The following is a 280,869-nucleotide window of genomic DNA, read 5'->3' as shown; positions in this document are numbered from 1 at the left end:
CACGCTCACCCACCTCACGTTCTCCCACAGCAGAACCTGAGGAAGAGGGCGATAACACAGCAGCAGCATGCTGTGAGCAAGTACTCACACACAAAATCCCGTTTCATTGAGAGGGGATTCTATCTGTAGGCACCAGTGTTGCATACGAGAGTGCAGAAAATGCAATTCCGCAAAAGTGGGAGACCAATTCACTTGGGAATGCCTCAGTCAGTGTGTGTTGTGTCATGATGGGCAATGTCACTATCAGGAAAAGGACGGAGACTTCTCCTGTGCTAAAGGATTACAGATTTAATCTAAGGAAACCTGTCTCCTGTTTGCAGTAGTAACTCCAATTCAAAATCTCTCCTGTCATATTCTGCACCTAGTTGAATTATTTCTGTTTATTACTACACAGAAGAAATAAAAGGTTTCTCCCTGATTCCTGTATGATCAGTTCATGCTCTGATGCTTACAGCCAACAGACCAGAAAGCTGGGAATTTCCTTTCTTTTCAGAATCTGCTTTGCTGAGAAAAAAAATAGATTCAGATGATGTATAAAGAACCTTGGTGCTGGTGCCTGCCTAGAGGAAACAGGCAAAGGAGGGATAGACTAGGGGGAAAAAAAAAAAAAGCCAATGACCTTATTTAGGGGTGGTAGATTTAATAATCTCTAATGGAATTACGGGTGAGGAATCTACATGCTCATCTCTTTCCTGTAAAGGTTTTTTGTTTTGTTGTGTTCTTTTCCTTCTCTCTATCCTGCCGCCTTCTGCAGGGAACCGGTGCGTAGCTGTTCTCCCAGGAAGCAGCTGCGTGATGGTCCCCTGGCTGTCAGGTCGTGCCCTAGCATAATGCATGATGAGACAGTGGGTTAGAATATGCTTAACCCTGTACAGGTGCACAGGGAAGAAGATGGATGCAAGGGATGTTTTTCTTCTTCTGCCTCTGCGCAGGGGGCAGGGAGGAGGCACCACCCCTGGAACTCCTTTTACACGCTGTGCTGTGGGAATCGAGTCCAGACTAGAACGGAGCCTAGCTCCAGGCATAGTCCCGTGGGGAGCTGCTGCTAGTGTTGAGTCCTCCTGCAGCTTCCCTATCTGCCCCCCGTAAGCAGAGGCTTGCAACTGTAGCTTTTCCTGCAGTTGTAATCAAACTAATTGCCAGGATGCAGCAAAGAAAGCTGAATCACCTGCCAAAACGATAAGAGCAGTTCCTTCATTTCCATTTTCTGCCTGCGCGAAGGTAAAGCAGGAATGAAAATCCTGGGGAGCACTCGCGCCCCTCTCAGGCTGCAGCTGAATGATGGAAATATCTGGAACGTAGCTGCTCTGTGGTTTGTTTAATTTGGGGGAAGCAGGAGGTGTAGACCTCCCTAGTGCCCCATGCAGAATAACATGCCTTTCCTTAAACAGTGCTTTAGTAAATATTCTGGGTAAATACTGGGTAAAACCTGCCATGTCAGATTTTCCTGGAGGGAATTTTCTGGGTTTGTAACTGGTCCTGGAATCTCCTTATAGATAATGACATGAGAGCAGTGTCATTTCAGTTCTTGTCAGTGCCATGGTCTTGGACAAATATGAAAGAGTAACTTGGCAAGAAGCGGTGGTTTGAGGGACAGTAGATACCTCCCTACACTAAAAAGACGTAAAACCGGCAGCATTAAGTTTGACTTTTCCAAGAATGAATGTTGAGCAGATGAAATACACAATTAGTTCACTGTGTTAAAGGACTGCAGCTCTTTTCATTTGTTGCCTGTCTGCATCAAGAACTTATTAGATTCATTGTTTAATTTTAATTGGTAGTACAGAAAAATCATTCCAAATTTTATTTCTAAATCTCAATCCACCAAACGCTTCTGTACATGGCTGGCCCCATTGCATTCACTGCCATGAGCAGTCAGTAATTCTTAGCTGGATTAAATCATTAGGCCCTGATCCTGCTAACAGTACTGCCTTATGGGTACCTTTACGCAAGGATTAGCTGAACCGAGATGAGTGGACTCATCTGGGTAGAGTTGTTTGTAAACAACAAGTGTTTGCTAGACTTGAGGTATTAATTAATTCAGCGGTATGGTTCATTTACTTAATATTAAATGTTTCTATAATGCTGACAATTATGGGCATTGACATAAGGAGCATCTGAAAGGAGCAGATTTATTTGTGCATATTTCATCATGCAGGTTTTTCTATGTGAAAGACACCTTAAACTAAGCTGTGTTAAGTCATTCTCTGCAGCTAAAAGTATGTAAGGGCATTTATATTTTATTTATAATACTGTATAGGCAAGATCTGGTTACTCAACACACAGAAAAAGGATCTACGTTTTGAATGTAGGAGTGTCAGGATGGGGCCCAAACCTGGGTGAGTCCGAAGACTTTACCTTCCTGTGGGGTACCCAGCACTGTCTGCTGCAGGAGTCGGTATGAATGTTGGACTCCTCGGAGCAACGATGTGATCGAGGGGCAAATCTTCCCTCTTTCTACAAGAAGCAAACCACAACTTTCAGACAAATGATAGATAAACACCCAGTAATTTGTGCTTCTAGTAGAAACGCCAACAGTCTGTTAGCTCCTTGGCACTGTGGCAAGCTGATCTGCTCTAGAGACCGGGATTGCCCAGATCCCGGCCACCCGTGCTGGCTGTGGCTTCTGTGGTGCAGTCAGCCCGGATCGGGGCACAGGCGTGTTTGCTGTGTCCATAACTGACTCACCCAAAGCAGTTCACACGGGCTTCTCGTGATCCCAGAGACACCATTACCCCACACACCACTCCTGGCCTTGATGGCTGAGATTACAGGACTGTCACTTGGGCCACGAGGACAGGTTCATGCTGTGAACACGTCACCTTTTTGCTCTGGAGGCTGAAGCATTCTGCTAATCCCCAGGTCTAATAGACCAACTTCTCCCTCCTGCCCTCCTCGTGACCCCAACCTGATCTGGAGGAGCCGCTCCTCCTGAAGGTCAGAGATAATTCATGTGGTGTCGTGCTGTGTCATTCCTGATGAGTGACTGAATTGGTATGATGAATGGGGAAGGGTCAGTGAGAGCGCTAACCCTAGGAACAAATTTGTGGGGCCACCACTGTCATTTTATTTAGGGTCTGCACAGAGCCCTCCAGGCTTTCTGCCTCAGGAATGAACAGCTTGTCCCTGAGAGGAACTTATCTTTTTCCTCAGGGTTCCCCCCCCACCACCCCGACTTGAGGAGGAGAAGAAGAGAGTGAGAAGCATTTGCAGTTCTGTAAAAATTATGAGCACAACGGGTTGATAATTGGCATCTAATTGATAAGAAGCCTTAAATCTCATTTTTCAAGGGTTTGTAATGTGGCACTGAAAATTGCTGAAACTTGGCACTCAAAACTAATGTAAGGAGCAACTCTTTTCTTCCCATCTCTCTTTTTAACAAGAGATTATTTTCTCACATCATTTTGGACCTCTTCTGCTCCGCACTCTTCCCCACACCCCACACCCCCCCAAGTTACAATTCCCAGCAGAGTTTCTCAGTGAGCAATTGCTCAGGAGGGCTCTGAGCCCTGCCATTTTTTTCTCCCAGTGGAAGCTGCATCCCAGCATTTTTCTAGAATTTAAAAAAAAAAAAAAAAAATTCCTTTTTCAGGATTTTCTTGCCTGAAACAAAGAACAAATGATGCAAAGCCTTGAACGGAGATTGCTGCAGTGCTATGTTCTTTGCACGTATGACGTATATGTTAGTTAAAATTGTGCCTGGTGAGGGCCCAGAAAAATGCCAATGACAATTAATGACAATTAATTTCCATTTTAGATCAGAAATGAGCTCTGTTTACTTAAGGGTTTTACTCCACTGGCTACACCAATATAACTGAAGCCATGTAACTTCTCTAAGCTATGCTAAGATAAAGCCCATATGATGGTGTAGCTGCATCCTTTTCAGGGTTGTACTGATAGAACTTTTCTGATAAAATCAAATTCTTTTCTCCTCTCCCTCTCAAATACAGTATTGGCATGCTAAAGACACTTTTGAAGGCCATACCTGTATTAAGAGATTAACCTAGTTGCTACCTTCTGGTTTTCAGTGTTTCTGAGCTAGCGCGGCAAGCGCGGGCGAGGCCAGGGTTCCCAGGGCCAGCGTGCAGTGAGCGCAGTTGGTACACAGCAGAGCCCTGAGTTTTGGGGAGTACCTTACTGCTGTGTTAGGGTTGCCTCCGGCAAAGCTGTGGGAGGGACTGAGGAGCAGAATCCTACCCAGTTGATGCAGTGCTGTTTTCCAGTCTCCTCAGCTCCTTGCCCCAGGAACAGCATGCTCTCAGTGCAGAGCAGAATCTCTGCTCCGATGTGATGAACGTGGCACTTTGTTCTGAGCAGATTAATTTCATTATGAGGTGTGAAATTTGCCACCCCTCCTTGTGCAACTTTTTCACTGAAGTTCTGGCTAGGACAGAGTTAATTTTCACCAGAGCTGGGAGAGGAGCTGGAGCTGGTGGCACCTGTGGCTGGGGGACACAGCTGGGACAGTTTACCAGTTAGCCACCAGCTGGGACAGGTTACCCAAATCAGCCCAAAGGCCATTCCGTCCCAGGGGCCATCCTGCTCAGTGTATCAGTGAGGAGGGTGCTGAGGGGAGGCTCCTGCTACTCGGGAGGAATCTGGGCATCAGGATCCACCGTAAGTCATTTTACTGGAAATTATGTCCTGAAGTATTCTGTGTTATGTTTTCCATCTCTGTTTTCTTTTAATCTGTTGTTAGCTTAAACGTCTTTTATTTTAATCTCAACCCATGAGTTTTGCCTTCTTTTCTTTACCAATTCTCCTCCCTGTCCCACTGCAGGGTGGGGGGAGCGAGTGAGAGACTGCGTAGCTTGGTCCTGAGCGGGGCTAAACTGCGACAGAAGTCATTGAGAGTTTTGCCAGAATGAGATCTGCGTTGTCGGGGCTCTTGCTTCCTCCTGGCTCCTGCTTGCACAGTAGGATGACTAAAATTCTCCACACTTATCTCATTGCCATTTTTAATTCACCTGTTTTGGCAGGGCTAGCATTGTGTCCCTGGCCAACAGGTTCTTACACCACGATGCGCTCTGGTAAAATTACCTCAGATCCTACTGGAATGTCCACAAGTCTAAACACAAAGCCCCTTTCTCATGTAGGACAAGAGGAAATGGCCTCAAGTTGCAGAGGGGAGGTTTAGATTGGATATTAGGAAGTTTTTTTTTTACTGAAAGAATAGTCAGGCACTGGAACCGGCTGCCCAGGGAAATGGTGTTCAAACAGTGTGTGGAGGTGGTGCTTCGGGGCATGGTTTAGTAGGCATGGTGGTGTTGAGTTGATGGCTGGACTTGATGATCTCAGAGGTCTTTTCCAACCTTAAAGATTTCTATGTGTCCGTAATTCCAAAACAGCTTAAATTTTAATAATAAAACATTAGAAGTATTTACTGAACAATATGGATTAGACTCCCCTTAGCTGCTTAGGAGAACATAATTTAAATGACACATAGTTTTGTCATTTGAAAATGAGCTACTCTGTTTCTGAAATAACCCTTTTTGTGGTTGTTGGCATGGAAACAAGTACAGCCTGCAGGCCCTTCTCCAGACACCTGTAACTCCAGTAGAAGTCAATGGGAACCTGTGGAAAGGCTCGGCAGCTCTGAAAATCAGATATCAAATACCTCACTTTTATCCTCAAAAAGTATCTGATTTTGAAAATTAGCTTAATTCTGAGTAAAGTCTTTCTTGAAGTAGCAAGTAGTGCCTTGGAACAGTTGGAGGTCAGGATGTGTATTTAGAGTCGCGGTTAAATATTTCACGCGCAACAGCTCCATCCACGCCGTCTGGTTCCGACGTATGGCATGACAGTGAGATCCAGTGCCTTCCTGTAGGTACGCGGACACAGCTCCCCTGTAACAGGTGTCGTATCAGCTTGTTCTAGAGCTGAACGTTGCCTGTTGACATAGACTTTTTTTGTCTCTATCCTTGTAATACCAAGTAGAAGGGGACCTTGATAACTATGGCAAGTTTTGTCCCATTTTTGGATTGGTGTTAGGTGGGGTCTGGTCAGATATTTTGCAGAATTCTACGCTTAATTTTTTCTGCAATGCAAACTCGAGGAAAAATAAAAATCTCAATATATGACTTGATGATATGGGGCAAAACGCCATCATTTTGTGATTAGAAGCGATGGCGTTTTACTGAAATGTCATGGCTTGAGATACAATCTGTCTTTCCCATCCCAAAATGATTTCCAGGAAGGCAAAATTGAAAGTGAGACCATGATGATAAATGAGTGAGATTTTTAACTGTCTTGTTGAAATACAAAAAAAAACCCCTTCCTCTTATATTGCAAATATTTTTTTTTTTTTTTTCACTGTTTGAAAATGAAGCCAGAAGGAGGACATCTCCTTCAAAACCTGTCAGGTCGGACAAGGCGGTGATTAAAACACACTCCTAGCCCTAATGTAGCTTTTAAACTAGCTGGCATTTGCGGGATTGCATCAGATCTTCTGATTAAGGGAAATGCTGACAGAGGGGAAAAAGGAACGTGCGTAGAGGAAACAACCTCCATCATCTTCCTTGCTTTCCCAGGAAACAAATGCATCTCTGTGTGAGGGGGCAAGAGAATAAGGTGCTTGCCCCCGTTTCATCTCTTGTACGGGGGAGGCCGGTTTCTCTTAAAGATGGTCCATCATGCTGAAGTGAGAAAGACCTGGGCAGAGGACACCAGGAGGCCAAGCCTTGTGTCACTGCATTGTACCTGATGATGTGAAAGCTTCTGGTGAGTGGCAGTGAGGACTGGGATGAATGGATGTAAGGTACAGCTGAGCGCTACGGCCTTTCGTAGGATAAACAGGTGTGGAGAATCTTCTGGCAGATGAGGCTGGAAGGGATGGGGCTCTGATTGTGACTTCATCCTTTTGCCACCGCACCAGTGCTTGGAGACTGTTTCCTGCTCAGCTGGAGCGTGGCACCTGATCAGTTGGAAGAATTTTCCTCTAACACCTGTACCTATGTGTCCAAGGGTCAGAGCAGAAATGTCAAGGTCGGAAGTGGGCAGAAGCTGTTCATTGCTAAAATACTCAGAAGAGCACCAGTACTGATGTGTAAAATGCTGGTGATGGTGCGCTGGCGCACTTTGATCATCGCACGTACCCCGCGCTGCGCCAGCAACGCGTCGTGATGGCTCCCGAAGACGAGGCCACCACGTGTGACCCTTCTCTGGTGGTGTTGCCCTGACAGTTCTGGTAGGTTGGTGCTTCGTGGCTGCACGTACAGAAGACAAAAGCCCAGCGCCGAGTTCTCTGTGCATGTGTCTGGTACGCCGGTGTTGACTGCATGTGCGTATGCAGCTCCCGTGTTTTATTTTTGCTCTTCTGTGAGGTGTCCCACACGCGTCGCACTCGTACATCTGTGCCCGCTATGCTTTGCTCTCTCTGCTAGCCTCTGTGTGCCGTTGCCGTGCTTCTCCAACCCCGAGTCCTGTCCCGAGGGTGGGTTCGGTGGCTCCGGCTGCGAGCGTGTGGGGTTTTTTTTGTCACGCTGCACCCACCCGCGATGCCGCCCCGCGTGTTTGGCAGGCGCTGCTCGCTGGGCCTCCCGGCGGGTGCGGCTGTTTTCACAAGCGGCTGCGTTTCCGTGCTATCGCCCTTTTAAGCCTTTCCCCCCCCTCCTCCTCCTCCTTCCCCCGCCGAGCCGCGGCGCTGGCTGCCTGGCCCCGGCCGCCCGGGGAGCGCGGAGGCGGCGGCGGGCGGGCCCCGCAGCGCCCGGGGGGAGGCAGCGGCCGTGGCCGCCGCGTTAATTGAAACGTGGCGGCGGCTTCATCGCCGTCTGGGCTCCGCTGCCAGGGCGGCTCCGACCGCGGCGGCGCCCGGGGGAACGAGGGAGGGAGGGAGGCAGAGGGGGAGCGGGCGGGCGGCGCCAGCCCGGGCCGGCCCCAGGCAGCGCTTCCGGAGCCCGGCCGCGCCGCACCGGGCCCGGCCGCTGCTTTTTGTGTTCTCCCGTTGTTCGGGGGCGGCTGGGATGGGGGGCCGGGGGGGGGGGTGCTGTCTGGGGAGCCCCCTAATTCCCATTCCCGGTGTTAAGTAATTCGGCGCGGTGAAGCGTGCCCAGAGATGGTGCCGGGATTAGGGTAAACCCCCTGTCCCCGGCTATTTTGATTTCATAGAAGAGATAATCAGCTTACTCCCGAAGTCCAGCTGATGTAGAACCACACACGCACAATATAATACAGTATTGTTTTGTCTCCCTGTGGGTTCACACACACTACCAAACAGACACCTTAAAATACAGCACATCTATTGCACATATTTTTTGGTATTTTTTTTTTTTATGCGTAGTCACCATATAGATTGAAAGAGAGCCTTTTCTGAGGGGTTTACAGGTCCACAGGAAGGATGTGCGTGTAAAGTATTTGGTTGGAAGGTTCGGTTTTCATGCTTTATGGACCTATTGTGAGATCGGTTAAAACCAGCTGTGTAATTTTTTTGTATGTACATGCAATAGTCCACAGACCAAGCGTGTTCGCTGTTCTTTCTGGTTGGAGTGCTGTGAATGTTAAAAGTACTGTGGATCCCAAGGAGGAAAATGAACAGGCTTTATTTCCTACTGCAGTGGTGTACGGTGAAGGGATTAGGGAAGGTGGGTCAATGCTCAATATCAGAAAATCCTGTCTGTGGTTCTCATTTAACCTCTTTAGGCATACACGTGAAGGTTTTGTTGGCAGCGGGGTGTAGCTTCCAGAAGAACTGGGAATATAGGTTTTGCTGGGTTTGAACATAAAGCTTGCATTAGCTTTGGCTGTTGAAATAAGGGGGAGATGCAGGTTTGGGATTAATGAAATGTGAAAGCAGTAGGTGAGACAAAAGCATAAGACTTTGGGTACTGTCATAATTATTGCTCTTTTCTAATAAGAGCTGTGGATGTTTATCATCTCAGTAAATAAGGTTGTGTCAGGTGCCTAAATTTAGGCACTAAGTTTGAAAAATGCCACCTTCCTGGCTTGTTGTCAAGGTCACAAGAGCTGGGCGATGGATCTGGAAAGAGAACCGGGGAGTTGTAAGCCCTTAGCCTCTTGCCTCAGGCAGGAGGGAGAGGAACCGTGGAGCTGTAACTTAAGGAAAAAGAAGTACCATAATGAAGATCCTTCAGGAGCCAGCTTAGACGCCTGGAAGGGAGAAGCACGGAGCTAGAACTGAGGAGACCAAGGACCTCATTGAACCTGGAGTGCCTCATTAAGTGCAACACAGCTTGTGCGTGTGCAGCCGCAGATTTTTCAGGAGCTGTGTGCAAAGCTCAGACTGAGAAGGGTGGGAGAAACGGAACAGAACAGTTCCCTTTCTAGGAATACTGAAGTCAAGTATCCTTATTTATAAGGAAGATAATAATTTATGCTTAGTAGGTAGTCACTAGCACTCACGGTCCGTTTTAGAACAGGCTGCTCGCATGGAGCCGCCTGCGTATAAGGAAACAGTTGTCTGCTGCTCCGGTCTTGATTCTGAAAAGCCACATGCTTGCTCTGTGCCTTTGTTTTTCCACAGATGAGTTGAGGCTAGTAAGTTGATTTCCCTGAATCTCTGTGCACAGAATTGTAAGGCAGCCAATATCCATTGGGTTGAGCACTGTGAAGTAAAACCAAAACCAGAATAGATACAAAAAATTGATTTGGAAATTCAACTATGTATTGAAATATTCAAGAATATTGTATAGCAAAATGTTTTTATGAGGGTCTTAGTATTTTGGGGCAGTGCTCCTAAAGCATGGGGTTTTTTTTGACATCACGGCTATGCATATCGGAAATCATACTGGTATTTGCCTGTGTGGTGCTTCCCTGAATCCCCACAGTACTACTGGAAAGCTGAGAAAGGACCGTTTGCCAGGTGTTTAATCAACTTCAGATGATGGTTGCTATTGCTGTGCAAAGAAGCATTGTGAATTAAATCAATGGCATGCTGGCTATAGGAAAGAAATAAGAGAAAGGGACCTGGAGAAAGACATCTGCTTGAAGTGCTGACCTCTCAGGACGAGAGTGACTGAGGAACTCCTGCCAGTGTTGCTACTAAAGCGTTGAGATTTCAAGATGTGAAATAGGAAGTGCATTGTTTCTGTTAAAGTGTCTCAGCCACGCGTGCTGCTTAATTTATCTTCCTGGCTGGTCCTACACTGATAGCATTTAGCCTTGTAGGGGACACTTATCTGTTATTATTCAGATTAAGCTGGCAAGGTTTGAGCAAATGATGCAGACCGGATTTCCAGGGACTTGTTTGAGAATGGTTTGGAACCAGACTACTCGGCTGAAGAGTTGTCAGCCTGCTTTTAACCTTTACTGGTCGCTGTTCCAGTTCCATGTTGGCTGTCAAGTAATTTCTTGAGGTACCTGTCTGCTGCTCTTACACCCACAGAAACTTTGCTGGACAGGTTCCACTCCCCTCAAGGTCTTTTGTCGTTGCTTTACCAGAAATTTTTTTAAACATTTCTGCAGTTTGGCTTCATCTTTTGCGTGAGAGCTGGTATTCAGCCACCTATCCCAGTGAGGGATGTGACTGAGAAATTGGGGAGGGCGTGGAGGTGTCACCAGGTGTGGGTCCTCCAAGAGGCATCACGGAGACAGTATTTTGACAAGTCCTCCCTGTGCAGAAAGCATGACCTTGGCAGGTGTTGATGGCAGCAAAACAAATTTGGAATAGGTCGTGGTAAAGGGAGTTCTCTTGGGAAGTGAAAAAGGAGTGATAAAGATCTTAAACTGCTGATCACAGGCAGAGTGAAGATGTGCTTGTTGGAGCACTGGGAGCTGTCCTCTAACGCACCAGAAGCTGCAAGACAATTCGGGGGCTTGGTGAAAGCCTAAGAAGATTGCTATTGTGTGGTTTTTTTCAGGGTTTTTCTCTCCAGAGATAGAAATTTGCCTGCCCCAAGGACTTAAAATAAATTTCCCAGGATTTTGGGTCCCTGGGTCCTGAAGGGACAGCTGGCTTTTCTGCTGAATGCAGTGAATCGGAAGCCCTGATTTCAGGCACCCTCTCAGCTGATCTGGGTCTGAACCTGGTGGCTCTAACTCCTCCTTATTTATGGGTCTTTCTGCAGCCAAGTAACCACCTGCTTACTCTTTTTTTTTTTTTTTTTTTTTTTTTTTTTCTTACCTGCCACCGCCCCCAAATATCTGCTTCCAGTCACGATCTCAATCCTTGATTTTAAAAGGAACTAGATATTTTTTTTTCTAGCCTGGTCTGCAGCTTTGAACTGGAGAGTGCAAACTGGGAGCGAGCTAGGAAACAGAGTGATGATGGCAAACAGTATGGGATACGTGAATCTGGTAGGGGGAGAATCGGGGAAAAGCCCAGGATTTGTGTCCAATAACCAGGAGCATATACACAGAGCAAAATGATTGCTTTTGCTAACATAACGATTCTCTTTTTTTGTCTATTAGTGTAATTTTGTGATACGGCTGAGAGGTTGCTACTGCGGTCTCTACATCTTTGTTCTGAAGGAATTCTGTGGTGGTGGCGTTCCTGTCTCTGAATTTTTTTCAAGGACAGATCTGATGAGTGGTAAAGCATTCCACTATTTTGTTTACATTCAGTTTTTGGTTTACATATGCTTATTACAGCCGTAACACGACTGCAGCTATAAAGTGTTAACCTTTTTAACAGGCTCACTCTTTTCCTAGGTGGGGCGGAGTGAGGAGTTTCCAAACGTAGGTGCTCAGTGAGATAGCGGCAGGTGGGCTGGGGTTCTGTGTGTGAGCAGTACTGCAGTTTGATAGTGGTCTGGGGGATGTTCTGCAGCACATGGGCTTCCTCACCTACCGTGGGGTGGGCATCCTGCTGCACTTGATGAGGATGGCGTGCTTTTGTTAGACGCCGGTGGCCAGGGAGATTTTTAGCTGTGCCGTGGGGGGAAAGGCTGCTCTTTGCTTCTGACCAGCGAAACAGAGCACTAGTCACGCTCCTCCAGCAGATCGTAAGAATTCAGGGTGGACATTTGGAACACAGTGTCAACTATGGACGTGTTGGATGTTACCCTGTAGACATAAGCATCATTTTGAAATGATCAGTGACTCGCCAACACAGAATAATCGCCAGAGACATGCCAAGCGCCGAGCCATCTATCACTCTTGAACTGACAGTGTACCCTTACGCGTGTGCTATGCCTGCCCAAGACCCCTGTTATAAATCCTCTTGGAGAGGAGGAACATGTGTTCCTTACAACATAGATACGTACACAGGGGTGCCCTAAGCATGTCACATCGTTCTGTTATTGATAGACAACCTCGGGCCCCGGTAGGGCTGCTTGTCCTTAGCCACGTCAGCAGGAGAAAGCGTTCTGTAAAGCTGAATAAAACGCTCTGTGATCTCCAACCTGTGGCTGCACTAGAATTGTTGCACGTATGCCCTTTGTGATAGACACCCTCAGTATGCAGTCGTTCTTGGCCTCCCACAACCTGATTTATGCAGCAAGTATTCGGCATTCCAGGAATCTGGGAGGGAGAGTAGTGGGATTTGGCTGTGACCAGAGGGGTGACTGGTGTTGCCAGTGGAGTGTGCAAGGGGAGGGTAAGAGGACGTGGATCCAAAGGCTGCTGTGAATGGGTGCTGTGTAGAAAAGCGCTCTCAGTTGGTGGGTCATTGTCCATCAGTGAAGAGAAGGCAAAGCCAGTCCCGCACCTCCTGACTTCACTTGTCTGTAGAAGCTGATGGCTTGCACAGCCCTTGCAAGTGCTCTTGCAGACGCCAGAACATGCCCTGTTGTCTGAATCTGTCAGTGCTGCTTTTGAAGTTAAGCAGATGTTGGTGCAAATGTTCGTGGGACGCAATTGAGAGAGACACGTTGAATGGAGCAGACCATGAGGCTGACACATGGAAAGGTCCAAGAATTTTGGTGTGGTTTATATGTGAACTGCTGTATTTACAAAGCAATTAGCATCACCAAAGAGTATTTCAGCGCTGCCTGTCAGAGAAACAAGAAGGATGTTTTGATAGCTTTTAAATGAGTTGTAATCTTCAGTGTATTTCCCCCACTGAACTTCAAATACTTTGGAAATGTGAGTGAAGCATCCACCCGTTTTCCAGAGGAGCACTGAGGCGTCCTTATCGTTCACCTGCTTATTGCTATAGGGAGAGAAAGCCCAAGCATTTCCTCAGCTACACCAAACTTAACCTGCAGCTGGAGATACAGCCATCTTATGGATGATGTGATTTTGGGACGGTCCTTGCCTCCTACTCTTTCCAGGATGGTGTGAATCCCAGTCTCCTTTTATCCTCACACTGAAATGCACGCGTGCAGCTTTCCTGCCAGTATTCCAAGCAGATCTCTGATAGAAGCTGGCGTGATGGTGGAAGCCTGTCATTTCTTTTCTCTTGAGCGTTGTGGAAGAGCACTGCTTTCATTAGAAACGTAGCTGGCAAACGGCAGAGTACCTGCCTGCCTCCGCAGACGCTGGCATACAGGGATACAATACAGTGCACGCGCCTGCCAGTATTCAGCTGGGGAGGAAGGCTGGGGGAGAGGCAATGCAAAAGTGACTTTGTGTAATTAAAGATGGAATAGCCGTCTTTGCTGCCTTTCTCATGCAGCATAAAATAAGACCGAGACTGAGGGGCTGGCTTCTGGCGATCTAGCCGTGGCAGCATGAAAAATGAGGAGGAGTGCGATAAGAAACTAATAATTTATGTTCCAAGCACAGACTCACACCAGTGTGGAGGGAAATTTGTGCCAATAACTCCTACTAACTCAGAAAGGCACACAATCTTTTATTGCACAAATTATTAACGACCAGAAAATAAATGACTCTGTAATCAGATTGGTGCTGCCGGCGCTTTTCGTTTCTTCTTTTATTTGTATAAATTCTGAAGCCGGTCCACCCCTGAAGCTGAGGCAACGGGAACTTTTACTGGCCCAGTGCCCTGCCTGACAACAGAACAGATTAAACAAGGATGAAACAGGAACGTCCTGGTATCTCGTTCTATCAGAGATGCGTTTACTCAACAAATATTTTCTGGCCCCTTCAGCAGTAACAGCTCTGTGGGTACACAGGGATTTCTGATTTGGGACTCCATAGTGATTGGAATAGTCAAACAGCAGCGTAAGTGAACCTTTATTTATGAAAATGTACAGAAAAAGAACAGCGCCCTGTCATCTCCTCTTGGCCCTGTCCCTTTTCAGGCTCCTTTTGTCACGTCCTTCCTGTGTCCTCGGGGCTGCTGGTGTTGCATTCCGTGTGATTCTGCTCTAGTTTTTCAGTATTTGTGCTTAATATTCAGAAGCGCTGGGCACTGCAGCAATTACTGAGGTAGACTTGTGGATTCTCAGCCCTTCTTAAGTGAGGCCATGGGGAATTTGGGCCTTGTCCTCACCTGGGGAAAGGAGCAGGAGGAGTTTCGTTTGTTTAGACAGGGTCCGTATGGAAATAAAGCACGGAACGTTTTCCCTACCACCAAATGATGACACCCTGTGATCTTCTTGAATTAAAATCTTGATGATGATGAAGGAAAAGGAAAAAAAGCATTGATGAAGAATCTGAAAGAGGAAAGATGATGACTTTTGGCTTTGCTGCAGGTTCCCTTCTGTTTACATGGTGCTTTGTGTAGTCTGAAGGGGGGCAGCGCTCCTGTTTTTGGTAGGAGGAGTTAGGAGTTTGGGGGTGATGCCAAAACAAGATGAGGGATTTGATTTGGGCTTGAACCAGTAGTTATTTGTAGGGAGACGCACTGGGTGAACTGGAATGGTAGAAGCAAACAACTTGGAGCCCACAGGTAACTTTGGATCAAGATCTGAGCTTCACTTGAAAGTTATCCTGATAACATGCTGAACCTAAATCTTGGTCTAGGTTCCAGCCCTGGGAAATGCTTGAATTGAACCTAAAGTTTTGCAGGACTTGCTGCGTCCAGCCTATGAGCCAGAGCAGCCCTCTTTTGAAGCCCATGCCTGTATTCTGAGTGGCTTTTTGGCCCTAGATCCCACTGCAGCCGTTTCTACACTTTACTCAGGTTTGCTCTGATACCTACGCGAGCCTGGCTCAGACTCATGTAAGCCCTGCGTTCAAGGTTTGTAGGGTGGTGTTTCTTCAGTAAACAGGGTTCCCTGAAGGCAAGGGAGTCACTCTGTGTGCGACTAGAAGCTGCTGGTCTGTGTTTAGTCCTTATATTTTCCAGTTGGTGGGGGAGACCCATATGCCAGGCTCAGGCTTTTCTTCTCCCCTCCGATTTCCCCCCCCTCGGTTTGATTATGTGAACCATACGGTAAGGAAGAAAAGTGTTTCCATTGTTAATTCAGCCCATTCATTATCAATGGCACCATCTCCCTGATGGCTTCATCTGAATAAGGAGGAGGGGGAGAATTGCTTTCCCCCCTCTCTCTTTTTTTTTTTCTTTTTTTTTTCTTTTTTTTTATGGTGAGGGGGTGTTGGTGAAGGCCACCGCAGTGGGCTGCAATAATGAATAATGTGCAGATTGTTCCTGGGGACTGCAAGTGTTTTATTAAGGCAGGTTTTCTTAGACTGAATGCCCAATCACCACAGAACCATGAAACTCAAATTGCCTTACGGCTCTCTCATGAACATACTTTTAATCTCATTGACCTGTCGTTATACTACAACGCATAAATTCAGATTTGGAGATCTTATGTCCAATCATAAATTGGGCTGGCAGACTTCCGATCAACAGAATAAAACTGTCTCCTGCGAGGTGGGTTTTTTATTCGTCAGTGCTGTTCCAGCAGACAGAGTGGAGGTACACTCAGCTTTTCTTAATAAACTATTCTTTAAAAAAACTGAGGGAAATAAGAAACCCAGCATGAAATTCACAGGAGAGAGAAGAAAAAAAAATAAGGTGATGTTTAAATAACACTAACACTGGACATAAACTTAGAATGTGGAAAACTGTGAATTAAGGGGTGTGAGCTTCTGCTAACATCATGGAGAAATGACAGAAAAATAGAAGAGTTTATGCAGCGGCATTCGGGCATAAAGTTTTGGCCGTAATTCTGTGTTTTTGGGAGGGAGCACGTATGTGCCAACTTCATAGAATTCCTTCCTCTTTTCTTATGCCTTTTCCCTCTTTTACTTAAATGAGAAACCCAGAGGAAATGTAATTTCTCCCTCCCTCACTGTTTTATTTGGGTTCAGCAGTGAATGGGGGATTTCAAATTTCTGTGGGAATTTGGAGATGAGGGAGAGACTTTGCTCTGCAGGTGCTCATGCAGAGGGGTTTCCTTGTACGAAGAAAGATTGCAACCAGTAAATCCTGCTACGTGCTGAACACGTTAAGAGTGGTGCAGCAGGCCCGTCTGTGGGCGCCGTCATTGCGTATGGACGGTTCCTGTTGTCGTCAGTAGAGATGTGTCATCCTAAATGCTGGTGGAACAGGTCAGGTATTTTTTGCATTATGTGTGTTTCCTCTTTGCAGGTCACTGTACAGGTAAGGTTGGCCGGGGCTCTGAGCAACCTGATCCGGTTGGAGATGTCCCTGCTGCTTGCAGGGGGGTTGGACTGGGTGGCCTTTAATGGTCCATTCCCACCCAAACCATTCTGTGATTCTATTGTAGAAGAGAGTCCTGTGACGATCGGGAGCTGCTAGCAGTATTTCTGATATTTTGAGTGGAGCTGCCTCCTCAAATACAGCACACAATGTTCATGTGTCATTAGTGCTGTCATTTCCATAAATGTCGCCTTTTTAGTGCTCCCCGGTTGTATGCGTTAGTCTGTTAGATAAAGAGCAGCTCAAGTTCTGTATTCCTCAAAACGTGGAGACCTTTTCCCAACCTTTCTAGGAGAGTCTGTGGTGGAAGTGGCTCATTTAAAGATGGACTTCTCAGTGTCTTTGGGGCGTTAGCAGGTGAGAGCAGCACTAGAACCTGAAGAGTCATTGCATTCAAATACATCAGGCGCCTGTGCCTCACTGGAACTGCACGCTGGGCAGGCAGTGCCCTCTGCTCAGCCCCTGTGGTGGTTTCCTTGCTCTCGCACTGGTAAAGCAGAACAGCAAACTCTGGTTTTGGACGAAGGTGCAACTTCTGGCGACCGCTTTCCTTCAGGTGCTGTCCCGTGACATCGCAGCTGCCACTGGCTCTGGCTTTGCTCCACTCAGCGCTCCGGCCTCGTACCTGTAACAACTTAGCGGCAGTCATTTGAGGAAATAAAGCACTTCGGCCTCCATCCCCCAGGGTTTTCTGTCCTTACAGTAATTTTTTGGAGGCCTCTGTTTTCACAGCACTGGAATAGATGGACTCCTAAAATATACAGCCAATTACACAGCAGAATTTATTGGACTTTATTCTGGTGCACGTTCTGTGGTGGGGGTGGAGGGAAAAAAAGCAAACTCTGGAAGGAAACCCATAGCAACTGAAAATGTAAGTGTGAGGATTAGAAGTCCCCATAAATATACCTGACTTTGCCATCTCTTTTAATTAAATGCAAGTCATGAAACACGGGCGCAGCGTGCGTCGGTGACAGGGTGCAGCAATGTTCAGAGACGGGAAGGAAGAGTAAGCGGAGGGAACTGGCTCCCCGGCCTGGGGCTGCGATGCCGAGCAGAGCCGGGAGGGTTAAAGCCACGCGGGTGATTTAGAGCGAGCCCTTCACAGCAAGGCAAAGGGAACTCGGGATCCCATCAGTTATTAATGTTTCCTGTTTTATCTTCTTATTTTCATGGGTTTAATTGTAAATTATCCAGCATGCTGTACTTCTCCGCTGTGTTTTCTTCTCCCATCCCAGATTACGTGGTAGGGGAGAACATGCTGATGCTAACAAGGGAGGAGGGGGCACAGGAAAGGCCTGTTCCCTCTGAGCTTTGCCTCAGGGTTGTGCAGCTGTGAATTGTGAAGCTCTCTGGGCCTTATGCTGCGATTTGCTCAGCTTCTGAGGCCACCTTCCCTCAAAACGATGTGCCAAAATTTGGCTTCTGTGAGCAGTGGTGCTTGGTTTCCCTCCAGATATGTGGGGCCCAGAGGATCCAAGTCTGAGAGACCGGGATGAAGTACTGTGTTAATTCAATCCTCCTGTAAACAGCCTCCTCATTTTCTCCTGATTCTACGTATTCAAGCATTTTTCCTTTCCCAGCTCTGTTTCCCCGTTGGTAATCTCCCCGGCACGTACTCCATCAGCACTCCTGTGGGGCTCCTGTGCGTAGGAAATAAAGCCCATAGTTCAGCGCTATCCATCTAATATCTTCTCACTGCCTTTAATCATAGCATTTTCCATTTAATTGGGAAGGCAGGCACACTTTGCATATTAATACAGCACAGCTTGCACCTCCTAAGCGTTAAAAGCGTAGATGGCTGGGATGTGTTCTGCGGCGGCTGTGAACCTGCTGGGTGTCCTTCAGCGGCTCTGTGAACGGGGTGTTTCCAGCAGGGCTGGTTTTTGCCCTCCTGATGGAATTCAATTAAAATCAACAACAACAACAAATTCCCCCCTCAAAAAAAAAAAAAAGTGTTTGTATGGATTCTCTCCGTGTAAATAATTGCTCTGCAGACAGTGCCGCCGTGCCTCTGTCTGTTGTGTCCATTGTCTTTCTGGGATCAGAACGCTGCTGGTCCCATTGTCTGTTTGGGACAGCCAAAGGGAAAGATCATCTTCCCTTCAGAACTGCTGGTTGTGTAGCACATTCCCCTTCTGTGAGCCGTCTACCCATGAAAGACCCATTCTTTTTTTTTCTTTTTTTTTTTTTTTTTTCTTGGCTTCATACTGCCACCCAGGAGTCTATTTGTGTGAAACCAGTAGTTTTGTCTTAATGTCATTGTGAGTTTCATGACTCTCTTCTCCGTGATCAAAATTTGCCTTGGGACAGACGTACTGGTTGTGATTTGGGAGCGGTCTCGGTAGATCTTTGGCTTTTATGTCAACAAAGCTTTTCAGGAGCATGCTCACATACGCACCTTGCGATGTGTAAGACATGGGCTGTGATTTACTATCACCCTTAGCTGATTGTGTGTTAGATGCTCTCCAGAAAGATGGCAGATGTGCAGCTCTTACGAAGAGGAGGTGGACACTTTACACACAAGATAGGTCCCACTTAAAATCTTCATACCCTCTTGAGGTCTCCATTGTCTAAAGTGTAGTATGTGTCTTTAATGTGCCTGTTTAAAGTCAGTAGAGGAAGAAAATGGATGAGCTGAGTCTAACTTACTAACATTTGAATATTTCCATTATTCAGAAGAACGCAGATCTAAAATCTTGCCATCTTTGAGAACAGTTGCCCCTGGTTTTGGATGGTACGGTGCAAAAAAAAAAAAAAGGAGTGTGCATCAGATATTAATTTGCAGGCTATCTACAGCAGGGATTTTGTCTTCCTTTCTGGTTGAGACACGCTGGCCGCAGTGCTGAGTCCGTGTAATTAATGTCAGTTAGGTGAGCCCCGTTCCTGCTTCTCCATTGTGCCTGTTGAAGCATTCGGGAAGCACCTGGCTTATTGAGCACCAAAGTGGCTTCCATTTCTCCAGAAAAAAAAAAACTGGAGTGTCCAGGCTCCCATGGATTGGCTCATAGCTCCACAAAAGCACTTAATAACGGCCTCTGTGCAGCGGTGCTCTTAACTGGGGACTGTAGGGTACAATATAACGCTTGGTCTGCGCTGGTCGTTGTGATGCCAGAGCGAGATCCGCAGTATCCAGAGGGCACTGTCTGTGGCTTTACTTCTCAGCTTGAGTTCAGGGCTGTGTCTGTGAGAAAGAGAGGGGTAAACCAGTGATGCTGCGCCACCTCCCCTGTTCTGGAGGCCACACACAAACCCCTTGGGTGGGCACTGAATCACACAGTATTTAGCTTCTGAGCTCGACAGGGTGACGCAGATGACGCTAGAAGGAAAGCAGATAAATGGATTGGCTTGGATTATAGACTGTAACCACTGCCAAGGCAATGCAACATTCTGGTTTTCAGGAATATCGTGGTGTCCAAGCCATTTTTGTCCCGGTTATCGATAGGTTCAACAGTTTGGTGGACTTTGTCTTGATGGAGAGATTATTAGCAACCACAAGCGCTTACTCCTGCTACTTGTGTTTCTGCCATTCTTCAGTGTGACAGCTCCCGCAGGAAGTTTTTAAGCATGGCTGTACCTGGGACCTTCTGGGTCACGGTCTCTGGTGAGCTGGTGTAATCTGGGAATTGTGACTCCTCGGGGCTGCAGTGTGTACCAGTAAGTCATCCAGAGGGGAACATGTCAGGATCCAGAGGATAAATATGTTACGGAAGAAATTGCAGCTCTTGGGAAGCTGATGACATGGTAGTGGAGGGGCTTCTGATGATCCAAAATGCGATGCTTATATAGCAAACCTCTCTCTGACTCTCCTAGTATCTCTCTCCACCGTTCTTCTGGGGACAAAAGAGCCCTCAATCTTCCACGCACACATTCTTTCCTGTCTACATCCATCCTCTCAACGCCCTCTTGTCCGATCTCATTGCTACCCCGTAGCAAACACACCCCCGCTGTCCACTTGTGACTGCTGCTGTTTACCTTGGCACAGTTCTGCCACCCACGTTGTGTGTGCCTGCGAGGAGAGGCATAGCATGGAGAGAGACATAATCTAGGCAGCTTTTTTTCATCACTTACTAGGCTCCTTTTTTTTTTTTTTTAAGCTAGAAGACTGACTTTCTGTTTCAAATGCATGAAAGTATCAGGAGAGTGGCTGGGGGAACTGTGATTCAGGGAGAAAGGGCAGAGGGCTTGCACTGCTGCCTTAGGGGATGAGAGAAAAAGAATGTGCTGGTCTCACGCTCTTGGTCTCACTTGTTGGGTGCCACTGACCTCCCTTCCTACGTCCCACAATGGTTTGGCATAGCGCCTGGGTTGCACGAGGGAGGGCTAGGAGTCAAAACAGCACTCCAGGTACTGCAGAGCAGGAATGAGGGGCTGGTACATACTTTGGGGCTAAAAAGAGATGTTTTGAGTTGCAGTATCACGCTGTGTATGAGGGAGAACTTGTGTTGCCTGTCTGGCATTAGCAAATTAAGGAAAAAATCAGACGAGCTTACCTCTTTGGGATGCTTCTACTCCAGGAGGCACATCCATCTGGGAGCTTGGCTTCCCCTTTCCGTGAAGCAGTCTATTGATCTTGCTGACCACTCTGCTCTGTCAAAACTCATTGCGCTTCACAGAACTGTGACCTGTCCTTTTACAGAAATAACAGCACTTCATCGTTCCCAGTGCTTGGTTATCTCTAGGCTGTGTGTCGATATTGGGTCTTGATCATTGTGACACGTTTGGTCGTAATGCTTGCTCACACATACAGAATCATTTTATGATATAGAATATATCCATAGAATATAGAATCATATGCAGAGATAGGCAAATATTTTTTATTTTTCCTTAAAAGCATGCCTAAATTCACCTGCCCTTTGCTTCTACTCCAGTCTGCTGTTCTGGATTCTGATGATTAAAAGTTGCTAAGGTAGATTACCCCCCTCAGTTTGCAGAGACTGTGCTCCTGTTCTGAGACTGCTTTTGGGATTGCTGGCCAGAATTTTGGGAGGAGGACAGTGGATGGCATTCTAGTTATAAAAATTAGTCAGATGTTTTCCATGGCTGTGAAAATACAGCTTGAAAAGGACAAAATAGAGCGAGATCTTGCATGCTGCAAGTATTTGCCTTACTGATCTGTCATTGTTCCTGCAGCGTGTCAGCAGTCCCAGTCATTCCTGTTTTTCTGGTCTAGTAAAAGCTATGTCATTGCGTCTCTGTCTTGACCTACAGTTCCCTGTGACTTCATAATGATGGCCTTCTTTAAAACAGACATCACTTACCATGCCAGAAACTGTCACAGTGTGGAGAAATAGATCAAAATCCATTAGGGACTAAGAGGTGACTAGATGAATTTCCACCTGAAATTTCAATTAAGCTTTTCAGTGTAGGGTCAGTGTGTAAACCCAGCCTAGACATAATGACTCTGGGTTTTGAATTTTAGAATTGGTCTGGTAGGAAGAAATAGAGCTTTCTTGAGTTCTAAGCCTGTGGCACTGCTACAACTGAGTGGAGCTGTAGATGGCTGTAAATATTTCAGATGTTGAAAGCCACAAATATGTAGAGGTTCTCCTCATGTTAATGTGCCCGATGGGCTTAAAAGCTGGGTATCCCACTGGAAACAAGGCAAAACAGATTCTTCTACTCATTGTTACGTCAACTAGAGACCAAGTGCTCTTTGTGTCTGTTGGAGTATGCCATAAACTCGTCCCCAAGACAATATTGCTGCACACGTGTCTAATAGATATCTGGTTTTCTGAAGTATCCAAGAGGACCTGTAAGTGTGCGTGGGCTCAGGGTCCATGTATGTGCGTTACTGGACCCTTTTCAAAATTTCTGACTAACAGCAAACAACTTTTGAAGAGGTGTTTCCTACAGAGGAACTACGGTTCACCAACTACTGCTTTTCTCTACGTGCCCTCCCATAAAGGGAGGGAGAGGGACCAGTAGCCAGCCCGCATCGTCCCTGTTGTTACTAAATAAGAGTTGTGCTGCAGTGTCTAAACCATTCCTGAAAGGAGAGGCAGGATCCTGTGTGCTGAAACTGCTTTGCTGTTTCTGTTCCGTTATTTCTGAAGTACCAGACCGAGCTGTTTCTCTGTGCTAACAGTATGGCTGCATCCCAGTAACTGTTGGGCTAGAAAACCGGAGTTTTCAGCTGAAATACACAAGCCTGATTCCCAGTACCTTTGGGGAGTCGGTTGGCGCTCTGGATCTTAACAGCAGCAGGCAGAATACGCGCGTCCAACGCCTTCAGCACTGAAAAGCATCTGTTTGAAGCAGCGCTGTGGAAACAGAAGAATAATATTGCTGGCATTCTGCACCAGGCAGGCATATAGAATGCAGGATAAAATGAAATGCAGTTGATTTTTTTTTTTTTTTTTTTTTAAGGAATTCATTGCCTTTTTAAAAATTTCTTTTCTTTCTTTAGAAATTTTACTGGTCTGGGATAATTATCACTGACCCATAGCGAATGAGCTTCTCGGAGCAGTTTGGAGGTTTCCTCTGATATTAGCCACAGAGGTCTCGCGTAGTCTTTAGCATGCATTAACGTTGAGCAGATGATGTTGTATATCAGAAAGAGGAGGACGCGGGTGTCACAACACCTCAGGTCTTTCCCTGGTTCTACCACTTTGTTGTTCTGTGTCCCTAGGAGCCTCAAGTTCTCACTTCTTCATCAGAGTGTAATACAAGTGTAATCACTGACCACCTCCATCACATTGAAATTGTGAGACTTATCAAGGACCTATGGAATAGTCAGAAGTCTGAGGAAAGTTATAGAAACATTTAAGTTTCTTTTTCTCGGTGGACAGAAGAGAAAGGAGGATTGTACAATCTGCTGATTTTCTTTCCTAATTTATAGTGAGACCACGAACTCCCCCAAAAGAGCACAAGAGGCTCTTCCTAAGGCTGGAAGGCGTTCAGGAGCTGATGGGGCTCTTCTCCAGGCTACGGTACGTTTTTTGCAGCAGCTGTTACTGCTCAAAATATGCCAATACGGACATGCCACTGTGCTTCTGGAAGTTCAGTGCTGAGAAGGAGAAAGGGGTGTTACACGCAGGATAGCAGAGATCTTTGTCGTTTCCTGGGCTGTGAAAATAGTTCTGTTTGTTCTTTTGAATGGCAATAGGAGTGAGGTGCCTTCCCATTTATTGGATGCTCATGAAGATAAATGGGAGGGGAAAAGGAAAAGAGAATGGCGCTACCACACAGGCTTAATCAGTAACTTGTTATTGTGAAGCACTAAAAGGACACCCTCAAAATTTAAAGACTAGGAAGTCACTGGACTACTTTGAGTCCTATCTTTTCAATTTGTCAGAATGTCCCCTACTTCTAGCACATGCCATACACATCTTCTGAACATGTCCTTCTGCATCGTCTGTGTGTGTGTGTATAAAATTAGATCCGTACAAATGACGTGTGCGTACAGATCCGTACAGACCGTGTGTGTATACACCCACATGTGGGTGCGCGTACACATACCGAGCCATATAGAAACTGCAGATCCTGGGGACAGCCTGGGAGTCCCTGGAGAACAGGCTGTTGCTGCACTGTTTGTGTCACCCTTCTTTCTAATCAGCCGCACACACCTCTCCCTGGCTTCCTTCAGCTCTGTGTCTATTTTCTTTTATTATCCTGGCAGGAGACGAGCTTCATTAGGGGAGCAGAGTCTCTAACAAGGATGGGGAATGGCAACAACAAAAGGATGGAGCCATATAAAGTTATGTCAAAAAACCTTTACAAGAAAAAGGGCTGACATTAGGAACACTGTGCATTAAAAATTGAAGATGGTTGGGGAGAGGGGGCAGGACTGGAGAGAGAGAAACAAATAAATACACAGGCTTTAAACTCATAAATCCTTGCATGTGGGGAATGTATCAAACCCTGCATGCTATTAAAACTGGTTTTATTTCTATTATTGTTAATAACAATGATAAATACTTTTTTTTTTTTTCTTGGGTCTCAGTGTGGGCTGTGAGCATTTAAAATACGTTTGACCAGCTAAGCAATCTTTCCCTGGTACTGTTTCTGTTGCTGATATTCAGTGAGCAGGAATTCTGTTCCATCATACCCGGAATGGACCTGGCTAACTCAGCCAGCAAATAATTTTGGATGTATCTTGACCAGCAGCCCTGATTTGTCAGCTCTGTAAAGTTACCAACCCACCCACCCTGTTTCCTGTGGCTAATCGGTTATGCTAGCAATCTCGTCATCCCTGATTTTTTGTAGTGGAGCTCTTGTGAAGAATCGGTTGACCCAAACACACAAAACCCTTCAGGCTAATCTACAGGCAATAGCCTAATCGGGTTTTGCAAATAGCTGAGAAGTCCAAATCTACCTGTAAGGGAGAAGGATGTGGAAAGGAAATTAGATTGCTGTGCTCTTTAAGCACTAGGAAACTTACTCCTTGGTCTGATCTTAGCATCCAGCCCTGAAGATCTCAAACACGTATTTATTTCCCTCTTTCTCTGCAGATTGACAAACGCGTCTGCATAGAGTTAAATTGGATCACTAATCCAATCCTGCAATTAGCAGAATTTGAAATTGGAACTTCTATTATCAGCCTCGTCAGAGGGGTGAAGACCTGTGTGGTGGGCAGCCAGCTTCCCTGTTCCGCAACAGCTGAGCTGTACACCTGAGTGGTGATGCTCTGGAGGCAGGACCATGGTAAGTTTGCCATTTTGCTCTCTTAACTTTGAGGATTTAGAAGAGGCCCGAGGTTCTCTAGCCTGACTAGTCTCGCCTAGACTAAATTCCTATTAAAATCGCGATTACTCTCACCCAGCTCCTGAGCCTGACTTGGCAGTGGCAGATGAGCATGCAGGGATGTTTTCCAGGCGGAGAACCTCTAGTGGTGCTGTTTTTATCTGTCTCAGAGTGTGTTAGGAGATGCCTATGGGTTATAGCATTGCGTTTGGATTTCCTGCAGCGGGGGCCTGGCTTCCCAGCTTCTCCTTTGTGTCAGGTTTCTCCCACTTTTTTACAAGGTTCATTCATACTGTTGTAATTGTAGACTTTTACAGACTTCCACCAAACCAGTTCTCCCCACCTTTTGGTGTTAAATGCAGTTTAAAAATGACACAGCGATGCACAGAGGTTACCGATGGTTTTGGGAGTGCCGGAGGCTGGGCAGGGTGCGTGGGCAAAGGATTCCCCTTTTCTGAGGACAGCTTGCTTGGTTACTTTTGTGCAGCTGGCATGAAACAACGGTGAGAAAAAAATCCTCCCAAATTTGTCGTCAGGTGGAGAACCATCAGCATAGCCTCTTCTAAATTCAGCTTCGGATTAAAAAGGGTCCCCCAAAACAAAGGAGATAAAAACAGGAACCTCTTTCTTTGAGGCTTTCAGCTGGATTGTGTTAGAAGTGGAAGCAGCAGAGCTGTGCTTAACAAATCCTGGAATTTGGGAAGTATATCAAACTCTGCGTGGTATTAAAACTGGTTAAAATGCTTGGTGCTACTGTCTGTTGTTCTGGTGGCTTTCTGAATAGCTCCAGCAGTCTGCCAGGTGATTCAGACAGGTTAGAAAAGGAAAATCCGACCTACATCTAACCCCTCTCACCTCCCAGAACCTCTCTCTTTGTGTCTTTTCCTATTCATCCTTCCTTCCTTGCTTCTACCCTAGCAGACAGCCATCGGCCTGTCTGTCTGTCTCTTTTATGTATAAATGCATTGGTTTTACATGAAGAACGGGGCATCCTGCTGGACATTGAGGATTTTTTCCTTCTGTTTTCTTGCTACAACTGCTATGTGTTCCTTGAGGTCTCTTCTTCTCGCTCTTTGTGCTTCTCTTCTCCAGTTCCCTTTCCTCAGCAGTGTGAGGCTGGGTATTTAGAGCTATCTAGGTGGCAGCTTTTTGAGTTCCCTTTGTTATAACTGCTCAGAAAGGGTGAAGTAACAGTAAGCCATATCTTCTCTGAAGAGTCTAGCAGTTCTCCGGAGGTTAGGACCTCTGTCGCTCTGCAAGGCACGCTCTCTGTAGTAGTAGTGTGGCGTGTAGAGAGTTATCCTGGTGTTTGGAAGCATCACTGGCAAGGAACAGTTGTGCGCTGTGGTTGGCATAATACCTCCTCCTTGATTTGCTCATGTGATGTAATTCAACTGAAAGCTTGTGGGAGCTGGGTGTTTTTAAACTCCCACTGCAGTGTCTGTTCACGACTCTCCGAGCAGTGTAATACCTGCGCGTGTTTATTCACTGGCCTTCTGTGTGCAGCGGGGCAGGGAAAGGTAGGAAAAGGTGGTGGTGAAAGGAGCCCGGGGTCGATGTGTTGACAGCAAAATATCCACTGTGAAAAAAAAATTCACTTTGAAAACCAGTAACAGCCACCTTTTCTGTCTCTGTTTGTTTGTACAGTTGTGCATGTGTGTGTGTGCAGGCTCTCACTCGCTCTCATACACGGCTCTCCTCTTAATATTATTCATCCTTACTACGTATCATTATTCTTTATTATGATTTATATGCCGTGCCATGGCTTTATTATGATTTATACCCCTGCCTCCAAAAGAGCTTACGGAAGGCATCACATAGCGAAAAGAAAGGCATCCCTGTACAGTGGAAGAAACATGGCTTTCTCCGTAAGCAGCGACTCTGGCATTTCTCCTCAGCTATAATGAACCTCATTGCTTGGCTTCAACAAAAGGATTTGGTTTTAGTTGTAACAAGTCTACAAGTCAAGCTTTTATGCAGGGTTATGGTCCCCAGTTGCTTTGCTGCTGAGGATGAAGAACTGCCAACAGTGCCAGTAGGAGCTGCTTGTTGCTGGCAGCAAGGAACAACGTCCCTCCCTTCTCCCGCTTATTCTTCTAGATCTTGATTTTCATCTTGCCTATTAAAAGCGATCCGTTTAATGATTGCCCTCAAAGCAGGCTGATCCTTGTTCTGCTTGGGGAGGAACTTTCCTGGACTGCTTTACAACAACAGCTGCTCTCAGTGCTGCTCTTAGAATGAGTCACAATTTAGGGAGGTTTCCACAGCTCAAAAAAACACCCTAAGAGGCAGCATTACCTTTGGGTACGTGTGTGTAAATAGCAATGATCAATGAATAATGCGTTTTAAGTTGCCAGTAATGTTTCAGTGTTCACCTGAAGGAACCTTACCCTGTCACTTGGTTTTGAGGAAAAAGATGCCCTGTTTTGTCAGTTGTGTTGCTTTGTTGAAAGACCTAAAGAAGTGAAGTACTACGTCTCCAGAACCCTGGACATTTTCACTTCTCTTTGGTAACAGAATAACTTAGCTCCCCAAACCAGAAAACTGAAAGAAGGAACCTGCTCTGCAGGCTAAAGGCAGAATCTTCAAAGAAATGTAAAGGAGACTGGAGCTGTCTCAGAATGAGACTTTGAGAACTAAGTATCTGGGGAGCCCAAGGACATGCGCGTTCCACTCCCTCAGACCTTTTGTCTTCACGGAGAAAAATATGTGTATTTTTGAAATGTATAAACTTCAATTTTTTATGGCCAAGGCCTTGCTGCTTCATCCGCATTAAAATTTTAAGCTGGGCCAGTTCCTGAGCTCCTTTGGAAACCAGTCAAGGCCACAGCAGGTAACAGAGAAAAAAAAGAGAGGAGCCGCAAGACCACAGGAATAAGGAACCCATGACCCTTCCTTCAGAAAATGCTGCTGTTTCCTTTGAGGTAACTCGTACACCCCTATTTTTGCTTTCTCCGTTGTGCTCTGTCTGCTCTGTGATCTGGTTGCAGGCTCTGCCCACGAGAAAGCCCATCCTCAGCCACAGCGGTGTTCTCTGTGGCCTCCTGCTCCGGCCTCCTGCCCGTCACTCATTACTGTGCTTCTAGGGCTTTTCCCCGAATGCACACCACGGGAAGTGGCAAAGCTGTCCCAAAACCTGGATTTCCCGGAGCTGATGTTGTTCATGGCAAGGAGGGTCAGATTTTTGGCGTTATGGGAAACCCATGACAACGATAAAAACAACAATGCCCCACCCTCCCACTTCATTACTGGTCATGATTTAGAGATTGCCATGCAGGCAGGAGGGATAGTCTCAGTTGGGGAAATGGGCCTAAGGCAGAGTCAGGAAAAACTTTTGAGAACCATTTTGGGGTTGGGAATACAGCAGCGAGCGGTGCGAAATGCTGTTTCATGACATGGAAGCTTGACTTTTTTGCACGGGTTGTGGATTATAACATGGTATAAATAATCTCTGCTGGGTGTTCAGATCTGTGCGCAGCCCTGCGTGGCTCGTGGAGCCCCTGTGATGGAATGGTGCCAGCGAGGAGTAAAGGAGGAGTTAACCCAAACCTTCAAATGCAACCAGCTCCCCTGTGGCAGAGCAAAGGAAACAAACTCCGAGCTTAGGTTTCTGCGCTGTGTTTGGGTTTTTTGATCTGGCATTCAGTTTGGATGCCTGAAGTTTCTAAAGCTGGCCTGGTGTGACTCTGATCCTATTTGAAACCTTGGCAAAACTCATGTGGAATTCAGCGACGCAAAAAAGAGCGGAGTCTCGGAGTGCATCAGCTAGCTGTTTGGGCAGGGACCGGCTCCTGTCCTTTGTCTGTACCGCACCTCGTGCAATATGGTCCTGGTTCTGAGATGTAACAGCGGTGCAAACCGTAAATAATACTGGTTTAGGTGTTGGTCAGGGATTAGGGCAAGCGTGCCTGCGTGCCACGCGCCTGTCTGTATGAACAAGTGTGAGAACTGGGGAGTAGCAAATATGTAATGGCAATAAATAGACGCATTTTCTTCCCTTTTCCTGGAGCTGGTCAACCATCCAGCTGTTTTATTTATTTATTAAATATCACTGGTGATAGTTCAGCAGCGGGGGAGCACTGCTCTGTCTCCCGAACGCTGATTGCCATCAGGCTTGAGAAATCAGTCATTTCTGGCAAAAAAAAAAAAACAAAAAAAACAACCAAACAACAAAACAACAAAAAAAACCCCAACCCTGTTTGGTGGGTTAATGATGCAGGGTAAATACTGACAGTGGCCAGTGGTCTGAGCACACCAGACATGACCTCGGGGAATCGTAGATTCTGAGGGGGCTGCTGGCTGCTTCTCTGTAATGTGATTGCTTCTTTATAATGGCTTCAACTTCTCCCCCCCCCCTTCCCCCCCCACTTTGTCATTATTGACCAAGGAGCATCAGTAAGGCTCGAGAATAAATAGTTCCCTGATGGTTAACAACGGGCTCTCCACCAATTGGAATTCAAGCTGTGCTCCCTCTTATATTCTTTATAATCACACTTTATTGCATAGAGCAGAAAATAAAGCATCTACCTACCCACCCCCCCTTCTCCTGCTCGCCCCCCCTCCGGGAAATTGGGTGCTGGCTGCTCAGGGAGCAGGTGAGAGGGGGCTCTAGGCCAGGGTGTCCCTGCAGATTGGGGAAAACCCCCTCCGCGCCGTGCGGGACGGCTCCCGCTCCGCACCGCTCGCTGCCGTGGGGGCCGGGGCTGTGCCGCCCCCCGCCTTGTCCCGGCACGGGGCCGAGCCAGCCGGGAGAGGCCGGGCGAGCTGCTCTCTGCGTGTGTGTGTGTGTGTGGTGCCGGGGGCCGCCCGCCTCCCCCCGCTCCGCTCCCCGCCGCCGCCCGCCCCCGCTGCCGCCACCCCCGGCGGCGCGGCGCGGCTGGACGGGGCGAGCGGCGGGGCCGGCTCCCACTGTTTGCGCAGCCACCCCCCCCCCCCCGCTCCCCTCCTTTCTCCCCGTCTGGGGCCGGCTCGGGGCTGGCTCCAGGCTCCCGGGGGCGGGAGGTGATGATTTTCCAGTGGGTATTTGTCAGGTCAGAGTCTGCGCCGCCCGCCGGGCTCCGCGCCTCGCTCCCCGGGTTATTTATTACCTCTCTCCCCGGCGGCAACGCTGCGGCTCCGGGGCCGCTGCCAGCAACCCGCGGCGGCGGGGGGGACCCGTCGGGGGGGGTTCCCGAGCAGCGACGGGGCGGCCGGGAGCGCTGCTGCCTGTGCCCCGCTCCGCACCGGCGCTGCTTTCGCTCTCGCCCCTCTGGCTCCGGTGTGTCCCGCGGCGTTTGCCGCTTGGCGAGGGAGAGGCGGCGGGGAAATAAGGCTTTTGGGAAGGCTGGCTGTTAAAAACCAGCCTGGAGCCGAGTTAGAGGGAAAAGCATCTAATGTATTTTTCATCGTGATTGGATTTGGTGGACCTAGAGACGCCGTTAGAACAGAGCATCCCAGCCTCCGCTGTTGTCGATCGGCTAGCTGAAACTCCTCATATCCTAAACAAGCTCATCCCCTCCTTATTCATGTCATGCAAAGGGGGGGAAATTTGGTTTTGCAGGCTTCTCGGTGCCTACAGCCTGTGCCTTTGCACGGCGGTCGGGAAGCACTGCGACCTGTTGGGTTCTGCAGCTTGGCAGAGCCGCCCTCCCAGGCGGATTGCAAACGGATGGGGCTGTAATGCACCTCAGTGCCAGCTCGTACCTGCGGGCCGAATGATGGCAGTGAGACGGGAGGTTTGCCTGGGATGGCCTTTGAGGAGCTGTGGTGCACGCGTGCTTCTCTGCGTAAGCTCAGGTAGTGGACAGCCTGGTCAGGACCGTGTCATTCCGGCAGCCACACAGTATACTGTTTCTGATGCAGTGTAAAATATGAGTATAAACTCAAAATCCACGTGATGACACTTACATGATTTACATTTCTTATATTTCTGTTGAGTCACTGTATGTAAAGTGGGATTTTCAAGATAAAATTGAATGCAATCCCTAGGCTGACCTTATCTGCTGTTTCTGGCTGAGTTGTGTTCCTAGGATACTTTAATCTAAGGATCTCCTAGTGCTTTCCAGATCTTCTTTAACATTTCACGCTTTTTCCAGCTTATTTGTTTCTTTGCGTGTAGATTTCCTGTGCCCAATTGGTTTGTTTCCATGATCAGCAGACAGCGTGACCACGGTCCCTCCATGGATTTTGTCTCTGGGATTGTGACGTGAGCCTGCCCTAAGTGATGGCACAGGGACACCACAGCGTGGGGGCAAGGCCTGATCTATGGTTGACCTGTCAGAAGGAAATGCCCCCGTCTTGTGGAGAATTGCCGTGGCATATGAGGGAAATGGTCTTGCTGGTGATGGGGATTTGGGTCTCAGCTTTCCATTTTATACCTTGTGTACTAGTCTCTCCTAGAGAAGAATTGCTGACTGCTGTTGTTCCTGAGAAGAGCAGGCACTTACACCCAATCCAGTGACGCAGCTCTAGGGTCCCCACATGTGGCACGTGCAGCCCACATTTCTTTTGCAAGGGCAAGCAGCTCACAATTCAATCCTGCTCCTGACAGCTTGACTCTTCGCCTTTGTGAAGGTGCCTTTCAGACGTGGAACTTCTGTGCCGCTTGCAATGCATTTGCCAGTTCAAAAAAAAAAAAAAAAAGGGAACTAACGAGCAAATGTTTCTCTCTCACAGTGAATTACACCTCTCTCATCCTGCTCGGAACACCTTGGACACGCGGAAATACAAGAAGCAAAGTAAATATTATTTTGTTATTGTTTAGCTCTGTTTCTCTGCTGGTGTCGCCTGCTTGTCTGCAGATGCACCAGCATCCCCAAAGCTCCTGAACCGTTTTTTTTTTTTCTTTTTCCCCTGCTCCCTCATCTGTTCCACTCACCCCTACTCCCAAGCAGTGAAACACGTCCCAGCAGGCTTTGCCTCTGGTTAATGGGGAGAGGAGAAAAGAGACTGCTGTAGATTTCTAGGATGTGTAAGGGCAACTGTTGTTAGAGGCAGGTTGAGAGGGACACACGTGGAGGAGAACTTGGTACTCTGGAGGGGACTGCACGTGCAGGTGGGAAAGCCAGGGAAAAATGCTAACGAGTGAGAGGTGGTTAGCAGCAGTCAGAAGCTGCTAATTATCCCACGCTCCAGCTTGTTCTCATGAGAGCTGGGAAACTCTCTCTTTGATCCTCCTGCATTTCATCTTATAATTGGATGGGGGTTCCAGATGTTGCTGCCGAGCGTTTCAGGGAGCTGATGGAAAGACGTATCTTGAGTCAAGGGCCTTGGACAATGTCAGAGATATTTTCAGGCCTTTGCTAAAGGAGTGCCTGGGACACCCCCTTCTTGTCCCTGTAAAGATACTGCCAGAGTTTATTTGTATTGTCTCCTGAACGGCCTTTTCTTTACCATACACATCCTTAAGGTTCCACCCTTTTTTACTCAAGTTCCATGGGGAACAGAGCCGAATATTTATTTCTTCCTGCTTAGAAGAGGTTTGAATTGGATTAAGTTTGTGTCTCATTGCTGCATTTCTGTTTGACTATTCCAATAAATGGATTTACTGATTTAGTGGCATTTAGTGGTAGCTACTGCAGCAGCAAGCCTGAAGACAGCTCCAGGAACATAAATGGAAAGGGAATTTTGAACTTACCGTTGTAAATATGCATGTTGAAAACCTGATTCTGGCAGCTAGATCTTTCCATGAACAGTACATCCAACCTAAGCAGAACAACTTGAAATGTAAAGATGTAATTTTTGCAGTAAGTTGCTCGTTAATGGGCTGCAGATCAAGGTGTTAACAGAAATCAGCTGGGGAGGAAGAGTCGCGCTTCCTGTCTGTTCCATGCGGAGACAAATCCGTTCCTGAAGCACTTGGTCTCGCAGAAGCTCTGATTACAAACTGCCGTTGCACTGTGGGTTTCTGTAGTATTTCTAGAAGAATTCATCCTGTGGCACAGCACTGGCAGAATGGAGGATGATAGGGATGGAGAAAGAAGGTCTGTTGCTTGGGAAAAAGTATCAGTTACACAAGTAGCAGTGTAGTTAAAGTACTGTAGCTGTAACAGTATGATCTCAGTTATTATTCCAAATAACAATGCTTTTCCCCAGCTGGGTAATACAAATAGGATTGGAAAAGTACCCCTCTCAGAAAAGCTTCCCAAGTGGAGTTATGCAGTATGAAACAGCTCTGTAATTTTAGTGGTAGAATTGTTAGTGCAGGCAAACCCTGGCTCTTGTAACAGTCCCGGGGAATGTCACAAAAGAGGGCGTTAGTGTCGCTGAAGCGCCCGCAGTTTTCTAAGGAGATGTTTTCCATAATCAGCTACAATCTGAAATGAGCTAACAGTGCCTACATACCGTAGTGGCACAGCTGGATGGGATGTGCCAGCCACTCCCAGTAACAACCTCCTGAGGATCTCCTTACCAATTAAAACACGCAGTCACACGCTTAGCGTGAAGGCTTACAGCTCCAAGTGGAAGAAAAAGCTGCCTTCACCCAGGCTATGCGCGCTCTTGTCAGTCTTACCCGGCTGTAGATCACGAGCACTGCATGGAGCTGTGTCCCCTTCCAGGGCTGCTGATAGCGAGGGGACCGGGACCCGTCATCCCTACGTTAAAACACACAGGAGAATCTTCAGCAAGGGGGGCCAAAGCTGACATCTCTGCTCGTGCTGATATCCCCGGGGAACAGAGATGAGCAGCTCTCAGCCCTGAGCCACGCTTGAATTACAGTTCAGGAAGGCAAGTGGTGGGATCTGAAAAGACTCAGTGAATGCACTGTGGGTACCACGCTCCTCGGGTACGAGCTCTGCTCCACAAAGGATGTGACAGAACACAAATATTGAGGAATTTCAAGTATGGATGGCTGAAATTTAAGTAGACACATTACTATGATCTCCATAACCAAGGGCAGGTTGTCTGTTGCTTTTGGAGCTGAGATTTGAGGCTGGTTTTATGGGGGTTTTTTTAGGAACCTTCTTAGATGGTGTGAATCTTTGTGTCTGGGCACTGGAGTACAAGCTGTTTCAAGCAGGTCGTTCAGATCTCTCTCCCTGCTTTGTTTCCATAGAGGCATTCTGGCTGCTGGAGCTGTTTTGGAGCTTTCATGCAGCAGCGGCTGCCGTCAACTCCAAGTGAAGATAAAACCACGCTGCTGAAATGGTCTAAAATATTTACAAAAAGGTGTGGGGCACGCACAGAACTGTATCTCACTTTGAACTGTGTGCTTGCTTGCTTGTTTTCCTGCCACTGCAATAAGGAAGACTGGGCCTGTGCCTCTACTTGGTCAGACCTCCTCCAAAGAAACCCCCTTGGTGGCGGTGATTTGGTAGGTTTCAGTCTGTTCTCAGAAGGGTGTTCAGCCTGGTGGCATTTCATACTTCTTGAAAAAAAAAAAAAAAAAGAATGGGATGACATGAAATTTGAAATTTCTCAAAAGACAGAAATTTTATAGAATATTGTTAATGCTGAAGAAATAATTTAATAATTTAAAACACTTTTCTGTCAGTGGAATTAAGGATCTGGACAGGTGTCAGCTGTCTCAGAAAGGACTCCAAGTTGCTGTTCCAGAGTTGGCCTGATGACTTCTGGTATCTAGATTTGTCTTCCTGTTGTACCACACTACATGTCCTGAGAGCAACAACACGGGGTATTGCTTCTGTGAGGATGGACGCAAATGGTAGGGACGTATGCGAACTATGAGCAGTGGCTGAGGACCAGAAAACAAAGGGAGGAAGGGAGAGAGAATGGGGGGCTCAGCCCAGGATAATGTGGATGTAACGTCCATCAGCAGATCCATTTACCTGGGTTTGCACCGTGCCCTGGACTTCTCGAGGTTGACGCTAATAAAGTCGTATCCATTTTATAAAGAGACAAATTAATAGTTTTGTTTGCATTACTGTACTTCAAGAAGCAAACTACAAATCTGATTAGAATGAGGCATAAAATTGCGCTGGTGTATAGAGCCTGTATGTGTGTTTACGTGCACGTCTGCAAACGCACAGATTACTTCTGAGGAGCACAACGCGTTTGTGGTAGTCTGGAGGTTAATCCAGACTGGGACTTGATTTCCATATGCGCTCAGTGAGAACTGACGCGATCATTGCAGTTGTAACGAAAATACCGAATATATTGGAACAGTGAGCAGTCAAATACAGCAGATTCCCCGGTGAGTTACGCTAGGTCTGCTCGCTCAGATACCAGCAGGAGAAAGGGGGGAGAATCTTCCACTCAATAATTTATGGATCCATAAAGATTTTTTTTTTTTTTTTTAGAAAGTAAGAATTCTTTGGAAATTAAGGCTAATGAAAAGCAATACTGCCCCTATAAATGCATTCAGTTGCTTTGTCAAGACAATTTTATATTTGTTTCCTATGATGTTCCCACGTGCATCCTGATCGGTGTTTTGCTGTAACTGCGATTAGAGACCGTGCCACAGCGACAGACGCCTTAACAACGGCAGGAGGGTAACAAGCGGTTGGGTGGTGGTAGACTTGAGTGTCTTCTGGATACTTACAAGGGATTAGGCGTTTTTATTTTGGGGTCAGTGCAGCCTTAACCTATATGCAGTGGTTTTACGGCTAATGCCAGCATTGCTTTTGGGTGCGGAGCATGTGTGAGAAATGTCTGCACGCTTGATGTACTTAAAAGGGAAGACGGGAACTTAAAAGATCTCTTTCCTCCGCTACTCATCCTCAGTAATTGGCCTCAACTTCCTCCTAAGTCTTTCCTGCATAGTGAGAAAATGAAATGTGTGTTGGAACCCAGCTTTTTGCCCCTTCAGCTGTTGGCACATCTGTTATTCTGCTGAGGAGGAGATGCGAGTTCCCATATGGCTGAAATGTTAGCGACTGAAAGTCTGATGGCTGCTCCCATAAAGCCAAACTAATATTTCAGCAGCCTGCCTCTTCGCAATTGATACGTGCAGAACCTCAAGTTTGATATCGCAGCTCTTCCTGTCTTTTGTCGGGGCACAAAATAAAGGAAAATCAGCTCTCTTGTTTACCCAGAATCTATTTTATGGCTGACCCGTGGTGCCAGGCTGTCACTACTCCTGCGTGCGTCGGTTGACACAGGATGGTGGCTGTTCCTCTCGTTTTATCTGCAGCTAGTGCTCACTCTGTGCCAGAGACAGCAGATGAAAGGAATAGCTTTTGCGAACAGTACAATGTTCGAAATGCCTTTTTATCCTTTCCTCCTGGAGCAAAACTTTGTTTTGTGAGTGTACAGAGTAATTTTTCAAGTGTGCGCTGACAATGTTATCTATTTGCATCCGTGCCTTTTGAGGGTGAAGACTGAGTGAAAATAATTTGTGTCCTGCCTGGATACAGACTGGTTTTGGCTAAGGTAAGGAAGATGCATGACAAACAAAATCATTTTCTCCTGCTGTCAACAAAATAGTTATTTGTAAGCATTTGCCAGAGAGTTTAGATGAACAATTTTAGGCATCAGGCACCAAAGTTACCTGTAAACGGCTTGCTCTGACATTTCTGCATTTGCCACTTGTGGTGTATTATGGCTCACAGTTACTTGGTTTTGCTCAGTGATTGAGTTACTGAACTTGAGAAAAACAGAGGTACAGAAGTCTATAGCATGAGATAGAAGTGAACGAGGAGTGTGAACACCTTGAAGAGTTGTGCTTCCCAGCTCTGCTTTACGGAGGTGTTTTCTCTCTGGTTTATGAGCGAAGAACTTGAGTTCGGAGTCGCTAGGTGAATTGCTGCAGTCACACAGCGAAGCAAAATAGGCAGAAGTAGAAGTTGGAATGCCTGACTCCACACGTAGAAAAGTTCAAGTTTGGAAGTCTGACAAACAAAACTCGGTACTAACTGGTTGCAGCAGGCAGCTTCTCTTGTCCACAAGCACGCTGCATTTGCTGGGAAGGAGCAGGAAAGTTGCTCTTCTTCCAAGGAACTCAAATCACCATGAGAAAATTCAAATGTGCAAAAGCCTGTTTACATATTTTTGGAAAATTCCCTTTGTTTTGTTTTTGTTATTCTTTTTGTATATCTAATGTAAGTTTTTGTTTGATTAAAGCACTCTTTAATCAAGTCGTGACAACAAGTTTACTTGACCGAGTCTCTTTTTCTAGGAATGTTAAGATTTAAGAGAAAAGAAAAACAAACCCAAGCAAGACAAACCTTCATGTGGTCCCGACCCAGCATTTATTGATAATGATGGAGGCACAAGAGTAGTGAGTGAGTACGAAGTTGTTTGTGTGTATGTCTCTGTGAGTCCACTGGAGACTCTGCTTATGCCCGTGTCTGTTCGTAGGTATTTCTTTGGGTATGTTGTGTTCCACTAGAATGTACACGTAGAAGAGACCATGTAAGAGTTCTGTTCACTGTGACGCTGCAGTTGACTGCCTTCCTGTACTGGTGTTGACCTAGAGAGTCCATGAAACAATTGCAGAGAAAGCACAGCAGCACAAACTTCAGGGAGAATTCCCCACCGAAGCTTGGGTCCGTGTTGATGGAGCTCCTACGTGTGTCTTCTCAGAGTACCAGGGTTAGTTTAATAACATGTAGCTACGGCAGAAGGACACTTGCTGCAGTCATAGCTGAAACTGCAGTGTAGGCATAGCCCTGACTAGGGCCTGTCTATACAGAAAGTTTCCCATTGCTGTGACATAACTGTTCAGAAGCATTCCGAGTGGAATTTGCACAGCTCTCTCGTGGGGGTGCGGTTATACTAGTGGAGAGGCGATGCACGCTGATCCCATCGTTACTAGGGCCATTAACTACACTGCATCAATTTGCAGAAAGGAGGAGAATTGGAACACCACAAAACCTGTCTGCAGAGATGCCCAATGCCAGATCAGGTCGTGTGTACTTCAGCACCTCCTAAATTGGTCAGGGCAGGTTCTACCTGGTCTTTAATTTGATCTTTCTAGCGTGTATTAAGAGCAGTCACACCTTGATTACGCTAGATCTTCTGACACATTACTTCCAAAGGATTAGCTAAGAAAGTTCATCTTCCTAGCTTAAAAAGGTGCTCTGTTTGTGCACACACGTTTGTATGCACTGTGAATTAAGGGAGAGAACTGTGGCTTGTTCTTTATGGCACCGTTTGACATTGCGATGGCACACTTCATGTTACCTTCTTTCCAATGGTCACTAATCTTTTATTGTTTAAACCCAGCCATAGATTCCAGCCAGACCCAGGTTCTTGGACAGTCAGTTTTTCAGCGCATCTCTTTGTTAGGATGATTGTGGGAGGGAAGGCAGGCAGGAAGTTAGGGAAGAGAAGTAGCAAAGAGTGATCTACAAGTGTTGGGATGCAGCCAGGCTTCAGATTAATACAACATAACCATCATCTCACCATCTTTTGGTAGAGTGAGTTTTTCTTAGCAGTGGAGCAGAGCAGAGTAGCACAAACAAAGGCTTTAGGAAAAAAAAAGAATCTCTGGAGGCTTTCTTCTGCGTTACAACTCTTGTATCTTAACTCTTTCACAACAGTTACGAATTAGCAATAAATAACTCTGAGGAGAGAAATAGATGAGGGAGAAAGATGCGTTTTTAATTGCAGTATGCACAAAGAAGTGTAGTTAATGCAGAGAGAAGCACGGGGAAGCTGTCCAACGGCTGGAAACGCAAAGAAGGCAGCTCTTCCCTTAGAAACAAGGGTCGGAGAGAAGGGTTACTGGAACAGCAGCCTTGATCCTTAAGGCCTTACTCCACTGGTGATTTCTCCAGGTGCTTTTTGTACATCATGGAGGCATCACTTGAGTGTAGCTAAACTTGTTGTTTTCTAAAACCTTTGCAGAGAAGGGCAATCTCTTGCTAAATTATGGGACACTGAAGGGCGAAGTCAGTAAAAATTTGCCGTTGGTTTTAATGGAAATAGAATTTAAACTTTTTGTTGTAGAGACCTCAAGGCTGATTCTGATCGAAGTTACCACGACATACCTGAACTTACTGAACCAGTAAGGAAGAGAGATGAATCAGTCCTCCGATCATTTGACAGGTTTTCCAGTGCCACCACAAAGGAAAGCGGTCGCTCGGTGCACAGCCAGCCTCCCAGTGCGGTCGCAGGGCGATTCTCGCTGTGCGGTGTGTGTACCAGCACACAGAGGTCTCTGAGCTCTAGGTATGAACCCACCATACCAAGTCAGAGAGAGCAGAAAATGTGTTCCTGCACGGGAAGTTACTCATTATTTAAAAGAAGGGAGCAGCTAGTTTAGAATTAGAGTCCTTGCCTCCCAAATGAAACTTGCTTCACTTCTCTCCCAGAGATATTTAATTCCTCCTTTTTTTTTTGAGTACTGATCTACTTAGGCTGGTCACATAGCTATACAGGGCACTTGTAAGGAAGGTGATTTGGAAAGAGGTGTTTTATGAAAACAGTTTGATGAGAAGAGAGTTCCTTAAACCACCATTGACTATCCCAGGCTGGTCTCTTGGAAGCCGCCAAAATGCCTGTGTTAGGCATAAATGAAATGTACAGCTCTGGTTTGTTGTGTAAGCTCACACTACCATGAGCCTACTTCCCAGAAAGACAGAAAAAACTCTGCGTTCCGTGGTGCTCCTTTTTCACTCCAACAAACTGGTGGAAAAGGCAGTGTTCTGTATCAGTGGGATTAAAAGGGGTACAGTCTGGCAGTTCCTGAGAAAGCATTTTTTTGAGAGGCAAAGCCCTTTCCAGTGTCCTCCTCCGTAACCCTCCTCCCCTGAATCCCACCTGTGCCCTCCCTGCTGCTGCTCTTGCTGCTGGGCTGTCAAAACATCTCTCGTAATGAAGCAGTCTGGCCTGAGGCCACTGTTACCTCCAATCCCGATCCCGCCGAGCACGACTGCGGCAGCGTGGCTGGCAGTTTGCATGCAGCGAGCGTAGAGCTGGGCTACACCTGGCAAGGAATAAAAGACAAAAAGCAGCGAATGCTGGCTGTTAGCCAGCCTTGGTGTCCTCTGGGACTGTGCAAGAGACTGGGGAAGGCGTGAATGTGGCTGGCTCGGGAAGTGGTGGTGTGGCTGTTTGGTCTCCTTCCCTGTCATTTGGTAGGGACAGAGCTGTCATCTTCTGTCACTGGTGTGATAGTGTCGGGGTAATTCTGTGGAAAGACAGGGAAGAGAGGAGCTGTTAACTTGCAGTCATAAAAGGCCAAGCACCCCAACGTCTTTGGGGGAAACGACACAATTCAGTGGATACTACACCAATTGTTGGAAGATGTCTTTTATTATCTAAGCTCTTCTGGTGTACGGGACAGAACGTTGCTGGCATAGTTAGTTTTGGACTGTGAGAATCTCACACTACAGACCTGCTACAACAAGACCAGCGCTATAAATGCAGCTGTGCTGACAGAACGTTGTATCTGTTCGTTTAGCTTAGCTTGGGCAGAGGCATAATGGTGCCTGAGATGGCATGTGTGGTGTCTGTGCTGGAATCCTGCAAAGACAGAAGCTCTGCATTAGTTTGTGAGCTCAGGCTGGTCATTTCACATGTACCTGGGCGTCTCTCTCCTCCCAGCCTCAACCTGTCTTTCCTGTAAAGGGGCAGGGCCTGCATCTGCCATGAGCGTTTAAAACATTTGGCACAAAGGACCTTTGATCTCAGTTAGAAACTCAGAGGTTGACTGTCACACATGTAAATAACAAACTGCATTTAGGAAATTTCCCCTCCTGTTACAGGTAGAATAATGGAGGCATATCCAGGATAAGTAATTTCTCCGTGAAATTAGTGATAGAATAAGGAGGAAAATCCTTATTTCTTAACTTTCAGACCTGCGCTTGAACCACCAACTCTTGTTGTAAAATGCTTTACAGCACAGCTAGCTCTTTGCAATTGTTGACGCATTTGACCTCAGAGAAATAAAAGATCCAGGTTTTGTTTCAATCCAACATGAGGTATTCCAGAGGTGGAGAGCTAAATGTTGGAAAATGATCACTATTTACGATGTTTACTGTGCTAGTGCCTCTGTGTGCAAATTAAGAATCATGCTTTTGCTTTGCGAGGTGCCGTGGAAACGCACAACACAAAGCCGTGGTGATTTGTGCCCCTAGACTTGAAAACGTGTTCCCGTTCCTCAGCGTGGAGTTTGCAAAGCGTACCTGGTTCTCTCTCTGACCACGTGTGCCTGGATTTGCTTAGATCTCCCTGAGCTGCTCTCCAGTGGTGAATCTGTTTACACTAATCCTGAAAGCTCTACTGTTAAGAGAGTGGAGCTGAACAACTTCAGGCTCCTGCTGTCAAATTCGGACACCCAGGCAGAACTCTTGTTCCTTACTACAGTGAGGAGGGGCAGGGAGGACTTGTTAGTAACGTTGTGCTTGTAAGGGAGTGATAGAATCAGCTTGAACCTGTGCCTCTTGAGTCCCCCCGAACTTCACTGAGTTCTGCCAGAACCCCTCACGTGTGTGGGAAAACCCTGCCTGGTCCAAGCCACGCACCTCATGTTGACCCATCGTCATGAGGCCTTACTCTTCCAGTGCTGGATCACTACGGAGCTTGGCCAGTGCTCCTGTACCATGACTGGCATCCTGGTTTTTCCAGGAATAAAACAAGCCAAGTAGATGCTGCCCTTCTAGAATGAAGATTCAGCATATTCACTTCACTTATGACTAGGTCTAGACTTGAGCCCAGTTTCTTTAGAGATAAGCAACAGAGCTGACGTGGCAGTGGGAAAATCCCGTGGCAAATCACCTTTTCCTTTAAAATAAAAGGTAAATAGAAGTTCTCTGTGTTAGGAAAGGTCTCATGGCAGCTGTTTGATAAGGGCAGGCTGGATGGTAATGCAAGGTACTGTTAGGAGATTTGAGCGTGCATCCAAACCACAGAGATCTGAGAAGCCTGGAAGGAAGTACCATGGCAGGACTGGTTCCTGGAGGATGAAGGCCGTTCTTGTTCTACTGTCCTGTGACCCTTCCCGGAGGAAACATGGAGACTTGCCTTTGGAGAAGGCTGTGGCCGAGCACTCTCTATACTTGGAGGTGAAGTTGCCATTAGGAACGGAGGTGGAAGAATAGTAACCTTTATGGCTGTAAAAGAGAAAGAAGGCTTTGAGGAAAAATATCCATTCCCCTATAAAAAGGGAAAAGAAATCAGTTGCATGAAGCCAGATTACGAATAAGATGGAGTCAAAGGAAGTCTGAAGTAGCTCTCAAGCCTTTGCAGGGAGCTCAGTGCGGTTCTAGGTATGCTGGGCATGAAGGTTTTCTGGGCACTAAGAGCGAGCGGTTCTCACTCTATGGCCTTCTCACCTGACCTCCATCCAGAATCCTCTTCCGTGCTTTCACAGAGAAAGCCTCTGTCTCCCAGAGCCTCTTCCAAGCATTTTCCTTGGTTCATTAGGTGATAGCAGAAAATGATTTTCCTCCTGTCATCTTGAGCAATCAGAAGCATTAAGAATAAGAGCCTAAGCCTGAAAGCCTAAATGAGAGGGTTTGATGGGTATGTGTATCTGCCTCCTTCATTAGAGCGAGAAGCAAGGATGGCTCCCAGAGCTTGCATTTCTTGAGAATAAATAGGCAAGAAACAAGGGTCATGGTCAAGTAGTGTCAAGAGGAAAAATGAGGTTTGGGGCTTAGACTCCGTTCCCAAATCTGCTGAACCCCGGAGAGGCAGCTTCCTCTGCCTTTACTGGTATGAAGCAATAGCTTGTCCCCCAAGAGGTCCATTAGCAGGCTTTTTGTAGAGAGGGGTACCCGTCAGCTGAGAGCTGAGGGGGCAGAAGACAACACCTGTAAGATCTCAGGCAAATCGCTTCGTGCACGAATGTGAACTCATCACCCATATTAGCTGGTATTTCCTCATAGTGGGACTGAGTAGCTGCACAACCCCAGCGTGAGCACAGCGCTCCTGTTCTGGATCTCAGCCTCTTTATGCTTCAGTCTCTCCACCAGTGAAATGAAGCCAGAAGCAGCTTCTGCAGAAAGGTGCTAGGAGGTGGGGTTCTTGTCTGAGGATGCTATGAGAGATGGTGCTGAAGTGGCAGGGGCAGTTATTGCTCCGAAACTGCCCTGGTAACTCTGACAGTGGCTGATTGTCACAACAGCAAATCCATTTCTCGCTGTCTGGAAGGCAAGTTCAACTTGCCACCACCTCCCCTGTAAGAAACCCGGCAGTAAGAGGCACACCTTGGGACAAAGCTGAGAACTTCTTGTTCTTCCAGGAACTCTCAGACAGAACTCATCCAGAACTCTCTCTGTTCTACCACCTTGTAAGACTTGTGGGGTGTATTTCTTGTACGGTGTTTAAGGGGATAATTTATTTTTATTTCCCTTCTAGGTGGGATTCTGCCAGCATAGTCGATCCTACTTAGCATCCAAAGGTAGGGAACTCTATCTTGTTGATGTGACAAATCTCTGTTAACAACAACACAACTTAAGTTTGGGCCGTGCTGTCCTCTCGGGGGGCAGTTTCACATGGCCCTTGTGCCACGTCTGCGTGTCATCAGACAGCTTGTAATGACCGACAAATTTATACCCCGTCTCCCGAGTCTTGCGGTATGGGAAAGGAGAAGGCTCCAGCCTGCCTTCTGAAGGTATAGCTGGCCACAACGGGAGCCTGCCCAGGCGGGCACGGGAGCAGAATTCCTGGATCCCTTAGGAATCCAGCGGGACGTGCACCCAGCGGGCAGGGTGCCCTGTCGTCGTCCTTCCCCCCGCCCCCCCCCGCCCCGTCGGGCTGGCGGCGGCTCCCGGCGCCGGCCCCGCCGTCCGTCGCTCACCCCCTGGCCCCGCCGGCGCGGCGCTTGCGAGCGGCTCCGCTGTTTTAAATGGGCCAAGTTAGGGAAGCGGCGGCGGCGGAGGGAAAATCGCGTTTGGTCGGAGTCTCTGAACTATACCGTGACTTGTGAGCGCGGACCGAGAGCTGACTGTCCCGGCTCGGACAGGGGGGGGGGAGCCTGGCCCCCGTAGCCCCAACAGAGCGAGGCGTTTAGGGTCTGGGGGCAGTGGCGCGGGGAGCGCGCAGCACGGTACCGAGTGGCCGCGTCTGCGCGCCTCTCCGCATCCGCAGCGCGGTGTGTCGCCTAATACCCCGGTTTCTTAAAATTCTGTGCAGGAGTGGAAATTAAATATCAACTCGCGGGGATGATCAAAGCCTTCGGTGGGAGCGGGGCGAGTCCGCGATCGGCAGGTGAAGGTGGGCGGCCCCCGGGAAACTTCCCCGCCCGGCTGTCTGGAGCCCCGCGGGCAGGGCCGGCACCGGTCGGGGGCTCCGCGGGCGCCGGAGGGGAGGGGAGGGGATGGCGGAGCGGCGGCGGGGGCGCAGCGCTTCATTTTAATTATTGCATATAAATAAATAAACCAGGTGTCAGTTTAAAGGCAGGAAAGGGGGAGGGGGGAGGAGGGTGGAAGGGGGCTGGGTGGGCGGCGGGGAACCCTCCAGCCTGGTGAGAAGGTGGGTCGATCTAGGGGAATCAATAAGCTTTTTTTTTTTTTTTTCTTCCCCTTTCCTTTTTTTTTTTTTTTTTTTTTTTTTTAAAACCAAAATAATGTCTACGGCAGCAGAGACCTCTCCGAGATGTCAGGTATTAGTCCGGAGGGGCAGATCTGCGAGCCACACAGCAGCTCCCGGGTCTACGGTACATTAGCCTCTCCGTGGGAGAGGGATCCCAGACAGCTCTGCTGGGGAGCCAGCCCAGGAGATTTGTTAGCGGGCTGCTCCGGGGGATACCAGCCACCTCCGGCACCCGAGCGCCAAAGGTGCTTGTGTTGCTGCTGCTGCTGCTGCTACTGCTGGCGCATTTCATCCAAACTCCAGACAGAGCGGGGGCAAGTTGAACCGGAGACGTTAGAGCCACTGTGCTTTGGAGAGACGAGGGCGCACGGGGAGCGCGGCGGCACCATGCCTGCTATCAAGAAGGAGCGACCTGACAGGGAAGAGATGGCCCTGGCAGCCTTTAACCAGCCCATGGAAACCCTACCTGACTATCTCGCCCCTCTGGCCGCCGCTGCCATTCCGGTGGTAACCCCGCACCCGCCGGCTTACGACCAGATCTTTGCCCACCGCGCGTACCTGGGCTTCCACGAGACCCACCACCCCCACCCGCACCACCCCCACCACCTCCCCGAGGACCTGATGCTGGAGAGGTTTTCCTCCATCCCGGATTTCCAGCCCTTCTTTGACAACGGAGAGCCTTGCATCGAGGTGGAGTGCGGGGAGAACAAGGCGCTGCTCTACATCAATAAGTTGTGCCAGGGGAGCAAGGGACCCTCTATCCGGTACCGGGGAGAGTGGCTCACCCCCAACGAGTTCCAGTTCGTCAGCGGCAGGGAGACGGCCAAGGACTGGAAGCGCAGCATCAGGCACAAAGGTAAAGGCGCTGCTCGCCGCCCGGCCGGTCCCCGCGCTCCCTCCGCGTCCTCCCTGTCGCCCCCGCGCTCCGGGAGCGGGATGCGGGGGGTGGGGGGGGGCTTACAGCCTGCGACCGGTCCCACGGAGTGGGGAGAGAGACAGAGCTCAGGGCTCCCTCTCCCGTGGCCGTGCCCCCCTCCCCCGCGCACCCCCGGTCCCCTCTCTACCGGATCCCCGACCCTCCCCGGTACCGGGCTTTCTGGAGAGCGGTGAAGTTTTCCGAGCGATTTGCGAACAGTTGTTTTTTTTTTTTTTTTTTTTTGGGGGGGGGAAGGGGAGAGGGGGTGCGCCCCTCTTTTTGGGAAGAAGTTTCGTTTCGTGCGGGCGGAGGTTTGAACACCAGGCACATTGCGGGGCTGGGCTCGGCGCTACTCCGCGCCCCGCGCTTCTCCTCCCCGGTGGCGGTGCCGGCGGCGCGCAGCCCCGCAGCGGCGGGCGGGGCGGAGCGGAGCGGGGTGTTCCCCTCGCAGCTGGGTGGCGCGGGACCTCCGCGGCTGCTGACGGGAGCCTGCCCTCCCTCCTCCATCCATCCATCCCTCCCTCCCTCCTTCCCTCCCCTCCCTCCATCCCCTCCCCTCCCGCCCGCGGTGCAGTCCCGGCTGCGGGGCTGGCGCGGCGGAGCTGCGGGTGCGGGCGGCAGGTGGAGAGCGGGGAACCGGTGCGGGGGAGGAGCGGGGGGGGGGGGCGGGAGAGCGGAGCCCCTGCTCTCCATCAGTTGCGAGCTGGAGGTGTCAGCCCCGGGGGGGGGCGGGCGGGGGGGCTGAGGAGCCGTTAGGAGGTGGCTGACACCTCGCCCTGTTTATTGATCGCCAGAGAAAAGGGGAATCACTCCGGGGGCGCGCTCACTGTCACTGCTCCGCTCATCTCTTCTGTTTCTTTTATTACTGGGCTCCTGGCTGCCTTCAGGAAACCTCGATTCCTCCGGGGTGAGTCAGGAGGACCGAGGTGTATTGGACGGAGGAGCACTGGGGGGAGGCGCCGAGTGGGCTGCCCCGCTGGCCCCCGGCGTGGGGTGGGCAGCGCGGAGCACCCCCCCCCCCCGCCTACCCGCGGGCTGCTGCGGGGCTCCGGCTGCGCCTCTTCTGCCTCGGCTCTCTCTGGGTTTCGGGAGCGCTGGTAGCCAGGTCAGGCAGGGGCTCCTCTCGCGGTTTTCTGCGGGGGAGAAAGTTCGAGGAATTGGGGGGGTTTGGGGGGGGTAGGTGGGTGGGTGCTGGCAGGCAGGCAAGGGGAGGGGTGTTTGTATGGAAGCAGACGCGTGCTTCCCCCCCCCCATCCCCTTCCCAAATACTTTCCTTTTATGAAGGTGCTGATCCTTTTTCTTCCTCTTCTTTTTCTTCTCCTCTGCATCCAGGGAAAAGTTTGAAGACTCTTATGTCCAAAGGAATCTTACAGGTACATCCTCCAATCTGTGATTGCCCTGGGTGTCGAATTTCGTCTCCAGTGGTAAGATTATTGTTAAACTATGTGTTTAGTTAAGACATCTCCCCTTTCCTCTGCCTCCTTCCCTTAAAAAAAAAAAAATCCCATGGCTTCTGTGATCATGAAGCCATGATCTCTGAGGGCTTGGGACTGTCAGTCACCGAGCCTCTGCCAGAGCACCGCTTGCGCTGCGAGCGTACCTGCAGCCTGATGACAGGCTAGCAGAAGAGAAGTTTGCAAACAGAGCAGATGGGAAGAGCAGTGTTTGACCTAAAGGATGCAACGCACGGTGTGATCGTGTGGTTTTCGGGGGGAAAGCTGTCTAAACGCAAACGGCAAAGCATTCGGCAGCCTCTTCCCTGTTCTCACCCCTTCATTTTTGTGTGTTGTGCAGAGGTGTAAAATGGCTAAATAAAGCAAAAAAAGAGAATTATAATTGCACCCACGTGTTAGAACAGCCACAGTTTAGAAACCATGAGTGGATTTTGTTAGATAAACTTGAGGAGGAACAAGCCCATCTTACACGCTTACAACTTCTATGACTTTCATGTCATAGATCACAGTTACTGCTTTTATAGATCTTTTTTTTCCCAGCTTTTGACTTCTTTATGTTTTCTGCTGTCTGCCTTTATCCCAAGACTTTCAAAATATCTATACAACGTCAGTGTTTTCATGAAAAGTATGTTGATGCTATAAATAAAAAGCTACTGAAATCATAGTAAGCTAAGGCATTAAAAACAGTTCATCGTGTGTAAAAATAACCGTAAGACACAGTGACATCTTAAACGGGATGGCAAAGCTGTTGGTTTGTGGAGCTAAAGTGGGTCTTGGTCTGAAAAAACCACCATGACTTAAAACGTTGCCAGTAGCCCTACGGAAACAGATCCAGCTGGGAATTTGCGTACTTTTATCCAATGAAATCAACCATTTTTATTGTTTCTTTGAGATCGAATGGACAGTCTCTTTGCACCTGCAGTATCTTTAGGATTCTGCACGACAGACAGAATTGCAAATTTAAATTATTTCTGCGTAGTATTTATGTGCGTGCATGCTTATGTATACAAGTGAACGCATTCACATGGGAAGGGGCTTAGAGCAGCAAGTCACGTCGGTTGGTGTGAAGATACCGTCTCTGGGATGCGAGTCTCTCGGCTCTGGTGCGTGTAGCAGCGGTCCGTAGCAAAGCCGTAACTGCCCGTCGTATTGGAAGCCCGGCAAAGCAGGTAGACTGAAGCCTGGCTGTTCTCGTGGGGCTCCTGTAGTTCCTCTGCGTTCGCGGGGCAAGCTGTGATGTAGAACAATGAGCTTTCTCCAGTTTTGAGGTTTGCGTGTGCTTTAGTTACCAGCCACGCGGATCAGAGGCCAGCAAGCAGTGATCTGCAGACCAAAGTGATAATGGAGGCCGTGGTTGGTGGTGGTGAGAAGCGTCTGGCCGGATGACACTGTCTACTGGTGGCTTTCTGGGTACCAAGCTGCGCTTTTCGTAGCAGCGGCAGCGTTTGTAATGGTTGCACAGGGATGCTCTGTGTTTACAGATGGGAAGGCAGCTCTGCGTGAAACAAGTGTCTTTGCAAATAGAACCGAATTTGAGAAGTTCAGGTGGAGGAAAAGGGAGGTTGGTAGAGTTTTGGGAAAGGAGAAATAAATCCTTCTGGACTTGCCTCCTACTGCTCCCCCAGCTGTATAAATTAATTAGAGGGGGTTTTGGTTTGGGAATTTGCACAGCAAGGACAAACCGCAGTGAGAGCTTTTATCGGAACTCTGTTTCTTGGTGCTTACTGCATTTTCTGTGCTGTAGTTAGGACGTATACCTGACCAAAAGACATTTCACATCTTGAACCCAAAACCTTTTGGTAGTGCCTTGTCATAGCTCCACGCACAAAAGTTACACGAGAAGGAGGATTGAAAAATGGGTTCGGTTTATCTCTCCCCATGTAGCGGTCGCCAGTTTAAGCCCCACTGAGATCAAAGGGCTGCTTCTCCTCAAATGTGGAAATGCTTTATATTTTACGGGGTGGGTCAGGAGGGACTTGCCGTGCCTGGGTCCTCGTGCTGCTGTGTTATCACAGGGAGCCAGGGGGATGGGGAACCGGTCCTGTCCGTGGTTGGTTCTGCTCATCCAGAATCAGTCCTAGGACAGCGGGAAGGGGCCAGAAACCCTCCAGCCTTGCCTTTGTGAGGGGGCAGGCTCTCTGCATCTTCCCCCCGCAGGCAGACAAGGGCCCGGCCCGGCTCTTCCCTCGGGAACGGTCCCGTCCCGTGTGTCCGACCCTGCCACCCTCCTCCAGGCGGCCTGGGAATGTCGGGGGGCTTGAATCCCCAGCACCGATTGTTCTGCGGGCCCGGCCTGGCTCTCTTTTGGGGTCGGGAGAGGAAATCGCACCGTGCCACAGAGCCGCCTTGGAAAACGCGTCCGGGGAACCAGAGCTGAGCCCCCCACCCCGTGCCTGGCTCCTTCCCGCAATGCACCCCCGCTTCTCCCAGCCGCCGTCCCACCTCGGCGAGCACCCAAACAGCCGGGCACCCCCCCTTCCCCCAGCTCCCGTCCCGCCGGCGCCGCCCCCGCCCGCTCCCCCCCCCCCCCCCCGCCGAGCCCGGCTCCGCCGCCCCCCGCCGCCCCGTCGCAGCTCGTTTGCTGCAGCTGCAGACAGCGGCCGGCGCCGGGGCCAGCTCCGCCACCGACCGCCGGTTTCCTGCGAGGCGAAGGGGACGGGGGGGGGACTCGGGAGGGGGGGAGCAGCCGCGTCGCGCCGGCCGCCCTGGCGCCTCCTCCCCCGGGGCCGCGGCCGCCCCCGCGCCGGCAGCCATCAATCAGCGGCGGGGCCGGGGGGGAAGGCAGGGGGATGCGGGAGGGTCGGGGTGGAGGGTGTGGGGGGGGAGATGGAGGGAGGAACCCCGCGGGGAGCGGGGGAAGGCATCCCCGCGGCGCTGGGGGGGGGGGCGGAGGGCAGAGCCAGCCTGCAGCCGCCCCCCGGCCGGGCTGTGCGGGGGAGGAGCGGAGCGGTGCTGCGGGGCACGGTGCTGCGGGGCACGGTGCTGGCTGCTTCTCTTGCCAGCTCCGCAGGGATGGGGCGCGGGGCGCTGTACCCCACCCCATGCCTCTCTGGAGGATGACTCTGCCTCCTATCTTCCTGCCCCCCCCCCCCTTTTTTTTTTTGTACCCCTAGCCTTGGCACCTGAGATTTTCCAGATCTGGAGGGGAGAAATGGCACAGGTCTCGGTCTCTTCAATTTATATTTATTTATTAATTGATGCCAAGCATTCACAAAGTAAGTTGTCGGCTGTGAACAGGGGTCTTCCCCCATATTTGTACTTGTCAGTTCTGGGTAGACACAGTTCATCTCGTTGGGAGCCCTGGCCGAATTCCAGTCTGTTCTGGTGAAACCCATTCACTACAGGGTTCCCTCTGTCCCTGTCGAACTTCCCTGTGTGCTCCAAATCCCACTCACGCGTTCTCTCCGTTTCCACTTTCAAACCCGCAGCTGGGGCTGGTCTTGATAGTGGGCTCACCAGCAGCGGTCTTTTCAGCCAGAGGGAGGGGGAAACCTGATGGTCCTGAGAACAGCACTGAAATCTTTACTGCTCAAACAAAATATCTTAGATTTGCCGAGTCCAGCATCATGTGCCCAGTGTAACAGAAGGGAGGTATTCCTTGTGACGGACAGACTTTGGTGGTTTCCCGTGTTGCAGTGTGACCCTTGCTGTGTTTTTCATGCCAGCCGTGCTGCCTCTGAAAGTGTGCTAGGACTGGACGTTGGCCGCTCCTCATCCTCTTTTCCCATCTCTTCTTGGACAGAGTATCTGTTTGAAAGATAGCCCGTGTTGGAGTTTGAGGTGATATGTCCATATTTAAACAAAACAAAAAGCACGATAGGATTATTTTTATTTTTTTACCCCATTTCCTTCGTTGCATGCCAAGACACGTGGTAGCTGTGCATGACTTGGTCAATGACAATGGTAATTCATTTGCTTACTGGCGCTGTGTTTTGCTCTTGATTTGATTTCTGCGTGATTATTTTTATTTACTTCTTATTTGTTTATTGTCGTCATCGTTGTTGTTTTCTTTTGATGCCCCCGAGGTTAAGGCATCAGTCCAAGACTTTGTCAAGGATGGAAAAAGTCGCTATCAGCTTACTTAAAAACTGAATGCCAGTAATCAACAAAGTCCCTGTTATTTACCCCAAGATTTCTGAGCGTTCTCCTGTCTTCAGAGGTGCAAGGGTGCAAAGGCGGCTCTGCATCTCCCCCAAATCGCGCCTTTGGCTGACTTGTGCTCTTGGGTTCTGGCTGCAGCTGCACTCACTGCCCATCCCCAGTGACGCCCTCCTGGCCACGGAGCTACTCCCCAGTTTGCCCAGAAAGCCAGGAGCAGAGCTGCGCTGGGAAAGAAGGTACTGGGTACATCCCTGTGTTGTGGGATCCAAATTCAGAGGCTGGCCCAAAAAGGGGAGTCTCCCACCTGAACATGAGTCGTTCAAGAGAACTTTCCTGTGAGGACTTTGTCTACTGGGAAGCTTAGTTGGCTGCCTGTAGAGGCAGGATTAAGTCTGAAATTTTACTTTTAACTGAATAGAGATTAGATTTAGGTTCCTTTCTGAGCTGCTGGGGACTTAAGGATCGGAGCTGGAGAATCTTGGGGTTTATGTGAAGGGAACTGTTTGCATAATTTTGCCTTCGTGTCTCTGGGGAGACGTGGAAAAAACCCCTCCATAAAGCAGACTTACAAACCTTTTTATCCCCCCGAGGTCTTGGGCGCAGTCTGTTGATTTTTTTTTTGTGGTTTCATGCTGATTTGGACTGTTGCTTTTAATCCAGCATGTTTTAGTTTAGGTGTTGGTTGAGTTTTTTTGTTTGTGGAGTTTTTTTTGGTTTGTTTTTTAAGGGACTTCATCAGGTGATGAATCACTCAGGTGATTTTTAGAGCGTGTGTGTTGCCCTGCAAACTTGTCAGTTCAACTTGAACGCTTAACACAAGTTAATTCAAAACCTGTTGGACATCACCTTTATAGAGAAACTGAAGAGAAGGTACGTTGTGCTCTTCAGTGGGGTGGGAGGCTCACACATCCCATCCAGCACTGCAGAGAGGTGCTGAGTTTGAGTCCGCAGCCTTGGCTTGCGAGGCTTTCCAGTCCGAGGGCAATGGGAACATGTCTGTCTGCTTCTTTCCCGGGAACGCCCCTAAAATAAGCTGCTCTTCGGTTGTTTCACAGGGGAAAACTGACACCTTGAAATGGGAGCCAACGTGGATATGAGAGGTGCTCCTGAGCGTATTCTGTGTTGGAAGTTATTCCTAATGCTCTTCAAACTCCGCTCAGGAACAGGGCGTGAAGTTATCCGCTGTCGGAGCTTTGGAAGTCGGGTGTTGCACCAGTAAAATGGCTTAGTTATTATTTTACGCAGAGGCAGAACAAACCCAGATCAACGGCACTGAGAGTGCCAGCACAATACCGAAGGATTTAATTTTGTGGATTATTAAATACCCTCTGGAAAGGAAAATATTAATTGGATTGCAGTCTTGTGAGTGAACAGCGGAGATGTATAAGCAGCTATGGCTTAGGAAAATAATTTTATCTTACAGTGGGTTTTAAGCAGTTCCGAGTGGGGGAGGCTTGCTGAGGTGCAAGAGCTTTAGTGAAGATTTCCGGTCTTCTGCTGAGCAATGACGAGAAACTGAATGCAAAAGGACTTGCATGATGGAAGGACAGAGGAAGATCCATCTGTGAGTTCACTTTAGTGTTTGTGAAGAGTGGGCCGAGCTAACCCTCCCTGAAAGAGGGTGAAAGAATATTTGGGCTGAGGTTGGCGCCTGTGAGGGATTCTGCTTGGAGCGGGCACACGTCCTCCTTGCTGGGATTCCATAAAGGCTGCAGAGGGAGTTCCCTTGTCCCGCAGGCTTTTGCATGGTGTTGATTCCCTGCAAGAGCTAAGACAGTGTCGCTTCTGGCGCCGTGGCTTTATGTTCTCTGGTGGGCTCAGCTGTCAGAAGAGCCCTCGGCCCCTTTTGGAGCAGGTTTGACGCACCAAGGCAGCGGATGCGGGATGGACTTTGCAGCTAGCACGGCTTGCCTGCTGAACTGGGCTGGGCTCCATCAGGTCTGGAAAACCTACTGGTTTGAGGAAAAGAAAGTTAAGCATGGGAAGAAAGATTGATAAATAAATATATAAAAGGAGGGAAAGCAACATCATCTTGTTAGCGGCGTGTCAAGGGCAGCGTAAAGGTGACATAGGATAAGTAATTTTGCTGTCAAAATTATTTAGAGATGTCATTAGACTGCTTAGGGCTGTCTCTACTGCTTCAGGGCAGAGACACCTGGTTTTAATTTGCAGTGGTCTATGTCCAAACTTGCTGGCCTTACTCAAAGGGATCAGCGCTAATTTGGAGCCTGGTGGCAAATGCCGTTAGTGAACGTGGGATCTGAACGGCAGAGGTGACTGAAGGATCGGAATTAACTCCCTCATAAACTTTGTTCGTTTTCCTTTTCCTGAGGTTTAAAACTATCAACTAGTTCAAGTTTCCAGAGCTGATGAACTTTTCAGATTGCTTGTTCGTTCCGTTATGAGGCAGGGAGAGCGGAGAAGCAGTTTGCTATTGGCCCTCGATTTTGGAAAAGAGATCCGCTCTGTTTTTAACAAAGTCATGCTTGGTTAGAATTTTGTGCTTTCAAAATCACTGATTTGTGTATAATTTTTTTTTTTCCTTTTAATTTTTTTTTTGTGTGCTGCTTGTTGTTTGTTAGGTTTTTTTTTTTCTTCTGTATTGTCTTACTCTGTTTCTCTTATGCACAGTCTATTTGCGTTGTCTGGAAAATGTTTTGCTACACAGCAGATTCTCGTTTGGCATCTATGTCCTCTTCTCTCCCTTCTTCCTTCTCCATACTGAAATGCATCATCTTGACTTACTCATCAGCTGAAGAATCACCATTCTCACCACTTCAGGGCTTTTTTCTGTTAGGAAGTGCTCCCCTTCCTCACTCCTGGTTGATGTCAGTGAAAAACATCAAGGGCTCGCTCCCAAAGTTGTGTTTTCCAATTGAGGGCAATGAAAGACATCTCCTGAGGAGTTAATGTATTGTTGCAGGAATCGTGCAATTTTGTAAATAAAACTGAGGACACCTTTAGCGCCTGTGCTTTACTCCTGTACCGCTCTTGTGTGAAGGTAAATCTTCCGTAGGTACCACCTCCACCGTTGGAGCAAAGCATTTCCTTCCATTTATTTTTGGCTCTGTTATTTTAACAAAACCAGTGAGAACAGAGAGGAAATGACACACTCCCCTGGGTCATAAATATAATCTGATACGGGATTTTCTTGTAAAGTGTCAGAGAATGAGGAAGGATGAGTGGAAGGGAATTCCCAAGCATCGAAATGAAAGTTCTTGCTCATTTATTTTAACTCTAGTCAACGTGGGGTGTTTACCTTTTGCTGATTTGCGTTTTATTTTGCGCAAGCATACAAAGCCACAGAATCTGGGAACACCATCAAGCCCAAATTTGCCCTGTTCCTTTGGTTACCTGCACGAAAGATTCCTGCACGTCAAATCCCTCATTTTAAGATGTCAAGCTAGCATCAATCGGTATGCAAAGTAAGTTTTTAAAATCTTTTACATCTTCAACTAGAAAGAAACTTGCACCAGCATTTACTAACAACCTAGGTCGTTGGAGGCCATCTCACCTTGGTGTGATGCCTGCAGACATCGGCGGAGGCTGTTGTCCCCGTGCCTGCTGAGCTGTGACGTTGGGCTAGGGGCTCGTATGAGCGGCTTTGCTTTTTTCAGCGGAATGCTTGCCAGGAAAAGGTGTCGTTCGTCTGCGCGGGTGCTGCTGCAGCAGCTTTTGCTCCTAGAGATGTCCTAGGTGTTTGCCGGCACGCGTCCAGCCCTCAGCGCTTTGGAAGCGGTGTGGGAGCAGCGCCACGGGGCAGGAGCCCTTCTTGTGCCACAGTGCAAACTGAAGGAGTTGTCTGTGAGCAAGTTCTGCGCTGGTGCCCACTCACAAAAAAAAACCTGAGCGTTGGTGTGGCCTTTTCTTTTATCACATTGTAAAATGGAAAAAAATGTGACTCCGTAGTAGGGTTTAGTCAACATTTCTAAGGGTAACGTCATCTTCTGTCTTAAGATGTAAGATGACAGGCAGTACCTGCTATTTCTTGCACTGCGCTAATCAGTTAGGAAGGTAGAACTTTTTTTGGTTGGTTTCCAAAGAGCTGAGAAGCAGGAAGACTTGAGAGCTCTTGGTGATAGAAGAGAGACTTGACAGCCTAGAAAATGCATCTTCTAAAATATTTCTAGTGATGACACTGCAACCAAGTTGTGTGTTTGCTTGTAGCCGATTCCCAGTTCAGTGCTGGGAGGTGTGGTTGTTTCAGATAATTTAAAAAGCAGCTCTGGGATTTTAAACTGCTTCGGTTAACTTGGGCCTCTTAATGACCACACCTTTGCAGTGTAAAACTTTTCTCTGTTTTTTGAAAGCAAGCAGACCGGTGTACCAGACCAGTTTGCTGTCTGTGAGTCTGTTACCCCTAGGAGCTTGTATTTATCGCAGAGTCTCCGGGGCTTTGCTAATTCGGAGTTATGAGTAGATTCCTCTCCAGTGGTGGCTGCTGCTCTGCCTATCTCTACCCATCAAATTGCAAAAACTCCCTTGTAACCCCATCCTTTCTTTTTATCTGGAGATGGATGTGATAGGTGGGACTGGGCTGTGTGGAAGCTGCTTTGCTGTGTTGCTAGGGTAACCGCAGATCGCCCCTGAAGACAGGAAAGGGCAAGCATTCCTTTCTGCCACAGTCTGGAGCATCAGTGATTGAATGAGATTAGATAGAATTAGATAATCCTGAAATTCACAGTGATTTGACGCCAGGCCTTGATTAAATAAGTAAAAGTACCAGCCCTTGTAGTAAAAATGAATTCTTTTAGATCAATAACTTTTCCCACCATTCGTCACAGCGGTAATTCTTGAGATCTCTTTTTCCGTGACATGGGGTGAACCACGCAAACATCTTTATTTCTTCCCCCTACCCCCCCAGAGGGGACTATGATATCAATTCCTCTTTTACTTCCCCCTCGTGATTCACCCACTTAACCATAAAGTGCACTTACAAAGGAAGGCACAACAAGATTCTTCCGTGATGGTTCAATGAACTAGAGTTTGCAGTAGTAGTGTTACTTAAGGATTGCACACCATTAATCTTGAGTATTATAATGTTTTAAGGTCAGTTAAAAAAAGAAAAAAAGTTGTATATTGTGAATGGCTGGGTAGTTTTTGCTCCTTGCGTGTTCGGTGCCTAAAACTGTTGGGACCTCTTCCACGCCTGGCGTGTTCCTGCTTGGCGGCAGTAGGATTGGTGACCTCCTATTCTGATCTAAAGTAAACGCGGGTTAAAGTGGGCACGGCAGTGTGAAGGCGGGATTGCGCTTTGATCACCGTCAGTCCAGATTTACATCAGTTTAACTCCTCTGACTTCATCTTCAGACTGGCACGGCTTGCATCCAAATGGAGTGTGCATCAGAGGACGCCCAGCAGAGCATGGAGAATTTGGTGTGTTCTGGCTCTCAAGCGGTTTTGTTTCTTATCAAGTTAAATTGGCTCTTTCAGAGCAGAGGGCTGATTTATTTATTTATTTAATTATTTATTTTGGTGGCAGTGCTGTCCTTCGGGTGCAGCTCCAAATACCGCTGCTGAGGTTTTTGCAGGTGCAGTGGACAGTACGTGGTCTCAAAGTAGTCAAGAAGCAGCCCATCCAGAATGAGAAGGGCAGCCTTACATGCTCCTTATAAGGATGCTTTTAACTCTGAATTAAAATATAATACATTTGGTCTGGGTTTTTTTTAGCCCCAAAATTAACAGTTTGATTCTTTAAAACATTTCTGAGCTGGTAACTCAGGGCTGGAAGCTATGAATCTGCGCTTGTTTGCATCAGCAATGTGGATCTGTTTTTTTTGAAGTCTCACCTCGTTGTGATGGATTTCTCAGAAATAAGTTAAGTAAAAGTAGTTCTGTGAGGCTGGTAAGCATTCCTCTCCCAGAGGGAAAAAGTCATCCGTGCTTTGGGAGGATTTAGGTTTTCCATTGATGTCTCTGCCGTTGTGTTTGAACCACTACAGAGTCTAAAAAAAAAGTATGATTAAAGAACAATTGAAATTATATACTCTACAAGCTACTGTGTTTTTCCTTTAGCTGCGTGATGCTGAAAAACTTAGATCTTGAGAGTAATTTTTTTGTTGTGATGGGAATCCTAAGCTCTAGAAACAAGAACAAAAACTAATTTTCTCCCCCCATATCACAGGGGAATAGTTACATGCAGCAAAGTAAGACCGAGAGAAGGACAGAGGAGTCTGAACAACATTAGTGTGATGCTGTATCTTAAGACCAAGCTCTGTCTTGATCTGTACTGTGTAGAATTCACCCGGGACACATCAATGGTAGAATATTTTTGCTTGGCGCACAAGGATACCGGCAGTCTGAATTCTCACCTCTGCCTGTATCCAGAGTCCAAGTGCGCTGAAAAGAGGAGTTGAGTGCTGGAGTGTCAAGCCAGGACTACTCCAAAGTACAGAAAAAGCTGGGATTCAGATCTTTACCCCGCAACAGAAGCAAGACGATTCCAGCTTGTGCTCAAGCTTCTCACTTGTCCTGCTGTTCGCTGGCTCTGGCTGCTTTGGGAAGCGAGGTCCCAGGTACACCGAGAGCGGGCAGTGCGGAGGAGCTGTTGCTGTGTCACGTCCCGTGTAGCTACTGGAAGAGTAGGAAATACTGCGTGAAAGGAAGTGACCCAGTGTTCCTGTTTGTTTCAGGTGGCAGCTTCAACTGGGATAATCGTGCTCTGCTGCCTAGAGATCTGCCCCACATGAACCCTGTCCAGCTTTAGGGGGATCCAAGATGTAAGCCAGGGAGGAATCTGGCTTTGTAACTTTAGTAGCGGTACGGTAGAGCCCACACATGGTTCAGTACATAATAAAGTTCGGGTATCGGTTGTTTCAGTGATTTCCCGTGTTTGGAGACCTGCCTGCACCTGGGGAGGCCTCTTGGCACGGACAGGGAAAATCGCTTGGAAGCGTACACAGTGTGGAATTCTTTGCGGTGAGGATTGCGCTCCAGCTTTAAGTTGCGTGGATGTTTTAAATTGTAATCCAGAGAAGTTGCCCTTAATTTATTGGAACTCTTTCATGTCATCTCAGTGCATGATTCTTTTTCTAAAGGCTTGTTCTCTGTCTGGGTGGAGCTGGCTGACACTGAAGAGCATGAGGAACTTGGGTACTTGGGGCTCTTCTGTGAACTGGCATTGGGATCGTATTAGATGGCTGCTGCCCATGTGCTTCTGGGGCAAAGCACTGGGCATTTGGAGAGAAAGATCTTTTTTTTTTGTTGCTCCTTATGACCACTGAATATACCACCCAGTATAGCAGACCTCAGATTTTGAGGTGGCAGTTAGCAGCATGTTCCTGTGGACAGAGAGACATCGAAAGCCAAAACATAGCTAAGCAAACTCAGTGTTTCATTAAGAGAACCAGGTTTGTAAGTTCAGAATCAAAACCATAGCCTGCACTTCAGGCTGATTGTCCTGCATACACTGGAGTACAGTGGAGCAGTGAATGCTGTGGGCTCGCGGTCAGGTGTCTGGGGGTCTGCCCTTTTCCCTGCTGAGGATAACCCACATTGCTTTCTCCAGCCTTTGTTTTCAAGTGCAGCTTTTTTTGGCGGTGTTTAACTTGGCTTACCCAGAAACGTGCTTTCTCAGCGCCCACGTGCCTTTTATTCCCGTTCCCATCCAGGGACTGTGCAGGGTTTGGGACCCTTGCATGGCCTTCGGAAACGCAGGCACTACCCTGTCCGTGGTTCGGCTTCCCCATGGACAGCAGCACCTCTGCTACTGCGCATGGAAACTGAAATATTTAGATTTAGGAGTTAAAAGGGCAAGAGATCGCTGTTACCATCAAGACTGAGTTCTTGCACCATAATAAGTAACAGGACTTCCCCAGAGCAGTTCCTGTTTATGGTGGCTTGTCTTTGTGCTTTTCTTTTTAAGGAAACATCCCGTCTTGATTAGACATCCTGCGTCTGTCCTTCATTCATCCTCGTTAATTGTTTCAGTGGGTAGCGACTCTCACTTTTTAGGAAACGATGATGACATTGCTAGTTTGAATTTGTTTAGTGTCGCTTCCCTGCCACTTGGTCTCCTCACAGCTTTGTACCTCACTCTTTGGAACTCCCGTTCGGTAGCCACAGACCGTCATCAAGGGACCTTGCAGCCTTCTGCCGAGCGAGTTCAACAGAGTGAGGTCCTTCAGTCTCTCCCTGTAATGGGCAAACGCCACCTCCGCCCACTGGCCCGCACTGTTTTGTGTCTGTGACCCCGGGATTTCGTTACTTGCCCTTAACTCGCACGTTCTCTGTGTTAACCATCAGTGCTGACTGTTTGTTTTCTTTCAGATCATCGATAAAAATATTGGGGAGAATTGGTTGCATGCTTATATTCTGAGGTCTTTTAATCCATTTAATTAGTGCCATGTTGACTTGTGATGCTCTAATTTCTCATTCAAAAAGTTGTGTGGCGCAAGAGCAAATAACTTGCGGAAATCTAAGCCCATCACACTAGTGCTGTTGTCTCAGCAAAAAGATATATTAGTTTAACTTTTTTCCATTAGCAAGCTTTAATTTGCATAAATTACATCGCCCTCCTTTAATTTATTATTACTTGTCTGGTTTCCTCTATTTCATTATTTCTCCTAGGGGTTATAAAATTACTTGGATTATCCTGCTTATGCTTTTTAGAATACAGGCACAGGGCTGTGTTTTCCCACTTACCTTGTATTTCCTCATTGCTCTGAGGCTCGTGAAAAATCTGAGTAAAGCGTCTGAAGAACTTTTCTGGCTAACTGTTCTGAAACTCTCTGAGAGCAAGTTATCCAAGTCTGCCGATTTAAAACTATATATATTTAGAATATTCACTGCTGGAATGAGAAGTATTCCATTTTCCTACCGTATTAGAGCTGGCTTTTTCTTCCAGTGCAGAAATTAAATATTGAACATTCTTATTTTTTCAGCGTTTCTGTCAGTTCTGCCATTCCCATCCAGTAATGGACTGAAACCATTATTACCTCCTGTCCTTAATAAGCCAGTGTTTACAAACCAGTTTGGAGTTCTCCAGTGAATGAAGGAATTATTAAACGTGCACGTGCAGTTATTTAAGGTTAAGATCTTTACGGGTGGGGAAGGAGAGGCCTTCACCACTACGAAGGCCTTTGCCGCGTATTATGCTGATGAAATGGCCAACTGTCGTAAAGTCTGTTACTCCTCCGTATCTGCGTTATGTCGCCGGTGGGATTTCTGCCTTTTCACCTCCTGTTGCTCAGCGTCGGTTTAATCAGAACCGTGGAGCGTTAGGAGGTGAGGAGAAGGACGCTCTCCCTTCATCCCCTCAGTGGGCACGTGCTGCTTGCCAGACTCGGTGTTAACAGCTTGCGGGTTCGGGTGATGAATGGATGTGTTGGGCTTGAAAAAAATGACCTCTGTGGCTTTCTCCACAGCCAAGCCAAGCCTTTCCCCCCCACCTAGATGCTATTCTAGCTTATGCTTCTTCTCTGGCTGCTTCTGTTTCCTCCTGATCTTTCAGTCAAGTCTGGCCGGCCGATGACGAAGGAAGGTGGTATTTGAATTATGGAAAGAAGTGGTCGTGGTGTGTTCTGTCAAAGCTTGTAACTCCTTAAACAATCAAATCTACCTTCCTTCGATGCTTGCTTTGAATGATCTTGGAAAGGTGTCAGCACAGGGTTAGACATGCAGGAGAAGAGGTGGAGGTGTGATCCGTCTGGAGCTTTCAACTTCACCGCTTACGTGAATAACCATTAGGAAATACTCTGCCGTCCCCCTTCCTCTTCGCAGGACTTGCACTCATCCGTACAGAGAAACATCCCCGCCGTTGGCTTGCGCGGAGATGCTGTGCCGTTAGCCTTGGCTGGCGTGAAACATCTTGATAGCCTGCGAGCTGTGAAACTTGACATATGCTAAGGCAGTATCGGGACGAGCAGCTTTCCTCAGAGCTTCCCTGGAATGTTCTGACAGTATTTAATCTGCCGGGGTCTGCTGTGTCATTCGGGCTGATCCCAGTAGGCCGACGGGTTAGAATCAATAATATCCTTGATCAGTAAGTAATTCTGCCTTCATCAGAGAATCCTGGTAATCAGAGCTGGGAAGGATGTGTGACACCACTTGGTCTGCTCCGCAGAGTACTCTGAAACGTGCTGGCGTTTGTGTGTGTGTTTCCTGGGACGTTTTTGGCTGCTCTTGGAATATAATGGCAGCTAGGCTGTGCTTTTGGAGGAGGGCTGCGTTATTATTGCCAGAAAGTACTCAATATCAGGTGCTGCGTTGTTTTCCCTCGGTATGAAAACCCCTGTTTTATAAATGGAAGAGATGAGGGAGAAGTGGGGCGTGAGGAGAGGAAATGGTCCCTTGTAATCATCCGGGAAGAGAGCGGGAGATGGAGTTCAGCTGCTGTGTTGCAGTCCCTTTTAAGATACCTGTTTGTCCTCAGACCTCTCTTGCGTTAGCCCTCCTCTGCTTCCCTGCCCACAAGGCATTATTCCTGGGGAGCAGAAGGGATGCTCCAGAGCCTCCACGGCTCACGCAGTCTTTACCCATCAGCTAAGACTGACCGAAAAAGAGAGGCCCTGCTGCGGCAGCGCGTTGGTGTGATCTGACGGGCTGGTCAAAAGGACCTGAATCAAGATCAACACACCGTAACGTAGAGGCTACTGGACACCTACTGGCGATTGCCCTGACGGTGTCACCAGCCTTGGTTTGGCCGTGGATGCTGAGGTGGATGTAAGTGGCTTCCCCTTTTCTTCTTTCACTGGTGGAGTTCGGAATTTGCATGATTGGAAAAACTTGTTTATTTGGAATGAAATCCGTGGGATTTAGCTGAGCAACTCTCGGGAATGAGAAGGTGATGAAGGAAGATACTTCATTATAGAGCTCTTTCATGGTAGTTGAGAGCGTTTTTGTTCTGTGGCAGAAATTGGAGCAGCTTAGGGCTGGCTGAAGGTTTCGATGGTTTATAAGGGAATGTGTGGGGAATGGGCTGGCGTGGGCTGTGCTGGGGTGAAGGTTGCCCTGGAAGAGTTACTGGTCAAAATGCAGAGCGCACGTGTGCGGTGTGTTACGTACCAGTCGTGTCGGGCAGGAGAGAAGGAGCTGTAGATGTCATATGCAGAAAGGCAGCAATCGCTGCTCGTTACAGATCTTTGAAAATGAGGAAATAAAGCCTGCTTTTCAGTTTTTTGTGGCTGTGTGAACCCATCAAACATGAATATGGCTGCTTGCCTACAAACAGATTAGGTTTTTATTGCCTTTGTCACCTCTGTGATGCTATAAGGCCCAACTATACTATATATAGCACAATAAATCTGCTTTATATCAATGTGAACTTTGATGTATTTTATTAATATCACACTCATTATTTGGATATTTAAATATGCACGGCACATACAAAACTTATTTAGCTTATACTTTTTTATTTAATTATTTTAGATTTATAGAACACTGGTCATTGGCTTGTAAGCGCCGTGCAATTAATTAAAAATACAGTCAGAAATTCAAAACTGCCTTTCTGGCCCATCTAGATCATCCATCTCTCCTGAACTCATCACTCCCTCTTTTTCCTAACCAGGTCGCTTCCAGCACCATAAACCTGTTCAATCTAATTCCAGGATAAAAGGTGGAAGGATGGGGAGCTGAGCCTTACGATAATGTGCTTGCAGGTACGTGAACTTGCAGTTCACGTTACAGGAGAGCTTTAGGATCCTTAGCGCGGATCACAGTCGTGCTGTCACAGATGCTGTGCAAACTGCGTCGCTGAATTACACAGCCTCTAGCCTGGGGATTTTGCAAACCTGGACACAAAAGGTGTGTGCAGACCCTCGGAGGGATGAGGTCCTCTGGGCAGCTTGTTCTCACTCTCAGCACTGTTTTTTGGCACTGTTTCTGAAGATTTCAGTAGGTTTTGGCTTTACACGCTGGTGTGGATGCCCCATCCCTGGAAACATCCAAGGCCAGGTTGGCCGGGGCTCTGAGCAACCTGATCTGGTTGGAGATGTCCCTGCTCCTTGCAGGGGGGTTGGACTGGATGGGCTTTGAAGGTCCCTTCCAACCCAAACCATTCTGTGATTAGATCCTTTGTGGAGTGGTGATTTGTGAGTGTCACAAGTTGCCACTAAAAAAGTCACTGGTGGATAGAGGAAGGAGCTGCGGCCGGTGAAACTCTTTGCCCTGGCAGCAAAAGCAAAGGAGCTCAGCCTGGAGGAGGTAGCCCAGTCCTAATGGCTCTGCGACCTTGGGCAAATAAATGGCTTATCCACCCTGTGTGCTAGTCATTCCAGATGGAAAATAGGGTGAGAAAAACACCTCAAGAGCCTCGGCCGAAAACGTACGGTGCCTCTAAGTGAAGCCTTCCTGGAGTGCAGATGGTTGTACCAAAGTTTGTCTGGGAAGAAGAAGGAGGGGAAAAGGTGAGGGATCAGGCACTAGGCAAAGACTTCTAGGCTTGGAGGAAGTGGGGTGGAGCTTCAGCAGCTCGTGTGGCCCAAACTTTTGCTCACAGAGTTCTTTGTGAGCTGCTGCGGTGGCACTTCTTACCGGGAGCCCTAAGGAGACCTTTCCCTCCTGCTGTGTACTAAAAGCCGTGAAGGGGAGGGTGTGGGAGCTAACGCTGAGTTACCCATTGGGATACCCGCAAGGTTTGGAAGGGAATGTGCGTTACCATGTCTCTGCTTTCCCAAGTTTCACCCTTACTGTCAGCAAAGAACTGTTACGAAACAGTCTGAGGATCTGCTGGGGACTTCAGGGCAGAGTTGACTTTGTCACAGAGGATGCGTTGGCTCCTGGTTTCTCCTGCCCTGTTTGCCCAGCCCGTTCCCCCTGTCCCCAGACCATGGTTATCAGTAAAATTATAGAAACAGTGTTATATTAGTTATTATTTTTTGGCACATCTGGCCCCCAGGCCCCAAAGGAATTTACAGCCCTTTTCCAAGTTTTGCCTGTGCAAAAAATCAAATTCTTACAGGTGGAAGCCAAAAGGCACAGTGAAAGCGTTAACCCAGCTTGGGTGAAGCACTCTTGACCAAAGCAGCCTGAAATGTAGTTGAGATAATTCTCTTTCCCTTGTTACAGCTGAATTACCTCTTAACAGGCTGCGGAGAGCTGCTGCCGCAGAGCGCAGGGTGAGCTCCCTTCGGTTGACTAAAGCTCAAGCATAGCCCCTTTCTGTCGCGTAAGGTGACGTGGCTGGTCAAGTAATTAGCTTTAAAAATACATATGTATCTCTTGGCAGTGCCAGAAATGCTGACCAAGATCCAGAAGGAAATAACGAAGCTGTTTCAAACGTGCTTCAGAAGAAATTGTTTCACTCTATGAAACATCCGCTGTTGCATTTGCAATAAAATCAGCACGAAGGGAAAATGCGAGGGAAATAGGAGATGAGGGAGCTGTCAGATATTTTTACAAGCGTTGTCTTTATTTAAATGGCAGAGATCTCGGGGTCAGGTTTGTCCCTTTGTTCTGGTTATAGAGCACCTAGCACCACGGAGTTACGTTTGGGGACTCCTAGATGATGTTACCGCCCAGGAATGTGTAATAATGATGTGGACAGGAGTCCCTGCTGCAGCCATGAAGATACCTCGGCGTGCGCTCTCTGTAGTGGTAATTACAGTGGTAACGAAGATGTGGGCCTGTGTAAAAGCAGCTGAAAAAAGCCCATGTCTAGCAACCCTGAAGAAAGACACTGGTAGATGAGCTAGTGGGCAAGAGAGGTGGGAAACAATTTATGGAAGGCTGGGTCCTCTGAAAACTAATTTGAGTTTCAACCGGAATTAGAGAGCATTCTGTGTTTGGCTGGACGAGATCAGCTGGAGATGAGGCAGAAGACACAGAGTGTAGTGCAGGTCCTGGAGAATCCAAGGATGTGTAAGAGACAGGAGGAGCTATCTTCTACCTCCTTGTCTTCTTTCCCTGCCACCTGCACACAGCTTTTGGTGCAAGTGAAGGGACAGCAGGCCTCTGGACAGGACAAAGCCGTTGGCAAACTTTTTGGTCTTGTGCTTTGCTTCCTTGAAGAGAAGACAGCATATAACTTTATTTTTAAGGAAAAAGTAAGCTGTGCTCCAGCTGCAGATTGGCAGGTAAGGGAAGATAGGAATAAAAACTAGACGGCGACTCTGAGGAGAAGATAACAGGTGAGAGGCAACAGGGAGCTCGTGCTGCGTGTTCCTGATGTAAAAAGCACATTTGCTGCTTGGCTGGTTGCTCCAAGGTCAGAATGGCAGCAAGAGTGGTGCCAGCACAACAGGTCTGCCTGAAAATAAGGTGCTCTTGCGCGATATCTCTCCTCTAGGAGAGGTGGAGCTCTCGTAATCTCCTTCCCCTTATCCTTCTTCCAGCTGACCTCCTGGGCTCAGTAAATAACATCTCAGGAGGCTGCAGGAGCCGGTGAACACTGAGTGGCCTCCCAAGGGGTCAGAATTTTTTTCCTAAATTCCACCTTTGCAGTCTTTGCTAAAGAATCCACAATTACTATTCATTTAAGGTGTATTTTTAAATACTATTCCTTGCCTTTCTTTTACCCTCCCAACTTTAAATATGATTTAGAAGGGGATTTTTCTAGAGTTCCAGCTGGCACCCAGTGTCTAAACAACCCAGACCTCTGCCCGTCGGAGTGCCTGGTGTTGCTTTACTCTCTTATCTTTTTCTGTTTGGGAGTGACTCACCTGCCGGAGTACAGCGCAGAGGGAGATGCAGCTGAGCCCTTTGAAATGTCTGGAGAGATTTGTCCCACTGATCCCTGTTTACTTTAATAGGGCGTTTGGTTCTCAGGAGCTGTCTCTCGGATCTGATCTTACGTCTGCAGAGCCAGTGGGCGTGAGATTTTGGCTATGACCCGATTAACTCTCATTTTGGCTGTTGCTCTGTGTATCCGTCTGAATTTGTGTTTGTGCTGGGTTTTGGGTTTGTTCTGGGTTCTGCCTGTGCAGAGGCTGCGTTGTGGACTTCAAGTGATGTTGTGCCGTGCTTTGCCATTTGTATTCTGCTTTTGTTTTGAGTTGGAGTGAGGGAAATTCAAAGCAATAGTTTAAATCCATCTGGAGGAGACTGCATTCCCCTGACGAGACTGTTGTTGAGCTGTGTTTGCGTTACAGATCACTGTACCAGTACCATCCCAGTACAGCAGATAGACTGCAACTGGGCCCTGTATCCCTGCTTGTTTTCTCTTCCCTTCACCTCCGTCCCCCTTATTTCTCTCCCTTTCCTTGGTGAGCGTTGCTCTTTGCCATCGTCTTCTTCACTGGCGGCTTGTAGCGGGGTGCGGTTAGGAAAGGGTTGTGTGGAAATTCTTGCCATGAGCCCCAACCCTTCCACCCCCACACGCTACCCTGGGAGAGACCCAGACAGGCACGGTGACTCAGCCGGGGCTGGCCGGGTCCTGGGGCTGCTTGCAGGGGAAATGAAAGGCCCCCGGGCGAGGCAGCCAGGCAGCTGGGGGTGGTGGCTGCCGCTTGGTTTGCTTCTCGTTTTGCACGGCTGAAAGCGCAGGGACCTTGTAGGGTGCGGGGAAGATGGTCTTCAGTTGGCTTTAGGAGTTGGTGGGAGAGCGGCATGGAGGGGAGCGTGAATTAGCGCTTGGCACATCTCTGCCTTCTGTAGAAGCACAGCAGAGCCAGCTAACGGCACTGCGCGCTGTGTCGTCCCGTTGCAGGACATCTTCAGTACCGCTGCAGGTATCTACGGAGCAAGCGCGTAATGGCATCCCAAGTCCTTCCTCATCTGTTGAGGTGATGAGAACGCAGGAGCAGCAGCGGAGGTGTGTGTCGGATCCGGAGGTTAGCTGTTGCTCACCACTCCCTTCTGAGCTCAGCTTCAAGGAGTCACTGTCACAGCCTAGGCCACTGTTTTTCATCCTTTGTTCTGGTGATCCTAGCTAGCCCATGGACCCCAAGAGCCTCCGGGAAATAATCAGGGAGAGCAAGCCTGTTATCAGGAAATTTAAGTTCAGTCTGCAGGGGTCCAGTCCTTCACTGAAAATATTTAAGATTCAGCAAATCAGAAGCAATTGAAAACTAACAGCTAAACTTTCCAGGGTTTTTTTTGCATTATCTAAGCTACTTTCTGGGGCAAGGTCCGCACAGGCAGAAGACCTGGCTGTATCTTTGTCTTGTTCGTCAGGCTAGAATGGAATTGACCCTGTCAGCCTCTGGAAGTGGAGATCTTGGAGAGCAAAAGTCCGGTCTGCTTTCAGGATTTAAATGATTCTAAGCTTGGGTGGGGATAAGAAAGGGAGAGGAGGATGCCCTCATTTCTTACCCCCTCCCTGGGAAATGTGAGGAAGGTACTGTTTGAACTGCTCCCCCTCCCATGCCTTCTGGACATATAATCATAGAATGGTTTGGGTTGGAAAGGACCTTAAAGATCATTGAGTTCCAACTCCCCTGTCCTGAGCAGGGACACCTTCCACCAGACCAGGTCACTCAGAGCCCCATCCAACCTGGTCTTGGACACTTCCAGGGATGGGGCATCCACAGCTTCTCTGGGAAACCTGCTCCAGCGCCTCGTCATCCTCACAGTAAAGAATGTCTTCCTTATGTCTGATCTAAACCTACCCTCTTCCAGTTTAAAGCCCTTACCCCGTGTCCTGTCCCTACATACAGGAACAGAGGTGTGCCTGTGGAAATGTGTGAAGACGTGTGCATGCTGATGGTATCTAAATATAGCAGCTGCTCTGTGCTCCTCTTAACCTGTCCAATGACTCCGTTCTCCTAGGCTTTGTCAGAACGTAGATATTACTCATCTCCATGTCTGATTCCCCATGGAGGGCCCTTGAAGAGGTTTAGAAAACAAGTTCTCCATCCCTCTGGGGCACAAAACATAATGGGTTTTTTTTTCTGAATTTGGCTAATGAGAGGAGAAGCTCCTGTAGATAGGTTTACCCTTGAACTGCAGACAGGGAATCCCCAAGCAGGTTTCCTCCACAGCAGCCTGGTGCGCTTACGAGGAGGCGTACGCACCGTTTCTTGCAACGCTTTGTGTGCCTGGGTGTCTGCAGGAAAGACCAAAGCTGTTAATTGGAACTGGTGATTTCTGCAGGAGGACGATGTGATGGACGCACGCCTAGGGTGGGATTTCACTTTCGCTTTCGCTTACTTCTCAAATGCGGATGCTCGCCGGGTAAAACAGAGCTGCTTAGCCGTGCACAAGAGGATCACGCGGCTGCAGAGAAGTCTGCGTCTTCTTGGAGCTGCAGGGGGGGAATTAGGATTGGCAGAGCGTAATTGGTAAAGCTTGTCTTTGGCTGGGGTTTCTATTTTAACAGGCCCAGAAAATCACCAAGTAAATAATAAGTCAGGGCCTTAAATTTGCTCTCCAGCACCTCTGACGGCAAAGCGTACCCAAGTCCAGCGATACAAGAAGGAAGAGTGCCACCTATTGAGTCGCAAATTTCCCCTCCTTCGGAAGGCTGGGTGTAGGTGCAAGGTATCCCATCCCTGTACTTTCCCAGCATAGCATCCTTCCCGTGGTGGGAAGGAGCCTAGGGTGGTGGACACTCATGCGAGAGAAAGGAAAAGTATATGCACCAAAACCTGTGTGCTTTTTATTTTAGGTTTTTGCAGATGTGCTGTTCTAAAGCAGTGAATGTCACTTGTCAGACCCTTTTCTGGAGCAAGTTCTTTGTTTAAAAAAGTGAAGAAAACCAACAGGACCTACAGACAGTTGTGAGCAAGTTGCGTTAACGTGGCTTTGTGTACGTTAAGCTGTTTGATGATTTGGTGGCTTTGGGTGAAAGAAACTACTAGACATGCTTCAGAACACGCGTTGGGTGTGTGAGCAGGTTTGCTTCTTCAACGCAGCTGTCGTGAAGTCTCTGTCCATGGTTGAAGCGTTGCGGGAAGCCACACGAGACCACACTGTCTCCGTCAGCAGCTTAGCCGCAGACTTTGTTTCCCACCTCAGGGAAATGCGTAAATGCCTTAAAGGGGGAGATAGCAGTTTCCAGACAAAATGTTTCACCTTTAAAAACATGCCCCCCCCACTTTAGTTCCAATTAATTTTGGTTCTGGTTTTCACTCCCATGAGATAATACGTTTTTTCCACCTACTCGAAAGACTCTTCCCTTTGGTATTTCTTTTTTTTTTTTTTCCTTCTATCTTCTTGTTTTTATTCTTTTGATGAATTATTTACCTCTCTTGGGTTTGGTTTTGGTTTTTTTTATATATTCTCTTTGTGTTTATCTTCAAAACTTACAACTCCCAACACTCCCTAATAACGCGCAATCTCCGAGCACTGCTTCCGTTCAGTCCTCGTTGGAAAGCTGCTGTATTTGTTGGTCATTTGTTTCCCAGTGTTCTATTTACATACACAGATGTATTGTAAATCGTGCGGGATCTTCTCATGTTGCTCCTAATGTGCTGAGGCAACTGGTTGCGTATTTCTGTGAGTAGGTTTGGTTGATCTTTTCGTTTTGTTTAAGTGGAAGCCGTGGTTGTAGGTGCTGCGCGGGCGCGGTGAACGATGAGCGCAGCCCCCAGTGCTTGCAGAACACCCACATGACGCCATCAGGTAGGCTGCTTGAGTTGAGGATAAAGATACAGGAGTAGCGTGTTACACGCAGTTCTTCAGGCTGCAAGCAGGAGTATCGGATCTTTCTTCAGCTACGCACAAGTAGATCATAGAATCATGGAATGGTTTGGGTGGGAAGGGACCTTCAAAGCCCACCCAGTCCCACCCCCCTGCAAGGAGCAGGGACATCTCCAACCAGATCAGGTTGCTCAGAGCCCCGGCCAACCTGGCCTGGAATGTTTCCAGGGATGGGGCATCCACCGCCTCTCTGGGCAACCCGGGCCATTGCTCTATAACTCGCATTGTAAAAATTTTTTTCCTAATATCCAATCTGAATCTACCTCCCTCTATTTTGAAACTGTTACTGCTAGTTCTGTCACAGCCCCCTTGAGGTACTGGAAGACCGCTCTAAGGTCTCCCCGGAGCCTTCCTTTTCTCCAGGCTGAACAGCCCCAGCTCTCTCAGCCTGGCCTCACAGCAGAGCTGCTCCAGCCCTCTCAGCATCTCCATGGCCTCCTCTGGGCCTTCTCCAACTGGTCCATGTCCTTCTTGTGTTGGGGGCTCCAGAACTGGACACAGTGCTGCAGGTGGGGTCTCACCAGAGCGGAGCAGAGGGGCAGAATCCCCTCCCTCGACCTGCTGGCCACGCTCCTGGTGATGCAGCCCAGGATGCGGTTGGCCTTCTGGGATGCTAGGGCACATTGCCTGCTCATGTTAAACTCCTCAGCTAGGTTTCTTGTTTCAGGAGTGGACTGTTTACTGAGTGGTGGGAGCACCAGATTTGGAGACAGGGCTGTTCTATTCCGGTCTTGGATCCCCTCTACCAGTTTATTGTGTGACAATGAGCAGGTTGTGCCACCACACACCACCCTTGGTCTCACTTGCCCAGAAGATGATGTAGAAGTACTTCATAGCAAGAACTGCACGCCCTTTTTGCAAAAGCTGCAGGCCTTGAAGCAAAAGGCTGTGGACGATTGCAGAGTGCTGTCACTGGTACGCTGGGGTTGGACTTGAACGTTGAGTCTGTTGAGTGGGAGGAACGGGTTTCACATTGTGATTCCGGGGACTGCACCTTGTGAAGCTGATAATTGGTTCCTTTTAGTTGTCCTCGTCAGAGCTGTTGCGACACCCACAGCAAGTCATCTGTCTCGACACCTTGTGGGTTTTTTTTTTACGCAACACCAGAGCCAGGAAGCTCACTGTGCTGTCTCTGGGTTAGGCTCCCCCTCTCCCGGCAGTTAATCAGCACACGTAATCTGGTTTCTGAGTAGGAGTGGGGTATGAGAGCGACTTGATCTTATAGCGCTGACTTCTCTGTTGAGGTGGACTTTCAGGTGTCTTCTGGTGACTGCCACATAGGGGTTGGACTAGGTGACCTTTGAAGGTCTCTCCCAACCCTAACGAGTCCATGATTCTGTGATGCAGCAGTTACTGCGGGGCCTGTAGAGGTGCACTGCGGAGTGGAACATCTGCACGCTACAGCAGTAGGTTGTGGGCGATGCGTCTTTGCCCTGCCTACCTTGTGTTACGGACGGGTGTCATCCTCAGGCGTGACGTGCCTCTGTCTGGTGCTCGCAGCCATGTGGCGTTTTGGCGGGCTGGGGGCACGTCAGTCCTTAGCAGTGCCAGGAGGACGGGAGGGATTGCCCTGAGTCAAAGCAGCTGAGCAGGGTTTTGGCATGCTTTTAGCCTGACACTCTCAGGCTCTGCTTCCTTTCATTAATTCTACTCTGCGCGGCGGCTGAAGGGCACGTATTAAAACTCTAAGGAGCAATGTCTAGCGGTTGTCCAAAATCAGATAATTTTTTATTGGATTTGAAGTCAGACTTCATGGGCCAGCCCCACCCCTGGAGGACCGGGGATGGGGAGTTGCAGGCAGTCGGGACTAATTCCGGATAATTGACTTTCTCTTCCATGTCCACCCTCGCTCTCAGGTTCACCTAAAACCCCTCCCTGTCTTTGCTCCGGAGAGGCCTTTGTCCCTGGCAGCCTCAGCCATCAGGATGTATTAAATTAAACATGCACACGCGTCACGGCCCCGAGGCCGTTAACCCCCCGTGCACACAAATAACCCGCTGTGGTCTGCGTAGAGTAACTCAGGTTTGGACCCTGATCCAGTCCAATTCATTCCCACACCCGCGGGAGTGACCTTCAACGCTTGCTCCAGGCTCCGTCTCAAAAGCCGTTTTCTCATTAGTGGGAATGAAGTGCGGTGTGGAGCTGTTGCTCTCTCTGCATCTCTGGGGAGAGGAGTGCAGAGCAGAGCTGCCAGTCCCAGCCTGCAAATCACGCCAGGCCGCCTCGCTCCCCGCTGGTTTTCTTTCCCTCCACAATAACGGGATTTAGGTGAACGGAAGTTACCGCCGCGTGTCCCCGAAGGCTGCAGTGAGCAGGGCTGGCCGTTTCAAATGCTTTGGGCACCTGGGTGGCTCACGGCCTCTGGCCGTCCCGGGACAGTCTGCTCTGCCCTCTGTCCCACCGAGTACTTCGTTTGCTTTGGCTTGGCCTTCTGGCTGGCCAGTGCCAGGACTCAATCTCTTTTAAAACAATCCGGTTTATTCCCGTAGTAAACACGCTGTAGAATTGCTTGGTCTGGTACCAGTGTTTACTTCCAGCTGTCATAGAATCACAGGATGGTTTGGGTTGGAAGGGACCTTCAAAGCACGTCCAGTCCAACCCCCCTGCACGGAGCAGGGACATCTCCAACCAGATCAGGTTGCTCAGAGCCCCGTCCAACCTGGCCTGGAATGTTTCCAGGGATGGGGCATCCACCACCTCTCTGGGCAACCTGTTCCAGTGCTCCACCACCCTCAGTGTAAAAAATTTTTTCCTCCTGTCTAATCTAAATCTACCTCCCTGTCATCTCTGTCTGAAGGACTGTTAGAGCATAAGGGGAAGAAAAAAAAACCCAAACCCTCCTGTTGTGCTTCGAGTCCTTCCCATCCATCAACCAGGGGTCACGGTAACTGCAGATCATATGCTCGGGTCTCAAAAACTGCGGGAGATCAGTCTTTATTAGATGGAAAATAAAGCAGTCTACGGGGAAAATAACCATAAATGTTCATTATTTGTACAGGAAAATCAATTTGTAGGCCAATTGACCAAATAAAGTAATACAATTTGCTGGGAAATCCCCCAGGTGTGGCAGGCAAATCATGAAGTGGGAATGGAAGCAGTGGTTTTCCGAGGTGGTTTGGGGGTGGGAGGGATGTGGGGAAGGGAGACAAAGCTTCATAAAGTGACAAAAACTACGGAAAAGAGTGCCTTTAGCTGCATTTTGTCACCTGCCCAGCAGATCTTGGACAAGTCACTTCCATTGTGCAGGCTGCGTGTGCGCAGTCAAATCAAATAATGACCCCGAAACGACGCTGAGGTGGTTCTGGAAGTCTCATCTCGGCGGTCAATGCCCCGCGCAGCCGTAGCGCAGGACTGATTGTTTCTGAGCAGTGACACCCCCGTCTCGCGAGGGGTGCTCCGTGCCTGGACAGCTCCTCGTCACGGGTGCGTGTTGACACTGGTCAAGTTAAAAAAGCTAAGGATCAACGTGTCAGCCGGCCTTCCAGTTATCTGAACCAGATCCTGTCCGCTTCCGTAAGCGGAGACCGCGTGTCTGGGCGCATACACAGGCGATGTGACTGGTGAAGGAGGGAGAGGGACGTCTTCCGCCGCAGTTTTTTGCGCGAAAGGATGCATTTATGACCGTAGCACTAGAAGGCGTTGCTAAGGTATTGTGGTCAAGCTCCTGTGGTGGTTGAAAAGGGTCCAGAGAGCTGCTTTTCCAGGCTGGATGTGAATATGTTGTCCCTTTGGCTTTGGAAGCGCCGCAGCCTGCCCCTGGCTCGGCAGCGGCCTCTCTGTGTAGCTTACCTATCTCCGTCACACCTTGCACCGCGGTGAAACGGACCCGCTGCTCCTCGCCGGCCTCCCAGATGTGACCGAAGCCCTAGATAACGAAAGCTTACAACCACGTTGCGCTTTCCAAAGGACAAATATTGCACAATGGCAGCGTAACTGATGGCTTACTGGCTCCCGTTTCACTGCTTTGGGCTCTCTGCGACGGGGAAGGGGCTCTGGGGGGGCTGTGGCTTCACCCTTGTGCATGCAGCTGACGTGAGAGCTTTTGATTTGTGAAAAAGGGTCCTTTCCTGAGCCTTGAGCGGCTCTGCAGAACGCGTTGTGTTCGGACAGACCCTGCCAGTCGTGCCGCGTCTGTGGACGAGCTGCGCCTTTCTCTGCTCTGTTTTGCTATCGATAGATTAAGAGTACGATGACTACTTAAACACCAGGCTTTTTTTTTTCTAAAAAGGGAAGTGATGCCTTAATATTTGTCGTTTTCTTGATTGCTTTGGGTTTTCAAAGTTTGCTTGGCTGTCGGGAGCGTTGAGCCGTTCCCAGGAAGCTTTGTGGGCAGACCTGGCTGTTCCTCGCGCGGTAAGTGGCAGCTCTCTCCTCGGTTTTTTTCCCGATCTGCTCTTCAGTGCTGGAATCAGAGCTGGAACGCTACACTCCATGGATCTTTTTATATCTTTACCAGCCTGAGCGATCTCTGTGCAGGTGTTAACTCAAGGCTGGAGCTCACGGTTCTTGCAGAGAAATCCGGGAGGATGGTGCTGCGTTGCTGGGTGGTCCTGTCGTGGAGGCAGATGTAGCTGATTTTTGGCACCAGGCTCCCTGGGGAATACTGGGATATAATGCAAAGCTCCGGTTACTCTGCCTCCGCTGCGCGGAGCAGCTGCTGTTTCTCTGCTCTCGTCAGTTTGGTTGCTTCAGTTTTGAGGGAAACTGCTGGGAAATAATTATTTTTTTTTTAAGCTGAGAAGAATTGCCCTCTGGTTAGTTTCCATCTCGTTGTGCCCGTGACAAGAGTGGTCCAGCTGAGGGCTGGGATGGGAGGTTTTTCTCGGGTCAGTCGAACACCAGGGTGTCTGAGGTGAGCATGGCTGGGCTTGGGGACTGACAGTCCGCGCATTCCCCTAGGAGCTTATGTTTTCAAAGTCATCAGTGATCATGGGGCACTTGAATATTTTGGAAGCCCAGCTTTTAGGATGGTGTTGGACCTGATTTTTCTGGGGGAACCAGCTCTAGCTCTCAACAGCTACAGCAGCAGCAAAATCTTCTTCCGTATGGACAACTAAAGAACAGGAGGAACTGATTCTCAACAGATCCAGGTCTGTCTGTCCCGTTAAGTGAAGATAATAACTATTGATCTTGGTAAAACACACTGGACTGTTTCGATAAAGCCCTTTTGGTTTCGATTAGAGCAACAGCATATATTTTGGGAGGAACTGTTTAACATTTCTGTTTGATCTCTGTGAAAGTTGCTCTTTATGACAGTGAAGGCTTATCACGAAAGAAAAAAAAAAAAGCTCAAACAGAACTTGAGGCAGAAATTTCACTCTGTTCAGTGAAAAGCTACAGTGGCTGGTCCTTATTTTTGTAGGACTTGGACAAAGCCTGGATCTGCCTCCTTTTGCCTGAGCAGACTGTAAGCCACACTTGGAAATCTCAAGAATCTCAGAGAAATGCTTTAAGCCTGTGTCTCCAGAGCAGAACAGACGTACAAACCCCAGTCGAATTCCTCTTGATGAAATATTTCAGCCGTGCTGGGAAAGGCTGTGTTCTCTTGGACCTGATGTAATGGAACTTCAGAGCGAAACGCCGATACCTGGGGGAATGATGGACGGTTATTTTGTTCTCTGTTGTCCTTCTGGTACTCCAAAGGTACAGCAGTGAGGTGGGCGAAAAGAAAGGAAAATATCTGAAAGCATCCGTGCCCTTTTGCTCCGTGTCTCTTCACCGGGGAGGAGGAGCAGGAAAAGAAAGAAAAAAGAGAAAAAATTCCAACTTTTGCTTTTATTTAGGAGATGGCATCAGTGTACCACGTCCTCAGCTGGCGCAAGTTAACTTTTACTCCGTTAATACTGACTTACATTGCCTGAGGACCTGGCTTCACATCTCTGCTTCCTTCTTTGCAACCTCAGGCTCAAATGGACCAAGTTATTTGATGTGCAACAGACACAGAAAACAAAGAGTAGTCCACTTTTCAGCCTTCTTCCAGAGAATTTTTAAAAACAGGTAGCTCCAAAGGATCGATGGATTTTCTATCTTAGTTACCTTCCTTCAAAGCCTGGAAATTCCAATTGGCTTTTCTGGAAAAGCATAGCTCTCACTCTATTAACAAATTATTCTGTAGGCTTTAGAACTCACTCAGAGGTAATAAATGGGAAACGGTCCCTTCTGTTCGCAGATCTTGTTCATCTGTTTCTTTAGGGCTTCAGAAAATAATGTTGATATTGATGGGAAGTGCTGCAGCTTCCCTTCTCTGTAATTTTCTTTTTGTTTTTTTTTTTTTTAAAATTATATATATTTTTCCAGTTACAGTGGTACCTACAGCCCAGGTTCTGTGCGCAGCCGAGACTCAACGTGTTATTCTCTGCTCCGAAGAGCTTACAGTATAAGCTGTACGGAGAAACAGGTACAAGGGAGAGAAAGCGTTGCTGATGGCTTTTTATAGCAGAGGGACAAGCGAGTTGACTAGGATCACACAGAGAAATTGTTGTTACGAGTAATTTTCTTCTTTGATATATTTTCCCCAAAGATAAAACACCCTAAAACCAGGCCGGGACTGGTCTGTACTGCCTTCATTTTTTGCCTGACCGTTGCTGTCCGTTCCCTTCTGCTCCCGCCGTCCTTTGGGCCGTCCCTCCTGCGCTGAAACAACTTCCAGGGTGGCACTGGTGTCACTGGAAAGAGAGGATAATAAACCCGTTAGCGCTCAGGTCAAGGGGCCGGACCGCGGCTGGCAGGGAAGGCAGAAAAATGGGCGCAGCGGAAGGGCTGCCGGCTGTTGTTTCATTCATTTGTTGGTTCCCGAATCCGGGAGCGGGAGGTGCGATGAGAGGCTGGACGGCTTCTCCCGTCCGTGACCTCCGGTTTGACGGAGGAGCTGGTGAGCGCGGGGCGAGAGGGCTGCGCCCGTACCGGATTCGCTGCCGAAACGGTCGGCCTGGTAGCGCGTTGGCCTGGAATGGCTAATGAAGGCCCAGGGGAGAGCGGCGGATTATCTCAGACGGCATCTGACCCGTTTGTGGGTGTTTGCGCTAATCACAGCCGAAGGGAGATGCAACCTCTGTCAGGTATCTGACAAGGGGATGTGTGGGCTCCGGTGCCGTGCGGGTTCTCTAATTAAAGCCATTTGACTGGGTTTATTAGTTGAAAAAGGGAAAGAAAAATATTCCAGGCTCTCAGATCCTCCCCTTTCCTTTTCTCTATCTTTATTATCAATAAAAAGAGAGAGAAAACACTGTCTGGGCTTGAGGATTTCCTTCACATATGGAAAAGATTTAGCATTCTTCAGCTCCCAGCGTTGGCAGCGCGCAAACCTCCCCTCTTGCCTCCCCCCAGCATTCCCAGCCTGCTCCCTGTATTTCCCAGATCTACGGATACAGAAAGAATGCATGTGCTGTTGCTTCTGCAGGTTTTTTTTTTTTTTTTCATCCGACAGAAATTATTTTTGACAGTTGAATCACAAGCACATGAATCATCTTGCAGACAGCTCTGATATTTTTATCAGTGTGCAAACTCTTTGTGCATTTGCGTTTCTGTGCTTTTTTTTTTCCTGGTCCTGATTAGGATGCTGAAGAAGCTGTGTCCGTAGGGATGGCACCTGCTCATCTTCTTGGGGCGATTCCCAGTGGGATCAGATGTCCGGAGTTTGGCTGGCAGTTCATGTGGGCTGGCAAAAGCTTTGCTTTCATGTACATTATTTTATTTTTCCATAGAGCTTTTTTGCCTTGCAGCTCTCGTAGCAGAGGCCTTTCCATTGCTGGGATCAATTAAATGCTCACCAGGGACTCTCTCTGCGAGGAATCTTTCCTTTTCTGGCTGCCTTTGAATGTCACACCAGGGCGTTCAGCTGTTTTGACCTTGTTGCGGTAGCTCCCGGGGCAGGAAACCTTTCCTAACCCTCCCTTCCTGTCTCTGCCGCGGGTCCTGTGCTGTCCGCCCGTCATTCCGGCTGCGGGCTCTCCCAGGACTCTTATGCAACGGTTGGGTTTTTGGTATTCTTGGCTGGGCCGACACGGCTCCGGGGGAGAGCCATGAGGGGGTTGGATGGGTCGGGAGGGGGGAGAAAGATTTTATTTTGTAACTCTACTGACCTTGCTGAGCCACACAGAGCGGAATTTTCCCCCCGCTCTGCGGAAGGGAAGAAATAGCACCGCTATTCTCTTTTCTATCTTTCCGATGGTCCCGTGCTTTCATGACAGAGCAATTGGGCTTCCAGGCTTCGCCAGTCAGGTAACCTACCTCTGTTCCCAAGCTGTTGGTTTTTGGTTTTTTGTTTTTCCCTTGTAGTTGCATCTCTAGACTCGGATAATCGGTAACTTACATTGTGCGTTGGTACTCATCGGATTTTTCCTGGGGAAAGGAAATATGCCTGTCTGTGATTTTTTAAAAACAAAGCAACCCCCCAGCCAGACAATACTTTGAGAGGCAATGAAAGCAATTAATGGTGTCAAAAGACCCTAGGAGGGTGAGGTGGTGAGTGACGGAGGGCTGGGCTGACGCAGGAGCGGCTGGGCGGTGGCTGGATGTGCCGGGGGAATGGAGGGTTATTGACTGGAACTCCAGCTGCGTTTCGTTAGCTGGTATCGTAACCCACAAAATTAATCTTGAACAATGTACGAAGGGGAGGGAGGCCTAGTATATGAGGCAGTTCTGGAGTGCCCGCAACGCTCACCCTTGCAGAAGCTTTGGAGAATTGCAGAAATGTTTACTTTTTAGTTACATTAATTAAAGGGAGGATGAGTGGTGTTCTGTTCTCCACCCTCTATCCCAGGGCTGGGGGAAATCCTTGTGTTACGAAAGGAAGGTGCAAGCTCTGATGAGGTTCCCTCCAAGCTAAGTCAGTGTTTGTCCTGAAAGCAAACATCTTGGGCTCCTCTCAGGCACCAAAGAGGTCGTCGAAGGGTTGGCTGTGGGGTAGGGGAGAGCACCCGCGCGGTAACCCCACCGCAACGTGCTGGCTGCATCTCACCCACGGATGTACGTGTTGAGAACGGGTCCTCAGCGGGGCTCCTGTGTTCCCCCTGCTCCCAGGGGTGTAGAGCCTGGCTTTGCTGGGCTGAGCTGTACGACACGTTTACTGGTGTGTACGCTTCACCTCTTTGCCGGGGGTACTGCACCTGTACTGACAGCTGTTGGCTCTGCAGCTACAGAAAATGCTCCTTCTGACCCATGGGCCAGAACAGTCCTACCGCTTTAGGCAAGCCAGCTGGCAAAGCACACCTTCCTCCTTTTCTTCATGTGGGTAAAAATACTTCAAAATGTACTTAAAGGGGGGAGCTGGAGGCCCCAGATGCCTGGCTCGCTGGCAGTAGGTGACTGTTGGACATCCAGAGGAATATAGAATCATGGAATGGTTTGGGTGGGAGAGAGCGTTGGACTGGTTAGAGGCACCCAGTCCAACCCACCTGCAAGAAGCAGGGACATCTCCAACCAGACCAGGTTGCTCAGAGCCCCGGCCAACCTGGCCTGGAATGTTTCCAGGGATGGGGCGTCCACCGCCTCTCTGGGCAACCTGGGCCAATGTTCCACTACTGTCATCATTATTTTTTTTTTCTATCAACAAATTGGAAGGCAATTTTCTTCTTAAAATACTCAAACCTTCCTATAGGGTTGATGGTTCAACATCAGCATCCCACTGATGTACGAGAGCGCTCTGTAATGACACTCACACAAATCCAAGCTTTTTAAATGCGAGATTGTGAGGCTTACATTAAATATCTATAAATCCTGATGTATCTCCACAGATAGCAATGGCACTGCGGTCTCTGGGTGTGTACGGCACATAACACCGCTCTGCGAAGCGCGTGCTTTACTGCCTGCCGCTGCGTGCCCAGCGCTGGTTGATCGCCCTGAACCTGACTAACGGCAGGTACCTCAATATACTGCTCAGCTCCGTGGGCACCTTCCTGCCCTTCACCTGTCTGTGCAACTGGCAAAGGTCTTCAGGAAAAGCCAGAGTCATGGGAAGGATTGCGTGGATGGACCGCGTCTCACGAATGAGTGGATTTTATTTGCAGTTTGGACCGGTGGCCTTTCAAGTCAATGGGAAGACGATTGATCGCAGCGGGTTCTGGACCAGGCTTCTGGCTACCTTTGTGCTTAATTTAAAAGTAATGTGTGTCTGCTGGTGAATGCCTCTAAACAGATTAAGGAAGTGCAAAAAAACTGACTATAGATGAACATAAAAGGCAAAATTGATCGGCTCCGTCTATTTTAATTTTCTGGGAAGGGAGAAGCGTAATAAATAAATAAAATGCTCCAAATGTAATGGCAAAAATACAAAGTAAACGCAACTTGAAAAAAATGCCTTGCTAGTGCTGGAATGCAGGTGTTTCCAAGGGCACCTGTGTAAAGGTACTTACATACGTATTTCTGTGTTCCATCCGTGGGCACATGGACCTGTGTGTGTATATGCAGCGGCTCTGGGTGTAGGGATACAATTTAGGGAAAGGCAAAGAAGCAGCGTTCTGAGGAGCAGGGGGAAGGGGAACTGGTGTTCCCGGTCTCGTGGGCTGTTTCTCTCGGTTTAGTGCCTCCCTTTCTGCTGCATTCTCGCTCTTGTTAGGGCTGATGAGTCCCTGGGCGGTCGCTGAGACCCGGTAACTGCTCGAAGGGACCGTAATGGCCATAAAATGATTTTTAGTGTCTGATCAGCGCCGTTCTCTTTAGCCTGTGCAGTCACAGCAGAGTGAATTGCAATTATTTTGAAGTGGGAATTTGCACACCCTCCCTCCCCTCCCCGTCTAATTGTTATGATAAATTGCAACTCCAGAAAAATACATAAAGCTTTGTCATGATAAAGCTCACGCTGATACCAAGTCCTAGCTTTTCAGCATGACAGACTGGCTACAAAGCCTGTTCCGGCTTGGTCCAAGTTTTGTACTTGGGACACTTTGCGACGTAGGAGCATTCACCTTGTTGCCGTCCAAGGCTGCGGTTTTCTTTTTCGTGTCTCTCTCAAGAAGAAAGCGTGTGTCTCTTTTCTTGTCTGCGTGCGTTTTCCCGCTTTTAAGCTGGTTTGGCCCGCTGCTCTTCTCTCCCTTGGGTGTCTGCTGTTCACAGACGGCAGTGTTCTTGGCTTGGAAGTGCGTCGGAACGGGAAAGCTAATGTGCCTGCTTGGGGTGGTGCCTTCCAGATGGATTTAGCTAATTATCACAACAATTAGGGCTCTCCTTAATGACCACAACTGGAATTTATTGACAGAGGTAAACAAGAATTTGTTATTTTCTATTTATGGAAAGTTCTTAATTTGTTTAATTAAAAAACCACGGGCTTTTCTATCGCTTAGTCTTGCTCCGTCCCCCGCTGCAGAGAGCCTGACCGGCTTTCTCAGGACGCTTTCCTTTTGCCAGGTTTATTTGGAAAGTTGGGGTTGACGTTTCAGAGAAACTGTTATTAGCTGACTGTCACTGCACTTAACTCGACCTGTTTCACACACCTTTCTTCCTTTTGTGCCGGTCCTTGCTGAGAACATCTTTCATTCCTATGACTTGTCCTACTGAAGGAAGTAAGCCGACGTCCCTGTACAGAGAAGGTGCAGGTTCTCTCACTGTGGTTCCCTTCCCAATTTCATGATTTTGTTTGCTAAAATTTTAAATTCTGTGGGACAATGACAGTACAGTTTCCCTGGGTTTCCAGTGTGCGTCTTCCACTGTAAGTGCTCGTGTTACGGTTCTCTGGCTTGGTCAGTCCCAGATCCAGCTAAACACCCAAAGTGCTAGAAATGCTCTGTCACAATGAGAGCTAAAACCACAAAACCCTCTAGTTTGGGCTCCCCTGGGCTCCTGTCTTCTCGTGGATGAGGCACAAAGGGTGCAGGGACACAGCCATCTCGCTACTTGCAGAGGTTGGGACCAGGGTCACGTTGTGCTAGGTTCTGTACGCATGGGGTGAAAAAGCAGCTTTTGCCTCCTGGGAATTTTCCTCCTGTTTATTTGTATGTTGTCAGAAGTGAATTGTTGAGGGAGGTGCACTGCCAGGACCACCTAGGGAAAGGCTGCGCAAGGCAAGACCTGCGAGATTCACGTGAGCGTGCAAATGGACAGGGAAAAGGAGCCCCAGTAATTCATGTTGAGATCGATGCGGACTGTTTGCTGGTGAGAGACAAACGTGCTGCTGGCTGGCACGGGCAATTTTCCCTGTGCAGGTGAAAATGTTATGGATTGACTGGATCGTGTCTTCCCTGGGCTATTGGCAAAGGTTTAAGTTATCATAGGTAAAATTAAAACCTATTCTGTTACGTTAATGTGCAACATTTGGTTGGAAATGTTCTGGAGAGAGATATCAGTGCCTAATTCTGCTGCCATCTTCCTTTCCTGTTGACGTGGATGGTAGGAATGAAGAGGTGGGGAGAGGCTGGAAGTGCATGTCTTGAATATCAGAACTGGAAGAACTAGATATAGATATGCCTCTGCGGAAAAGTCTTTTGCAAAGCGAATGTAGCTTTTGCCCGCCCAACGTACCAGTCTGAAACCAGGGACTAACAGCGTTGCCTTTGCAGGGCAGCCGTTTGAGAGGAGCTGCTTGGTTCTGGGTTGCCTAACCAAATCCTTGTTTTCTTCTCTTTTCCCATTCCGGCTCATTCCATCCTGTGCCAGAACCGGGGTCGCCTGGCAGAGAAGAGGACAATCCCCTTACCTCCAACCAGGATCCCGAAGAAAGAGCTGACCTCAATTTTCTCGCATAGCGACGACAGCGAAGAGAGTGATAAGAGCAATGGTCAACACCCTGAAGTAAAGCAGGAGGAGGATCTCCACATCAGTATCATGAAAAGAAGGTACTTTCCTGCCGGGGAGTGCTGCATTGCAAGAGCAAAGACAGAGAAAGCTGGGCAGCAGGTGACCAACCTTTGTGGGCCAGGCTGCCCGACGGAGTCACCTCCAGGGCTTGAAATTCAAGAGCAGATCTCACGTTATGGAGATCTTGGATCCTCTTTCTGCTTCCTCACTCCTGTTTGGGGCGAGTAGGGCTCTGTGGGGCCTTGCACCGTAGGCCTCGTGTTTGCACTGAAGGTCTGTATTTGCAGACTGTAAATTGTCTTTCACCCTCTGTCCAGCGTTCTGTGTCTTTGTGTCGAATGAGTTGCATGACCAAGAAGTCATCTGTGGGTGTTTTACGTAGCTGTCTGAAAATACACAGAGGTGTATGAGTCCAGAGTCTCCTGCTTTTAGTTGTCCTCAAATTCTAATGTAATATAAATTGGATAATTTAATGTTGGGGAACAAAGCTTGGGAAGGAGGTAGCAGCAATGGTGGTTGTATGTTTTTGATTGCAAGTGTCAAAGAGCGTAGCTGTGTCTCACTGGTTCTGAGTGACCCTGTAGTCTAAAGGTAGAAGTAAAAGAGTTGCAGTAGGCAAAGGGTCGCTGGGATACTGGGCTTTACCTCAGTACTTACAGATTTTGATCATGTCTTTCTCAGCGTCACGTACATTCATCCTGGAATCACGCAGGGCTGCAGGAGGAGGAGAAGGGATTGTCTTGAGTTGCATTCTGCTAACTGCCACTTGGGCTCTCATGTGTGGTCTCAGTGCCCATATTATTCCGCTGCAAAATTTTGGGTTCTCTCGTCCCTCTGAAAAAATAGGATGTTTAGAAGACCTGTAACTACAGGAAAATAAGTACCTGAAGGCACTGTGTCTCAGCCTCCCATGCATATCATTGCAACTCATCTTGATTGTCATCTTCCTCTGATGCATAAAATCCCTCAGATTCTAAGACAAGCCCTATAAAAACAGAGGAGTGGAAACCGAAGGCATGTAATTGCTTTTCTTATGTTTTATGTCTTTCTTGCTCCTGAGTAGATAAGCTATTTCCCTCCTTGCCTTCCAGCAGATGCTGGTACGTTCGGCAGCTGAGAGCTTGAAAGCAGGGAGACAGACCGGTAACCAGCCCTTCTCATAAAACCCGCCTGTAATTAAAGTCAGGGTTTATCGTTGCAGCTATCCAACAGCCGTGTTCACGGGTTATCGCTCGGAGATGGAAAGGTGTTTGGGGAACGCGTCTGCCCTGTGCGTGCGCACGGGAGCCGCCGAGGAGAGGGAGCCCTCCTAATCAGTTTTGGAAAACTGCCCTCCTTCTCCTGCCCCCTTTAATTAATGCTTCTCGTTCCGCAAAATTATAGCGCTAGATTGTCTCATTAGGAGGGAGAACAACGTGATAACTATATAATTGATATGCCGGGCCCCCCAAATCTAAAGTGCTCTTATCTTAAATCTTTAATTACTGTAATTGCTTTGCCTTGTTTATTAGGAAACGAAGAAAAGACACTTAGTAGTTATTAGCCAGCGGTCCCCCAGCTTGCCATTTCTGTGCTCTTCAGTGCTTTTTAATCAGTTTGTCTGAAGGTCTCTTGTTTAAGCTTTGTCCTGATTCCTTAGAGGAGCGCGTGATTCTCAGACTCATGGCTTTTGTGCAGTTGTTCGCCTTTTCATTTTCCTGGGAGCTCTGGTACGGTGTGTGTGGGGAAAGCTGGACTAGCTGGGGCAGTCAGGAGCCAGGCAGCACTCGTCGGAGTGCGGTAATAACAGAAAAAAAAAAAAAGAGCATGTAATTCAGTGCTTGGTGCCCAGGCATGGAACATCTACTGCTCAGATCCCTCAGCATCTCGAAGCGTTTTGTCCCTTGCAAATGGGTCCCCAACCCTCCTGTCCCAAAGAGCAGGGACGACTGGCCGTCACTCAAGAGCGATGAAGGGAAAGCGACCTGGCCCCGCTCCTGCGCAGCCTTGCTGGAGGGAGCAGCCTCTGCCTCGGCTCCCAGTGTCGTCAGCAGCCCTGGGACTGGGGTGGAAGGTGTGATGGGGCTGGCTCCAGAGACAGCAGCGGCATCCTAAAGGCCAGACAGCTCGCAGACACGACAGCTGGAGCCTGACAGAGACGGTGCCCCATCTGCTTTTTGTTGTTAATTCACCTGTTGTATCCTCCCCGATTGGTGATGGATAGGGCTGAGGTTTTATTGTCTCCCACTGAGAGGAAGAAATAGGTTAAACTGCGATAGCAGGAAAACAAGGTCAGGGCCTGAGCAAAGCTGTGTTTTCCTCCGGTACCCCTGCACGGCCTTCGTGCACACCTGCATGCGCTTACCGTCACACACACTTGCATTATGGCTTTGAACGTTTTTGCCTTTTCTTTTCTCTCCTGTTCCCAATTTCTGTTACATTGACTGTTCCCTTCCATTGCTGGGACAAGGGAATGCTTGCTGCTGCTTTGAGGCCTGGGCATTGGTGAAGAAAAGACTCTAGGGATTGAAATAGGAGTTGGAAGCTTAGTTTCTTGGCTAGCCCCTCACCCTAGCCTTTGACAGTGATTTCCTCTGTGATCTTAGGCAATTGCCCATGGTGATGGCCTTCAGAGGTGTTTTGAGGCAGAGAAAACTGGCCTCATGATGTTCTTGCGGTCCCAGAAAGGAGCAGAGACCTGTAACTACGAGGATGGTGAGGCGCTGGAACAGGTTGCCCGTAGAAGCTGTGGATGCCCCATCCCTGGAAGTGCTCAAGGCTGGGTTGGACGGGGCTCTGAGAGGCCTGATCTGGTGGAAGATGTCTGTGCCCAGGGCAGGGGGTTGGACTAGAAGGTCTTTAAGGTCCCTTCCAGCCCAAACCACTCTATGATTCTATGAGCTACCAGTGAAGTTAGTGCATTTCAGTGCACGCCAGCTTATTTCACAACCAAGTCCTTGCAAAGCTGTGTCACTTTGCACATGGGTAATTAAGTTAAGGAAACCAAGCCTCACACTGAAGTGAGCTTGGCTCATCTCCTTTGAAATCCAGGTGACCCGAGCTTAAAGGTGAATGTTTTCATCTTGCAGTGAGACCCCTTGAGTCCTCTTTAGCCTGCTTTGCGGGGTGTGCTAAGCAGCCTTTGTGTTACGCCTGCTGTCTGGAAGACAAAGGGCTTAAAATCTTGTCTCATAGAACCAGAAGCATCTGCTGAGCTTGATACCGTAGCTTGATACCCAGACTGCAAGTGCTCAGCTCTGAAGATTATTGGGACAGCATTGCAGAGGAAAATCTTTTTTTTTTATTTGATCAGATTCTGAGTTCCTGAAAGTCTTGGTCTTTTACAACATTACCTACATGCAACAGTTGCGTTGCCTTAATTATTATGGCTTGGTTAAGTTGTAATTGCTCAAAACGAGCAATGCAGAGGAGCTTTTTCACACCGACGTTCAAGCTGCCTCTGAGGATCTCCATTATGTTATCCCAAGAATCCCCAAAACAGAGGAACGCCAGTGTAGCCAGAGAGTAAGGCTCAGCCTTAACAGTTAGATCCTCACATGCTGTTGGATTTAAGCCCAACATTGGTCTTGTGGGTGCATGAATTTAATTTCTATTTTAAAGACTGGGCTTTTGCATTAGTATGGGAGGGGAGGGAAAGAGGAGAGGAAAAATGTCGTAATAGCATCTGCGATTAACAGGGTAGGTTAGGAATGCTCGCCACAGCTTTGTCTAAGTCCCCAGCAAAATGTGGTGGCATGGCTGATAATCGGAGGCAGTGAGACTTCAGCACCTGCTTGAAATGGTGAAAGTTTTCGGCCTGACCTGTCTCTGAAGGAACCGTTACGGGGTATCGGTGAACACGTGCACTGGAGTAATGGGCGGGATAGGTGCTAATGGGCATGTACGGCAAAAATGCCTTTGAAATGAGTTTATTTAAAAAAAGAGGATTGGGAGCAAAAGTAGGAGCAGATTGTACAATGAGAGCACATAACAGCCTGGGTTCCTTGCCAAATAACAGTTATTTTGAGGAGAAATAACAAAAGTTGTCCCGTAACAGGGCGTCTGTGCACTGAGAAGCAGATTTCTGGAGAAGCTCCTACTGCCCTTGAGTCCTTCGCCCTTTTTTTGTGTTGCTCTCCCTCACACCCCCAGATCTTCTCTGCCTGTGTCAGGAGTATGACCCCGGTGTCTAGCGCCAGGAATTAGTGTTATTTCAAACCAGAGGAGAGCGTTTGAAGTGAAGGTGCTTTCTCAAGGAATGGTGGAACGCTGTCTCCTTGTTCCTCTTCCCTGCCGCCCAGCGTCCGTCCCCTCGCAGACCGGCTTTGCAGCATTCCCCTCGCTCAGCGTCCATTTTCCGATAGCGAAATGACTGACCTCCGCTACGCCGTAACGGCTAGCGGCTGTCAGCCTTGCCACTGCCCGCCTTCCTAAGTGGAAAGCTCTTTCTTCCATGCCATACGGCTGCTGCTCTTTGACTCCCTAATTGACTGAAGATCAAGCCCAAGCCACCCCCCCGTTATATTTGTCACCAGCACCTGCTTGTAATTCGGAGCCACGAGGTCCCGATGCCTTCTCCGCTGATGGGCACTGCCTTTGCCTTCCTTCTCTTGCTCGGCTCCTTCCTCCAGTGCCTTCCTCCAGTCAGCCCGCCCTGGGACGAGAGCCGCGTGACGTGCCCGGTTTCGTGGCAGAGTGTGCCAAACAACGCTACTTCTTACCCTGCACGTCTGGGGTCTGGGCTAAGCTGACAGGGCTCTTCCGAGCGGCGTACGACTAGAGAGAGACCTCACGCGTGACAAAGCAGGGCTCTGGGCTCCAGCCGTGAATCAGGCGCTCAGATTAGATGCGACAACGCTTCTTCTAATTAATCTGACTGGAGGAGGAGGGAGACAGGGCCCCTCTTGTGGCTGGAGACATATTTTGCTGCTTTATGACACTTTTCTTTCACAGGTTATTTTCTGTCAGTCCCTTCTCCCTTTCTCTGCAACCCTTTATTTTCCCTTCTCCTTTCCCTTTCCGCCCTCCTTCCCCCTTTTTCTCTGAACCATGCACCGCTGAATAACAGCCCCTGTAGTCAATAAATACATTAAGGATCCCTCTGGGAAGCAGCGGCTGGACTTGGTCCAGAGTGCCAGGAAGCATGTCATTGACCTAATGAGGATGTATATTTGAGAGGGGAGGGAGAGAAAATGGCTCCTTCTCAGGAATGCTGCAGGATAAAATACAACAAACAGCAGGAACTCCCTTCTTACCCAGGAAAGAGATACGAGACCAGAAAGAAACGTGAAGTGTGAGAATGAAAGCAAATGAAATCTTGAGCCACAAGTGCTCTTGGCTGCTCTCCGTGTCTCCTTGTGTCTGACCCTTGCAACATCACTTCTGCGGTGGAGAGTAACCCACGTGCCCCACGTCCAAGTCTCAGTCTCGCTGCAGTCTTATAAGGCCGTTCTTCCAACCAGTATGAGGTTTCCTGGAGGAGCCTACCGCTGTTCGTTGCCTGCCCAAGCTGCTTGATGTAGGCAGCCTGAAAATAGCATGACATGGATATCGGGAGGCTGTGGAAGCTGAGACGGTGATGTGTGTGAAGAGCAGGGAGGAGAGAGGAGCTTCCCAAACTGCTGTGCCTAGGCGCTCCGTGTTTCCATCCAAGATGGTGGGACCTAGGGCTTGACCCAGGGCACACTGAGCTCCCGGTGACCGTGGTGGTGTTGGGCTGTGCGGGTTGAACAGAAGTCCTCAAGTCACCCTTCGCCAACACTGTCCCTTCAGTGCGGCCTTCTACACCAGAGGATGTGGGGAAACCTTCTTGTCAATATTTTTCTCTTCTCTGTGGGCTTGCCTGTGCTGGAAAATTGAAAGGTACAGACAAACTCCATCCAAAGGAAGCGTTGGTCTTATAATTAAATGGGAGTGGAAAGGGACGGTTGTGGGTGAGAGACGGGGGCTGGCACTAGAAGCTCAGCTGCAGGACGAGGTGGTTACTGCCCGTTAATTAATTAATTTATTTATTTATTTATATTTGTTCACATCCATATATAAGCGATTTCATTCTTCGCACAAACCAGACCCCGACGTTCTGCTCCCTCCTCGCTGAAGCGCCTGGCGCAGCGGTTTGTTAATTCTGCGCACCCCTCAGACCGCCCTCCCCGCTTCCAAAGCTGTGCGGGGAACCTGACTCCTCCTGGTCGTTTTTATGGAACGCTTTCTAACGGATCACGCTGTGTCCGAGACCTGGGGTGGCTGAGGAGGTGGGAGCCACGGTAGCAGCTGTAGCACCTTTGCTTGCCTGACTGTGGTTTTTATTTCCCCCCCTCCTTTTCTGTTATTAATTTGTAAGCGACTGGCTCCTGCTCACCAATTTTTATACAACCCAAGGACAGGCTTGCGTAGCTGATAGTTTGCGAATTATTAGTAATTTGATTTCAATTGGATGAATAACCCGTTAAAGCAAGATGCACATTAGCCTCAGAAATCTAATTGCTGATAACGGCAGAGAGAAGTGGAGAGAGTGCTTGGTTCTGCTCCCTATCCCTCTCCCCCTCCCCCCCAAAAAAAAGATAATTAGGATTTAATTTCATTCTCACCTATTCATTTGTCTAAATATGGGTGTTTAATTATCCATCTCGGCAGATGGATGTCTCTGCCTCTGTGTGGATCTGAGCTGTGCCTCTGGGGTGAGGTTTTCCTTCCTCCTACTTACAACTCTCTGATGCAGTGGTGTTCTGCTTTGAAGCTTAGCTGGGCTGAGTCTCACGACGAGCCGTGCTTTGCCCGACACCGAGGATCGCTATCCGCAGTCTGCCCCTGTCAGTCGCAGAAACAGACCGTGAGAAGTTAGATTTTATGGAAGGCTGACTTCAACTTAGAGACTGAACCCCAAGCAGTGTTATGGAATCACAGGATGGTTTGGGTGGGAAGGGACCTTCAAAGCCCACCCAGTCCAACCCCCCTGCCAGGAGCAGGGACATCTCCAACCAGATCAGGTTGCTCACAGCCCCGTCCAACCTGGCCTGGAACGTTTCCAGGGATGGGGCATCCACCGCCTCTCTGGGCAACCTGTTTCAGTGCTCCACCACCCTCAGCGTAAAAAATTTTTTAGATGGATGTCCACTGCCTGTTGTGAACTCCAGAGCTGAGATCTGTTGGAAGGAGAGGCACGTAGTCAGCGGAGTTTTAGGGTGAGACAGAATGGTTAGTGGTGGGGCCACGGGATGCTCTGTTGTGCATCTTTCTGTGCCAGCCACACAGGCTCTGTGAGGGCCCTGTGGAGCGCACGTGGGGGTGTTGTGGGAGCACGTATGTGGTCCAAACTGGACTGTGGCCCCCTCTTAGACTCTGAACACTGCTTGGAGGCAATGCATGTTGCCTTCAGAGGCGCATGGGGCAAGATTCCTTAAACACAACTTTTCTGAATTGAAATTTTTTCATCAGGGAAGGGATCATGGAGTTTTAATCAGACAAACATGGCATTCAATCTACATATAGCTCAGGGCCCAACCCTTGCATTTGTTTTTGAGGCACTGAAGAGTGTTCTATGGATGGAGAAACGGGAGAAGTGCAAAATTCCTCTTCAGACCTGCAGTTTGATTCCATCTGGCCCCACGGAGTTCACCGCTCTGGTGCTCTCCCCACTTCCACTGTGCAGCCGCCAGCATGTGATTTGCACAGCGCAAGGCGCTGAGCTGGAATTAAAGAGGGTTTATGAAGGTTTTGTGGATTCTAGGGAGCAACGTGAAATCAGGCTTACCACCCTCCACCAATTCCAGGCTCTTGTGAGCAGGCCAGTCCCTTCCGGGCCATAAGGGCTTTGGCTGGCTCCAGTTTGCTTTGAATTTGGGATTCAGATCAGCTTACCTGGAAAGTCCAAACGTGTCCCGGACTTTGACCAAACTTCAGTTCGTGGAAATCTTAGTGTCCCAATTTGGCCTGTACTTTCCAGAAAGTTTTCAAACGTTGTCAGAATTTTAACTTCAAAGAACAACTGTTATTGCTATAAGCTCAGTAGCTGGGAAGTGCCGGTTCCATCTCTGTTTGCAAGTAAAATGATGGGAAGAGGGAAAGCTGGGACAGGTTTTCTAAACTGTTGCATATGAGGAAGAAGAAGAATAGGAAAAGCTAGGTACGTGTGGAACTGGTAAGTACAGTTCTGAGCATAGCTTTTTTTGGTGGAAGGTAATAGCTACTAAAATCTAACAAAATAACTGCTCGCCCCTAGAAGAACTACTCGGAGAGCAGCCAGACTCCCTTTCTAAGCCAGACTCGCAGGAAGAGCACAAAATGTCACATTACTAAAACCTGCAGCAGCGTCACGTCTTGGGTGTGAGATTATTTCCGTGCTAAGAGTTGTTTTCGGTTGATTTCTGAGCTAGGCTGAAACAGGGGCGCCCATTCAGGAAAGCGCTTAAGCAGACACTTAAACCTGAGTTAAGTCCCATTGACTTCACTGGTCGTGCTTAAGTGTTTTCTGGCCCAATTCAAAGCACATTCAAATCAGCAAAAAGACTCTCTTTTACTTCAGCAGGTTTTAGATTAGATGTCTTCTGCAATCGAATGGTCTTCTGCTACACGCTGTTGCTTTTTCTAGTTGAGGACGGAGGCAGGAGTGCCGCAGAGATACAGAAAATGCGCAAAAGTGCCTTCAGCCTCAGCTACTTGGGATATTTGCAGCCACTTCTGTTCAATGCTTTTGGGAACCTGCATCTGCAGGAGCTGATTTATATGCCGAGCTAGGAACCGGCGTGTTCACTGGCAGCTGCTGAGAGATGTGGGAATGGGTTTGTGCAAGGATACGGGCTGGCTTGCCAGTTTGGTCTCAGATGGCTGGGGTTCTCATCAATCACGTTGACGTGGAGAAGCAGCGGTGGTCACAGACCTCCTGGGTGGTGGGGGAGATTGGCGCTCCCCGCTATCGAGCGGAGACGCCAGACCGCAGAAGGTCAAGCATCTGCCTTGGCCCTCTGGGTTGGTGTAGATGCTGTCTGTCGCAAGGGGGGAAAAAAACAACCGGCAAAGAACCAACTCCCTTGGCTGCTCTGTCTTAATTTAGGCTATTGTTCATCTAGAATCCGCTGTTCCTGCTTGTCAGCAGGCAGAGTGACAGAATATGTGAAATTAATTTCTGAGGTGGGAAATGGCTAATAATTTATTTATGACTGGGGCGGGTGTGGAGGAGGGAATACAATACAGACATATTTGGGTTTTCTTCATAAAATGTCAATGCTGAGCTCTCCCTGCTTCCTCTGAACATCTCCTGCTAGCTGAGACAACATCCTGCAGTCCCTACACCTGTTAGGGAAGCTGCGTGCAGCGAGGAGAAGTCCTCTCGTCGCTGCGGAGCTCACCTGCGGGTCTCTCATGGCACTGTGGGTCCTGCTGTGCTCTCTCAGGGCTGCCGTGCGCGCGCGCCGTGGCTCGTTACAGCACCCACGGCTCAGAAGAAGGCAGCAGTTGTGGCCGAGGGCTCGGGAGAGGCAGTTTGAGAGGACGGCGGGTGGGTTGTCATGGAGGAGCATATCTTTGAAGCGGCAAGAGATGCAGCGTTCAGCCGGTGCCATTGACCTCTCTGTTTGTTTGTTAACAGGATACACACCCACTGGGATTTAAACATCTCCTTCCGAGAGACCTCTTGCAGGTACCATTTTGGGGCACCCTCTTTGTATGGTAGGCTAAGAGTTTATGATCTGTTACTGGCGTATGGATGCTGTGAGATGTACATGAATGTTTCTAACTGTCAGTGCTGTGGGGTTTTTTTCTTTTATTCCTCTTTCTCCCCTTACCACATATCCTTTCTTTTGTTTTTATTTTGGGGAAGGTTGTGGGGGGAAACAATGACTTTTATTTTGGAAGAGCAAATTGATTAGACTTGTAAAGAAAGCCCATTATTGGTTTTGATATGTTTACTCTGGTCTGGTTTTGGAAGAATGCAAGGTTGGGGTGGTCTAGATCTTATTTCCTGACATGGGAGTCTGTATCTCATTTGCAAAAGTGATTCTTCGCACAAAAGGCTCGTAAAGGCCAAAACCGACGGGTGCTCCTGAATTGCTGAGGAGTTGCCGTGTTGTGCTTAGACAACTCAAAGCAGCGCGACCTTGGAAGGTGGGGCTGTGACTGCCAATGACACGAATCACTGGGTGGCAGATGCTTTAAATAGTGCGACACCACTGATACACCCCGGTCCTGCAAAAACTTGTGCATGTAGGCATCCGACGAGTACGAAGTATCGGAGCTAGCAGGACTCTGCGATTTACAGTGTGAAGTGTGAGCGGGTTGAGCTACAGCTGCAAAAGTGCAGTGCCAAGAATATTTACGGATCAGCTCAGGAAAAAGTTGACGTTCAAAAAATGACAAGTGTTTTACAAAGGATAGATAGAAGAAATGACGTAGAAGTCTGAATTGTGAGAAGGATTGCCAAAGCAGTCTGGTATATTGGTTTTGAAGTCTGGTTTCCTGCGGTAACAGATACCCTAAGAAGGGGGCAATTCATGAACTGAAGATACCCAGTTGCAAACATGAATATTCCTTTGTGACCTCTGGGTCAGCTGACACCCTGAGCATAGTACATTGTCTTTATGTGTTGCAAGTGGTCATAAACTTTTCCAATCCTTTAGAGATAACAGCTGCAGAAGTTTGCCTCTGCGCTAGAGAAAAGAAAACTGGAATTTTGAAATGTCTCTTTTATGTTGAATTGCCACATCCCAGTGGAATAGGTGAGCCCGGCAGGTGCTACTTGCTTTCTAGAATTAGAAAAATTACCTGTGCAGCTGGGAAACTTCTTGGGGAACGCAGAACAGAATGAGGTAGATGGGGTGTGGAACAGCCCGGAGTTGGGTTCTGTACGTGCTTCATATGGATGCGGGATCTGGTCCGTTGGATCTGCTTGCAAACAGCAGGCCACTACTAACTCTTTTTTGTTTTGTGAAAAGTAGTTTCTGATGCTTCGTGTGAACTTCCTGTTCAGTTAGAGATTTAAAACCAGTAGGAAAATATTACTCCTGCTACTACTACGTGTGGAAGTGTCCACTGCGTGCTAGGCACTTCACAAACATTTAAGAAACGATTCTGTAGAGATCAGATTGTCTGGACGAAGGAGTGCAAATAACTTTATCTGATGACTTTTGTGACGAGACTTAATGTGTGTAAGACTCAGTGCAGGCAAATGCAGTGTTTACTCAAGAGAACATTGTTTGAGAGCTTCAGGGGAACGTTCCTCTCAGTACTGCGGCTGATGTGGGCACTTCTGTTGTATCTGCGAGCCTCAACGTTTTGCAACGGTAAGCATCGGTGACAGGAGGAGACAGTATTAGAAATTACTTCTGTCTCCATCACATGGCCTTCAAAGCTCTGCCCCTGTTTTGTGTGCTCCCCCAAAAAAACCTGTGGCACAAGAGGGAAGGTGGGAAGCGGAGAGGCAAAGGACAAATCTCCTCATTTTAACCGGCATCCCCATGGGGCTCAGGGGAGTGAAGGGTGGGAAATCCGTTCTGATTCATGCTCTGTTAGGGAGCCAGTGAGGGCAGAGGTGTTCACTGGTGTTTAAGTAAGCAGAGACTTTGGCCCCGAAGCATAAAATCCCATGATTCCTAAAATGTACAATGTTGAGAATACAAAACCCCACCCTGGTCAGTAAGCGTCGAGAAGCCAGTGTAGAAGGCAGATTGCGTCTGACGCTCCTATAAAAAAAACAGCTGAAGTTTTTTTGTTTGGCAGCCTTTAGAATAAAATCCTTGGTTTGTTGCTGTAAGGTTTTGGGGCTCTGAAATACAAAAGAATGGATTCCTTCCAGGCACACCCTAAAAGGCAGAGTTTGTAATGGAAGTGCTGACACAAGCCTTAATTAACAGCCATGCGAACGATTCTGCTCAATGGCTGCTAAGGGTGCAAACACCTTTGAAAATTAGAATATCTTAAAAAAAAAATAGTGAAATTGCAATGCACAGAGCAAAATAAAGGTCTGATTTTTATGTCAACAAGTACACCTCTTGGGCTTCCTCAGCTTGACTGCGTGTTCCCTTCAGTTTAGCTCTCTCCTGGCAGAAACATCGGTAGGTCCTCCTGGGAACAGAAGTTTTGCTTTTGCGGATTAAACGGTTCGTCCAGCTGTCAGAAATTGTGCCCGTTCAGCTAGTTCAGAGGAAAACAGCACGTGTTACGCGACGTGGCAAAAAAAGTAATTTGTGTGTTTGTGTGTCGGTACAGAAACAGGGCTGTATAGATTGAAGTGACCTAAATTGTCACGCGGTTCTCTAAAACATCTGGCATAATGTAAAATGCATCATGGAGCGGCAAAAAGGTTTGGGTGACCTTTGTTCTCAGTGACCTGCGTAATTCAGCACACGGGAGCGACACAGGTCAGCCCAAACCCTGCCAGGAGATCGGTGCGGTGCAGCACCCCTGCGTGAAGGCACACAGTCACCATGCTGCTTTAAATCCGGCGGGTCTGAGAGCCGCTGCCTTCATTCACCTGCCTCTGTGTCCTACCGTCGTCTTTGATCTTCCTTGCCAAGTTGTCAGAGGATAGGTGGATTCATGGGCTTTAGCCACCTTGGAATTGCTGTCTGCATCGCTCTGGATAAAAAGACGTTTAATTGGGGACAAACCATTCTGTATGCAAGGAGCCGAAAGCTCGAGACGGGGACATTGAAAGAAGAGATGAGGCTCTCTCCTTGTCTTGCCAGGTGCTTTGTCCCTTCCCTTTTAAGCTTTGAAGTTAACACAGGTTTAAGTTTCTTGTTTACAGCTAGATTTCCTTTAAAATTGCCTTTTTAAGGTAGAATTCCCTTGTACGGACATACTATTCGTGGAATAATTTGCTGAAATGTGTTAAAGTTGTTCAGTAAATGATGCACTTCTTTTATTTCAAGACAAGTCTGTCAAATTTTGAACTAGTAAACACAAGGCTAAAGCCTGGTCTCCGCCGCAAGATGCCTGCTCTCCGCTCCCGTTGATGTCGGCGTGAGTCACAGCGGCTCAGCACCACGGGCAGGATTACCTTCCCGAGGCTGAGGCATCTCATGAAAATAAATTGTGGAATAAAAATGAGTTCCAGGGAGGAAACGGATTTTCCTTCTGTTGGTTGCCACTTGATGTCTTGAGGGAACGGCGGGGAGGTGAGTGAGAAATAGATAAGAGGCCGTGCGTGTTAATACCATGCAGCGATGCAGCTCAGGGTGGAATAAACATTTTGCCCACCTGAGAATTTCAAGACACCGCCGTCAGTGCAATTAAGCCATCCCTGTTTCCAAGGAAATAAAGAGTTGTTTGGTGTTGCCCTTGTTAAAGATGGCCTGAGCGGTAGGAACGAAGATGGTCCGTCATTTGGTTACAGCTGCATAGAGAGGCAAGGAGCGTAGCAGAGAGTTGAGCTGGAGGCACCTTGACTTCAGCCGTTGGCTGCGTGGTGAGGAAACTCTGGAAGAACATCCCAGGCAGTCTGTCTGTCTTCAGAGTCCTGTGCTGGTGCATAAAACAGTGACAAAGGAAAGAGGCAGGAGCACACAAGAGAGTCACTGCCATTTGAACAAAAAGCCACTTGAGGGGACACTCCAAGCTTACTGGGCCTGCCAGGGGGTAATTTTGTCCAGGTACATGCCGTATGAAGGCTGCGTAAGGAGATGGAAGGAAAACAAAGCCATCGTTTGCCCAGAGCAAATAAAATGCGTTTACCAACCGCGATTTAAACAGAGATTACAGCGGTGTGTGACCAGCCTTTCTGGATGGGCACGAACCACGCTAGAATGTCCTCTAGACACAGACTTTTGGCCAAGAGCCTGTGTGTCCGTGTGCGTGTGTATGTTTGAAGCTGGCTGTGACGTAGTTAGTGGGCCTTGCCGCGTTGGTTTAACCCTAGTATAAACCCTTACTCAGCCAGAACTGGGTTTAAAGAGCAGTGCTTACACTGAATTCTTACGCGTACGTATTTGGTCTGTGTGGTACACTGCACAGGTTTTAGCAAACGATCTTTAAGGAGGAATGAAACAGGTGAGTCAAGGAGGGAGAGGACGTGAAACAAATCAGGCCAAATGGAAGAAGCAGATGAAAAATACATGGGGGAATGGGACAGGAGAGGAAAACCAAAGGGAAATTCCCTGGGTTAGCGCATTCCTTTGGAAGACAGACAGAGGAAAAGAAAGCAGGAGAAGAGAATTGAAAAGTAGATGGTTCTGACCGTGTCAGGGCTGATCCTGACTCAGCAGTATTGCTGTGTGAGGCAGGTGACGTTATCAAGTGCCAGAGCATCCTGCTGCTCTGCCCTCTGAGGATTGATATAGGACGGCTTTGGGGCTGTCTGTTTATTTATTTATTTTTCCTAGGAAGCTTTTCCCTTTTAATCTAGGAGACCTGAAGAAGGTACTAAAAGGTCACGAGAAGTTTTTAGCAGCTAGAAGCTAGATGTGACCCCTTTACGCCCTGCAGCCTTTAGCATCTGCTGCTACGAGAGCTGATACCTGTCAGATAAGCACCTTTAAGTTACGGCAGAAAAATCAGACAGTGGCGGAGGGACAAGAGTGCCTTCAGACGGGGACCTGCCTTCACCCTTCTGTGTCCGTCACTGATTCCTGCCTTGACACCAACGGGCAGCAGGGCTGAAGCAGGAGCCCGAATTGGAAAAGCAGAGAGTGAGCTGGACTGAACAGAATGAGGCAGATTTTGCCCGTCTGATTTAGGTCAGGGCAGAGAAGTCTGGTGAGATACCAACTGTATGTGGGCCTGCAGAGCTGTTTCCATAACTCATGATGACTTTGGAGGACAACTGATGACTGCAGAAGGCATTAACCATGTTTTCTGGATCGGTATGGGGAGGACACTTATTTAGCATGAGACTGAATTTGGCCCTTCCAGATTATTTCTGCGGTGGCTTTGGGACGTAGACCGCTTATGGAAATGTTTTAATCCTTATCTTGTCGGAACGTACAAAGAGCCCTCACCTTTGTAGCTTAAAGTAAAAGCTGTGAACCGGGACGTGGTTCCTGAATGCAAAGCCAAAAAATACAAGGAAGCTTTTTGGCTAATGCCGCTGTTGTTGGCAGTCAAGGCATGGCTATGAGGAGACAATGTGTTGGAAGGAAAAGACTTTCCAGATGGGTGAACTCAGTTTGTTCATCAAACAGTGACATACCCGTTTGGTTTTAGACAATAGTTGCCGGACAAGTAAATGGATGTGTTGTTTTGTTTAACTGGAAGGAGAGAAGTGAGGTAAATCCACACCAAATCCACACAGTTGATAGACGTTTACAAGAATGTTCTTTGTCAGAACGAAGAGCATTTGGGTGGGTACAGCCGGAGAGTTAAGCCTCCAGTTCTTTAGGGGGAAAAAAAAAAAAAAAAGCAACCTTTTCATTGCTTGTGTTGATCACCCACAAAGCACCTATGTGAAATTTGAAAGTGTAGATACGGAGATAAAGAGGGAGGAGCTGCTACGTATGAGCCAGAGGTTCCATCGGCTGCTTTTTGGGGACTTCACATGGCAACAGAACAGACTTGTGGCTCTGTGCTGCAGAGTGTGTTCTCATCTCTTTGGTGTACCCGTCATGGGAGGGGGGTGTGATGGACCTTTTGTGGGGCAGCTGAAGGGATGCAGGATAAACGGAGCATGTGAAGGCATCTTAAGACCTTGGTGTGTTGTTGAGGTGTACATAAGCTTGGTTGCAGCTCTGGGGAAGCATTCTTGATGTGTTTCAGCTGCATGCAGTGATTGACAAGAGAATCATAGCCTTCTGCTTTTAGATTGTACGTTGGATCAAACTTCAAGGGCGTGTTTCTGGAACAGGAGGTTTTCTGACCTCCCTCTTCACACCCTGCTGTGAAACTGAAAGGATTCAAATATGAATCCGTCTGGTCCGTAATTCACTGGGTGTGTGATTCCTGTAGATCATCGGTTCCCTCTGTTCACTGCCTAAACTTACACCCTAGCACCCATTAAAAATCACTCATCTGAGTATTTTAATATTCCATCAGTTCAAAGCAGGCAGCTTAATGAATTGAGAAGACGAGGAGAATTTGGGATATTTAAAGAGACCTTCTATCCGTTAGGCACAGCAGCTGCATGTCAGCGACACGTTCTTTTTACTGGCAGAGCAAAACATTTCTGTTTGTGCGTTACTGAGGAACGTTGGAACGCAGCATCTAGACAAGTCCAAAACTTCGGGGAACGCTCCACACGTCAGCAGGTCAAGCCTGTTGATTTTGGTGTAAATCAGATGCGCCAAAAAACCCGTCGGGAGAAAAATCAGGACCTTCAGGCTGCCTGGTGCTGCAGGCAGAGGAGGTGTTTGGCCTTTTCCTGCACTTGCATGCATGCAGGAGGAGTAGCATGCTTAGCGCTGCGGGTGAGGCTGGGTGTGACCTGGATTCTGACAAGTGACAGAGTTCCAGAAGTATTTTCAAGGGATTAATTTGGAGATCCAGCATGGGAGACTGAGGATATAGTGAAGAGGCAGGGGAAGAGCGGAACGGAGACGGTTCGTGTATTCATGAAATGCACTTGACTCACAATAAGGAGGTGTCACAATTAGGTGACACCCCACCCTCCAGCTGCATTTCTGCTTGCCGTGGCTGCCTTCATTATTCTCTTAGTGAAACTTTATTTATTTATCAGCGGCGAGGTGAGCTGTAGCCTGTGCTTGGGGTGGGGGGACGGTGATCAATAGCGTGGGTGTAATGGATGTTGAGAGGAAAATGCGCAGACACTTGTAGTCATTCTGGCAGATGAGCTGATGAAGATGGACCATTATGGAAAATCCTCCTGATCTCTGGTGAGTCTGTGTTGGGTTACTGCCCAGCAAGCGTGTGTGTAGAAGGTAGAAGTTGAAGATGTTTTCAAGGGACCAGTCACGTGTGCATTTGGGTGCACGTCTGCACCAAGAGAAAATGGCAGGCGGGAGAAAAGAGTCTGTAACTAACGTTCGGGCTTCTTTCCAGCTTGAGGTACAGGGTTCCATGTCCTTATGGAGGAAAATAACACAAGAGCTTCAGGTTTCCTGCCTCAGAAGAGAGCCGGGGCAGTGAGGCTGGCAGAAAGAGCAGGAGACTGCTGTGAACAGGAGCGCGAGCATCACGGGATGGTGCTTCCCAGGAGCTGCACCGTGCCAGGGACGGACTTGCGGAGTGCTCACACCGTGCTTTTGTAATCCCCGGGCTTTTTACAAGCCTGGGTGAGGTGTCTCATCTGGAGGGCCGGTGTGTCCGGCCGGTGATGGAGGAGCAGTGAAGTGTCTGACTGTGTTTGAGGTTTCCCTGCCTTGTTTGGATTCAGGCTGTCGTTATCTCTAACGCTCTGTGCCCTTTTCCTTTTCTCAGGAGTCACTGTGCTCCTCTACCCCGCTGCACAGTAAGCTTTTTGCCTCCCAGATTACGCCTGTGGTGGAAACGCACAATTCACGATGCGTTAGGCCTGTCTTGGAAGGTTTTCAAACTCAGAAGCCCTGCCTGCATTACTGCAGGCAGGAGGGGAAATCTGAGGAGAAAACGTCTCGCGTGGGCATCCCCCTTGCTGAGTGCTTTTGTGGCACCTTAGCGGATGGACTGGACGCTGGTGTCAGAACCGACGCTCGGAATAAGGCGCTGGGAATGATAGACTTGAGTTTGCTCGTCATCTCAGTGCTTTGTCTCTTTCCCATCTCCAGTCCAGTGTCAATGTGGTGGAGTTCCATCTTATCTTTATGGGCTTGCAGAGAGCTGAATGACAAAGTGGAATTACAATAAAAACATCTTTATACTTATTTCCACCTAATTCTGGAGCTGCCAGCTCCACTGATCATTTTTATGAACTGTCATGAGCATCAATGAAATTTTATGAGCATTTTGCTTGGGACATTGCGGGATGACTTTTTTTTTTTTCTCCAAGATAAGTCTGCAGGGAGAATTAGGGCTGGATTGCCTATGGTTGGGGTTGGCATTTTCAGGCCTCTCAGCTCCCACCAGTTGTTTACCCCTCCCTCTTTCCTCTTTTCCCTTCCCTCGCCGTTCTCCTTCCCTTCCCTTTTTGCCTGTGTCTGATGGGTGACATCTCGTCAGAAGGTGGAGATACCCAAGAGGCAGGAGTGGGGTGCTGGTAAATTGTAGTCTGTCAGGGTCTGTCAAGATTGATGTCTGAGGAGGGCAGAGAGTGACTGAGAGTTTTTTTAATCAATGATGAAGTTTTAAAAGGCAACCGGAAGACTGAGCCACACAAATATAACCAGGGGGGCCAAGGAACGAGAGGCAACTGTGCCCTGAGCTTTGCCTGCTGGAAATCATGCTTCTGTCTTCTGTCTAGAGCGCGAAACTCTCGGGCGGTACGGCCCACGCCTGCGGCGGTGGAGGCAGGTGGGAGCCTTTGCCTTAGCTTGACCAGACCCCAAACTGGATTCCTGAATAACAGGGCCAGTGTGCACTTGGTTCGGCACACACGAGCGCTTGGCTGCAAGTGCCAGTCACCGGGTAGATGCGGATTCTAGGTTTTTGCAGCAAATGGAGAAGTTGGAGATGAAGTTGGAGAAATAAGGAGAGGCAGCCAGGAAGTGCATCACGAGGGGGGTTGCCTCCAGCAGTCCCCCACGTTGGGATTCATGGAGCAGGGAGTCGGAAGAGCTGAGGCAGCCCAGCTCGTGGCATAGAGTTCCGGAGTGCGAGAAGCGGGATGAGGAGAGGCAGGAGGGCAGAGAGAGGTCTGGAGGAGGGAGGCAGCCCCTCTGCTCCTCAGAGCTGCACAGACACACGCTCGCTTGCATCCAGCTTCTTTGCCTGGGGCTTCTCTGCCTATCTGTGATGGAAAAGTGACACAGCCTGTCAGCGGGTCACGCTGCCTATTGTTTAACAGCGAAACAAACTCCGCTGCTCCCCCTTGCACCCCCCTACCCGGCCCCATCCCCTTCTTTAGTAGTCACCTGATCAGAGCCTCCAAATCCTTGACCCAAATCCTCCTGTGCCCAGCTTTGGGTCTTATCCTGCTCTGGCTGTTCCGTCCACCGTCGACCTGCGAGGAGAGGTGTTGGCTGCGCGCCGTGTGATTAGGGAGATGTTGCTGGCTGTGTTGAGCTGCGCACAAGGTGATAAGCGGGAGCTGAGGGAGGAGGGGGAAGAGAGCCCTTTTTATCGGTCTGAGCCGCGAGCTTTCCCTGATCCGCATCCCTTCTCTGTTTCTGCTGACTCAGCGACCCTGGTTTTACTGCCGGGGAGCGTTCGGAGCCGGTGACCTTGCCTGTCTGCTCAAGGACCTCTGGCACTCAAAGGCCGTGCCGCGGCAAAGCAAGGCATGCTGAGGAGAAAGTTATTTTGCAGAATTTCTTATCCCAAGATGACTCTCAGCTCTGCCGGGCTGGAAGATGGTTAATCCTGCCCTCGCTTGGTGCTGCGCACGTGGCAGGGCGTCGGAGCGGTCATCTTGTGAAACAGGGGAGGTTTTGTCTGGGTAGGAGGGTTTACATACCAGTAAGGAAGAAGCTGAGAGGATTCATCAGCTCTTGGGAATGAACAGATGATTTTACTCCCAGAGCATCAACTCAGCGTGGTGGGGGTTCTGAGATGGAGGGTCTCTTTGCTCCATGGTGGGCAGAGACACAGGTCCCACATTATTTTTTTCACTCTGAGCTGCCACCAGTAACTGGGAGTACGAGAGGGGAATTTTCTGGCAGATTCTGTGCAGGAGGCCAGGCAAGGGAGATAGAACGGTCCCTTTTGGGGCTTAAAATCAATGAATCTGTGATTAAACATCCCACAGAGGCTGGACATTGCAAGGAGTGATACTGGTGGCATTTGGTGCTGGAGCTGTGGTTGGGTATTTCTCCTGCGGCAGCACGATGGCCAACAATCCCCAGGTCATGTCTCTCTTTCCAGGTCCTGTTAACGAGCCCCAGATTTACCTCAGGAGGGAGACAGAAGGTGGATTTTTTTTTCAAGGACTGGGCTCGGGTGCATATGTTCCCTTGGAAGTTGTTTACTGGTTTTGGTTTGGGGTTTAAAAAAATGCTAAGGAAAAAAATCTGAGAGCCTTTGAGTGGTTATTTTACACCAGCCCTGACATTACGTAGCCGTGCCGTTACATAAGGATGTTTCTCCGAGCCATAATGATGCAACAGTATTTATAGAGCAATCTGGGTTTTCCTTTTAATGGCTTCCATAAAAAGCTCGTTATTCCCTTCACACAGTCACTGGTGATTTACATGCTTGTCCTGTCCCTGGGCGTACGCTCCAGTTTGGGTAGCCCTGAGCGACACGCTCGCGCTGTCTGATTGTTGCTAAATGACTCTGGCAGCAGTGTGGCGGTGACGCTGGTCTGATCCTTCCATCAGAAACTTGTCTTTTGGGGAGACGGCGAGGAGAGGCGAGAGAAGAAAAAAAATCCCCTGTGTTTCTGCAGGTTCTGGCAGTATTGTCATCTCCTTGGAGCTGCAAACTGTCTGTCATTCCTGGCGTATCAACCCGGCTGGGCAAGGGACTTGCCCTGGCTGGAATGGGTGCGTATAATGGTGGACGAGAAGCTCAACATGAGCCGGCAATGCGCCCTTGCAGCCCAGAAGGCCAACTGCATCCTGGGCTGCATCACCAGCAGCGTGGCCAGCAGGTCGAGGGAGGGGATTCTCCTCCTCTACTCTGACCTGGTGAGACCCCACCTGGAGTACTGTGTCCAGTTCTGCAGCCCCCAACACAAGAAGGACGTGGCCAGTTGGAGAAGGCCCAGAGGAGACCACGAAGATGATAAAAGGGCTGGAGCACCTCTCCTGTGAGGCCAGGCTGAGAGAGTTGGGGCTGTTCAGCCTGGAGAAGAGGAGGCTCCGGGGAGACCTGATAGCGGTCTTCCAGTGCCTAAAGGGGGCCTACAAGAAGGATGGGGAGAGGCTGTTCAGTAGGGCCTGTTGTGATGAGGCAAAGGGTAATGGTTTCAAAATAGAGGGGGGTAGATTCAGATTGGATATTAGGAAAAAATTTTTTACAATGAAGGTGGCAGAACACTGGCCCGGGTTGCCCAGAGAGGCGGTGGATGCCCCATCCCTGGAAACATTCCAGCTCAGGTTGGCCGGGGCTCTGAGCAACCTGATCTGGTTGGAGATGTCCCTGCTCCTTGCAGGGGGTTGGGCTGGGTGGGCTTTGAAGGTCCCTTCCAACCCGAACCATTCTGTGGTTCTGTGATTCTATATGGTGCGGAGAAGGAAGTCACAGCAGAGTAAAGAGTCTGTGAATCTGTGAGCTGAGGGTACCGTTGAAATACACTCTTGAACCGGGCTTGCATCCAGTCAGGCTGAGAATGGGGAAGGAAAAAAAAACCTGAAGTGTCTTCCTCAGAGGTTTTGTGTGGAGAATGCATGGGCACACACCTGCACTGTCCTCCACTCTTCCCAGCTTCATCAGTGTCCTTGAGTTTTTTCCCCTGCAAGCCCTGACATTCCTCCTTTTGCATATTGGATTTTTTTTTCTTTATTGTAGGGAGGGGCAGAGGGTCAGGACAGTTTTATGGCAACTGCATTGATCAGTAAAATTTAATATAAACCCTGCACTTACTGTGTAATCGTTAAGGGGATGGAGAGCCGAGAAACATATTTAAAAAGAAGGATTTTTCCATTTTATTTCCTCCCGTGCTACTTTTCTGAGTCTCTCTTCTCTTCCAAACCTGGCATCAATCTCCTGCTCTGCATCCCTTCAGAGACAGGCGTACATTTTTGACTGGGTTTTCCCAGTTTGCCTTTGATTTGATTAAGTTTTAGGAGAAGACTTACCCAGTTTGGTCCCGTGCTAGGTTCATTCACCATTTCCTTTGCTCACTGTCTTGCAGTTTCTGGATCTATGCAATTTTGTGTCTACTGAGAATATCGTTCCCGTTTTTTATCTCAGATGTATCTGGAGCTCCTGTTGCTGAAATACCAGGTTGCCTCTTGGTGCCTGATGCCTCCCCCTCACAGAACGTCTCCGTACGTCCCCGCCTGTGTGGAGAACAGCAGCACAGAGTGGTTAAGTGACACTCCAGCGAAGCCTGGGCAGGAATGGGAGCAGAAAAAAAAAGGTTGAGTTTCAAACTTGTGCTGAATATCCAGACCGTTGGAGCATTGTTTTTTGGGCACTGCTGAGTGGTGCTGCGCTACAGGTGAAGTACCTCCTCTGCAGAACGTCCTGCACTTTTTGCACGCCTGATGCCGGCGCTGGAGGGTTGCTGTGTGTGATTGTGCAGCTCAGAGCACAGCGGAGCACACCCCAGCTGCCAGCAGCGTGGACGGTCTCCCAAGAGGCACCCAGCGCTCACCCACGAGAAGGATGGGGCAGGGCATTTGTAGTGATTATTGAAAATTATTTAAATTTTGACCAGATATTCTCCTTCCCCTCTCTGCAATCACTCTTTGCAGTCACTTTGAGCAGCGTGTTGCGAGAATCACCAGACCCTGCGGGCGCCTGGCTGCTTCTGCTAGATGCGGAGGCTCCGACACTGATTTATATTTTGGTTAATTGTCTCCATCCATTAGTCTCCTCATCCTTCTCCTCGTTAGAGGTGCAGTTGCTGCTAATGTCTGTAAATTAAACACGTTTAAAAGGCATTGCTCCCAGTCTGGATCCGGCTTGCTGGAAGGTGCCATCTCCCAAGGGTCTCAAGGCTGGTGTGTCTCCTCTCGGGTGCCCAGGCGTTTGTCAGCATCTCTCTGCTGACCCTCACTCACGGGGCCATGAGACTGAGGTGTCTGCCCCATTTGTCTAGTCCCCTCTGAACGTGCCGGCAGGGCTGGCTCCAGAACCAGGCTGGGAAGATGGCTTCCAGCAGATCTGAGGGGACTGGTTTGCTGGGGGCCATCGGATGTTGAGGAGAGTGACTGGAATGGGGGTCCAAACGCTGGTCAGCATGAGGACCAGGGGACAAGACAGGACCAGAAGGGGTCTTGGAGCAATAGCTGCTTTCTTCAAACACTGCCAGTTGGAGGCTTATGGTGCAGATATTGCTCAGAAAAAGATGATTGTTCCCAGAAGTCCGTCACACAGGATTGCTGCATGTCTGGTTACCAGAGCCTCCCTGAAAGGGCTTGCTCCTAATTCATTTATACGTCCCAAGGGATGGCCACGCTTAGCAAATCTGACAGCTCAGTGGCGGTCCCTGTGATAGACTTCTTCCTTCAGCACAGGCTGTGGCTCGTGAGCTGGGCTAGATGGTGTTGCTCACGCAGTGCGTGCCAGAAATGACGGTACTGCTGGTTTAGCTATTGTCCTGCCGGCGCTTCTCTGCGGACTGCGCAGATGGGTCAATGGATCACCGTGGCATCTCGTCCCAAACAGACCCCTTCTGTCTGGGTGACATCTCCACCAGTTGCTGCTGTGGCTGTCTCTCCCCTTGAGTGCCTTTTCCTGGAAGCTATCAAATGGCCACTGCTGGACCATTACACTGCCATTACAGAAAGTCTCATCAGAGGAACCAGCTTTGAGGGAGACAGAGGACAGCTAAACATTAAACATAGACAGTGCAGCAATCAAAGCATTCGTAGAGAACATTAGCAATGGTTTTTTTTTCCTCCAGTGGTAATTTTTGCAGACATTAGTTACTGGTACATCTCATTGCTGCTCTGCAGAGTGGGCTCCTTGTGCCGGAGCATTGGGATGCGATAGGGGATTTTAGACCGTCAGCTCTGTTCTGTATCTGAGCTGCAGTTATCCATGTTGTCCTGACTACTAAAGTCCTGCACCATTCTTCGTGGGGTTTGGGTGTGAGGTTTTAGGGTGAGGATGACTTTTTTCGTTGTTTCCCAGACCTAGCATGGAACCTGCAGCGCGTGCCTCCCGTGCTCCTCTGCGGTTTTCTTTTGTTGCCAGTCTAATGGGTCAAGTGCTGTGTTTTCAGAAATACCCTCCAAGCTCAGGTGGCCATTTTGTTGGAGCAGCTTTCATTTCATACCACATCCAGGTAAAGGAGCTGTTTGGACTTGGCCTTTAAAGCTTTGTGGTTGGTGTTTGCAGCATGGCCTGAGTTGTGGTGCGCTGTTGAGCTGCTCAGTTGCCTGTGGCTGAGACAAAACCCTTACCACAGCTTCCCTGCATTCCTGGTAAATGGATCTGTTGCTCCTGTGTCCTCTCTTCGTTAGGATTTGAAAATTGCCCAAGCCATAATAATATCCAGCCACTTCTCCAACTGTTGCTTTTGGCAGCAAGACAGAGCCCAGTGGCGGACTGGGAATCCTGTTGGATGGAGAACAGCTTGCAAAAGCCAAGGATGTTCTTCTCAGTGGATAAATGGGCATGGCAAAGGCAGGATAGACGTATGGGATGTTTGGAGGGATGCTACGTGGAGCACAACAATAAACAAGCACTTACACATCACCGCTGCCAGCTTTACTCCTTGTTCAAGTGTCTTTGTTTTGAGGCCAGCTTCATTACCAGGTCTGTGCCACTTGCGGGTGTTCTCAAAGCTACGGAGTTGGCCTTGGGGGAAGCCTACATTCTGATAAGAAGCTGCTGCCTTTCCCTTATTTCTTAGTAGGAGGAACATTTTTGTGAAGATGCAATCTCACTCCATCATCATCAGTCATCACACACTTTGTTGCCACACGAGATCCTCATCTTTTTAAAACATTTTATTCCTCTTCACAGCTGCCAAGTATGATGTTGCAAAAACAAGATGATGGAATCAAATAGAGAATGAGCAACAGCACATCAGCTGTAATTGAAAGCAGCAACATGAGTTTATCTTTACTGGGAACGTTTAGATTCAGTGTTCAGACATAGCACTGGGCAAATTTTAGCATTCTGGATTGAGGTTGAATGTGGTTTGGATTTGAAGTTCAGACTCAAAAATCTTGTGGTGCTGCAAGTTCTTTTGTAAAACCTTGCCCGCCAGAGCAGCAGAAATACCTGCAAAACATGTCGTGTGATCAGAGCTTCGATCATCCCGAGCCGGATATCAGAAGAAAGGTCTTAGGGAACTGTCAGTTACACCGAGTCGTTCCCAGTTTGAAAGCAAATCTGGATGTGGCCAGCCAGCCACGTGCCTTCTGGAATCCCTGACAGGACTGAAACATACCTGTCTTACTGCAGGTCCCCAAACCATTAATTACCAAAAACCCATGCAAACCGAATGTTGCCACGGCAACCCGCAGCCCTACAGAAGGCTATTTGTCTCCTCCTTGACCTTTCAGGAGATCTGTATCTCGCTCAAGCCCCCCTTCTGTAATCCGGTTTTTTAAATATAATATGATGCTGCTGGAAGGGATCAGACCTTTAATCTGATTGCGTGTGCATGTGTCGGTGCGTGTATGGGGGAGCGCCCGCATTAACAGGCACCCAGCGGCAGCTCGGAGACAAGACAAAGGAAAAGCGGAGTGTGACTGTGCCCTGCTCGGGCTGCAAGTGAGCACCCGGGTGGAATTATCGGCTTCGGCGCACGGATGGGGGAATGGTCTGCGTGGGAAGGACCAGCTCTCTCCATTCCCCTTAGCGTGGGCTCCTGCGTGCTGAGGCCGTGCGGGAGCTGCGCTCGTGCGGATGAGGATTTCGGAGGGGATGCTGTCACACCCGTTTCGGTTTCCAGTGGGCCTAGGTAGGCCCCTGCCTTCAGTTGCGTTAATCACTGTGCCAGCCCACGCAGATGAGTTTTAGGTGTTACTCCATCTTTGTTGGCATCTCCAAAGTACGCGTTCCGCATCTTGACCTGTGGTCCTGCAGGCTGGGTGCTCTTTTGTCCGTTGTATTCCCTCCAAGGGAAGGATCTTCAATCCTGCATTGGCTCTGTGTGCCGGAGCCTTGAGCCCGTGAATTTGGCGGGAGGTTGAGTGGTGCGTAAGCCCAGAGGAACAAATAGCTTTTTCCCGTCTTTTGAAGACGCTGTCCTGCGTTGTGAGCAAGCTGAACACAGAGAAAATACCCTGTAAGCTGGTCTGAGAGGGTCTTGTTTGTGTCGTGCCACTCGTTCGGGTCGCGTTTTGCACCGCTGAGGTCTGTGCGCTGAGCACCAGCCTCCTGCCATGTCTGCGGGATGGGCTTTGGGGGTGCTGGGATGGGCTTTGGGGGTGCTGGGATGGGCCTCTTCCGAAGAACGCGGGCACAAATAGTCCCGAGCTGCCAGTTGGGAGTGAAGAATGAGGAATGGGACTGAGGGGACTGGTTAGTCCAAGGGAATGGAAGCGCGGGGCGGAGGGCCAGCTGGCAGCCCCGGGCCTGCCCCGCGCAGGTGCGGGCCCTGACGGAGCGCTGGTGCTCCCTGTCCCGCAGAGCAGCGGGCATTTGCTGGGCTGGTCTCCTGAGAGGAGCACGTTGTGCGGTTTGCCTTTGGAGGAAGGTAAGTGCATGGTTGTATTTTTCAAATAGCTGTTTCTGGGGTTTTTATGGCAAAGGGGTGAGGCGGGTATTTGCCTGAATTGTGTGGTGGGGCTGGTGGAGGTGAGGTGTTCCCCTCAGCGCTGAGGGCCCAGTGGTGAAGGAGTTTGGCCAGGCTGGAGTTACAACTCACGTTTTGCAACTTTTGGTACCTGGACCAAGCAGATATCCCCAAACTGGTGGTAGTGCTGTGTCTTTTGTCCTCCTGCCAGCTCAACCAGCAGAAGATAATGGGATTTCAGGGTTAGCAGTGCAGCTAAGTGTTGCAGACCAAGGCCGCGAGCGTGCAAAAGCAGGGTAATTTTGGACAATTGCTGGTAGCTGGGCAGAGCCTTTCTTCCTGGCTAAAGCAGTGAGTATCTGGTGGAGTACCTGAAGTACTGAGACTCAATTAAAAGTTAAACTTTCACTAGATGTATGAAATGGCATTGGGATGAAAGCAGTGGAGGTTCAGGAGAGTCTCTTGTAAAAATGATGTTTGTTATTGCGTGCGGTCACGGGTGAGGTGGAGGTGGCAGAGTTGTCAGCTGCAGAACCAGCGTTTCATTCTGTTGATCCAACATGGTGGTAGAAATCCTCTTTTCTCGTACGAAGACTGAGCCCCGGCTTTAAGCTCCCTCCCGTTGTGCCAGGTGTAGAACAAGCCCAGAAGAAAAAACGCAGTGTGTGCTTCAAACCTCCTGTGCACCAAGGCACAGGGAACGGCTCCCGGGGACAGTCTGATGTGTTAAAAGCTGTCTCAGCCTGTTTGCCTTATCTCTGGTCTTCCTTCCCTTCCCTCTCAATGTCACCTTAGTGTTCAGTTCGCCTTCTGCGAAGGTATTTCAGCTAAGTCATGTTTTCCTGGGATCCTGCCTAATTGCGTGGGTAGATGAGTTGAATTCAAAGCCTGTGGAGTGAACGTATCAGCCCCGTGGTACCCGCTCAGGTACGGAATTACGCCTTGCTAACGCACCTTTGCATACCGTGATGATTTTAATTTTAAGGCCATGGAAAAATGTGAAAACACAAGATTGTTGCGGAAGAAAAATATCACTTTTGGTGCGCTAATGTTTCCTTCCACATAGATCTCCTGGTTTTTGCTTTCAGTGGATATATCACGGTGTTCTGCGCGCTCTGCATTTTGGAGAATGGAGTTGCTACGCTCTTTTCCAGAACGAGAGGCGGTTGCATTGTAGCGGTGGATAAAACGATTCCTCTCGTAGCTCTTTTAACATGTTTAGGTATCAGAGGTGCTTTGGGCTCGATTGGGATGCAAGACACTCTGCAAATGCAAAGATGTAATTATCCCATTTTTCTCTTCTACTCCCTGCCTTTCTCCCCCTGCGCTCCTGGCTCATCTCCTCCGCCCTTTCCTGAGCGTTGTGCTGATGGCAGCGTTTATCTGCATTTGTCCTCTGTCCCTGACATCCAGTTATTGATTGGCATGATTAAAAAGAACTGATAATCACTTCACATTAATCCCATAAATGACTTAAGACACCAAAATATTTGCATAATGCATCTTAAAGGTGGCAGCTAAAAGAGGATAAGACCCAAAACTGCTTGGCACAGGAGAAATGGGCTTCCCACTCACCTGTGGGCTTGCTTAAGTAATTAGCCTTCTGCTTGCATAAGGAGGAATCTGAACTGGTTTAGCGGAGGAAGATGCAATGGGTGCTCAAAGGCTTTGGGATCCGAGCATCCTATCTCATTGCAGAGATTGAGGGTGGGGGGAGCACGGGGTGGGGGGGAGCAGCAGGGAACATGACAGCGGCCGCTGAAATGAGAGTCTGTTTTCGTCTGCTACATCTTGCGAAAATCTGAGCCAGACGCCTGCGGAAAGTACCTCTGTCTAAAGACTTTCTGTCATAAACTTATCTGATTAGCAGAGAGCTAGACGACAGATTAGCCCCTGCTTCTGCGCTAGGGATGGGCTCTCTGGAGCATCTGAGCAGATCTGCTCCTCTTGCTTGGTGCTGATAGCCTGGAGGTGGGGGTGCAGCAGGTGGGGAGGAGGTAAGGGGGGGGGATAAGAGGGGGAATATTTAAAGGAAGATCATGGCTAGGTAATTCTGCAGATAATGCACCCTCCGTGCTGTCCTGCTGGTCCCAGGTGAGGACGCTCTGCTCTGCACCAGTGAGTTGGTGGTCATGTGCTGTGTGTCCCAGCAGCACAGAGTCGGGGCACTGGTCGTGTGAGTAGAGGTTGGGAGGGAGCTGTGGATGCGGGAGGGAGGACAATAATGTGGATAATTTTGTGTAAGTGTCTCTGGTTCGTCTGGCTGTCATCTTCCATTTAGAAGGAGGAGAGGAAGAAAAATAGTCACATTTAGCTTGGGGCGAGCACCTTGTGCTGGAAGGATGGGTGATTTAACAGATCCTGCAAACAAACAAAAGGGAGAGATTCCAGCATTTCCATTTAGTATCATGGATACGTGTTAGCTTGTTCTTCCTCTTCAGTGTTTGTATATCATTTATCCAGGAATATTTTGCAAGTGGTTAACGGGTTTGCAAGCAAAAGCATTTGCCAGCTGAACTGCAGTGAATGTCTTTTTCTGTTTGTGTTCTCCCTCTCCATAGAAGGAAAAAAAAAAGAAGAAAAAAGACTAAACTAGCTTACTTAGCAGCGATCTGATGTGAGGATAACAGGCGACATAATGCTGAACTGCTCGAATGCCTTCTCTTGTCCCAGAAGGAAAAGAGCATTGTTTCAGGATCTGTTAGAGGGAAGAGTTGAAAATTAGTTTTCTAAATAAATCTGTACCCTCAGCTCTGAGTAATGCTGAGGGTTCGTGGTGGGTTTCTCTGTAAAAAAGAAAAACTATTATTCAGTCAAATAAAGTAATCTTGTGTTCCAGCAGTGATGGAATGGAAAAACTTTTTTTTAAGAATAGAAGAGTAGCAAGTGATAGAAAACTATCAGTTATTTCAGTTCAAGTTCCCTATTAATTCTGGAATAGATCTGCCAATTCCTACACTTTCAGATTTTTCCATCTGAGATGTAAGTTCTGGCCCACGCAAGTTATATCTGGCAAAACTGAAATCAGGAGCTCTGGCAGCTGCGGAGCCCTTTATGGGAAATGAGAGCTCCGTTTGGGAAGTGTTTTGCACTTGGTCTCTGCTCCCCAGAACTAGAGGAGGTTACCTAGGAACCTGATGGGTAGGAGGAGGAGAACCTTTCTTGAAGTGCAGCTGCGTCAGGGGCAAACAAAGAGTCTCGTGTGCGCGCACACGTATGCTCATGCACACAAAAATCAATTACGTGGTGGCAAATAGGATTTCCTTAACTTGGTGCTTTTCTGCTCTGTTGCAGCCGTGATAACGACCTTTCCACTATCATCTCCAACCTGCATCAGAGCCGTCAGCTCGTTATGCCAGAGACCCAGAGCCGCTGTGAATTCAAGAGAAACAGCATCGACGTTGGCTTAGGAGCAGCAGGTAAGCAACTGGAGCAGGTCCTGCTGGTCTGGGTTTGTTGACTTCCCTCCTCTCTCTTCCACTCCCTCGTTTGTTCATTTTTTCAGCAACTATTTTTTCTGTGGCTGTTTGCGTTACATTTTGGAGTGAGCTATATGAAGGCTTTTAATATTCTGGCTAAAGATTAACATGGAAGGGATTTCATGGTGATGTTAAAGTCCCTTTGAGATCTCAGCCCTGTGCTATTCTCAGATCTAGTGGTCTGTGTTAAACTACTGGCAAAGGAGCTTGCGCCAGCGAAGAAGTGAAATGTCCCCAGGGTTGGTGTCAAGCGAAGCAGAAAGGCCTTGCAGAGAGCATGGTTTGATTTGTAATTTCATTAATCAGAGGTTCCCCGTGCTGCCTCTGTGCCTGCCAGCTCCTTTATAAGCGTGTGTGTTTGGTTGTGTAGTGCCATCTGGTTTTTTTTGGGGAAGTTCACCTGGTTTCAACTTAAAATGGTGAAACCAAAAATGCTCCTCTTGGATCCTGCACCGTGCCTCTCCGGATGTCGGAAAGGGAGCTATGGGCAAGGATGCTTTGGTGGTAGATACGCATCAGTCAACAAGTGAGGCACTGGTAATAAACTAGAGATGTGCTGCTTGTTTGCAGGATCTACAGTTTGCTTTTGATGATAAATAAAAGTTGTGGAAAAGCTGGGAGTAATGCTGGTTTTATATTGAGTGATCCCTGTCCTTCCAAATCAGAATTGGATCTCTCTGTGTGTGATAATGTAGGCCTTTGTGAAAATCTGTCTGTTTGTGGTTTTGTCCGTATTTTCTTGTAAGTCATTCTATTGACTGTGTAACCTAACCCTGGATCTGAAGGAACACCATGTCTAATACACTTTGGGAACGTCTTTGGAGGATATTCGGTAACATAATGGGCACCTGGTTTGCCTTTTGCGTGAGGCTTGACCCGTTTCCAGGAAGGTTCCTCCTGCCTGCAGTGAAATTTGTACTGGAGTGACTACTTTTGCTGTAAAATGTTCCGTCCTGTGCGTTGTGCTGAACTGGGGGATCTGTGATGTGTCTGTAAAGCAGCCACGGGCAGCTCCCAGTCTCTGCTTTCACAGCTGAATCTCTGTGTTCTCTTCATTAACCAGACTCCACAGTCTACTCCCTACACAGCTCTAAAAGCCAAAGTGGCCAGAGATACACATTTTCTGTACGACCTTGCTTGAGTCTGTATGTCTCAGGTGACTTCGTGTGTTAAAATGTTTTTTAATACTGTTTGCTTTGCAGAAAACCGCCGGGCTTGATCTGCATTGCTGAGATTCTTTGAGACCTGTAGCATTCCAGAAATGCAAAGGGTACTTCTCATTCCCATCAGTGTTAAGCAGTAGAAAAGATTAGATGCAGGAGTCCTCATTCTTATTTGTTAGAATTCCTGTCTGAGGTTCTCTAGTTAGCTTCTTAACCGTAAGAAACAGTAAGAAATATAAAACACAGGCACTGCACGCGTGTTGTCGCAGCGAGGACAGCAGTGCTTGGCTCTGACCTTAGTGACAGTCTGAGCAGTGAAAAAGAAGAGGGCTCGTTCATGCAGGAGGCCACCAGGCAAGGGACGGAGCTTTTCGGGAGGTGATAGATTTGGCGTGACCAACAGGAGTTGACCAGTAAAAGAGTAGGTGGTGGTGGGGATGATGGGGAGATGGTATCGAAAGGGAGAGGGGGCATTGTCACATCTCCACAGGGACAGTTCAACTCTGTTTTTTTTTCCCCGCTGTTTGGAGCCAGCTCACTCTGTGTGCTTGTTTGATTAAGGGAGACTCATTTGCCAAAGTCTAGGCAGAACCTGCCAGCTCTGACTTTAGTGCTGAGCTGGTACCTTTGTCACCACCTCCCGGACATGGAAGTCAAGGGAACAGAAACAAAACGTGCTGGGATTTGTAGCTGGGGTGCCAATTGCTGGGGTTATGTCTTGGTTCTGTTTGGTTTTACTGGCAGGGGTGGAAGGGGAGAACGGTGTAACCAATTGCTACATGTGTAATTTTAAGAGAGTTTGTGTTGGGTTAGTCTAAAAGACTGTTGTTTAAACCACGTAAACAACAATAAGGGAAAGAGAGATGTGCTCCCAGTCGTCTCCAGTTTGTACTGTGTGCCTTTGAGAACAATACGGTGTGTTTGGGTTATGAGAATCACACCCTCAAGAAGGCGTTTGGAGGTGGACAGTGCCGAATACATGCTGTAAATGCAGATGTGTTTAAAAACTCCCGCGTCCCTCGTGACTATAAGCTGCGGTGCTCTCAAAGTGAGTTGGAATCTGCTGCTAAGATGTTTTCTGTTGCTGATTCAGCGTTTATGATTTGAAGTTCGGCATACGGTCCCAGCCGGCAGAGACGGAACGCTCTGGACGCTGCTCTGCAGCTCGAATTGCAGATTCTACGTGTGCAGGATGAGGGCTGAGCGCGTGCTGCTAAAACAGGATTCAGAAATGTATATGGCTTCTTGGCTACGGCTGAGGCCAAGGGCAGCACGAATGGAAGAGATTTGCTTCTTGCAGGGCCCATGTGGTTAAGAATAGGGTTGAAGTTGGCAGGGTGGGCTGGTTTATGATTAATTCTCTGAGGGAGTTCCTTGATTTATAGTTAAACCAGGATTAGAGGCAGTGCTGTAGCTTCCAGCAGCATGGACTGAAAATTAGAAGTGTTACTGGATCTTTCAAGGTCTTTGAAATGCAGAAAGGGGCTGAAACTGATGAAAAATAACGGCACATAGTTCGTTCTCGGGCTTTTGTGAGTTCTGGGAGATAGGTGGGACTGGAGTCGGGGTTCAAGCTAGAGCTGGGCCGGTGTTCAGGGCAGAGAGACTGAAGAGACTGAAGTGTTGCTGGAACGTATAAAGCCTTTGGTTGGCAGAGCAACACTGTATTAATATCCTTGGAAGGCTTATGGATAATTTTTAAGTGAAAACAGGTCACTTTATGTCAATGGTGATGGTTATATTTGGGAACAAACTGAAGAGCTTAGTTTGGGACAGCGGAAGAAAATAACTGGGTCCTGAAAGACTTGGATAGGGTTTGGTCCTGACTAGAAACGGTTTTAATAACCCACCTCGGTGGGTGTAGTAACCGGTGGTGGTGGAACAATAAGCCTGGAGGAGGTGCAGTCTTAGGATAGCTAGGACAAAAGAATCATGGAATCATAGAATGGTTTGGGTTGGAAGGGACCTTCAAAGGTCATCTAGTCCAACCCCCTGCAAGGAGCAGGGGCGTCTTTGACTAAGTCAAGTCATTGTATTTTGTATCTTGTGAGGCCCAAAGAGATGGGAAGAGTCTGTAGTCGTCAAAACCAAATTGCTGTGCTGTCTGTTGCATCACTTAGGTGTGATTAAGACCAGCATAGTGATGGTGGCGTGTTGGCAACTTTGGCATCTACAGAAATCTGGCCTAGCAAATCTGAGAGCTACGGTGCTTTGAAAAGACACCATAAAAAATGGAAAGACTGTAGTGATGAAAGGGAGGTAGTTACGCTGCCAGCAAGTAAAGCTTCATCAGAAATGTTGGACAAGATGCACAATGCCTTCCGCCAGTTTTCAGGTACGTTGTAGAGGCGCGTGAGTCAGCCGAGGCACGGAGAGGCAAATTTGCCCGAGATCGTAAAGCAAATTACGACTGAACGACAGAGCTCAGTTTCCTGTCTTGCCCTCTCTAACTTCGTGCTGGACCTGTATGTTGTTCCACTGTGACAATATGGAATGGCTGTGGATTATAGCCTGCTTCTGGAGCTTCAGCCTGCAAGGGGTTTGGGGGTGGGATAGGGGTGGTGTTCCCCCCTGCTAGTGCGTGTCCTGCCGCAAGGCATCTGGATAAGGATAGCTGACAGCCTAACTCATGTTTGAGGTGTCCCCTGATACTGGGCCTTTAAAGGAAATGAAGAATACCAACAGCAAAAATCTGCAAAAAAGCAAATATCTGCAAAAAAGCAAAAATCTGCTCCAGCCAGTGCTTCTCAGCAAGACACCTGGAGACCCAGCAGTGGCAGGGGTAAGCGAGGCTTTTGCAACGCCAGCAGAAGTAGGTGGCCGAGAGGCGCGTGCTGATAAAATCTAATTGCCCTATCGATTGGCTTTGGAGCCACCGTCAGCTGTGGTGTGGTGATTGAGATATTCCTATGTATTTGATGCATGTTAGCTGTACCTCACTGCTCTGGGTCCGTTGGGGACCTTACGGTATTACTGAAATCTCTTAATCATGGAGCAACCTTGCGTGCGTTGGACCCGCTCTGCGGCACTGCAGATTTATTACAATTACCACTGATGCTCTTGGATTTCCTTAGGTCCCGGGGGGTCCTGTGTTTCGGGAAGAGCTGCCATGTTCATAACTCTGAATTCTTAACTGGCTGAGGAAATCCATCGCGCTGGCTTACCCATCTGCACCCTCGCACGTTATTCTTCCTTCTCGCCTAGGTTGATAGTTGACAGTATTGTCCCCTCAGACTTTAAGAGTAGTAAACTTCTGCCCCTTGGGCTTTCCCTGCCTCTCTTTGTGACTGGGAGTGGAGGTCCTTGTGCCTGCGAAACAGAGAGCACTGGTTTCTGTAGTCCCTGGATAAATGTCTGTTCACCAAATGGTTGTGCCGATTTCAAGCGTTCCTTGTTTCCAACACGGGTTGAAAGAGCGGTAGATTCTCGTGGAGGGTCAGGGAGTGTAGCGTAAAGGAAGGGCGCCTGCCTCTCTGCTGGCTCTGTTGCTCCTCATTGATCAAAATGGTATCCAGCTCCTCTTTCGAAGTCTGTGTCCACACTTACTGGTTTATATCCAGCTGCAAGGTTTAATCTCCTCCTACTTCTCTGGCTAGTGTTGGACCTTTTTATTAATGTTTTTTTTTTTAACCTGGAGCTAGCTAATCCAGCTGCTGAGAGGTAAGGTTGGCTCTTGGGCAGAGAGATACTCCCTTTGCAGAGATGAGAGGTGAGCTGCTTCACCTGAGTGCTGACAGTCTGTGAGACTGCAGCTGAGGGGAACATCTGTAGAAAAATAGGCTTTGGTGATGCCCAGAGCTTCCAGACCAGTTTACCTAGGAGACGTGAATGGTCTCTCCTCTCTTGACCCTGCAGACTTAATTTTCTGCTGCGTCCTTCCCTTCTGGTGATGGGGCTGTGAAAAAAGGCCGGAGAATGCTTTCCTTACTGCTAATTAAATTGCAGTCACGATGGGGATATGATGTGCCAAATGGAGGAAGAAGGGAAAAGTACGTATAACGGGGTCTGTACTTCCTTAGGAACACACAGAGGCAGCCTGCGTCGGTGAGATTTAGTAAGAAGCTTAGCAACATCTGCAAAGGTAGGGCAAGTACGCGCAAACGCCTCGGGGGGAGCGCGCGTGTGGGAGGGGAGGGCAGGCGGGGAGCCTAATGAGAACATAAACGTCGTTTCCAAAATGGATCAGATAAAGGCGAGGCGGCAGGCGGGGTGCAGCGCTGGCACTCCAGAGGGGCTTACCTTGAGAGCGGATGGTGGCACAAGGCGCTGTTAATCTTAATGGAGAGAGGGAGACACACACATGAGGATGAGCGGAACCAGGGCCGCTTGACGAAGGCGCGGTAGCAAAGCTGCCGGTTTGCACATCACACACGGATTTAGAGCCCCTCTAAGCAGCTCGTGGTGTGTCTGTAAACAAGTCCAATCCCCTCTATCCAGTTTGGCTAATGCGGTCTGCCGGGGCGTGCACGGGGCCGGGGAGGACGGAGGAGGCCTTGCGGGGCTGCGTGGCTCACGGAGAAAGTGCGGGTGCCTTCTCCCTTGTGTGTGCGTGTGCTTTGCGCGCTGCTTTAGGATTTGAACAAGCATTTTGCAATGGAGTCCTGATCCCAAGGCCTTAAATAATTTCTCCCTTGCAAAAATCCTGTTAATTTCTCCTCTTTCTCTCCTCAAATACCTCTGTTCTGCAGCGCCGGATTTCATGGCTTTCCAGTTGCGGTAGGACTATTTGCCTGGGTAGAAGTGGAGTGATCAGGCTCACTGATGCTAGAGGAAGGTGGGTAGATCTTCCCTCTCTTCCTTCTGCCCCTCGTGATTAGAGTTGATGTCTGAACATTGTCTGAGAGAGGGCACTTAATGGAGACATGGCAGAGTATCCAAACAGCAAGCAATTTGCTATGGTTCTGCATGTTTGGGACTGCGCATGGATTAAAGAGCCCTTCCCCAGTGAGTAGAGGCTGCTTTGGCTGTGGTGTGAGGAGCAGCAGAAGGCCAGCTTTGCAATGTTGCACAGCTCCCAGAGAGCTCTAGGAGTTGTTGGTCAGTGTGATGGAGATAACAAACCCTGAGAGCCTTAGGCCCAGATCAGCAGTGCCCTCAGTGACCAGTATAGTTGCATGTTAACCGGCAACGATTCCTGTGGAAATCCAACGTGATATGGAGAACGTGGCACCTGTGTCCCTTGAGGGGTCCCACTTTAGGTGTCCTTGCTCCACTGGAGGCCTGGAAAAGCTCTGTTCATCTACATGTCTCAAAAACATCCGGGAAGAGAGATCTCTCCTTTCTCCCTGTGAGGTTATTTGTTCTTCTGTAGTAAGTCTCCTGTCTCATCTTTCCACTTGATGCTCTGTTGACTAAGCAAGGGAGAAGGAGACATTTCAGGAGTGAAATGTAAACAGATTTGACATTTAAAAATTGTTCTTGGAGTTTTTATTGACAAGGCAGCGCATGTAGCTCACACGTGTGGGTCTGTAGCTGATCAAACTAGTTGTCTTGCTTTCTTTGGGCCTGTCCCTGAGCTCTCTGAGCCTGCCATGGAGGGCTTCCCGATAACTTCATTTGGCTTTGCTCGGCGACCTAGAGCTTTCATCTGCTAAGGAGCAGTTAATATTGGGGGTGAAGAAGAATTGGAATCAGGGATGTTACAGCTAATGATTAGAGACAGAACCACGGTGACCGGCTGCTTTCTGAGCAGGTGCTAATGAGCTAGGATGCAGACATGTTTTCATTTAACAAAGCCAAACAACAACAACAACAAAAAAGCAGCAGCCTTTATTGAACTGCTGCCTTAAATTGAGCAGAAAATCAGCACCAAATGGGGCTGTAGGAGTTGTAAGCCCAGCCACGTTTGTTTATGTGTTTTACCAAGAAGGACACTTGTTTACGTAGGCAACATGAGGGTCTAGGCTCTGTCAGTGCCATTCATCCTCTTGGCTTGGATCTGGAGGACTGGCCTTTCTTTGTGCTCTATTTAAGTTCATTTTTATTTCTTCTGAAGCCTTTTGGGAGCCGGAGGTCACCAGCATCCTTTTGTAATACAAAGGGAGGTCTCCGGTGGCGAAGGTAAAATGGGGAAGCCCGACATGGAAGCAGTTCCTTTTGCTGCGCCCTGCAGCGTAGGTCAGCCCGCGGGATTTTGCGGGGGTGAGAGTTAAGGTTTTGTTCTTGGCTTTGTCGCTGCAGGAGGAGGAGGAGCCAAGGCAGTTTAGTGCCCTGTTCTTGGAGTTCAGTAAACCTTGTTCTTGGCAGGGATTTGAAGCCTGCTGCTGGCAGGAGGGTTCTTGTAGGGCTCTGCAAAGCCCTTCGGGAAGGTCGGTGATGTGTTTCAAGGTGTATCTCCCTCACTTGTAGGGAAGGAGTTCCACGGCTAGGCAGGGCTCACCATGGCAGCTTGAGTAGCTTGGCCTCCTCTGCCTGGAGCAGGGCGGATAGACCACATCAGGACAATGAGTCTGTCACTCCCTGGCAGGTGGATCAGCCGCCAAACTCAGGGTCAGTACACATTGCATCTTTGAAACTAAAATAAACACCGACTCTTTCTTCCTTTCCTTGCAGCTCTAGGAAAAGCAAGGTTATCCTGCTTCCACAAATAACCTCTTCCACCTCCTTTCCCTGGTGCCTTAGAGGCAGCTAGTAAAAAGCTGAAAAGAAATCATCTCACTGATGTTGTATATAGAAGTCCAGTGCAGATTGTCATGTGGCACCTGGCTTGTCCGCTGTTCCTTGCTGCTGGGTGGAAGCGCAGGGAGAGGAGGCAGCGAGTGGCTGCTCCTGAAGCTGCCGCGAGTAAAGCTGATACTTCAGAGCCAGGGTTTGACACTGTTCCTGCTCCAGTGCGTGCGTGCATCTCTGTGTCGTCAGGTTGGGTGCTGTGGGTTTGGTCCTGCAAAGCCTAGCCTTCTGCAGTGCCGCATGCTTTACGTCAGACGTGAACAGACTTGGGAGGAGCTGTGCTAGGATGGAGGGCTGGGGTTGGAAAGATTTTATTAAGGATTTACTTTGAGCAAAAAAAGGTTCAGCTGCCTATTTCATTAATTTTTCACTCTGCACAATTGTTCCAGATTGTTCCAAATTCATTTTCTTCTCTTTGCTTTTCTCCACTTCGCTGTTCTTTTTCTTTCTCCTTGCATTTCTTTGGCTCTCAAATCTTTTCCCCCCTTTTATTTTCCATTCTTAATCCCTACCTCACATATGCACCCTTCTTCCTTTCCATTTCTCTTCATGTCTTTCGTTCCCTTGTCCTCCTCCCTGTTCTCCCTTCCCCACCCACCCTCCCTCCATCTCCAAGCTCCTCGGGAAGAAGACAATTTGAAGGCTTTCCGCTCTGCTCTCCGCTGAGAGGCTCCTTCCCTCAAGCCAATCAATGGCAGCCTTTCAGCCCCGGTGGGGCTTGGCAAACATTAGATCAATAAGTTATTAGCACCGTTCTGTCAGCTGTAATGTGGAGATTGATCGGGGCCGGGGCTCCTGCATGCTGCCTGGCACTTCCCCAGCCTGATAAAGATGACAGATTAAGGGAATAAGAAAAAGGAATTAAGGAGTCTGGCTGTCAAAGCTGTCATGGGCTGGAGGAGCGCTGTTTTTTTCGGGGGCTGAATGAGTGCAATCGGACATTTAAATGGTGCTAAGGGTACAGCACCACCAGCAGCTCTGTTGGAAATCACTGTCTTCAGCGTTCCCTTTTCTAAAGAAATGCTGAGAGGCTTGTGGAAGGAGCAGCCAGAGGAGGTGGAGTGGCTGTCGTGGGCGTTGGAGGGAACGCCAGGCTGGTGGCACAGAGCAGACGCAGAAGATTCAGCGCTGGGAGCCCACAGGAAAGTGCTGTCCCTGCCACGCGACCTTACCCACCTTTTGGCATGGTTGGGTGTTGTGTGGCGTTCCCCAGGACTGAGAGGCATCTGTGTCAGAGGAACGATGCCAGTTTTCATTGCTGCTTATCACAGATACATAAATTCAGGCCAAACGTCCTTTGCACGAGAGGTTTGTTGTCCCTCAAGAAAAACCTAATCCTTAATGGAACCGCGCTTAAGTCTTTTTGATTTAACAAGCCTTCCCCTTCTTCTGTCGTACCCACTAGAACGTGCCCCTTTCTGGAGCTAGAAGGTGAGTCTCTAAAAAGCCTGGACTTCCAGCCCCCATTCCCAGCCTCATTCTTTAAATCTTTTCTGGAAGATGTTGGGGATTCACAACTTTGCAGTTGCTAAAAAGCCTCTCTGCAGCACATAAAATTAATTCAGATCTCTCTTAAGTGCAGTATATGCTCTCCGTGAGTGTTTTTCATACTATGAATATTTACCACCTTTCTACGGCTTGGTGCATGCTGTAAAAATGAATTTTGTAAGAATCTGGGAGACAAGAGTATGTTGGTGCACCTTCTCTAATAAACAGCCCCGTTACAGCCGGAGAGGAGAATGGCTCCAGCGTGACCTCTCCCCGTTTCACTCCTTGGGAACTGGAATGTTGGACAATCCTTTTAGGAGCTTAGCTCCAGCTAGGCACACGAAGAGAGCACAAGGAGGTGGGAAGTAGCAGGATACTGTTTGCGTGGTAGGAGGAAAGGCAGATGGCCAAGTGGTTAGAGCTGAGAAAGGAGATGCAGGCTCCTTCTCAAGCCTAGGAGATGATGGTTGATATGTTATACATTGGGAATCTTTCTACTTAACTGCTGTCTTGTTGTGTGCTCCTGCAGCTTTCGTGTGCGCAGTGGTTAACTCACATTTAGGAAGGGTTTAGTGACACTAGGCCTATCTTTGAGGTGCTACTTTCTGTGTAATTCATTGAAATCGCTGAGCAATGGTCACAGACTCCTGCCTATTGGAGTCCTCTGCTATTGAGGGGTGACTGCGCAGCCAGGCTGCCGAAGTTAAGTTCCCTCAAAGAGAGTAGGAAAGAGAAAAACCTTTGATTACTCAGTATCGCAGTCTCCTTGCTTTGTAGTAATAGGCCATTAGTGTGTCCCATTCCTCCCATTCCTTTTTTCTTCCTGTTTCCAAGAGCTGCTTGTCACAGAGAACTTGATGCGTGATGCATGGGGAACGTTTGCAGGTACCTTGGTCTAGGCAAGAGACAGTCCTGAGCCAGGAGTGCCCGGCTTGCTCTGCCGTTTTTATTATTTGTACTATGAAGACTGGTAGAGCAGCTAGCGAAAGGATGCTTTCTGCCCTGGAGAGCTTGCAATCTAAATCTAAATGACACCCACCAAGTAGATATAGATGTGGAGACATAAAGGAGCAAGGAGATAAGCCGGTGCAATAGCTAAGGTTTGAAGCCTGCTGCCTGCCGTGGCCCTGAAGCCGTTAAGCTGACCTGCTGGGAGGAGGATGCTACTTTTGTTTTGCAGCTCTTCGGACATGCCCTTTGCCGAGATACAGCGATATTGCCCCCTCCCTCGCTAGAACTAACCCTGCCCCATGAGCTGGCGTGCACTTGTATTGTTCTAGCATCCCAAGTCCCAAAAGCCCACTGCTTCCCTTCCCCCAGCTTCCCCAATAATTTTTTTTTTCCCATTCTCGTTGCCCTCAGTTAAATTATGGCCCGTTATTCCCATGACCTTGCGCTTCGCTCTCCTTTTGTTCCATTGATTCCTGCTGGCGAGGGATGGGGCCGATGCGCAGCCAGATTCCACGCTGCAGCCTCCTGCGTGGCCCCTCGTCCGCCAGCCTTTGTTGAGAGCAGCTCTGGGCCTGCTGGGACTCGGCAAGCTGGTGTTGCTCCTCACAAAAGCAGAAGCCCACGGCTGGAGAAGTAAAGTCTCCAGGGTCCCTGCAAACCTGTCACGTTCGGCGCAGGAACAGACTGAGCAGGGCTGGAGCACCAGAGTTTTGGAGCAGAGCAGCTCCTTTGGTGGTAACGCGTTTGTGCCAAAGGAAAGAGGAGAGCTGAATCAACTGGGATGCTGCCAAGACATTTCAGACTGGTCAGTGGGAATTGTCATCTCCAGGGTTTAAGTTTGATGGGGGAGTGAAGAGCGAGGGAGGATGTTTTCCTCCTCTTAAAATAATGTGAAAGGAGGTGAAAAAAGGGCTCTCTTGTCAGATGTTGGCTATCTGAGCCTGGGTGATTTCCCATGTAAGTTGGCTCAGTTCTCTGTTTACTCAGGACCTCTGGGTCCAAGAAGCTTTCAGAGCAGAACCAATATATGGATAGGGAGCGTGAGATAGGTTTTGATCTCTTCCTGTTGTGTCTGTAGCATAACACAGCGCAGGAAAACGTGGTGCAGTCCCTCAGCCGAAATCGGGACTCTCTCTATAGCCCACCAATTTAACCACATTGGGAGGGCAAAAAATTTGTGACCACTTCATATTTGTTCGTTTCCCTTCTCTAGGTGAAACTCTGCTCAGTCGCTGGGACGTGGGCTCAGTTTTCACCCTGCTGTTGATGCAGGGTGTCCTTGCTGCATCTTCGCTGCTGCAAATTCCTTCGTAAAGCGTGGAGATAGAATCCGTCCCTCTTTGGGGAAACCTAGAGATAGGGGTTTTTTTTTAATCTTCCCAGCTGACTTAGGCTCCCAAGTCCTCTCTTCAAAGCTGATAATGAGGCTTGGGATTCTTAGATGTGTTGGTGAACATGAGCGTTAAGTCACCCAGCTCTGATGGGTGAGGATTAGAGGCAGTGCAGGAGTACAAAGCACTGTTACTTCCAGGTGACATTTCCCCCCGTGGCCTCCAATTAGCGTGTCTCAAGTCCAGAGAGGGCTGGGATCAGACAAAACCCACGTTGCCCTGTCTTTTATGGTGTCGTACCCACATCCTTTGTCTTTACGCCTGCAAAGCCATGGGGTGATGCTTCTGTAGGAGGCAGAAGTGCTGTCCTCCTCCAGCTGACCCACTTTCCTGCCCTGTCTCTATTCCTGTTTCACTGTAGATATGCAGCAGGTGAGTGCTGGACTTCCTCCTCACATGAAAGGGGGAAAAAAATCCACTTTGATTTCTAGGTCTTTGAGGAAAATGTTTGCCTTTGTTTCCAAAAACCTCTCTGTATCACTTCCCGTACTGCCTTGTCGAGCTAGAAGGAGCCTTGAGTGTAACGCAGGACCTGGGAACCTGCGTGGGAGCCCCGTGGCAGGGGCGTTGTGTGGCCGGGGCTGCGGTGCGTCGGTGGCAGTAAGCGATCAGTACACTTGGGGCTTCCACCAGCTCTCCCTACTTGGGTTATTGCCTGGCCTAGCGTCATGATCGAAGAATCATAGAATGGTTTGGGTTGGAAGGGGCCTTCAAAGGCCATCTAGTCCAACGCCCCTGCAAGGAGCAGGGACATCTCCAACCAGATCAGGTTGCTCAGAGCCCCGGCCAACCTGGCCTTGAACGTTGTTACACTTCTACTCATAATGTCTTTCATTTTCAGCTTTAATATTAAAAACTTGCCCTGATTTGGCTTCCTCTCAACTGAACTGCAGGAGAGAGGACGCAAAAGCAGGAATTTTGGGCGGGAAGCACCCCCCCAGCTATCCCTCCCCATCCTCTGAGATGGAGTGTTGCCTTTTGCAGGTGCGTGGGTTGAGCGAGCAGCTATCTTCTGGCACTCTGGTCGGTCAACGACTGGCAGTGTACTCTTAGTGCACAAACCGTGTCTGTGAGGGTGGCAAGACATCCAGAAGCTACACCGCCAACTCAAAACCAAAGATATTTGGTTTTGCTGCTGCAAAGTCAGGGGGAGATGGACTGTGGAGGCTGCCATCCCAGTGCCTCCAACCAGTGTCCTGGTTCTGTGTGTGTGAGCGCGAGGAGTGTTTGGGTGAATGGCACGTGGACACAAAGGGATGAGTTTAGAGTGTAGGACGCGTGTTTAGCAGGTGTAAGTGGTATGCCAAAGCTGTGCAAGTGGCTTAAGTTGTAGAGAGGAAAGGATTGGTGCTGTACTACAAATACATTGCCGTTGAGGTTGTGCTCCAGAATCTGTGAGTTTATGAAGTAACTCAGGAAAATGTGACCTGCCTCTTCCCTGCTCTGCGGCTAGGAGAGCTAGGAGGGGGGTATGACTTCATGTAACATGGGGCTGGAGTTCGAAAGATTAGTGTTCAGTCCTGTGCTCTCCTACTGACGTATAAATTTGGGGCAGATTGTTAGATCTTTGTGCCTCAATACCGACTACTGATGATAATTACTTGATTTAGTCCCCATGCTTCTGGGGACAGAGGCAGTCTTTGACACGTCGCAGGACTTCGTCTTAAACAAAGAGGAGAAAAAGAGAAAAAAAAAGAAGAAAATTTTCATTCTGTGCTCCAACTGCCATAAAAACTGCCGGGGAGCAACCCAAATCCAAACTCAGTGTGTGGGATTTAGTGCTTGGGTACAATGTGAACCTGAGATGCTGGAAGGAAAACGCTGCAGATTGTCCTAGAGATTAATAAACGAATGTGGGATCTGTCTGGAGGGCCAGGTTCAGATTTCGACTTGAAAGGCATCTGGGACCCTTCCCTGTGGCAGGCTGTCCCACCTGACTGTTGACACCACTGCCAGCTCACTTGCGTGGGTGTTTTGGAGGCTGGTGGGGCGCGGGGCTGACGGAGTCGGTGCCGCTTCAGAGTTACGGCGCGATCTTGGTCTTCCTCTGCACAAGTGCAGCCAGTTGGGAGCGAGATGGGACTTGCAACCTGTCCTGCTGACGTGTCTGGGAATAGCAAGGCATGGTGCTAGTCAGAGCGAACGTCTGCTGGCAGATGGGCGCACGGGGGTGGGAGTGGAATCGCGCGAGAGAAGGAGTGATAGGAGAGTAATGAGGTGCCTTGGCAGAGCTGTGAAATCGAGGAATCTTCTACTGCTCGTATTCTAACTGCTGTCACATGTAACCGGTGCTTCTGCCACCAGTTCTTCCATGGAGCCTCTTCCCCCTGAAGTACATAAGCCCCAGCCTTGTTGGGTTTTGCTGCCTCCTGCCCAGGCTGGGAGGGGCGAGCGGAGCACCGGGACTTGGTTGTTTCAAAGCCACAAATCCCAGCTGAGAACCCTTCTGAGGAAGGATGTATGATCTTGGCCTCCAGTGCTGCGGGTTTGCAGCATCAGAGTAACGCTTCCAGGGAAATCAAGATGAAGAACGAAGAGTTGCGTGGGGAGGGAGCTTGTGGCTCAGTTTGCGCTGTGTGGCCAGGTACCTCGGAGCTTCGATGCTGGCTTGGCAAGCTGGCGGTGTCTGTGGCTTTGGGGAAGTTATTGAAAGGGTAAACTGAGGCAGGAGGCTTGAAATTCAAATTGTATTGGAAGGCTGGCTCAACACCTAGAATGGGAAGAGCTGAGAGAACTTAAGTGCTGTCACTGGCTGACTCTGTCCTTTCCCACCTGCTTTCCAGTTGCCGCTGGTTTTACTGTGTTTACTTTGCTTTTGGTTATGGATGCTTGCGAGCCTTGGCAGCTGTCTCCGAGCGCCGGTTTTGTTAACGGCCTGGGTGACGGGGTCACGGCGAGATACGGTGGGAGGCAGCTTGTGCTCTTTAAAACCTTGAAATGCCACTTCTAACTTCTTGCAGAGATCCAGAATTGCTCTTTGGATAAAGGCAGTGCCTGGCAGGCTCTGCCCCGTGGCAGCCACGGATCCGTGCTCCGGATCTCTGGATAAACACAGCGCCAAGGCAGGAACCTGGGCTCGCTTAGCTGAACTCAAAGTAACGTGGAGTGATTCTGAGTTTGAGGGGCAGTTGCTTGGCTGAAAACGTTCCCCGGAACAGAAATAATTTTCTTGTTCTTACAAATAGCACCAAGGGGGTTTGTAACCTTGCTTCACCACCACACTTTGGGCAAATCGCAGCAGCTTTGCATGCGTCTTGACTCACAGGCGGATGCAACGTCTACTGGCTCAAATACAGTGCTTGTTTGTGAGATTTTTTTTTTTCCTTTTAATTTTAAGATGCTGCATCTTTAACAAGCCCTTGATAGATGAGAATTGGATGCTTGCAGTGACAAACAGTCTCTTCCTTCCTGCCCGTATGCAACATCATGCTTTCAGTTTCCCCAGCATTATTATGGGAGGATATTGATTTTAAATCTGTTCGGGGAGGCTGTAATTGTGTATTAGATATTTTGCGCTGGTTTGTAGGGCTGCAGTAATGCAAAAGGCTTGAGTGTTTCCGTGCAATCTGGAGGGGGAAGATTGCTAAGGACCTTGAGGTTTTGAAGGAGGAGGAGGGGGAAGTGGGGGGAGAGATTGAGAGAGAGAGAGGGAGGGAGAGAGAGATACTGTGGTAGGAAGATTCAGAGATCTGTTGTGCTTTTTTTTTTTTTTTGTGTTGTTTTTTTTTTTCCTTCCCTTTCTCTCCCCCAGTTGCTTTGCATCAGGGCATGAAAGGAGTGGAAACACCGGGGGGACAAAAGGGAACAGAACAAATGATGAAACTCAGTAAGGAAATCAGCTGGATTTGGAATTTATAGCTTTAAAACCTTGCATTGATCAGTGTGCGAATAGTCATTACGTGCTTTCGGACGGCGTGATTAGGAAAGCAGATCAAGGCTCTCAAGATGATGATTTTTCTTACTTTCATTTTTTTTCCCTCCGCCTGTAATATATGTGTGCGTGTGTCTGTGTGTGTGTGAGAGAGAGAGAGGAGCAAAATACCAAAGTCTCTCTGGTTGCTTCTGCAAAGAGGAAAGTACAACCGTGTCTGATACTCAGGTTTCTCATCTCTCTTCTAGATGAAATTTTAGGCAAGAGAAGAGTATGTTCTCCCAACAGCAGCAGTGAGTGTCCTTTAGAAAGCAAGAAAGGCAGAAGTGAGTCCCCAAAGGGTAAGTGCTGCTTCTTGCTCCTCCGTCCCCTTCCCCTTTCTTCTCCTTTCTGAAGAGTGGAACTTAATTGAAATTAAGGAGGGAGGGTGGCAGGAGGCTGCGGTGTGGGAGCTGTTCGTATCCGGCGCTGAGGGTGCATGAAGGAGGCTACCAGTGCGCCGGGCTTGCTTTATCTCATCGGAGGGAAGCTTGCAGCGCGAGAAGGGGATTGCCTCTTAATTAGAATAATTGCTTTATGATTAAAAAGGCAAGCTGCAGCTTTTGGAGGTGGATTTGAGGGGTGTTTCTACTTTTCAGGCAGAAGGTCTTGATTATATGTTTCATATAAAAGATACACACAGGCTTATCGTGCTGGCATCTGCTCCTTTAAAGGGGAAAAAAAAGAAGCCTAGGAGGGAGAATAGGGCTGCCTAGTTCTTTCTTACGCATTTATTGCACTGTTCCTATAGAGATGGAATTGGCAGAAGGTTTCTCTTTGCAAGGATTTTTTTTTTTTTTTTTAAATCTCCTGATTTTGTCTTACGGTTCCTTCCTATAAACATGATTTTTAAACTTTTCTTTACAACTGGCGAAGTGGAGTGGGTAATGGAGCCTGCAGTTAATGAGTTTGTGAGGTTACGTAAATGAGGTTTTGCAGGCCGTTCACTTAAAGGCTTTGTTGTTAAATTCAAGCTAATTAGCTGTCAGTAATACCCATCTCCATCGCTCTGCTTAACCTGCACTCTTTGACCACTGAAAAAAAATAAATTAAGAAGCAGACTAGCTGTCTGAAGCTAGATCCTCTTTCATGGGTTTGGAGTCCAGCAGCTGAGACTCTTCAAGGTTCTCAATAACCAGTCCAGGGAATCTCAAAGGGGACTTTTTGCAGGAGTTTGTCCTGAAGCCTGCTTAAACTACACACCTTATGTTATGCTATGTAAAGATCTGTTGTAGGGACCTGTACTGCATCATAATTTCACGTAATGTTTGTGCGTATTGCCTCTTCTGGACTCCTTGTCCCCAAATTATGATCTGAAAGGCAGCATACTCTGAGAGGATGCTGAATGCTAGTGTCACTTAATGTAATATTGCGAACACTACGTAAGAATATATTAAATCTTTTCTTTCACATAACCCTCTCCTGGCTGTTAACTCTTTAATACAACTAAAAGCGCCTTAGCTTTTTACTGGGCTTTTCTCAAAGCTGTAAAGAGGAACTCTACATACTGCTACTCTTTTTCCTGTTTTTTGTTTGTTGTTTTTTTTTTTTTTTATCTGCCCTGTTCCTGTTATCTTGAAATGTTTCTAGTAGATGTGCAGGTAAGTTCCTGCAGGATGTTTCTGTAGATTCTGAAATGCATTTGTTACGTAGGGGTGTGAGACTCCTGAAACACACACGATACAGCTGCTGTCATCGTTGCAGTTTCTGCTGAGTCTGTGTCCTTTGTCATTCCGAGACGTTGCACACTTAGGAACTGAATCCAGCTATGTGGCCTGGCTGAGAGCGGGCTAAACTTTAATCAAGCCATCTGAAACCGAACAATTGCATTTGGATTCACCCTGGCAGAGCGGCTGAGCTTGCACAATGTGATGTTTTTAGTATAGCAGCAGCAGGGTCAGATGATCCCATTCCTTTTCCTTCCTCTGGCCTTCCCACCATTTTTGTTTGAGGGGTTGAGCGTGAGGCAGATAAGCAGCCCTTGGCTTTGCACTGTGCACTTGGGATCTAAATCCCGCTGCTTCACTCTGAATGACTCAAGGATTCCCCCAACTCGTTAAGAGAGGGGTTACTAGGGAGCCCTGAATAAAAGCAAACTCTCATTTTCTACTCCCACTTTTTTTTCTCAGAAAGCCTTCCTTGCCCTTTAGAAGTGTGAGATGGAGTGGAAATTCTGAGCTGGGCCTTTCAGTCATCTCCCATGTTACCCATTTTTTATTGCATTAGGTCATTGAAGAACTCCTCCTCTCGCCAGCACCACGGCAGGCGTTTTAAGCCTGGACTGTGCTGCTGCTGGAATACCATCAGAGGAGTGAGGGGCTAAATAGGACAGAGACTCTTGTGCTTTTAGGGCCTTCATCTGCCCACCCCCTGCTATGAAAAAGGGGTCGAAGGAGGGGCTGTAGCCGGTGTTTCTGTGTCCTAAGCCCCAAGGAGCGAGAGCACCTTGCCACTGAGAACTCCAGGAGACATTCCACTCTGCTGGGCACGGGTACCGTGGAGGGCCGGGAGGGAAACGGTCTCCGTGTTCCCAGCTCTGAGCTGGTGGGAAACAGAAGGATCTGCGTTACGTGGCAAGCCATTTTCAGTGGACCCTGGTGGCTAGTTACCTGGAATTTGGGAACTACTGCTGCAGTAAAGTGTGAGGTTGTGCCAGAGCCCCAAGCGTGGCTGGCACCCAGATGCTGTGAGTGCACTTTGTGATTTAGGAGCGGGAAAGGAAACAAGGACCGACTGGAGCTTTGTAGCCCCTTGCAGCCCCACGCTGTGCTCCGGTAGGACCCAGCTCTGCAGTGTCTCCCTGGGATGCACCCTTCCCTTTTCTTCACCTCGATCCCCTGCGTCGCCGCACAGCTCGAGGTGGGGACTCTCCCCCTCTCCATCGCACGCCGGCCCTGGGTGCTGCCCTTGCTCAGGGCACGGCTGCATTGTCTCCGAAACGGCCTTTTGAAGAGGAGGAGTGACCCCGCGCCCGCGGCACATCTCGTGCTGCCGTGGCCGCGCCTGACGCGGCAAGGAGAACAGAGGCAGCCAAGTAAATCATTCCCTCTCTCTGACTGAGTGAAAAAACACCTGTAGGGCTGGAAACCCTTCCAGCGGGGAGGGAAGCAGTAACCTTCCCTTCCCCCTTCGCCGATGCTCTCGCGGCGTGCGCACCAGAGATCAAAAGAGAGCCCTATCTCGGTGGAAACAGGGCCGCGCCAGCACTGCTGTCAAACAGAGCAGAACGTTCTCGCGTCTCATATGGAAATGCGAGCGTATCGGAGGCGCGGAGCGAGGGCTGCGCTGGCAGGTCACGGAGGAAGCTTTCTCCCCGGGAGACAATTCCCCCAAGTAAAACCCTCACTCCTGCGGCAGCAGCGCGTCTGGAGATCTGCTTCTCCGATACCTTGAGACGTGAAAGGAAACTGAACAATTGCAAAAAGAGAAAAATCAGTATTTTGGTTCCTGTTTAAATGGCTGAAAAATAAATCTGGTGGAAGCCTCATCTTTTGGAAAGATTTGAAACTAGGCTGGACTAAGTGCTGGAAAACACACGTAGGGAACAATGTTGTGCTCAACCCCTGGGGTGGGCTGATGAGCTCATACGCTGCTCCGTCTGCCATTCTCTTCTCATTGCTGTTGTAGATAATTTAAAACAAAACAAAATCTTATTGCGTCTTTGGTTAATGAAGTAGACCAGAACTGGAGCTGGACTACAGCTGAGCAATTCAGATCCAGCCTTTATCAGTTCCTTTCTTTCTTTCTTTTTTTTTCTTTTGGAGGGGAGATATTCATAAGTTGATTGGTTTGGCAGCTGTCTAATTAGGCCAAATGAAGAAACAATGTTTTGGCCCCCTTGCTGACAGCTTCACTGCCCCCCAAACCCTCGCTGCTGAATACGGTGGGAGTGGGCACCAGAGTGCCCTGGCAAAGGACGGCTCAGGCAGCAAAGACCCTAAAGCTCTACTGGCTAAGACCCGGCTTTGAACCTGGGGTGAGATGCTTTTGCAGCAGGCTCCTGGAGCTTTTGCTGCGGTTCAGTAAAGCTCAGCCTGTCCTGGGTTTGCTGTAGAAAAGGAGAGATGGACAGGCTGAGTGCTCCTATCTTCTCCGGGATTGCCTGGGGAGGACAAGCCTTGTCCAGGCTTGGTGGGACGGTTGTGCAGGATTGACAAGTCCTTCAGGCTGAGCAGAAAACGCGTCCTTCGAGAGCCTGAATCCCCTGTGGCTGCTGCCGTCGGGACCCTGCGGTGTCGGTGGGAGCAGGGGGCTCCCCTTGGCTTGGGGGAACAGAGAGGCCCAGCAGATGCCTGCCCCGGCTGCGCCTTGCCGGTGACCGTGCCAGAGTCCATTTCACACCTGGCAGCTGGAGGAGATTTGGCGAGATCAGTCTCCCGCATTACCCCCTGGTAATGACAAAAGCAGACAGCAAAGCTGGAATTAGCGCTGGCTGAGTCGTGTGAAATCTTCCAAGTTTTAAGTGTGGAAATCCAGCCTTTCCCTGGACTCCTCCTTCCTCTGAGCCTCCCCTCGCCACCCCCATTCTCCCTCCCCTCCTTGCACCTGAAATCTGCTCTGCGGCTGATCGGATAGAGTTATGGTAATTAAGTGTTATTAAATCCCCTCCCCCCTCCTTTTTTTTTTTTTTTTTCCCTCTAATGACACAGCTGTAGGAAAAAAAAAAAAAGTATTTTTTCTAAATCAGGTCTGTGGCATGCAGCTTTGCTCTCCTTAGACCTTTGGTTAAGAGCATCAGAAGGGAACTGAAACAGCTGGTGCATTTCTGCGTTCCTGGGGGAGATGGCAGGAGAGGAGGGTGTGGGAGTCAGCCCCACGGAGCGTCCTGGTGGGAAGAGGGACTGTGGTAGGGAATTCTGCCCCCCGCTCCTCCGCTTCTTCCAGGCTTTGGTACTGGAGGCGGGGAGCGGGAGGGAGCAGGCACGGCCTGGCTGTGGTCGTGCGCGGCCTCCTCCTTTCGGGTCTGGTTTCCGAGCGCGGTGCAGGGTGGGGACCCGGCCCCTGGTACGAGCTAGCTTGAGGCAGGCGTTGCACCTGCGATGTGCACAGGAAGCCTGTGGTCCCCGAGATGCAGATACGTGTCGCTGGGATAGAGATCGGCGGTTGCAGACACGGCCACAAATTGCTGCGCTGGTTGAGAATCCTCGCTGAGCGGGGCGGCTGACCTGAGTTGGAGGGGACTGCAGTCATTTCCCTTTTGCAGAGGAAGAGTGCTTTGGGAGCTGGTAACGCAACCCTTTTTTATTGAACCTTTGTGCAGCTCAGACTCGTCGTTATTAGCCTCTCCTGTGTTTTGGGAAGGAGGTGGTTTCATTATGACACGTGAAGGTGACATCCTCGAAATCTGAGCGCCTGGATGCTTGATTGGTGGCAGACAGCACTTGCCACTAACGGCCTTTCCTTCTGGCCAAAGCAGAAGTGAACCAGTCCCTCAGCCACTGTGGCAGGGCCACGTTTGACAGGGACTCTGTCTCTTAGACTGTATCTCTTCTGATAGCTGGCTTAGGGGCCTTTCTCTCACCTGAGAGAAATCCCCAGCTCTTTTCCCAGCAAGGTGTCCAGTGCCTGCGTATTCGTCACCGTGCTGAGGCTGGTGTAGAGTAAGTGGCCCGTGCTCAGAGCCACCGCCTTGAATTCGGAGCCGGCCTAGCAGCAGTCACCTGCCGTGAGCCCTGAGGGACTCTGTCTGCGGAATGAGGTGGATGAAGGAGCACGAATCTGGGGCACGCGGTGGGGTGGTCTTGTCATTCACTGAACGCAGCGGTGGTCTTGTGACTGCAGCATGGGGGGAGCCCTTCCCACTCCTTCCCTTCCCTGCTGCCTGTTACTGGGAGTTCCTCTCGGAGTAATGAAAAGGTTTTGCCTGTGGGGAAGATCCAAGATAAAATAGTGTTAGAGCAGCCGCCGCCGAGGTGGAGAACGGTAATTACTCTGAGTTCTGCTTACAGTAAACAGAAAGCCTCTGTGGTTTTGTCTCCCTGATGGTTACTGGGATCCCTACTGCCCAGGGAGCAGGCAGAGCCTTCCTCAAAGCACCTCCCTCCTGGGTTGTGCAGTCATTCCGGGAAGATGGAGAGGTGTCATTTTAACGGCCTCGGGGTGCGTAGCCGCATGGATGGATCTGAAGCAACCTGCTTTTGCGACCTGCCTCCAAGAGCTGGGCAGGTGGACCGTCGTCACTGTCTGTTGTTTGGTTGCTAGCATCACCTACGCTGGGCGCTGGAACATCTCTCACGTGATTGCGTCCTTGCGGGTGTTCAGAAAGGCGGGGAAAGAGGTGCATGTCTGGTCAGGTATTAGTTGAAAAAAAGAACTCGCGTCCCCCAAGATGAAAGGGTGAGAACTCGGTGAATTCTTTCATCCTGCCCGTCCTCTCTGCCACCTTGGGGGTAGAGAGCTCGCTGTTAATTTTGTGTTATTATAATGCAACACTTGTTGCTTTAGGTGGGGGAGGGGGAAAAAAAAAAGTTGTTAATGAGGTTTTTTGGGTGCTGTGACCATTGAAGCTGTAGACTTTCCTGTATATAAGCGTGCCCGTGTTTGGAGGTTTAGCAAGTTGTAGGTGTGTTTTGAGCGCATATAATGGTACGTGGGAGCACAAGGACAGCTGCCTTTGGCAGCCTGGTATATCAGGGTCAGCAGGTCTGCTAGAGAGTTGTGGGAGCTAGTGCTAATATCCCCGTACCCCCTTTCCTCTTTGTTTTGCATCGTCCCTGTACTTATGTGATTTTCCACCGTATTTCTCTCTGGAAAAAAAGAAAGACCAAATCTTTCTGCTCTTCAGAAAACTCCCACACGCCGCTGCTTGAGGACTCAGTGACTCAGATGACCCCGGAGGAGCACTATAGACGTATGATGTCAGCGCTGAATGAACATGGCACGTTCGAGGAGCAGCAGCAGCAACGTCTCTACCAGCTGGCCAACAGCATGGCGGTGCCCAGCCATGGAGGTAAAGCTTCTTACAAACGGGAGAAGGGGCTCGCTTTGCGGGTCAGTGTAAGTCTTGTGAGATGTCCCTAACCCCTGCGTGCACTTGAGGAGGGTTTATGGGCTGCGGTGTTCCATATTTATCATGCAGTGTGTACAGTTGGTGCTAAAGGGTATCCTACAGACCGTTTCTCCCACCATCTGTGTAAGGGCTGTGCATTTGTTTACTGGACTAGATTAGCTGCAGCATCACTACTGTGGATTTTGCAGTGGCGGTGAGCAGAGTCCTTTTCTTCCCGTGTTTCAAGAGTTCGGGTCAGTCCGAATATTCAGAATCAGTGGCGTAAGTCTGCTTTGAGTCATAGTGTGGAGCAAGGGGAATGAGCGCAGGGGGCTTGTGAGGTGCAGGCAGTGCCAGATACTCCTGCCGTTTAGCGATGGGATTTGAAACAGCGAGGTGGTGTTGCGGGATTTAGTTAAGCATCGATAGCGCCAGGTTTGGAAAGTTTGTGCAATAGTTGCTGCACACAGACATAGCATAAATTGGTGTTACAGACCTTTCACCTTAATGAGAATTAGATGTCTTATGATTTTACGGACAATTAAAATATGCCAGATGAAGCTGAGTTGCAGTGAAGACAGCTTAGCAGGCAAATGCTGAAGTCAAGGGGACAGGTTCATCCGTGGTATCATCTGCTGGAAGCAATTACGTTTCCAGGACCAAGGATTGATCTGGTCCTTCACTAGCCAAAACCAGATCTGCTGTGGAAAAGTGAGGGAAAGGGTTGCTGAAAGGGAAAGAACTTCCGTACCCAGTGCGTGCTCTCTTGGTGAGGGCTTCCTTAGGTCACAGCTTCCAGCAGTAACAATTTGTCCCCAGACCTTCCCAGGATGGGGTGGTTCTCTGAGGGTGAGCTGGGCACTAGGGATGGCTGAGGGACGCCCCAGCCCTTCTTTATTTTAGGTCTGTTGCGTGCACCGCAGGTTGTGCCTCCCAACCTGCCTGGCTTTAGCTGCACAGGAGTATTTCTGCGCCGTTGTCTGTGTTCACGGGGAGATGCTGCCATTCTGCTCGTTAGGAGGAGGCTGGCGCTTGTACAATTATGTTAATGCAAGGAGGGGAAAATCCAGAACCTGGTCCAGAAGCAGCCTCCTCATCCTCATCACCACCTACCGTTGTCCAGCCTTGGCCTGGGGCTGGAGCCGTGTCCGGAGGGATTGCTTGGGAGGTTTTGGCTCGGGTGTGGAGGAAGCTGGCCGGATCCCGCTCGGCTGCAGCATCCCGGGCTGTGCCTGGAGGGGGCACTAGGCCGTTACAGGTTCCACCCTGGGAAGCGCTTGGCAGGAGCCGCAAGCATCCTTCCACAGCCTACGGGCTCCTCAGCCCGCTTCGCCTTCCCTTCGGTGAGCAAAGCCTGGGCCTGGCTCGGCTTGGTCCGGAGTAAAGCCGAGCACTGTACCCAAGCGCTCTGACGCAGGATTTGAGGGGTGAGGGAAGTGACTTGGCTGTCCGGATCAGGCAAAGAGCCGGGGAGGCGAAAGAGGTGACTCCATTCCGGTGTTGGAGGCAGAGGGTTGAAGCGTTGTGGAAAAGCAACGCTATGCAAGAATCTGCCCCTCAGCTGCGTCCTGCCCAAGGCGTGGAGGGCTGGCACGTACCTGCCTGGGTGATCCAGGGAAGCAAGCAACGCCGGCGAAGCATCCAGCCAGAGCTGGAGGAGAATCTCCAGTCTGGAGTGTAAATCCCCAGGGCGCCTTGTTAGGTTAATGAAGAGGCTGTCTTCTTTTCCACTCTGTTTGATTTGATTGGCTTCTCTGGGGGCAAGAAGGAGATTCCTTTCTCTGTGGAGTAAGGATTTGCTTATCAGCAAAGGCACGGCGTAAACCTGTGCCGAGGCACGCCGTCGTGAACGTGGCGCACGCGTCTGTGCGCGGTGTTCAGCTGTCCCAGGCGTTCACAGAGATGCAGAGCTGCTGCAGGCGTGGTACGTAGGTGTGGGGCAGAGCCGCGCGCCGTAGGGCTGGAGTTTCCACGATGCGAGAGGACGGTACGTAACACACACCGTGCACACAAGGATAACGCACGCAGAGGTTCAGATGCCGAGTATCCCACCATGGTGTGCAGGGCTGTGTAGAACATGTTGACTACAACACAGCGTGTACTCAGCGCAAAGCGTGTTACGTGTGCCAGTACCGTAACAGCCGGCCAGGCCAGAGCACTTCACCCAGGCGCCGGATAGCCGCCGGACACGCGGAACGGGTCCATCCCGGCGGAGCGTGCGCTGCCGAACAGCTGGTATCACCCCTTCTCCCCCCATGTGATGAGTAAAGTAGCTCATTACGTTAAAAGCCCAACGTATTTTTTTATGATTATGATTAAATTGTCTCAGCAGCGTTTGTTAAGGGAGGGGTCACGCTGAGGTTTTGGGGTGGGCAGGGGGAGAAAAGCAGTCTGCACAGACAGGCTCTCTCGTGTAACACTTGACAAGACAAAACTGCGTGTATTTTGGATTGTCTCCACACCGCAGGGCTCTGGTTGGGCTATAAATTATTAGTGCCAGTACAAAGCGCAGTTTATCTGCGAGCTCACATGGAGGCACCAATAACATTAATAATTTAAAAAATGTTAATAATTTAGAAATCCTTTTTTTTTTTTTTTAATTGCTTTTCAACCCCCTCCCTCCTCCGCCCCCGTTCTCCCAGTGGCATTCATCCCACATTCTGAATTCAGTCTGTCTCCGTGCCTGGAACCTCCATCCGCCAGCGTCCCACTGTCAATCAATCTGATTTCCCAACTGTCAGAGTGCAGGATTGTAAATAACAGATCCTCGGGGGGGGCGAGGGGGGCTGTGCGAGGGGGTAGGGGCGCAGGGGAGGGAAGGAGGGAGAGGAGGAGGAGAGGGTGGGCGTGTGGGGGGTTGTTGCGGTCATTCAGGATCAATGCGGCTGCTGGAGCTGGCTGCATGCCAGACTTCTAAATTACAGGCGCTGTGGCAATAAGGAGTGACCTGGGTTTTTCAGATAATTAATTTATAAACATTGGAGGTGCATGGTCCCTGGCTCGGAGAATTCTCTGGGCTTTTTTATGTGATCTGGTGGGGGTTTTTTTTGTTTCGCTATTTCTTACAGACTCTCGGAGTTCAAAATGGTACGTCATTTTAATGTTTGTTCAGAATTGTACGTCATTTTAATATTTGCTCCCTCGCTTGGGGGCATGGGGACAGGGATTGTGTGTGTGTGAACGTGGCTGGAGATGTTCAGGTACCGGTGTCCTCCTTACTGCCAGCACCGAGAGCGGCTGGGGAAGCGTTTCCACCCCAACTTGCAGTCCCACCGTGAGCCTTCAACCCTGACCATCACAAAATATTTGATGAAGTGATCGGTGAAGCTCAAGCTGGGCTGGGCACATCTGATGGCTAATAGGAATGTGGAGGGCTGCGATTTCCCCAAATTGCCCCAGATTTTCCTCAAAAGAAAACAGCATGGTGGTGTAAAGGAAGGCAAGGAGATGGGGAGTGTGTCGTGACCAGGGTCGTGCCACACTCTTCTATGAACCCAGCTTGCGGGGAGAGGACGAATGCGCTGCTGGAAGTGGAGTGCTTTGAAATCCCAGTATGTGAGTTGGGATACCGGGGTGTATTCGTTAAGATCAATCTTCCTCCTCTCCTCTCCCCAGCTGTGTTTTGGTTTCCTTTTGCAGAGCGGCGCACGGCGAGTGTCTGAAGGAGGTTTCCTCTAAGCGCGCATGTGTGCGCGTGCGTTTCCTGTGCATCATGTGAACGGCAGCAGAGGTTTTGTTGTGGGATGCGAGTGGTGCGTGGGGTGTTTACAGATAGGTGTAGGGACTAAGGGACTCCTGATGCACTCTGGAAAAAGCCCTTATGGGTGCAACTGGTACAGGTGTGCCTGTCTCTAGACCTTCTCGTAGGTCTGTCCAGCTGCGTTGCTCCCTGAGAAGGCAAAGCCAGCTCTGCTCTTCCTCGGAGCGCGTGGTGATCCCCACTGACGTGTGCTTGTGGTCTGCCTGGCCGTGCCTGCGCTGCCCATCTCGCGGCGCTTGCGTGGGCAGCCTGTCTATGCTGACACCCACCCTGGAAGGACCGTCCATGCGTATAAGCTGTCGCTGCGTGGGCTGTGTCAGGGCGGCGGGTTCTGCAATGGTAACGCGGCCGTGCAGGTCTGGCGAGGGGTGCCTTTCTGACCTGCAGCCCGTGGCCTCATGAAAATGTTGTGCCTGAGGCTGGAAGGGGTCCCTTCCTGTACCCCGTCCTCATCTGCGTGGCGGCCCAGCCCTTTCCTGCTGCTCTAGGCAGGCACGGACCTGTCACTCCTTGTCCCGCTGAGCATCCCCCAGGCTCTGGCTGGGACGGGTGGCATGTTCGAGACAACAGCCCTCAGTGCTTTGAGGCACTGCGACCCCCCTGCTAGGCTGTACCTGGCAGCGAGGGTGGGTGCTCTCCGCACCCCCCCCCCCCCATCCCCTGCTTTGGGCAGCAGCGGGAGATGCTGGGGCGGGGAAGGGTTTGGCGGTGCGGGGCGTCCCGCTGCCTTCTGCCGGCTGCTGCGGGCCGTGGGTTTGGGGAAGGGGATGGGGCGGGGGGGACGCGACCCGGCTCACGTCGGTGGTGCCCAGCGCGGGGGGCTCCGGGGGGCCCGCGGAGAGAGGGGGGCAGGCGGGTGGCCGGAGAGAGCCTCCCTCTGCTTTTTGTCTTCCCCCCCCCCCCACCCCGCAACCATCCTTCCCTCCTCCTTCCCTCCTTCCAGCAGGAAGGCAATTAAACAGCAGCCCACCCCCTCCCGGAGTTGCACAATTTCCTCCGCTGCCAAACTCCCTTGGCGGCGGAGGCGGGTCCCGCTCAGAGCCCCGCTCAGCCGGGTGAGCACCCGCACCCGGGGCCGGGCAGCCGCGGGGCCGGCCGCCCTCCCCCGCCTCCCCCTCCCCGCACCGCGGAGACGGGCGGGGGGGGGGGCGGGGGTGGATCGGATCGGAGGAGCAAGCTGTCGCCCGAGGGGTTGCGGGGAGGGACAGGACGGGACGGCAGCAGCCCTGTCGCCCGCGGGGAGCCGGTAGCAGCCCCGGTGCTGCGGGGCGCGGAGCCGGAGCGGCCCCCGCGGCGGAGGGCGGGCGGTGGGTACCCTCCGTGGGCGCGGGGTGGGAAAGAAGGAGAGGCGGGGGGCGCGGGGATGGTGTCGGGGCTCGGTGGCGGGTTGCAGCTCATCCCTTCCCTCTCCCCAGATCTCCTCCGGGCGCGGCAAGAGGTGGCGGCGGCAGCGGCGGCGCGCAACCCCGGCGCGATGGAAGCGCACATCCCCTCGGCCAGCAACTCTTCCAGCCAGCGGAGGAAACAGGGCCTCCCCCAGCACAGGGACACCCACTTCCCCGAGAGGTACCGCCGGGGGGGACACTGGGAAGGGCCGGCCGCCTCTCACCCACGCCCCGGGGCGGGGTTTTGCTCCACCCGCGATCGCATCACGCGGAGTTGGGGGGGGGGGGAGGGGGGGGGAGCATGGGAGGGGGCTCTCGTCCCGGTGTGCCAGCCGGGAAAGGCGTGCGAATGGGTGCCGGGAGGGGAGCGTGCCCCTGGGTGAGTGGGCAGCTTTGATTTGCCCCTGTAACGTGTAAACGTCTCCCGTGGGCGTTAGGCAGGTGCGAAAGTGTGGGTTTGTGCGCGTGCCTGCCGCACACTGGCTGTCTACGCAAAGGGGGGTGACCTGTGCGCGCACATCCAGGTGGGTGGCTGGCTGGGAGCAATCCCAATCCTGCCTTGGATCTCCGGAGCAGATCTAGACCTTAACCTGTTTTTTTGGCACGGAGCAAAGTTGTTGAAGTTTGCATTTTATAGCATCCCCAGGAAATGAGAGGGAACAAATGCTCAAGGATGGAATAGAAAGAGAAGAAATTTTCCTTTTTTGAGGAAGAAGGAGGCACAGCTCTCCTTTACCACTGACAGGAGTGCTGGAAAGCTGGTTCCCCCCCTCAGGAAATTCTAGCTCATTTATCTTACTCTATGCCATAAGCCGTTCCCTCCGCAATCAAGAACTTCAGAAGGAAATTAAATTAAAGCCGCGTGCGTATCTGACAAGGGTAGCAGAAGCGCAAGAGGGTTTGGCAGCCGGAGGGGCGCAAAGCCTTTGGGTATCATGGGGCAAGCCGTGAAAGGCTCTAGTATCTGGACTTTTTTGGCTTTCATCTTGGGGTGGGAGCAGGCTGCAGTATTAGTTCTGTAGCGTGCGTACGTATGTGTTGGGTTCAGAGTTGCCCCCCCATTTATAGCCTTGGAGATCCTGTCTGGTTTTCCTTCTTTCTGACCAACAGGTTTGCAACGTGTAGGGGCTGGGCAGATGCGGTAAACCTTTCTCCCGCAGGGTGTACTTTGGCTAACCCACCTAAATAAAATCCAACCCGCTCCGTGCGGATCGTAGGCAGACCTGTGAGGAATGCGGAGAATAGACGCGTTTCGGTGCAGCCAGTCACCGGGAAAATTTCTCCAGCTATGTGTGGGCTGGAGACGTGCCAGGCCAGCCCGAGGCCTGGCTGAAAAGGCGCTTACGGAAGGGTGGAGGTTGCTTGTGGGGAGGTGCTGCACACAGGAGGGGCAAACTGAAAATGAATTAGATGTGTAGCAGATCCAGAGGTGCTTGCCACTGCCAAACAGGTGTTCTAGCTAATGGAGCAGGGCTAGGCCAGGAAGTGTTAAATCATTTGGGAAGAGGGTGTTATCTAGCAGTTTAAGCAGAGGAGTGGAGTTAGGGCTGGTGTTCCTACCCAGTTACGGGAGGGAGACGGAAGTTACTCGCTAGCTCAGGGGTCAAACGCTGAAGGCCAGGAGTGATGGTTGGAAAAGACCACTGCCTTTCGTCTTGATTCAGTTCTCCAAGTACCCCTACAAGCAGTTGCGTTGGCATAAGTGAGAGGAAGTCTTGGCGAGGTGAGGTGGGTGAAAGGAACACATAGCAGCACAACCTGCCTTTGATACTGAGAGAAATACCTGTGGGACCTCGGATTAAGTTTGCAGGAGTCGCTCTATGTGCCTCAGTTTCCCTTGCTGCATGGTGACAGTGGTTCTCCTTTTGAAAGCAGGGTGTACTTAATGTTTGGGAAGACCTTGGAGCACCTCAGTTCAAAGAGCAGTATAACGTGGCATGTTGCGAGGAGCAAGGATGCATACGTCCACTTGTAAAGTTACTTGCTGATAAGCAAGAGGAGCCTGTGGCTTCGTTGGTGGGAGTGAAATCAAGAAGCTTTTTCTCTGTGCTTCTCTAGAGCTTTTTCTCTCTAGTCTTGTTCCCGTCCAAGAGTTTGCAGACTGAAACAAGGCTCACAGCACGTTACCAGGCTTGGTTTTGTTTTCCCACGTTGCTCCCACCTCGGACCTGTAAATGCCTGGGCGGAGTGGTTCTCCAAGGAGCTTTGAGACAAACCACGTGAAACATCACCGTGGTGGGCCTGGCTGGGCACATCCCGTGCTTCCTCCGTCTGCCGTGCCAAGGCCATACTGCTTGTTTTTTCTGCAGCCATCAGCTCCCACGAGGAGGGTGCAAGAAGGCCCTGTGTGGCCTGCCTCCTTGGCCAGGCTCTCAGGTGTGATGATCCTCGCTTAGCAGAGCTGGGGAGTCCTGCTGGGAAATGGGAAGCTACAGCTATGCCCCGTAGTCATGACTTAGTAAGCCGGCTTGACTTTAGTCCACATGATCGTTATTTCTCCCCAGAGGTCCGCAGCCACCTGAGTGTCACTGAGGGTCAGCGCATATCACCCTGTTCCCACTCAAAAATGGCCTGGCTGGAGCTTTCACGTGCAAACTGTTTCTTGCTGTTTTGCCAGAGCACCACGGGCGTTTTCAGGTATGCCAGGAGAAGCTGTGGCCATGTATGGTAGAGCAGCAAAGCACTGTGTGGGTTAATTTCTTTCTTCCATTCTCCCTGTTGCCTTCAGCCTTGGGTTTTGTATTTGGCTGCCACGGTCTTTGTCAACAGGGTAAATCAAAGCAGCCTCTGTGCACCTTTATTATGAAGGTATAGAAATTTGAAAAGATTCAGAGGAGAAGGCGATGGAGGAAGCTGGCTCACCTACGCTGGCAAACTGTAGGTAGATTTACGGCGTCTCCTTTCCCAGGAGCAGAAGTAATAACGCGTGATGCAGGGGGATGTGAAGTGTTTGGCGTGGTGTTAAAATTCCATTTCAGCTTCCTATCGGGAGATCTGCGGGGATCAGGTCAGCTCTGAAGCGCAGCAGCTTTGCGGGAGAGACTAATTAGCCACTCCAGATTTCAGCCATTATGTCTGGCAAAGCAAGGTGGGAAAGCCCATACCGGTGACCCAGTTTTATTTATCAGGGCAGTGCTGCTGGTTTTGCAAAGACAAGAATGCGGAAACCCGTGCCTGCTACGGGAACTATAGTTTTCCTGTTTTCAGGTGTGAAGAGGAGGGTGATGGGCTTGAGCCATGGGAAGATAGGTACGTTCAGATGTTTGTCAGCGAGACAGCATCCGTCAGAAAGCTGGTGAGAAGCAAGCTGGTAGGTTTAACGGTACAAAGCACAAGGCAGGCAGGTGGGGACTGGCTCTGAACGGGCTGATGCACGTGTGTGTGCACGCAGACGCACTCTGAACATGGATTTTCTTGGTCCAAGGTCCTTTTAGCAGAGTAGTGGTCCCTTCACCTCTCTGCTCCAGCTTCCTCATCTGTCTAGAAGAGTTGGTAAAACTCTTAGGTCTTGCCAGAAGTAGACTCAAGCTGCAGGCTTGAGAATCCACTTGGTTTCATGGTTTTGGTTTCCTAGATCCTTCTCTGGATTGATTCAGACTTGGGTTGTAGAGTGCCAGGACCTGATGGTTTGTTTGAAAAGATTGCTGGGTTCAGTGTTATAAAAAGATTTGGAAGAGGAAAGGGTGCCACTGAGAGGTGTCATTGTAACTTCTACAGCCTGGAGTACTTCCCGTCTCCAAACTGCTCTGCCTCCTGCAAAAACGGCAGGTGGCTGTGCCCTGCAGAGATGCAGAGTTGCACTCCTTGGATCCTGTCTCCAAAATTTGTTGGCACTGTGCTTGGTTTTGCTGGGGTCGTTTAGCCTGGCACGTTCTTCCCCAAGGTGCTCATCTCCCGGTACGTGCTGCAGAACTTGCTCCTGATTGTACTCTAGAGCTGAGCAGACCGCATCTCACAGAGCAGGCTAGCCTGTGTGAAGCCTGCGGAACACTTGCATTCATCTCTCTTTAGAGAAAAAAACTTTTATACAGGCATGTGTATGGTTTATAGCATGGGGGCTGTGTCGGAGAACCTGTCCCTCTTTCACAGGAGGGGGAGAAGGCAGATTATGGTCAGAGAAAGGGCAAGTGTTAGGCAGATGCTTTGGTAACAGCATCCAGCTGTCTCTGGTGCTGTCTCTAAGAAGCATTAGGGACACAATTCGTCTTCCAGGTCCGTGGACAATTACGGGGTGAAGGCAGGAGGAATGCTAAGGAGCAAGAAATACTGCCCGCGTGAGATGCTATCAGCGTCCTGATCTGCTGGGCTCCTGGGAAGCCGAGCCCTTTGGCCAGCGTGTCCCGGGCGTGGGAGCCGCAGGGTCTCAAAGATGGACTCATTCCCCTTCCATTGCAGAAAGCTGACAAACATTGTGCATCAGCCAGAGGCCCTTCTCTGGGCAGAGGTGTGCCTGAAATATCCAGCAAGAGCTTTTGGATTGAGTTCATCCCATCTGCTGTTGCTAGCACTTCTTTTTTCACCGCATAGTTCTTCCCCCGTGCATGGCGGAGGGTTTCCTGCTCACCCCTGTGCTCCTCGGGCATATTCTCTCTTCCCTACCCCAGCCTCGCATCCCCCTCTCTCTCTGAGTGCTCTATCCCTCTTCCTCTGATTTGTGCGCTGAGATGATTCCTCGCCGGATCCCAGCTGGCTGAACGTTACGCAGAGAAAAAGGCCAAAGAGCTTGACCTGATTTGACTAATTTGGTTTTAGCACCAGTTTGGGTTCTGAGGGAGCGATTTCCCCTGGCAGCGTAGGGCAGACCCTCTCTGTGTCCAGACCTCCTTACTGCCCTAGACTGGCAGTGCCAGCACGTGCCTCTTTCTGCCTGGAAATCCTGGACACCGTTTTTAGAAAGCCCTTTCCTTTTATTTATTTTCCCATCCTGGCACAGACAGTGTCTGCGGACGACGAACCAGCAAGGAGCTGTGCTGCGTGCCTATTACCTCAGGTTTCAAGTGTCTCTTCCTATCAAATGCAAAGCAGAAGAAAGCAGAGCTTTCATGCATTCTTTTTTTTTTTTTCCTCCTCTTCCATCCGTTCTAAATTTATTTCCATGCCTTGCCGGTTTCAATCTGCATTTCCTGACCCTCTCACATCTCCAGTCACAGCCCGCGCTCTGAGCTTTCCCTTTGAGCTTGGAGCGAGGCGGGGGGGAGCACGGCTCTGGGCTGGGGAGAGGATATGATGGGGTTAAAGTGCAAGGCTTGGTTTTAACAGTATAATGTGTAACCCCATAATGACTTTAAATATTGATTATTTGAAGGCCATTAGTGCTTATTGTTAAAGAAAAGTCGATACTTTTTAAGCCTTGTGAACCATTTGTCTCCTGTTAAAGGACATATCAAATTTAGCAGCGCGCAGTGCAAATCCCCTAATACCCTGCTCGAGAGCCTCCAGCCGGCATATTAGGGGAAAGGAAAAAAAGGGGGAAGGGGGAAGAATATGCAGTAACACAGAATTGCTCTCTGCAAGGTAAGGACGAGGCTCATCAGGTGTAATTGCCGAGGGCTAAATTCCCTTTCCCGGAGTATGGGACCGTAATTCAGCCGTTACTCTGAGAGGTGGAAGCAAAGGAGGAAGGAAATTAATGGGAGGTTGAAGGCTAATATGTACCTGGGAAAGGACGCGAGGATTTATGTTTTGGTGCACGTCTGTCTAAAAGCACGGCAGCCTTTGTTAAGGTCTCCGGGGCTTTTTACTCCAGGGTTGCAGGTTCGTTTCCAAGCTTGCTTGGGAAGCAGTTGGCTGTGTCTGTACCAGGCAGCGTGGGAGGGCTTCCCAGCCCCGTGCCAGGACCTGGTCGCGCTCCCTTCCTCCCTCCCTCCTGGGCCAGGTTTCTACGCCAAGGATCGGGCAGATGGGCTGGAAGGGAGCGGTGGCAGGCTCCAGCAGGTCAGGGGGCTGGGACTGTGGGACGGCAGAAGGCGTCTGGCGTGGGTGGTGGTGCGGGCGGCGTGAATCGCTGCTGCCAGGGAGTACCGGTCTACCTGGTACTGGAGAGTCCTTTGTCCCTGGATGTTTACAAGCACACCTGATTTCTTTCTAAGTTATCTGCTGCTGCTGGGGATGGATGCTGAGCGTTGGAGGCATTGGCAGGAGAGGTGCAGTGACTCCAGCGTGTGTAAATGTGTCTCCCAGAGTTTTCTAGACCTTTGGACTCATCCCCAGCATGCGTTATTTCTGTGACACAAGCCGTGACTGACCTCTCACGTTCAAAGTCGCTCCTGATGCCTTCCCCGTAGCTTCTTCCACCTGTCCCCAGCCCCTTCCGAGCCGCCGCGGGCTGCCGTGCTCGCCGCGTGCGTGGCAGCGTGCTCAGGTCCCGCGGCAATTGCTGCATCCCTCCATCCCGCCTTCCCCAGCCGGGGCACCGTTCAGCGGCCAGTTCAGAGTCTGAGTTGGTCTCGGGGAAGTCGCGCAGCTCTGATGGGAGGACAGAAGGAACAGGCTGCAGAGTCTCGAGCAGATGTGAATTCCTTAGGGATCGAAGTTAGACCCTGCAGCGCAACGTTAAAGCGTAAAAATAGCCTCTGATTAACACTGGGCTGCCACCAAAGGGAGAACCTTTTATTTTCCAGTGCCCGGTCCCGATGCCCGTCAGACAATATGCTTCCTGGGCACAGATTGTCTCTCCTTGGCCAAAATCAAGAAGGTCTCTTTGTTTTTAGCGTTTCCTTCTGAGCTGTGCGCAGCCTGCACCTGGGGCTTCTCCGCGTCGTCGTCTCTTGCACAGGATCCCCTTTTCCGCCTTCAAAAAAGGCAGGGAGGGCACGGCCACCGCTTGCCTGGCCACAGAATGGTTAAAAGCGACTTGATTTCCTAAATTGCTTCTTATAAAACGAACAGCACGTCTGCCAGGCTTGTCTCCCCATGATTACAGCTAATTACGATCGAACGGACACCTCCTAGCCCCCGTCATGCCGCTTTAATTGTCCGTTATTCATCTGCAGGCTGTCCGGGGTGGCAAAGCACTTGGCAGCCCCGCGACCGAGGCCTTGGCTAATTGTGAGGCCTCGGGGATTAGGGCAGGTGATTACACACTTCATGGTGTAATTACATAAGCATCGCTTGGCTGCCGCCCCGGCTCCCAGCCGAAGGTCACGCGCTGCGTTACCTGAGATTAATTGGAGCTGCCACCGAAGCGCGAGGTGCTGGCGGAGCGGTTATACGATTAGCATTAACATTTCAACAGCGCCGGATCGATCTGTGGCTCTCCTCCAGACACGGCGAGCGGTGCAATTAGTTTAGAGGAGAGCTAGGGGAGGAAGGAGGAGGGAAGGAGAGCCGGAGGCAGCCAGGGGAAGGGGAGATGGGGAGCAGAGGCAGACGGGAAGGGGGGAGGCAGAGACGGGCGGTGGGTAGGGAGAAGGAGGAATTTTGGACGGGAATTTCAGCCTGTTCTGCGCCGTGGATCCGTGTGTGGCAGTGCTTTGTAGTGGCTGTCGCATAGAACGAGGATAAAGCTACCAGCTACCAGGAAGATCTAGAGAAGGGACAGGAATCCTCTCCTTGCCCACCTCATCCCCAGAGAGTCCTTGTTTGGCTTTTCCCAAGCCATGGTGGTAATCCATCCCCAGCTCTGTGGGATGGGGCATGGATGGCTGGGATTCCCACATTATCCCACGCTCGAACGTCACCCCGCACTGAACGGGGCAGCGTGGCTGGGCAAATGGCCCGTTCGTTGCAGTCACATACACCTTCTTGCTCCCTTTCTCTTGCCCTCCAGTCTCTCCCGAAGCAGATTTTATGGGGAGATACTGTAAAATGAAAATAAATGGCGCAGTGCTTGGCTTTGCCTCTGGATGCCCTGGTGAAGGTAATAATGTTGTAAGTGGCCATCAAAAGGAATTAAGAGATGCGCAGCCGGAAAGCGGAGATTTGCTTGCAGGCTCCCAGGGCAGATTTGACTAATGGAAGAGACCTTGGCTCTCATTCCCTTCCTGCTTTTTTTTTTTTTTTTTTTTTCCCCCCCGTCCTCTTCCTCCCCCTCACCCCACAAGCAAGCAAGGGCTATCTGCTTTACATTTGCTCTCCCCGTTCTGGCCGGCATCACCCACCCCTTCTCCAGTTGTGCTCCTTTCCGTTGACCCCGTGGCAGTTCCTGCTCACACCCCTCTCCCTATCTCCTGTCTGTGTCTTCCTCTGCCTCACTTACAGCTTTTCTCCCCAGAATTAAAGATCACCCATTGTCCCAGCCAGTGACGTCTTCCGATCTTCCCAGACCCACTCTCCAGCTCCCAAAATACAGAACGGGTTTTCAGTTTTAAGGGAGCTGAGGCAGAAACCCAAGCTTGCTGAGGGGACGGGCAGATGCAGCATCTTCAGCCTCGCCTTTGCTAGCTCTGGGCAGCCAAAGCCCCTTGGAGCAGCCCAGGCCACAGGTGCAAACGTATCGAGGTGGGAAGTCTGCAGTCCTGGTTCCTTTCTTGCCCTTCTGGCTCTGTTTCTTTTCTTTTTTTTTTCTCTCTTTTACAAGTTTTGCATATAGGTGCGTAGGTATCTTTTATCCCAGAGCAGCCTCTGGTACAGAAGTCGTCTGAAGAAGGGACGCTCTTCCTGAGCCAGGGCGCTCTGGGCACTGCGGATGGAGCTTCCAGCTTTTCAACAGGAATTTATTTTCTGATTTCTGCAGGGAGATATCCCACCCACCGCCTCTGCTTTCACCCCAGAACGCGCCCCATATTGCCCTGGGACCCCACTTGAGACCTCCTTTCCTTGGGGTGCCTTCGGCTCTGTGCCAGACGCCAGGTGAGTGCCTGACAAACGCTTCCCGTCGCGCGGAAGCGGGTAGAGTGAAGGCGCAGGCTGCAACAATCTTTTAGCCGAACAGCCCAGACACGTTTTCTGTGTTTCCCCGTTGCTGCTGTGCTGCCTTCACCCTTGTTTTGCAGCGATAGGAGCAGGTTGCTCTCTCTTTTAACGCCCCCCCCCAGCCTCCCTGGTCCCGCATTTCGGCAGCAGCCTTGGGAGTGAGGGAATAGATGGGCTCTAGAGCAGAAAGGCCGCTCTCAGCTGCCCTCTCCTGCGCAGTTAGCCCTCTGGGGAGCTGGCTCGGAGTTAGCAAAGAGTCGATACTGAGATTAATGACCCCATATTGTTCTCCCTCTCCCCAGGTTACGGGTTCCTGCAGCCGGCACAAGCAGAGATGTTTGCACGGCAGCAAGAGATGCTACGAAAGCAAAACCTGGCAAGGTAAAGAGGGTAGAGGGCTCCTGCCTGGGCCTGGGTTGGATTTTTCCTTCCCTTTCCTGGCAGCAGGCAGATTAATGTGGAGCGCTGTGTCGGATGAGCTGTGCGCAGGCGACTTGGAGTGGTGTCCAAGAGAGACCGGTGGAGACAATGGCTGTGGAGGTGACACCTTGCCCAGGTGACACCACCAGTGCAAGCTCTGGCTTGGGGTTAGGAAGTTATTCGCAGAGCCCCCGCTCAACGTTCCCTCTCTGCGTCTCCCAATTTAGGCTGGAGATGTCGGCTGAGATCATCCGCCAGAAGGAGCTGGAGAATCTCCACAGGCAAAGGCTACTGGCTGGTGACCCCCTGAGCCTGCATCCCGGCTTGCCCCCAGACCACCCGGCCCTGCGCAACGTGCACGACATCCCCGAGGGCCACCCGCTGCGGGAGGAGCTCTCCCGGCGGAACGCCATGCTGGTGCTGCGGCACAACAACACTCCCCTGCTCTCCCTCAACCCCAGCGTCCCCAGCAGCGCCACGCCGCCCAAGGAGCAGCCCCGGCGGGGCAGCCGGAAATCGGCGCACCACCGCGCTGAGCCGCAGGGGCTGAGCGAGGCCAAGGAGCTGGCGGAACCCCGGGCGCGGGACGGGGCACCAGACTGTAACGACGAGGAGATGAAGGACTCTGAGAGCGACGCGGATGTGAGCGACGAGAAGCCGGAGAGCCTGAAAGCAGAGAGCAGCAGCTCGGCCGCTGAGCTGAAGGAGTGCAAAGACACGGGCAAAGTCTGCGAAGGGGCCAAGGAGCTGGGGGAAGCAGCCGGTGGCCAAAATGCCCCCTGCAGCTCCTCGAGCGCCGAGTCCCCCAGCCACTTGCTCGGCCCAGGCATCAACAAAAACGAGGTGAAATATCTTCCGCCAGCCTCCATCCCACCGCCTCAGCCGCTGCCCTTCGGATTCCCGTACACGATGAGCCCGTACTTCCATGCAGGTGAGCGCGTGGGGGCCCGTCGCTGAGTTACAGGCTGGAGCCGCAACGTGTTTTGTAGCGTGCTGAAAGTGGGACTCTTCCCCCTTCCTGTTCTGCGCTGTAGTTGTGGTTCTTTTCTCTCTTCTTTTAATTAGTATAAGGGATTCCGTTTGCAATGGAGCAAGTCAAGGGTCGTAAAGGCGGCCAGCAAGGACAAAGTGAGTCCCAAGCACTTGAGAAGGGAGATCCCAATACGATGGGACGAAGGGATCTTGAAAGGATTTGGCCTTCTTTGGAAGCCGTGTTTCAGGACAGATGCCGATAAACTAGAGGGCTTCAGGAAGAGGCCAGAAAAATTGTGAATGGCTGCAAGGGTGCTGCCCTACAAAGTAAAGAGCTTGGGTCTGCGCTGTGCAGGGCTGGTGGGGAGGCTGAGGCTGCTCTGCAGGGAGAGCTGAGACGGCAGCGGGGACGTGCGGGGCTGGAGGGCGGCTGGCTGCTTCCCACGCGCTCGCTTCTCCCGCCGTGCGTTGCCGTGGTTCGAGGAGAGGGATACAAGGGATTAAGGCTGCAGCGTTTTCCTCCCTGCTGAGTGTCACAGCTGGGATGTTTCCAGGGCAGGGTGTGAGACAGCGCCTTTGGGAGGGGGTGTCACAGAGTTCCCCAGCAGCGACTTGGCTGCCCTGTGCCCTTGCAGGTGTCGGAGTTACCGCCGCTCTGCTCCTTTTCCGGGGCAGAGATGGGCTCTTTCCCCTGTCTGTGGTGTATTTTTGGTCTCACAGGCACCAGTGTAGCTGGATTGGTGCCTGCTGGATGGGCCAGGAAGGCGGGGAAGGGGTTGCCAGCTCTCAGGTCCCCAGCAGCGCAGTCTCTGGCGCTACGGTGATGGGCAGCAAAGGCAGGCGGAGCTGGAGCCAGGAGGGAGCAGCGAGTCCAGGTGGGACAAAGCGGGGCTTCAGACCAGGGGAGCTGCTCTGCCCGGGGCTCTCCCGCGGGCAGAGCAGGGTGGCAGCCCCGCTGGCCTAGCCCAGAGCCAAAATCTGCCTCAGCTAATTACTTGGCTGAGCAATTAGCAGGAGGGAGGACCTCCTGCCACTCTGAGGAGAGAAAAAAGGGGGGCATGGCATGTGGGTAGCTGCCTCTTTTCTTTTTTTTTTTTTTTTTTAATGCAAAGAGCTGCCCATCGCTCATTAGAGCTGCCTTCCAGCCAGGAAAGGAGGAAGTGATTTTTCTGCGGCAGGCAGGTGGCCAACATGATAAATATTCCCGCTGCCTTGGGCTGCTGAGGCCTCCTCGCAGGAGCACTTTTCTCCCGGCCATTAAAAAGGGAAAGGCACGGCTCTGCGGCGCTCACGGTTCGTGCACGGCTCTGCGGGGACGCCTGGACCGCCGGCGAGTTCCCTCCCTCCCCCAGCAACGCGCCAGTTAGCCTAATAGCCCGTTTATTATTATCACTTCAAATTTACATCATCGTGGTGTCTCGAGGCCCCGGCAAAGATCAGGGCTGCGTTTCGCGGCCCGGTTTCCAGGCGTTTCTGATTTGGGCAGCCTATTCCGGAGCTGTAGGTCTTTTCCTGAGGGCTCTCCAGCTTTCGGCTCGCTTCACGTGGCGGCGCGGCTGCTAAAATCGCCTGTCTGCGGGACAGCGGCGCTGGGTTTGGGCACCGTACAGCTCCGTAGGAACAGCTCTCACCCGAAGCAGCCTCGGGAAGAGCAGGGCATCTTGTTTGGTGCGGCGCAGCGGGTCGATACGGGAGCTGGGAATTCAGCCACTGAAACACTGAGGGCTGTATTGATCCGAACGCCGCAGGGATCGTGGGGTGTGCCGGGGTGACGCGTGTCGATGGAAAATGGATTGAGTTGGCGCCTGAGGGACGCGGGCCACCTGAAGGCAGACAGAACTGCACCCACCTCTCCCCCGGTACCAGATAATTTCCCTAATGGTTTTTTTTTTGCGCAAGGACTGCTCGTTTGGCCCGGATGGTTGCGATGTGCTGTACGCTGGAGGCTGGCATTACAAAATAACGACCTAAACAAGGCAGGTAACGTGGCGGGCTGAGAGGAAGAGCCAGAGGGAGAGAAGTGGCTGGCTGGAAATGACCACTGCATTCCAGACAGCTCCTCTGGCCTTCAGCGAGGGGAGGCTCCTCCTTTTGGAGCAGAGAGCTGTTTTTTGTCCCTGCTGGGAAGAATATCGATGAGGCAGCCGGAGCCGGGTCGATTCCTTGAGCTGCCTTCTGGGGATCCGGCGGCTGCTCGATGACCTCATCTCCTCAAGGTTTCAGCAGCCTTGCTCCCCTCCTCCTCCTCCCGCCGCCCTCCCCGTCCTTTGGAAAAGGTGAAGGATGGAGCGTGCAGGAGGCTAAAATCCTGCTATCGATCCGTAGTCTGGAGAGCAATTAACGCGAGCTGTCCAGTGTCGCTCCGTGACCCGAGCCCGCTCCGGCGTGCGGGAAGGAGGGGGTGCGTGCGCAGGGAGGAGTGGGAGACGGGGTAGAGAGTGGTAGCCAAACTGCGTAAACCCGTAGGTGGGCTGACTTCCAGGTGGGTTTGCTTTGCGCACTGGTCTCCCAGTTGGCACCTGAGTTACCTCCTGTGATGCCCGGAGCGAAAACTTGCAGGTCTTCGTGCCGCAGGGACAGCCCCGTTGCAGAGGTTTCCCTTACTGGGATGGCCAGAAGGTTTGCTCTCCCGGCCCCATTCAGCCTTTGACTTTTCTTCTGAAGCAGCTGGATGTCACGAGGAGGGAGGGAAATTATAAATGGGTTGCGGCACGGGTGGCGAGGGCTTTCACGTGGACACCTGTCTACGAGACGCTGGCCTGGGACGATGGATTCTTTTCAGTCCCTGCACGCTGGGCCCCATCTGGTGAAACGCTCCGTAATCCATTACCCGTCTCGCGGACCATCATTTATCATCGAGCGAGACGGAGGAGGCCTGGCAGGGAATGGATGCTGCCCTTTATGCCTCCTCGAAGCCCAGCAGGATCCGGTGACATGTCATTATTGTCATCAAAGGTGTGTCCCTTCTTGCCACTTGCCACCTATTTGTTATCGTTCTCCATGCTGCCAGAGCCACGGTGCAGCCGTGCACAGAGATGGAGCAGACGGGGCAGTGTTGTCCCGAGGAGGGACGGGAGGAAGGGCGGGAGCCCTTCTGCTCCAGGGACTTTGAAATTAGGAATGGCCGGTGACTGGGTGCAGCGTGCTGGGGGCTGCTCCTGTACTGGTTGTGAATCAAACGCGCGCTGAGGCCGGAGGAGACCGCTGTGATGGCTCCCGTGTCCTCCTACAGATGTCCTTCCTGGGGTTCTTCTGCACCTGGTGACTTCAGACCGGTGACAGAGCTGAGGTGGGACGCCTGAACACCAGTTCCACAACCCAGGCTTGAGGGGTGCTGAGTACCCAGAGCGGTGACTGAGTCTTTGGGGCTGCTAGGGCTGAGCTCTTCCGTGATCGCTGTCGGATTTTGGGCTTTTCTGCGAGGAAGAGGGCTGTTTTGCCGGGAACTTCAGTGGAAATAGATTTCCACCCTCCGCCTTTTAAGTTCTGTGGCACAGAAATTGCTAAAAGGGCAGAACCCAAACTATTGGTATTTACCTTTCCCCTCCCAAGAATGTTTCCACCAGTCCGTTCCCGTTTCCCTGGTGTAAATGGGAAGGAAAACAAACTCTCGGAGATAAATATTTTGGCCGCGTTACGTTTCTCTCTGTGTGGGTGCGTGGAAAATATTTCTTGTTTCCACACAGCGGGCCTGTCCTGCCCTCGCTCTTGGACACAGCAGGCTCGCTGCGGGTGCGTCTGTGTGCGTCTTGACCTCTCCCTTCTTTTCTTTTGGGGCCACGAAGAGACAAAGGGAAGAAAACGGCGGAGAAAGGCTTCTGTCAGGGCGGCGGTTGCTGGCCCAGCTCTGCGGGCGATGTCGGTAACCCCGCAAACCATCCTCTCCCAGGATTGCCAGCACGCGTGCAGGAGAGGGACCGCAGGGAAGCCTTACGCCTTTTCCCCTCATCCCTGCCAGCTGGGAATGCGGCGCCTGGGCTAAATCCCTGCCCGCGCTGGTGGGGAGCTGGCGACGGGGCTGGCGCGGGCTGGCCAGCCTCTCCCCTGAGGTTAAACCCCAAGGATGGGGCTGGCTGGTGAGCGGAGAATTCGTTCCCGAGCGCTGCGTTGCTGCAATCCAATCCTTGGCTTGCCTGTGGAATAAGGAAGTACCTAATTTTAAAGCAGTTGGCTGTTACAGGCAGATCCCCTCTGAGACGCTCGCGCTGGCTGCAGATGGAGGTGTCTCGCCCGAGCGTCGACGATGCCTGGAATAATTGAGTTCAATTTCGCTTCCTCTCGTTACCGCGCTGCAGCCGCTCTTCCAAAAAGGAGAAAGAGAATTATCCCCCCACCCCGAGGAAGGAAAACCCACCCCCGAAATGAAAAAAAAAAAAAAAAAGCCCTCAGCCACTTGAGCGTTTTGTGAATTTTAACAGAAGCAGCTGGGAGTTTGTCTCCTGGAAAACGGAATGCAGCAGGAATGAGAATGAGGGCTCGCGTCCATCTGTCTGTCTGGTCGCTGGGGGCGGCGAGGGGAGGGAAAGCGCTCGCTGGCTCTTTGGCAGCGGCCTCCGCCTCCACCTCCCGCGCTGACGGGCGCCTGGCTCGCGGGAGCGCCGGTCGTTTTTCTCCGCAGCTGTTATCAGACAACGCTGAAGTAGTTGAAGCTTTTTCTAGCTGGAAAAAGCAGGGGTGTGAAGAGAGCGAGGGGCTGCCTGGCCTCCGGCGGGGCGCAGGGCGGCGAGGCGGGGGACAACGCGCTCTCCACGCTCGGTCACGGAGCCGCAGGCGGAGCGGGTGCTTGGCTGGAGGGGAGAGGACCCTGCGCCAGCGAGGAGAGGTTGTGGGAGAGACTAGAGGTGTGCGGGAGGTGTGAAAAGTCTGGGGGTTGCCACAGCGAGCGCCCTGAGGGTCCCGGGCTGGTAAGAAGCGCTGGCAAGGAGACCTGCGACGATGGGGATGGAGAGCGACGGGGAGAGGAGCTACAGGAACGGTGCGGAGAGTGGGACTGGGAAGGGAAGCAGGAAACTGGGAGCGGAAACGTAGCGGAAATGATTACATAGCGTCTCACTGCTTCTTGTGCAGACTGCTGCTGGTTTAAAAGCATCTTGTTGGCGTGATAGCTTCCTCTAAGCCCGCTCCTTTTCCTGTCACCTCGCGCTGCGCCGGTGGCTTTGCCAAAGAGCTCGTGGAAACTCGGCGTGGGCTTTGCTGTTTGCTCTCTCTGCGCCTCTTGCCTCTGAGCTGGTGCCAGGGAACCCGCCGCTCCTCGTGCTCCCCGCCGTGATTTTGTTGCGTCCCGTTTTATCGTGCCGTTACTTGCAGCAGCGCTAGCCGACCCGCTGTGGACGGGAGGGAAGGAGTCATAGCATCATGGAATGGTTTGGGTTGGAAGGGACCTTCAAAGCCCACCCAGTCCAACCCCCTGCAAGGAGCAGGGACATCTCCAACCAGGTCGGGTTGCTCAAGGGCTTACATCCGTGGTGCTGAGGTCTCGGGGAAAATCCTTAAGCCTACAGAACAGATAATTTTGCCATGGTAGACCCTGGTAATTTGTTGCTTCACACCCTGAAGCGTAACAGTTCGTACCCCTCATAAACTCTTTCCCTGCCCACTCTAATCGCGGCTGTTCGCATCCCTGTACGTGTCTTGACCTCTTGGTCTCTGTGATGCCACGCAGCAGTGAGTTCTGCGGGTCAAAAACGCCTTTTCTTTCCCCGAAGTGGCATTTTCTGGAACCAGGTTTCTTCTTTATTTGTTTTTTTTTTGCGTCTTCCCTTTCAGATGCTACAGTAGAGCATCTAAAGAGCTACCAGTTACCTGGCTGGTGTTCTCTCTCACTATTTCTTATTCTCTGTGCCTCTCCTCCAGCTCCTCTCTCAGCTCCAGCCCAGTTTTCTCCCCGCTGTCAGGCACTGGCAACGCAGGGTGGCCGGGTGGCGGCGGGCGGGGGGGGCTCCCTTTTGGAACCCATCACCTTCGGTTCGGCTGACAGGGCTGGGACCTGAACCGCTGTTGCGTTTCGGAGAATTGACACGGCGGCTCGAACCGAGCTGCGCTGCCTTCGGAGTGGGGCGGGGGCTGGCGGGCGGGGGTCATCCCGTCACCCGTCAGGCGCTGTGCCGGGAGAGGCGCCCGGCTCCCGCGGCGGAGCGGAGGGTGGCGCGTTCGGCAGCGCTGCGTTGGGGCAGATGGAGCTGATGGGTTTTTCAGGCTGGGGTGGGTTGAGAGTGAACACTGTGAAAAAGCGCGGCGTTCTCCAGCGATTCACGCTCCGGCAAGGCAGCGGGGCCACCGGGGAGAGGTGCCGGCGCCCGTTACCATTCGGAGCACGTCGCCAGAAGAAGGGCCGGGGGAAAGAAACCCACAGGGCAGGCAGAGTTTTCCGCTTTGCGGTGCGTGTGGAGAAACACTCCTTCAGGGTTTTTTTTTTTTTTTTTCTTTTTTTTTCTCCCCTCCCCCATTTCTTCCCCGCAGCTGAAGAACATTAAACACATGAAATGCATTAGCTAGGATTTTTCCTTCCCCCTGCCCCCCTTTCGAAGCTGGGGACCTCCAGGAGGAAGAGGCCTATGAATTGACCCTGCCCAGTGCTTTAATTGACAGGTCATTAAAGATGAATGTGTGGCTAGAGAAAAATATTCAGATTGCAGGCTCGTTGTTGTCCGTGTGGGATTTTAATGATTTATGTTTCTTTCTCCTCCCCTCCTGCCTACCCCCCCCAACTCCAAACAATCCAGGCACCATGGGAGGTCTGTTTCTGGATGGCGAGGAAAGCCCTGCGCTGGAAGACATCAGCAAATGGACGGTGGAGGATGTGTGCAGCTTTGTGTCCAACTTGTCTGGCTGCACCGAGTACACTCAGGTAAATCTCTTCACAGCCTGAAGAGCGTCGCGGGAGGAACGTCCTCCCTGCCAGCCCCTGCTCTCTCTCCCATTGTACTTGCGCTGTCCATCCTAGGAGAAGGTGTATCTCACAGCCCTGCCACCCTGAGAAGGTGTGTGATGGGCCTTGCAGATGGATAGCAATAGGGAGAGAGTACAGTGGGAGAGGGGGAAGGTTAAGAGCAAGCATCTGAGTTGTAGGGTTGATCCTGGCTCATGGTATCGCCTCTCACTGCCCAGCTCGTGCTTTTAGAAGCTGCCCCGTGCTCTGTCGCAGAGCTGAGCGCGGCGGTGGCTTTGTGCGGAGCGGCTGTGCTGTGGGATGGACTGTCAGGAGTCCCTGGATCGGGGTGGGCTCGTGCTACCAGGCAGCGTGGCAGAAGGGGCTGCCTTCTCTTGCTGCACCCAGAGCGTTGTAGGGGCAGAGCGGGGCTGTGAGAGACCCTGCACGAATGTCAAAGTCCCCTCTGTGCTTATGCTGTGGAGCGATGGCGACGGTAATTTTTAAGCTCATTATAGCAGAGTTGAAATATCCATCAGCGTAGGGGGCTTCATAAAGCCTGCTCGTTCGAGGTCACGAGGTGCGTTACAAGAAATAACCCTGTGTTTTTGGCTTCCGCGTCTGCTGGAGCCCATTCTAAATGCCCCATTGAGAGACCGCACCGACTGCGAAGGCGCAGATTCCTGAGCTGTCTGGGCCAGCCTCGTACAGAGGATTTGGTGTGCTTAGAAGGGAGGGACTGGAAGCAGCAGAGATAGAGAGGCAAAGGGCCAGAGTTCAGGACAATCCAGCCTTTCAGCAGAGAGACATCCTAGGCCGAGAAGAGGGAGGAAGGCGAGCAGGAGCGGAGCTGCTCCAGGAGAGGAGCTTCCCTGACTGACAGCGAAGGAGTGCAAAGCTCTGCTCTGACATCCAGGCTGGCTGAAGTCTGATTTATACAAATCTGCCTCCCCCTCCTCTCTGGCCCTTGCCGTCTCTCTCCCCGTTAGACGCGTTAGGTGAGCGTCCTCTCCCAGAACTTATCCCTGTCTCCGGCCGTTTTGAGAATGGCAAAGCTCAGCATCCCTGCTTCTGCTGGGACCGCTGTTGGGAAAGCACATCTGGCTCTGGGGAAGGATTCCGCTTTGGTAGTGCGCCGTGGGGAAAGGTGCTGCTTTTCCATCGGAAAGCAGAAACCTGGAATTGCTTCACACCTCCTCCTCCTTGCTCAGGTGACGGGATAATGTGCTTTCGATCCAAAGCCCGTCCTTCTTGCCCCCTAACCGTGACGTTAGTCCCATCACAGCACGCTTTGTTAGAACCACCTGAAAAACCAGTGCTGCTGTGGAGCAAAGAGCTGGGCATACGTGCATGTGAGAGGCAGTGAGTGCTTCTTACAGAGATGGGGTACGCAGTGGCAGAGATTTGGGTTGTGACTGGGTGTGTGGAAGAGAGATCGGTTTCTGATTATAGAGAGAGGGAGGAACGGACACTGGTCAGAGAAAGCCGGTGGATGGGTGCTTACAGGAGGGAGAAGCAGCAGGTCTGCGCTTGGTAAGGGGATGGGTGGGGGGTTCAGGAGTCCGTGCACGTGTGGGCTGCAGCGTACGCTGAAGAGAGCTCAAGCAAAAGGCTCTAAAACCAAAATACACAGCTACTCGCATTCTCTGTACCCCCCACCACAAACGCTGTGCTCTTGCCCTGGTGGCATTGCGGTCTGTCTGCATTCCTGCGTTAGGGAATGACGATGCCTGGAAGTGTCTGAGTGAGGCCGGTAGGAAACGTGCAGAAATCTTTTAACGCGACCGCCTTGCAGAAGGGTCGTCCATTCACACCTTCCGTGCCAGCTCCTGGTGCAGCGGTGGGGAAGAAATCGATAGCTCGCGGAGACAAAGGTTCAGCGATCTTCTCAGGGCATGGCGAACAAAGTGTTTGACGCTGATGGGAGCTGCTGCGAACTGCCTCCTGTCGTGGCCTCGCTGCGTTGCGTTTGTAGGCGGTGCGTGGCGTAGGGGATGCTGCGTTTCTGTGCGCTGTGGTTCTGTGCTGAACAGGTTTTTTTTTACGATGTGAAAATGCCCGTGTTCAAGGGCGACCCAGCTCCCTGGCTCTGAACTGCAGAGCTGCCTGTGTTCTCCTCTCCAAAACCGCAGCTGCCGGGGAGGTCTGGCACTGGTCTGCGGGCTGTGCCTGCCAGGAAAACCCAGCAAGAGTCTGGTGGTATGCTGCGCAGTTAGAAACGTGTTTCAGACAAACAAGAGAACTTCAACAAAAACAAAAGTTGCCGTTCCTGATTTCAGCCCTTGCCAACATTCAGCTTTGTCCCCGCAGCGGATGCAGTCCCGCGGGACACCCGAGGGGGATGCTTTGCTCAAGTTTAAGGCTTTTTGCGGAGGGTTTCGGTGCCGAGCGATGGGAGGCGTTTGGCTCCCGGCCATGCTGGCTTCAGAGGAAGGAGAAGAAATCGGTGTAGTAAGTTTTGCTAGGTCAAAGAGCAGAAACACATGCTGCAGCCATGAGCGGCTTCGCTGGTGGAGTCCGGCGATAAAAACCACTTGCAGCAGCTCAGCTGCCTCCGCTCTCACAGCCGCTGCCAGTCTCCGAGCGGACGGCTCTGGGCTACGGTGTGCTGCCGGAAAAGCAGCCGTCAGGGTAAAGGGGAACCCTCTCCCTTCAGTGGTGAGAAAGCTGTGGAGAGACAGCAGGATCGGGCCCCGCAGACCAGTTGGGTGAGCATCTGAGGTGAACTGGGGTGTGAAAAAAATGCTGTGGAGTGGAGGTGTGGTTTAATAAGAGAAAGCAGGCCCGTGACTGACATCTCCCAGAACCTGCCGGCTGATTTACCAAATGCTGGCAGTTTACTTGTGGAGGGCTGAGCCTGTGTGGCCAGAACAGACACCCGGGGGAGACGGGGGTAAGCGCAGCCCTGCTCCGCAGGTGGAGAACAGAGCAGTGAGACCGCGTATCCAGACCTAACAGTGCGTATCGGGTGGGAAACACTGCATGGCCCTGTCCTCTGAAATACATCGAGGCAAAACAAAGTTTTGGTTTTTTTTTTTCCTGTCCTTAAGAACGTGTTAAAATGCTAGAGTGTGTGATATAGTGCCAGAACAGCCCGGTGAGGAGGGCTCAGCCTCATCCCAGGTGGAGGTCCGGGCAGCGGAGTCGCGGCCGAACAGCAGGAGGGACTGCGCTCGCACCACCTGGGAATGGTGGTACTACAGGACAGGCAAAGGAGGAGGTTAAAAAAAAAAAAAAAAAAAAAAAAAAAAAAAAAAAAAAAGCGCAGAACGGAGTGTTGCACACGAATCATCTAACCTGCAGAATGTGCTCCGCAGATCCGTTCATGTATTTTGCCTGGAGACTGTTTTGGAAATTAGCAGCTTTGAGAAGGAAATGCATGACCAAGCGCGTTCCTCCTTTTCATTTGCACATGCCTCACTGAAGACTGCCAATACTTTTGAAGTCTGCTGGGTCAGCTTTTTCCAAATATCCACACAAGTGTGAGTGACCTAGGATTTGCCAAAATTTAGATTCTTATCTTTTCTCCTATCTTCTGCCCTTTTTGGAGCTGGGATAGGGCCCCCGGGCCGTCACTCCTCTTTCTCAAATCCGCTGCCGTGCGCTCTAAGCTGGGCTTACTCATCGTGTTGCGCTTAGGTCGGCTGTTTTGGTTGCTAAACCTGAGCATGTTCCCCAGAGAAAAAGAAATACTTCATGCCCCATCCCAACATTTAAAAAAAAATTTAAAAAAAAAAAAAAATGATTGCTTTATTTAAACTGGCCCAACCAGCCCTAATTCACATTGCCACGTGGTTTCTTCCAGGTATTCCGAGAGCAGGCTATCGATGGCGAGACCCTGCCCCTCCTGACGGAAGAGCACTTACTGAACAACATGGGGCTGAAACTCGGACCTGCGCTGAAGATCAGGTCACAGGTAGGAACGTTTCCGACGTAGTAGCAAGCGGCATGCTCTAAAGTTGGCCCTACCTCTCGATAGACCTGGTTTATTGAATATAATTTATCAAGCAGTCGTTGTTTGTTTATTTATTTGTAATTCTGGTTTCAAGAAAGTGCAATCTGGCCTCCACAATGTTCCATACCCTCATCTGGAGCCAGTCACGTAACTCTCAGGAAGAAAATACGGACAGTATTCACTGCCCATGGGCAGAAGCAGGACAAGTTCAGGAGAAGCGGTGGGAGGGAGGAACAGGGATGTAGCAGGAAACTCCTAAAATGGCCCAGCTGCTGCTAGAAAAGATATACTAGGCTGTCCCCACAAACACCATCCAGGAAAGAAAAGCTGTGAACAGGCAAGGTAGGATGAGTTCACATCAGTTGAACCTGAAAGATAGTCATCCCGAAGTACCTAACGACCTGTGTAAAGCCATCTCAGGAACCAGCTGTCCGTTTTCTAGACGGGATCTTCCTTGCGCTGCTCATTTTCCTTGTAACTCGATGGCTCTTGGCAGTGGTTCTTGCGGTTCTTTTTAGCGAGGCTTGAGGCACAAATGCACTTAACACATCTCGGCATCGTCTGTTGATGACTGTCCCTCCCCGGCGGGTAATGGCCCGGCTCCGTCCCTTCTCTGCTGTGCTAGTAATGGGCTGCTGTGACAGTGCTCTCTCTTGCCAGTCACGGCTTACTGGGCTTGCTGATGGGCCGTGCACCCCCCACTGTACCCGCCCCGTCCCCCTTGCGCTGTTCACTGATTCACTTGTATTTTGATAACGCTGGGAGCAGAAATCATGCTTGCTTCTGTTGATTTCATCAAGTAAGAAGTTCTTTCTTTTAGGGCACTGGATTTCCTCCTCAACAGACTAGTTTGTTGTTGTGCCCGTATAGTGATGTTTTTTATCAAAAATACCTTTCTCTTCTGTGTTTTTTTTTTTTTTTCCTGCTCTATGAGTTGGCTCTCAAGTCTCTGCCTGAGAGATCTGCTTTCTTTCAAAACAGAGGGAGGTAGGTTTAGATTAGATGTTAGGAAAAATTTATTTTACACTGAGGGTGGTGGAGCACTGGCCCAGGTTGCCCAGAGAGGTGGTGGATGCCCCATCCCTGGAAACGTTCCAGGCCAGGTTGGCCGGAGCTCTGAGCAACCTGGTCTGGTTGGAGATGTCCCTGCTCCTGGCAGGGGGGTTGGACTGGGTGGGCTTTGAAGGTCCCTTCCAACCCAAACCATTCCATGATTCTGTTCTTAAAACTGCTTTGCTGTTCTGCCTTCCCTGGCTGGCAGTCATCATCATGGTGCCTTCCATTCCAGTTGCCTCCACTTCCCCTTGGTTGATCTCAAATCTAGAAGAACATCTCCGCTAGCTTTCCCCCCTCCCCATTTAATAATGAGAAAATTGCTTCTGACGCGTGTCAAGAACAGGCTGTTCCATTCTGTTCCCTTAGGGATTGTGGCATACAGATAGTTCTGACGGTAACGTGCGCGGGTCGCTATCCTGGCGTGGTTTCCCTATCCCACGAGCTATACGTTCGTTACGTTATGTTAAAACAATAAGAGCGCCTTTACTACTTTCCCTACAGCCCTCACTGTTTACGAGGGGTCTAATAAAAAGGTTCTGTGGGCAATCGTTCCCGGTGGGTCAATTCAGTAGGAAATAAAACTCTGATGTTTCTTAAAAACAGAGGACGCCAAATAGCTCGCAGACGTTCTTAGATGGGATTTGGTGAGGGGGGGAATACAAAATGTGGGGCTGAAAGTGGGAAAACCCTGCTTCGCTGTAATCAATAGTGTTTAAAGTTCCATAATACGGCATGGGGGGGGGAGCTAAGCGAGGAGCGAGCTCCTGATGTTGCTAACTGAATAATGCCGCGGTTGTCTGGTTCCAACACGAGGCTGTGTTTTTGTTTAAGCTTAAAATGTGAAACAGCTGTGGAGGTGCTGGGAAGTTGTGGGGCCTTTGGCCCTTGCTGGGAGGCGAGATCTGCTGCAGGAGGGTTTTTCCTCGGCGCTGCAGAAGAAGGGAGCGGCTGCAGGCTTTCAGTTTCCTGTGCAGTTAACAGCAGCCACCCTTGCAGCCAGATTTTTCTTTCTCCCACCCAGTCATCTTAGGCTCCCCCTTAAGAGCGATTCCTGCTCTTCAGAAGTGGACACGGTGTGCTGCGCTGCTGTACAGTTACCTGGGCTGGGTTAGGAGAAGAGTTCTAGCAAATGGTCCATCCGGCAGCGCCTGTTAATGAAATAACACAAGTGGCAGGAACTGGTCACTCCCTTCACCTTCAGACCTTCGCCTGAAGGCAGCTGCAGGCGGGCGTGCTCCCAAACCCTCCTGTAGCAGATGAGCTAGGCCCTGCTGCTCCACTCACGAAGGGGATGAGCTGGGGTCCATGAACGATGAGGAGCACCATCACAGTTGTCTGTGCGGCCTTTCCGAGCCGGTAAACAGGCTGCAGGTTTCCACGCTCCCCTGATGAGACAGAGACCTGCTGATTTCAGGTCAGAGCCTGGACTTGGTTCAGCTTTGCTGTCAGCCCGCCCCTCAGCAAGGCCTTCAGTCCCGTTCTGGCCAGAGAACACGCAGACAAAACACATCACAGGACAAGAGCCGGCACCTGAGGAGCCCCAGCGCACCATCAGCCTGACACCCGGGATGGAGGGTGGGCCCTGCAGCACCAGCTGTACTTTGGTGCCTGCACCAAAACACCCGCTCTGACAGGGCACTACAGCAGGACAGAGTCTCATTTATAAAAAAAGGAGAGAGGAGGAAACCATCCCTGCTCCTCTCTGGTAAATCACCAAGGGATGGTGGGTTTTGTGGTGTTTTTTTTGTTTGTTGGGTTTTTTTTGGTGGATTGGGAATGGTAGCTATTCTATCTGCAGAACTTGGGCTTGCTACGTGAAAACACAGTTTCTATGGATTTCTGAAGACAATGTGTGTGCAACCTCACCCCCTTCTTGCCTTCCTCTGCATTGATTTCCTCCCTTCTTTCCTTCCAGGTCGCCAAGAGAGTGGGCAGAGTTCTGTACATGGCAGGCTTCCCCATGGCTTTCCCACTGCAGCCTCCCGGTTTACGGCCGCCGGAGCGGGACCTGCCCCCGGCTGATCTCCGGCCATCCTCCACGGGCAGCGTGGCCTCCCCCTTCAGCAGCGGGCTGCCCTCCGCCAGCCGCGTCTCACCAAAGCAGGAGAACGGCAACCCCTCCATCGTCGCTGGGATCAATGACACCGCGAAACCTCCGTCTTAACTGCGGGCCAGCTCTTGACTGCTTCTGGAACTGAGGTTCAGTTGAGCAAACTGAAGGTAACGCTTTTTGAGAGAGCAGGAGAGCCTCCCTCAGCAGTGTGAGACACAGTAGTGAGGAAGGGAGGTTTTTAATTTCTTTTTGGGATGCATTTGCTTTTTTTTGTTGTTTTGGGAAAAACAAATAACCCACAAAACGATACAGAAGTTTTAAAAACTGTAAAAAAAGGGAAGGAAAGAAAACTATCCAAAGATACCGAGACAACGCAAGCGAAGAGGAAGAAATGATTCTAGAGGGTGGCAGCAGCGTTGCTGTTCCCTGTCACACCCCTTCTCGCTCACCAGTCCGAGATGGAGAGCCGCGGACAGGGAATGAACGCTTTTCTTTGCCTTCAAAGAAACACGGCTTTCGGGAACTTCTGGGTGACTCCGAGCAGGGGAGGGGACCGGGCGCTGCTCCTCCCAACGGTACTCAGCACCCCTGAGCAAAGAAACCCGTCAAAAACGAAACCAACGCCCTTCCCAAGTACCTCCTCCTCCCTGGAAACGACTCGGTTCCTCATTCAGGTGTCTATGCATCTCTAGCAACTTTTAAAACAATACCAAAGACAGACAAAAGGCTTAAAAAAAAAAAAAAAGAAAAGAAAAGAAAAAAAAAAAAGAAAAATAAAAAAGGCAAGTTCCGGTCCATGTTTACTTCAGCGCGGATGGTACGGCACAGGCGGCTCGGCACTGTCCCACAGGGCTGCCCTCCCCCCGGCACGCCGTCCCCCTCGGCACACACAGAGATGGACTCTGCCTGTGCTCCGGCCCTGCAGAGGCGGTGTTTTCTTTTTTTTTTTTTTTAATATTAGATGTTTCGTTTTGACGAGAAGAAGAAAAGAGTGTGTGCTTCGGTGGGATGAAGGGTCACAGGCATCCCTCCAGTGTGGCCCCTCCTTCACGTGTACAGCAGACTCATTTATACATTTGGGGCAGGGTTTTTCGTTCCTAGGGTTGGGTTTTGTTCTTTTTTTAAAGCCTTGTTACAGAGGTGGATGTAGTTGCACATTCTGGCCTGCTGCGGACGACGAGACGGATACCTGTGCGTTCCCAGAGGAGGGGGAGGGATGCTGGGGGCTAAAAACCATGGGTAGAGTTTTTACTACTGTGAACGCGATGGTAACTCCTGGGGGTGACCTCCTGTGACTTGTACAGTTGTGAACAACAATCACATGTGGTACTTTTCTCTCTCTCTCTCCCCCTTTTTTTTTTTGTTTTTGTTTTTGTTTAAATGTTGCACGTGCTACCGTTTTTCTTACAAAATAGCTTGGTGGTACATTAGCTTCTTTATATTGTAAAAAAAAAAAAAAAAAAAAGTCATTATCCATCACATCACGATAAAAATGCTTTCCAGCAATCAATTTAAATAAAAAAGAAAAAAAACACTTAATTTACAAATGGTACCCAGCTTCCTGAGCTCCTTGCTGGTTGCTTTACCTAGGAAGTCTCCTTTCTTTCACTGTGTGTGCGCTGGGGCCGCATCCTGTACTGCTGGTGCTGGCAGCTCTTGGGGCGTCGGAGCTGCTCCATCTCTGGGGGTCGGTTCACAGCTGCCAAACGGCAGACAGCACCGTGCCCAGCTAAATTAGAGAAAGAAGCAAAAGCCACTCCTTTCCCTTGCTGAAGAAAAGGTAAGTTAAAACCTTTTTCTGACAGTTACGGGGTTAAAATTCTCACCCCCAGGCTCCGGTAGGTAACGGCCTGAGGCCACAGCCACAGGGAAGCTCTGTCTTGAGCACTGCAGGACCCCTAAAGAAGCAGCAGGTCCTTGCCCCTCCTCAGAGTGGGCTACAAACAATAATGATGATGTTAATTAAAAAACTTAATTAATTACTAATTTCTGAGGTTACTTCTTCCCCTTTATGGGACAAAGAGTATCTAGATGCGAGTCTAGGAAGGGCAAGTCCAGTCTGGTAATCACTCTAACTGCCGTTGGGAAAAAGAAGCCCCCTCTACCCTTCCCCCACTGCTATAGCTCCAAAAAAAAGACGTAACAACCTCTGAATGAAGCAAACACCCCAACACTGTGCTACAGCAGTAATTACCTGTGTGGTAATGATGTCTGGAAGCAGGAAAGGAGCAGCACTCGGTGTAGGACAGGAAGAGCATCGTTACCTCTGCGTACACCAGGAGTTACCACTGACACGTGTGGGAGAGGGAGACCACTGCCCGGCGACAGTGCACCTGTGGTTTTATCTGCCATAAGGTGCTGAGCTCTGGTTCTTCTCACTTCATGAAAACAGAACTTAACAAAAATAGCTTGTGCTTTAAAAATATATTTTTTTAAAAAAGCATCTTGTCCTCTTGTGATGTGCAGAAGTAAGGATGCCTGGAGGGGCACACATAGGCAGTGCAGAAGGCAGAGATGACCACGTCTGTGCAGGGAGCTTGGCCACCCCAGCAGAGACAGCTACTGACCTCACTGAGCGGTGGCAGAGAAGAATAACGATTGTATTTAGTCCTGGTCCTCGTCCAGAAAAAGAAAACAAACCCTGCATTAACAAATAACAATGCTCTTGAAAGGCACAGTTACTTTCAGGAGCGATTCTGTCAGATCTGCCGTAGGAATATTTAGCTTTTCCTGCCTCTCTCAGCAGATAGATATCCTCTATTTCCAGTTTATTTTCCAAATAAATATGTTTCTTAGCTGCCAGCCTTGCAAACTAACAGTGGGCTCGAGATAAGCTGTTTCTATTTTCCAAGCAGATCTCAAATTGCTCTTACCCACCTTGAGCTCACACTGTCCTCCCAAAACCACCACACCTACAAGAAGACACGTAACCAGCTGCATCTGCAAGCCACCCTGGTGACGCAGTACTTTGAGGTACTAAAGAAAGGCTGGGTGCTCCAGACAGCCTGCAATCATCAGTGCTGTTTTCAGAATGCACAGGACAAAAAAAAACAGGTTCACTACCAGCTAGGGCTGGCCCTAGAAAGAGGTGATTTCATGTCACAATGGATAACAACATGGCTGTGATGATGCACAGGCTCAAACTTGTGTCTTGTCCCTCCCCACCTCTTTTTTTTTCCTGCTAAGCAAATGTTTCCCGTGCAAATGCAACAGCTACCACAAAAATGGAAGTAAGTATGGTTCCTTCCTTATTAGCTTTGCCTCTTCTTCCTGCCTGCACAACCTCCCCTCTCTCCCCCCACTCCAAGGCGCACACTTCCCTAAAGGTAACTCCTCTAGCACGCTTCCAGCCAGCTCGACTGAACTGACTGAGCCGCTTCTGATGTTAGCGATGAAGGCTTCCACTTCCAGGGAAAACACAAAGCTCTGAAACACTCTTGAGAACATCTTGGCAAAAGGGAGGGTTTGGTGAGGGCCCCCAACCCAAAATAAGGGGCCACATGGGTGGCTGGCTGAAGGGATAGGAGCACCCTTGACAAGAACGTGGCCTTCCCCTTGGTCAGCTCACTTATGCTCCAGCAGGAGCTGAAACTGAACCCTATGCTTTTTGAAGCAGCAGATTTTAATCAGGGCTTTTTATTGCCTATGCTGAGCACTTTTGAGCTTTGACATGACCACAATTTAAGAGAAACAAAACTCGTTAAAAAAAAAAGTTGGAAAGTCCAAGTAGAGTCTCTGCTGTGTCACTGAGAAAGTCCTTGGTGGCACCTGGGGGTGGCCTCCCACCCTCTGTGCTCCCCAGCTCTTACCACCTCTGTGAGAGCCAGCTGCGGGTGCTGAAGGCTGGGTGATCCCCAGTCAGGGGATGATGGCTGCGATGGGGCTCAGTCATCATCGGAGAAAGCCAAGTCCTCCACAATGTCCTCTTCTCCTTGGGCTAGCTGCTCGAGGTCAGAGCGCGACAGCCCACGAGTGCGGCTCCTCTGCTTCTGCGACCCTCGGGAAACCTGAGCAGCTTCCTCGCCTTCCTCTGTGGGTGGAAAGAGTGAAAGGTGTAAATCCAGCTTTGCTGCGAGTGAGAGTGAGGCGAGTCGAGGCAACTCGTTGCTAATTAATCCCAGACACTCGTTAATTTATTGGCGCCACTGCAGCTCGCAGGTAGCGGTAGGAGAGTGCTGCAGGGTGCTCAGTGCAGCACTGGCTCTGAAGTACTCGGGGCGAGACGAGAGACCCAACCTGTTATGCCTGAGGCAGAAACACAGAGTAAGAACTGGGAGGGGGCGTGAGACAGGCACTGCCTGCAGCCCTGCAGCCCTCGCAGCTCCGGGTGGTCTCCGTCACCAGAGATGTCAGGCTGGGCACCGAGAGCTGACAGAAAGGAGCTGTCATCGGTAACAGCAAGCTTCCCAACGGCAAAACTAGCCCCAAGCGCTCTCCTTTTTTGAAATAATACTGTAAAAGTGAGGAGCACAAGTAAGAACTGGTTTCTAGGGTGGTGCAGGGCATCTCCCCATTCCCAGTGCCCTTCCCTCTCATTCCAGAAGTGTGGCTTGAGCTCCACACACCTTGCTTCCAAAGGTGGCAGACCAGCTTCCTTAGGCTCCACCAGCAAAGCACGGCAACAATTTCGCCCTCCAGTCTATGCCCACAGCCTCTCACAGGTTGTGGGGGGCGGCAGCCACTGTGGGACATGGCAGCCTCTCTCCCCTTCCCTCTCCTGAGCACTCCCTGGCTCAGCTGCCAGGTTCAGCCCACTCGCCAAAAAAAACCAAAAAAAAAACCAAACCAACAAAAAGCTACCTCTGGCTGCCCACATCTTTCAAAAACCACACTGGTGACACCAGAGGACCAGGAGTGCCTCCCCAGGGCGCTCAGCGCTCGTGCAGAGGTCTCCCCTACGGCTCTGGCCTGTTGGAGGGTGGGAAGCTGTCACAAACGAAAAAAACTCCTCCCTGTCCCATTGTCCGACCAGGCTGCAGGCACGTGTGTTTTGGTAAAAAGCACAAACAGGGATGCTCAGCACACAGAGCTTAAGACTTGGGAGGGCAGATCTGCCTGACTGAGGTCTGAAAAAAGCGCCGCAGGGCAGGAGCACCCGGGCCTGACCATCACTCCCGTCTATCCAGGCACTAGACCGTGCTCCTACAGCCCACAGCAACAGAAGCTGCCATGAGGGGTGAAGGAAGGGAGAATAAGAGTTCCTGCTGCCCCAGACACCACGGAAGGGTGCTTTTCCAGTAGGCAGAGTGCGCAAATGCTCCCTCTTTATCCTTCACAGCACTGTCACAACACGCATCAAATCCCTGTCTATTCTCGGCGCCGAGGTTTGGGGGCGCGTGCCAAACCACAGCCATCTGCCATGCTAAATCGGGCGGATTTCGCTCTCGCTTGGACTCCTTCCCCCTTCCTGCTCCCCAAACTAGCAAAGAAAGCCCGCACACAGGGGCTTTTGTGGCTGCTCCCCACAACCACACATCACACCCAATGGCACGCTGAGGAGCAGAGGCTTGGCACGCTAATACAAAGGCCTAAGCAAGCGGCACACAAAAACCAGCAAAAGGAACGCCGCGGCAGCCAGAGCCCCTGGCAGGCCCCGCTTCCGTCTGCTACGTTAGCAGAGTGACTTGGCAGACACGGGCAAGACTGAGCTGAAGGTAGTGAGCTACGCTCTGTCGGGGTGCGGAGCAGGCTCTCCAGCCGGCTGCGCAAGGGACGGAAGGGGAAGATACTCTCTCCTCAGCTGCCACAAAGCCTGGCTTGGCATCTAGCACAGCCCTGGTGAGACAGCTGGCAGCTCTCAGTAGCCGTGTAGACAGCCGTTCTCCTGGCCTGCTAGGAGCACGCTGAACTGGTAGCCTCACGCTGACACCCATCGCTCTACCGATTCCGTCTCTGGGAGTGATCAGGACCATCAGAGCGAAGCCCTGGTTCTAGCAGGGTCTGTACACATACTGGCAAATGCCACCGTTCCAGCGCAGGAACCCCAGCTGAATGCAGGACTTGGACAAGATCTCCCGCCAGTCCTATCCTGGGAGGAGCTGCTGAGAAGCAGCAGCTAAAGGGTGCAGCACCCCACACCCGAGGGACTGCTCGGATGAGAAGTGAAGCGCACCTTCCACACCCCCATGCACGTATAAGCCGTGCAGAGCCTTGATGCAAGGTTTCTGTACCCCGTTGGGGTGGGCCGTACTTCAAGAGTTCGTCTGAGCCTCTCTGCAGGAGGCCCCGGAAAAGAGATGAAAGGGTCTGGTGGCTTGTTAAGAGCAAAGACCCGAACCCTCTCGCTCTTTTCTCAGTATAAACTCAGAACTGCCAGGTCTCCCTGCGCAGGGTGTGCATGTGTCTGTGTGTCCGAGTCCCTCCTGACACCCCGCAGCTCAGAACAGCGGCACAGCAAGAAAAGGAGATGGTTTCTTTGCCCCCAGAATGCAAAGGAGCCTTCAGTTACCACTGCTGTCAAAAATTCCCTTCCCCTTTGCCCAGCTGCACTACTCACCATCTGAGTCACCGTCTTCTCCCAATTCTTCCTCGTCCTCCTCGATTTCATACTTCCCTTCTTCTTCATCATCATCCTCGCCGAAGTCCTCGCTGCTTGCTTCTGAACTGTCGTCTGATGCCTGCTTGGCTTTGGCCTTACCTGTAAGTATTTTTACTTTGTAAACGGAAACACAAAGAGCAGCACACAAGCGTACACGCGGGTGGTATACGGAAAGTACGCCATCCCAACATCCATCCTCAGGAGCAGAGCCACACACACGCCACGGCGGGAATTTCACCAAAAGCCATGTCCCCTCGCACTGGAGGCCCAGAGAAGGATGTGTTTCATTTCAGAGGCCAGGAAGGCCAGGACATAGAGAGTCAGAGAAATCACTCGCAGCAGGGTTTTACCGCTAAAGCCCAGGATTTGCTTCTACCTGGTATTTAGGGAGCACTACCAGCCCAGCACCCAGGCATCCATGATGAAGATACCTAACCGCCCTGCTCAGAGAGACATGAAAGCTAGGAGAGGAAGACAGACAGAAGAGCAGAATGAGAAGAAACGGGCCTACTGAACAGACATGAGAAAGGGGAAGGAATAAGTCACAAAGCTGAGACCAGAGAAGGGCTGGTTCCACTGAGAACCAGTGCCTGTGTACACCCACCTCCACCCCTCCATGGTGACTGAAAGCAGGGGTAGACTCTCCGGTTCAGGGCATCCTTTTAAACCTCTCTTACCTTTACTCCCTCTGTTAGTCACAACAAAAAGGTCTAGGAACAGATATTGCTGCAAATTCCCATGCATGGCCAGCCAGGTCCAAGGGGGCCTGGGAGGAAGTATCAGGAGCCTCTGGGTGCTTCGCCTGTGGGAAAATTATCTGCCCCTCAGCCTCTGGAATCGGACAACTTCTACTCATGTTGGATTTGCTTCAGTGAAGGAGTGCTTCTCCCCGTTCTCCCTCCTCCAGACAGCGTGAGTCACCAGGCATTGAAATGACAGAATACAAGTTCTGTACGGAGGGAGCAGAACCGGCTGCTTCTTGCCCCCTTCCAGCCACCACCCCTGAGGTAAGCCCAGCTCAGCGCTGCAGGCTGCCTGCCATTTCTTAAAAAACCTGCTGAAGTAGCTATTTATTCACACTTCAGACTCTGGCTGTACATCTTTTTCACATGGTGATTCTTTGGCCCCACCGTGGCATCTATTTTTTGCCCCATCCTCCCTCCTCAGCAGCTGACCTAAGTTCCTCACTGAACTGGATACAGAGCCATTAATAAGCTTGGCTGCCAGCATTCCCAGCTCCCCGTCATCACCCTGCTCGCTCCGCTTTCACCCATCTGTCAGCTCTGCCAGCACGCAGCCTCTGCGATTGTCCCCCCGAGGGATCGGAAGCTCCATCTCACGGATGGAGCTCTCGCAGCCGCGCGGAGAGCACCCGCTCCCCAGGAGATGGATTGCAGCGCCGTTCGCCGCACCACATCGTACTGATGGGCACCTGAGCAGCTCAGGAACAACTGAGAGAGGCACGCTCTCATCCATCAAGCAGCACCGTGAAAGCGCCGACGGATCCAGCTACCAGCGCATCCCAGTATGCAGAGAAACCAGCTGTGGGCAGGAACTGGGTATCGGGCCCTCGGGTCATTCCGACGTGCTACGACACAGGCAGCAAGCCACTAAGAGGAATTTACTCAACTTCTTCAGCCTTCTGCGCCCGGATCCCCAAGCTGACAGCCCACAGCGGGAATTTTGCCACGGAGAAAGGCCACGATTGTTCTGCTAGGAAATGAAAATGTCTGACCTCTCCTTCCACACCCCCGGCCCCCACCAGTCTGGCATTAAATTGATGTAACATGATTACGTGAGGGGTAAATGAAGAAACCTGCTCAAGTTCATTAGCGGCACACCAACACCTAATGCGGCCAGATCACTCATTACAGCCAGGCCCAGAGAGATGCTGCAGCCACACTCCCTTCTCGCCTTTAATTGCCTCACGACGAGACAGCCCAGCACCTCCTCTGAGCCATTAAGAATTTCCAGGAGCAGCCGCCTTTCCTCCCAGAGATCTGTCAGCTGGTAAATGAGAGGAACTCACAAACGTCCCCACCCCCCACCAGCAACACACAGATTGATCAAATCCATGCTTTTCCTCCCCATCTCCTGGCTCTTTCCACCCTTGCCCGCTCAAGGATTCCCTAAAACGTGCAAGCTTGTTTCTCTCCCCTCTTCAGATCTTGCAGAGGCCCAAGGAAAGGAGTCTCTCCTGACTGCCAAATGCTTTCTCCGTTCCAGAGGGCAGCTTGTCTTGATGCGATGGAATTGTTTGCGTCCACCACCTTCCTGGCCCTTGGGGGTGATGCTTGGGGTGCACAATGCTGCTGAAACGAGCAGCTTTCAGCTCCACCTGCACGAGGTAGAGGGAATCTCCCCTCAGATGCACAAGACGAAAGAACATTTGGAAATGCAGCACTCTCCTCCCTTCTCCTATGCAGCCGTATCTGCTGCATGCATCAACACACTGCCTGCACTTTATTCCCTGGTGTGGCTGCACCACAGGCAGCGTCGCCTTGTCGGAAGGACCACAATGCCGAGACTCTGGACACACGAGCTCAAAGTTCTGTCTCAAAACCCCACTCCAGCCATGTCGAGGCATCCCTCCCTTTCCTGCCTCAATTATTACACCTGAATTTTTCATACTGACTCACTGAGCAGGGACGACTACTCCCCAGCAGTCTATGCAGCAACATCCCCCTCCGAAATGATCTCGGTTGATGTCTCCCAGTGCAACATGAGATGCACTGACAGGGAGCTAACCAGCATTCCCAACTTCCCGGTTCTGAAAGGAGCAGATACGGAGTTATGCTGATGAATTCACTGACCGAATTCCCAAGAACTGTCCACCACCCTCTCTGTTCTTTCAGGCACCCCTAAAATAAACAGAAGTGCTGGTACTGACAGAGCAGGGGGCTCAAACCACAAAGAAACCCAATGAGACTTCTACAAACGTGACACCAGACACAGAAACGTTTGTTATTGCTAGGATTCAGGAGAGATTCACTCATTCATCGCTGGATTCAGCACGGCACGCTAAGTAAGAATGAAGACTCAGATGGGTGGGAGGCTTCTGCTGCCAGGGACCTGTGACCCACTGCAACGGCTGAGGTCAGGGTTGGGACTCAGGAAAGAAGAAAGTGAAGACCTGCAAAGCTTACGGAGCTAGGGAAAAGGTGGCTGCTGTCAAAGATAAATGGTTTATCACGGTTTTGGCTGCTGTGAGGCTGCTAAGGTCAAGGTAAGGAAGGACCAGAGAGCGTAGCTACTGCTGGGCCCTGCAGGACCAGAAAGAAGACCTGGGCCAAGGGGAGCGGATGGCCTGCTATCAGCCTTTCACCTCTGGCCTAATGCAAAACTGGGCTTAGGATTCAGAAGACGACAGGCCTAAGAGATAGGTTTATGCCTGGGTCCTACATGGGCCATTAAAGCAGGATGATGGCTGTATTTCTTGTTTTCCTCTCCCAGAAGGTCCATCCAGGGCAGTCTTATCTTCCTGACTAGATTTCTGCCATCAGCTGCTCAACGTGTGTCTCTTGGAAGCAGTCTGAGGCTGATTCAAGATGAACCAAAGTCCTTCCACTGTCCCAGACTCTCCTTTTTCCTTATTTGAAGAGAGGAGGTTGTGATGCCTTCAAACCTCACAGGTAAAGAAGCGAATGCACAAGCCACAGCAGCTGCAAGGCCTCTCAAATTCCCTTGCATCCGGCCACCCAACAGAACAACGGCCACAAAGACAGGGAACGGCAGCAAATCGGAGCACTGGCTTCATTGACTTCCATCTGCAGCCAGCCCTGACAGTTACTGAATGCAGAGCACGGCTGGGAACATCTCACACCCCACACAGAGGAAGAACAAGAGCTCATTGTATGCATCTCCCAAGACACAAGCGCTTTTCCCAGCCTCCCGGTTCCCCGTCCCTTTCCCACTGCGATGTCACGCCACTGCCTGGAGGGGACTTCACCCTGTGCTACAGCAGAGACCCGGCGCTCCGCTGTCTCCACCCAGCGCCTCGGGATCCATGGTGGGGCTGAGCACAGTTGCTCCTTGAGATGGAAGCTGCCTTCAGGGCCTGCACCCTCCATCTAGAAAACACCCTGCTAAGAATAAAGGCTACGGAGAGGCAGCTGAGCCAGGAATGCTGGAAGGGAAGTTCACGCTCCGTGACCAGATACCGCGTGCCAGCCAGACAGAGAGTTGCCGTAGACCCTGTATGGTATCATCAGTAACGTCACTCTACTATATGAACGACAATGCATTTAGAAAACCTGTGAGATCCCAAATATTCCAAATTACAAAAAGAAAATCCAAGTTCTTCCTCAAACTATTGTGGAACCTGTCTTCTCAGGCAGGTTCCACAATTTACTGTGGCCCCCTCGTGGTCACAGCCAGAGAGTGACATCACTCCATGTTCTCCAGAGGCTCCAGACTTTCCTGGCTTGTCAAAAATACTTGCAACATGAGTTACTATAAAATAAATAAATCAGAAGTGCACGCAAAGAGAGATCCTTCTTCTGGCAGCCAGCCCCTGTGATAGCTACTGCTCACAGTGACGTACACAGCAAAGACCCAGCACGCTGTCAGGGAGAACAACATTTCTACTCCTCTTTTGTAGGTGCAGAAACAAAACGTGGATTTCTACACCTCCACTGATGGTGCAAAAAGACAACAAACACTTTTATGTTCCCTAAGGCGAGACTTCAGCCTAGAACCTGCACAGGTTATAAGCACAAGAACTCCTCACTCTTTGGGAATTACAGTATGAACCATGGCTGCTGTTTTGAAGCCTTTGAAAACAGGGTCGGTGTTCAGCCAAACATCCCCTAGTTCTTGGGCTCTCCTGTTGAGGTCAGTGTCTGTGACACAAGAAAGGTGCTAAGGGGAGGAGAGAGCATGGGTCACGTACAGAAGGAGGCTAGTGCAGGATTTAAGGCTTTAAAATGAGCTGGAGGGACAAAGTAGGGACAGAGAGAAAGATAAAAGCCTCCCCACCACCTTCTGTCTGTCACTTTGAAAAGGCACCATCATCCTGTGCTCTCTCTCCCTAACAGTAAATCTGTCAAACCGAACATGGCCAGCACGCATCCCCCTTAGGGCAGGGCTGTACTGACCCACATCACACAGAATTCTGGACAAGGAGAAGGGATGCCGAGCCCCAGTTCCATACCTTTTATATTGAATCCAACATTCTCCTCATCAGAGTCACTGTCCAGCTCAAAGAGCTCCTTAAATTCCTTCTTATCTTCCTCCTTTCTTTCGTCTTGTTTCTTACGCTTAATTTCTGGGAAGTTCAAGTCTTCAAGCTGGAAAAAACCAAAAGCAACAGTAAGAACAGCCTTAATTTGTACTTTTAAACATAAAATGCTGAGCTTAAACACAGAAACTTGGCTTTGCCCAGTGTGTGTGAGCCACGCTGCCAAGAACCATTGGGTTTGCTCGCTGCCAGCTAGAGGAGCAACGGACAGATTTGTGAGGTAGTTACAAAAGTGAACGATGCATGCAGAGCACCACTGCTCGGTTGATCTTTACCTAATGAACTACTTTTGCTAACGGGTCGTCTACTGCTGGTACCTTAGCATGGATAAAAACGCCGGACATCCATGACGAGCTGGCTGTCCTAGATCTCTGGACTGAAAGCCATGCCTGTGAGCTTGGACAGCCAAGCACAATCGAGTCAGACTGTGCTGGTCACCTCTGAAGTAGCAGTTTTCCACCAACGCCAAAAACTGTGACACTGCCTTTTTGGCTGCAGATTTCAGCACAGTTGAATGGCGAGGTGCTGAAGACGCTCAAGGTCTGTCTCCACCATCGCTTCCTGGTTGCCAGCCCTTCAGGAGATCAATGGGCCAAGAGCCTTGCTGTTGCAGACACCCAGTATCATTAAGTACTTGCAATTGACACCACCTCACTGCTCTTTACACCTCTCCGGAAGGGGATTAGGGGGAGGATTTACTTGCAAGGGCTCAGGCCAGCAGGGCAAAGATAATCAGAATGCAAATTAAATCGCAAGCGCTCTCTGAACATCAGCTGCCCGCTACCCGTGCCTGGCTGCACACCTCCTGGGAAGCACTCACGCATTAGCACACATTAGCTTGCTTGGAAACATTCGCCCCGCGAGTAATAACTCATTCGCTCTCTCCCACCCGTCAAGACCACCCCTCAACACGCTCCTCTCTGACCACAGCCACTTCAGCCCTCCCGTGAGCTTCCCCCGGCGGGAAGAGTAGCGAAGCACAGTCTGTAAGGAACAGCAGCTCTCAGCTGAGAGAGAAAAAGATTGAGAGTAGAGGGTTGGGGGGAGAGATGAGAGACACACATTTGCTCCTGCAGCCAATTCCAGCAATTTCTCCCAGCCTGTTTCACGGTTATGGTCCCCAGCTGGGCAATATTGATTCTGGGAGCTGAGCACTTACAAGCAATAACCTGCAGCACCAGGATGGAGAGTCAGAAGCTGGCCAGAGAAGGGGAGAGAGGAGTAAATCACCAATCATTATTTGCAGGGTCCTAATTTTAAATCATCTTCCCACCTGCTCTTTTCCACTCCTTCCACCGGCCCTGCAGAGACCTGCTGGGCTGTCTCCGTGCTGGGAAGACGAGTGAAGAAAGCAGCACACGCCTGGCTTTTCCAAACAGCAGTCGTTGCATGCCAGAGAGCGGACTTGGGAAGCAAAACACAGCAAGAGCAGCAATCCAGAGTCACTGCCTAACGGCTGCCCTCAGCTGACCTGACGCCATACTGTGACCATCCGCTTTCCTAGGGTGGTTAAGCTCCGCTCCAGCAAGCAGGGGAGCTGCTACGGTGAAAACATTTTCCTTAGCCCCTACCAGCTCCGGCAGATGGGACAGGTTCATGCTGGACTCCTCTCGTCTGTTCTGGCATTTAACTTTATGGAGAGTGGGAGGGCAGAGGGAGATGCTCCAGAAATACTGAGTCAGTGAGAGGCTCCAGAAATAAAACACAAAGGTCTCAGAAGCTAAAATACACCAGCAGCTATGCTTCTAACCCAGCACCAGGCTGTGATCAGACACAGTCCCCATACCTGATCCCTTTCAGTTTATTCCTTGCCTCTGCAAGTCCCTCAGCCAGGTCGTGCTGCCACCATCCCAGTCTCGGGGAGAAGCATCAGTGCTTCCTGCAGCCCAAGACCCGGACCACGATGTCCTCCCTCAGTAGCTCCACTTGGGTCAAAGCCTCTCATGGTCACTCCAACAGGTACCGGGAACTGCACCCTGTGGCACATCATCAGTACGGCTGAGCCAACTCTGGGAGTCGCCCAGCCACAGGCAGCACCTTTGGGTGCTCAAAATTGTGAAAAATTTCTCCAGTATCCTGTGGAGGACATGCACAACAGGGAGCTGTTAGTTGGGGCTTCTTCGTATTTCCATACTGCCTAGGAAACGTCCCCATTTCCAAAGGCAGCCTACAGTTTTGGGTGACATCAATACTGGTTGAACTCAACCTGAGCGTATCAAAAAGGACCTGGTGTTGAATCATGCCGAGCTGTGCTACCTCCAACCTTCTGAGACTCCAGGAGTGCCTTCAAGACGTGCACCTCAAAATAAAGGCATCAGAAAATCCTTCTAGTTGTGGAGTCATCCCAAAGTAAAGGAATGAGACTTGTACTGAGCCACAGCTCACAGATCCAGCCTGTGTTCATCACACAGTAGCAGTAATTAGGTAATTTGGGGGCCAGTCTTTTAATCTCCAGCTAGAGGGTTACTATCTACTGAGTCTCACAAAGTTGATTAGTCTCATCCCATTAAAAACCATTGGGAACAGCAAATGGAATGGGCAGACAGGGCCAGTGTTGTTATATAAGGCAAGCTGCAGCTCACAGCAGCTGAGAACCAGGGTGATTTTTTTCTGTTATTTTATTTTTCCCCCTCAATGGCTGCTAATGGGACATGGATTTTCCCAGCCCTAATGGGTCTCACGGTGCTCACTCTCCCGCTGGGGCTCACAACGCCGCACCATTAAGCTAGCAGTCCCCACTGAGAGACACAATGGCCCCATTGACCAAGCAAAAACGCCAGGTAGCCACAGGCATTTCAGCAAGCTAGCTCCAAAGTCTCTCTCTACAGTTTATCTGCTCAGCCCACTTCTCCAAGAGAGGACAAGTCCCTGTCACTGCCCTTCAGACTTCCCCTCGTTTCAGAAGTCACCCTCTCGAGCCTTGCTAGCCACCTCAGCTGGTCCTGGCCACCCCAAGGAGCTCCAGCTCCCCCCTTTATCAAGAGACAGGGGCTTGTCTACACTGAGGCTGATCTCCTCTCCCCTTGTGATAGCTGCTTCCATACCAGCGAACTGTCAGCTCACACCAGCCAGGCCAGTTTGGGCAAGAGATTAGCCCCACTCACAGCAATCATTTCTTGCCGTTTCTCAGCTCCGCATCCTTAATTTCCTTTCTGCAGAGGCCATACTCTCCTGCTGGGTTCGCACAGAAAACAAGCGTGATTTTTGTTCCCTCTGCATGGCTGCCCCAGGGAGCTTCAGCCTCCTGTCCTTACCTCAGGCTGCTATACAACACTGAGCATTTCTAGGATCTCCCAGGTCTTCTACCATGCTCTGGGACTTGGCTCAGAGCCAGTCGTCCTCATGTCCCATCGATTATTTTAATTGTTCCCCACCATACGCTGGAGACACCAATTATATCTATTTCCTGCTCACTGGCCAAGAGCCTAGCTCAGCCACTTTCATTGCATTAGCATCGAGACAGCTTTCCTTTAGACTCCTAATGTAAGCAACCCCCACCTTCTGCATCCCGGAGCGCAGCGGCCACGGAGCACTCCCTTGGGCAGGAGATGTGGGAAACGACAGTCTGAGCACTGCTGTCCAGGCAGCAAGTCCCACCTCACGACCAGCCACCCCCACAGGGGTGAAATAAGAAAATACAAAACAGAACTAATCTGATATTCCCTTTGCTAAGAAGAGAGGCATCTTCCCATCCCTACTTTCTTGCAAAGTGAGGTTTTCAGCATGGCAATCCAGTCACATTCTGCAGAGCTGGAAAAAAGAGCGAAAGGCCCACACGAGCTCAACTCATTCTGTTTTACCATCAAGAAGGCAATGCAATTTGCAGGAAATATGAGAACTGCCCTAAAGCAACGTGAGAAGGCCCATGAATGTGGGGATGAACACGCAGAACTGGAACTGTGTGTACAGTCAAAACTTCAAAACTACATCACATGCTTGTACCAACGGGTCTTGAACAGCATGAGCCTGAACAGGGACAGACGGAAATTCACCCTAGCACCACTTCACCCTGTCTCACCTACTCCATCAACTTGGGCAAATGAAGAGGCTACAGGCAGAGGACACAGATGTTGCTCCTCGAGATCCCAGGGAGCTGAAGACACCAGGCTGCTGTCCAGCCACACTCGTGCTCGTTCCAAGAATGCCCAGCCTACTCACTCACACGGCTCAAGCCAATTTCAGCTCACACCACTGGAGATAAAGACCACGGCTCTCCCATCTTCCCACACCACAGATGACGTCCATTAAGTCATGCCTTTCATTCTTACCCTTTCTTTGCCGCTGATTTCCAGTTGTATCTCCTTTTCTCTTAGCTTCTTCCACTGAGTATAATACTTGGTCAGAGGTGTCCCCTCCTCTTTGACCTGCTTCTCCCATTGCTCCTGTGGACAGAGGAGGTGCAAGTTTAAGAAAGGCTTTCAAAGCATTTTCCAATACAACTTGGGCAAATGCAGGGAATCAAGAGCAGAGGTTAAGACTGTTTCCCAAACAACCTTTTCCCAGCTTCTGGGTAGGAAATTGGCAACCATGCCTAAGAACGCAAGCAGGACTAAGTGCGAACTCAGGCACCATCATTTAAAGCAACTACTGAGTCAGGAGTGGTGTGACTGACAAGTCTCCTTCGGTAACGCAATGCCTGGGCACCACAGGGAGATCAAAGAAAGCCAAAAGACGGACTGGACAGGTTGGCCAATGCAACAGCTTGCTTATGCAGTACCAAAGCACAAGATACCGATGAAGGATAGCGTAAGGTCCTCATAAAGGAGCATCTACATGGTGGTGCATAAGATGCTTTGGCTTACAGAAGATCACCAAATTTTCTCAGCATGGGGGCCTGAAATATGGGTTCCCAAGATTCCTATTTCCCCCTTCCAGAAGAGGGTCTGATGGTCAGAATTGCTAAAAACTCACAATAGGCTCTCCTAAAAGAAGTTCAGTGACTTCTGGGATCCACTATAGACTATCTTTGCCTTGAACATCCACTTCTACTCTAGCTCTGTGAGAAGACACTGACACAGAAGTCAAGTCAGATGATGCAGCCTACTGTAATGAAAAAGACATTACTTCAACTGAAATCTGAAGGAAGGAATCAAAGGATCTATCAGCACAAAATTTGTCCCCTGCTCCTTCAATGATCACCCGCTCAGTTCTTGCTTTTTAATTCACAAAACCCTCATGCAAGCATTTATAAGACCAAAATACCAAAGATGTCTGAGTGCCTTTTCCCCCTGTTCCACAGCCAAGTGTTTATTTTTGAAACAAACATTCCCCTGCAGGCTCTTGGACTCATCCCAACCTTGAGAGAGCAGAGCACGAAGAAGTGCCGAGCCCGTTTCCGCTGTCCAAGGCGGGAGAATAAGGAGGTGCAAACACCGTAAATAGTGGGAAGCAAATTAGATGATTAAAAATTCTTCTACGCTTCAATCATTTGGCACGGTAGCGCTGAAAGGGGGGTGGTGGTATGTCATATTAAAATACATTCTTCTTAACCTGTCAACATCCCTCTAACTTAAAACCCACACAGAACTGTACCTGTTAACTGGATTTCCACAGTGCCCAGAAGCTTTGCATTACCCCACAGTGAAAATTCAATCTAATGTAAGCAGAAAGACATGACATACAAGTAGGAATTGAAAGAGGTGAAGGAGGAAGGGAATGAGCAACAGGAAGGTCAACACAGATCCAAAAAGAGTATCCTGAATCCAGAGCTGAGAACAAATCCAGAGCTCTGGCAGCTGTGTGTACAGAATGCACCCGCTTGAAGGTGGGAACAAAAGGCCAGACCGTCTTCACAGCAGAAAACACAGCAGCAGCAGCTCAAATGTTCTTCAGCAGATCCCAAATCAACTGCTTCTGAGGAGCTGAGCCCCAAAACTAGGGAGCTACGGTGTGTTGGCTGCAGCCTGTGAGCCAAGGTGCAGGAAAAAGTTTGTTTAAAGAGCAGTGTATGAACAAGACGACAGAAAGAGCAGGTCTCTGCAATGGATAGCAGCGCAGAGCTGCCAGCTTACACAAATAAGCAAGCACTCAGTGTATGAGGTGAAGTGAAATACATCAGTCTACACCAGCTCTTGATTTGGCCCATCACTGGGAGGGAAGGGGAGGTGATCTGTGGTCTCTGCAGCTGGCACCAGGAGCTGAACTTTGGCAATAAACTGGCCATGAGCTTGTGTCACCTGCACTCTGATGGCACAGAATATTTATACATCCTACAACAGGCGCCATCGATACTGGTAATCACGGGTCCCAGCCTCACAGCCCTCACGGGACCGTTTGTAACACAGCTCCAGGTCTGCGCGGCTGGAGCCCGTGTCTGCTCTCCCATCTCCGCCCCGGCAGGCTGACTGAAAGCACAGCTGATGTACAGCCGACTCCAGCAGCACTCGCTAGCGGAGACGCCAGCCAGCAGACAGCACGGCTTTACTGTCGATCCCACCCACCGCTACGGCAAGAGGAGTGATTCTCGAGGAGTACAAAGTCACCCCATTTATAGATTAGGCTCGTATCAGGCTGCCGGCTGTCATCAGGCAATTTGTTGATGCTGCTTGTATGGACAGCTTCTGAAAAAGACTCTTCCTACAGAGAGCAAAAGTCTATTTGTTATGTCTGATACAGCTTTTTTGGTTTTTAAAGTATGCTGGGATCCAGAGATAAATAAGACCACTAAAACACTCCCATCTTTCTAGTCAGAACACTTCAACAAGAACTTTGAGAGAGTGGATGCAATCACACCCACTTTAACCACTCGCAATTCTCCTTCTACGACTGCCTTTGCATCACTGTGCTGTCCGGCAACGCCCAGCCCAGATCAAGCCCACAGTGGCACCTGTACAAACATAACAAAGATCATCACCCGCTCTCCAGAAAAACCTTGCATCTGAAATAGGAGATGGGGATGAAGGCAGAAGATCTGGAAATCCCATGGACATGAGGCAATGCTTTCCATCAGCTCATTCCTTCACTTCACATTTCATGAAGCATAACGGCCTGCTGGGCTGCACTGTTTTTAAACAAAAGGTTTCCCAGCTCAGTGCAAAGGTCTCCCTGGGAGCCACAGACCTTTTTTCCCTGCCAGTCCAGGGCCCACCCTAGTGCAGATGAACCTAAAATCAGAGCTACGGATTATGCATCTGGATTCAACTTCAGCTGCAGGCTCCACTTCTTCTGGCTCCCTTCATAAAGACCTTAATTAGTAAGGTAACCTATTAGCATTGTACTCTCAAAAAAGCACTGACTCTCAAATATTAATGTGCTTCTTCCAAAAAAAAAAAAGTTCTCAATCTTAAAATAATGTGGAAGTCAGGCTGAAGACATCTGGTGTGCCCATCCCTCCATACCACAGGTCCTGAGACGCAGGGAGGGATTCCTCCACAGTCCGTCTGCGTTAAGTTAAGCATTGCACCACCATCCTCCCCCTGCAGCACTGGGGAGCCCCCCAGGCTGCTGCTTCTTTAAAATTACATAATATAGACCCTTCGGTAAAATCCAGCTTTCTAAAGCACATCCACTGCTCAGAGTGCACATCTGATCACATCCACGACCTTTACCCCCCTCATTTAAATCTGTTTCTCTGTAATTCCCCTCATGAAAGCCGCATTTCGGGATACTGCATGGAAGAATTAGCTCAGACTTTGGGCTCTGCTCCCTACAGTGGAACAGGCATGAATGCATGGACGTGAATACCAGGGAGCATTTGTTTTCAATTGCTCTTGCTGGCAAGGGGCACATGCAAATACCTCCCCTCACCCTTCTCCTTCCCTTCCCTTTTCCAGAAATGTTTGCTCACGGGAAGTGTCAACACCCCAGATACCACGGAGACAGCCTGGCAAACTCAAACCAGACCTCAACACTCCAAATTGTTCTGGAAATCCCAGTTTCTGTGGGAGCTTTGGCCCTTTTTGGGAATCTACACCACCTGGTTGCAAAGGAGTAGGGGGAAAGCACAGGGCCACCCAGGCACAAAGTACAAGCCACTGTGGCTCTTCCAGCTTCCTCTACCTCTGCAGCATTGCCTGCAAAAAATACAAACCAACAAAACTCTTTGCTCCAGACGGGAAGCATAATTCCTTCAGCAAAACAGTCCAAGCCAGAATGGCATTTAGAGAACCAAACACTACTTGGTCACTCCAAACCCAGTTCCATCAACCCCTTAATCCCAGAATAGCGCTGCTGTGTCCTAGCGTTGATATGTCAGGATTTCAAAGGAGAATTTTCCTGCAGTCCCCGCCCCTCAGTGTCTGAAGAAATTAGTCTGCACTGCAACTTCTGCTCCATGCCCAGCTCCACGCCAACAGGTGGAGCTTTCAATGATGCAGAACTCCAGACTTCCCAACGATACCACGTGGCCACAGAGAGACCACTCTCACCCATCAATTTCCTCGCAGACAGAGATATTTTCACCTCTCTCCTGCCAGGCAAGGAAGAGTCAGGCCCACTACTGCCTCTCACACAGAGAGGCATGCACACACACAGTTCATCAGGCTTGCAAGGCTGCTGTGCTGCATAAAAAGCAAAGATAAAGAACCCAACCCAAAGGACAGAAAAACAAAGCTTCCCTAATAAGGCTTCCTTCCCTTTTCCTCATTTACCTAGGACCTGGGTTTCAAATACCCCAGAGTTTAAGTCAGGTCAACAGGTCCCCAAAGAAGGATGGAGCAAAGCAAAATTAAAAAAAAAGCTTCAGGCAAGGACACTGAAGGGAATGTCCTGACTATGCTACACCATCCCTAGGAGGACCTGTCTCAGAGCAGGGGAAAACAAGGAGCAAGGCAGCATCTCTCAGTCTGTTAGCCAGATGGCCAACCATTAGCTAACACACCCTGTAATATACTGTTTTCTAGCTGTGCTACAATTCATTTCCTAAGATAAGAGTGGGGTCTACATCATCACCTTCGTCACTCCTCTTTGTCTCATCACTAAGGTAGAATACAGAGGTTTAACTCTACTGTTCCACAGACCCTACGAGCCACTGCAACTTTTCCAGGTCTCAAATGTGCTCAGCATTTTCTCAGCAGGCTGGATGCTTAAGCTGCAGACAGAAGAATGTACCAGCATCCCTCTTGGGAAGCAACTGCAGTGCCCAGGATGCCTGATGACTGTTCTCAAGGCTCATAACTTTCCTGAATCTATAGCTCTGCATCCATTGGGGCTCAGGAAAATGGGGAAAGGTTTGCCTCAGGATCCTGAAACTGCCAGACATCAGTCTGCCTGTGGCTTGGTTCCACACTGCGGGAGACTGGTCTCTACAGACTAGGAGGAACACTTACAGAGGCAGCAGAATCCCCCCCATCACTTTAGGCGCAGACTGGCACCTATGTGTCAGGAAGGGATAATAAAAACCAAGAAACTTCTCAGCAAAGGAGATTCCCCAGCAAAGCAAGGCGCTTCTGTGCATATGTGTGTGTTACAAATAATAGAAGGGTGTAATTTATGGACTGTGTTTTCCATGAGGCTTTTGGCTGCACAGTCTTGCCAGCTACAGCATCAGAGCCCTGCCGAGATCAGTTGTTTGTGAACATCTGCCCCACCCCACACTCCCGTTTCCATGATCTCGCTGTCCCTCTTCCCTCCGCCACTCATTCAACCCCAGCAGCCGCAGTCTGACTGTCTTTCCAGGAAGCCCAAATGGAAGCAGCAGACTCACCACAGACTCCCTGCTGGCCACGCCGAAGGTCGTTTTCTGACGCCTGCTGGCAATGTAGGCAGAATTTTCCTGCAGTTTCTCCAGGAGCTGCCGGATAGGCTTGCAGTAGTTGGCAATCTTGCACTCCTTCAGGAAAGATTTTAGCTGGGAGGAAGAAAATGAGAGGAAGAATGAAAGCAATGTAATAGTTTCCATAAACAGATCCCATCAGAAAAAAAAAAAAAAATTCCCAGTGACAGACAGCACAGGGTGCCTTTTCCCTTCAATTCATACCATACTCCAATATATCAGCACTGGGAGTCCTGCCACCCTGGGCCGGGAGGATACAAAAAGTTGCAGTGACAGGCCAGATACTTGTATGCACCCCAGTACGGCAGCTTTGCTCAAAACCAGCTCTTTGCACCCTTTAACACTACTTCCTCCTGAAAAAAAACCTATCAGTGCAGTTCAAGCAGCCAGAAGGAAAAAAGTCTATGCTTTCTGGGGCCTCAGCTCCTAGGTGCCACTGTCTTCTGGCACCATCACTGTCTTCTGCTCAGCCAAATACTAAGGGGGACTGGGGACCAGATGCACAGAGACCAGGAATAACAGCGGACACCTATGGATCCTAGGTGGCCAAAAGCACAGGGAAGCCAGGATTACAATGGGGAAAGGTGTCTGTGGGTTAAGACCATAAAACACCAGCTGATCCTGGAATGGGAATACCAAATACAAGCGGCTGTGGATGAGACTGGTGGCTGGGATTGAAGACAGTTTGAGAAGAGACTTCAAATTGGGGTGGGAGTGTCTGTGGACAGCGAGTAAGGGTCTTTGGCATAGCTTGGTGGGAAAACTTGGTGCTGGTAAGCAGCAGAGCCGTGGGTCGGGACAGATGGCCATCTGCAGTCACACGGGGTGAAGTTTGCTTAACGTCTGACTGTCCAACCCAACTCCAACTGGCACCACTGAGTTTTCAAGGGCGGAAAACCACACACCCACCGCACAAAAATTTACAAAATAACCCCCTCTGTGGACAACTGGTGTAGCATGTGGCTAGATAATTCTTTCTTTTAGACCCAAGGCCTTATGTGTAACCTTTAGGACAAGAGCCAGCCTGCCAGGAAACCACAAACCCTACTGCTGCCTGAAAGGGCAAGGACCATCCTACTCACAGAGAATCTGCTCCTGCCCTCTCTCTGCGCCCAAAACACACTTCACTGCTCTCAGGCAATGAGACTTCATTGTAAACAGAGCATGTTTTTGTGTTGTTTTTTTAATCTCAGTAGCCTTGTCCTCAAGCAAACCTCGTATCTCCCCACCAAAAAAGATTTCCCCTCTCAATACAAACCACCCAACATCACTGCATTGTTCTGACACCTCCAAACTAAAAGCTAAGGCAGCAGTGGACACTCTTGATGACACAAAGCGAGACAAGGGTGTCCAAATTGACTCAAGGCTTGAATTCCAGTTTACTACATTTCTGCTAACAGTTGTCACCAACCCCAAGACAAGTCTCTGAAGTGCCATCCAAATTCTGCAGGCCAAGCTCTTTGCTAGAGCCATATATACACGCACACAATACACAGACACTTGATTTAGAGAAAGACACCCAACAAAGCAAAAGAAAATGGTTAACCACAATGGAACCTTCATCTCAGCTGGGACTTGCAGATGCTGTCATGATAGAGATAAAGGGTTCCTAGTCAGCAAATACAGTACCGCCTTCTCTACTTACAGCTTCAAATGTTCTGCCTCAAAAGACAGAGCCGAGGGAAGGAGGAAGATGTCTCCCTCCTGTCAAGCCCACACGTTGGCTTGATCTTACACGCCAAGTGGGTAGGTATTAAATGTTAATCAAGAGGCGACAGTGTTACCCAGCCCCTCTCTGTCACGACACTGCTCTCCTGATGGGCATATTGCTGCAGGATCTGCTGTTCGCTACACACGTGGAGAACGTCCCCCATTACCTGGCAGCAGCGGCTTCTCTGGCCGCTTTATCCCTAGCATACACCCACCTGCCATCATAGACGCAACTCGGAAAAATGGGAGTTTAAAATGAACCTTTCCCTCTCCTTTCCACAAAACAGAGCCCACCAAACAAGTACAAAGGAACCATCAGCAAAATTATTCTTCTGCTGGTGAAGCCTGCCCTACCCTCACCCCTCCCTTCTATAATATTTTTTTTTATAGGTGCTGCATATTTATCTCCACTGAGAGACGCATTTGTCATTCAATTTATCTCACTTGATCCCCACAGCTGCAGCCCCAGATCCATTTCATCCGCTGCCACATACATTATCATTTTTCTTTCCTTGCAGAAGTGTCACCAGAAATCCTGCAAAATCTCAGGCTCTATCTGTGCAGTTCGGTGTTGTGTGCTCGCTCTCAGAGCCGTATGCTTCACTCCTTCTGTCCCCCTCCTCTCTCCTACCCCTGCAATCCCTCACAGTCCCACCACTACCTGCCACAGATATTAATGAAATGTAATGAGATCCCAGTCCTGCATTAAGAGGCAGGGAACAACCGGAGGAGGTAAAAGAAGATAGAGGAAAGAGAGAGAAAGGGACTCTGTGCATGCCTTTTTCCACTCTGCCAAAAAACAACCACTGTATCTTTCCAGGATAAAAGCAATTAGAATTTAGGCGTTCATGTGTGTGCATATATGTCATTAACATCTCACGTCGGTTCCTAGCTAAGCCGCTCTGTGATTAGCAGGATTGATTCTGTCGAACCACCAGCCTTAAACACCAATGGTTTGTACCAGCAGAGACCACAGCAAAAACACAGCTCCTCTTCCTGTAAACTACGCAGGGAACTATAAATGATCTAAGGCAGCTGGGTGTGTGTGTTCCAGGGAACCCAAATCAAGCCCAATCCCCCACTCACAAAAAGCAGAGGGAATATTCAAGCTGGGGCAGAGAGGGAGCAGAAGTAGGAGTGGCTGCTGGTGAGGCAAATGGGCACCTCCTGCCTGGCTGCAACTCATGCCCAGATCATGCCACCTCCTGCCTCCACCCAGCAGTACCAACCCGTTATCGACGCCTGCCCAGTTTTTCCCTTTAACCTCCCACCCCTGCTCTGTAATGCCTGTCAGGGCTCTAGAGGGGGGAAGAAGCAGTCTCTTCCAAGCATCCAGACACCAAGGCTCTGCACTCTGAGCTCCTTACCAGCCCGTGGAGGCACTGACCACCACAGGATCATCCCAGCAGCTGGGCAGAACAGACGCCTTTCAACTGTTTCCCACCTCTACCGCCTCTCCTTTCCTTTGATCCACTGGGATGCTTCCTGCCTTCCAGGCAAGGAGGTTTTAAAGTTCAGTTTCAAGGCAGTTCAGCCTAGCTTCTCCCAAAGCCACTGACCAGAAGATGAGGAATGCAGCCCTCGCCAGCTGGAACGCAGCCTCTACGACATGGCGCTGAGAGGAGCGTGAGCTCACTGGGGAGGAAGAATCAGGACAGATGGATTATTACAGTTAACTGGAACCATTCCAGGAGAAAAGCCTCCCCCCCACGCTTTCCCGAAGACTCTGAGATTTTGGGAAGCTAACCTCAGCACCCTAGCCCAGCAGACGCCACGAGGCTGTGGTTAGTGGCAGCCAAAGAGGAATCCAATAGCATTAATTCTCTGCAGGAATACAGCCTGGTCCCAGGGTGCGTTTGGAAGCCACAGGGCACTCGGTGCCAGCGGGCCGGCAGCCGTTTTTCATTCCAGCTAGAACATCGGCTCCGACAGCTTCGATGCTCTCAACAGCTGCTGGCTGAGAGGGAAGGGCTTTGTTCAGTGCCGATAAGCGAGAAGCACGCAAAGCGAGAGCGAGCACAGGAGCTGCTCTCCTAGCACAGAGTGCCTGTCAGCTCACATTAGCCAAAGCAGCCTGCTGCCAGCTAGGCAATGGCCTGTGCCAGGCGGCAGGGACCCAGCCAAGAGCCACGGGCCTCACAGATGCCAGCCAGAAAGAAGATTTGCCTCTCAAGCAGCCCACGGGTTGCAACCGAGGCATCGCTCCCACGTCAACCTGAGGCAACAGAGCAACAAGGTGTGCAGACACAGGGTGCCACAGCAGACACCAAAACAAAGCAGAGGTTCACGTCCCCGCGGAGGACAGGACAGCAGCCCTCCGCCAAACCTGTGTGACACTTGCCGCTTACGAGTTAAAAATAGAGAGGACTGGGAAGAAGGGAGGGAACAAGTTCCAACACATTTGCATTGAGCGATCTTACTGCTCAAAGTAGAGAGGTCACTGCTCGTTCAAAACTGAAGCCACCTAGCTAATAAAGTATTACGGAAGGATTACGCACGATACACCCAGACGCAGAGCACTATTAGGGAGTTTTATCGCGGACAATGAAGTATGTAAACATTAAGGAGCAAGGAAGAACATCCTGCACCGTGGAATGCCAGGGTGGAGGCAAAGGAGACTACTCTGCAGCACTGCTGGTAGGTGCAGCAAGGAGGAGGGATGCAGACAGGAACTGTACTGTTTTGTACGGCAAGACTTGGGGAGAAAGTGCCCCCGTTGATGGAGACTCTGTGGAAGGAGGGAAGATTGCCATCTTGTGGAAAGCACATGAGGGAGGCCGAAAAGCAAGGAAAAGCACGGGCCCACGGAGCCCAAGTACTACTCTGAGATAATACGGCAATTCGGAAAACTCTGAATTGCCAAGAACTCATGACTAGTCGAAAACAAATCCCCACAGCAGGTACGCTGCCCTCTATTCTACTTTGGCTCCCAAAGCAGCGGCTAACTCCACAGCCGCTTTCACCTACCTTCAGCCTCCTAGTTAGACGCAATGCCTCTGTTCTTTCCCAAGAACTCCCCAAAATGCAAAGAAAAACTACAATTAAGAAAAGGTAACCAGCTCTCTCCTCACATTGTGAGGACCATCTTGAGTTCACTGTTAGCTTAAATTACTTTATCCCACTCTGCGCACATTCATGGCACGACCGAGAAGCGTCTTACACCTTACCTGGATGACAGTTGGGAGAACCAACTCTGGGAATCCAATGCTGTAGGCTTGGCAATGGAGATACTCAAGCATCAGGTCGTAGAGCTGTTCAATGAGTCCATCCTGGGCAGGGAAAGCAAAAATAGAGATTATCAGACAGGAACTAAACCCTACAGCGTGCAGATTGGGAAATGAGTCTCCAGACTTACAGGACAGGAACATAAAGCATATTGCTAGAACAACTCTGTAGTTTACAGAGAAGCTGTGCACTGTTGGCCACTGTTGTTCCACTTACTCGGAAGGCCTTCTCCTGCAGGTTGGCGTTGGAAAGCTTCAAGATCACTGCAAAGTTTATTGGCTTAGCACTCATACGTCCCGGCTTCTTGTTGAAATCCACTTGTTGGAAAATCTACAACAGAAAAAAGTGAGTGTAAAGATGATCACACCGCAAAACAAAACAGCTACCAAATGACTCAACTAAGATCACGCAGCTGGTGGCAGAGCGGAGAAGACGATTCAGAAGTCCCAGTTCCTGCTTGCCTGTTCTGATCACTGTCCCACAGCTTTCTTAAATACCCTAGCAAGGGACAGGTAGGGAGCAAATGCCAACCACACTTGTAGCTTTAGAGACCTGAGTGTGAAAGATACCACAGAAGTATGAATCACAGAATCTTAAGGTTGGAAGAGACCTGCAAGATCATCAAGTCCAACTGTCAACCTAACACCACCATGCCTACTAAACCACGTCCTGATGAGGTAAAAGGAAGCCAAATTGAGCAAGAGCAGAAGAAACTAGAGGTTGGTTCCTCAGACCCATGCTTCTAACGGTCAGAAAGATCACACTACAAAGCTCGAGTGTATTTTGGAGCTGTCCCTTAAGGTGAGAAGCTTTTTGACAGTAAGACTAAACATTGCTTACACCAAATCCATTACCCTTTTCTTGTCACTGAAATAATTGTCCCAGGAAGCAGAGACACCAGTAAGTCCTTTTCACCAACACCCCTTGCCAGGCAAGGTTTCTATTCTAATACATTTCCCGTTGGCGTCCCTTGAACCAATTATAACTGAACAGCCTTTAAATAAGTGTGTGTTATTCCCCACAAAACCATTTCAGGTTATACCACAGGGCATGGAGAAAAACTGGCCCCTTCTCAGAGTCTGAGAGGAGATCATGTATCCTGTTCATCAAAATGATGAGCACACACCAGCTCCGGGGTACAGCTGGATGCCCAGTAGACTAGTGCGTAACATCAAAAGGTAGACCTGCACCTTTGCTTTTCTGTTTTTCCAGAGCTTGTTTAATGATAACAGTTGGAGAGGAATATTTCTGAAAGAGAAGGCATGAAGCTTGGATAACAGAAAGCAGAAAACGGAAAGGAAGTTTACATATGTATGTGTGACTCGCTCTCCAGGGTGGCATCTCAAGTTTCATTTTATTTAAGAACAGCTATTATTGCCGTAAAACTTAAACTGTAATCAAGAATTATGAAGCCTTTTCCTCACTCCTTCTTTTCAGAAGGAGTTTCCCAACTTCACTGGGGGAATGGTAACATGAATCAATGAGAATTTCCATTCTTCACTTCCCCGATAGGCCACATTTGGCACACAGGAAAGCTATCTTCAGCTGAAATCAGTCAGAGCCAGAATCTGCCTTGGTGCCTGCTGTCCTGGGTAGATGTCAGGCAACAGGCTACAATATTCCAGTAAGCCTGTGTGCTCTGCTGCTCCTCCTCTGAAGCTGTGATACAGGAAGGAGTGAAAGGTTTCTAAAACGAGCAGCAATACAAATACGTCCCTTCCCAGCCTGGCAGGGGCAGACCTCAGGAGAAAAATGGCAAGAACTGCAGAAACCACTTGATCTGGGGCAGTTTTCCAGAGACCTCCATCGTGGGATACCAAGTAGCTACCAAGGGTGGTGTTTACTAGCAGTGGGATTTTTTTTTTTTTCCTAAAAAACAAACTAAAAAATCACCACACACTAGCCAACAATGGGTAATCATTTGCATATCTGACGAGAACCATTGAGGGGGCCTGATGAGGAGAATATCCCGCCCACCCATACTTCTGAGCACCTTAAAAGCAGCCGACAGTTCCTCTCCCTAGCCCCTAATCATGCTCCTGAGCAGGAAATGATTCCTATTCCCTCTACACAGCAGCACACATTCATCATCAGACCCCAACCAGCACAGCAACGCTGGGATGCAGCGCAATGATTGCTAGAGGGTGAGGTGAGGAGGAAAGGGAGGGTGTTCGGGTCACATGGATGCCCTCAGGCCAGAAAAGCATGGAGACGACTATTGATTTTTTTTTTTTTTTTTTTAATACATTTTATTTGTCAATCCAGGTTATTTGGAAGGGAGGGACAAGCTTGGTGGCTTGCAAAAACAAAGAGCCCTAGCCTAGGGAATCGATGCTATAAACCTCGTTATGCACACGGTGATTTCTTTGGCCAAAACAGCAGTATTGATCCCTGAGGTCAGACGCATTAAAGCAAAAGGCAGCAGGCTCTGTGGGATCCTAACATGCCGCTAGGCAAGCGGGGAAATGCAACCAGGGGTTCTGAAACTCTCCCAGGAGGTGCCAGGGAGCTTGCTAAGGATGTGTGGGAAGGGGGAAAAATGCGGTTCCCATCTCAAGACTGCGCAGGAGAGGATGACTGGTGTCTAGGAATCCTGTGGCAGGGAGGAAAGGCGATAATGAGGGACTAGAGGGCCAGAAAATGTCAAAAGCCAACAGTTTGGCTTAAGTGATAACCACTAGCAGACAGAGAAAAGGACAGGGCAACACAGGCAGGAAGGAGGAGGATTTTGGGCAGTCTCAAGCTCACAGAATTTCTATGTGGCTAGTCAGAAGGGTGCTCAGACATACAGTTCGCACCAGAGCACCCATTCTGCACCCACAGCACTCCCACTGAATCGTCCCATCCACCCCCCTCATTTCTTTCTCTCAGGCTCTAGCAAAAGCCTCCTGGCATCTGCTTTGATCACCCCAAAGCTGGCAGCCCCAGGCCAGCTCACAGCAAGGATACAGTGCTTTGCTGGGTCTGCCTGCAGCCTTCCCTCAGGTCTGTCAGTCACCCTCCCACTTCACTGAGCGCAGGGCTGAGCGAGCCTAGTTAAGCCGCTCTGCCAGAGTCTGATTAATGTCAAGTTCAGAAAAACTTTCTGCAGAAGCTAGCTTGAAGCATTCAGTCACAAAACAGTTACAGTTGGAAGGGGCCTCTGGAAGTTATCTAGCAGGGTGAACCAGAACAAGTTGCTGAGGGCCATGTCCAGCCAGATTTTGAGTATCTCCAAGGACAGACACTCACTCTTCATCTAGGCAACCTGTTCTAGCCTCTCCATATAAAATTCTTGGGTGTTTGTTTTTTGGTGGTGTTTTTTTTTTTTCCTTCCCCACCATGCTTAAGTGGGACCTCTTGTATTCATTTTCTGCATAGCGCTCTCATCTTGTCACTAAGTGTCATTGAGAATAACCTGGTTTCAACTTCTTTATTCACAGAATGGTTGAGGCTGGAAGAAAGCTCTGGAGGTCCTCTTGTCCAAACAGGGCCCACCTAGAGCCAGCTGCCCAGGAGCACGTCCAGATTGCTTTTGAGTATCTCCAAGGATGGACTTTCTGCAACCTTCCCTGGCAACCTGTGCCAGCGCTCAGTGACCCTCACAGCAAAAAAAAACAAAACAAAACTTTTCAGGTATTTACACACATTAAGATCTTTCCTGAGCCTTCTCTTCTTGAAGCTAAACAGTCAGAGCTCTCACAGCCTCTTCTCACATGACATATGCTCCAATCCCTTCATCTCTGTGGCTCTTCACCAGACTCACTCCAGTATGCCCATGTCTCTCTTGCCCTGGAGAGCCCTGAACTAGATACAGCTGTGGTCTCACTAGTGCTCAGCACAGGGGAAAGACCACAGTCAAACTGCTGGCAAAGCTCTGCCTAACAAAGCCCAGCAAGCCGCTGGCCTTCTTTATTGCAAGGTCGCATCACTTGGTCATCTCGTTGTCCATGTCCTTTTCTGCAAAGCTGCTTTGCAGACAGTCAGCCCCCAGGATGTTGTTGTTACAGGATTCCTCTTCCCCAGGTGCAGGATGTTGTACTTCTGAGCTACATGAGGTTTCTGCCTGTTTCTCCAATCTGTCATGATCCCTTCCCTCTGAACTGCAGGACACTTATCTGGTGTATCAACAACTCCTCCCAACTTCGTATCATCTGCAAGCTTGCTGATGGTGCCACTCTGCCCCACCATTAATGAATATGATACTGGGACTGATACTGGTTATCAGTCCCTGGGGTACATCACCAGTGGTCAGCCTCCAGTTAGATTTCAAGCCACTGATCACAGCATAAGCCTGGAATTTCAACCAGCTGTCAATACACCTCACAGTCAGCTTATCTACTCTGCAATTCATTAGCTTGTCTGTGAGGAAGTTATGGGAGATGGGCTCCAAAACCTTGATAAAGAGAAGATAAACAACATCCACTGCTCTCCCCTCATCCGCTGAGCCAGTCATCCCATTGTAGCAGTCCATTAGACTGGTCAGGCATGGCTTCACTCAAACAACCCCTGGTACCTGCAGGGCTGTGATCCAGAATTTAAGAGCTGCAATACAGTGGTGGATGGAAGAGAATGAGGAAAAGGAAAGATGCACCTTCAGTTGGTGCAGTGGCTCAGCTTAGTCTGTCTAAAGTTCCAGTTTTCCCTCTATGTGTAAAGGAGGCAAAGAGCCCACGTCTTACAGAAAACTAATTTCAGATCTGTGCTTAAATGTATGACAGTGTCCAGCATTATCAACTCTCCAACTACAATCTTTGCCTCAGCTGATTTCCTCCAGCACAATCCACTGCCCACCCCCATATATGTTGCACTCCAAGCGCCCGGGGACTTCCTGCGAAGCAAGCTGCACATCCAAAACAAGATTCAACCCATTTAAGTGTCAAAGTGAAAAAAACCTCATGCCTTTCTAAGCATGTCATGGTTAACCTCCTCTCCCATCCCTCTGATCTCTCCATGGGGGAAGCCAGTTTTAAATTGGCATGTAAAGTCTGCCTGTGGGGAGATTTCCACCTTGTTTACCCACACTTGCCTTCCAACAGACGAGCCACCAATTTTCCTGCTGCAGAAACTAGTGCCTGACACACAATAACTGAAGTGATGAGGAAAAAAAAAAGCCTGGGATCTCACAGGCCCTTCAAGGGGCATTACAACACAAAAATAAAAGCCTGCCTGCTTTACACTCTTTCCCAAGCCACCTCCTCCTATCTGAGATATAATTTTAGCAAGCTGCTCCTTTTGCTCCAGCCTGGAAAGCAGAGTCAGAGAGGAGATAGCACTGGATGCCCACGCTGGGGAGCATCAGCCCTTGTCAAAATGCATCAAGCAGTCAGCTCTCATTTCCATTGGCAGGGGCTTGGGGAATTCCTGTGCCTCCGGGAATTGCACAAACGTTCAATCTGCTGTCTCCTGACAGCACAGCAGTGACAGGACTGAGACAAGAGGTAGCAGGGTTGCGTGTCCTTGATAAAGAGGGGGAAGGGAAACAGTTACACAGTCACACAAGAAGCTTCACAGAATTACACTCAAAACCATGCAAAGCCCTCTCCAAAAAAGTGCCCAAAAAACACAGGGTCACAAATACCACAGCCATCCTTTCACTGTGCTTTGATTCAGCTGCAACAGTTGACAGAGAGCAGCCTTTCCTCCTTCCTATCAAACAGAGTATATCTTAGGCTGGGAAGGCTTCATCCCGCTCCCCCAGCCCCAGCTGAATTTGTGAGCTGGCAGAAACAGGCTCATAGTTAAAGCACTAGGCTGGGCACCAGAACACACTCTCCTCCCAGCATCAAGACCTCGGGACTTTGGGCTGGTCACCTCCCCTCTGTGTGCTAAAGCTTCTTACCACCTCATCCACATGCCAGAATACATCTCCTGCCTGAAGACAGCTTGTGGGTACACACTAAGGGTTGTAAGAATGTTCAGATGTCTCCAACAGAGAGGAGGGAGTTGGAAAGACATGGAAGCACAAAGGGAATATAGCCTTGTACTTCAATGGAACTCCACAGAACATTTGAGGGACCCCTTGCAGGAGATACACAGGAAGAAGGGAAAGGCTAACAGCTGCAGGGAGAGATTTGGGAGTTTAACATCATGCCAGTCACCCTGTGTTAGAGAAGTTAAAGCAAGATAATTGTTAAAGTAATGTGAAAGTATGCAAGCAACACACAAGAACACATTTACCCTGCCCCCATCTCTCCCTTGTCACCAACACCTGGACAAGCTAAGCCGAGCAGCGCCTCACAAACAAACACAGCGGGATCGGATGTGGTCAGGGGCTTGTGGAAGCTGGGAGGAAGCTCAGCATGCAGTGTGGTAACGTCTGGCTGGGACCCGACACACAGATTAGAGCCGAGGTGTTGGGGCCAGAACACCAAGAAGGGGGGGAGAAGCCCTCGAGGGGAAGAAAAGAAAAAGAAAAAAAGACTTCACCTCTCAGAGCACTAAAAAGTAAAAAGCACAGAAACCATCCTCACCCCAAGCTCCACTACCCCAGAGTGGAGATGCCTCTGTCACTACATCTGGTTGGCAGAATTTCAAATATGCATGAACAAGAGGAAGGAAGCAGGGGGATGGCAAAGCCACACAGGCCAGGGAGCAGTGGAGGAGGCGGGAGAGCAGGAGATTTATAAACATCGCTGCCTTCCACAGGCTCAGAGGATGTGGTTTGTAAAGGACGTTTACAACAACACAAAACCACAAAAGCCTTTGCTTCAACAGAACTCGATTAGGAATGAGCCTGGCTGACTCAGATCATTTATCATAGCAGTCTCTCTCCCTCTTCCTCCTCAGTGTCCAGCCTCATACTGACCTGCTGGGGCCTCTGTGTTCCTCATCCTGCCTCGCTCACGCTTCTCCAGTGAGATTTGGCTGCACCACTTCTGTACTGCCTTCTCACAGCAGAAAGGCTACAAAGAGCTACATAGAGGCATGGCAGGGATCTGATGCGGGGGAAAGCTGGATGGTCTCTTAGCACCAGTGTTTCAAACACTGCATTTTGCCATGTTGTGTTCATGGAGATCTTTTTCTTAAATAAATTCCTAATTCTTGAAGGGCTTTTTCCTTCCACTTCCCTTTGTCTGCAGTTAGGAGAAACTCTTCCTTTTGCCAAGATATGAATATGTCAGCACCATTAAGTAACAACAGCTTGGAGAGTTACTGCAACCAGCTGAGCCTCTGAATCTCTTTGGCAAACTCTTTGCCTACTCCAGGTGCATTAAACCATCTAGGAATGTATTTTTGCTAAACCATCTAGGAATGTATTTTTGCTAAACCATCTAGGAATGTATTTTTGCACCCAGCTCATCTCAGATACTGTCTACTCATAGGCCAATAAAAGTTTAATCCTATTTACTAACCAAACAATACATTGTCTGATGCTGTTTGCCAGGGATTTTGGGGAGTAAGCAAACTGGGCAATCTTGGGAGCTGTTGGTGGGTACAGTGTGTTTATTAGGTAGCAGGAACCAACTAACCTCCAGGATAAACGGCAACACTGGGATGAAGGTCCTGGTGTTCTCAGACAGCAGTGTGAGTGCACGGATGCAGTGCATGCGCAGAGGGTAGAAACGAGCCGTTGGTACCAGCCTAGAGAGGAAAACAAGGGTATTAGGCCAAGTTTATACAGTAACTGCACCTGCAGCCTTCAGCGACACTTGAGAGCCTGTCCTACCCTACAAAAGACAGCTTTAGTATTGCATAGCAAACTGTTTGAGCTGCTGAAGCTATTCCACAGCTGGAAATAAAATTCACACATGTTAAAGCTGTAACACTAACACACAAGTTCCTGCAACCAAAACACTACATTTCCAGCTTCTGCTGGGAGAAAGTGCTACAAGACAAGAGCTTTACAGACAAAGTTTATCACTGATGTTAGTCACATTCAACACTTTTGGCTCTCACGCTCCCAGCACAGGTACACATGCAAGGAAGAGTAAAGTGCCTATCTAAAGCAGCAAGTCTGACCAAGAAGAGGGCTTCCCCAGCATACCAGAGGGACTACAAGGAGGAAGATGTTTCCCATTTCAGGCTCTGTACCCTCTGTGTACCCAAAAAGCTCACGCTGTCATCTGAACACTGGGCCTCTTAGTACAGAATGTCGCTGAGGCAGAAGGAGCTGAACTAGCAAGGACCAGCATATCAGAAAGGACAGAGTGGGAATGAGAGTGACCTCTCACAGTCAAATCTGTTCAGCCCTCTCCAAACCAGAGGAGCACCTGAGCTATTCCTGCCTCCTTCAGAGAGGCAATACGTACATTTGAACAGCTAGTAATCAGCACAGAGGGGAAGAGGCCAGACTTTTTGAGCCACACTGCAAACCATTACACACTCAGGTATTAAGGAAGAAGTAGAGCCAACTCCCTTTGTAAGGCTGGGTCAGCTCCCTCAGCACCATGTAAGCCAGCAGAGAGGAAAATGCAGAGCCATCCCTAAAAGACACCAGAACTCATTACTGTACCACTCTACAAGCCTCTCAACGCCAAATGATCTCTACTTGAAGACATGGATGCCTCCAGCATTAACAAGGATTTTTTTTTTTTTTTAAAAAAAAAAAAAGCCATGATTCCCAGACAACAGTCTCAAGGCTGATAAATGAACCCCTCCCTAAAGAGCTTGCTGAGCAATGCAGGACAGTAAAAAAAAAAATAATAATGCTTGACCAGGCACCATAAATCACCTGCAGCTCCCCTCCTCCCAATAGTGAAATAATTATCTTTGGATCCATTATAGAAATAAATCTACTTTGCACCCGTGATCTGGCACCACTGGAGATGACGAAAGCCATTCCCAGGAATTAATTGATCGAGGAATAAACCTGTTAAATGTATAGATTTACTGTAAACCAAGACCATTAATTTTAGAGTGTGCAGCGATGCAACAATCTGCTCAACTTCCTGATGGCTGGATGCACAGGGAACACAAAACAGCTGGGTCCCAGCTCTGATGAGGAAAGTCCGATTGCCTAGCCGCTCCAGGGCACTGTCGGGGCGGTCAAACCGACTCACATTTCATCTCAGCGGAGAGTCCTCTCTAATATCTTCCCATCACTATCTCCTGGAATGCTTGCTATATTTCCCCACGCAGCCACGGCACAGGCTGTGGTGCAGCGTACAGCTTAAGGGCTCCTCAAGGTTTATTTTTACTCACTACAGCTCCTTCTGTTATAGTCCTGGGTGACCACAGTCTTCCTCTGGCTCCAGAGGAAGCTTCTTTCAACATCACTTTCCACCCCATCAGGACAGGTCACAAATGGAAGTTTCTCAGGGACACCAACGTTACGCTTGCTTCTCCATGGAGGGGGCTGTACCTGCTTTCTCCCTGATACATGCTGAGAGGCTGAAAACAAAAACTTAACAGGCTCCAAAAATCCTCATTTAACCATAAACCAGGGAGGAACTTCATTTTTATAGCTTAGACTGGGAGCAAGGTTGAAATCCAAGCAGACAAGTTCAGAAAAAAAACACCTCATGGGATGAAAGGAAAAGGGATAACATAGAACAGGAGCTTCTGCAAGAAATCTGCTGCAAAAAAAATCCACCCCATGAATGAACTGAAATACAAGCACACAGGTGAAAAGGAGGAACTTATGGACTATGGAGGAAGAGAAAAGGATGGGGAAAACATCTCCTCCATGTTCTATCTGTGCAATAGAACTGCCCCATTCGTCAAACTGCAACCTTTCAGCTGTTTGTGAGAATAACGTCACTCATTATTACACGGTAATTCCATGAGCAAACTCAGCAATGAGGCTTTTCCCAGCATCACAAAAGTCAGAAACCATTAATTCTAGCACTTCTCCATTGAGTAGTTCAACTTCCCCGGACCACATCTTGAGTCCAGGCACCTTCCAGACATACATAACATGCATTTCTGAAAAGTGTATTATTAAAAATTACTCCAGTGAATTTTATATACCGGAAAGCATAAGAGAGCAAGAAAATGAGGGAGCTAATTTTGATTTTGGCAGACAACCCTCTTCTACTATTTATCCTGTTTAATCACTTTTCAAATTCTGCTCTGGTCCCTACCTCGAGCAAAAAGCCTGTGATGGATGGTGCTTTCTCCCCATTCTCCTCACCTGAGAGGCCAGGGTGGCATGAGGAGCCAATCCGGTCCCACAGACACTTGCTCACTGCCCTTTCGCTGGAGCCAGGCGCCACCTCCCGGTACAAAAGGCACTGGGGACAGGGAGTCTCCTTCCCAGCACCACCACCCTCCGGGACGCACCCAAGAGCACTACACCGCATCAGGAGCGGAAAGGAAAGAAGGTATTCTAGATGTTACACAGCGCCCTGCCCCACAACCTGATCACATACACACCTCTCGAGGCTGAGCAGCCTGGAGAAGCAAAGAGAGGGGGTCTGGCTCATTCACACCACCTCAAAAAAAGTCTGCTCGCAGCAGATACCAAGCAGCCCCCAGGCAGATGCGCACCTCTAGATGGGCCTTCCAGAAATGCATTAAATGGTACAGGAAGCAAAACCAACCCTTTGACCTGCAGGCTTGATTTTTTTATCCTCTCGCCTCCAACAGAAACAACCCGAGTTCTTCCATTACACTCAGTTGCCACAGACGCGTCTACCCCAGGAGATGTGGCACAGTGACTCTCGCCAGTCTCAGTTTGGACAGCACAGCCAGCATCACTGAGAAGAGGCTGCCTATACCGAGGAATGAGCCACCAGAGATCCTGGGTACAGACCAAAACCCGTCCAGCCACATCATTCCCGCATCTGCTAACCTACCTATCTCCTTTTTATATCCTGGACACCAGCTTGGGTCAGTAAGGAAGCCAGGCTGGGATTTATTTCCCCCACCCTAGAGCTCATCTGTTGAGTTCCCAAGTCTTTGAAGCCTTGCCAGACAGTAACTGTACTTCATGTCAGGCAGCCCTCTCCTTCACAGACCCTAACAAATGCCATTTGCTGCTTTTGGTGAGCCTCATTCACCTTTTCTACCTGTCCAGGTAGGTAAGTCACCTATCTGGGGGCAAGGAAAGTGTCTAGATTAAACTAAAGCTTTACAACAGCAGTGGGAAGCAGCCTGTGCACATGGGGAAGAGGGATGCACGCGTACTCCAATGTTCGTTTAAATCTGCTTATCTTCATCACCACTGGGGAGTTTTTCAAGACCTGGCAGGTGGGTTTTAAAGCTGAGAATGGTTAACAGAGCTAACAGGATTTCAGAGATCACCAGAGATTCCCAAATTCCCTCAATGCTCATTATTAACAGCCATTTCAAAGTAGTAAAATTGCATATAAAAACCAATGGGAAAAGAGAAAGAAATCCTCAGCAGAGACAAACTAAAAACAATAAATGCATCCTAGTTCAAATTCTAATATCCACAAAAAAATGCATGTTCTAACTGTATTTACCAAGCTAGAGATGAGGACTTGATTCTGTACCTTGGCACTTATTCCTTATAATGCAAAGTTAAATCCAAACTGCATAACAGTAACACCCCTTAGTAACTGCTCTGCCACATCAAGCAACAGAAAAAGTTTAGCCAAAACAAGGGAAAAAAAAATCCAACTTACTTTATACAGCCAATGATGACCTGCGTCAAAGGATAGATCAACGGCTCCATGATCTCACTGGGATAGATCGTGCTGAGAACCCGACACCAGAAATACAGGCAGTGGATATATTGCCAGTTATAAACAGACTGGAAGTTCTCCTGCAGAAAAAGGAAAAACACAGGCACAACCTTGAAAATGTGGCATTTGAGAGGAGCGCGCTCTGGTTTCTCTACAGGACTCATTTTATCCAGCATTCCCTAAGAGGACATTGTGTTCTGTTTAGAGAGGAATAACTAATGTTCTAGCTGTTGCTTTGATGCTGACCCACCATCCAGCAAGTTCAGATGCTGTGTTGGCAACATTATGATTTGGTACTAGTTAGTGCCTTGAAGGACATAATAAGCAACACACAGACTGTTTTTCTTCACAAGTATGGCTCATTTGAGAAGGATGATTTAATGACCCAGCCCACAGCAGACGGTGGGATGTGGCCAGGCATGAGGAAGCCTTGAACTGTTCCATTTACCCACAGCCCCTGGCACAGGGTCTGGTTTCCCACAGGTGGAGAGGCTGGAAAGCAGTACCTCTCTCCAACACCCTTGTAAATGGCCTTCTGGCCTCTGCAGACTAGAGAGGGGAAAAAATAGTGTGTACGTCTACACTACAGATTCAAGCTAGCTAGAAATTCATCTGAGTCCATCTGTATTTCCCCTCTCTCCATACAAACTCCTTTAGTTATGTAGCAGCTTGTCCTTCCCACTTGAGGCTTCCCTTCCTTCAGCTGTATTAAATCAAAACCCTCTACCACTGCAGGATGAAAATGACAGCAGAGCCGAGATCAAACTTTCAGCTCTTTCCCAGCCAGTCTTTACAGTTACCAGTAAAAACAATACAACAGGCCAGCAGTATGCTTGACAGGCAGTGACAAACTGAACTAGCATTCCAGGCTGGCTCAGTAGTATGGGAAGGTGACGGTCAAGTCTTGCACCAATCTAAGAGAAAAGGTTTTCAAGAACTTTTGGGCAAGCTCCAACTCTCTCCCTGCCATGTGCTTAAGCAGCTCATAGTGCCAGATTAAACAGAAGCCCAGAAGAGTGCAGGACTCCCTTAAGGACACCCTTTCCAAGGAGTTCTGCAGACCAGAGAGGACAGGAGTCCTGTATTCCCCAGAATGGCACCAGGAACTCAAGAGATTGCACTTAAGCTGTCTCAGCTCCAACTTGTGTTTGTTTTAGCCAGCCTTTCAAGGCCCAGGTCACCTCCTCCTTTGCATGGATGAAGCAAGATGCCTAAGTCCTGAAACAAGGACAGAAGCCTTCAAGTGTAGCCACTGGACCAAACCTTGCAGTAAGGACTTAAGCTGCAGCTGGAAATGGTAGAGCTCTCCCAGTTCTCACTAGGTCACTGACATGTACCAAGCAGCTCTGTTCTCAGCTCCTCTCATACAGAACAGATAAGCAATCTCCTCTTGTAATCACCTTCCACAACCACCCACTGCTCAATTTAAATTAATTGGCTTATTACTTGGATTTGTATATTTGGCTCGTGCTGCTGTCATTTAAAGTTCCTACAACCCTCCCCAGCTGTGAAATCCAGTGGATTTAGGTCTCGTCTGGGCCAGGACTGAGGGTGTAAGAAGCCAATGAAATCCAATTAGGGTATATGCAGCCCAGACTTCATTTATCTCTGCTCATCTATCCCCATGTCTGAAGAGGCAGCAGATTTAACTCATCACCAATCCTGCAATGTTTGGGGGCAGCTGAACAACTAATCTACAGGGGTCTGTTTTGCTAAACATGAATAAAGCCAGGATTAGCAATCTGACTCAGATTTCTGAGGTCAGACTGGAGGTGGCTGAAATGAGGGCTGCTCCCAAAAGGTCTGAGCTGCTTTGTTCAATTAAGTCCTTTAAATAGTATGGACTTCACTGGAAAGATGCACACACCAGGGAAGTTCCTAATCTTCTTTACCTTGAGGTTTTGTGACAGAGGCCGCAAACAGCGGCTTCACATAGTGGAAAAAGGATGCCCAAGGCAGAACATGGAAAAATGCATCACAAACTCATGCAAGCTGGGGAGAGAAAAGGGACCCCCACCCTGCAGTTGTCTCCTCTCCTTCCTTCCTGAAATTCTAAACTAACACAGGCAACTACGAGGTGACAGCCTCACAGCCCCTGGCAAAAAAAATTCCTTGGTACATTATGAAACAGGTCAGACACGTACTGACACTTTAGAGACACTACTAAAAGCAGCTACTGTAGTTTTCCCCTCTCCACACACTCCTTCCACACTGACAGGTACCTACCTTCTTCTTTATCGTCATCGCGCTGCGCAAGTGAATGGCAAGCTGACGGATGTAGATGAAGGCGTGCTGATAGGAGGTATGTGTGTCCAGGGAGTACATCTCTGTCAGCGTGCGCTGCATGAAGTTGATCATGGGGAGGACATTGGGAGAGGTGAATCTGGAATTCTTCACAAATGCGATGTACATTTGCTGTGCAGGAAAAAAGACAGACAAGATATAACCACATAAAACAGAACAAAACCATTATTTCACTAACCTTCTTCACTCAGGTACATCCAAATCAGGGGTGAAGTGTTCCTTTTATAAGGGAAGTCACTTTAAAGGAATATGGAAAATAATAAACCAGCCTGCTCCATCTTCAGGGGATGTGGGAAAGAGTCAGAACATTTTTGCACTCATACATTGCTCAGCACAGAGCTTGGAGACAGCCCTGTCATTGCTTCTCTGTGAGAATGGAGGAACTGTGGGATGGCTTTGAGTCACACACGCCTATGGTTGGTCACAGTTCTCCTTCTGTAACAGTGGTACCTAAACTACACTTGGGAATCTCAGCTATCAGCTGAAACATCAGAGCAGCTCAGTACCATGGAGTAGTGTGCAGTACTTGAGGAAAGCCCTCCAGAATTTGGAAGATGAGTATTCATCCAGTATACATATGACTACCAGAGGTCTTCCTTGCTAAGACCTCCACCAGGAGGGGCAGTGGTAGGCAGCGGGATATCACTCTGACCTAACACAGAATTTCTTCCCTATTTAATTTTCTGGAGGCAGCCAGCATCATCTCCAGCACCTACCACACCCAGTAGGCGGCAGTTCATGCTCCAAGGTCTTCACATACAACACGAGAAAGAAAAGCTGCAGAGTACAGCAAGTACCAGCCTTACCTTGAGCAAGGGACTTAGGTACACATCTTTCTTGTAGCGGCAGATCTTGTTCAGCACAAGGAAGGCCAATACCCGCACTGTTTCCTCACCTGTACTCCACAAATTAATTGCTTGCTGGAATGGAAAATAAAAAGATACAGATGTGTCAGAATCAGTCACAACAGCACTAGCAGCCATTCTGTCCTCGTACTCTACCTGTGACACCACACAAAAGGCAAGCTTGATATTTCCACAATAAATAAAAGAAACTGTCAAAAACTAGCATCTCTGAAAAATATGTGCACTTCTATTCATGTGCCTAAATATACATTTGAGTTTCTGAGCACAGGCTTTTGCAAAGCTTCCTCACCATCCCTTAGACAGCAACATCACACATTTGGCAAGTATATCTTCCAGTCCAACAACAAAAAAAAAAGGTAATTCCGGTGTCTTACACCAAACTCTGCAGAATACAACTACACTGCAATCATACTCCACTTCCCACCATGAACACCAAATCCCAGTTTCTCACAGAATGCCATTACAGATGCATTTGTCTCTGGAGGGGGGACATCAGGATTTGATTTCTGAATTTACCAATTTTTTTTTCCCTCTGGACAAATAGGTTGCAATTCCCGAGATAGGTCTCCTGGCAGTAGTTCTGACTTACTTCCAGTTCCCGGGACATTCGCTGTATCAATTCAAATGACAGAGCAGCAGGAGTGTTTGAGTCAGACAGGGCCTGTATAAGGCAGTAGTTCTGAGACATATCCTTAGTCTGGTACAGACACGACAACGAACTCCCCAGAGCATCATAAATAAACCTAGACCAGCTGGAGAAGGGATCCAGGCTACCAGACAGCCCACCACTGATACGTAAACTCAATCTGAGTTTTGCACATCCCTGCATTGCATAAAGCAATGATACTGGTCTCTCCCCTCTTAACTTCCTGTGAAGCAAATGAATAGGTTTTGTTCTTCCCAGGCCTGCCTGTATTTGCCTGTTCAGAGTATAGATTCACTTGGACATGGCTGGTCTTGTCAGGAAGGATCTGGTACAGTAGGACCACAATCAAGGCTGATGTCTCCAAAAACCAGTTACCTTATCTGCATTAATGAGCTTGACAGGAAATCAGAAAGATCCCAGCTGCAGGACCAAAAGCCTACTCAAAAATCCCTACTGGAGCAGTGAGCAGACTGCTACACCTTCAGATATGAGGTGTACCCACCTCCCATCACTACATACCAGTCATCTTTATCATCACAGAGTTCCAAGCCTCACTTACGTGTTAGGTTGCAGCTTTTCATTTAAAAGTCACCCTGCTGCCCTCTTCTACGCCTCCTTTGTTGTTCTTAAGCACTCAGCAGTTGTGACTAAGTTTCTGCAAAAATATTCCACCCCCAGCTCTTGAGAGTGAGAGACTATCACAGACATACACACAGGCTCAGCACACAGGCACCAATTACTCCATCTGCGACGAAGAAGCAGACAGCTTCCCCTGAACACCTCCGCATCACTTGGCACGGGGATTAGCAGTAGCTACACGCAGAGCCACATGCCACCTCACCTCAGCGTGAGAGTGCTTCACAGCACCTCAAAAGGTCTGTAAGAGAAGAGTCCTCTCCAGGACCAAAAGAAAAGCAAGGGAAGAGGAGTACAAGAGACCAAACTGTCATGGGATCCAGCCCAAACACCACCAGAGGCTCCTCTGAAGGGTTAAAGAAAGCACCTCAGACCCAAATGACATATCATAGCGCACCACCTTACCTTGAGAAGTGCACGGCACTGCTTTGGAAAAGATAAATAGTAAGGCACCGTGGAAATGACGTGCTGAAGGACTGCTGCACCAACTGAGGCTTCTGTTAAACAAGACAGGAGCTACGGAGGGAAAACAAAACATGAACTCATTTAGTGTGCAGTCCGTTACCACTAAGCATCTGTATTTTGCTGTTTCCAAGTATTTGTGTTACAAAAGGCCTTCCCTAGGAAGAATGTCAAACCCCCAAAAGCTGTATCAGAAAGGGAGCAGGCATACGGCATGTTGAAGAAGTCCCCTGAAAGTACATCACGTAGGCAAATGTGAGCTCAGGCTACTGGACTTGGACGGCTAAACAGCACCTGAGCTCACCACATAAAACCTCACCTGTGTGGCTAAGTCTACATGCAGTTTAAGACATCTTAAAGACAGCACAACACCACCTCTGTCATCTCACAAATCACATGAATGCGCGATGAAGACACCCTCGGCGTACACAACACTTGGAAACAGAACATCTGAGCTGTCTGCTGACTTACTGGATTTCATTAGGATTTCTTTAATGGAAAGCTGGAATACCACAGAGTATCAAAAGGTTAACTCTAGCTCAAGGAAAAGGTTAGACAAACTATTTAAGAAACAGTATCTTGGTATTTCTATGTTGTTCAGTTCAGTTCACCTGGGGCCAAACCCAGAGATGTCTGCAGTTTCTAATTTGACAACAACAGTAAACTCAAAGTCACTTCAATTTGACCGAGGTTCTGCCCAATGCAGAGCCCCCTCTTTCCTACAATCATAGCTGCTGGAAGCAGAGGCATTTTTCTACTTTTAGCTTTCTCCTCATTCTCCTCCTTGCACTGCAAAGATTCTGACTGAGTGGGTCTCCTTTGCAAAGTCCCTCACACACCAAAAGGAAAGAAGATATTGTTCAGAAACTACTACACCAGAAAAACACCGTAGTAAATTCTGGGACTGAGGGCACTCAGAAGCACAGGAGCAGGGATTACTTCACTGGGACTGCATTGCCAGCTTTTCCTTTTCTACTGCAATCTTCTGCTGCTGGCAAGAGGCACCACAACTTGAGGAAAAAAAAAGCTTACTGATCAAAATGCTTTCTGCTAAGTCATTCCGCCAGCTTACAGCTAAGAGACATCAGCACATTCTTTTTTTCTTTCTTATATCCCCTTCCCTTAGCTTCTGAAGAATGAGTATTCCAACATTGTTGTTTTGTTTATAATATTCAAATTTGAGGATGCATGATGAATCAGTCTCATGGGGGAGGGAATTTCCTTCTCTGAAACACCAGACATCAGCAATTTTGGACAGACGGGATATCTAGTGAGATGGAGCATAATCATAGCGCCAAAAAATTGACTTAAAGATGCAGAATGCAGGAGCACAGCATTATAAACTACTTTGAAGCCCACTAAATATTTTGTCAGACAATTTAAGATAGAAAGGACTGCCAGAATGTTAACCCAGTCCTTCTTTACAGGCTACCTATTTTCACCCAACCACCCTATGGACCTCCAAATTGTTAAGACCAAGACAGGGAACTGGACAGACATACAAATTTCAGATGCCCCAGGCTTAGAGACACTGTGAGATTGCTTCTGCCCACTGCAGTCACAATAAGTCTTATCTACTCTTCACTAGAGAAGGCAAAAAAACCAATATCCAAGATTCCCAGTATTGTGACAACCAGAAAGTCACCCTCAAACTGGAGTAACTGTCTTTTGAAAGGGAAAAGGACCTGATGCTACATTGTTATCTGCTTTCCATCTTCCTGACTGTCTGGCTTTCCTTTTAAATCTCCTGTTTACAGATACAAAAGCCAATCTGACTCGTTTCAAAATACCATGAACAGTCCAGCGATGCACAGATGGACCCCAGTAACACAAACATGCTGAAATTTCTTACTTGTATGGTACAGTTGATGTACACTTTTACGTCCAGCCGCAGCTTGCTCCAAAGTGGGCTGGTGGAAGGGAGGACCAGTCTGGAAATAAGCAAAAGTTAAGTTTAGCTTTAAAGAAAACCCACCAAATAAATCATATTTCAGCAGCACAAAGAACAGTGAGTTCACTTCCCCAAAACTACCAGTAAGTAAAAACAGCTGCTTGCAAAGCAAGAGAACTTAACAACTTTGTCACAGGTGAAAATAAGTTCTTCTACTCTGTAAAAACTGCCTGAAGCACAGCATTAGAAAATTCCATTCCAAGAGCTTCCCAGTAGAGCACCCAGATCTCTGGAAGTGTGACACAGGGAGTTGTGGCAGCCAGAAAGCGTGGTGGAGACCCGAATCCCTCACACTGATGTTACCTTCTAGTCAGGCACTCTGCAGCGGTTGTCTAAGAGAGAGTAGGCTGGCTTGTAGCAAGAAAGTCTATTTTCAGGATCAAACTAGTTTTTGTGAGACATTTGTTCAGTCTCTTCTAAACTTTTGACCCCGCACTCATGAAGTAGTGCCCCCAGGCCATCCCTAAATTCAGACACATTCTGTCTAAGTCAGGCCTTCAGAGGAAACAGGCTGGTATTTACACAAGCTGGAATTTACTTCTCAGACTAGGCACCGCTGCCAACAAGGAGTCCAGCGTTTAGGTCACCCTTCCCTCCATCTGTGACAGTGAAATTGAAAATAACTGCCACAAAAATTACCCTGGAACTGAAAGCACTTCTGAAAGGCATTCTATTCTCACTCTGCTCAAAAACAGGAAAAACAGAAGAGCTCAGACTACGAAGTAATAAAACTGTGTCCAGCTGAAACTCTGGAGAGGACTGAGGGAAAAAGCTTCTGTGAATGTCTAGTACGAAACAGGCACAGGGGCTAAATAAGGCTGCTCCAGCTTGCAAAGTACATGGGGAACTTCATAACTTGTTTTAGGAAACTGGGGTCGTGGTCCCCAGCTATGGTACTGGTTTATCCAGCAAGAGTTCAGACCGGTGCTTACTGATTTTCCAGCACCTTTTGCAATTGCTTCTGGGTAAGCCATGCTGATACCTGTTCAATTACGGCTCCAGCCTGACTCAAACTCTTGGAGCACCAATCCACACAATAGCCAGAGAATTCCTGGCTCCCAGGCAGCAGCTGAGATTTCAAAATTGTCATTCCTCCTCTCGAGTCAAATCAAATTGCATCAGCAAACATGATGGAGTAATGCTGTCATTCTGCAAAAAAACTAACTGTACCACTTTTTGCTCAGTTGCAGTGCTTGTTTCCATTCCAGCAGTGAACAGCTCAAACTCAGATGATTCAGCCCTCAGACCACCACATCCAGGGTGTAATACAGCTGCTAAAGCCCTGGATTAACTAAAGTCACATACTTGCGATACTCTGCCTACATACAGGGAAAAGGCCCGGTCCCTTTCTCTGAAAACCCACTCACAATGCCTTAACAGTGCTCCTGAGCACAACCACATGGAATTCCAGATCTCCTTCTGTTGAAGCCACACGTCCTCTGCAAATGGCTGGAGTCTAATATTACAGAAAACTTCTGGGGAAGAAGGAAAGAATCTGGCTAAGAGAACTGTGAATACAATCAGCAACTTTGCTAGTACTTGGGAAGAGCTACTATCTTTTTCCAGCTTCACAGCCAGGTTGCAGTTTTGAAAAACCCCAACCAGCTTTCTCTCACCTGCATTTCTCAAATCTCCTCGGACTTACTTTAGTTTGTTCTTTGGAGTTTTCAGGAGAAGCAGCTTCTGCAAGCAGCGGAAGAGGTCCCGGACACAGAAGGACACAAGGGCATTGAACACTGGTTAAAAAAAAAAGCCAGTAAAGCATTTGTAAATTATTTTCCACATATTCCTGGTTTCTCAGCTAACCTGAAAAGAGCTCCCCAAGGAACTGAGGCCAGTAATTGCCATAGCAGAACTCCTGCACTTCCACAAGCTTCCAGAAGACATCAGTTTGCCTTGTCCTAGAATTTTTTGTCTAAACAGCAAGATTACAACTGACAGTTTTCTGGCACAGTGGCCATCCTTTTACTCTCTGAATAAACAGCACCAAGCACAGAAGCAGCCTCACCCATGACTAGGAGTCTATACTACTATCAATCTCCCCCAAGACATAACGGGAGTTAAAGACATTTTTTAAAAAGTCACAGAAATGGACAACACATGAATTCTATGTAATGTGTTGCGTCAAAGAACGAGATTTTAGCAAAAGCAATAAAAGAGATATAAGAAGCCCTTATGGTGGGCAAGAAAGGATTAAAGAGAACACGTGGGTTTAAGTACTCCCACTCCATAGTGCCAGTTCCAGATGGCTCACGATAACAAGCTGATAAAGCACAGTGAGAAAGTACTTGCTAATTTGGTTGTAAAAGTAGGCAGGCTGCAAGTCACATCCTCTGAGACACTAACAAAGCTGTTTCCCTCTCAGCCATGCTGTTACGAGTCTAAAACAGGACTGCACAACCTGCAGCTTACGCAAAAGGGGGCTAGGCTGGAGAGCATGCATCTCATTTGTTCTACAGGCACGATAATCGTGTAGAGAAGGGGATCCAGATGTAGTATTTTGAGAGGTCCTGGCCAGGGGAATGTGAACTTGATAGTGCAACTGAACTCCGAACTGTTGCGAGGTTATAGAACGCTATTTGATAAAAAGACTTAAAAGAATCTTGTAGGATTATTTCTAAGAGGGAACAGCAAGAAGACGCAGCAAAAGTTGTATAAAAAACCCCGGCACTGCAAGCATATAAAGAGTACCTAGCTTCAGCTTGACTGCAAGAAGTCTGGTGAATGAAGGGTGGTGCTTTCCTCAGCAGTCTGCAAGCCCAGCTGCTCCAGGCGTGCACACAGAGAGGTACACTTACACACCAGGACACCAGAAGAGACAGCACTGCACAGACTCACCACCAGGAAGAAGATAAGCTACTTAACTTACCCTTTCATAGGCTTCATTTCACTCAAGTGCTGCCAGTACTTATCCCCGCTCCCTTCCAGCAGTTAAACCTTCCCTACCAAATTACTTCCCTTCTCTCACAGAACCAATGTGGTGACCAACTCACCTGCAGCATCAGTGACTTGAAACTTGCTGGGATCAGCCCCACCACTATCTCCTTTGGTGGTTGCTACACACGCTTTAAAGGCTTGAGTGATTTCATGGAAAAGTTTTGGTGTTAGCCTTCTCTGGGGAAAGAAGAAAAAACTGCTGAGGAGAAACAGCGAGCAATATTCTGAAACTCTAACACTTTACCGGGACAGGAGTATTGGAATCCATTGTAACTTTGATGGCAAAAATAGCTCTATTCTATAATGTGAAGGAAAAATGTCAAGACAGCGTTAACGAACACTAGTGGCCTTCACCTGCCCTAAAATGGGCTTCTAGGCCTGGCTGGGGGTTGAGAAGCAATAAATCAGCTGCAAGCAATTACCCAATTTGACCTTTCCCTGCCCCTCTTAGCCAGAAGCAGCAAGCTACTTCATCACCACTCAAAATGTGACTGACAAAGGCATAAATGGTCAGCAAGAGGATAAAAAAAAGTTAACCATTCTGACCTCCTCTGAGCCACACAAGTTTCTCTAGCTTCTCCTTCAGATGGAGTGCAAGTACTCCAATCTTGCAGTTCAAGCAAAAATTGCAAAGACAAGTCACGGTGAAGTAACAGCTTTAGGAGTATGACCTTGTACGCAGGACATACATTTTCTCTGCAGATTTTTGTGAGAGATTAACAAATCTGAAGTTGGTCTTTCGATTTCCCCAGTGACACATGGGGAAGAGCATTCAAAGGAGAACACTCAAGTGCCTTGTATTCCCATTCCCCACTCACCTCTGCAGCTGTTTTCCACTCTTCAACCATCTTCAAGCTCACAGGGATCAAAGAAACTCTCTTCCGTTTGACTGTTTCTTGTTCTTCTTCATCTTCATCACTTGCTTCCTAGAGAAGTCAGTACCAAGACTGAGAAAAGGCTTATACATTTCTTTCCTGGCCCCATCTCTTTTCCTGAGTAGCTACCGAAGAGGAAGGCAGGCAGCAGTGAATTTTATTAATGCTGTCAGCAGCACTTCCTGTAAAGCAGTAATGAAATTGCAGGTGTTACAAATTCAAAAAAGTTACTTAAGCCCTGCAGCTTTGCTACACAAATACAACGTGCAATAATGTAAAATATCAAGGAGAGAGCATTTAACTCGAGGCAAAACAAAGCCTCCTTGGAAGAGGAGACAAAACAAAAGCCACAGAGAAAATACACCCTAAGGCTCTGCTTTCACAATCTTTAACAGACTCCTCATGCTCAGCTCATATACTTAGGCCTTGCACTGAAACTCAAATACTTAACATGCTAAGTAATTTAAATAATTGACTTCAGCCCTCTAAAACACAGCCTAGTACCTCCAGGGTATCAGGTGGTACATGCAATGGCTCCTCCTCATCAGAACTGTCCGAAGCATCAAAATTCAGCAGTGTGCGGTCATTTTCCTCCAAAAACTTATAAAATTCAGGATCTTTGTCCTTCAGCCGGGAGAGCTGATCTTTATGTTCAGATGCCTTTCCCTTCTTCCTGGTAGAGAAGAATTAACACGCACTTATTCAGCACTCAAACTTCTGCCAATGCTGTAAGGAAAGCGAGCAACTTCTGGGCACCACAGCACACCTGGGGCTTATTTGACTGGTGATGGATTCATCAGGGCTGTGCCCACAGTTCCGGATCCCATTTAACACCTGCTCCAGAGGACTCGCAAAAGGTTATTTTTATTCTAATCTTGATGGCAAGCTACCAGGTTGCATTACAATAGCGACCAAAGATTGTGAAAACACCATGCGAAACAAAACAGAAAGTTTCTCAGTTTCTCAGAATTACGCTCAGAAGGTTTATAAAGAAAACTGAAGGCTGTACTGCCAGAGAAATCCAACAAGGAAAGCTTGATAAAACATTATCTGGTACTAAACAATTGTTTTGTCTTCTAATAATGATTAGCAGTGCCTAAGAACCACTTTGTTTTCTGTCTCCAACGTCTTTCAGCAAGAGCAAATACAGAGAGACTGAGAAAAATCAAAGTAAGCTTGGTCTGACTCCAATACACCACCTAATTGATTAAAAGCATACACAAGTTTTTTTCCACTGCAAAATGACATCAGTATGGCCAAACACCCGACCGCCCCATACCCTGTAACCACACCATGGTCTTGAACGCAGCCCTTTTAAACACCTCTGAGCCAGCCTGTCCCAGAACTAGCTCATTCTACGATGGACGCTGGAAGAATGATTACTTAAAAGCAGGCAAAACTGAAAAAAAAACCAAAACCAACCACGAACACGTGCTCAGATGTACCAAGCCTCGCCCAGGGCGGGCAAAAGGCGAGCAGGGAGCCGTAACAGCGGCTGCCCGGAGGGACCGCCCGGCCCAGCACGACCACCGGCGCGGCCTTACCTGCCAGCCGGCCGGGCCTGGAGCGGCTGCCTCGCCTTCCCGCTCTGCCGCCGCCGCCGCGCCGCAGTCCCCTTGGCGGGCCTGGCGGCCTCCCCCTCCTCCCCCGAGCCGCCGTCATGCTCCGACTCGCAGCCGGCGGTGAGGAACTCGTCCAGGCTCAGCTCCGCCAGGCTCCTGGTGAGCAGGGAAACGGGGGGGGGGGCGAACTCAGCGAGGAACCGGGCCGACAGCGCCGGGCCTGTCCGCTCACGGCGGCCTTGAGACCGGCAGCGCGGGGCTGAGGGGCCGCACCTGAGCCGCGGGGCTCCCCGCCGCCGTCCTGCGGAACCCCAGCCCGGCGGTGCCCCCACCCGCGGCCTCTTCGATGCGGTCCCGCCCGCCGCCGCTCACCTCTTGCCGGCGTCCGCCATCACGCCCGCCTCGCTCTAACGCGGCCGCCACTTCCGCTCCCAGCGTGCCGCGCGGCTCCGAGGGGAGGGACGGCCCTGTTTGGCCACGCCCCCCATCGGCCCCGGCCACGCCCCCTCCCGGCTCGGGCGGCCGGGCTGCCTTGGCGGAACCGGTGCCACGCGTGTCTACGCCCCCCCCTAAATCCCCCCCCTCCCACGCAGGACGGGCCCCCGCGCCCGGTAAGCGAGCGGCGGGACGAGCTTCACCCCGCAGCTGGCTGACACGTGCGCGGCGGGGTTTAACGGCCGCGGGCAGCTCCCGCACGGCTCCGCCGCGGGGTTATTCCGGGTGAGGGAGGAAACCGCAGCCCCCGGGGCCGCCCCCGTCCCGGTCCCGTCCCGAGGAGGAGCCCCGCACCTGCCCGCCCCCGCCCCGCCCCGTTTCCCCGCCGCGGGGGCCGGCGGCAGCGGTGTGCGGGTGTAGCGGTGCCCCCCGCAGCATCCCGCGGACCGGGCCGGGCCGGGCCGGGCCATCGCTGCGCCGGAGCCGTGAGTACCGCCGGGGGCACGGCCCTGCCGTTGCCCCCTCCCCTCCCTCTTCCCGCAGCGGCAAGGCCGGACCGGGCATCCGGACCCCGCGGGAGCCGCCCGGGGTTACCGGAGTGGGGGGGGTGGGCGGCGGGAGGACCCCCCGGGGCTGCTCTCCATCACTCCCCGCCGCTGGTCCTGGGCTGCCGGTGGCACATCCCTGCTCGGAGAGCAAGTTGGTCTGGCGGGGTACGCTGCGGCGCATCCGGAGGAACGACCGACGCCGTTTCAGAAGGGTCGCTCTCCGTACCCCTCCGTAGCCGAGGTCCCTTCCCCATCCTCGGCCAAATCCTGGAGCCATCCCTCCGGTAAAGGAAAAAGCTGCAGCTCGGAAGCCTCGCGGGGTGCTGGGGCCCGGGGACCGGCTGCGGAGAGGTTCTGCCAGTTGCGTTTTTCGGGCTGCCTGGTACCGTCGGCTGCGGAGGAGCTGAAGGGCACAGGGAGAAACATTGCCTCGGGTTTTCTGGAAACTTGGAGGGGGAAGGAGCTTTTTTTTCCTGGCCTCTGCAGTGACCGTTAGGGCAGGGGGCTCTCCTGGAGCTGCGGCATCTCTGTTGGCGGAGGGGGGTCGTAGGGAGCAGCGGGCCAGGACGGCTGGTTTGGTTCTGCCGGCTGAGCAAACACCTCCCTCTCCGGGCAGCGCTGGCCCCGGCACCTCGGCTTCTCTACAGCACGGCAGAAATGCGGCGGGTGGGTGGCTGCCCCCGCTCTCCGTGCGTCAGCTCACGGCCACCGACCGACCGTGCCAAGCTAGAGAACTGCGGAAACAGCGGCCTCGTGTTTATGGGGTCTCTCTGTAAAGGAAGCCAGCTCTCCTTTGACTTCCATGGTGGCTCTCCAACGAGCGCTGTCTTGGGGCGCTCTCCGTTGCCGGAGAGCGTAAGGAAGGGGGTTAGTTCTGGAGTGATTCAGCAACATGTGGGTATTCGGGTGCTTTTCATCCCGACAGTCTCCGGGTGCGCCAGGCTGATGCAGGTAACCCCAAGGACAGGGCTGGGGGCCTCTGCAACAGATTTGGGATGTCTCTGTGGTAGCGTTTTGCACCAGGAGGTGCTGGTTTTTTACAAGTTCACTGTTACGAGCATCGCTAACACTTCAATGTACACTAGTATTTTGGTTACGATCGCTACAGCCAAGCCATCACCTCTGTGGAATCTCTGCCTTCTGCATCCCAAGTTTCTCCCCTGACCCACGAGCATCTGCTGGAAATACTTTATTCAGCACGCCAGTGAGTAAGACTCTTAGGGATCTTGGGTGTAAAGATCTGAGTTTCCTTCCTGAGAACTGACTGATCCATGAATCCCAGCAAATAACATCTAATTCAGAGCTGGCAGGCGTAGTAGTCACCTGTTTTCTTGGCTTGACAGACTGGGATCCACATGGAGTGGCTCCTTAGCATCTTGGATAGTTAGGATGGTCCCTCAGGCTTGGTCAGCTTGGTGAGGGTGGCAATGGAACCTCCTTGCTCTGGCAGCCTGTCTGGTGGCCTTCCACCCTTGCTCTCACCAGCATCAGTCTGGGTCTCTGTAGATGGAGTGGCAGGTGGAAATCAAGGCCGGCATGCTCTGAAGACTGGAGATCTGCTGGGGAGACTGTTCTGGGTCCTGGTCTTTGCTTTGCTGCATTTTGGGCTCAGCAGCTCAAAAATCAAACAGCCGTGCTGAAGTCTCAGTGCTGGCTTCTGTATTTTCTCAGGTTGCCTCCAAACACTTAGGCAAGCTGGACTTGGTAGCAAGAGAGGCTTCACCCTTTCAGCCTGGCCTGCTAGAAGGCTGCAAACCACGCTGCCTTCTCTAAAGGACGTGACTCCTCAGGGACAGGAATTGGAGCTCCTTCCGCTTACGTGGTCCGGTACGTCTACATTGCCAACCTGCCACGCTGCCCCGCGTCACGGGGTCAACTTTCCCTCTAGAAGCCGAGTGGTAGCTCATGCCGAGCCTCACCAGAGTCACTGCTCTCGTCTGACGTCAGGGCATCGCTGAGCGGTAACGACCCGTTCTGAACTGGCCCGCTGCCACCTGCTCGAGACACTGTCACCTTGCACGGCGGACAGGTAAAGGGCACAATCCATCTTCAAATAGCTGCTGGCCAAGGATGCTGCAGGCAGGGAGCTCCTGGGCAAGTCCGGGAACCAGGAATATTGAGGTCCTCTGACACCAGCTGCCTCCAATGACCTGCGCGCGCTCATCCTGTCTGTTTACCTGTCTGAAAAATGAGTTGGGGACAGAGATGTCTGTCATGGGGCAGGCTGGAGGGAGATGAGGAGTACCACAATGATGGATGGCGCAGCTGAAGCTGTTAACTGTCACTCTGCTGCCTGGAGAGGAGGCTTGTTCCATGCCTGTGTGTAGAGGTTTGGCGCTGCTTATGCCATAAAATAGCACTGGATGCGACAGTAGCTCCTCTCCTGTGTCTGCTGGGGGACGCTGGGAGGGGGGAATTAGGACATGACCCATATTTCCAGTCTGTGGCAGAGGCAAATGGCTCTTTGTGCTTAGATATTGGTGTGCTTTGTGCTGGACTGCAGGAACTGTCTGATCCCAGAGCAGCTGGAGACCTGCGCTTTTTGACATGAATTAGTTTCCATTTCTTGTTTCTCCCTAACCTGGGAGTCCCAAACCTATTTGGGTCCCGACCTTTACAACCAGTTACTCAAGGTGACCCAAATGTTAGCGCAGATGCCTCTCGGTCCCTCAGCCGTGGAGTCCCGCTTGCAGCTGCTGTGATCCCCTGCGCGCAAAATACCAAAGGCGAAAGCTGGATTTGAAGATGCCTGCAGGAAGAGTTGCTGCCTGTGCAAAGCGTGCGTGAGAGAGGGAGAAGATCGCCTACCTGGACAGGTGCTGAGCAGGCTGGATGCTCTCAAGTGTGGGAATGTCCCGGTGCGGAGAGGTAACGGAGAGCAACCATGAGCTGGGTTTCCAAACAAAACTCCCCGGGCTTTAATTAGAAAAGACCTCCAGCCTTCTGCGTGCACCAGAGCCGATTGATTACAACCTACTGAACTGCTGAAAGACACCGGCTAGGTCAATGTGCTGCGTGCCCTTCTCGCCTGAAGCCAGCGCTGTCTCTGTGCCGTAGAGCTGGCAACTGCGCGCGGTTTTCCCCCGTCCTCCCCACCCCCTTGCCGAGGCTCCACATCCTCCCTGGCAGCTTGTCACTTCTCTGCAGATGTCTAGACAGGAGGATTCGGCGCGTGTCAGTTATGCCTAATTCATTAAAAAAAAAAAAAAACAAAAAAAACCCCAAACCCTACTGAGAGCTGGGGATTCTCAGTCCTGCAGACTCAGCGCAGTCTGCGCTGCCCTGTGCTGCCTTGAGGCTAGCTCAGAGCAGATTAATTCCACCGATCGGCAGCGGCAGCGCGCTCCTCGCCCTCCCATCCGTAGCAGGGGGGCTTGGGGAATAGAAGGCAGATGTGATGAGGGCAGTGCTGGCAGCGGGAGCAGAAAAGAGAGACGTGTTTGGGGCTGAGGCGCGTGTTCCTGACCTCTCCCTGCAGCTCACCCCAGCTGCGTGCTCTTGGCGTGCGCGTGTCCTCCGCCGCGTCCGTCGGGAGCCGGCGGAGGGGTGCAAGGTGTCCGGGTCCTCAGTCTGGCTGTCTGAATCTGCCAGCTTCCTGATGCTGCTGTCCCTCCTGCCACCTCTGAAGGCAGAGCCGGTGCCAGGAATGACAGCTCCCTTTGCCACCTTAAGTCACATTTCCATCGATATTTGCCGTCTGTGCAGGCGCAGCTGTACATCGGCCGTCACGGGAGCGATGACTGGACCTGCGGGTCAGAGCAGATCTTTACTGGTCCTGAGCTGTTAGGTCCCTCTGCTTCCTCGCTGTCTGTTTGAATTCCCTGGATGCAGGTGAAGTGTTACAGGGGCTGCGAAGGGACTGAACCCCGAAGTGTTGTGTTGAGCGGGATGGAGTTTTCTGCCTGTACCAGTGATGCTGGTGTGACAGGTCCTGGTGGGGACAATGGCCTAGATTTAGACCTGCCTGCTGCAAGAGGGTTAGTGATGCAAAAACACCGCTCGTCGTCTGGTGGTTTAAAGCTTCCCTTTAGATGCAGGCTGCAGAGCCGTGGACAGGGTTCGACAGAAGGGATAGCTCAGCAAATCAACAGCGATAAGGGTGGGGAAAATTTGCAGGCCTGCAGCGTCCTCAGCCGCGTCTCTGGATGCGAGCTGCGTTAGCGGTCTCACTTTGCGACAGCACCACAGCAGCTATCGTTACTGCTGGCTCAGCCGCTCCTGTCCCTTGGCTTTGAAGGGAAGGAACAGCCTGCAGGAACGCAGGAGCACATCCCCTTTCCAGCCCCGCTCCCAGGAGGAAAGAAGCTCCTTGCGCTTGCGTGCGCACCCGGAGAGATGGGCAGCGGCTTGCCGGCGCTCCCCTCCGCTGCCCGGCTCTAGGCCTGCCCTGAGCTTTGCTTTCCTGGGAATGTGGGATTGCAGGAGGCTGCTTACTGGTAAAACCGCTGTTGCTCTGCCCCAGGATGAGCTTTGCCGTGCCGTTGCGGAGGGCACTGCTTTGGCTCTGCCGCTCCGAGCGGAGATCCGCTGGGCACAAGAGCGCAGCGCTGCCGGCAGCCGCTTCCTGCCTGGGGACGGAGCCAGAGGAGGTCTATGGGCAAAAAAAAAAAAAAAAAGAAAAAAGGACTTTGTGCCTCTTTGTGCCTGGGAGATGGACCCCCAATGCCAAGGAAGGGCGGAAAACTACTCTCCTGAAAGAGAAACTCTAAACTGGCAACGTGGTGCCATCCGATTGACCCAGCATGTGCTGAGCTCTGCTCCGTCGGTGCTGTGGCACGCTGGGGTGGAGGTGAGTGCCGGCGAGGACTTCACGTCTTATCCTGGAGCTCTAATGGCAGCATTTCCGTGGGAGATGCAGCGCTGCGCCCAAAATGGGGCTTTGTGGCTGATTTACCAGAAAAGAGGTGCTGGGGTGTCAACGTGGGGAGAGGGCGCACATGGAAGGGATGGACTGAAGCGTGGTTGTGTGTCAAGCCTTAGGGCACGTCGTGCCTTAGAGTAGGGGCTGTCACCTTATCCTCCAAAAAGGCCTGTCCCCACGGTCTGGCCAGCTGCACAGGATGTGTCTTTGCAGCCTCCTAGCTTGGCGGACACGAAATCTCCATCCAGGCTGTCAACAAAAAGCCATTCTCCAGGGCCTTCCTGGGGAAAGGGCAGGCTCTGTACTTTTCCCTGGAGGATGCTCTGTTCCCTGTTTATCGCTCAGCACGCTTCTTTTCACTTGTCGGCAAAATATGGTTTTTTGTGCGGAGAGAACAGACCTCCCTTTGGGCAGGGATCATTTGCATTAATTAACAGAGCTGTTATGCACGGCCACGCTCTGTCGCATAGGAGCCAAACAAGCGCCTTCTCTTTTTTTTTTTTTTTTTTATCATAACCTAAGAGTTATTACAAGTCAGCCGCCACATCCGTGATAGCTGATGCGTGACACGTGCGTTCCTGCTGCTGCGCGCTCCACAAAAGTGGGTTTGTATTTACTTCCCCCCCCCCCGTCCCGAGCTCTGGACACTGCTCCACTGTCTCTCGTGGTCCGGGAGCTGTTCCCCGTTAATTATATCTTAGCAGGGCTCGTAGACCTCCATTTCCTGGTGGGTGGGTGTGCTGCTCTCCAAGGGAGGGATTGCTGTGGCTGTAGAGTGAAAAACCATCAAGCAGAGCTGGTCCGGGCTGCCCGCGGCTGTGGGTCAGGTCAGCTGTGGACTGGTCCCCCTGCACGGGGACGCTCTGGGGGGGTGGCAGGGCTGGCATCTCCCCCCGGCCCGGTTTGGCTGCTGGGTCACGTCGGAGAGAGCGATGACACGGCGGTGGGGTGGCTCGGGGTGCGGCGCGGGCGTTTCAGTCGCTGTATGAGGTGCGTGCCAGCCCGCGCCGGTGGGAGCAGGGGGCGTGGGTGGAGAGGGGAGTGAGCGATAGCTGGTCTCTACCTCTTGGCCGTGGGAATCCTTGCAAGGAAAGATAATGTCACCCTCGTCACTCTCCGCATTTGTGCTTGCCCGGAGTTGTGCAGTGACTCAGTGGCAGGGCTGGGAAGAGAGCCCAGCATTTCCGACCCTCTTTGGAAATGCGTTTCCTTGCTGCGATGCCAACGCGTCGGCTACGGCACCCTCCAGCCTGCTGTGCCCTCCGTGTCTCTCCCCTGACTGCCGGAGCCGAGTTCTGTGCCGGTCCCCTGCCAAACCTTTCCTCACCGCTCTCCCAGAGCACAAGGAGAAGCGCTCCCATCTTCTCCCTGCTCCTCTGTCCCGTCCTGCCTTGTCTCCTTCGTCCTCCCGCTGCTGCGGAGCCGGGAGCTGCCACCTCTCGCTGCCAGCGCCCGGGAGGGGCGAGGCGAACGCTCTGAGTTGGGCCGTGACTTAAATGCTGATGGAGAGAAGCTCAGCGGTGTGTTAAAAAGATAAACCAGCACGAGCGGATCGGGAAAACCCTCAGGCTTGCAGCTAGGGAGGGGAATAATGGGGAGAAAGCACTGTCCGCTCCCTGCCACTACGCCAGGTCTGGGAAAGGAGCTCTTGAGCCCAGGTAGGGATGCTGATAATTATAAATCGCCTTCGTGCGGGCGCTTCTCATCCACAGTGTCCACACACGCCAATTAACGCGCCGAGGGTGTCCTAGGGATGTTGCAGCTTTGTGAAAAGCTCGGCTGAGGGTAGGATGAGAAGGCCAGTTAACTCACGGGCTCTTCTTCTCAATCAAGGGCATGATGGCATCTTGCGCTCGGTGCTGGAAAGCATCGACAGGCGTTGCCTGTGTTGTGTGCCCGCGAGTCTTCCCCGCTGACAGCGAGATGAGGAATCTCGTATCACGCAGGACGATGCAAATAGGAGAGGGCATTGCAGGCTTCTCTCCTACTCAGGAAAGATGTTTATTCATCTTTTTTTCCTCCCCCAGACTCTAGTACATGATACAAGCGCTATTTAAAAATGGATAGAAGGCTGCGTTCGTGGCTGAGCAGGCACAGCGTGGTGGGTTTCTATTTTTAGGCTCAGCACGGCTGGCGACGTGTGGGTGTCGTGAGGAACAGAAAGGCTGAGGGGATTCTCTCGCCGCAGGGACGCGGGGGCAGGCGCACGAGTGCCGCACACAGGCTTTTTTTTTAATTTCAAGCTGCTTTTTTTTTCTCCTGCTCCCTCCCCCTCCTTCCTCCTGCTGCTCAGTCATTCTCTCTTCACTCCTCCACCTTTCCTTTGGGTGCTGCTGGCAGGGAGACACTCAAACGCTTTTAGAAACACCGTGAGCATCCTGGGTGTGGACAGCGTGGAAGGAGAAAACACCTTTGCACAAAAAAAAATGTTCTTATTCCTTGATGAGGCAATTTTTGTTTTCTGCAAGCTGATCGAGTTTATACTCCTGCTCCCTCCTGGGCTATCCCAAATTGTGTGGAAGGACCGTCCCGCTCTGCACGCGGTGGCACGTACGTGCAGACCGAGTTAGAATCATAGAATCACAGAATGGTTTGGGTTGGAAGGGACCTTTAAAGCCCACCCAGTCCAAGCCCCCTGCCAGGAGCAGGGACATCTCCAACCAGATCAGGTTGCTCAGAGCCCCGGCCAACCTGGCCTGGAATGTTTCCAGGGATGGGGCATCCACCACCTCTCTGGGCAACCTGGGCCAGTGAGTTCCGCATCAGGTCCCAGCCGCCCGATCAGCATCCCTGTTCCTTGCTGTCCGTCCCTCCCATCAGCCTCGTCAAACAAAAACTCCCTGGTGTTACCTCGTGGAAGGACAGCCAGGCTCTCAGCCGGGGCTGCTTCCAGGGAGATTTAGGAGCTGTGCTTCACCCAAACCACGCAAGAGCAGGAGGCTGTGGTGCTGGAGAAGGACTGTTTGGTGCAGCCTTGAGGTAGAGGACGCTGGAGGGGAGTGGAGATCAGCATCCTGTTCCCTGACTTGGAATGCCCAGCCTCTGTCCGAAAAGAGGCCTGAAATATAAAATGGCAGGAAGAGAGGATCCCTAGGTCTGTGGGATTCTGTACTGGGACTGCTGAGCTCTGTGCTGCCGTTCCCTTTGCCCTCTGCCTCGTCCTCCTGGATTGCGTGGGCATGGGAAAGGCAGCAGCTCTCCGAGCTTCGCTGTTGAAGGTGTTTGCATTACACATCTCCAAGCATCTTCTGGAAGCTGGGAGGGAACAGCCGCCACTCGAAGAGCTGTGGTCCATAACATCACTCTCACCTTTCAGGATATGGGATTCCCTGGTTATTTTTTATTTGGGCTAATCAGGGCTGTCATGTCTGCTGTCTCTAGTGGTCCATTTAAGCCATGTTTGATCAATGCAGGACTGGCATGTCCTGGTGGGACTTCTAAGATCAATGCTTCTGCTGATACTGCGTGGAAATGCACCTTGTTAGGCGGATTTGGAGATGGTGCAACTTGGAGAAAAACCGGCGTGAGCACATATGTTGTAGAGCAGCACCCTTCTGAAGGCAGATGAGGAGGATATCGATCCGGAGATGAGCACAGCTGGGAAGCTGTGAGCCTTGCAGAAGAGAGAAGAGTCTCAGCATCGCTTTGCATGACTTGTGTTCTTCCAGGGACCGTTTCCTCCCCATCACGGGTTCATGAGCAGGATGATGTTTCCCTGGCAGGGGCTGGTTAGGCAGGAGCTGGGTCTTTGAGCAGTGGCGGGCATGCTGGGGGGCTGTGGGAATTGTCTGGGACTGGAGCTGTTCCTGCCTGGGTAACACTTTGGTTTTCCCCCATCTCAGTGCCGCCGAGAAGGGAAATCCCACCACCCACCTCCCGCAGCCATGGAAGGGGGTGTGCAGCTCCTCAACCGCGACGGCCACAGCATCTCCCACAACTCCAAGCGGCATTATCACGACGCCTTTGTCTGCATGAACCGCATGCGGCAGCGCGGGCTGCTCTGTGACATTGTGCTCCACGTGGGCACCAAGGAGATCAAGGCCCACAAGGTGGTGCTGGCGTCGTGCAGCCCCTACTTCCACGCCATGTTCACAAGCAAGTAGTGTCTTCTCTTCCCCACGGTCTTCTCTTCCTCCCTGCCCTTCAAACCCTTTCTTCCCTGCAAACCCCTCACCTTTCTCTCCTGCTCCCTATCCTCGCTGCCTTACCCTGCAAAAATGTGATGCCCACGTATCATCTCTGTGAGCAAGTGTGGTAACATTCCTCATTTAGCTCCCTTCCACAAAGCCCTTTGCTTGTAACCCCCTGCACAGGTATCTTGATGCCCATCCTACAGACATGGACCCCATTTCCTAGAGTATACCACTGCTTCTCCTCGCTTAGAAGCGGGCAGGAGATCTTTCTGGGCTGTGGAGGTGGATGTGGCTTGCTCCATGCATGGTCAAGTCTTCCTGAGGGGAAACAATCCTGCTGTGGGACTTTGCTCATGTCTAGTGTCTGTGTTGCCCCAGATGAGATGAGTGAGAGCCGGCAGACCCACGTGACACTGCACGACATCGACCCACAGGCCCTGGAGCAGCTGGTGCAATACGCTTACACGGCGGAAATTGTGGTGGGCGAGGGGAATGTGCAGGTAGGAGCTTCCTCTCTTTTCCACAAAACCCTTCTGTGTGAGACTTACCTCCTGGGGGCTCTTCTCTGCTTCTGCTCAGCACTTCCAGCTGTTGTTCTGTGATGGCACCTGGTTAGAGAGTTCATCCGCTCCCCCGCACCCAGAGATGCGGCTCCTGGGAAGCGCTCCTCAAAGCGCTGTGCAACAGCCAGGTCTAGTCCTGAGCATCTGCCCTTCTCCTGCCATTTCCTGGCCCTGTGGGGAGTTAGGGGTGTCCTTCTCAGCTCTTCTTTACCTCAGTCCTGTTGGAAACAAAGGATGACAAGGACAACAGTCCTCTCTGTCCTTGTGTGTGCCTGAAGGTGCTCAGTAAGCCTGTTCTGTTACTGCCTTGCAGTGAGATGAGGGTGAAAATGGTTTCCTTGCCCTGGAAACTCTCTTTTCCCCCGTTCTTTTCCACTGCCAGACGCTTCTTCCCGCTGCCAGCCTGCTTCAGCTCAACGGTGTGCGGGATGCTTGCTGCAAGTTCCTACTCAGCCAGCTCGACCCATCCAACTGCCTGGGGATCCGGGGTTTTGCTGACACGCACTCCTGCAGCGACCTCCTCAAGTCTGCGCACAAGTACGTCCTCCAACACTTCGTGGAGGTGTCCAAGACTGAGGAGTTCATGTTGCTGCCTCTTAAACAGGTGAGGTCCTGATGGGAGCGTGAAGGTATGGGTACGGCAAGGCTTTTCCTGCTCTGTCGAAGGCGCCGTACGCGTGTCAAGAGGCCAAGGAACCTGCACTGAGGGGACAGGGTTTGGCAGGGGATTGTACCCAGATTCTGGGAGGGTAGCACGGAGGATAACTGCTGTCGCTGGTGCTTGCCACGTGAGCTCTGAGCACACTGCCCTCTCTCTGGGTGCCCAGGCCAAGGAATAAGTCTTGGCTGCCCCGGTCACGTAGCTGTGATGTTTAATTCAGAGCTCAGCTAATATTTCCTGCTGCTCTTCATCTGGTGCCAGCTTGGCCCCTGGCTCATCCCCGAGCTGTGCCCTGGCCAGCAGACATTCCCAATCCTTGCTCTGCATCACCCGAGCCTGTGTGGTCCCTCAGCAGGATGCAGATGCTTCCCTTCACCCATTCCCGGGGCACTGGGCTGCGTGGCAGCAAGAGGAGGGTGAGGAGGGTACGTATCTCCACTGGCGCCAGCTCCGTCGTCCTTGGCGGGTGAAGTGAGTGTGGTAGGAACAGCCAGGGCACTTGGCTCTATCCCATGAAATATTGAAGGGACGCCTGGAAGCAGAGTCATCTGCCTGATCTCCCTGATGTTGATTGGAAGTGTCAGGCGTTGCAGCAGCAGATACAGAAGGAGGGGAATGAGCCAAGCAGGATGATGGAGGGCAGAGCGGTCTCCATGCCAGTGCTGCAAGGAGAGGGGAGGCACAGCTCCAACTGCCTGGTTTGGGGGGCTCAGTAGCTTTTTAGATCCTTCTATGTCCAGTGAGAGAGAGTAGCTGTACCCCCCGAACCACCAGCGTCTACAGGAGGCAGGGGCTCTGCCGGGCCAGTTACCTGGGTGTGTGCTGTGCCCTTTCCTCCCAAACCAGACCAACTAACACTTGCCCTTTCCACCCCACTCTGCAGGTGCTGGACCTCATTTCTAGTGACAGCCTCAATGTGCCATCGGAGGAGGAGGTGTACCGGGCTGTGCTCAGCTGGGTCAAGCATGACGTGGACAGCAGAAGGCAGCATGTCCCCAGGGTGAGTCTGCTGGGGAAGGTGGCCTGGTTCTGCCCGCCGGCTCTGAGTGCCTGGGCTGGGTGGAATCACGGCTGAAGGAAGCTGCAGGGTGGCCAGAGGACAGAGCAGTCCAGGCAGAGATGAGAGTGCTGCTGAGAGAGTTCAGTCTCCCAGAGTTGAGTCCAAACTGTTGACAAATCCGAGGAAGATGCCCTGGTCTGACCCCTGGCAGCTTGGGCACATGGAGCTCTGGGGAGGGTGTGGGCGGCAGGAGAGGTGAGCCCTGTCTGCAGCCTTCCTGAGCTTTCGTATACATCAAAAAGCTCAGGAAAATTTGAGCAGGGGCTTCTTTTAACTCATGCTTTTATCTCTCTGCATCTGCACCTTGGAGCACGGATCCATGGACCTCCTGCCTGGTTCAGGCATGGTTCAGCCCTTTTCTGTGGGGCACGGCATGGGCACCCTTGCTCTGCGGTGGGAGGAAGCATCCCTAGGTGTCCTCCCAAAGGCTGGGACTGAGATGGGGTAGGATGAGGAAGACTCCATCTGAGGGTTTCCCCTGGGTTTCCACCTACCCCAGGGCTTGACCCTAGAGAAGTTCTGTCTCCACTTTTACTGGTTTTGTGCACCCGAACATCCCTCCTGTGGGCGATGCAGGCAACGTGGGGCGTGCTGGACCCCGCAGCGAGGGTTGTTACTTGTAGGGTGAGAGCTGGAGGAGGATGTGGGTCCTAGCAGGGGGCAGGGTGGGGATCTGGGGTGGCTGTGGGATGTGTCACGGCCAGGCTGAGGGCTCCTGGCTCTGCAGAGACATTAAGGCTGAAGCGCTGCCTGTGCTTTGGTTCCCTTTTTGTCATCGGCCACCTGTCCTGCCAAGCGAGCAGGATGACGTCTCCAGGTGGAGTCAGCCTTGCCAGGGGTCCCCGGGGTCTGTAGGAGAGCTGCAGGGGCAGCCCCGGGACGAACCCTTCCCACCCTCCTCTCCCCTCAGCTTATGAAGTGCGTGCGGCTGCCCCTGCTGAGCCGGGACTTCCTCATGAGCAACGTGGACACGGAGCTGCTGGTGCGGCATCACTCGGAGTGCAAGGACCTGCTGATCGAAGCCCTCAAGTATCACCTCATGCCGGAGCAGAGAGGGGTCCTGAGCAACAGCAGGACGAGGCCGCGGCGCTGCGAGGGGGCCAGCACCGTGCTCTTTGCTGTGGGTAAGGCCCCGCCGTGCGCTCCCGTACACGCCAAGCCCTTCCCGCGGCCTTTGGCCTGTTGTTTGCTCCGTTTCCCATCCCGTGCGCAGGAGGAGGGAGCCTGTTTGCCATCCACGGGGACTGCGAAGCCTACGACACGCGGACGGACCGGTGGCACATGGTGGCCTCCATGTCGACCCGCAGGGCCAGAGTGGGCGTCGCTGCCATTGGGAACAAGCTGTACGCTGTGGGCGGGTAAGGAGGGCGCGGAGCCGTGCGCCGGGAGCTCCGGGAGAGGGCAGGGGTGCCTTTGGCGGCACAGAGCTGCTCCGAGACCAGAGATGACCCGGAGAGCCTCCCAGGGCCAGCCTCTGGATGAAGCAATCTGATACCTCTGGGGTACTTAATTGCAGGAGTAGCAACTGAAAACTGCTTCCCTGCCCTTGCTGTTCCATGCAGTGAGTTTGCTAGCTCTCAGTTTCGTGGTTGTGTCCTGGACTTGCGCTGTTTCCTCCCGTTTTCCTTAGCCCTGTGCTGTTAAGAGCCTGTTAACTCCCCAGCCCACCTCGGCCCCAGCGTGCGGGACCGGCTGAGACCTGTTTTCTTTGCAGACCCCCGGGATAGCTCAGCTAAGGGCTCTGCACTTCCCGCGAGTGCTTTGCTACGCTCTGCCTGGAGGAAGCTGGGCGGGAGGGAGAGGGGAGGCTGGTGACAGGGACCCAAGGTTTTTGGCTGGCTCCAGACCTGTAGGACCAGTCCACAGCCCCACCTGCAATCCAGGCTTCCCACTCTTACGTGTTCTCCTTTTTTTTCCTCCCTACAGCTACGATGGGACCTCTGATTTGGCCACAGTGGAGTCCTATGATCCTGTCAGCAATTCCTGGCAACCTGAGGTGTCCATGGGCACCAGGAGGAGCTGCCTGGGTGTAGCAGCGCTTCACGGGCTTCTCTACGCTGCTGGGGGGTACGATGGGGCATCGTGCCTGAACAGGTAAGGGATTGCCTTGCTACCAGCTCCTCCACTGCTCTTGCATGCCCTGTCCTTGGCGCTGGGTGCCTGGGGAGCCCACAGGGCCAGCTCCTGACAGATGGACTGGCCCCAGAGTAGATGTCTTGCAATCCAGCTCTGTCTTCCAGTGTCTTTGGCCCAGGCAAATTTTCTTCGGGGGAAAAAAAAAAACATTTAGTAGCCCTCTGCCACAACAGAGTTCTTCCTTCTAATTTCCCTGTATATTCCCAAGCTTCCTTGGGAGCTGCCCCTGAGGGGCATGTGTCAAAGAGCTTTGACCTGGGCTTTGCCAGTGTCACACCTTATGTTCCTGTGTCCCTGCTTGCTGCAGCGCAGAGCGGTACGACCCTCTGACAGGCACCTGGACATCCATCGCTGCCATGAGCACCAGGAGACGCTACGTCCGGGTGGCAACGCTAGGTGAGTGATGGCATGAGGACCTGACTGACTTCTGTGCGTTCCTGGTGGTTCCCTTTGATGTTCTCCTGTTCTGCTTCCTGCCCCTTCCTCCTGCATTCCCTAGCTATGAGTCCGGGTAGCCCAGCCATTCCCTCTGCCATGTCCTGACGTGCTCCCTGCCTCTGCCCTCCTCCTCAGTCTCCCTGGTAACTGGGGTTCATCGCATTCTGGAGGCAACTCCTGAGGGGACCCACAACTTGTTCCTCAGCTCCTTTGTGCCCCTTCTGCTTTGGAGCAAGAGGGCTGGCCATGGACGATCACCTATCCCTAGAAAAGAGGAGACAACCTTCATTATAAAAGCAGAACAGTCCTTTTTCTGGTGATCCAAGCAGCAGTACAGGGTCAAAACTGTCTCTGCCAGGGGAGTCAACATCAGGTCCAATGCTGTGATGTCTCCTCTGTTGAATGAGTTCTGTCCTTGAGGGTGCAGGGTGAGAGCTGGCCACTCTGTTGTTTGGTGTGGCTATGGGAATAACACAAGCACCGCTCTCCACCCTAGCAGGTGCCGGACCTCCCTGGGGATGCCGCCGTCCCAGGAACCACTGTGCAATGTCCCAGAGGTTTCTCTCCACTGCCCCGTTCTCTGGTTTCTCTCAGTGCTGACTCAGAGGTTCCCTCCCCTCCATCACCAGCTCGTACTCTGCCTGCCACAGCCTTTATTGGCCTTCCCCTATCCAGTCTCTGCTGCTAAAAATAACCCATTGCTCTGGCGGGGAGCGCTCGCAGCTCCTGTAATGAGGAGGTCAAGAAGCGGCAGGCGAACAAGCTCTTTGGGAAGCTTGCAGAGAAATTGCCTGATGAATATTGCACGGTGCCGGAAGGTGGGGTAGGGGCTTGGCTGCCTGGGGAGCGGGAGGCACGGTGGCTCGGCTGGTACCGATACCCTATGCCAGAGCTGTGGGAGGGTGTGCTGGGACCGGGGCCACCTCTTCAGCTAATTCCTGTGCGTGTGTGACTGTCTTTGCAGAAGGCAACCTCTACGCCGTCGGGGGATATGACAGCTCATCCCACTTAGCCACCGTAGAAAAGTATGAGCCCCAGGTAAATACAGGAGAGAGTGTGCCTAGTAACCTTTCTCCTTCTCTCCTCCTGAGGGGTGCCTGAAAAGGTCCTGCAGAAACCTGAGGGCCACACAAGTTGCTAGAGAACTTAGCGAGAGCTCAGCTCTACGCGGTCTCTTAGCAGCACCAGAACGCTATCCCTATTTCCTGCAGTCCGGCTCAAGTTCTCTGGGAAGAGAACAGTTTCCGTTCGTGCCCTGAGCTCTTCCCAGCTCCCAGCTGAGGTCCTTGCTGGACGCACATCCAGAGAAGTTAGCAGGGTTTGCGGCAGGCTGGGGACACGTGTTGGGCCTGGGGTCTGGCAGCTCTGTTGGAGCAGGCTGGATCGCTCTAAGAAGGTCAAAGAGAAGCTCCTGGAGATTCTTCATGAGCTGTAAAGCCCCAGTCATGACTTGTATGGGTTTGAAATAGATACAGCTCAACCCAACGTGACTGGGCTGGGGTTCAGCTGTGATGGGACGGGTGGGATTTCTGCAGAGGGATTTCTGTGCTCAGGCCCCTGGGATGGCAGGACTCCTGCCAGCTGCAGCTGCAGCAGAGGCCTCTCCCAGCGCCTGCAGCTCTTCCTGCAGGCAAGTAGATGGGAAAGAACTGGGGTGTCCCCAAAAATCTTTTCTTGGGGAGGACCCTTATGTCAGGAGCTGCGTGGTTAGAGCAGGACTGATATCACAGGGCTGGGGTGGCAGGGGTACGTAGAAAATGACTTGGACAAACCAACGTTGCCTCTTCGCAGATCAACACCTGGACGCCCATTGCCAACATGCTAAGCCGCCGGAGCAGCGCAGGAGTGGCCGTGCTGGAGGGGATGCTCTACGTGGCCGGTGGCAACGATGGGACCAGCTGCCTTAACTCCGTGGAACGCTACAACCCCAAAACCAACACGTGGGAGAGCGTGGCGCCCATGAACATCCGTAGGTAAGGAGCTCTGCCCCTGCCACGCTCCCGAGCTGCTCCTGCTGCTCCCGTCTCACCCAGAGCTTTGCCTCGCTCGGCGTTGCAAACCGTAAAACGTGCCCGAGGGCCTGGCTAACGCTGCCGTTGGCTGGCTCTGTGCTGCCCACGTCCCCCGCTGCGCTGCGGGGGGAACTGGTGTGCCTGTGCCGGGAGGGCCGAGCGGGGACGTGCTGCAGCGGGCGTTCTCTGCAGAGGGATTTCTTCTCAGCAACCTGTGTGGCCGTAAAGAACCAGGAGGTGTAGCTGGCTGAGGCCACCTAGGAGATGTTGCTTGGCTGCGGGAGGATTTAAGGCTTGGAAGTGCAAGGATTTTTGGCTCCTGGGGCCTGTTATTTAGAGGTGGCACTTTTCTTAGCAACCTGATCTAGTCAGGGATGTCCCTGCTCCTTGCAGGGGGGTTGGACTAGATGACCTTTGAAGGTCCCTTCCAACCCTAACCATCTATGATTCTATGATTCTGGTGGGAGGAAGGTGTCAGAGTGAAGAGGAAGGTGTGAGGCTCTGTGCTGCACTCTGCCACTGACCGTTTGAGCCCCAGTAGTTCATTTTCACTGGGTATTCGTGAGGCTGGGCACTCCGTTTTGTGGGTGGTGGAGCTCTGGCCAGTTCACCCGAGGTGCTGAGCTCCCCGACACTCCACACACGCTGTGTTTGAGCCTCACGCCCCTGTGGTCTCTTTCCGGTCCTTCCAGGAGCACCCACGACCTGGTGGCCATGGACGGCTGGCTGTACGCGGTGGGTGGCAACGATGGGAGCTCCAGCCTCAACTCCATCGAGAAGTACAACCCCCGTACCAACAAGTGGGTAGCGGCCTCGTGCATGTTCACACGTCGGAGCAGCGTAGGGGTGGCCGTGCTGGAACTCCTCAACTTTCCGCCCCCCTCCTCGCCCACCCTGTCGGTGTCTTCAACGAGCCTTTGACAAAGAATCAGGACCTACCTTACCTCAAGGGGACAGGGGCGCCCGGCAGAGCGCTAGGCCAGCGTGGCCCGCCCCGCGGGGCAGCCGGTCGCTGTAGGAGGAGAGGGAAGGTACCGGCTGCTGCCTCCAGCCCCAGCATTCCTGCGAACCTCCGGAGCCATCCCCGCTCTCGGTGCACGCATCGGATCGGCGCGACCGCGGCAGTTTGCAACGAGCTTTGTGGACGAGCACCCTCCTTCTAGAGGGCGAGGAGAGGGGGTGCTCTCTGCTCCGTTCAGACCCATCTCACCGCTCACCCAAAGGGCGTCCATTCTCTTTGAGGAGGGGAAACTTTTAAACCATTGCTGCTTCTTGGATTCCCGTGATCCAGCCGGTGCCAGACGTACAAGCCACATCCAGCCTCGGAGGCTGCCAGGATGGTGGGCAGCACTCCTCCCGAGGACACGGCTGAATGTGCAACCGCTCCTCTGAATGTCACTGTAGCTAAACTCTTTACCAAGCCTATCGTGCACTGTTACAGACTCCGAGGCCGCTGTGTGGTTCTCAACGGTGTCTAACTGATGCCTTAAAACACACAAACAAAAGAAGCCCAGCTAAGGGACGGGGCCTGGAGGAGGTGAGGTTTGGAGACACCACTGGATGCAGCATCCTGGACCCTCCAGTGTTTCCAGACTCCGCTGGCCTCACCTCATTCACTGAGATCCCAGCCGACTGATGCTCTGGGGAGTCCCCGGCCAGGCAGATGGGTTGAACGACCCGGTTGGCATCTGCGCCGTTGCTGTCCCAGGTTCGGGTGACTGCGCGGCCGCCCGCTCCCCGCGCGTGGTCCCGGTTCACGGTTTGGCTGGGAACAGATCGGCCTGTTTGCTGCTCCCCTCTCTGCAAAGCAGGTTCTGGGTTTATGGAAAGGTATCGGTTCTTAAACAAGAACAGTCTAGCCTTCTAAGTGAGGAGGATTGCCCGGTGTTACTTTTTTTGGTGTTAATTTTTTCCCCTTTTTTAATTTAAATGCTAATATTTTCATTTTTAATGACTTCTCTCCCTTTATTTTTTACACGATCCTGGTGTTCCCCATCCCATCTGCTTTTAAGGCAGCGGCAGGGATGCAATTACTTTTCTCATTTGCTGATGAGATGACGACTGTGTCCTGGAAGACGTTCTCTATAGATGTGTGGATGCGTGCGCATGTGTGAGATACCGTACGTACAGTGAAGGGACCACTTGCAATTAGTGACTCCTTGGCAATTACGCAACCACTTTAATTAACTAAAGGTTGAATAAATTAGTACTGTAAGTCACGGGCCTGTCCCAGACCCACCTGTGCCATGGAACCTCTTGGGTGGTGGTTTCCATGCGTGTGCTGTAGGGTGTGTGTGTGAGCCTTGACCTGAGACATGTTATCAGGTGTTCTCCACCTTGTAGAGGAATGACTCAACCACTGGTACCTCAATAGTGTTCAAATGTAGCATTGGAAATATGTCTAACTGTTTGTTTTGAGCTAATTCCTGTATCCTTTTTCCCCTCGCTCCTTCTCATTTCTCATTTACAGAGTTCGGATTTCACTTTGTCATGTTTTTTTGTTGGCGTAAATTTTCAAGCAGCTAGGGATTGCTTCTTTTTTCTTTGGGGTGAAAGGAGAGTTTGAGACAAGACAGGGACTCCCCAAATTAAGACAATTTTTACGGCAATCTGATATCTGCAGGACGGGTGCCTGCGTGTTTCACAAGCCCACTTACAGTGCCTAACGTTGGACACATGGAAATTACCAGCAGCTTCTGAAAATCCAGGCTGCTTCTCCCCCTAGCCTCTCCCCAAGGACAGTCCGGGCTTCTCAGGCTGAGGAGGCATTTTTGGCTTTTAGAACAGCCCCTAAATCTGCTTTTCGTTCCCCTCTCACTTGCCAAGCCTCTGCCCCAGCCTGTGACAGCTCGGCAGCTCTCCCGTTCCTCTGTATCGCAGAGGATCCTGCAAACGTCCAGGCTCTGCTCGTGCAGCTTGCCTCTTGGTCAGCCTGGCCCTAAGTCGGTCACGTAAATCTGCTTTTTTTTTTTTGAAGTAACAATGAAATCGGTGAAGTCTGCTCTGTTGCGTGTGCGTGTGCCTACGCATGAGTGAGATCTCAACCCTTTTTCTTCCCATCCCTATAAGCAGCATCAGGATTTTAGTTTTCTGCTGGGCTCGTATCAGCCAGCGCACCCAAGGTGCCCCTGGCTCCAGAGTCCTCTTTGAGGGAAAATCAGCCTAAAAGCCCCATGGCCATGTCAAAAGTGAGCCTCGGCCTGGCGTGCCGAGGTCTTGCCGAGGAACGGCGAAAGGACGGCGGGGCTGTACGACAAGGAGGGGCAACGCAGGAGCTGCTGAAGGGAGAAACAGGGCTGATTTCAAAGGAGGAATGAGTCCTTACAGCAGTGGCCCAGCTTCTGGTCCAACCGAGGAGGGGCTGTGGCCTCAGGGAGGGCGGCTTTGGCAAAACCGGAGGGGAAGCGAGCGGTGTAGCAGGCCGAGGGGAATCTTTGTGCCGTGTGCCCTTGGTCCCAGTTGCGATCTTTAGCAGTTTACACTGCAAACGGGTGTGCAATGCTGTCCTGCCTCTCGAGGATCAGGGAAAAGGGGCAGCGGGACCCCTGTCACCCACCGGTTGGGTCCTGAGCAATATCACCACTGAGCCTGTTCTGCGGAAACGCGGGGAGGAGGGAGCCTTTCGTCTCTCTGATGTACTAACTATGCAGGTGCTCACTGCTTTCCTGGAAAAGAGAAAAGAAGGAAGGAAAGGGCAAAATAGTTCCCCGGCAGCTTGCGGGGGTCCGGAGCACCCCAACCCACACTGTGTGGACACGAGGTGTCAGCATCCGCCCCGGGAGACCCCGGGGTGGAATTGCTCCTGGTGCTGCACGTCCCTTGCTGAGCCGGAGGCCTCAGAGGGGACGTGCGTCTGTGTCTGTCTGTCCGTACCCTATGTGAGGGGAGGAGAACCGTCAACTGTGTGTGTGTGGCTTCTCTGCCAGTTTTCGTTAGTGGTGTCTCACCCAAAACGTTCTTTGTGCGATTTCCCACGTGAGCTTTTCCCAGCAGAGGGGCATCCCCGAGCGGGGTGGCTCCAGGCTGTGCGCGTTGATGTGTTTTGCGCAGGGACCTCGGCGTCGGTCTGCAGTGGGACAGCAAGGCGAGGCAGGAGCCCTCGCCCCGACGTGGGGCGAGAGGTTCGCTTGGCCTTACTGGTAGGCAGACCCGGTCTACTCCATGTCAAAGCGTTGTCACTTTTGATTTCTCTGTAAGTTATCTGACTTATTTATGTGGAACTCTGTTTCTCTGAATTTTTTGCACTACATGGGATTGGGGAGGGGATACAAGCAATAGAAGCCAACGTGTACAATAAAGACGTTTTCTTGAATACCGGATCCTGCCTCTTGCATCCTTCCTTTCGCTTCTCCGGTCCTGCTCCCGTTTTGCCCTGTGCGGAGGAGGGGAAGGAGCCCCAGGCAGAGGGGACGCGTGGCGGGGGGCTGCGTGTCGGTGCCCGAGCAGCCACGCGTGAGATCTCCTCTGCCCAGGTGCCACCGCTCCAGGCTTCCAGGCGTTTGGACAGAGCAGGGACAGGCACCCACCTGGAAGCTGCTTCGTCCAGCGTTGAAGGAGCTGCTGCACCGCAGGTCAGCTAAAAGGAGCGGCTTTTACCCCACGTCCCGGCCGTGCGCTCAGCTGGCAGGTGCCTGGCCGGGGAGATTGCTGTCAAGGTGCATCGTGTTCCCAGAGAGGGTGATGGGCTGGGGCTGGCTGCCGCTCTACACCCCTTTGCCCTATCCCAGAGAAAGAGGAGGACGGAGATGGTGATGCTGCTGGAAATCACTGGGAAAAACCCAGCCCAAAGCCTAAGGGATTTAGGAGCAGACTGATTTACACCTCTCCCCACTGTTAAATTCTAGTTTGGTCTCCCTAGGACTCCCAGGTTCCAGTGCTGGTGACAGCTTTCCCCTGCCGTGGAAATGAAAACCAGATGAGAAACGTCCTCCGTGACCCCGGGGGCAGGCGTAGCGGGTTGGCCCCACGGGGCAGCACGGAGGCTCTGTGGCAGATCGGATTGGCCATCGCTGGCTGCTGCCGGTCTCTGCTGCCTGCGGGGGGGATATGCTAAAACAATTTCATGGTGGTGGGAGCGCAGGGGGTGAAAAGAGCAACGAGAAGCCACATGGCAACATCCCACGGGGCTTGAAAGGGAACTTTCCCATGCGTCTGTACCGCAAGCTCCACAGCCGAGCCGCGATGCTGTGCCGGACGCGTGCCAGCCATGGCCATAGCCCAGCCATCTCCTCTTTCTCGCTGCTCTTCCTTCTGTTTCAGGCTTCTATAAATAACTACTGTGCTGCGAAAGCCTTTCCAAAGTCTGGAGCCTAACTGCTTTCCCACCCAGTTCAGATCCTCCTGGAAGTCCAGTTTGTGCCAGTCACACTGGGCCCTGCCAGCCACTGCGGTGTCACTGGTGTCCCGGTGAGGAAGGTGATGGATATTTGCAGGACCTGCAATCACAGCAGGAGAGAGGCAGTTACGTCACTATTTTTGAGCTGTAAGGTTTTATTCAGAACAAACGCTTTGGAGGAGCGGCACCTCTCCTGTCACGGTGCTGACCGCGTTAGCCATGGAGCTTAATCACACTTTTCCTGAATTCCTGAGTAAAAAACCCAGTTGTTGCTGTTTGCTGCGATTTTTGGTCCCTGCCAGGAGGTGCTGGGACGTGGCTTTGCTGTTGAAAGTCATTGCACAGCTGTGCAGAGGGAACAGAGCTTGCAGAAGCACCCTGCCGTACAAATCACGCCGGGGGCCGCTGGAGGGGTGTCCTGTTGCTTTCCATGGCTGCGAAGGGTTAATAAACACAGAAAGGGGAGGGGGATAAAGAGGCTTTTTTTTTTAAGGTCAGACATGTGGAGGCCTTTTAGAAATTTTATCCCGTGTCCGTTATCAGCAGTGCTTTCTGGGGAAGTGTTGCCTGACTGTACAGTTACCTCCGTGGGGAGATGTTTGTCTTGTTACTGCAAGGTGACTTCAGTTCTGAGACAAGGTAGATGCCGACAGAGAGTCTAACAAATCCAGCACGTCCATGAGACGTCACACAGCAAATCCCAGTTTGATTCAAACAGATTTTCTAGGAAAGCATCTCCTGGTTTTAAAAATCCCATGTTGAAGGAGCCATCAGAGTCCTCTGGAAGCTGTTCCAGTGAGGGATAACTTATCCTGTTCAAAATACACGCCTTGGTCCTGGGTTCAACTTGTCCAGCATCACTTTCTCCGCATCTCTTCTTCCTGTCTCGTTGCCAGCTGGTCCAGCCTCGCTGCATCCCTGTAGCCTCTCTGCTACCGTAGCAAGATGGAGCTGCTGGACCATCCCTCGAAACAATCCGGAGACAAAACCTGCTCCCTGGAGCAGGCAGCAGGATGCTCTTCCCGGAGAACAGGCCCTGCTCGCGGTTGCTGTTGACTGTCCCTGCCTGGCCAGGCTATGGTGTCTTGGTGGATCTCACAGTCACTGGAGTGTTTCTGAGTCTTACTCAGAAAATTTATAGTAATTTCTTTATAGCAATTTCTTAGATCAGCACTATTATTTTTATTAACTAAATCGGATTTTTTTTTTCTCAAATCTGGTAGCAATTAAATTAGTTTGACTAGATCTGCTTTCCATAACCCCAAGTTGATTTGTATTAATTCCATTCTCCTTTAATTCTTAAGGTCAATCAAACTCCCTAACAGCTGTTTCCATTTTCCTAGGAATCAGTGGCAACTGACAGACCCATAATTACCTGGATGGTCTTCTTTACCTGTTGGAACAGTGTATCCCCATTCACTTCACCAAATTCCATGGTCCTGCAAGACTCACCGCGAACGAGCAGCAGCGATCCAAGGCCTTTTGTTTTTCAGGTCTTGTAAAACTCTTGGATGTGAATTCTCTGGACCTTCTGATCCTGAGCATCTAAGTTTTGTGTTTGCTTTTTAACAGCCGTCTGCAGTACCATGGAATGACAAGGGTTTTGTCATTTCCCATAACTATACTGCCTACTTTTTTTTTCAATCCATAGAACAGAAATATTTATTCTCATCTACCTTTTGTATTATCATTAACTACTCACCCCTTATTTCCATTTCCATGCGGTAAGGGACTCACACCATGGTCAGGAATCTTTGGTTTGCCTCCTTTTAAAATGTTTCTTCTATAAATATCCCTTTAGTTTTCCTCTAGTTTTTTTAGTTCCCCTCCTTTAATTCTTAAACATCTTCTTCCTGTAATTCTTCAGGGCAGGGTTTAGTGGACTCAGTGGTGTTAGGTTGACGGTTGGACTTGATGATCTTGCAGGTCTTTTCCAACCTTAAAGATTCTATGATTCGATGATTTAAAGTTAACCAAACTCCCTAACGGCTGTTCGATCACTTTCCTAGGAATCAATTTCAACCGACAAGCCCATAATTTCCATCACCCTTTTGCTCTTTGCTTCCTTTATCAATTTTCCGTGCTTCCTAGATTTCACCAGACCCTAGCTTGCCCCTGTTTATTTGTTATATTTTTATACTGTTTATTTCGCTCTAATCTGGGATGGTTTTTTTGGAACTAATACAACTGTTCACTGGCCACTGGCTGCATCTGCGCACCACTGGATTTTTAATTCCGTGGTTAATTCCTTGTTTCGGAAAATGAGGTCCAAGACCGGATTCACCCACCGTTTTGTTCACTAAGCCCCAAGTGTGAAACGTTTCTAGGAGGAAATTAAGAGCGGAACCCCTCCCCGGATCGGACCCCCCGCCCCTCACCTGTCTCGCCCCTCCCAGCGCCGCGCGGGGCGGGGGCAGCGGGGGCCGGGGCACCGGTTACCTCGACCCAAAGCCTCGCCCAGCCCGGCCCGCACCCACGCCCCCGCGAGTCACCGCGGGCGGAAGGGGAGAGTTTGCCTGAGACCGGCCCAACCTCCCCCGGCTCCCCCCGGGAGCTTCCAGCCGCTGCCGGCATGGGGAACGTGGCTTGTGTCCCTCAGGCCCCCGGGGGGCTGGGGGGCTCCTTCCGACGGAAGCCTTCGCTGAAAAAACCGTAAGTGCTCTCGTTTTTAACCCGGGATTGGTTTTTGTAACTGGGGCTGGGCTTCCCAAAATTGGGCTGGGAGCCGAGCCCCGCTCCGGAAAGCCGGGAATTCTCGACGTGCTGGGCAGAATCGGGGGGTTTTTGCGGGGTTTTGCGGGGTTGCGGGGCGGTGCCGAGAAAGTGCGGGGAAGGGACCCCCGGGGCTCTGTCCGCAGAGCGTCCCCGGGACCCTGCCCCCGGGATAAATGCAATTTATGTCATTTCATTTCCAAAACTCGAACTCCCCTCTCTGGGACAGGCAGAGCACGGTGTAGAATGCCCGTTGCTCCTTGTTTTCATTGCGATTCTTTTTTTTATTATTATTCATGACACCCAGTTGTGAAATCTCTAAAATCCAGCTGTACTGGGGAAAAAATCCCAATGTTCCCACTCTTACTTGAGAGAGAAAGCCCCAAATCCCAGCGCTCTGCCCGTGTGGTTTGATCTGTGTTTGTAACCCTGCGGACTTTGGTGCTGGGCTGGCCGGGGCAGCGTTCGGGTACCGCAGCGATGGACGGCTGTCCGAAAATAGAGCCGACCCGGGGGGTGCGGAGCAGGCTTCCCCGTGCGCTGCCTTCCCCGCTGCCCGTGTTCTCCTCAGCGCGGTGACAGTTGTGCTACTGGTACCCGAGCAAGCGTAAAGTGGAGCCCTCCTGGTTTTGAGCACCCTGGGCTGGAAAGGTTGGGAATCGGGGTGGTTCCTATGTTGGGTTCAGCGTGTGTGCTGGGCTCTGAGACAAAACCCATAAACTCTGCTAGGCTGAGGGATTTCTCATCAAGAGGAGATGCTGAAACTGTCCCCTTGGTCTCCTGAGCTCCTGTAAATTGGGAGCAAACCAGTAGGAGTCTGTGGAGCTACTGTGGGGTAAAATAGAGGGGATAATTTGGGGAATTTGGACCCTGAGATGTTGACATCAGGTAGCTGCGGTGGAGTGGCCAAGCCCCAGAGCACCTCCTGTCCCCGCTGACTCCCGCCTTCCCACGAGCGTGGCTCTCCGTTGAGATTAGCCCAGTTTCTGCTGAACTAAACCCCGCAATCCGGTTGCAAGGGAGAGCAACTGCTGGGAAGTCCCAACAAAGCAGTCCCAGCTCTCCCTAAGCGGCATCGGTAACCACTCGTTAATGGCGTGCGGGCAAGGAGAAGCTGGGAGCGGAAGGAAAGAGGGAGGAAACCCACAAAGGCAGAAATAAAACCTGTTTGTGAGTAGATGTTGGTGTACGTCTGCACACGCATCTCTGTGCCGAGGGCTTTGGAACAGTCATCAGCGCTGGATTTGATCTTTTCTGTTTTGCGATGGAACAGCCCGTCCCCACGCCGATTTGGAGACACGGATGAGCCCAGCTGATCGTTTGGTTATGCAAAGACATGTAAAAAAGCAAAGAAACGCCAACAAGTGCAGCACGAACCCCATTACAATTCTCCCAGGCTGTTTATCAGCCCTCTGCTTGGCTGGGATGATTAGAAAGCCCGTGACAAATTGCTTACTGAGCTTTCTGGCTTCCTTATTTCTGGGCAGAATAACTATGGATCAGCCTGGATCTGTGTTTGCATGTATGGTTTGGTTTGTTGTTTTTTTTTTCTCCTCTCTGTAGACAAAATGGCAAGAAAAAACTGCCCAGCTTTTTTGGTATAGACGGAGGGCAGAAGAGAGACATAACCACAGACAAAATCCTGCAGTATATTCCAGGAAAGGCAAGTACAGACACATCCAACCCCTCTCCCCGCTGCTCCCAGAGATTATTCCCACCCACCCCACGGACAGCACTGTACGAGGGACGACGGGTCTGGGGCAGGGAGTAGCAGCAGGTCGTCTCAAGGAGATGGAGGTTGCATCTGCAGCCTGGGATGAGCCCTGTGCCCTTCACAGCAGCAGAGCTGGCAGCTCCGGTGTCCCCATGCAGGCGTTGGGGGGGACCTGCCATCAGCCCAAAATTTGTGGGATGGGGCGGGAGGGTAGCGCTGAGAGCAAAGCCGGCGGCGTGGTGGGAACATCTCACACGCCCCTTTGCTCGGGGTTCTTTTGTTTCTGGGTAGCCTGTGAAGGAAAGGAAAATTAGAGCAAGCATTCAAAGGTAGGATGATTCATTCCCACGCTAGAATGAGACGGAGCAGGCAGCGTATTAGCAATAAGCCTCGGGAAGGTAATCAGGAAGGGCAGGTCTGTCCCAGGCACGTACCAGCCTCGTGGCCCTATGGCCCGTTTCCCAGCGCCGCTCAGGGAAAGCAGAAAGGATGACCCCCCTCCCAGGGATATTTGCTCGGTACCTTTGGGTGGGCCGGGGATGCGGAGCCAGTGCGGGGACCTGTTGGGCTGTGCCGTGTGTGCGTTGTCCCCGCTGCGTGGTAAATAGACTGTATGGATATGGGGGAAGGGGAAACTGAGGCAGAGACCCTCAGCTAGACAGAGGTAGCTTCAGAGAAGGTCAGCAGCTGGGTGTTATCTCTCAGGTTTCAAGCTGCTGGTGAGGTTTATTTCACTGGTGATGAGGTGCTTGTCAGGGACTTGATGTCTTGCAGGACCCAGTTCTGAGCAGCCCTGCTAATGTATTTTGGGTTGCTGCAGAAATTCAAACGTCTACTCCCCACAAGCAGGGACCCTGCAGTCCCTTTTCATCCAGCTGCTCCCAAGTTGGCCCTTTCCAACCCAAAGGATCTTTGCTTTTCCTCTTCTGAGCCTGAGAACGGGGTAGGACTGGGATCCCACTCCTGGCTGGTGAGGTGGCTATGGATGTGTTGTCCTCTCTCTTGGGGACTGTGTCCTGAACCGTCCAGGTGGGAAGCACAGCAGAACTGGGACTAACAGTCCTGCCCGTTATTTGTGAATGAGGGTACTGGGCACGTGGTGGGAGCATGGTTCCCTGCGGGACTTGGCTGGCATCTGGAAGGGTTGGGCAGCATTTAAGAGTACCAAGCCCCCCACAGGTCCTGGATGCTCGCCCTGGGGAAGCAGGGAGAGCTGTCATCTTAGCTGATCCTGGAAAAGGAATCCTGCAAGCTGAGAGAACAAAGGTCACCAAGAGATGATTCCTTCGGGAGCACAAGAGTGTGGGATCTCTTCAGAGCAGGAAGGAGGGTGGAGCAGTTGTTTAGATGTTACCCTGCCTGGGGCAGATGGGATTCCAACTCCTTGCTCAGCCACAAGCTTCTTGTGTGGCCTGGAAAAAGCCTGGGCTTTAGTCCCTTTTCCGCTCCCATCTTTTTGAGAGAAATGCTTCTGAGAATGGGAGGTGCTGTGGGGCCGGGTTTGAGAGGAGCCGTCAGCACCGGACTCTTCCGATGCCGTCTCGGAAGAGATGGGATTGCCCAACCACTGGCTGTGGCGGGCAGTTTGGGACTGGGGCAAATGACATCCCTGAACACCAGTCCCCCTTGGGCCTCTGCCTTTTGCTCCCATCAGCCTTCTGCCCTGTTTCCCACACTTCCCAGTTACGGCTTCTGCGAAGCCTGAGGAAAAGCGAGGGGGAAGGATGTGCCAGAAGAGCGGTGCTTCTCATTTGCTTTCTTTTATCGTTAAACAGCAGCTTTCGGAGCCCCAGGGCACTGGCCTCGCTAGGCTGAGCTCTTCCTGCTGCCAGGCTTAGTGATTCAGCCGGGAGTCACTGGGGGCTGCAGGGGCTGGGGCAGGTTAATTATTAACTTGCTCTACCTGTAGGATGAGGCGTCAGAGACAGAGAGCAAGGGAACATGTCAGGGCACTTGCGCTGCCGGAGACCCGCTGCTTCACCAAACCCTGAGAGAAACCAGGTTTCCGACAATCCGCGCCGCCCCGAAGCCAGCGGGAGAGCGGGGATAATGGGAACAGTGCTCATCAGGATGGGGCTGGGGGAGGAGAGTGTGTGTCACAAGTGCAGCCCAACCAGGGGAGTGAAGAGCTGGCGGGGGAGGATTTCAGAGGAAGGAGAAGTGCTAGTTCTCTTTTGGCTGCACGCTGAGGCATTGCCACGGTTTTGGACCAGGGACATAAGTGATGCTCGCGAAGGAGGCTGTGGCAGCTCTGGTCCCTGACCCTCACAGGACATTTTGGGGGATGGCCACATGCAGGCCATGCTGGTGGCTACAAACCTGTCTCCGAGAGGGATGCGCTTGTGGTTCTGAGCCCAGAGACATCTGAAATTCAGCAGGAGCTGTCTTCTCCGGAGCCTGAGTTTAGACAAGTCCTGGGGAAATTGTTGTGGTACCTAAGCTGATGATCAGGAGTTTATGGGAAGCACCATCAAAAGGTTTTTCTTCTGAGTGAGAAAGCCAATCCTCAGTAGTCAGCCTGCTTCTCCAGTTGAGGGACAAAGAAACCGTAGGAACTGCAGATGGACAAAGCAGATGAGCTCATGCCCGGTCCCCCAGGCTCCCTCTGTGGCCAAGGCAGGATGGTGTCTGATGCCACCTCTGTGCCACCCGCTGCAGAGAAAAATCACAGAATTGGAGGTGGCAGCTGTGGCCACTTTGCCCATGCCGCCTGCCAGCCCGCTCGCCCGTGGTGTTACCTGCACGCTGCTGGGAAACCAGGATCTGACCCTGGCCCATGGGCCAGCCACGTCGTAGTTCTTCCTGGAGCTTCAGCTCCACAGCAGGAAAAACGAGCGTTGTGGTTGTGACCATCTTGGATGGCGTTAGGAGGAAAAGCAGCAGGTAGGAGGTGGGCATCGCTGCTGCCCCTGGCGTGGCACGAACCGAGGTGCGTGCCTTCAGCGAGGACTTGTGGTTGCCACTGGATTTAGTGATGTCCAGCTCCCTGCTGCTGCTCTCCTGAGATGTGGGCAGGAACCTGTGGGAAGCTGTGACGGCAATTCTGCTCGCACATAGGCAAATGGTGTATTTGTTGGATGTTTAATGGTGGCACCCCAGTGAAGGACATTAAAAACAGGAATAGAAAAAGAGAGACCTGCCTGGTTAAAAAAAAAAAAAAAAAGATGGGAAAAAAAAAAAAGACAAGACCTGAACAGTTCCACTTCTTCCTGCGAAGCCACAATACCTGATCATGAGTGATAAAGCTGCTGGGGCTTGAAAGGCTGGTGTGGCACGGGGGGACAGTGCCTTCTGCGTGGAAGCCTGCAGCTGAAAGGGTGGCAGGAGATTTCGGTCCATGGTCTTGGACATGCCCCTAAATCCAGCTGTCTTCTCAGTCTTGCGGCAAACTGGGGTTGCTCGATGCTTGTTTGGGAGAGGAGGTGTTCCGTTCGGTTTCTTTCTTGCCACGCGAGTGGTGGCAGCTCTCCCTTTCCCTCCTGGTCCCAGGAGCATCCCTGTGGAAGCTGGTGGGTTGGCTGAGCTCTTTGCCAAAACTACTGCTGGATTCCCAGCTTTTGCTTCTTGGGGCCTTTATTATTACTGGCAAATTGGGCTGGCACGTTCCAGGCAGCGGCATCGCCCAGGCAGCTGGTAGCTGGCATTGCTGCTTATCTCTGCATCCGTAATTTCGTTGCTTTATCCTCTCGCCGCTCCCTAGTGATGGTTGCTCCCCGTACCCCAGCAGCGTTTTGTCATTGCTGCCCCAGCTGTCAGGTGATCAGTTGCTCTTTGTTCAGGCAGCGGCTTGGAGCACGAATGCAATCTTTTCCTGCGCTTAATTGCCTCTGGGTGAGACCATTAATTGGCAGCCAGCAGGCTCCCACCTCCATGGGTAGGTTTTCGTGGATACTGTGTGGCTGGGAAAGCTAGAGGGAGACTTTGAGCCGAGAAGGGTTAACTTGTGTCCTAAAAAGAGTTACCTAAATTCAGTGAGGACCCGAAAGGAGCCCCAAGCTTTGCGGGTGGAAGGGTCCCGACAGCATCGGGTTCCCGTTACCGGTTCTCCAGCTCCCCTCCAGCCTGACGTCCCCGGCACGGCTGCGAGAGGAGTTAGTCTCGTGCCGGAGGGGTGAGTCATGGAGGCCCCAGCAAGACAGATCTGGTCAGCTTTGCTGGCTTTTCATTTATCACAGGGCTTAAGCAGCTGTCTCCTTGGCACCGTGAGCCAGGCAGGTTGGGCGGCGGGGAAGCGCTGGAAGCTGTGCGGGGCTGTCATTCCATCCCTGCTGAACCCTCTTTCCCTGCTCCTTCTTGGAAATGCTGTTTGGACAGAAGCGTACGAGCCCCCGGGGAGCCGCATGCCACCGCGACACCCTGCCTCCCAGCTCCAGCGCGGCCGTGCCCTGGCTGGAAGCATCCCTGGGAAACGTGGCCGCCAGTGTTCGGAGCGGGGTCCCAGCGAGGTGGCCTCACAGCCTGGTGACCGAGCAGCAGGACAAACCTTGCTTCTCCTGTCCATCTTTCTCTTTTGCTTGGGAATGAGTACTCAGAGTCTGCGACTCTGTGTAACAAAGCTGAGATTTAAGACTCCGATACACAAGTGTGGTGATGCGGCCTCAAAATTGTCCGGGCACCTGAAAGAAGAGACTGCATCTAGAGAAACTGAGGGATCTGGGCAGATAGGAGAGCTGAGGAATCCAGGAGGAACTAGAGCAAGGAAAAGCTTTCCGCTAACCCCAGCGGAAGGCGAGCTGTGTTTGCTTAGCCCTGATTGATCCTTGTTCCAGTGAATTTGATTAGGATGGCAGGAGGTCGTCCGTGGAGTTGAGAGACCCTAAATGCAGGATGTGTTCCTGCGCCCCCTCTTTCCTAACCCAGAAAATCTCCCTCTAGGTCAGTATCTCCCCCTGCCTAGGGAGGACAACCTCCCAGCAGGAACCGAACCCCGGCTCCGTGTTGGCGTAGAGACCCGAAAATGAACAGCCTGGCCCAGGCGCCTGCCCAGGGCACCTTTCCAAGGAAGCCCTTCTGGGAAGATGTTCTGGGAACATCTCTTCCAGACATCAGGCTCCCGCTGGTTCTGATTTGTTTTTTTCCTGAATCCTTGGCACAGAGTATTCAGAACCAGGAAAACCAGAAAGAAAACCTGGACCAGAGGTTTCCCAGCCTGTTCAAGAAAGGACGAAGGAAAACAGTGGTCAGGAATCTGGGCAAAATTATCTATTACTCCAAGGTCAAGTTTAAGTTCCAGCACAGCCAGGTAAGCTGCAGCACCTATTTGTGAGTGTTTCTCTTCCCAGGCGTGGGGTGACCCTGTGGGACTGGGGAGTAACGTGTGATTTTTAGGAAATGTGACTGCGCTTCCCTGCTCAGCTGCCGGGCCGGCAGCAGATCCACCAGCGGAGATGGGCTGGTGGCCCTTGGATAAGCGACCGCTGGCTTTTGTGTGCGCAGACCAGTCTGAGATGCAGAGGGAAGCTGGGAGGAGGAAGGCGTCCTGGGATAAACCCCAAAACGTGTCTAAACCCCCAAACGTGTCTTTTCTGCAGGAGGTGAATGACTGCTTCTTGGAGCTGTTCCAGTCGTACCTGTACTTCCAGTCTACGGGCTCGGACGGATTCACCCACCAGGTAGGGCATCTCCCGGACGCGCCGGGGCGAGCGCTGGGGAGTGGGGCAGTACGGGGGCACTGGGTGGATGGGACGGGACGGCGCAGGGGGCAGAGAAAAAGGCATGTGGGAGAGGGTGGGAAGAAAAACCTGAGGGCAGCCTTGGAGAGCTGTCCTGGCAAACCGTTCATCGATCTTTTAATGATTCTGGTGAATAATGAACAATAGGCTGTTTTGCACAGGCAGCCAAAAAAATCACAGCCGAACAAACAGGAGGCCCTGGATGTGCTCTCCCTCCGCAGGAGTGTGTAGATGTTTGCAAAATTTGTTCCTTTTCGGAATGATTTGTTTTCTTCTAGGTGACTTGAGATTAATGCAGTATAGCCAGTACAATTTCGAGTCACCCAGTGACCCAGCCTTTCACTGGAAAGACAGATGTCAGAATACAAACAGTGTTACGAAACCTCCCTTCTACTTTATAAACAGTTCCTTCAATTATTAATTCTTGAGGAATTAAGAAGGAATTATGTGCCAGTACTGGCCCCTAGACATCACAGCAATTAGCATCTTTTACAGTCCTTGTTTAGAAAGCCCAAGACAGGGAGCGCAAACTTGTCGTCCCTGTGCTTTGCTGTAGTGAGACTCCGAAGAAGTGGAGTATAGAAACTGGACTGCTCAATTTTGATGTAAAACCGTTGTTTTGCTGAGGTTTCTCTTAAAACTGAAAGGCTGGGGGTACAAAAAAAAGTGTTCTTGCCAGTGTGGCGGAGGATTGCGGTGGAGCCAGGGAGATGCTGAAACTGCTTCCCCCGGGGAATGTGCTGGATCGAAGTCCCAAATGTTTCCCCTCCGAGAAACATTTTGCAGTCTAACGCCGTGAGCCACGGCGGCTTGCTGGTGCCCAGTCTGGGCTACCAAAAAAATAACAGTTGTGTTCTTCTTGTGCAGGAGCTGCTGCCGTTGAAAGAGCTGAACGTGCGTGAAATGGAGAGTGGGAAGAGCGCTGGGCAGGAGGATCACGCTTTCCGTATCGCAGGTTGGTGCCTCTCCGTTTGCATTGAGCAGAGAGCATATGAATTCCCGTTTGCGTCTTTCCCTCCGAGGCTTCGCAGGCAGCGATGCCCGGGGCTGCAGGCAGGGAGGGGACTGGACAGGGAGCGCAGAGGAAGGATGCTCCTGTGCTCCAGCCGGTTGGTACTCGGGATGCACGGTGCCAGTTCCCACCTCTGCCCAGTCGTTTGCTCTTTGTGCATCACAAGGAATGGAATGAAACTCCTTCTCCCACCTCTCGTTGCCGTATAAAGCTGACTTTGAGCAGGCACTGCTCGAGCACACGGGGTGGGCAGCAGCTCCGAGAGGCGAATTGCCTCTATGGACGATGCCAGACCGGTGCTATCCGGACCCAACGTCCCCTCACCAACTCTTTCCTCACCAGCACTCCAGCCTCCACAAGCTTTTTAATCTTTTCTTTGAGCGATCTTGCTTTATGGAAGTTTTTTTCCCGGGAGAACAACTTGTCTGCAGCTTGGCTGGAGGCTTCGTCAGGCTTAGTCATCGCTGAATTACAGCAGTCGCAAGCCCCTGAGAGTAGCAGTTAAATCATGAAGTACACAGAGGTAAATAATCCGATATGGAGCCAAGAAAGCTCGTTTGTGTCCTAGGCTGTCTGTCTACGTGCTCCGGTGTCCTCTGCTAGAGAGAAAGTTATACAGTGGCCACTCAAAGAAAAAAATAATTACATGAATTATGAAGAGGAGCTGGTACAAAGCATTAATTTTAAGGACTGTTGAGTTGTGGTCTTGTTACACCGTACTAAACCGGGCTCTCTAACCCTTTTTGGGAGCCCGTAAAGTGAAGGAAAACTTCTCCCAGGCGTAACCTGTCAGGGGCTGGAGTGGGTGGACCCGTTCTGCTCTGCAGGAGTGTGGCTGGGTGGAAAATAGCCTCGAGCTTCGACGGGTTTGTGTCCTGCTCAGGGGAAGAACAAAGCAAAATTCTTCTGGTGGCGAGTGCTGTGTGCATCGGGGAGCCGTGACACGAAGAAAGGGAGGCAGTGATATTTGGGATTGCTGGGACATGAGTGGGGCAGTTTAATTTTTCTGCTGGAGGAGGAGAAATCAAGGCATGGAGGGGGTAAGAGCTTTGTCGGTGGCCTCGTACAAGGTCAGGGTGGAAGTCTTTTGTCTCATGACTCTGAGACACACAAGACACGCATCCATTCTCTTGTGAAATCCTGTGGCATCGGTAGTTCCCCCTCAACTGCGCTTTCTCGGGTGGCTCAGAAGGTCAGAAGGTGCCGGCGCGATCGTTGGCTCCGTGGTCCACCTCTTCCACAGCCCCTGATGGTGATGGAGTCGCTGAGCACCTCGAGTTACCTCTGCCTCACTGGCAAACCTGGCTTTAGTGTCTCCAGACAGAGAGACTGGGGTGGGAATAAACTGCTGCTGCTCCGGGAAGGGGCTTCCTTGCTCCAAGCGTCCCTCTGGAAGCGTTGGCGAGGAAAGAGGAAGGAGAGGGCGGAAGAGAAGAGCATGAGGGCCGGCGCAGGTCGCTCGGCGTGGCTGTGCCGTGGCCCTGCCGCAGACGTGCCCGCGGGGCTGAGGGGAAGGGCAACAGCTGAATTAGCGGCGGTCTTTCTGGCTCCGCTCCGCAGCTTCCCCGGCAGCTCCTTGCACGAGCTTCAGGCGTGTCTTGGGCTTGGGCAGGAGTTTTATTTTCCCGTTTAGATGTGGCGAGGCAAACATCCCTCGGGATACGGCTGAGGGGCTGGCCTTGGAGGAGGCGGCAGAGCAAGCAGTGCCGTGTTAAGGGTCGTGCCCTACCGGCAGAATTCCTGCTGTTCATACAAGGGTTTGGATGCCCAGAGAAGTGCTCAGGGCTGCCAGAATATCTGGGTAACGCTGGCACCTTTATACCCTCCTAGCAGCCCTATAAAGTAGGGAATCGCTTTATCTCCATCCCAAAGATGGGGAAACTGAGGCAGGAGGAGACAAGAGCTGCGGTGACGCATAGACACTTGGGCGCCCATTAATGCGTGACTCCTAATTACTCTAACGGATCTGAGCGGAGTGACTTACGGAAAGTCACGCAGGGAGTCTCTGCCTCAGTTTCCCCACCTCCGCTTTGTCCGTACGAGCGCATTTCCTGACCGACAGACGTGTTTCAAAGTCTTAACTCGCTGCTGTTTGTAAGTAAAGCAGGAATTATGGGATGCAAGGCTCCACAGAAGGCCAAAGTATCATGCTTATCCGGTGCCCTTGCTTATCTGAATGCTTCCGAGTCCCGCAGAGCCAGATCTCACCGAACGTGCACCGCCTATGGCTTAATATGAGCTCATTGGTAAATTATTAATCATAGCATACATTCTGCGCCCTGCCAGAAATGATTATTAACAACGTCACCAGGTTATGTCTGCAGTGAGTAGCAGAGGGTGTGTGGGACTTTTCTGCTCGTGCTGCTGAGCGGTTGATAGCTGGAAACAGTAAAATCAACACGACACGGGGCTGTTCCTGCCTTCAAGAGCGTGTCTGAGAGCAGCTTCGGCTTGTCTGGCGCCGATTATATTTGGTGAAGCACTAAATAAACCGTGTCAGAAAGCTACCGATGCTCTGCATAGCGAGTGCCAAAGCGAACCGAAGAAATAGGCTGAAATTTGTGCTGGGTTAGGCCGTCTGCAGCCGCACGGAGGGTGTCTGCCCACAAAGATGCTTTTCACAATCTGTTGATTTCAAGCTCTGATTTTTGTACTGCCTTTGGTTTTCGCTCATGGCCTGGTTTTGGATGGAGAGGTGGTCAGAGGTAGATACGGCCGCAAGAGCAGGCGGCGAGAAGGTCCATGTCACAGAGCCTGATGTGAGGAAACGTCCTCAAAGCGGTGGCAGGAGGGGCTGGAGCACGATGCCAACAGAGCAAGGCAACCCACGGCGTGATGTGCCGGGCAGAACGGCTCCGGCCAGCTGATTGCTTACTGGTGCTGCCACCGCTCAGCTCATCCTGCGTCCCGCATACCTAGGTCCGCTGCTGGATCCCCTCATCGTCTTCTGCCCTACCGAGTCAGAGCTGAAGCAGTGGCTTTATCACCTGGAGAAACAGATCCAGCTCAACGGAGGAAGCCTTGGCTTGTCCTTCCTCTCTCAGGTTAGTGCCTTCGGGATGGTGAGGCGCGTGGCCGTTTCCCACGCTGTGGGCCGGGGAAAGCTGGGCCGGGTTGGGTGGATGCTGCGCCACTCCCGCTGCGTTCCGTGGGAGGGATAATCTCCACAGCCAGCCTCTCTGCTGTTTTCGCCACACTTCTAGGTGCTCACCTAACACCTTCCTCTTCCAGAATCCTGAGTGCCCCATGGCGCTCTGGGCTCCTCCTCCGAGCTGGGGATGGAAAGGGAGAGGGGCTCTGGGTCCATTTCCAAATTCTCTTTGCTGCGCTCGCTGTTTTTTCACAATATTGAAAGGAGATGTGGGGTTTACTCCTCCCCTAATCCCCCTTTTCCAGGCCAGCTGCTTGAGTCTCAGCTGGAAAACTGGCTTCTGCACAGATTTATTTACTCTTTCCTGCTTCTGCCACGTTTGAAGTGTCCCAAGAGCAGCCGCGTGCTGGCTGAACTCATAGGGGAGGACGCATCTACCCTGCTTCTCAATTCTGCTCCTGTCCCTAGAATGACTGGGAGCAGAGCGCCGCGGGGAAGGAGGAGCTGCGGTGGTCCGTGCAGAACATGCCCGTCCAGGAGTGGAGAGGCACCCAGCGGGAATCCCTAGGCGATGTCCTGTGCGTTTCCAAAGTGAAGCTTCAGCATCTGCCTTTCCAGGTAGGAGGCATCTCCGGGGAGCAACCTCCTGCCAGCCTGGCTCAGAAAAGGCAACGGACGGAGCGACTAGCGCAGACTCCTGCCTACCCGCTGCCTCTAATCCAACAATCCCTGACATCCCGGTGAATGGAAAAAGGTTTCTTACTGCTCCTAGGGCCCAGTGTAAGCATTTGCAGGATGGAGCTGGGGCAGGCAGGGATCTCCCGTGGAGCCCCGTCGCAGAGAAGCGGCTCGGCTCTTCCCAGAGCTCTCACCTCAGGCTGCCGGCAGAGAGACGAAGTAAAGGGCTCTCTGGATCCGAGCCCTGCCTGGCTGTTCACAGGGAACCCTCTCTTCCCCTCTTTCCTTTCCAAGGAGCAGCATGACCGCCTGTTGGTGCTTTACCCATCCACGCTGGTGATCGTATCCGAAGAACACAACGGCCTCTGCTTTAAGGTAAGCTCACTTTGGAGCATCTTCCTCCTCCCTCACACCCATCGCCGCTCTTTTTGCCTCGTTGCTCCCCTCCACCCGGATTCCCTGGTGCTCCTCGCGTTGGCAAGGGCTTTCCCTCCATGCCGCTCCCTTGCCAGCTGGCAGGTGAGCAGGCGGAGGGATGTTGCAAGCTATCTTCCCACGAGAAACACCTTGCCCTCCTCCAAAAGCCCCCTGGGGGGAAAGGAGCTGGCTGCCAAGGAATCCGAGTCTCTGGGAGGAGGGAGGCTGGCACGGTTTCTGTGCGGTTGTGCTGGCAGGGAGCCTGGCTCGCTTGCTTGAGACGGGAGCTGGAGCAGCCGCAGGGATTGCCCCCCTGCTTCCCATCCCCGCCCTGTGGGACCGTTTGGAAGCAGGCGGCATCCCGGCAGCACAGCTGATGCTCGTGGGGAAGGGCTGGCGGGAGGAGGGGGGAGGCCGCCGCTGCGTTTGCTGCCCTTTCCCTCTGTGGAGTGAGGGCGCTGAGCGATGCCTGGGCATGGTCAGCAGGGACGTGGAGGCCCCAGGGGCTGCGAGACTGCAGGCTGGTGAAATTCAGTGTGAACTCACCGGGGTCCTTCTTGGTGTCCATGTCAGGCCTCGAGCCATGGAGGCTGCTTTTAATTCTACGCTGGGAAAACCTGCGTAGAGCATCTCCCCGGCCAGAGGAGATGGCTGTGCCTGCGAGGGGAAGGGGCGTGAGGAAGGACACGTGCCAGCGAGAGCTCTCCTCCATCCCCAGTGCCACAGCGGAGGGTGTTTTCCCGCAGCCGGTGCCTTGTGTGACACACCTCAGACAGGGCATGTTTTTAGGAACGTGTTGTTTGCAGCTCCTGGGAATGGGGCACCGCGTCCGGGGGCCTTGGGCTGGGCTCTGGGGTTAAGTCATCTCTTTTGAAACCTTAAACCAGATTTGTCTGCCCTGTCCGTGCAACGTTCCCTTCCCACGGTGCGCGAGCGTCTCGCTCGCCGGGGTGATGGCCGGGCTCTGCGCAGCCGGGAGGTGATTCACCGGCCTGTGACACTGCAGTGGGAACCTGATTTTCCACAGGCATGTCCGGGCACAGGAGCCTTCTCCCGGGACTTCTGCAAATTAACTTCCCTTCCCCGCGAGCAGACGCGGAGCCCGACCGGTTTGTGTGTGAAGGAAGAGCCGGGCCCTTTTGTTCCTCAGTTTCGTACAAACCGCAGGAGCTGCCGCTGCCAAGTTTGTGTGTGGGATGGGGAAGGGGGAAGGCAGGGGCTGAGCCTGCCGGGATGGGGCTCACCCGAAGCTGCAGGCTGTGGCTCACCGCTCGTGGGAAAAGGCCCCAGGCGAGGCGTAAATCAGCAGGTTGCCCGGAGAGGTGGTGGATGCCCCATCCCTGGAAACATTCCAGGCCAGGTTGGCCGGGGCTCTGAGCACCTGATCCGGTTGGAGATGTCCCTGCTCCTTGCAGGAGGGTGGGACTGGATGGGCTTTAAAGGTCTCTTCCCACCCAAACCCTTCTGTGGTTCTGTAAGAGGAGAGTTATTAGAGGGGTGCATGTTGACGCCGTGCCTGGGGAAGGCTGGAGGGGCTTTCGGCAGCCGTCATGCGTGTTATTTGCGGGATGCTGCTGCGCTTCCCTTGGTAGACTCGAGCCCTGGGGTGTCTCAGCCCCCTCCCATGGTTGGAGATCATTTCCTTCGGTAGCACGGAGCGCGGGGTGCCTGGGGGAAGCCCCACACAGCCATCCTTGGTGGCAGAAGGGTTTGCTCGAACGCGCCGGAGAGCTGAGGGACGGCTGGAGCATCAAAATCCATTTCTTACAGCGGCAGGGGAAAACGAGTCACGGAGCAGCGCGTGAGCTTTCCCTCCCAGGGTCTGCCTTCCTGTGCTGCTCAGGCCATAAATCACTTTCAGTGCAGGAGAAATGCCGCAGAAGCCCGCGTGTGCCCACAGGCTGTTGCAGGGAGGCAGCTGGCCGGCACGGACCGCGGATGCCCGGCTGCGCTCCATGTTTCCCTCACGGCAAAGCTGTCACGTCGGCCACGTTCCCCGGAGCCTGCGCAGCTGGGGCAGCTTTGCAGAGAGGACATGATGAGGGTTTTTTGCTAGACACCTTATTTTGCAGCCTGTGAACTTAGGCAGCTGAATCCTAACCCATTGCACCTTTGGAGAGGACCAGCTGCCCCTGCCGACTGCTCCGTGCCCACGGAAAGGGATAGGGTGACATCCAGGAGAGGTGAACGGGGGGGTTATGGGACAAAGAAACCATTGAGCTCATCTGTGAGGTGGTTCCAGTGCAAAATCTGCTTCAGCTGCTCTCCCAGGGCTGTTCTTGTTCTGTTTGTGTAAGGACAATTCAGCTTGGGGAGCCCCAAAGAAAGAGGAGACCCAGATCCTAATTCAGCCTTGACGAACCCTTGGCTCTTCTGCCGGGTTGCCCGTCACAGAGAATTAAAACTGTCGGCGGTGACCCTTGAATGACATCTAGCAGCAGATGCTGGGCTGAGGACGGGGCTCGCAGGAGCACGGACCAGTGCCCAGAATGGATGTGGGGACGGCCAAGGGGACACCAGGGCGATGGCAGAGCGATGGTGGATGTGCATGCAAAGGTAGCGTTGCACCTAAGGGCGATAGCACATGGTGTCTTCTAACTCCAGGTTTTTTCCAAGGACAGGCTGCTTTAGCCTCTCAGCCTCGGCTCCCTGCTAACGGGAGCGTACAAAGGAGCAAACCCTGCTCCGTCGCGGGAGTGGCGTTCACAACTGCGCCGCGCGGCTCAGGAGCTCACGTTTCGCCAGCTGGCGTTGGCAGGGCTCAGCCCTCTCTTTGTAAGGGGTAGGGATTGTGGGGATTCCTGTTTGCAAGGCTGGAAGTCCCAATCCAGCAACTAAAACCTCCTTCAGGACCACGTTTGCAAAATTTTTCTTGAGACATCAGCCATTAAAGTATGGGAAAGCGTTGAAAACGGAGATAGAAGGGAAGGAGCAGCGAGAAATGGCTCGCGCAGTCGCGCTGGCTTCAGAGGCTTTGTTCTTGCAGTAAGGCTGAGTTTACTGGGACAAGGCTGAGTCGAGCTACTGGAGATGGTGTTCTCCAACGTGCCCGTGCCCCTCACCTCAAGTGGGCAGGGGTGGCCCGGTTGTCCTCCTCCGGGACCCGCTTTCGGCTGTGTGGTCCTAAGCCTGCTTGTCTCTCCGCAGGGCGAGCTGCCGCTCAACGCCATCCATGTGCTTTTTGAAGAGAACGAGAAAACCTCCTTTTTAATAGAAGGTGTGTGTCTGAGTGTGCCGGCAGCGGCCGCGGAGGTCTCTGGGCTCGGGCCGGTTTCGCGGAGCTGCTGTGGCCGTCTTCCTGGCCGTGCTCGCTCACGTCAGCGCCCAAGCTCTCCGAACGGAACGGCTTGGAAATCTCGGACCATCTGTGCCCTGGTTGCACTGCGGAGCCTGGCTTTGCTGTGAGGGTCTCCACAGGAGACCAGGGTCTCCAGATCGCAGGAGAACATGGGGAGGGATGGAGAAGGGGATTCCCATGGGTTTCTGAGGGAAGCAACGCGACCTGTGGATCTAAGCCGGTAACGGCAGCAAGTGATGTTTTTGCAGGCCGGCTAATCAATTCGATCCGCGTGATCTGCCGCAGCTATGACGATTACCAGGAGTGGCTCTACTGTCTCAAAACAGCCCAGTTTCGAAACGCCGACTCCTCCCTCTCCGGCTCCGAGAGTTTCTCGGGATCGAAGCTCCCACACCCCGGCCAGGTAACCGATGCGGCGGGTTTGCGTGGTGATCAATCGCTGCCTCCCGGGACTCTCCCAGCACTCCCGGGGCTCCTGTCCTATCTCTGGCCACGTGTCAGTACTCTTGTGACACAGCAGACTTTGCTTCGAGTCCCCTGCTCGAAGGCTGTCGCCAATTTGCTGATCCCTGCAAATTATTCTGAAGCCCTGTATTACGTTAGATAGAAATATTTTATATTAAATTCCTTCAGAGGCAGACCTCTGGCCAGAGCCGTGACCGTGTTGAGCGGGGAGGACGTTAATTAATGGGGTCTTGCGAGGAAAGGGAGACCAGTGATGCAGCTGGGGTGGGATCAATGTGCCTGAGCATCCTTCTCCCCACTGCGAGCCCTCCTCAGTCACCCCTGCAGCACCGAGCACGGCTGCCCGGACCCACAGCCACGTGGGCATCACCCAGAGCCAGGTCTGGCCTTGGCGTGTGGGCACGGGGAACTGGACCGGGCTGGCCTGGGTGATGCTTCAGGCGGGAGAGGCTGGGGAGGGATGTGCCCGCCGCCATGCAGGGGGCTGATCCTGCATGCTGTTCTTCTCCTCCGTCTAGTTTGCCAGCAGCGGGAGAGGGTCGCTGACTTCCGACGGCCGCACAAACTCCTGGGCTTCGGGAGGGAGAGTGCCCACCTTAACGCACCTCTCCCAGAACAGCGGCTCTCTCCCGGATGGACAGTCCTTCGTGCTGACGCCTGAGAGCAGGGTGCCTGAAGACCCCCTCTCCCCTGGCTATTCCCAGCCTCTCCACGTAAGTGAACCCCCCAAAATCCTAGGATGTGTGTGGAGACAGACGCCGCCTTTGAGCAGAGCGGTCTGTCCAGGTGCTTGGGTGGTCGGTGAGCCTGGGTTTGTCCTGGCTCAGCTTTATCATTGCTGATAAGGGAAAAGCCTGCCGAAGCGTCCCATCCCAGTGGTCGGCTCTGAGTAGGGATTGTCGGTACGGATTGCAAAAGGGCAAATTGTTCCAAGGTCAGGAAATCCCAAAGTAAAAGCCCGTGGGTGGGTGGAGGTGATGGGTTAGGCAGGGCTTTGCTCTGACCCTGTGCAGCATTTGGATGTCCAGGGGCTTGTGTGTATGTGGGGCGCGGGACCCTGCCCGTGCATGGGCGCAGCGCGATGCCCGCGGCAGCGACCCAGGCAGGGGAAGGCCTCGTGTTGGCTGCCAGCTTTGGGATCGTGTTTTTCTCATTTCAGTGCCTGGCGCAGGCCAGCTGGCCAAGCACGGGGCTGCCAGCGCAGGACCTGCGGAGAGGGGGCAGCGCCAGAAAGTCCAAGGGCAAGTGTAGGCCTTGTGGCCAGCAGCTGCCCAGCCAGGAGACGGAGAGGACCGTCTGCAGCCTTATTCCCGAAAACCCCAATGGCGAGCTCCTGTCTGCGGTGTACAACGAGCCGTACTCGGCACGCAGCCCGCGGCATCGCCCTGTGGCTCCCCTACCGCACCTGGACCTGAGCAGTGTGAGGGGACTGGGAGGCACTGGGGCTGCCCGGGAGGGGTCGGGCGGCCGAGGAACTGGTGCACGGTTCGCGTTTTCCTTACATTTCTTACGGCAAGAATAGCTGGCCCTGGGGCAGGTGTGACACCCGTTTCCATTGGAAAATGGCCCGTGGGTGGGGAGGGTGAACACGGCACGCGGAGCGAGGTCCCTCGGAGCCCTGAGATGCTGGGCGCTGATTCCCACCGGCGCCCTGCAAGTAGGAATGCTATTACTTCATGGGACACAGCCCCTTCTTCCAACAGCTTTCCAGAATGTCTCCATCGCTGGTTTAGTGTGTGATGCCGCGTTTCCCCCCGCCCTCAGGCTCAATGAGTGTGCCTTCCGCCCCGGGAAGTCCCCTTGCTGTCATCGGGAGTCGTCCCCACCATCCCTCGCGCCTGAGCGGTCTTTGGGACTTGAAACGCAGGGAGATTCCCCGCTCAGATCCCTCCTGGGGTGAATTTGCAAGGAGGGAGCGGCGTGCCATGTTCCTGTTTTAATTCTTCCTTCCAGCTGAACCGATGGAGCTCGGTGGGAAGCCAGCCCTCGACAGCTTCCAGCTCGCTGGAGAAGCCAGCCGTGCCCCGCTCCCCCTTGTACGCTGACCCCTATACGCCCAGCTCCCCCGGCGCTCGCAGCGCCGCAGGCTCCAGCTTTCTGGAAGAGGTATTGCTGCCGGTTACCCCCCTGACTCAGCACGCAGGCTTCTGGCTCCAGAAACCGTGCCTCAGGCCATTTCTTTTTTCCCCCCTCCTCTGTCTGCCTGAGCGGGATGTGGAAACATTTCGGGGTAGGGCAGGGCACAGCGTAGTTCTCTGTTTTTTTTCAAGCCAGGACAGAATCGGAAGGGAACAGGTTTCCCTTGTCTTATCGCTGGATGCCAGTGTGACAACGATCCTAGGAAGAGCCAGAAACGGCAAAACAAAGGCAGAGGCTGAGATGTGATCCAGCCTGCAGAAACTGGAGATGAGTCAGGCACAGAGACCACTTCACCCACCCCCCAAAATTCCAGCTGGAATAACCGAGCGCCTGCTAAAGGCTCCATTTCTGATTTTGCGCATCTCTTGGGATAAGACTATTTCTGAGCCTGTGGCAGGCGTCCCCCATACCGCCAGGTCCTCCCTTCCCTTGGAGGGTCCTTCCTGACCGCTCTCTGTCCTTCCCCGGCCCCTGAGCATCCTGGAGGTTTCATCCTGCACATCTGGCCAGCTTCCACTACCTCTGTGGGTCATTGCAGGGGACCAGCAGCCATTCTTTCCTTTCCCATCTAAGGCCTTCAGGGTTGTGATGTAGGCGTAAAACCTTGTTTTGCCTAAGTCTGCTCGTAGGCAGGGCTGGCTTGCAGGTGGGAAGTAGCAGGTCAGCGTTCAGCAGTTCTCCACAGCAGGTATCAAACCTGGAGTTTGTTTTGGTTAAGTTCCTGCAGTGCCACGGGCAGACGGGCTCGGCGCAGGCGAACGGATGCTCGACCGTCCTGATACCCCATCATCTCTCCCTGCAGAAGCGGAGCTGCCAGCCCCTGCCCAGCAGTCACTGCAGGGAGATGTCCGTGGCTCCGGGTTACGGCACGCCCAGCACCTCGCGCCGTCGCCAGCCGCGGCCACCCGCCGATGCCCCTTACCTCGAAGAGGTGAGTTTGTAACCACAGCCCTGGTTCCCCACGCTGCACAGGCTGCAGGGGAATACGCAGGGGTGTGGGGAATCCCAGTTTTCTCCAGGCTGGAAGGGTGGTGGGTCACTGCAGGGCTCTGTGACGGGGCGCATCCCGGGGAGCAGGGATGGGGGAACCACCAGCGAGCTGATTGCCGGTGTGCGGTATCCCAGGGCTACGGCGCTCAGTCATCTTCATCAGTGCCTCTCTCCTTCAGGTCTCTTCTCTGCGAGAGGAACATCTAGGCCCTTCGGTGCGGCTGTCAGGTGAGACTCCCGGGAGGCTGCTTGGGTGCCGCAGCCCACCGCTCCTCGCTGGTGCACGTCTCCGTAAGGCAGAGGAGACCGCAGCCACTGGGTTCCTCCGGAGCTCTCTGACCGCTTCCATCTTGTTTTTCTGCAGATGAGAACGTCGGCACTTATGACCTTCCGGAGGAGGCCGGTTGCCCGCACCGTGACTCCGCAGCCTACCACGACTACGCCGAGCTCCAGAGCTTCCAGAGCGACTTCAGCTACGACAACCTGTGGGAAGCCGAGGCGAAGGAGCCGGGCACCCCACGCGCCTCCCCGGCACCCGGCCAGCGGTTTTACCAGGCCTGAGGGACTGCCTCCATGGGCAGGCACAGAAAAGCCCCACGCGCTTTTTTCTTGCCGGGCTTCCCTCCAGGATGAGGAGCCTGGGGTGTCCAAAGCAAAGGGAAGGGCCCCGCTCTGCGTAAGGCTGGCTCCTGGCAGGTCCGGAGTTCAAATTTCTCCCCTAAATCTGGGGGACAAAGCACAAAAGCGACAGCCTGCGCGGACCCGGAGGAGCCCTGGCTAGGGAACAGCATTGCCCCCCTGAAAATAAAAGGAAGAACAAAAAGCTTCCCAGGCTCCCTCAGATAAAAGGAACTGGGTGTTCAGACAGAGTGGTCGCTCTTTTGAGCGACTGGTCGTTGGCTGGGTTAGTTTGATTTTCGTTTTACCAGACTGGTCACTCTGAGGATCCCCTGGTCCCTGAGGAGAGCTGTTAAGCCAAGCCTTCCTCTGTTGAGCTCTGTAGTCTGTGAAGATGTACGAGACGTGCCCCATCATGGTGTGTAAGGTTGGTAGCAGTAGGTGGGCTCCTCAAATTGTCTTCCTGCAAGATCAGAGTTATCTGACAGAGATGGAGGGGAAAAAAAAAAAAATCCAGATCTTGGCAGAATGCGATGTTCTTCCCAGTTTGTGCAAAAAAAAAAAAAAAAAGATTTTCTGGCTCCAAGCTGTGGTGGTGACCTGCGCTGTTATACAGCTGACACCTTGGTAGATGGGAACCAAGGAATGTGCTGCCAGCAAATGTGCCAAGTGGCTTGTGTTTACCCAGATTTTCCCTGGAAAGGATGCCCTGGGTTCCTCCTATGCCACCGCATCCTTTCCTCCCACCCCTCTGTGCCTCACTGGACTTGCACTCCATGCTGCCTGTGAACATCTAGGCAGGGAGGGAAGGAAGACAATTCTCCACAAGCCAAACTCCAGGGATGCAATCTCCCTTTTCCCTGCTCCAAAGCAGCAGTAAGGCCAGGACGCAAACAAGCGGGGACAGAGTCTCAGAGCTATCATCTTCCAGCCTCTGTGGCCAGATCCTTTAGCACATAGAAGGTCAGCAGCAAATCCAAATGTTTTTACCTGAGGCTCCAAATTCTTAACCTTTGTTCCTTAAAGAGGCTGCAAACCAAACATATTAACAAAAAAAAAAAATCTCTATTTTTGTTCTTTCACTGGTGCAAACAAAACAATCCAGGAGCAATGTGTACTTGAATATCTACATATTACACTGTATTTTTTTTTCCAGAAGGTATTCCCCAAAGTTTACATGTAAGGTTTGAGTGGGTTATATGTATTTAATGTGTAAACGTGGCTCAGTTGCAGATCTATTTAATTTTCTAGCTGCAGATGGCGTTCGGTGCTGTGGGACGCGCGGCTGTCTGCAGGTTGGTGCGTGTGCTGGTTTGGGTCTTCTAGCTGTTCTTGTGTTGTTTCAGGTTTACTCTCCTTCTGGGAAGATTTGTATCTGATAACTTAACCCCCAAAGGATCTATTTATTCAGAACAAAATCGCACTAGGGAACATCAGAAGCACATAGTATGGTGGGAGGCAGCTGTGCTCATGAGCTCCTATGAGCACGTTGATTTTGAAGATGGTCACCGTAATTTTTTAAGTTGGGTTTCAGTGGTGCTATCTCATTCTGGCTGTAAAAGTTCCCTGGTGGGTTTCTATGAGACTGGACAATTGCAATACACATTCTTCTGCAATAATTTTCTCCTCTCTTTCTTTGCCATCATCTGGTTTAATGGAGGTGAATTTTTCTCCGTCGCTGCCGTCCTTTCCGAAGCCCATCCTCCCTTGAGGACTTTGGGAAATCCAGAAGGATTTTCTGACTGCCAACTGTCTCCAGTTCAGATCAGGCCCTTGTAAAAACATAATCCTGGAGCAAAGTCTCCCCGGCGTTGGTCAGGCAACGAGACCTGACTCCATCTCCGTGTCCGGGCCTGAGTTACAGCCGTGTCCCTTCAGTGCTTCTAGGGCAGAGTGGAGCTGCTTCCAGCCGCTGCCCGGCACAGAACACGGCGTTTCGGGATGAAATGTGAGCGTGCCCTTAGCAAACGGGCACTGTTGGGGGGTTGCACCGAGAGAGCGGGGCTGTGGGTGTACGCAGGACCCGAGGGTCCCGTGCCAGCTGGGTTTAGCTCCCCTAGAAGCAGCACTTTTTCCTGCTCTCCCTCTCGCCATCCCTACTTTAGAAGGTTGTACGGCTTTGCTAACCTGCTGTGATTCATGCAGAGCAATTTATGTGTGTGTGCAAGCCCCCAAATGTTTCCAAACCAGCCCTGTAAGCATCAGATGGGTGAAGTCCCACACCCAAGCTCCCCGCGTGGCCTGGTTTCCCTGCTGAGCCATTGATTTTGCTGGCCTTTGGTTTTCCCCTGATGGTTTCCTATCCAGATGCTGACCCAGGTGGGAACAGGGCTGTGTTTGAACACACAAAGTACCTCTGATTTCCTGAAAAATTGATTAATCCTTTGCAGCCTGGCTGTGGCAGAAATGTGGTCTGAACAGGTCGCCCACAAAGCGCAGGTCCAGTGCTCTGGGGCTGCCGGCACGGCCCGCACGCGGCCCGCCGCTCAGCTTGGTCACGGGATAGCTGCGTCTTCGTTCGCAGAGGCATGAGATGAGAGGAGCTGCCAACAATTCACCCTCTGAGAAATGAGCTCTCCACCACCCCCCTCCACTCCCTCCAAGTCCTAAAAGTCCTGAATCGGGTCCCTTCTGAACTTGGAAAACCAGAGCAGGTATTGAAACTCTGTTTTTTCTCTCTGCTTTCTGATTTCCAAGCCGCAATTTCCAACTTCTTTTGCTCAAAGCATTAACAGCAGAGAGGTGGTTTTTTGGGTTTTGGGTGTTTTTTTTTTTTTTGTGGTTTTTTTTTTTTTTAAAAAAAAAAAAAAAAGAGCCTGTGACCCGCTTCAGGAGTTTGGAGAAAAAGCCCCTGTAATGGAAGGGACGGTGTAGCTGCAGCAGAGCAGCCCCTGCTGCTCAGCTGGGCATGCGCTTGCTGATCTTTTTTGCCGTGTTTACGAAGACACTTGAGGTTTGGGAACTCCTTGGTGAGTGCTTCGTATGAACGCGTCTTTTCCTGCCCAAAACCGTGGCCGAGGTTGGGGAAGGACCTGCTGGGCAAACCTGCTTGGAAAAGCCAGCACCTCCCTTGCAGAGACCTTCATCTCTTGAAGAGTCAAAGATCATAGAATCATAGAATCACAGAATGGTTTGGGTTGGAAGGGACCCTCAAAGCCCAGCCAGTCCAACCCCCCTGCCAGGAGCAGGGACATCTCCAACCCGATCAGGTTGCTCAGAGCCTCATCCAGCCTGGCCTTGAACGATTCCAGGGATGGGGCATCCACTGCCGCTCTAGGCAACCTGGGCCAGTGTTCTACCAACCTCAGCGTAAAACATTTTTTCCTTATATCTAATCTAAATCTACCTCCCTCTATTTTAAAACCGTATTTAAAAATGTACCTCCCTCTATTTTAAACCGAAGATGTGCAGGAATTGCTCTGGTTTGTGACGAGCAACTCCCTGACTGCCCTGTGGGTGGGGGAATCCACCAAAATATGTCATGCACTCCACCAAGCCACCGGTATTTCTGTCAGTCCTGGGTGGAAGGGAGGTGGCTGCTCCCTCTGCTCTTCAAAAGTGACAAATCACATCGACGTCTCCTGGTCCGGCACCGCGCCGCCAGCCCTCGGCGATCTCTCCGATGCGCGGGGAGAAGGCAGTCATCGCTCTGACATGGCCTGGCAGAAGCGCCCACGGGAAGCTTTGCTCTGGTCCCATTGCAGAGAGATGAAGCAAAAAATAAAGAGCGAAGGAGCTGCTCCGGGAAAACCGATTGCTGCGGAAGAAATGGGAGAGACGCAGCCCGCTTCCAGGATGGCACAGGGAGGGATGAAATACGGAGACGGCGGCTCTTGAGGGTGCACCTGCCTGACTTTTTCATCCGCTTGGCAAAACGAGGCGTCAGATCTGGGAGCTACGTGCAGGGCGAGGAAGCGGGGTGGGATGGCACGGCTCCCACCTCCAGCGCTGACGCTCTCGCCGGTGAAGTGGAAGCGGTCTCGCCCCGGCGAGGATGCGCCGAAAAGGTCGTTGCTATTGCGGTGGCTGCTGCTATTGCAAAAGATGGTGAGTTCCTGGCTCCTCTCATCCAGGCACGATGCCCTCGCCGTGGAGGGAGAGGAGAGAGCTTAAAAGGTCGGAGAACAAACCAAGCATTAAAATTGCAGGCGAGCCCGGGCTGGTTTCTTTGAAGGACACTGCAGACACTGCTGCTTGACTGAGCACAGCAGACGCTCCCAGACCTGACCTCCCGATACCAGCGAGAACTTTCGATATTTCCCTTCGCTTCTGCAGGGGACTGAAAACATCTGCCCGCTGAAATATTTATCTCATCCACTTCTTCTGAAATGCACCCGTAACAGGATGGATCATCCAGCACCTTCTGTAAATCTTAGCAGGGGGAGGTGGCTAATCACATTGATGTCTCTAAGCCCAAGCCCTAAAGGATCAGACACCGATTCCCACAGGCAGGCAGAGGGAGCTGGCTGGTAGAGGTGACAGGCGCCTCGTGTTACCTACAGCATACGTGAGTCCTGGATTCCCCTGAAAATAAACTTAGCGTGAGGTTTTGGACACAAGGATAGAGACACTGAGAGTGAGATCTTCCCTGGGGAAGATGAGGTCCCCAAAGCAAGGGCAATGCTCAGAAAAGGTCTGGCTGATACGGGTACACGTACACTCCCCACATCCCAGCGCAGAGCCCGGCCCCATCCAAACCTCCTGGGGGGGGGGGTGATGTCCTCAAAGATGTCTTCAACATTATGGGTTCTGGCCAGAAACCCTCCCAGTTCCAGTGAGATCTTCAGGCCAGCTTTGCAATCCCTGAGACAAACCAGAACAGCTCTCCCAGCTGTTTAGCCCAGTATTAAATTCGGGGACTTTCAGCACAATCATTTATTAACGGCCAGCACTGCGCCTGGGAGCGCTGCACATGGCTGGGAGGGAAATTTACTGTTCCTGCACCTGCAGTGGTGCATCGTTTCCTCCAGATCCGTGTGACTAGGCTAGAAAACACAAAACCTGAAGAATTCAATGCCAGCAAGCAGTCAGCAGTGACTGTTCAGGATTTAGCCACGTCCCTTACCCTGGGGACATGTCTCTGCGTGAGGAACTGGGCAGGAAGAGCCCAAACCCCCTAAGACCCCTTTCCTTCAGCAGACCTCTGATGCTCCCGTGCCCAGCGCTGCTGGGCACTGACTGGTGCTCACAGATCTGTTCGGGGGGCCCCGGAGCTGGCTGGAGGGCTGGCAAGAGTGGGACTCTGCTCGAGTCCTGAATGCTTCTGAGATGGGACAGAGGACACACGCAATGGATTGGGTTTTCATTCTTTGAAATTCAGTTTCACACGCAAACAGTGCAGACACAGGAATGTACACAAAAGTATTAAACGAGATAGATCTTTATTAGAAGCTCCCAGCATATTTTATCTGTTCTCCTCCTCCACAAATCTCCTCTTACTGGATATACAGCTGCTATAGTCCATATAGAGCCTGTACATCTCTCTCGCACTATTTACTGCTACGTACCTCACTGGACCATTGCACAGTGCGCTCTTACCAGCAATAATACACGGTACAACCCTGCACTTATTAAAATTGCATGGCACTCTGCGTTACAAGGAAAGAGCTGAACCTCTCCTCTCCGATTCCGTGAGACAAGCATTGCCACAGTGTTCCTATAAAGCTCGTAGGCAGATCCGCATAGGTATTCCAGGCAGATTTCCCCCAGTACCTTTGTGGATCTGGTCCCTAAGTGCTAAACAAATCTCACGTTTGTGCTGTTATCAGTCCTGAGAGTGAAGAAAAACCCTCATGAGTAATGCCCATGAGTGATCAGGAAGGCACTAGAGACAGGGAAGAGACCGAACCAGTTTTCATTTTTCCTTCTTGTTCTTCACCTCACCTTCCACTCTGGGTCCCCTCCAGCCCCACCAGGTTACACGCTCAGCCACGCCACCTCCTCACCCAGCATCTCCTCCTGGCCAGCTTTCACAGAATCGCAGAATCTTTAAAGTTGGAAAAGACCTCCAAGATCATCAAGTCCAACCAGATCATCAAGTCATCATCAATGTCCCTAGGATGGGAGGCAGCAGAGGGACCAAGTGATACACCCAGACCCTTCACCTGGTGATTATCAGAGCCAAAAACGTACATGTGCCTCCTCCTCCTCCTCTCCGACACGCTCCTGTTGTTGTCAGGGCTTTTTCCTGAGGCTTCCCTGAGCTCAGCCCCTCTTCCTGCTGGCCCTGCAGCCCCTTTCCACCTTTGCAGAGCCCTTCCCAGCCACCCTTTCCCCTGGCTCTGGCTGCGTGACGCCTGCCCGTCCTCTGCCTTTGGGAGGAGACGCGTCCTTGCGGGGCAGACACCGCGTCCGCAGCCAGCACACGCTTCACAAAGGACCATGTTTGGAGAGGGACAGCTCTTCCCCAACGTGCTCTCCTCTCTTCCCTCACCAATACCCCAACCCTTTCCTAGGAACGAAGCACTTTCCTGGTTTCTTTTGCTCTCTCCTCCCTCCGCCACCTCAGCGCCTTTCCTTTGCCACCGGGTGACTTCAGCAGGGAGGACGGACAAGCAGCGCCCTGGAACGGACACTGTGACTACTCCTAGGAGACAGCACAAGTATGCAAGAAGTGTGTAAAGAAAGAACAGAGCCAGCCCACGTGGGCTCCTCTTCTGTCCAGTACAGGTACAAACTGCCTACCGTATGGTAAATGGCTGTCACCGGAAGGATCCTGCTTCCCGTGACATCCTATCCCGTTTAGGGATGGGTCCAGAGAAGTCTTGGTGCTGGGAATCCAGGCTTCTCACGCTGCCCAAGAACAAAGTTCCCATCCTCTGCTCCGCTGTCGCCTGTCCTCGGGAAGCACCTCTGGTGTGCGCCGAGCCTAGGTCCGGGGGTGTCCTTCTCTGACCTGCCTTCGGAAGTAGCGGATGGCAGAAAGCGTGCCAAAACTTGCCAGGAACACTGGAAAAGAGCCCATCACATTTCCAGAGTGAGTCTGGGTGCTTCTCCCAAACATGAAGATCTTTTTCCAAACTTGAAGATCACAAGCTGCTTGGATTACTCTGGTCCATGGGACCTAAGGGGGTCACCCTCTTCCCTTTCTCAGACCCCTCCTGCCTTTGCTCTTCATCCCCACCACACGTTCCGTCCTGAGCTGCCCACAGCCTCGCTGACCACATCTGGTCCTATAGTTTGGGCACCTGGATCCCACCACCGTTTCACAAGAAACGGCTGTTTTTAAGGGAAACACAAAGAATTCATGCACGGTAGAGATGGGTGGTGGTCAGATATACAGGTCCATGAGGAGATCTAATGCATCTAGTCTTGAAGGAGAAGGCCACAGTAGGAAATCTCACCAGGGCTTGAGCACAGTCCCTCCATTTTCTGCTTCTGTTTGGACCAGGAAGATGCCAAGAAAAGTAGCGTTTTGTGGGTTATCTGTGGATGCTCTGATCCCAGCCACAAGCAGAAAAGACCCCAAATCAGAAAATGTAGAGATACAAAAAATAACTAATGGAGATTATAGACAGAATCAAGATTTTCTCTGTCCCTTCAGCTAATGTTTTTAGCTTGGCTTATAAGAGAGGTCAAATTCCCCCGACTCCGTGCCCAAGTGAAACTGGGAACCCAAGCCATGCCTTTGGACTTCCCAGTTTAAATTCAGGCTTTGATTTTGATTTACGTGTTAGAGCCTGGGACGTAGGCAGGGAAGCTCAACTTGTTGGGACCTAAAATGCCAGAAGAGAACTACTGGTCCAGGATGTCAAACTTGTCTCTCACTGGGGTGCTTGCTGCATGCCGGGTTACGCAATCCGGAGGACATGAGGCCCATATCCCACTTTTCGCACCCTCTCAGAGGCGATGTCTACCCTCTAATACTAAGAAGGCAAGGAGGAGCAGGCCAAAAGCTCCTTGTGATGACTGCACTGAGCAACTTTAGCTAACGAGCTATTCTCAGCCCCGGGGTGTCAGCTTCCTGTGTGACCTTAGCGGGGAACATTCCTCTCTGGGACGAGCAGCAGGAAGCCCTGGCCCCGGCGTCTCGCCCAGTGGCGGGGGCTCTTCGGGGCCCACGGACCCTGTGCTCAGCTGCTCGCCGTCCCACGCCCTGCTCATCCAGCGACCCGTGTCAGCTCCTTCGTGCTGCCCCAGCTTCCTCTCTCCCCACTGGTTATTCAAATGCTGTGGCTGGAGAGGAGAGGAACTGGCTGGGCTCCGTTTGCTTGCAGGACCCGGCGCACCAGGATAATACTTCAGCTAAGCTGTGTTTAGAAAAAAGATTACGCCTTTATGGCATGTTAGAAAAATAAGTACGTTTGCTCCGGCTGAGATGGAGGAGTATAAACCTGCATGCTCGAGGCCCTGGTTCATCTTCTAGCCATCTTGGATGCTAAAAAAGCCTCTCTTCCCCTGACAGACTGGTCCTGGTCCCTGGCAGAGGATGGATGGAGCGGGACCAAAGCTAGGGAAACAGATTGTCCCATGGCTCACCTTGGGTCAGGAGTCACTTTGTGTGGGGAAAGGGCAACGTAAGTGAGTAGGAACCAGGACTGCCCTTGCTATAGGAGAGAGAAGGTGTTAGAAAGCAACAGGACGCTTTGGAAAAGCAGGAAAAACGACCGCGTTTTCCCACAGGCACCGTTAGGTGTGTTAGCATCCCTGCCTTTCTCCCCACCACCTTCCCACCCCTCTCCCTCCAGGCTGGTCACCCTACGTACTGGTTTTCCAGGCATCCGGAGCCTGCAGGTCGGAGGTCTTCACGGCCCAGGAGGCAAAGGCACAGAAGACGAGGCACATGTCTTTGTGGGTCAGCGCCAGCGGAGCCTCTGGCCCCCCTGCGAGAAGAAAAGCGAGAGGTTCGGGATTTTACGCTGCCTCTTCTGCCGCAGAAGGCTCTGGTCCCTCTGGGGCAGCGAGTCCTGTGCCCTCCCCGAGAAATACACCACGTTTTCCCTCCCAGAAGACCTTTTTTCACCATTGGCCAAGTCGAACATGTCTATTTAGGACTGTTTCCTAAGGAGAGGGGCACATTTTGCAGGTTTTACGCTTTGTCAAGAGTGTGAGGGCCTCTGACCGCCTCGCCGCCTCCCTGCCTGCCTCCCAGCTGGGAGCGGGGACTAGATTTAGGAGAGGGGCATCGGCATCGTGGCTGCCGCTGCGCTGGGGCTGCAGGCAGGTCCCTCTGGGCAGAGTCCCCTTTCCTGTGAGACAACGGCCCCGAGATGCACGTGGCCCCCCGAGAAGGACCGGTGCTCAGCGCCGCTGTGCAGACCCTCCCCTCACTCCCTGCTCGGTCCAGGGGGGGACACAGCCCCAAATGCTCTGCCGTTCTTTCTCCGCTGGCATTCCAGCCTAGCACAACTAAAAGACATGTCGCAAGAGTCATTTATTTTCACTCCTTTGTTTATTTGAGCAGGCTTTTAATTAAAGCTGGCTTATTAATTAGCTACGACCGTGGCAAAGGGGTTTTTCCTCTGTGTGAGGAGGCTGGAAGCTCTGTTTTGAGGCTCCTTTTGGGATGAGTCATTCATTGTTTGGTTTTAATACGGACGGTGAGGCACCGTGGCCGTAAGCATCATATAAGCTTTAAGGTAAATACGCTGGCTGTCCTAGGGGGTCAGCCTTGGTCTCCCTTTATTCCTGCCTCCAGGAACAGCCAATGTTCAGGTAACGTCTGAGGTCTCAGGAGGGTTTTTCAAATTAGTGTGGGTTTTAAAATCCCCCTCACTTCCTTCAGCTGGAAGCCTTGGGTGTGTCCCACTCCGTGCACACCTTTTCCCTGATCAATATTAGATCGATCAGCAGCCCGGCCTCACCAGGGCGGCAGCTCAGCAGCCATAGTCTTATCTCAGGGGCACAAATCTTTGGCACAGAAGGATTTTGCCGCTTAGCCACCCATTCCCCCATCAGAAATACACGTATGGAGTTCTGCAGGCAGTTGGATGGCACTGGGGTGGGGGATTCCCGTCTCTACCAGACCTTACAGCAACACCAGCTGCGTTTGAAGCCGCTATCCACTTCCGTAAGTTTTTCTTGGCCAGAGTGCAAAAGAATAGATTAGATCCACAGTGAGCGATATCCTTTCAGGGGGACGACCAAATCAGCTGGGACAGGACTTTGGGCCACGCTGAGCTTCACCACGCGGGCTGTGGTGACCACCCCTGCCCCAGGACTGGAGTTCGTGGGGAGCAAAGCAAGTTACGCGCAGGATATATCCAAATTCCCCATCCACGCCTCCCGCAGCGCCGGGAGCCAGCCGGCAGCAACTGCGTGGCACAGGGACGGCGTGAGCATCACGAGAGAGGCACAAGGCAGCGCGGCGTGTCACGGCGGTGGCTTTGGCCCTGCTAAAGCCCAGGGCTGCCGTGTGGCACAGTTAACGTGCCGTCACCTCAGACAGGCTTCCCAGGGGTGGTGGGAGCGGGGGAGACCGCGTGAGGCAGGGGCGCAACTCTACGCGCGGCGGCGAGCCGGGGCCGTGAAGAACGCTTTACCTGTCAGTGCAAGGGCCGCGTCCAAACCTTCCGGCCGCGCCTGGCCTCTTCCCAGCGGAGCCAGCGGGACGAGGGGGAGCTTCTCTCCAGATCCTCTCGGCACCAGAGCCTGAGGGGCTGGGGCTTGACCTCTGACGAGACGCATCGGCCTTTGCAGGAGGGACTTCAAAGCCCCCACTGCTTTCTTCACCTCAGAGGCTGGAGCGATGGAGAAAATCCCTCTCCAGCCCACCCTGTTTCCAGGCCCATCTGGAAAGAAGTGTTCGTACACCTCAGGGACCGAGATTACCAGGGAGTCTTTGACTGGAGCCGAACTGGGATCCTCATTTTGCAGCTGAGTGTGGTCCAAGCTGCTGAGCTTCTTTCGCTTTCTCTCTTTACCCTTCACCTTTTTCCTGTTTCCTTCTGGTTCATTGAAAAAATACTCATACAGTTCAGGCAAGGATATTTCCCTTTCCAAGGGTATTTTCTCCTCCTCCGCTGCGTTCCCCGTTCCTTCTTCTTCCCCTTGGGAGTCGCAGAACAAATGCTCGTACATCTCAGGCCAAGTCACGTCCAGGGTGTCTGCCCTCGCCGAGGCCCCGGCCACAAAGCAAGGGGGGCCCAGCTTCCCGGGGGTCTCAGCCGCCGGCTCCCCATGAGCTCCCTCAGCAGCATCCCCTCCGAAAGCCGCCACAATTTTGGGACAGAGGGGCTTCTCCGGCTCCTCCGGGCACGCCTCTCCCGCAGGAGCCGCGGCTGCGCTGGCAGGGATCACCGGCACATTGTCACGTATCCCCAAGCCGCCAGCTTGCCCTGGTTTTGAAAGCTTGGTGGCCTTCACCTTCCCCAGGGGCTGAACCCCCGGCTCCTTCACCTTCTGCTTCGGGGGAGAGCTCACGGCTGCATCGCCCTCGTCCGTTCCAGCGCCGGGCACCGGCCGTTTGCTCTCCCCTGCCTCCTCGCTCCCCAGTTTCACCGGAGCTGGCTTGGCTGCCTTCTCCTTCCCTTTGCTCTTTCGGGAGAACAGCGGGGAGCTTGAAGGTGCCTTCACGGCGACCGCAGCCCCCACAGGCTCCCTGTCCCCCTGGGCTGTCTCCACGGCACTGGCTCCACGTTGCTTGCGGCTCTTCCTCAGCTGTCCTGGCACCTTGGGCCTCACGACGTCCGGAGAGCCAGCCGGAGAACTCGGCTCGGCGCCTGCTCTCTCCCCACTCGCCTCCTCCCGTGGCGGGCAGCCGGGCGCTCCGGGTGCAGACTCCAGGACTGGGCTTGGGGGGTGGTCACGCAGGGGTCCCCGTAGCCCGGGATCCAAGCGGGAAGCACCGCTAAGACTTTTCCTTGCCAAACCCTCTGGGGAGGCAGCCAGCGCTGACGAGCTGCCTTGTGCCAGCGCCGGGCTGCAATGGGGCTGTTCCGCTCCTGCATCACCTTCTTGTTCAGGGGTGCTTGTTCCAGCTGGGTGGCTGAGAGGATCCATGGCCTGACTGCCACCGGCTGCTCCTTTCTCCGACGCCGATGCCGGCTGCGGTGCTGCTGCCTCACATGCCGCGTCCTGCCCTGGGCTGCTCTCGGCTGCGCCGCTGGCAAGGGCGGCCGCGGGGGGACAGGACGACTGCCTGCCCTGGGCGCTGGGCATTGGAGCGGACAAAGGGCAGGCGGGCTTGTCACTCTCGCACAGAAACCTGCCGACCGAGCCCAGGTCCGTTTCGTCCTCGCTGCCCGAGAGAAGGTCCGGCAGGGCGAGGTGCCCACCGGCGGGCCAGCGCAGGGAGGTGTCTCTGGGCACCCCACGTGAGGTCCAGCTTCCTGTGCCAGGCGTTGGCCCGCTGCCCACCCTCGCTGCGATCTGCCCGTCCGGCGTGCCCCTCCCCGGCACGCCGTCCCCTTGTTCAATGTCACTGAGACACTGCTCCTCGGCCGTGGCCAGGGCGGCCGGCGCTAGGTTGCATTCCTCCGACGCCAAGAAGAACTCAGCCCAGTCCCTGTCGTTCAGCTGGATGCTGTACTCGAAGTCATCCATGCCTGCAGCAGCAAAGCAAGGGGAGAGGGGCCGGAGAGATGAGGCATGAGGAGCGGGTACCAGCATCAGCAGACATCACCGAGGTGTGTGCCCCTAACCCCTTCCCCCCAGGTTCCTGCCCTGCTTCCCCGCCATCCGCATTCACTCATCCTCACTGGTTTCCAGCTGAAATCCAGCTGGGACCGTAACCCAGCCAGCAGTGAGAGATCACTACTACCCCCCTGAGGTCCCTTCCGCCTCTGCTCCCAGAGCACAGTGGGTTTGGGATCCTCTCCACAGCAGCATCGCCCCTCACACACCCCTTTCCTTCTCCTCTTGCCTACAACCCATTTAAAAAAGTGGGGGATTTATGCTCTTGAGCATCCCTGCTGCCACAGCACCGTGCTTAAAGGTAGCAGAGTCCAAACGAGGACATTTCAGCAGCCCCTTCCATAGCCCTGGCTTTGGGGTGGGAGATGCCACAGAGCCCAAAACTAGCAGAGGGGATCCAGTGGCAGAAGTAGCAAAGAGATCGCACATCCTACCTGGACCACAGTCGAAGCCGGTGATGGGGCCATTCAAAGAGCCGCGCAGGAAAATCCTCCCAGCACAACATGATGCAGTACCCTTGACGGGGGCAGAGAGTTGGGCTCCAGCACAGAACCATTCAGGGGCCAAAAATAGACACCCCCCCCGCACTCCCCAGGGTGTCACTTGAGATCCGAGCATGATGGGTTCAGAGAGGGCAGGCCCATATTTAGAAGCTGGTGGGGAAGATGTGAGGGTGCCGGCCAACGCGTTGCTGTCCTGTGGCCTCTGGGGTCTCTGGGACCACTCCTGATGCCCCTCGCTCGCTTCTGTCCTGGGATGGCCGGCAGAGAAGGGGCCCAGGCCACAGAGCTCACAGCACAAGCCGGAGCGTGAAATCTGGATGGCAATGCTGCTATTTTCTCAACGTCCCACCTCTTTGCCTCAGTCTATAGGTTGTTCATTGTTAGGGTGACAAAGCCGTGCCTCAGGGGCATCGTGTGCCTGTTGGTGGCATTCCTAGGGCACTTATTGCCAGCCTGCTGCAAGTTTATATCTAAAGATCACATCACGCTCTCGTGACAAACCCTGCACAGTGCATGGCACCCGTCCCACGCTGCCCGGGAGCGTCTGGTGTGGGTGGCAGAGGGAGCCTTGGGTGGGAGATTTGGGGTGAGCCCGGCACGAGGGAGTTACAGGGGAAGCGACCGCTGGAGGATGGCCTGGCGGGTCAGCAACCAGAGCCAGAAATAGCCCTCATCTCCCGCGAGTCCCGGAGCCTGCCTCCCACTGCGTGCCCTCCCCTGTCCCAGGGGCCAGAAATAGATGCCCTGAAGTAGCTGCCTGCAGCGCGGTGCCCGTGAGCGTGAGCCCAAGCCCTGCTCCAGCCCCTGCTCCCTCTGAAGGGGGGTCAGTGCTGCCTCGAGGCTCTGGCCACCCCTGCGGTCATCGGGATGCTGGTAGACCCCAAACTGGAGATGGGCAGCCGTGGAGATGTTGTGGGAACTGAGATGGACCCACGTACTCTGCATCCACCTTGGGGGTCCTTGACGGGGCTGGGGTGCCGGCCACGCCGCCCCGCACGATCCGGGAAGTCCCGGAGCCCAAGTCCTGCCCCACAACCTGGAGGGCAGCTGGGCCCCTTACCCTGCCCTGCCACCACCCGCCATCCCGCGGGAAGGAAGCTCCCCGTCGTGGCTGCCTTCACGCACTGCATTGCTGGGGAGCGAGTCAGGAGCGTGCAGCCGGAGCTGAAGCGTGTTGCCCCCACGCCGCCGGATAAATATTGACCAGGACACGCTTCCTTTCCCCATGCTCCGGGCTGACGCATGCAGGGAGCTCGTCGAGCCGAGAAAATATGGAAGGAAAGAGGTCTGCTGTCTTTCCATCCTATCTTGTTTCTGATCTGGCTACACCCTTCTCCCTCTCCCCCTCACACGCGCTCGCAGACGCAGAAGGGAAACCAACTGGCTTCCTTTTCTTGGCTGCAGTCGACTTCCTTCCCTTTGAGTCCAGCAGCCAGGGTTAGTCAGAGAAACCTTTAAACTCTGCCTTCGCAAACCGCAGCAGAGAACATGAAAGAGCCAGAGGCAGCGAGACGGAACTGGAAGCCAGCAGCGGGCTGGCGGCCCGCGTTATCAGTGTCACATTTAAAACCCAGCGCTGGAGCAGCCGCACACCAAACCCGACAGGAACTGCACACACCCCACCGCACGTCCCACCCCGGCCTCGGAGACACAAACAAGTCTCGGCGCAGGAGACATCCCAGTATTTATTTAGCCGTCCGGGGTAAAGCCCACACACCATCCTTGGGGAAATTAGACATCTGCGAGCGCTTCCCTGCCTTTCTCTGGCTGGGCCGTAAAAAAGCAAAGCGTGGACTTCAAGGGCAAGGCACGCTGCCCCGAGCCACGCAGGCTGGAGAAGGGGCGTTATGCCGTCTGTGAAGGACATCCAGGCCGGGCAGACGGTCTCCGATTACCTTCTGGCCCATGGTGCGTGACTCTGCGCCTCTCTGGCATACCTGGCTCCGGCTCTCCAGAGCTGGAGATCCCTGGGATGCTGGGATGCTGTGGAGCTATCTCCAGAGGAGCTGATGCCAGATGCTGGGATGCCGCAGGGCTGCTCCAGCACCTCCGGACCACCGCGACCGGCGGATGCTGCCTGCCGAGCGGCGGGCAGGTGGGCACAGGCCACCCTGCCACCTCCCACGTTGCCGCTTTGGTATTAAGGCCATTATATAAATAACTAATGTCAACCTGTAATTAGAGAAGGGCCTGAAATAAAGCGGCAGATGAGGCCCCTCTCTGCTTGACAACACGGGACATGGTGCGGGAGACAGAGCCAGACTCAAGGGCGTGGAAAAGGCAGCTAGGCATGACAACGGGGAGTGCCACGGAGGGGCATTCCTGTGGCACAAAGACCCCTTCTGTGGCTTCAGGCTCCACGCTCCTTATTCCCAGTGCAAAGGGACTTCAAAAGACTGGCAGGGAGGAAGGGAGCTGTCAGACCCGTACGGACTAATACGCTAAGATAAGCAATTTCCTACCCAGGAAACTCCATTTGGGAACATTCTACCTTCCCAGAGCTTTTAAAATCAGCACTAAAGCATCACGAGTACGGGGGTTTTGGCTGAATTCGCTGCCGAGACGACGCAGACGAGGCTGAGAAATGTGGGTTTGATTACAAACACGTCCTCCCTGCCCTGATGGAGACCCATCACATGCTGTGTGTTAGAGGAGGAAGAGAGTGATGAGTTTGCAGGAAAAGCAATGGCAAAAAAACAAACCCGTAATGGGAAGAGAAATATGTCCACAGCTTCAGGAGCAAGACTACACTGGCCCTCGCTGCTTTGCACTGCCTGGGACAGACAGCTCTCTTTGTGCCCATTTTCTCATCCCTTCTTCCCCTTTGGCTCAATCGCCATCCTTCGGCCTCGGTTGCTGATGCAGCATGGCCTTATCTGCCCATCTGCGGCTGATCCCTGGCCTCTGGTCTCCTGCTCTCACAGCACCAGCCTTTCCACCTTGTGATCTCCCCCCGGATCTGATTCATTTCTCCCCTTCCGTAAATTCCCGTGAGGTACAAACTGTCACATAAACAGCTCAGCGCGTTGTGTCCGGAGTAGGGAATGCCGAGCCGCTCCGGTACGGCTCTGACCTCGCAGCGCTAAGGGCCATGAGACCTCCCTGGTGATGGGGAGAGAGCAGGCAGGGAATTCAGATCTACCCTGGGAGCAGCGTTACTCCGCGCTGAGGAAGGGGTTAAGTCTGCATTGAAACTCAGAGTGCAATGAAGCCGTAACCACCAGTCTGGTTTTGCTGGTTTGGGGGCAGGTGAGCGGCTAGGAATGATCGCCCCCAAACCATAAGAGGTCTGCATTGTTTTTGCCTAAACCTTTTAACTGTTTTGGGTTGGGGTTTGTTGTTTTTTTTTTTTTTTTTTTTTTGCCTGAAACTTACTCCCCAGGCTCTCTTAAAATTCAGGCCCATGTTTCCCCCGCAGCCAGCAGCGGGCTCACTCAAAGGTCAGCCCGAGCTGGCTTGAAACCCAGCCCGCGCTTGCCTGAAACTCTGCCAAGCTCTTCCAAAAGGCTTGCATCCTGGCCCGAGTTTCGGGTTGCTAATCCAAGTCTCGCTGGGTTTCGGGTTTCCGTGCGAGCTTTGGCTTTGCTCTAACACCAGAACAACCTCAGCCCACATCTCCTCGGCTGGATGGACCCTTCCTGGGGTGCCAGCGGGCAGCCCCCTCCCATGCTAAGAAAAAGGAGATGGGGCGAACAGGGCACGCAGCTGCCTGAGAGGCACAGGACACAGACGGGACACCAATAGCCATGACCCTGGACTCACCGTCCCCAAGGGGGAAGGTTCTGCAATTCCCTGGCTTTGCCTTTCTCTCCGGGCACTCTCAGCGCCCAAGGGGCTGAGGGGCACCGCCCCTTGCCCCAGCACGATGCGCAGATGGAGAAGCCAGCCAGGATACGGCCGTGTCGGCCATGGGAGCCGTCATGAGCTGTTGGAAGAGAAGGCAAGGACTTGAAACGGCGTGAAGCGTAGTGGCACAACGTTAGCCCACGGCCTTGCTTTAATCCGAATTATAGCAGAGCAACACCAGACCGGTGCATGATCTGCTGGGGTTTAGTGTTTCTGGCTCGGGACCAGCAGCCGTAAGGGCCAGGTGACTGCTGTCACCTCACAGCCATCTCGCTTTCCACGTCCCTCGCCGACCTGAGACAAACCGAGCGTGCCAAGCCACCACAGATAGAGCTATTCTAGTTTTTTTTTACAAGTCCTGCAAAGAGGCTGCTGGGCTGAACTTCCAGCTCACAGAAATCACTTTTACCACTGAATGAATCCAACAGGATCAGAGTTTTACCTGTGGAGCTCATTTTTCCTGCCATTTCCACTAGATGTCACTTACAGCCAGAAAGTTAGCGGTTTCGCTAGATTTTTAACCTCCTCCTGAGCACAGATCTGTGCTAACCCTAAAAAAAAAAAAGGGACCTTAGATGTCCAGGACATGAGGTCTGTAATGGTATTAGAGCAGTCAGGGTTGCAGGCTGTAAGGGAGGGGTGCAGGGGAAGCTAACCCCTCCTGAGCATCCCGTCCAGATGCTGGGGTGCCTCCAGAGGAAAGGAAAAAGCCACATTCCCAAAGTCTGGAAGAGCAGGGGCTTTGCTAATACCGACTTGTGCACGTTGGGAATTTCTGCGGCCAGCCTGTCGTGCTTTGTGCCGCCACGTTAGGCGTGCAGTGATCCACGCTGCCACGCGTGGGTGCCCGGAGTGGGTCTCCGAGGAGCTGCTGTGATGCGAGGCAGCAATATCCATCATCTGCCAACCCTGCGGCCCAGTTTAACCAGCTATTACACCTGTGCTTAGCAAAAAAATAAAGGTATTTTGGGCAAGCCCAGCTGGGGATGAGGAGTTCCTCAGATCCATGTGGTAAAGGCATAAAGCCAAACTACAAGAATCGTGAACTGGTGTCCTGGGCCACTTCTTTGGTGTTTTTTTTCCCGGACCCAACACGGTGGTGTGAGGGAGAGAGGCTGCCGTGGGCTGGAAGAGCGGAGGGGAAGGCGCTGCTGGCCAGCACGCTGACCCCGGCCCCGGGGAGCGAGAGCGCGCTGCGGGATGTGATGCGGAAAGAGAGAAGGACCTGAGCCTTTCCCACCGAGCGTCAACTCGGCGAGGCTCTCCCCTCCCCGTTCTGGCCGCGGGCCGGGAAAGGGCAACGGTAGCCAGACCTGCAGCCGCAGCCCCGCTTTCTGTCCAGGACGCTGATTAATTATGTTTTGGGTTGAAAGGGCCTCCCCTCCCACCCCCAGCCCCAAACGCAAGCTGTTCCACATCTGCAGGACTCCGTCCGTCCTCAAGGTCCCGAGTTCTTCCCCCCTTGTGCTGCCCACCCCCTCCCAAACGGCTCCTATCCCCAGCTGAACGGGGCAGGGCGGTTGTGTTATTCTAACTCCCGGCGGATCGGCCACTCCACTGATCTCAGCCCACCCACTGTCAGCAGCTTCCAAAGAGCAAAGGAGAGGTCGGGTTGCAAGCACAACAGACACCGGTAGCTCCTTGGGCTGCTCTGCTCCCCCTCGCTCCGAGGGCTCCGAGCAAAGGCCCTGTGCGTCCCTCCAGCCTGGCTTGAATTAAACCAGCTTTGGAGAGCCCATGACGTTAACCCTCTCAAGGCAGGGGCTGTAAAATTGGAATCCTCTAATATTTATTGGCACTGCTGCTTGCTGTGGCTCGGAAGAGCGGCGCTTGGGCCAGCTGCGGAGCGTGGCACTGCGCGGCCGGACCCCTCGAAGCCTGAGGAGCCCAAACGCCGCTGCCGAAAAAGCTCAAGCGCTCTGCAGGTTGCAGGCTCCCCAGGCCCTGACCACGTTTCGAAATACGCCGCCGTCGGTCACCTGCGAATTAAAAGCCCCAGTCCTCAGAACAGCTCTTTCCAGGGAGCTAATTGGTTTCCACAACTTGAATACAAAAGCCCCACAGAGAATCACGGGCAGGAGGATAACAACCAGTGGTCCTCACCTCCTCAGGCTGAAGGTTGTTACAGAGGTTTCTGAGGCAAAATTAGGATTAGAGCTGGGCCAGTACCGCAACAACAATTCCTGATTATCCATTCCAGTGCCTCAGGCAGCGTGCATGCTCCGAGGGCTCCCAACAGCCGGGTAGAGCGACGAGGGTAAAGCCTGAGTCAGGACAAAGGAAAAAGCTTTATTTACATCCCAGTAACACCCAGAGCTCCTGCCTGCCTGTCCAGGGGGCTGACTCTGCTGAGGGAGCCCAGCACAAGGGAGAAAAGCTGTGCGGGACGCGGAGACAACAGTCAGACATGAGGTGACAGGAGATGCAGAAGTGCAGGGTTGGGACGTGATGTTCCAGCCATCACTGGTGTCCCAGTTTTGGGGACAAAATCAGAAATCAGAGCCTGGCTGGCTCCAGGGGCACACACGCCGGTCTTGTCTGCTAGACCGGGCTGGCTCAGCTGGCCTTCACAAGCTCTGATCTCAGCTGTGGGATGCCTTTGTAGTCCTGCGGTCAGGGAACAGAAACATCTGGGCACGGTTCCTCTGCCCTATCTGCAAAGCGTAAACAGCGACGAGGGAGCGAGAGCGATTCGGGACCGTTTAACCGTGCCGTGCGCATGCCAGCGAGCGTATCCAAACACAGCACCATCCTACGGAGAGGTCTTCTCACCTTCGCTTGCTCCCTGCTGATGGCTGTTTGGACACGAGTTGGGTTGGTGCTGGCCACCCTAACGTGATCTCACTCCCCACACGCACCTTGGGCTGGAGGAGCATCCTGCCTTCGTGAACGCAGAGCATCTTCCTTGCAGCAGGTTCCTCCTGCGCTCCTCATCCCCCAAAGCTCAGAGCTCCGTATTTCCCAGCACAAAGACCCCCGCCCCGAAGCACGCACACGCCGCATGGAGTTTGCTGGCCGTGGATCAATCTGCCTCCGAGCAAAAAGAAACCCACCCACCTCCCTCTGTCAGGCTATTGTCTTTTGAGGAAATGTTATTGTTCCAGCCTTTGAAATAACCCTTCAGCAGAACCCTTCCACAGCAGTGATTTCTTCCCATCTTCCTGTCTCCCCGCGCCACATCTGGGAATCTGGTTTGAAGTGCACATTTTTTCCTCCCCTTATTGAAAGCAAGAGATTTCTTCCCCTTATTCCTTGTAAGCGGGGTGGATGCGTAGCTTGCATTTGTATTTGCATAGCAGTTATTTCAGTTCTGACTGGAGACCGGGTGTTTTCGAGCTATTGAGTTCCTTTGCACGCTGCAAAAATTCTTGCGCTTCTTCGAAAATAACTTAAGGTAGCAAATCCTGGCCTGGGCTGATAAGGAAGACTACGTTTTCCAGCTCCAGTCAGGTTTTTTACTGGCAAGGGCAGGACCCACACGCTGGAAAGTAGACGAGGAGGTCTGGGGCATTATTTTAGGTCACCCCAGCCTTTTTGCGTGACCTTGCCTGGGGTTCGCTCTCTCTGCTTGTGTTTCAGCGCCCTGGCTGCGGAACAGGGACGCAATAGCTCCGTTGCCGGCTCAGCACATCAGCACTGGCACCCTTTCCCCTTCCGTACCCTGCCAAGCACAGCAAAGTGCCACTCTGGACCGGAGCCTCCAGACGCCACGGTAATAACGGCGCTAATAATAATGACAGCCCAGATGCGCTGCACTAATGGAAATCTCTCCGTGCTACCTGGGGCTGCCAGTGACTAATCTCTGGCCATCGATTTAGCAGCTGAGACCGAGCTGAAGAGACAATAACAACGGCAAAGGCAGGAGCAGGCACCAGCGTTTCGGCTGGAGCGAGATGAAAGGCGCGGGAGGAGCACGGCCTTTCTCTTCCCTCTCGCCGCAGCACGTAGGGCTCCTCTTCGCTTCGATAGCTGAGATGATCTTAGAACATATGGCATTTCTACCTTGCATCTCCCCCATCTGGAGCTAGTCCTGTCCGGGGCTGGGACCATTACCTGGCCCAAAAGCGGCATCGTGCCACCGCGCACGGCTCTGAGGCTGCTGGAATCCTCGAGCCTCCTCCAAACCCTTTCCTCTAACAAGCGAAAGGACCGGGCCCACCTCCCCCATCCCCACCCTTCAGCGGGGCGAGAGCCAGGCCCCTCGGCTCTCCAGAGGCGATTGCCCAGGCAGCAGCAAGGCAAGGGGATGAACAAGGCTGAAACGAGCAGCTGACCGCTCACGCACCTTTTTATTTCTCTCCTGGAGGACAGAGGCTTAGAAAATCCCAGCATGGGACCCGGGCTCCCCTGTTCTGACATCTTAACAAGAAGCAGCTGCTTGAGGCGGGGTGAGGAATCGCACAAGGAAAAGGCCCCGTTGCATTAATTAAAGGTCACGGGGCCATTCCAGAGGCTTCCCAATTACCTCTGGAAGAGTGTCGCTAATGTGAGATAATGATGTCATACAGCCACTAATGAGGCAGGTTATCCAAACCCCAGCCCCCCCTCCCCAAGGGGATGTGCTATCACCAGCACAGGGGGGAAATGGCGGCTCTTCCCCCTCTCGCTCCCCTCCACCTCTTCCTCACTGTGGCCCCGCCAGATAATGGAGCCCGGGGGAGGCAGGAGGAGAGGCCAAAGCCCTCTTTGAGGTTTTTGTGCTGAGGAGCGCCTCAGCAAGGCCCCTTCTCCTCTTGCGTGGTGAATTGCTCCTCAGAAGCGATGTCAACAGGATATTGTTCGGCACTGACCCCACTCCCTTATTGCTCAGGCCAAACCCAGCCCCATTAGCGCTCCTTAATTGAATGTCATTTGGAGCTGAAAAATCTTTCTCCAGGTACAGAGGGCTCCAGCCGCTCTACTCCTCGAGCCCCCAAGCCGGGGATCTCCGTCAAGCAGAGTGGGTTGGTCCTGGCTGG

General features: G+C 51.2%; 5 protein-coding genes across 6 annotated transcripts; 3 read left to right on the top strand and 2 right to left on the bottom strand.

Moving 5' to 3' along the window:
• The first annotated feature begins 43,808 nt into the window (after window positions 1-43,808).
• SAMD11 (sterile alpha motif domain containing 11) lies at window positions 43,809-165,320 on the top strand. Of its 2 annotated transcripts, none has more exons than XM_086764539.1 (14): window positions 43,809-45,311; window positions 46,704-46,744; window positions 82,031-82,209; window positions 91,734-91,784; window positions 111,702-111,826; window positions 127,668-127,760; window positions 134,243-134,407; window positions 139,622-139,772; window positions 148,266-148,381; window positions 148,747-148,825; window positions 149,092-149,795; window positions 156,559-156,683; window positions 160,510-160,620; window positions 163,631-165,320. In XM_086764539.1, exons 1-14 carry the CDS (start codon window positions 44,519-44,521, stop codon window positions 163,877-163,879), a joined length of 2,982 nt encoding a protein of 993 aa, XP_086620665.1. In that variant the 5' UTR covers window positions 43,809-44,518; the 3' UTR covers window positions 163,880-165,320. The 2 variants fall into 2 exon arrangements, with proteins under 2 accessions (XP_086620665.1, XP_086620664.1); XM_086764538.1 differs by having other exon boundaries at window positions 46,704-46,795.
• Window positions 165,321-167,386: 2,066 nt separating this feature from the next.
• On the bottom strand, window positions 167,387-214,484 carry NOC2L (NOC2 like nucleolar associated transcriptional repressor). The gene is made up of 19 exons (XM_086764393.1): window positions 214,374-214,484; window positions 213,984-214,157; window positions 212,944-213,112; window positions 212,383-212,490; window positions 211,621-211,741; window positions 210,273-210,363; window positions 208,529-208,607; window positions 206,620-206,730; window positions 204,873-204,986; window positions 203,989-204,177; window positions 201,703-201,842; window positions 197,644-197,755; window positions 190,409-190,522; window positions 190,135-190,236; window positions 185,189-185,332; window positions 179,814-179,927; window positions 175,459-175,594; window positions 170,265-170,405; window positions 167,387-167,798 (listed from the first exon to the last, which is right to left on the bottom strand). The coding sequence occupies exons 1-19, from the start codon at window positions 214,391-214,393 to the stop codon at window positions 167,653-167,655; spliced, it is 2,325 nt and encodes a 774-aa protein (XP_086620519.1). The 5' UTR covers window positions 214,394-214,484; the 3' UTR covers window positions 167,387-167,652.
• Window positions 214,485-214,824: 340 nt separating this feature from the next.
• Window positions 214,825-235,167, top strand: KLHL17 (kelch like family member 17). The gene is made up of 13 exons (XM_086764394.1): window positions 214,825-214,921; window positions 216,656-217,013; window positions 223,688-223,940; window positions 224,357-224,478; window positions 224,924-225,145; window positions 226,086-226,202; window positions 227,173-227,386; window positions 227,476-227,620; window positions 228,189-228,356; window positions 228,706-228,794; window positions 229,801-229,874; window positions 230,628-230,809; window positions 231,541-235,167. The coding sequence occupies exons 3-13, from the start codon at window positions 223,730-223,732 to the stop codon at window positions 231,767-231,769; spliced, it is 1,773 nt and encodes a 590-aa protein (XP_086620520.1). The 5' UTR covers window positions 214,825-214,921; window positions 216,656-217,013; window positions 223,688-223,729; the 3' UTR covers window positions 231,770-235,167.
• A 3,544-nt stretch (window positions 235,168-238,711) lies between these two features.
• PLEKHN1 (pleckstrin homology domain containing N1) lies at window positions 238,712-260,602 on the top strand. Its single transcript, XM_086764522.1, has 16 exons — window positions 238,712-238,835; window positions 240,459-240,558; window positions 245,705-245,851; window positions 246,141-246,221; window positions 247,149-247,236; window positions 250,213-250,337; window positions 250,853-251,002; window positions 251,357-251,437; window positions 254,627-254,696; window positions 255,026-255,180; window positions 255,761-255,955; window positions 256,402-256,662; window positions 257,196-257,348; window positions 258,100-258,312; window positions 258,551-258,599; window positions 258,736-260,602. Exons 1-16 carry the CDS (start codon window positions 238,756-238,758, stop codon window positions 258,930-258,932), a joined length of 2,145 nt encoding a protein of 714 aa, XP_086620648.1. The 5' UTR covers window positions 238,712-238,755; the 3' UTR covers window positions 258,933-260,602.
• A 3,751-nt stretch (window positions 260,603-264,353) lies between these two features.
• PERM1 (PPARGC1 and ESRR induced regulator, muscle 1) lies at window positions 264,354-272,079 on the bottom strand. Its single transcript, XM_086764722.1, has 4 exons — window positions 271,997-272,079; window positions 269,471-271,474; window positions 267,695-267,811; window positions 264,354-265,937 (listed from the first exon to the last, which is right to left on the bottom strand). Exons 2-4 carry the CDS (start codon window positions 271,470-271,472, stop codon window positions 265,858-265,860), a joined length of 2,199 nt encoding a protein of 732 aa, XP_086620848.1. The 5' UTR covers window positions 271,473-271,474; window positions 271,997-272,079; the 3' UTR covers window positions 264,354-265,857.
• Between the last annotated feature and the right edge of the window lie 8,790 nt (window positions 272,080-280,869).

Source organism: Chlamydotis macqueenii, chromosome 21 (assembly GCF_036417535.1).
Source record: "Chlamydotis macqueenii isolate bChlMac1 chromosome 21, bChlMac1.mat, whole genome shotgun sequence".
Lineage (NCBI taxonomy): Eukaryota > Metazoa > Chordata > Aves > Otidiformes > Otididae > Chlamydotis > Chlamydotis macqueenii.
Note: the sequence above shows the minus strand (reverse complement) of the source record. Positions and strands in the feature narration are given on the sequence as shown.

Excerpts from the sequence above, each read along its gene's own strand:
- NOC2L (XM_086764393.1), bottom strand. The coding sequence starts at position 214,393 with ATGGCGGACGCCGGCAAGAG. Across the intron at positions 212,491-212,943 it reads TACCACCTGATACCCTGGAG|GAAGCAAGTGATGAAGATGA; the intron begins GTACTAGGCTGT and ends TGACTTCTCTAG. Across the intron at positions 208,608-210,272 it reads ACTCCAAAGAACAAACTAAA|ACTGGTCCTCCCTTCCACCA; the intron begins GTAAGTCCGAGG and ends GCTTATTTCCAG.
- PERM1 (XM_086764722.1), bottom strand. The coding sequence starts at position 271,472 with ATGGATGACTTCGAGTACAGCATCCAGCTGAACGACAGGGACTGGGCT. Across the intron at positions 267,812-269,470 it reads CGCGGCCCTTGCACTGACAG|GGGGGCCAGAGGCTCCGCTG; the intron begins GTAAAGCGTTCT and ends TTCTTCTCGCAG. Across the intron at positions 265,938-267,694 it reads TCCGGATGCCTGGAAAACCA|TGTTCCTGGCAAGTTTTGGC; the intron begins GTACGTAGGGTG and ends GCTCTTTTCCAG.
- PLEKHN1 (XM_086764522.1), top strand. The coding sequence starts at position 238,756 with ATGGGGAACGTGGCTTGTGTCCCTCAGGCCCCCGGGGGGCTGGGGGGC. Across the intron at positions 240,559-245,704 it reads TGCAGTATATTCCAGGAAAG|AGTATTCAGAACCAGGAAAA; the intron begins GCAAGTACAGAC and ends TCCTTGGCACAG. Across the intron at positions 258,600-258,735 it reads CCCTTCGGTGCGGCTGTCAG|ATGAGAACGTCGGCACTTAT; the intron begins GTGAGACTCCCG and ends GTTTTTCTGCAG.
- KLHL17 (XM_086764394.1), top strand. The coding sequence starts at position 223,730 with ATGGAAGGGGGTGTGCAGCTCCTCAACCGCGACGGCCACAGCATCTCC. Across the intron at positions 226,203-227,172 it reads GAAGGCAGCATGTCCCCAGG|CTTATGAAGTGCGTGCGGCT; the intron begins GTGAGTCTGCTG and ends CTCTCCCCTCAG. Across the intron at positions 230,810-231,540 it reads GCGCCCATGAACATCCGTAG|GAGCACCCACGACCTGGTGG; the intron begins GTAAGGAGCTCT and ends CGGTCCTTCCAG.
- SAMD11 (XM_086764538.1), top strand. The coding sequence starts at position 44,519 with ATGTCAGGTATTAGTCCGGAGGGGCAGATCTGCGAGCCACACAGCAGC. Across the intron at positions 91,785-111,701 it reads TTCCGAGAGACCTCTTGCAG|CCGTGATAACGACCTTTCCA; the intron begins GTACCATTTTGG and ends GCTCTGTTGCAG. Across the intron at positions 148,382-148,746 it reads GGCTCTGTGCCAGACGCCAG|GTTACGGGTTCCTGCAGCCG; the intron begins GTGAGTGCCTGA and ends CCCTCTCCCCAG.